This window comes from Seriola aureovittata, chromosome 3 (assembly GCF_021018895.1).
Source record: "Seriola aureovittata isolate HTS-2021-v1 ecotype China chromosome 3, ASM2101889v1, whole genome shotgun sequence".
Classification (NCBI taxonomy): Eukaryota; Metazoa; Chordata; class Actinopteri; order Carangiformes; family Carangidae; genus Seriola; species Seriola aureovittata.
This window is the reverse complement of record NC_079366.1, coordinates 24,190,909-24,479,266: the sequence shown is the minus strand read 5'-3', so window position 1 is coordinate 24,479,266 and position 288,358 is coordinate 24,190,909. Positions and strand designations below refer to the sequence as shown.

Sequence of the window (288,358 nt, the reverse complement as noted above, 5' to 3'; positions counted from 1 at the left end):
CCTGTAACCTTACATAGCATAAGCTGACTTCAAGGTATTGTGTTGGAGCTCTGCCACACTTTTGGGTTTAGTGACTCGACACCCCTGCTGAGTGTGACTGTGGAGCTTCGGCTCTTATATGACGGCACCTTCCACCTACACACACACACACCCATGCTCACACACTCACACACACACACACTCACACACACACACACTCACACACACACACACACTGTCCGGGTCGCTGGCTGGTGAGATAACCGCCAGGCAGAGACAGAAAGAGGGATGTTGGGATGGAGCTTACTGTGAGGTGGAGGAGAGGGGACAAGTCACATGCTCTGACTCGCTCTGTCAGTGTCAAGTTATCCTGTATTAAGAATAAAGTTCTCCAGTCAAAACCTTCAAAATAAAACTGTATTTGATCTTTTAGTTTTTCAAATTCACTCACCGTTAGTCCGTATGATGAGGCATTTCCAAGGCTGGAGTACCAACCAGGCAAAACAGGCAACAGACGCAGGGGGCCCAAACCCCCAGGAGCCCCAAATGTCCCAGGCTTACTCCATAACATTTGGGTCTTCCTAATTTGATAATAATCAACATTTTTTAAGAAATGCAGCACTGAAGCACAATATCAGCTATGATGAGCTCTCCATCCTCCGTCTTGTGGCCCTGCTCTGTGTCAAAATCTGACTTAAAGATCCTTGTTTTAGCTGTTTCAGGTTTTTAGTTTATTCCGTTTCGATTTTTTGTGAAGCTGTGCTTCAACAAATTGTTTCAATTTTCAAGTAACTAACCCAAAGAAACATATTGAGATTGCTTGTCTTGTCTGAAAATCACAAAGATGTTAAGTTTATTGATAGAAAACTGAAAAACTAGCAAATTCAAGAAGCTTAAAAAGACTTAGGTTCAAGCGATAGTGTATGACGTGAACACAAAACAACATTAGCTCACTAACTAATAGCTCCACCTGACAGATGTAGGGTGTTGGAAACTAAAATGGACATACAATTACGCCACATTTGATCGTTTTATCTCGTGCAGTGTATCATAGTGGACAACAACCGATACTGCATCTGGGACGCTCCATGACGGAAAGACTAGCGCGTCAGTTTTTTGTTTTTTTTTGCAGTCTCTGAACCTTTTTCTGTGACGTGTTCAGTAACATTGACCAATAGGAGCACAAGAGCTTTCTTCCGGGCACACTTAGAAAGATTTGTGGAGCTACAACAACCCTGCCTTTTTAATATTTCTTTCTTTCTTGTTTTTTTAGGCTTTCCGAAACACTCAAGCGAGTATCACGCTGCTTTGTTTCCTCATATTGCTGTTCCCCATAAAGTCAGTTTAAAAAAAAAAAAAAATCGGTCCCTGGCACCGACTTCCTGATGACAACTGTGAAACACAGCAAGCTGTGATTGGTCGCTGATCAACTTGTAGTCTGTCATGTCGTGGCGAAGTCATGACAAAGATGTATGACTATAATCTGATACAATGACTATTTTATCAGACAAAAACAGCTCGTAGTCTGAACTGTGAGTCATTTTTCAACCAACATTTCATTAAGCTACTTGCTTCCGGGACGAGACAGTCTTATTTTGAAGGTAAAATCCGTGCATCTCCGGTCTGCCTCTCTCTGGCTGACTTGACGCAGCTCTCCCTCTCCCCGGTGCGCCTGAACTCCGGTACCTGACACCGCAGAGCGCGTCCAGCGGCTGAGAGGACGCAGACGCACGGGAGACCGCTTGGTCTTATTTAACTTTACTTTTCCCATTTATTAAAACTTCTGCGTCACATTCCTCTCTCATTGTTTCGCCTCTTTTTCATCCTCCGGACTGACGGACTGAGTTTGGATATCGGCAGGGGGGAGGAGGCATAGGACCGGCGGGCTGCTCTCAGATGGAGCACCATGGCTCCGGGAGCTCAGGGCGCACGGCGGACCTGGAGTGAGTGACGCTGGTGGACGGACGCTGCTGCCCGGTGAGGACTGCATTCAAAGTTTTTGTTTTTTGTGCTATAATGTACTTTTTCTTTGCTCTCCTGTCCTGGGCACTTCGCTGGCTGAATGCCCGTGGCACAGTAAAAAAATGTCCAGATTCAATGATGTCGCTCTTTGGCAATGGCGGTGTGTCTCCCACAAAAAATAAAAAAATAAAAAAATATTCTCATAGTTCAAGAGTGCATGTGATGTGCCTACAATATAGGAAGTCAGTGACCTTATCGTACTTTATCATGGGCATATATTGTCTTTACATCATAGGCGATAACAGGCCCATCACAAAATGTTGAGATTTGTTTTGAGATATTTTGTTTTTATATGATTCTACATTTTAATATAGTATCAATAGGCTGTTTTCCTGCTGAGGTCTAACAGTAATGCTGGGAAATTCTCTGCCTGGTAAATGTCGTCGGTACATGTTACTGGCTGGCCTTCAGAAGGATGTATATCACTGTATAACACTAACACTAAAAAGAAAATGTCAGATTTTCTAGACATTTGTTGTTTGCTATGGTTTTATTTATCCTGAGACACACTGTTAGAAATTCTTGGTAAAGAAATTGGGCAGTTCATGCATTTGTGATGTGTGGCCGTGTGAATATAAACCTGAGTTAATGGGTTTCAGAGGTCTTATAGAGGATATGAATATATTTTGTTCTGGTGTCTAGTTTAGATTCAGCAGGATGATTTAATTTCCACATGGCCAGGCTGTTAGGAAAGGAGACTCATAATGAGTTCTTAAAATGTTTTGAAATCAGCAGGTTTTTAACTGTGCAGGAGAATGGCTTTCTTGTTTTTTTTTCAATGGTTAATTGATGTCTACCCAACAGCTACTATTGAATCACAACAAAAAGCCTTAAACTGTGTGGCCCTGGACTCCTCAAACAGTCTAGGCTACGTGCCCATAATGAAAATACACAGGAAAAAGAGGTACTGGCAGATTCAGTCTCATTATTTTCATCTAATACACAGTCACAGTATACTCCTCTCTGTGCTGTGAACTTGCCAGCTCTCCTGTTGTCCTGTCTTAATGTAGGCTGAGTATATATATATATATATATGCTTGCATGGACTTGTGGTTTGCCCAGGCTTCTATTGTTCTGATTGTTCTTTATGTTAGTTGTCCAAATAATCCAGCTCTTGCTCCAACTTAATAACATATTGGAAGCTTTGGAATAATGTTTTTCACAATCTCTGGGGATCAATAAGCAATGAAATGAGCACACGGTGGACCAGTGGGGAGCGTTTGCTGTGTTCTTGTGACAATGTGGATTGTGTCACATGCTCCAACTCCCATGTCTTCCTGCCAAACCCCGCTGCATACTGCCCAATAAAGCAGAAAATGTGATGAAATTAAAAAAAAAAAAAAAAAAAACCCGCTGAAGCCAAGAAATGAATCCGCTCTTGTGATCACCCTCTTAATTTAAACAGAGATTATCATTCAACTTGACATTTCCTACATGATATTCCTGTGCTCCAAGAAATTCCAGTCAGTACTTATAACAATTAACCACAGGCTGCCGTAGCTCGACAATGTCACTGCGTTTCAAGAGATATTATCTCAAATTATAGCTCGAGGAAAAATTCTAACTCGGCGAGCTTTAAGTAACACTAATCATCAGAATTGGGAAGTTATTGTAAATGAAAAAAAAGAAATCGAAGAACTGACAATATCAGTGGCCAACCTCACACTTTGTTCTACTCATAGCAAATATGAAATAGCCATCTAAGCTACTTTCTCTCTGTATGTCCAGATTGTTTAAAGCCAGTCTGGATTAAAAGCATCAGCAGTAATGGCCTGTTGTCATCACAGAATCGTACAGCTGTAGGATTATACCCAAGGGGTCTAAGTGCTTCCTGGTATCTGCACTGACTCTGCGTTTGCACCTTCGCTCATGTCTAGTTCACTCTGTTTAGATATATGCAGATTTATGTTTCCTGCTCATGACTGCTCGCTAGCTGTGATTCTTCTTCTAGAGGTCGCTTTTTGTGTCAGAAAAAGATACAGAAGGATTTTTTTATGCTGCTGTGCTGGAGGGTGAAGGGTCTTGTGGACATCATGGCAGGCTTGACAGTTAGCGCAGTTCCGGTTTGTTTCAGGAGCTGCAGTAACCGCCACAAGGCAACACAGCAGAAATACACCACACACACACACACACACACACACACACACACACACACACACACACACACACGCACACACACCCACACGCATGATGCATCACACATGCATCGATATGTTGCTATGTCCTGAACAGTCTGCCGGTGCCCCTGCGCCCTCTCTTAGGTTCAGGCTGTTCACAGCACGGCCATGACGGGCACCCAGGAGCCAGACCTGCATGAGCAGCACAGAGGACCAACGCAGGAGGAAGGGGATGAGGAGGAGGAGGGGGAGAAGGTGCATGTGTCAGTTGAGGGAGAGGCGAGGGAGCAGGAAGAGGAGGAAGAGGAGGAGGAGGATGAATTGGAGGAGCTGCCGTACCCCACTCTTGCACCAGTGGTTCTTTTGGCTCTGACCCAGACCAGCCCGCCCCGCTCCTGGTGCCTTCGAGCTGTCTGCCACCCATATCCTTCACTGCCGGGGGTGCACCTGAAGCACTGCGAACATGTGTGGGTGTGTTTGGGCGTATGACTGTGTTTCTGTTTATAATGTGAAAGAGACATCGTCTGTTTGTGTTTCAGCTCTGTACTGTCTCAGAGCCGTTGTACCTACAAGGCACCTAGCGCCTAGATGTTTACTTTACGTCTAAACACAAGGGAGACGGGAAGAAGGTCATTGTTGTGCACGTCCATGTGTGTCTGGGTGTGTGTGTATGTGTGTTTGGAAGGACTCAGGTATTTCCTTGGACCCATTAGCTGTAGGAAAAGATGGCTAACATTTTTCACTGATTGGAGGTTTCCATAGTGACAAGCCCTAATGAATCTCCAGGGTTACAGTCGCCTGTCAGTAGCATTGTTACTGGCCTCCGTTTATACAGCAGTACGAGTCACAAATAGTAAAAACTCACGTCACCTCCGTGAACCTCACTGTGCTTCTGTCTTCATCATCTCACCTTGCATTCCCCGCCCTGTCTCTCACCCTCTTTCTCAATCTCTACCCACTTTGGCTGTGGATGTGAAGGTGTGAATGTGGGTGTGTGTGTGTGTAGTTATCAGTGCTGTAGTTTCTGTGAGCGGCTATGAATACTCCGAAGCATGCATAAACGTCAGCAACACCTCAGGGATTTGTCAAGGCTTTCCAAATTGAATATTTTCCACTGCTTATGACTCCATGTGTGCGTACCTATATGTGTGTGTGTGTGTGTGTGTGTGTGTGTGTGTGTATGATTTCCTCTGCATCCTCTGGATCGTGGTGCGCTTGTCAGTGCACGTTTGTGGGTATTTGCCACCGTCAGCACTCTGTGTACTCTATAAAATATAAATACATAATTGCTGAATAAATAAAATGTACACCAAGAGGAAAAGAAAAAAAAAAAACTACAAATGCCATCAACCAAGCTCTTCTGTAGCCTGCTGGGCGGTTACCATGGTCGCGTCCCAGAACATTGTACGCTCACTGTGTCAGCACTAACTTACTGGACACACTTACAAACACACACACACACAGGCGAGCACGCACGCACACACACACACACACACACACACACACACACACACACACACACACACACACACACACACACAAGTGAGCAAATGCCCTCACACAAACGAGGGAATCTCCCATGGAGAGGCTCTTTAGAGGAATCACCTGGTTGCATGGCAACAGCGTAGCTCTGCCCCGACGGCCTGGTTACTTCCGCTTGCAGTATTTGTTTTTGTTTGTGTCTGTCGGTCTGTCTGTCTTCTTCTGTTTGTGTGTCCACACAGCACTGCTACTGGCATGCGTTCCTTTCTATGTTTATTCATATGTATTTCTATACTTTATGCTTACATTGTGTGTGTGTGTGTGTGTGTGTGTGTGTGTGTGTGTCTGTGTGTAACTTGAGTGATCTGCGGGGGAAGTAATGTGGGCGGACGTTGTTCGACAGGGACATTAATGTGAGCACACTAGGGGTGGGGGCAGTCCCCAAGAGCTGTAAGTCCCATTTTTCCTGAGGTGACCCCTCCTTCCTTTCTGCCTTTTCTGCACTCAGTACATATTACAAATTAATTTCCTATCTCCTTCCTTCCATTTCCTCCCTCTTAGAAACCTCCTTTGTGCAATGTTTACAACATACTGTACATCTTTCCACCCTACAGCACATCCAACAAATTTATTTGGAACAAAAACAAGATTAGCTTTTGCTATTATATAACATTCCCTTGTATTCTTTCTGCGCTACATTGATTTCGGTTATTTCCTGGGCCTTTGGGAGGAGACGTTAGTTACACTGTAAGTGTGGAATAGGGTGCCTACTTTGTGAAGTGCTGAGCTTCCCATGTGGCAGTCATCACTGCTCCTTTAATGTAACATATGACACACACACAACAAAACACGCGCTCACATGTGGAGAGGTGTGCACACACATAGCTTCACCCCACACACACACACACACACACACACACACACACACACACACACACACACACACACACACACACACAGGACATAACTTATTCAGCAGTGCATGAAACATTCAGAGCGTTTCCTTTTGTTTAAAGATGAGAAAAGCTGATTCTGTCACTCCTATACAAGTACCTTTCTCTGGCTGCCTTTCTTCTTCTGCTCTTCCTCTCTCTCCCTCTTTCTCTCATCCCTCTTTACTCAATATCAATCCGACCCCCTCCTACTTATCGCTCTCCCTTTTCCTTTTCCCTAAACTGCCTCTTAATTGGGTTGAGGTGTGTGTATGTGTGTGTGTGTGTGTGTGTGTCTGTGAAAGTACGTGTGCGTGAATGTAGGGGGGTGGGGGACAACGATGGATAGGTGGAGGTCTTACTCAAAGCAGGATGAGCTGTCAAAATCATTTCAGCCAATTAACATGGTTCCAGCAAGTGTTTCCATGGCTACCAGCTGTCACACTCTCAGGGGGTGGAGCCAGAGGAGTCGACAACTTGACAGTAACTTAACTTGGCCCACCTTCATTTCAGACACTCTCTCTCCCTCTCTCTGGTGCTTACACACGCACACACACACACACACACACACACACACACACACACACACACACACACACACACACACACGCACACTGAAGCTTAACTAGGTTATGTTTAATCAAGTCTGTGTGTGTGGATTCCAAAGTGAAAGTGTGGGGCCAAGCAGCAAAGAGCATGAGGAAACTAGCAGGTTGCTCATTCATACACACTCAATAAGTAGTCCCACCGAAACCACATGTTTTTTACATCAATACCACTTTCTACTAAGGCACCTTTTAAGCTGTAACTACTGGCTTTATTATTGGTTAATAAATCATTTACCAATGCATTATAGATCAGTTATATGTCATTAATAAAAATGGCTTTGCCCGGTTGTGAACAATCCCATTGGCTGGTTTTGAGCCTCCTCTAGAAGAACACTGGCTTTGCTTTTTTTAAGGTAACCCTTTCATTCATCTGGAGGACTGTTAATGACGTACTGATACAAAAACTGCAGACTTGACTTGGCTTAGTGACAAAGTGACAAGGGAACTACACTTTATCAGTAACTTAGTAAGATTAACAACTGCACTTGTCATGTGTCATGACAGTCATAGTTGATTATTCTCTAATAACCTTTTTAGCTCTGCAATCATAGAAAAGTAACAAAAAATAAAAGCAACCAGAAAATTAATAACATCCATGAAGTTCATGTGTGAAACCCATGAGTCCATTGGTTTTCCCTTTATTGAAAATCAATTATCAATTAAATCATCATTTTCCATATAAACCTTTTAACAACTGACTGAGAGTTGTTTTATTTGTTTTATTCCCCCAAAGACACTAAAACTTTGAACTGCGGTTAAAGTGGCAGTATCACTGTAATTCTATATTATAAAACAAACACTTGAAACATAAAATACAATAATATAATTATATTATTAAAAACAAAACTCAGTGCAATAATATCTTATATCACGATATTTGGGCTAGACTATCGAAATATTCCTTTTTGGATATCGTCCAAGCCTAATTTCATGGCAGTTCACAAACAGTTGTTGATACTCTTTTTTGCTTTCATTGGATAGGACAGTATAGAGGAGAGAGGGACATGACATGAAACACATTGACTATAAGGCAATCCCATAGATGTTCATATTTTTCACTCAACTGCACTATACTATGAATGCGATCCTCATGGTGGCGGCAGAGAAAAAGTTAGAGGATGACCAAAGTCATTAGGATTCATCCTCTGGGGAACGTGGATGTCTGTACCAAATGTCATGTCACTCCATCCAACAGTTGTTGAGCTATTTCAGTCTGGGTCAAAGTGGTGAACCGACTAACAGGCCAACTGATATTTCTATCCATAAAGCTTCTAGCAAGGCTAATGAAAATATACCATCTTTTAGTTCAGAAGTCTTTAATAAGGACTCAAGGGTTTCTCACTTTGTAATAAGCCATAATCCATCATGTCTGCAGTAAGTAATTACTAATAAGCTGGTAATAAATAGCTTTTGTCCACATTACATGCAGAGCTTTTCCAGAACTTAAGTGGTTAAATGGTCCACTGGAGAGGTCTTCCTGATGAGCTTAAGAGATAGGTAGAAAGCAAGGAGACTATACATCAGCCAAATAGATTTTTACAACCTGGCAGCCCAGAGGTTGTTCTTCTTAATGGCTTATGACTGATATTTAAAGCTATAATTTACATCTTATAATCTTTTATAAAGGGAAGTATCACACTGGAAAATCTAAAACCTTATCAAGCATAAAGAGAAAAAAAAATTGGCCATATCCCGTGTGTATCCAGACGGCCCGTGTGTCCCTACGGAGGATCCTTTTAAGTTAATAAACGTTTCATATGAAAATGTTTCGGCACGCCGGCCTTAGCATGTGTATCCCAGCCAAGGGTGGAGGATGATGACAGAAAGATCAGGGAGATGTGATCTGATTTGATTTATAATGTCTGCCTGACCTTTATTACCTGTGTTGGCACTCTAGGAGAGAGATAGTTGGAGAGAGAGGGAGAGCACGGGAGACTAGGAGGAAGAGGTGGAGGGTGGGGGGGGTGTGTGGGGTGGTGTGTGGGGTGGTTCTTGGAGAAGGAGGAAGAACGTGGAGGCAATTAGGGAGAGATGGCAAAGCGTGGAGGCCACGTAACAGTTGCTGTTGTTTACACTTAAAAGCTTGACTCGTGAGGGTCTTAACCTCTCTCATCTCGCTGTTGGGCTGTGCTTTTTTTTTCTCAGGCGTTTTTCTTCCCCGCATCTCTAATTGTCCCTCTTTCTTGTCCTCTTTTTTTTTTTTTCTCCTTCACCTCTCGCTCGCCGTATCACTATCTATCTCCATCTCTCACCTTGTCTGTCTCCCTGCTTCTCCATCTCTCCGACGATGTTAATTATTAAGTGTAGTTGTAGTTTATCTGTTGGCTGAGACTCAGGTTTCTGACAGAGACACTGAAGCTCTACCCAAGGGCAGGCATATGTGGAGATGGAAGGAAGGGGAGGGCACCCGGCAAAAGCGAGAGAAAGGAGAGCGTACATGTGCACGGGAGTGCATGAGAGAGGCAAAAGAGAAAAACGCGAGAAATTATATGGAATGAAGATAGGAAATTATACCGCACTATATAAAGGAAGAGGGAAAGGCAGAGTGCAGGAGGAGCAGAGCAAAGAGAAAAATAATTGGGCCAAAGAGAGGGGAAAAAGGCTGTAGAGGAAAATGAGAGATGATAGAGGGAAAGGTTGAGTGTGAGAGGAGATAAAGGAAAAGCAGCGGAGAGAGTAAAAAAGAGGAGAGGACGTTCCCTCTGTGTTTCATTGCCGATGTTGAATGATGGGCCAACCGTGGAAATACTACCATCTCATCCATCACTCATACCTTGACCCTACCCCTGTCCCTTGTTTAACTATGCGTGCGCGCGTCTTCGTGTGTGTGTGAGTGTGTGTTTTATGGACACACCGGGTTATTTAAGCTGCTGTAACTTATACAGATGGACCAGCATTAAAACAACCCTCCTCAGCTTTGAGGAGATGAAGAGTGCATCAGCAGGAGTTGTGCTGAAGGACGTCTTCTTCTTTTGTGTGTGCGTGTGTGTTTGTATTAATTGTGTTGTGTTCCAGTCCAGACAGGATGCAAGCGGATTGTGAAACTCAGAAGTCAGTTCCCACGGTGAGATCGGGGTTCCCATGGCAACCACAGCAAAGGGAGGACACTGGATTACCCTCTCTCTCTCTCATTCGCTCCTCTCTCTCTCTCTCTGTCTCAAGGGTGATAAAGGATTGTACTCTCATTAATTTTTCTGCCCTCTCGAGAGCAAAGTGTCCAGGAAGGGGACTCTCTGTGTGATTGTGTGTGTGTGTGTGTGTGTGTGTGAGAGTGTGTGTGTGTGTGCGTTTGCACATGTGTATATGTCCATATGTATGCTCCAGGCTTTGTTATGTATGCGTCCTTGGCTCTTGAATACATTCCTGTCATCCATTCAGCAGTTTTCACATTTGTACTCAAGTGTGTGTGTGTGTGTGTGTGTGTGTGTGTGTGTTTGTGTGATTATGTGTGTGTGTTTGTTCGAATCCAATGCAATATTTCCTTTAACTTTACTACTTCAGACTATTGTCTCTTTTAAACCTCTCTGCTTTTCACTTCTGAGCCGTGCTCCTTCTCCCATTCTGACAGCTAACAAACAACACAAATGCAACAAACACACACCATACGCACACACAGCTTTACGCTTAAACTTCTTGGCCTCTGCGTTCCTCCGAGGAACATTGTCTGGCATTGCCATCCCAACGCACAAGGCCATCGCAGTTCAGACGGTTCTCATTTGTGGTTCCCTGATGGTGGGAGGAGCTACCGAATGCTGTCACACCAGGGGCGTTCCTGTCTGTCTTCAACAATCTCTTCTGAGAGCAACTCCTCTCCAAACACACTGACATGGCCCAACTCACGCTCGTGCTACTGTGCACTTCTTTACCTGATCTCCTTGCACTTTGTCTTCCTGGACAGATTTAGCACTTAGTACTGAGGCTTTACTGTTGTCCCTCTCTTGTAAGTCGCTTTGGATAAAAGCATCCACCAAATGAGTAAATGTAAATGTAATGTAAAGTGACTTCAAATGTCCCATCGACTGTTTCATGGTAGCTTTCATGCTTTTGTAGTTGTGAATATTAAACAGTCAAATTAGACGTCATCAGAGGTTGTGCTTGTAGATGAAGGTTGATATTATATAAGCTTATTATCGCAAAATCCTACCCTCACAGAAGTTGTTTTCTTTTTGTTTTTTTAAGTTAGTACTTTCAGGTCTGTGCTTATAAATTAGATTTTTCTCTTTAAGCTGTGAGGCACAGAATTTCAAATTTTTTGTGAGATATTTTGTAAATTAAGTCTGTGAATGTTTTATATGCTGCAAGACCAACATAGCTCGACCTTAAAACTCTACTTCTTCAGGGTTTCCTCGGGGTTACTACAGACATTACCATCGACTAGATACAGACAGGTCACAAATTGAGGGAAAAAAACAGAATAAATGAGTGGAGACACATAATGAATGCAGATGATTGCACACACAGCACCGAAGGGGGGGGGGGGGGGGGGGGTCACTGAACGGCTTGATGAGGGTGAAAATGATGTGAATTATAAGCTATGGCCCTCGACGTCTCCATGTCTCAATGGGAGATTTTGGACAGATGTGTTAGCAGTGTGTAACCAATATCTGGATGAATTTTAGAACCAGAAAATCTGACTTTGGGGAAAGAGGAGTAAGTGGAAGTGAAGCGAGTGATCCAACTGGTTTGTTGTGATTGACTGAGACGCCTGTCAATCAAACTAATGAGCTGAATTCACAAGCACAGCTTTGTGAAATGTGTAAATATTCTATGTTATCACTGTAATCAATGTTCACCGTGGTGTTGAGCCTTAACTTCGTCCCACATGGTTTGAGCGTGTGAGCATTTTGGCCATCCTGCTGAACTGTGTGACTCTAGGGATGTTCCAGCCGTGTGACCACACCCCCTTCTTCCTGCAGGTAAAGCATGCACACACACACACACACACACACACACACACACACACACACACACACACACACACACACTTGTCTTTCTGTGGTTGTGAGGCCCCTCACCTGATTCTAACCTTAACCCTAAAACCATTTTGAAATAAAATTTGCCCACACAACCATAGAAAGACATGTACACACACACACACACACACACACACACACACACACACACACACACACACACGATCTGAAATTACAAACTAATTATGTTCAGCTGTGAGACTTTATTATCAAGGGTCTGAAAGTTTTTGCTTCAATTTTTTTCCCACTTAATCAGTTTACACTAATCCTCTGGGTTTGTGTGTGTGTGTGTGTGTGTGTGTGTGTGTGTGTGTGTGTGTGTGTGTGTGTGTGTGTGCATGCGCCTGTGCCTGTGTGCGTGTGTGTGTGTGTGTGTGTGTGTGTACAGGCTCTGGATGATGGGATCTTTGTGTTTTTTGCCGGGGAAATGGTGGTGAAGATGGTGGCTCTTGGGGTCATAGGTCAGAGTGGTTACCTAGGCGACACGTGGAACAGACTGGACTTCTTCATTGTTATAGTGGGGTGAGTGTTTGACAGACGCATCCACCCGCATGCACACGGACACACGCGCATCTGACATTAAATATGAGCCAAAAGTGTGTGTGTATGTGTGTGTGTTTTGTGTAAAGCTTAGACACTTGTTTAATGCCAGTTAAATGTCAAGCGTGTGTGTGCGCGTGCTTAGGCCTACCAACGGAAGTGTGTGTGTGTGTGCGTGTGTGTGTGTGTGCATGTGTGTGTCTGTGCGTGTGTGTGTGTGTGACGGCTCCGCAGAATGACAATCGCATCATTCGGTCCTGAGAGACAGAGACCGCAGTGATTGGTAGTTAAAAGGCTATGTATCCCAGAGACAGTGCACTGCGTTTTGGTGGATTCCCTGTAGGCTTTCAGGATTTGCCAAGGTCAGGCTCATCAGGATGCCTATGACACAGCAGTGGCTTTCCCTGTTCACAGAATGCTGGAGTACTCCCTTGATGGACACAACGTCAGCCTATCAGCTATCCGGACTGTGCGGGTTCTCCGCCCACTGCGAGCCATCAACAGAGTTCCCAGTGAGTTTCTCTCCTCGTTCCTCCAGCGCACATTGCACTCAGAAAATATTAGTAGTTTTTTATTGTCTTTCATTGATTGGGCTCTGTTCTGCGGCACATTGGATTTTAAATAAAACACTGACTGCGAGGTTAAAGTGCTGAGTTTAAACTTTAACTTTTAAATAGTTTTAAAGTGTATTGGGTGAACAGTATAAGACTCTCCTGACTTTAGGACAATGCAGCAGGTCAGAGATTGTAAAGAGAGAATCAAGATTTGAATGGTCAAACTGTATAATGTGATCAATTTGCTGAGGACCAGATTGAAGGCATGGAGCCCCTGAAATGATTTCAAAGTGAAGATGGCTGCGCTACAGGCCTGGCAGAACATCAGCAGGAAAGACACCAAAGTCTGTGGGTTGTAGAACTCTAGAAAGCCACCGACTGATCAAAATATTAAATTTGATTACTTATGATTACTTATTTAAGTGTGTGTTAACTTGTCCAACCAACTTCCTGCCTTCTATGATAGGTGGACCATGCATAAAAAGAAAACAAAAAGTTCCTGCACTGTGCATCTGATTTGGAAACACCCTCAGCTGAAAGTCAGCAACCGCATTAATCACAGCTGAGATGGTGAAAACTGTCCTTGTACTCTCTGACCGCACTGTAAATTCCACTTCATTTCTTTAACTTCCCAAGCTGCGCAGCTATTAACAGCTGCAGTCCATTTATAATGGACACATGTAAACAAATCAGGACACAATGAACAAAGTCTTTGAAATCATTGTGATGCTTGTGTTGTTCTTAACAGCTCAGTGCACAAACTGGCCAGCCAACTTTCTTTCTTTCTTTTTTTAACTACATTTCTTGACCTTGGCACAACTCACACTGAGCTCTTGTAAAATTGGAGAGCGTGGTTTGAAGTAGCCAAAAGTCTAGGGAGGAAGATCTTATGTCTCTTGCTCCTCAGCAGAGTGGAGTGGAGGCTAATAATCAGTGTTTGAACTCAAATTATTGGCCGTTCAGTTAATTGCACTGGTTTGTTCTGTTCTGTGTAGGGATTTCTCCTGTCTACCTGTGACTGACATTTTACTAAATTTCAGCCTTAGTTACATGCAGCTCTTTGCTTGTTTGAGTGTCCGGTCTTGGTGTTTATGCTGTATGTGTGCGTGTGTGTGTGTGTGTGTGTTTGTGTGTGTTGGTAGGTATGCGTATCCTGGTGACCCTGCTCCTGGACACACTTCCCATGCTGGGCAACGTGCTGGCACTGTGCTTCTTTGTCTTCTTCATCTTCGGCATCGTTGGCGTGCAGCTGTGGGCGGGGCTACTGAGGAACCGCTGTTTCATGGGAGAGGATGTCAAGATGTGAGTTACTATAGTAACTGGCAAATGTTACAACGAGCAGTGCGCTGGCCTCATTACTCTGAACCCCATGTCAAAAGTTTGCACACAAACTTTCACCTATTATTTCTAATAGGGGATCAATATCAGTGAATGGCTGATCTTATTTGAGCTTTAATCAGTTGTGTTTCCTGCTGGACCCTCCAGCATTAGAGATCACGAATCAAGGGAGTAGGAAAGCTACGTGAACACTGTGTGTTGGTATTCGCGGACTCTCAGTGGCTGCTTCAAAACACACCTTCAGAGTTTCTGTGCCACTGCTTTCCTCTCCCCACACGATCCTTCGTGTCATGCTTGATCACTGTCTCACTGTCGCTCTTACACCATCACTCTCACTCCTGCTCCTGCTCACATGTTCGCAAGCACAATCCCATAATATCACACCTAACATCATGCACACCTCCTGACCCAGCATCAGCTCGTCGACCATCTTGCTCAGATAATAATCACTGACAGTGTTCATATGTGGAGAGGAGGAGGTGGGGGTCAGATACAGGCAATTGATTGTTTGATAATGAACGCACTGTGCGTTAGTACTGCACTGTTACTGCTGTAACTAAATACTTTTTACTACTACTACCAATAATAATAATAATGATAAACATTATTTATATAGCACCAAAACAATGATACATAGGGAAAACTAGATTAAATTTGGTACATTGAGTAAAATATAATAAAATATACAAAATAAAATATGATATAATATAATAAATAAATAATAACATAGTTGAACTGGTAAGTAAAACTTGTGAGCGATTGAGTAGAAGCTACTATTCAGTTGCTAGTCAGTGATTGTCTGAGATGAGAGCGGTTCAGTTTATTATGACTGCAACAGAAGAAAAACAGAAGCATCAGTACTGACTAAAAGTGATGAACGGCCTTGAACAGCAAGAACTGTTATTATTCTGTTAATTGTACCACTGGTGCGGGGGTCTGTGGTTGCATCTTAAACATATTACACCCGTTTAAGGAAAGGCAATATCACATTGTTATCTTGCTTTATTCACACCTATATATTTTCACTCAAAACTAATCCTGCTTATAGATTTCATTTTCAGCTAGCGATTTGAATTTTTTCCTGCTTCATAAACAACAAAATGACCTTTCCTAATAAGAAGTGAGAGCGCTGCTCCTCTGTGACCCTTCTCTACACCACAGATGATTGATTGCTTATCTCTCCACTGCACCCTCCTACTCTCTGTTCTTTTTTTCCCCCCTTCATCTGTATTTCTCTCTCTGTTTCCACATTTCGTCCTTTAGCACCCTTGTGAATTTCTTACTGTCTTTTTGTGTTTCCAGAAAACAGACCTTTTCTACAAAGAGCAAGTCGATAAGATGATTTATCCTCCTGAAAACCGTTTCTACGTTACCTGTATTTCTCCAGAAACTCATTGTTTGAATTTAAGGGCCATTTCTTGTTTTGGCAGTTCAAGGCAGCTGGCAGTATCTTAGGTATTCCCATTAAGAGAACCAACAATGAACTGAATAACTGATCTCCCAAGTATTATTTGTGTGGTCAAATCCGGATATAACTCATTCCTCTGTCCCGCAGTGATCCATTGTTGTCTAAAAAGTATTAAAAAGCCATTAGTGAGCTGCACAGTTGAACTGGGTGACTTGTTCCTTCATTTAAATGAACATGGGCACTGTCGTTTATTTTGTCTTGCATAGATTCCCACAAGTAGACTAAATATCTATTCATCTACAGCTAAAAGTAGTCCCCAGCAAATTTACTTCTGTTTGAGTAATGACTGCCTAAAACTAGCCATGTTAGCCATTTCTAAAGATTTACATCCCCATAAGGACTGAAAGGCCACATACAGGAAAGAGAAGTTGGAAAGCTTCGTTGGTTTGGGCCCTATTTTGATTAAATTACTGTATAGTAGTTAACAATTATTATACATGCGTAATAAATGACATGAAATAATTTTTTCATTTACCTCGAGTTTTCTGCCTCTTAAAAGGAAGTTGTTCCTTGCGACTGTCGCCAAGTGCCCGCTCTTGGTGGGAATTGTTGGGTCTCTGTAAATAATGTTATAAAGAGAAAAGTCTAGACCTGCTCTATTTGAAAAGTGCCTTCAGATACCTTCTGTCGTGAATTGGCACTATACAAATAAAAACGGACTTGACTAGACTTGACCTTCTACCTTCCTGCTCCAGGAGATACAACATTTCCTTCCTGAGTGGCTACTATCGGCCAGACGGCACCGATGACCACCCCTTCATCTGCTCGACAGAAAGAGAAAATGGGATGCTGCGGTGCTCTGATGTGCCTCGCCGCCGTGTAGGCGGGACTTTCTGTCTCCTGGGTGCTGAGGAGGCCCGTCCAGAGATGGGACTTAGAGTAGAAGAAGAGGTCTCCTGTGTGAACTGGTATCAGTATTACAACGAGTGTCGAGCTGGAGAAATAAACCCACACAAAGGGGCTATTAACTTTGATAACATTGGATACGCATGGATTGCCATTTTTCAGGTAAATGTTTGAAGGATTTAAATACAGGGATACATTCATAGTCAATGAATGATATGCACACTACACACCGCACATTACTGTTATTACTATTGGTTTGTGTGTGTGTTTTCATCCAGGTAATTACTCTGGAAGGCTGGGTAGACATCATGTACTATGTCATGGATGCACATTCCTTCTACAACTTCATATACTTCATTTTCCTCATTATAGTAAGTGCACACACACACACACACACACACACACACACACACACACACACACTGTGCTTGCTCATGGTGGGATTTATTGGGTCTCTGTAATCAATATTATAAAGAGTCTAGACGTGCACTATATGAAAAATGCCCTGAGATAACTTCTGTTTTGATTTGGCACTAATAAATGAATATTGAGTTCACACATACACACACACACACACACTAGCTGTTAAGCAAGTTTAACTTTTTGTGTGTGTGTGTGTGTGTGTGTGTTGTTACTAGGTGGGCTCCTTCTTCATGATCAACCTGTGCCTGGTCGTCATAGCAACCCAGTTTTCTGAAACTAAGCAGAGGGAACACGCCTTAATGAAATCGGAGCAGCGCGCCCGTCAGCTCCACCAATCAGCTTCCACGCTGGCCAGTGACAGCCAACCGGGAAGCTGCTACGAGGAGATCATCCGCTACCTGGCGCACCTGGGCCGCAAGGCATGGCGACGACTGTCCCGCTACTATGCTCAGACACGCCCACACCTTCACTGCGTGTGCGTGTGCCAGAGAGACAGAGGCGGTGGATCTGCCAGAGGGAGCGGAGTCGGGGAGATGAATGGACTCGCCCACCGGCACTCAGGCCACGCCCCCAACGACCTGTCACACCTTCAGCAACTCTATCATCATCACCAGAATCACCATCAGCATCATCAGCCTCAGCCTGAACCTGCTGTCAGTAACGGAGGGAACGTTTATAACTATCCCTTCATATCGCCCCTCTTCAGCCACCTGGATGCTAAAGGCCGGGACCAGAAGAGGCTGGCTGCCACGGAGACCGTCAACAGACTGCCGCAGCTGGTGCTGGAGCACGGTGAGAATGAATGGGTGTGTGTGTGTTTCTGTGTGACCTCTCAACATCAAAATTCACAACCCGGGGAGAGAGAAGAACGTTAGCAGTGATGTTTCTTTTCATGGAAAAAAACTTAAATGTGCGTCTGTGTTAGTTAGTCAGTTCACCCAGATTACAAAACGAACATATTTTCCCAATCAATTCTGTAGTATTTAGACCTTTTCAGATGTATTTGGCGATTTCTGAAATATCAGATGGTGAAACTTTTGCCACCGTTGACACAGTGGAGGTGAATTTAATTTTGCTTTTGGTGCTAAACCGTTATATAAAAAACAGCAACCTCTGCACGCTAGAGTCTGCACCGTTTTTTTTTTTTAATCCCTTCACGAGCTTTCAGTCATAGACCTTCACCAGACATTCAAAGCAAACAAAGTGCAAGGACACTGTGGTATGATTTATACATCTAGGTAATTATCCCCAAGGCAACACATCTGCGTGTCCCTCACACAAGCTCACATGCAAGGTTATTGTAGTTCCATGGCATGTGTGGACTACAAGGATGGAGAATAGGGGATGCAAGTATTAAACCAAGAGAAGGGCAGGACAGCTGCAGACTCCATAAACAATTATGCAAAGATCAACCAAATGTTGCCATACTTCATAACACCATAGTTCAAAATAAAAATCTTTCAAATTAGAGCACAGTTCTGAAATAACAGTCATTATTCAAGCCTAAAGGTTGAAGTGTGTCCAGACAGTTGAGCTAAAACATTTCTCTTAGACTGAACGTTTTGGTCCAGATTTCTTCGTCTGTGTGATCTGAGAGAGAGGTAGGATGTAAATATGAATAAAAATGACTTGCAGCAAGATGTTGAAGATGTTTATGAAGCATTTTTTTTTTTTGCATTACATGTGGCGTTGAGGCATAGCTGCCACACGAGGAGGAGCTTAAAGCATTATCAAAATACATTTGAAAGAGCAGCAAGTCTTTGCCAGAAACAATGTTGAGTTACTCTGGTTAAACTATACACCTTCTTTGATGGCTCCCACTGGATCCTTCAAGATTTTAAGAAGTTGCTTTCCCAGATGTCAGGGGTTTGTAAGGTCACTCTATAAAACTCATACAACTCTCACTTAAAGATAAAAAACAAAAAAAGTGATGTTAAAATCAAAGCAACAGAAGCCAAGATATTCTGACTTGTAATTCCTAGTACAGGTCACGCTCCAAAAACACAACGCATCCTCCAAACTCCCAAAGCCAAAATACCCCTGATGACTTCGTGATCGACATCTCAGACTCGACAAAACGCCTCCAGTCTGTTTTCACAGGCTCAGCAGTACTCTCCACGCTGAGTCAACTGACCTTGATGTGGAACATAAAGTAACGCAGAAAATACACATACAATTTTAATACAATTCAGTAATTAATTCCAATTGTTGCTGCGACATTTTCCATGCACAAAAAAACGTAGAGAAATGATTCAGTGTGTAGTTACCTTCACTGGGGGCCGTGGGCCAGAATGGCTGAAAATCACAGCTCTTGATCAGATCATTTTGTGTGTATGTAGTGGAGAGTCATCTTCAGCCAGCCTGCCTGCTCAAAGTTCCCTTGCAGCCCACATTATCTATAGACACACACCACAGAACGACTAGATTGGATTTACTATATCAGTCTCCAGTGAAACATGAATTTGTTGTAATTGTGATGACAAGTGAACTGCTCGTGCTAGATTAGTGTTTGTTGTTATGTCATTGGAGCATTCCTCCCGAGCTGCTTGCTAATGAATTCCACTGAAATCTTACTCCCACTTCACTCCACACCCCTTCCTGCCCCAACACACACACACACACGCACACAGAAACACACACACACACACACACACACACACACACACATCCCTGTTCTAATAAAAGAACTCCCCCCTCTGCACAAAAGCATCCCAACTGCACAGTAGCTTCCATGTTATTGAATTTTCGTCTCCCAGAAATGAAATGAAGGTGCTCTCCTGTACTGAGCAGAGAGTATATTGAATGACAGAATGTTTCCATAACTACAACATAACAAATCAACTATCTGCTTTGCCCTTGTGCATGCGTGATTTGTGTGGCCCATGTCTATATCAGCTCCTCCCTGTGTCTGTGCAGGTGGGTGCAGCGGGCATCCTGCGTTACTGTTGCCGGGCGAAGTCCCAGGAGAGTCCTCAGTATGCCCCTACTGCATCTACTACAACCAACTTAGGGACAACGAAAATGTTAATGAGCTGCCTGAAGACCAGCAGCTTGGGTACAGCAACTCATGCCATGGCAACAGCCCGTGTCATAGTAACAGCCCATGCCACTGTAGCAGTCCCTGCCGCGGTGATGCACAGGTGTCTGAGCCAAAGAAAAGGCTGTTCCAGCGCTGCTGGGCGGGTCTCCGAACTAAACTCGAGCTCATTGTTGGCAGCAGATACTTCAACAGGGGAATCATGATTGCCATCCTTATTAACACACTGTCAATGGGCATAGAGTACCACGAACAGGTATGTTGGTGTGCGTGTGTGTGTTGGCATGTGTGTGCCTCGTGCAGATTGGATGTGACTACGGTTTGAATGAAAATGGATGTGCTAATCACTGTGTGTGGTGGAGTCAATAAACTTACCCCCCAATCAACACTTACAGCAAAAGCATATGGGATCACAGTGTGTGTGTGTGTGTGTGTGTGTGTATGTGTGTGTGTGTATATGTGTGTAGGTGTGTGCATGCATGTATCAGGAGATGGAGAAAGTCATAAGACCTGAAGTGTTAATTAAAGCATGACCCTGGGACAGGGGAGAGAATGAGCGGTGTAGAGACGGGGCAGAGTGAGAGGAGCGAGCGAGCGAGCGAGAGAGAGCGAATGAAGGCATGAGGAGGAGGAGGAGGACAGATCTGACGTGATTGGCTGAAAGGCGAGGATAGACTGTGGGTGGGAGATGAGGGGAGATTGCATTTGGCCCATTTCCTGAACAATACGACAGACCTGGACGGCCTTAACTTCTTCAATGACTAATGTTAAAGGATAAGGCCGGCCCTATTTTAGCCTTTTTTTAAGTATCGACAAATCCCCCAAAGAGACCAAAATCAACAATGAAGATATATGAATGAATATAATATCATATGAATGTGCAGCCAAAGCCTGATAAAGCTTTTTTTCCCCCCTGTGCCACAGAAGTGCGTCGCCATCTGCAAAACATTTAAACACAAATAAGAACCAAACAGTTTCAGTTTCAGTTTCCATCATTTCAGTGAACGTGACCAGTGTAATTTAGTGTGAAACACCTCAGAGACTTGTGTTTGATCTCTGGAGAGCAGCTCTGCCTCATATACACATTGAGAGCAGCTGTGTCAGGCAGATGTCACTGGGCATGCTCAGAGACTCTTCCTTTTTTACGCAGCTCTGCTAGTTTACAAGCTGAGAGGAATAAACCACGGCTGCTGTGCTCTGAAAGAAATGTCACCTGCTGCCATCATACCGGTACTTCATGTGTTTTTAAAACCATAGTTTTTGTTCGACAGCAGCGCTACGGCACAGCGGCGTAGGCTAAATTAGACTTTGGTTACTCAGACAATAGTTATTATTATTAACAATTATTAGCAAGATTTGTTAAAACACCAAACAAGGAAATATTTAATCTCATGTATGTTATTATACGTGGGATACAAAGGAACAAATATATGCATTTTGTTTGCTAACAAATCATTCACAAACAAAGAAATGTACGGGATGTTTTCCTACACAGACCTCTAATGAAACTCTGAAACTTCTATAACAGAAAATGTTATTGGGGTTTTGAACGAGGCAGTGCTGCATAAAAAAGCAGTCAACATCACCCACAGCATGTGAAAATCCATTGTGTTAAACAGTGTGTAATTGTTGAATATAGGGATGAGTCAGATGGCCACAAAGAATCAAAGTTTAATGACGAGCTCGGTTCATTCGCTCCGGAGACAGAATCAGTAACAGAGAATGATAATTTGACATAGGATGGAGCTGCCTCATATACAGTGACAACATTAGCTGTTCCTGCATTTGTCTTCTTGGTGTCTCCATGTATGGATACTGTAAACTATCCTCGTCTTAACGTAGTTTGGCCGAGACATTTACTAGACTCTCGGCCGTCTGCTCACATCATCCTTACATTCCTTCTAACATGAGAGCCTTGTGACCTTCATGAAAACCCTTATTATATCTCATTTGTTTAAACTGTGCAAACGACACATAGCCGTTTTATAGGGGGGGTTATGTGCTGGACAATTTCTTGGCTTGGAGCTGTAATCTCCTGGAGTTTCCGCTGGTTGCCTGACAACCTCACGGCGACAGCATCCAGCCAAGAAAGATTTTGGCACATAACCTGACTGCAGCCTTATATTTTACAGACCTCTCTTAACTCTGCCATTTTCCTTTGAGTCATGATTGTTCCCCCTGCAATGCCTCAGGAGAGGCTTTCCCCTCAGTTTGGGAAGATTTAGACGGTATCAATAATGCCAGTAATAAACGTGCATTCATTTGTTCTACTGAACAAAATTGTGAGTAAAAACATACCTTCATTCAAATTCTGCGGCAGCTTCTCTGTGTATATTGAAGACTTTGTCCACAAAGACCCACACTGTAGCCTCGACTTGCATTTTATAAATTCCTGACATGCTGAGTTTACAGCGCTCCACACTGTCAGTCTGTCTGTCTCTGTTTATTTGTTCATTTTTCCTCTGTGCCTGTCTGTCTCTGTACATCAATCTTTCCCTCTTTTCTCTCCACAAACACTGCACCTCTTCAGCCGCAGGAGCTGACAGATATTTTGGAGATCAGTAACATGGTGTTCACAAGTCTCTTCAGCCTCGAAATGCTGCTGAAGCTCCTGGCTCTCGGGCTCTTTGGCTACATCAAGAACCCTTACAACGGCTTTGACAGCGTCATTGTCATCATCAGGTGGGGATCTGAGGAGGGAAGGAGGGAGGGAGGGAGGGGGCTTTGTCTGTATGTTTACCCCGAAATGGGAATTCTGTTATTACATATTCCCATTGTCATTGGGAAATCCTCATCGCGAGTCAGCACCGCAGCCTCATCTTCCAGACTCTCACCGTGATGCTGGTTCTGGCATCGAAGCCAAGTGGTTGCACTCTAGTCCAGGGGGCCTGTATTCACTCCATTATGTAGTACTACAAGCTAAATTATGTATCTGTGCTTGAAGGCTCTGCTTGTTTACTGTGCCAGTGAATACTGCTCTCACCTTCTTTATTGGCTGGTATGTTGTAAACAGCATTGGCCCGATTCCTCTTTTCAGTTGCCACATGTCGCAAGAAAAATAAAGAGTTAAGCAGCTGTTAAGCAAGCTGTCTGAGGGTGATAGTAATGCTGACTTAAAAAAAGAGTTACAGCTAAGGTTAAGTAGGTATTGATCCCTTGGTTTCTTTTCATTTGAATTTAACTCTCTGTTCATAATCTGCTTGTCATCTGTGTGTGTTTAGTGTGTGGGAGATTGTGGGGGAGGCAGAGGGAGGCTTATCGGTGCTGCGTACCTTCCGTCTGCTGAGAGTGTTGAAGCTGGTCCGGTTCCTCCCTGCCCTGAGGAGGCAGCTGGTGGTGCTGATGAAGACCATGGACAATGTGGCCACGTTCTGCATGCTGCTGATGCTCTTTATATTCATATTCAGGTACGGTATATTCTGCCTCTCTCCAAGGGCAACGCCGCAGGCTGAGACTCACAAGCCAAAATGTTTTCTCAGCTTTAATTATACTGATTATTCTCTACAAAAATGATAATCACCGCTACTGACCTTTTTCTTACACTGTTACAGGACATATTACCACATGTATCATCACCTTTCACACAAACACAATTATTCACACGGGCAGCATTACTGCATCTTGTTGCATTGTGTCCATATTGAATTACCATGTAATGAAAGCAATGTATTTTTTCAATGTTTTGTATGTGTGTATGTGTGTGTGTGTGTGTGTGTGTGTGTGTGTGTGTGTGTGTGTGTGTGTGTGTGTGTGTATGTGTGTGTGTGTGTGTGTGTGTGTGTTGCAGTATCTTGGGGATGCATCTGTTTGGCTGCAAATTCGGTTTGCGACAAGACAGCGGAGACACTTTACCTGACAGAAAAAACTTTGACTCTCTGCTGTGGGCGACTGTCACCGTGTTTCAGGTTAGACAAACACACAAATACAAGCAGATGCGCACGAGCACACAAATACATTAAATTAGGAATATTTAATTTAGAGGATTGTCCCACCGTTGTTGAATTACTGTTGAGTTTGATTTTAAAATGAATTGCGATTAGATTCAAACAGCAGCTGCTGCTGTCGCTGGCAGTAGTACTGACAATCTTCTCTATTATTTCATTTGCTCCAGTTTGGGAGCGCTCACGCTCAATTTTTCAACAAAATATAAAAACTCTCCCAGTGGGCAAATAAGATACACTTCACATGTAGTGAGGGTGAGGAAGGGTACTGAAACACACACTCCACAGGAGCTCGTTTAACACTGATGAGCATCGTTACTGTTCAGCTGACAATGAGACATTAAAGGAAGAATCCGCTCCTATTATTCTCATTATTACTCTCTGAACAGCTAGTAGCTGCATAGGTTGCATTTCTGATCCAGCGTCTCTCTCCCCATGTGCAGATCCTCACCCAGGAGGACTGGAATGCGGTGCTCTATAACGGGATGGCCTCCACGACGCCGTTGGCTGCCCTCTATTTCGTTGCCCTCATGACCTTTGGAAACTACGTCCTCTTCAACTTGCTAGTTGCCATTTTGGTCGAGGGCTTTCAAGCTGAAGTAAGGGCAAAGACGCAGTTTTACTTGAGCTGCTTAGAGAACGAGAGATAGAGAATGAGACTAATTGAGCTCTGTCGTGCTGATGATACCAAAGCTGCCTACAAGAGAATAATCTCCGCCATCCTGCCTGTGTGGTTTCTCCTCTCCCTCTCTTTATGCATCGCTCTTTTTTCTCTTTTTTGTCAGTTATTCCCTCTTCCTCTATCTCCCTTTCCATCCCCCTTTTCTCACTATCTTTCTTTCTCGCTGACAAACACAAACACACACACACACACACACACACACACACACACACACACACACACACACACACACTCTCCAGGGTAGGGATGTGTTTGATATCGCCTGCCATTCACAGCTGGTGAGCTTTTGTTGTTTAGTTTTCATCTTTTATCTCCAGCATCAGAAAGCACTTGCTCTCTCTCTTCCTCTTTTTTTCTCTCTGTCTCTCTCTCTCTCTCTCTCTCTCTCTCTTTCTCTTTCTCTCTCTCTTTATCACACACACACACACACACACACACCACACACACACACACACACACACACAACACACACACACACACACTCTCCAGGGTAGGGATGTGTTTGATATCGCCTGCCATTCACAGCTGGTGAGCTTTTGTTGTTTAGTTTTCATCTTTTATCTCCAGCATCAGAAAGCACTTGCTCTCTCTCTTCCTCTTTTTTTCTCTCTGTCTCTCTCTCTCTCTCTCTCTCTTTCTCTTTCTCTCTCTCTTTATCACACACACACACACACACACACACTCACACTCACAGATACCCTTTGCCAAAGCCGTCTGCCTCCATCTTTCTGGCGTGAATTTTAATTAAATTCAGTAAAGCTTTATTGGCGTGACTACAGGAGATCGCTGCCAAAGCCATGCACATAACTCAACTAGAGAATACTGGAGATCCCCTCCACCCGTCTGCCTCCTCCGCTCTTTGTCTCTCAGTCTTTCCCTCTCGACTTGCTCATATTTTTCACTTTTACAACAGTCAACAGACAGTAACAAAAGGAAGATGGTGATAATGACGATGAGGAGGATGATGATGCCGGTGCTGTGTGTGTGTGTGTGTGTGTGTGTTTTTTTAGGGTGATGCCAACAGATCTGAGTCAGATGACGAGAGACAATCACTCTCTTACGAGGACGAGGAGAAGTTGAGAGATTTATACGCTGCAGGTACAAACATGGAAATACAAACTCTTCTACAATCACCTTAAAGGAGCTATTTGTAAGTTTTGCTATTGTTACAAAGCCAGCGTTAGTATTAACAGCTGTTTACTTAACGGTCTAGAAGAAATATTCTGCGTCAAACTTCAGTCCTTTACTCACCAACAGCTGTCTCCAGCGGTGGAAACCAACACCAATATTAACTCTTGTCTCTATCACATCTTTTCTTCTACTGAAGTTAGCACGCTGAAATCCAGAAATAAATTCTGTTAATTTTTAATGTGTTCTATTTATTCATGTAAATACATGTTAAAAAAAGTGTCCTTTTTAACAACACAGTCTGAAAAGTATTTGTATCCAAATTTTGAACCTTTAGTTTGCATATCCTTAGATTATGAAATATAAACTGCACTTCAGGCCCCAGAACAAAAAACTACTGTGGACATGACCTCTGTGTACTCAGTGGTAGTTCACTGATACAAATGATGACTAAAACTAATCCCAACATTTAACAAAGAGGAATTATCCGTTAACAAAAGATATTTGTGCTTGTGTGTGTGTGTGTGTGTGTGTGTTCGTGCACAGAGCTCAAGATCCAGGCCATGATGCTGAGCCCCAATGGTCTCCTGAACCCAAAGGCCTCCATGCCCCTCCCTCCTCCTCCACCTCTGCCGGTCATCACACACACCGCAGCCACACCCACCATAAACTCCAGCCAATCGCGGCGGGCGAGTGGTGCTTCCATGGATGTCAACAGCCTGGAGCAGAGGTCACCGGTGAGCCTTGGACACATGCTTCCTAGTATCTTCTTCATTGGTACTAGAGGTCCTCACCGTCCACTGTCCCCTCTTAATAACCCAGATCTGACCCAGCACAAGAGTCGGCCCAGTTCCAAATTACAGTGTATAGTTTACAATCTAATCAGGTAGCATCTTGGTCTTTTGCCTCAGGGCTCAGGTCTGTGTGTCATTATGTCTAACACCATGTCTACACAGGAGGCGCAACGTGAGCAGCATGTTAGAAAGGCAGCAGCAGCTTCAGCGCTGCGTGTGTGTCTACGCAGGACGCGTTCAGGCACAGCACTGAGTTACAGGTCACCTGTGTTTTGAAGATGATCAAAGCCACACACACAATCACTGTTACTTGTGTAAAATGCAGAAAAATAGACTTTGACCATAAAAACACACTTTTATGGCTGTGTAGTGCAAGCGAACGGCAACCTGTTACACTGCCAGTGTAGAGCGCTGGAGTGGTTAAAATAAAAGAGTATCTCTTCTGTCAGATGTGCATGAAGAACATGGCTGAAGCACTTTCTTTGTAGACATGCCATAATACACAAGTGCATCCAAGCAAACTTATCAAGCTCAGATCATGTAGCGAGTCAGAATCATGACAGGAGAAAAATGTGTTTTTTGAGGTGTGACAGAGTGGAACCTGTGCAGTGCAGGAAAAATGACTGCTTTCAACTGTCGCTGGTTGTTAATTGGTGGCACATCATGCTATTGTCAGTGTTGCTGTTCCCTCTCTATTAAGGTCTGTTTTGGTGGATTGTCTTTTGAATGAAGTCTATTTCAGACGGTCTGAACGTCCTCACATCCATTTGAATTGGATCTCTTTGTTTTTCTTTGTCTCACATTTGGGTTCAGGTAGGTTTTTCCACAGGTCTGCTTCAGTTTGGCTCCAGCAATTCGAAGAACTCTAGCATGCATCATGCGTTTGCATTACCACCCTCTGCAGTCATTAGGGATGTGTTGTCATCGTACACTAGAGCTGCACAGTTCTGGTCAAGATGGGAATCAGAACTGGGGACAAGCCACGTCTCTATAGTGTTTTTAAGACTCCAGCTGTGGCTGGAGCATGAGATAAAAACAAAACGGAGACTGATTCATGAAAATGTTGCTCTACAGCGTTGCTAGTAATCTGTGAAAAATGTAATTTTTATTTGCACTTTAACAATCCTTCAGTAATCCAACCAGATGCTACTGTTATTCAAAGGTGTCTACACAGTCTATGTGGGACAGCGGGCCAGAGAGCCGCCGCTCCAGCTGGACCAGCATCGGTCGAGCCCCCAGCCTCCACAGGAAGAGCCAGTCGGGAGAGATGGAGTCCCTGTTGTCTGACACACACACGAGCTCCAACCTCAGCAGCAGGGAGCAGTCTCTGGACCAGCCTGAGTACCTACAGGTGCCCATGCTTCACCCGCCCGACTGCAACGGCACCACCTTTCACCTCCCCGACAACTGCTACGACGAAGCTCCCCTGGCGACACATTACCTCAGTGATCAGGAGGAGGAAGAGATTGAAGAGGTGAACCTCCGGGCGTTTGTTTTATTTATTTATTTGATAAATAGATGTTAGGCTGTTTAACTGGTTCATGGTTACATCCTAAGAAAAACCTGTTTTGATGGTGTTCTGCTTCTGTTATTTTTAGTTAAAGCAAGTTGATAAAAGAGCTTTTTCAGGCATGTTCAAAAGTTCAAAAACTGCTAATTAATTATCTTACAAAGGATTAAATTCCAGCCCTCGTGACCTCAGACACTTACGTAATATTTAATTAGCTGAATCTAAATTATGAGAAAACACTGGGAACATTGTTTGAAAAACCTCTGCTGTGTTGGAAGATTTACTCACGCACTGATATGCAGTGTAAGATCACCTCTTAAAATTCACAGCATAATGATTTAGACAATGAGCTCACAAAGTGGAAAAATCATATTTCATTTAACTGTGTATTTAAGTATGTGTCATTTGCAAATGTGTGTGTGTGTGCGCGCGCATGTGGTGTGTGTGTGTGTGTGTGTGTGTGTGTGTGTGTGTGTGTTCCTTTCAGAGTTTATGTAAGAAGCTGAAGAAGATGCTGGAGCCATATGAGCCTCAGTGGTGCCTGGAGCATGAAGAGTGGTCCCTCTATCTGTTCTCTCCACAAAACCGGTACACACACACACACACACACACACACACACACACACACACACACACATGCAGTCACACACACACATGAACACACCGCCCCTGATACTCTCCTGAGCGGCCTAGGTGGCTTAAACCACAGCATGTGTGAAAATTCACAGTTGAGGTGTGAAGGTTACAGCCACAGATTAGCTGTAAAATTTTCACTTTTATCAATTAAAACTGGCCAAGTGTAAAAATACACACTATTATTTTGAAATGCAGCGATTGCAGTGATGTAGGTGGTGTGTTATAAGTACAAATCATATAAGATATAGAGGAGTAGCTGATGATGCTCTTTTCCCTACCGTTGTGTCTTTCTTCAGGCTCAGGTTGTGGTGTCAGAGGGTCGTGAGTCACAAGATGTTCGACCATGTCGTCCTCCTCTTCATCTTCCTCAACTGTATCACCATCGCACTGGAGAGGCCTGACATACAGCCCAACAGCATGGTAGCACACACATGCAAACACATGGATTAACACGTTTGTATCTCTATACTTGTGAGGACTCTCATTAGTGTAATGCATTCCCCAGCAGCACTGTAACAACATGCCTAACCCCAGGCTTTAACTTACAGAAGCTATTTGTACGTTTTGCTATTATATAGCTAGCGTTAGCATTAATAGCTGTATCCTTCCCAGTCTAGGTTCAGCATCAAAATTCATTCCTTTACTCGCCAACAGCTGTCTGCAGTGGTGGAAAGCAAAACCAGTGTTAACTCCTGTCTCTATCACATCTTTACCTCTACTGAAATTAGCACGCTAACCACCTAGCCCCGGCCTAGAAACCACATTGGATGGCTGAGAAAACTTACATATAGCACCTTTAAACTTAATGGTTGTAATTTTGCAATGAAGCTGCATTTCTTTTCTGCTCTGGTCTAATTTATTGATGTTATTTCCAACTTCATTGTGTTTTTAAATGTTGTTTAAATGTTGTGCTATAAAGGTACTATACAAATAAACTCACTTAAGATAAGTATTTTTAACTGTCACTTTAACATCCAGTCTTATCCCTAAAACTGCTCTTTACAGAAATTGGTCCTCACCATTATGGAAGTACTAGATCACACACACAACATTGTGTTTCTGCTGCAGTCGTTTTTTCGACTCATTATGTAACACGTTATAATTAGGTTGAGTCCAAAATCAAAGCTAAAGCTATTGGGACAACAAAACCCTTAAATGTGCTTCTTTATGTGTGTCTGTGCACACTCTCACACGCGTGTGTGTGTGTGTGTGTGTGTGACAGGAGCGGGTGTTCCTCAGTGTGTCCAATTACATCTTCACTGTGATCTTCGTGGGTGAAATGATGATCAAGGTAACTATCAGAGTGCACGTTTTCTGAACAAGCACTTCACTCCAAAGCCATTTTTCTCATCTTACTTATAAAAGGGCAATTTTCTTCCTGGGTGGGGATCAGAATTGCTTTCAGTCTCATTTTACACCTTATATTATTTTATCATTTCAGTAATTTTGCGGTGTGTGTGTGTGTGTGTGTGTGTGATAAGGTGTTAGCTATGGGCCTGTACTTTGGAAACGGTGTGTACCTCCAGAGCAGCTGGAACATATTAGACGGGCTGCTGGTGTTTGTATCGCTGGTGGACATCCTGGTGTCCATCGCGTCAGCAGGAGGTAATCGAATCTTAGGCATCCTCCGTGTCCTTCGTCTGCTCCGCACCCTGCGACCTCTCAGGTGGGTGCATGGGAGATTTTCTCTTATGTTTATTCAATTGAAATTATCTGGTGTACATTTGTGTGTAACTGTGTGTGTGTTGCAGGGTGATAAGTCGAGCTCCAGGTCTAAAACTGGTGGTGGAGACTCTGATCACATCCCTCAGACCTATTGGGAATATTGTCCTCATCTGCTGTGCTTTTTTCATCGTTTTTGGAATATTAGGAGTCCAGGTAAACATTTAGGCTGTATTTAAGCTATTCCCTGCTCATTAACTGTTGGCTGAAGATAAGCCTCAGCAGTTCAGCTTTTTTACTGATGTTCCTTGAAAAACCTGGAGTTTAAACTCATTGCCACACAGTTTAATGTTGCCAAACATCCAAAGCTTGTTGTATTTTCTGTTGCAAGAAAACCCTGATCACCGTGCTTTAAAATTAACAAGGCAGAGCTCAGAAAATGCTCGAGGTAATGAAAAGTGAAAAGAAAAATTGGGAGAAAATGCAAATGAGCTGCTGATTATGCACCAGAGTCCCTGGAAGTAACTGAAAACAGTAGTTCAGCTACAGGGGGATTGTGCTGAGAATGTATTTTTTTTAAATCCGATTTTCACCTGGATTTTTGTATTATTCATTTAATTAGTTAATTCATTTTATTATTCATTAATTTTATTTATTAATTTTCATCTATTTTTCAAATATTAAAAAAACTACGAATTCTTTTTTTTTTTAAATAAAAACAAAAAATTTACAAGCTCTGTTTGATAAAAATGGGCAATCAATAACATTACCATGTTGTAAAACCAACGTTCCCAACCTCCTCGTGATAAATCTGAAGGGTCTCAAATAATTAAAGATATAAGAAAGAAGAAAAACATTTCTGCAAAACAAAATTATGCTTCTTTTGGCTCGTAACTCCTTTTTTCTCAGATCATTTCACCTCTTGAAGCATTTACAGCTCGCAGGAAACATTTCAATGAAAAAAGGAAAAATTGCTCTTTGGTTAAACTGCTCAAATCTCACGTGCATATTGTGAGACTTGTTACATGCCAGAAAAAGTTGGGAACCACTGTGTAAAATGTTAAATTTCCAGTGGTACTTTTGTACTAAAATATAAAGGCCTCTCCTCCTCTTTCTGCTAGTTTCCATTTTTGCAGATCTTCCTGCAACTATTCAGATTTAAAGCCTGCACAGGAACTGACGCTTGATGAATGCCGGAGCTAATATTAACACTCAAGCATATTTCTCAAAAACACACTGGATTATCTTCTAATTAGAACACCCCATGCTGGAGTGTTTCAGTGCTTGTAAGGCAGGCCGGACCAGATGGTACTGGGATATTTCAGCTGTAACATACAGTAGGCCTGTAGGCACTCGCTGGGTAATTTACTGTACACCAACACATCAATTTTATCTCCGCTCCGTCAAGCTTTGTTTACATTACCTTTAGGTTACAGTGTTCTTTCATGTGTTTTCATGTGGGCACACATCTGTCTGTGTGTGCAGCTGTTTAAGGGGAAGTTCTTCTACTGTGATGGGCTCGATGTGACTAACATCACCAATAAAAGCCAGTGTCTGGAGGCAGGGTACCGCTGGGATCGACGGAAATACAACTTTGACAACCTGGGACAGGTTTGTCAAACACACACACACACACACACACACACACACACACACAACACACACACACACACACACACATCCATCACTGACACCTGCTCTTACGAACTGATTGATAGCATGACGCTGGTTTTCCTGTGCCTCACTCTTCCAGGCGCTGATGTCACTATTTGTGCTGTCATGTAAAGACGGCTGGGTCAGCATCATGTATGATGGCCTGGATGCTGTGGGAGTGGATCAGCAGGTGAACACACACACACACACACACACACACACACACACACACACACACACACTGGAAAATATAAAATGTGTGTGGATTAAAGAAATGAGCACTAAGGAAACATACAAACCGTTTATCCAGTGTATATTGCATTTTACTGAGTTCAGTTTGTGTTCTGTGTCGTTCTTCGGCTCCATTTGGTTTTGTTTGTTTCAAGCAGAAGGAGGAAATATTTCAGGGGAGAAGGGAAGTGTAAGGAAAGAAAAAAGGCAGAAGGATAAATAGATGTGAGTTGACAGTGCTGGCAGTTTCAGTGCTGACTCAGGACTTACATTGTCTTCTTGTTTATATGCTCTCTCCTTTTCCTCTTCTCCGCCCCTCCTCACCCTCTTTCGTCACTCTTTGGTTCACCTCTCTTTCCTTTTTGTCCCCACGCTACCTCCCCACCTCTTCTTCCTCCCTTCTGTCTCTGCTACCGCAGCCGATAAGGAACAACAACCCATGGATGCTGCTGTTCTTCATCTCTTTCCTCCTCATCGTCAGCTTCTTTGTGCTCAACATGTTTGTGGGTGTGGTGGTGGAAAACTTTCACAAGTGTCGCCAGCAGCAGGAGGAGGAGGAGGCACGGCTGAGGGAGGAGAAACGACAGCGGCGGTTGGAGAAGAGGAGGAGAAGTAAGAAAGCATGAAAGGGGAGGGGGGTGGGAGACATACAGTACATGGCCAAGAGTATGTGGACACCTGATCATTACACCTGTATGAAACTGTTAAACACGCTTCTACAACAGACTCCACTCATTTGAAGGCTTTCCACAACATTTTGGAACCTAGCTGCAGGGATTTTGCTTCCCATTCAGCCACAACAACGTTATTCCCAGTGTCCAATTCATTCTGGCTACACAGCAGCTGCCAGAGATGAGCCACTGCCATTCTAGCTAGTGTGTCACTGTCCACTCCGCCAATGACTAGGGCGTCTCACTCACAGCTTATGTGCGACTCTTTTCTCTGCTTTCTCTTCATGTTTCTGTAATGAATGTACATAAATGCCTGTATTTATTGAAAATTGACATTAATTTCGTTATGTAATGATGCCTACAGGAGTTATTGACTTCGTCTTTACATTCATATAGCCTTAGCTTTAGCATCAAATCAGCCCCAGAGTAAACATACAGTAAAAAAATAAAGAAGTAATGTAATTTTACAGTCATACACGATAAACCTCTTTTATCCGCATACATACTGTATGAGTAGGTGCATAATTTCTGCCTATATTACACTCGGATACACATTTAACGCCACTGCACACTCCCTCTCTCGCTCTGCCTCCTTTCTATCTCACTCTCCTTCTCTCTCTCCCTGCAGTGTAATCTCTAGTAGTGCTCTCCTCTTAGTCAGTTAACTGTCTGGCAGCGGACAGCGAGGGTTTTCTGCCCAAAGACACCTTGAGGTGCCATGGAGTGTGTGTGTGCATGATGGATAGGAATGAATTCCTGAGGTGGCACTTTTAGTCTGTACACACACACACACACACATGCACACACTTGGCACCCGCTTCATCAGTGACTTCATAGCCCATACCATATTTTTCCATTAGAAGAATTTTAATGACCATGTGTGTTTGTGTGTTTGTGTGTTTGTGTGTTTGTGTGTTTGTGTGTTTGTGTGTGTGTGTGTGTGTGTGTGTGTGTGTGTGTGTGTGTGTGTGTGTGTGTGTGTGTGTGTGTGTGTGTGTGTGTGTGTGTGTGTGTGTGTGTGTGTGTGATGCAGGGGCCCAGGAGAAACCATATTACGCCGACTACTCCCCACTGCGTCGATCCATCCACACCGTGTGCACCAGCCACTATCTGGATCTCTTTATCACCATTATCATCTTCACAAACCTCCTCACCATGAGCATGGAGCACTACAACCAGCCTAAGGTAACCATGGCAACACCTTTCTTCCCACCTGTCCTAGAACCATAGTAATGAAGCAGTATGCGATGGGACAGTGCAGCTACAGCGGGTTGTTGAAGTGTGTCTGTGTGTCCTGCAGTACCTCGAGGAGATACTCAAGTACTGCAATTACGTCTTCACGGTGGTTTTTGTCATCGAGGCCATTCTCAAGCTCATCGCTTTCGGCCTGCGTCGCTTTTTCAAAGAGAGGTATTCACACCCTCACGGGAACTCAAAGACTTACAAAAATACAGCATCCTCCTTAGAGAAACTGAAATTGTGCATGTGTGTGTGTGTGTGTGTGTCAAGATGGAACCAGCTGGACCTTGCCATTGTGTTGTTGTCCATCATGGGAATCACGTTAGAGGAAATAGACCTGAATGCATCCCTGCCCATCAACCCCACCATCATACGCATCATGAGAGTCCTGAGGATAACACGAGGTACTCGCACACAGTGACACAAACACAGAAACGCAAAAACAAACATGATAATATGGGAGTATGAGAGGAGCTGACACATTACAATGTTTCAGTGCTGAAGCTGTTGAAGATGGCTACAGGAATGAGAGCTCTGTTGGACACAGTGATGCAAGCTCTGCCTCAGGTAAGAGGCAGCACTGATGCTGTGAGAAAGCACTAGCCTGGTTTCCAGATCTGATGAAATGCAGACGGCTTGTTTTATTTAGCGATTTATGAGGCTTGGCACTGACCGCCTCCCACAGGATTTCCTAACATCACTGATTTCCCCTGCTGGTCGGTGTTAACCCAGTGACACCGAAATAACCACTAAACAAGCAGGCGTCCTCTTGTTTAGCTAAAGGCTAACGGCTGATTCTTAAATTTATCAGTGTGGCTGATAAATCACCAGTTAAATATCATAACTTTATGACACATAACGTCATGGCTGCTTTGGTGCAATTGTTCTGCTGCTTGTTATCTGTGAGAAGATAGAATTTGAAAGTGCAGTCTGAAAGCTTATCAAACACAAAGACACCACACAGGAGTTTACTCTCCTTTGAGGCAGGACTGTAAAATCCTGTCAAGTTATCACGGCAGTAGAGATGTTGCGATGCCATGTTTCCCTTCTCAATACCAGTTCTGCGCTCATCCGACCGTTGCATTAAAAAAAAGCTACTAACCCTGTATGGATGTGATATGATTGCTGTCATTGTTGTATAGCATGGCTCAGGTTAAACCCTTAAACGTGAACCGATTCATGAATGCCATAGAATGCCACATTTTGCGTTGCATACTGTACAAGTTGCCTTTTTACTGGTGTAACATGTTGCCAAATTTTGCTAATGTTTGACTATTTACCAGAAATAAATTCTTCTTCGCTGCTCTAAAACAGTAGTTGCCATTCGCTGGCTGCACGATGCAATTTCCTGTGTAGGCTACTGTTTTAGAGCAGCAAAGAAGAATTGTTTTATGGTAAAACTGCCGTTTTATTGCAAGTTTATTAATAAATTACGTGGTGTTGGATCAGTACATAGACTCCTGCTGTCCAATACCCGATCTAGTTTTGCTAGTATCAGTATTGGAACAACTCTGTCCCTTTCCCCTCTGCCTCGATGCTTGATTGTCCAAACAAGAGTGATTTATGAGGCATGGTTCAAACTTTTGCCATCCCAGGTGACCCATGCCATCCAATGTCAATTGGTTGGTCCACCACTTTGGTCCAGACTGACATAACTGAGCTATTCGATGTATTGTGTATTGTATATGTATTGTGTTCCTCAAGTGTCACCATGAGGTTTTAGGAAGATTTTTAGTTATAACTATTGGATGAATTGCCATGAACTTTGGTGCAGACATTCATGTCCCCAAAAGATGAATTGTAATAACTTCTTTGAACCTTTAACTTTTTATCTAGCGCCATCATCAGGTCAAAAGCTTTTTTCTTTGGTTTATGACCAATTACCTGCAAAACTAATGGCATTCACATCAGCCTCAGCTGTACTTTGTGTTAATTGCTCATTAGAAAATGTTAGCATGCAAACAGCTTTAACTAAGACGGTGACCATGTTGAACCCTTGTAGTTCCAGCTGTTAGCCTGGCCTTAGACTCTTATTGAAAATGAAATGTGTGAGTTATGATTGATGATGGCTGCGGTGTGGGGGCAGGCTTCAGGAAGGATCTACCTCAGCTCCGGGTTTGGCGGACCCTCAGGGGGGCCTATGAGAGATGAGCAAGTACAGAGAGAAAGGGGCAGGGAGGGTGATGCACGCTAAACAAGGACAAACACACATTTATAAACTGTTTGAGGCGAGGTTCTGCTTTTGAGCTTCAGTTAAATTATAACCACTTTAATTTTTCCTCACAAATTTAGAATGGGTAATTGCAAAATCATGTGGAGCTTCACGGTATTATGCAGGTGTTCCAACAAACCAGGAAAGCGGGAATCTCTAGGGCAGCAAAATACCCATCACTGCCTTCCCATCCACAAAGTTGTCTTTGAAGTGACACATCACTCCCAGGGATTGAAGCCAGGTCTCTGCAGCGGTGTCCGCGTGCTTTTCCCCCTGCACTTCATCAATAAGTCTATCCATCATGTAATTAGACATCTCCATTCCTCCTACCATGCGGGAAGGAAAGCCAGGTCCATGTGAATTGTTTTGTAATTGGAATAAACAGGCGTGTTTGTCATTCATCAGGGCTGGATCCAGGCTATGAAAGTGCACCTCTGTTTTCTCGAACTGAAATCTGAGATATGATTCAACTCCAGGTATCAGGATGGCTCCTGTTAGTTTCTAAGAAGTAGGAAACATCAATGCAGTAAGGCTTAGCAGTCTCTGTCTATGGCTTCTCTCTATCTGTTTGCATGCTTGCGTCTCTCTTGATGTATACTGTACATGTCTTTTTTTCTGTGTATCATACACTGTATATATCTGTGTGTGCGTGTAATACGTCTGTCTAGGTGGGGAATCTGGGTCTGCTCTTCATGTTGCTGTTCTTCATCTATGCAGCTCTGGGAGTTGAGCTCTTTGGAAAACTGGGTTAGTGTGTGTGTGCGTGTACATGCATGCATGCATGTGTGTGTGTGTGTGTGTGTGTGCGTGTGTGTGTGTGTGAGCATGTTAGCGTGTGTGCATGCATATGAATCGGTGCTGATGTGCAGATGTGTGTGTGTGCGTGTGTGCCTCAGCTGACACTGGTGAGATATCCGTGGATTACGTAACATGAATAAATTTTGTTGTGTTACATACATTAATTACGTCAATTTAGAATCATTGTTCTAATCAGTGCTCTAATCTAAGAACAATTCTCTCTCTTCTTTCCCCTCGACTTCCTCTCCCACACTAGCTGCCTTTAACACTCTCTTACCTCTTTTCATCCTCTTTCAGAGTGTTCAGACGAGAACCCATGTGAGGGTCTTAGTCGCCACGCTACCTTCGACAACTTTGGCATGGCTTTCCTCACACTCTTCAGGGTGTCTACCGGGGACAACTGGAATGGGATTATGAAGGTTATTCCTCTTTCTCTCCACTGCTTTGTGGGAGTTTTTAAGGAGATGGATAGACGGCAACGTCCATGTTTGTGTCTGTGCATATCTGTGTGTCTCAAAGCATCGGTTATGAGCAGGCGTTGCATTAAGCAGAGAGCAGACCACTGTTTTTATGACAGACTAAGAGCTGCTGACATTAGAGGGTTGGGAGAGTGTATTATTCTTCTGTGACGGTCTGACCGTCCTTTCACGCTCAGCTCAACATCTCCTCCTGTTGGAGAGGAGAGGAAGTACAATGGTTTGCGTTAATAGACCTGAAAATCACCTTAATCCCTTTGTCTATTATCAGTTGTCTTCATTGCTTCATAATCTTTAGTCTCTTCCTTATCCGTGTCCTCCAGGACACCCTGCGTGAGTGTCGCCCGCAGGACCGCCACTGCCTCACCTACCTGCCCTTGATCTCCCCCATTTACTTCGTCACCTTCGTCCTGACGGCTCAGTTTGTGCTGGTCAACGTGGTCGTAGCCGTCCTGATGAAGCACCTGGAGGAGAGCAACAAGGAGGCGCAGCTGGAGGAGATGGAAGAGAGGAAGGAGAGGGAGGAGATGAGGGAGAGGGAGGAGAGGAGGGAGAGGGAGAGGGAGGAGGCCAACCGTCGCCTCAGTGCTGCATCTTTGAGCGGAGACCTGGGGCCAAACGTGGACGCACCTGCTCAGGTAACGCACACTGCGAGTGTTCGTATTTCTGCATGCGTGGAAGGGGAAGGGAGTGGAGGTGACAATGACAGTGGTGATGATCTCATGTGCCAGGTGCAGGTTGAGGATGACGAGTGTTCCCATGGCAACCTGCTGAGCATGGGACGCATGCTGTCTCTCCCCAGCGACAGCTACGTTCAGCCAGTCAGATGTTCCCCTCATCCTCCTGTTGGCCACGAGGCTTACTCCAGCTACAGCTACTCAGGTACTTCAGTTATTTATAGCCAATTAAATTAAGGAGCAGGTTTTACTGTGCTATAACCACTAACTGATTGCTGTAAAGATTATTGCCTCCATGAATATCTTAGAAGACAGCTGAGGTGTGATGTGGGACACTGAGTGGCACTGTTATTAAAAGCCTGAAAGAAGAAGATATTTTTTAATAATAAGTGACAAATTGGTGGTGCCTAGCATATGTCTGCAAAGTATATTAGTGATGTTAGCTTTTTCCATGGCTGCTGGTCCTATTCCACCCTTAGTTTTTCAGGTGAGGATATCACCCTAGAGGCACTTTAGAATAGCTTGCGTCATCACCAAATCAAAAAAGAGTAACAGTGAGTTTTGAGTTAAAATAAAACGAATTACTAGAAAATAATAATAATAATACGTTTATAGAGATAAATAAAGTCCAAAAGAGATCTTATTAATAATGTCTTTTTAAATTATGTAAAACTCTACTCACAATCCCCCATGATACACTGTGCAGAGGCAATCGTACGATGCCTTGAGGCTCCACGTATGATGCCTGCAGTTAGGCGCGCTCCGAATTGCAGTCCGACCAAGGAAACAAAGCGATCCGAAGGTATTCATAAAATAAACAGTATTTATTATGAGAACGAAGTATGTTCCATCACAACAGCCCCGATTATTCACTATAACTAGAAAAATAAACAATAAAGGTTCTATAAACCTTCAGATGAGATCTGGTCAAAAAGATTATATGGTACCACTCTACCTGAGCTCTGAAAACCTCCCATGATGACGTAGACTCAGGCACTCCATGTTATATTTCTACACTAAAATATATCCTGTATAAATATAAACCCCTTTGTTAAGTGGAAAGCTAGGTTAATTAAGTAAATTAAGTTAATGATGAAGAATTTGGCACAAAACAAAATTCTAAAACAAAGGTTGACACCTTTTCAAATATTTTTAGTTGTGTATATATTTATTACTATCGTCAAATCCCATGAAACAACAATGTGATATTTCATCTCTCAATACTTTCAAATTTCCCTACTCTGTCTGTGGTACTGGGGCCTCCAGGTCCATTTGTTCCAACTGAATACAATTTAATTTTAAAGGTCATGACTATAATTTGTTAAAAAGGCTAAATATGCCCTTAAACAGAAGGGCATTTAGCAAATGTTACTGAAACAGAAGAAAATACTTGAGTGTATTTTTAGGGGTCTATTTTCAGTGGGGGATTAATACACATTTAGTGCTCTACTGAGTGTTTACAGCAGCAGGACAGTGTATGCATTGAGTCAAGATAAACTACTGTGCCCATTTTTCGCCGTAATGATGGAACATGCCACTCATCCAGTGAGACTCATTCACGTGTTTCATGGACAACAATGCAAGTCTACGGCACGGAGAGATAAGCTACTGTGCATCAGGCTTTGTGTGCACGGACAACACTTGTCAATAGGATCAGGAGTTTAGAAAAATATAGATTATCATTCACCCTTTCAAGGAGGATGCAATTTTCACACAAAAACTCATTTATAGACATTGTATGTTGTTATTCATTGTTTGATTTTTCACCTGCTTGTACGCACACAGTTCTTAAATGTTTCTGTTTACCTATCTTCTTTCAGCTTTGTTGTCATTATTTTAGATTTGTGTCCATTTATATCTGTCTTCTGAAGTTGTTCTTTTAACTGTCAGTAAGTCGAGTCTAATTCCCAGTATCTGTACACATACTTAACCAATGAAGCTGACTCTGGTTCTGATTTAGAAATATGTACCTTATTCTGTTGTTTTCCTTTCATCCATGTGCTTTTTTATTTTTTGTTGTTGTCACATTAACGTTCTGCAGGCTCCATGTCATCTCTGGGCTCCAGTGGAGGCGGCTCTCTGCTGCAGGTTCCAGGAGCTCTGCCCGTCATAAGCCACGCTTCACTGGGATCTGGACGCAGCTCAAGGCCGATGATCTGCCTCAGCACCTCTCAGAGCATCGACAGATACTCCCCACACAGACTGAGTCCGGCTGACAGCGTAGAGGGATACAGGTTTAGTCCTGCTCACAGAATAAACAGACACAGACTTAACTCAGCTCACAGCATAGATGGATACAAGTTCAGCCCGGCCCATCGGATAAACAGACACAGACTCAGCTCTGCTCACAGTATAGATGGATACAGGCTGAATCAAGAACATAAGACAGAGAGGCCTAAACTCATGTCCAGCCACAGTATAGACAGACATCCGTCACTCAGACTGAGTCCCACCCACAGTGCCAGCAGACGTCCTTCTTATTGGCTCAGCCCTGAAGACAGTTTAGACAGAAACAAGCTGAGTCCCTCCTATGTCCCAGAGAGTTCGGTTCTGAGGAGACCAGCGTCTTTACGCACTGCGAGCAGACAGTTACGGAGACAGGTGCGTTATTATCACCTTCTCTTCTCTTGTACGTATATCTATGTATAGTTTCTTTTTTTTTTTTACCATTTTCAAATACATGCTGTACAGTTTCAGAGTTTTTAGATGATTTTTCCTGCTGTTCCAGACAGCTATTGATTTCAGTTCATTTCTGTACAGTATGGAAAATCAATTAGATTAGCAGGTTTTGGGGGAGGGGAAGCAAAGTAGGTGCCAATTTGTTCAGTATTTCAGTCTTTATTTTCAGACTTTATTTATAATTTTTTAACTTTTACAGAGTCCTTACAATCCCAACTACTCATACACCCACCCACCTACAAGGACTGGATTTTGCAGTGTAGATGTGTAGGAATTGTTTCATGATCAGAAACTCTGGACCAGATAATAAACTCTTACAAAATTGTGTTTCCGCACAGAAGATCATGATATTAAATGAACATACATTATTTAGAAATTATGTTTTCATTCCATTTCCAACACTACATTTTATCTTTTGATCCAGGTCGACCTGCAAGCACCAGGCAGTACACACTTAACTTGCAATCGATTGCATTCACAGATTTTGTTCTTCAGCTGCTGTTGTGCCAAGCTACCACATAGTATTCAATCCTTTTTATATCTATCCAACACATAATGAATCCTGTGTATATGTGTGTGTGTTTGTGCGTGTGTTGTGTCTGCAGGAGGCAGTGCGCTCTGACTCTCTGGATCAGAGCGGTTCAGCTGACGATCTGGCAGAGCCTCACCTCACTGCGTCTGCTGTCCCTTCCACGCCACCACGCCAGCGATCGTCCAGTGTACACACACTGAAATATACACACCCCCAGAGGGTCATCTCATGCAGGAGCCACAGCCGGAGCCACAGTGAAACCACCGGACAAGAACATGTACCTCCTGAGCGGGCCATCTGCGGCTCGCAGCCAGAAACAGATGACGAGAAGAGGCCTGTCAGCCCGCAGAGCCTGTCCAGTCTGAAGGTCCCCGGCGGTGAATCCACCCTATCAGCCCCGCTCTGTAGCTCCAGAGCGGCCAGTCCCGGCCCCACCTCTGACCCCGGCCCCCAGTTAGACGACGCTGACGAGGAAGTCAGCCGTATTAACAGTTCTGTTCACACTCACTCGCACACACAACGCCCTCCCAGCTCCTCACACAAAAGCAGACACCTTACCCCGAGCCCCGGGGAGCACAGGAGCCGCCTCAGCCAATCAGTGTCCCCGGTGTCGGGCGGGAACAGGAAGCAGAGGATGAGCCCGCCGCCGGGGGAGGAGCCAGTTACTATGGCAACCCAGCTGATGGACAGCAGTGTTGAGCTGAGAAGGCGGACTCTATCATTTGACGCCACAACCCTCTCTCCTAATCAGCCGGAGGAGAGCTCTGTGGACGACTGAACAAACCCAGCGACGGGTGGATGGAGTGGATATTCTCTAAAGTGGAGGTAACGAACGTGCTGCTGGAGCACACGAGAGGGGCGGGAGTCGCAGTCCAAAACAGGAAGGATACCTGTTTCCTGTTTCAGGCCACGCCCCTCGCCTTGTCCCGTCCAATCACAGGATTTTCACAGGGTGTTTGAGAGGAACTCTTTGAGACTGTGTATGTATGAGTGTGTATGTGTTCAAAGACTTTTACCCCCTCAGTGCTATTTGCACACAAGATGCACACAAGAAGATGTTTCCTTTTCTTCTATCATAGTCCTAGCTTTAGTTCATACACAGTAGTCACTCTGCAGCTATATTTACCCAAACACTAACCCCTCCCCTTGCTTGCGCTTCTCTTTCTGCCCTCACTCTCATCCTTAACCTTGCACCTCAAGCCTAGGTCAGAGTACAAGACAAAATCACACAAAAGGTGCAACACCGATTAAGTTACTGATTGATCTGCTCATGTACATATAGACATGTAGACAAAGAGGTAACACAGCCAGGGACTGCAACTAACGATTATTTTGATTATTATTTCATTTTTAATCTGCAGTTTATTTTGTCTATTTATTGTTTAAGACTATAAAACATTGTTTGACGTCTTCAAACCCAAAAATCCACAACCCAGAGATATTCAATTCACTACAATTTAAGACAAAGAAAGTCACAAATCATCATGCTTGAAAATTGAGCTAATAATTAATTAATTATTAGAATAGTTGCTGCTCTTGGATAAACGATATACGCTACATCTACACACAGCATTTAATTCTCTCTAATTTACCAGAGCTGTTTACTGCAAATAAAAGTCTCACATATCGCATATTCACATATTGCTCTGTGGTGCAGAAATTGCAGTTTATGTTTACAAAAGAAATGGATTTTTAAATGATAAACTTAAAGCCTTTTTATATAAAACTGCTTAATTTGTAATTGCACACTTAGGTGGCCTGCTGGACACTTGCCATTTTATAAAAGAAATATTCCTCCAAAAAACAGATTGCACAGCAGCTTGTTGAAAGTGGAGAAAAATGAGAATCTTGTATTTAACCAAGCTGCAGTTTTTAGCTGTTAAATATGACCTCTAGTCTAATTTTTCTTACCTCTTGACCTACAGTAAACTGCCACTGGATGTTGCCTGATTATTCTCACATCACAGTCTAAGGAAACCTTGATACGTTTTTGATTTTTCTTGGACTTTCCTCCAGCGCCTGAATCCACCCTACACTGACAGTCAGAGAAATCAATTTGCCGTCGGAGCCTCTGAGTTATAAATGCTGTAGTGTGACCTAGGCTTTAGTAGTCTCTACCTCGCTTTTACCTGATCCCACCCATTCAAATGATCAGACAGCTTAGTTTTCTCACTCCCCCTCCACTTTCCTTTTCTCTGTCTTAGTATACTCAGGGTAGAGGTAGTTCAGACGCAGGTGAGTGTGAAGCATGTGATCGCAGGTCTGCAGAGATAGATTGCCCCCTGCTGTCTGCAGCCCAAGCTGGCCCGTGTTGCCGGAGGTTTGTAGAGATTATTCTGTATAATGGGTGCGGGGGTGAAATGTAGACTGAAGCAGATGTACAGAAGGGCTTTACTCCGGTGATACAACGATGTGTAAACTTTGTAGAAAAAAGGCTAAGATTATATTTTATTAACACAGCGGTGATGATATGAGAACTACAAAGGTCAATTTCTACATTTTTGAATGTCATTTTATCTGCTTGTGGTGGCGATGATGAGGATGGATGATGATGATGTTAGTGTTATAGGATGATAATGATGATGACTCTGGATGATGCAAATGTTCATATAATATTATATAATGTTCCTGCAGATTCTTGGAAGCAGGGAGTCATATACAGGAAGCTCACCTGCAGTAACATGATTGGACAGTGCTGGAATAAAACCACTTCCTTTCTGACTTTCATTTGACTCTTTAACATTGCTTCTAAATCTGTCGTCCCCCCCCCATATAAAAAAACCCCAAAAACACACACACACAGTGGAAGCGGCTGTATTCCTTCAACATGAGCTGTTTAATCTAAAAATAAAAAACACACAGCTGCAGCCTGCTGCTGCTAATGAATTAGACAAAACTCGAGTACCCTATCTAATTATGGTCTTGCAGCAGATGTTGATTAATATTCCTAACACATCCTTGGATCTTGGTCTCAATACGTAGTTATATTCAAAACTGTTTCTCACATTGCAAGAAGCAAAGAGGAAATTATTTTAAAGATGACATGAACAAAGGCAGACTCACAGCTCTGATGGTGGTTGTGGTGGTGGTGGATAGATTTTATTTTTTCATATTTCATTATACCACTTCAGCATATCACAATAAAATATTTAATCACATGAATATTTCACACTGAAACACTATAGCGTTCAGAATGCATTAAGCTGTCCTGCCTTTATTTCTCTGCCAAGAAAATGTACCAATTTCTGGGCCACCCTCGCTTGTTTGCTCACAATCTATTGGTCAAACTACATAGCTCTCTCCATTTCAGCCAATGGGAGGCTGCATGTCTGCAGGGCAGCTTGTGATTGGTCAGACTGACTGAGGACAAACAGAAGCAGACAAAACGAGCTTCACTGTCCTCCATATTTCTTTCACTAAAGACCTTGTGTCCCTTAATAAGGCAGATGGAGCATCATCACTGATCTACATCTATGTTAATCTCACCATATGAACATGCAGTCAAGGTGTGTGTGTGTGTGTGTGTGTGTGTGTGTGTGTGTGTGTGTGTGTGTGTGTGTGTGTGTGTGTGTGTGTGTGTGTGTGTGTCCTTCCAGGTGTATATACATGTGTTTCCAGGTGTACATGTATATCTGTTTCCAGGTGTGAGTGAGTACAGCTGTATTTGCGTGCGTCGATACCTGTGTGTGTGTGCAGGGACATAAGACAGTATTCTTGACACAGAGAGTTACAACTAACTAAGCTGAGCCAGCAGTTGCCATGGTGAAAATAGATCATACATCACACGACCCACAATCTTGCCAGTCCCAGGAGAGGATGGAAAGCCACTAGACAGCGAGGCAGGAAGTTGTCCGTGCGGTGTTGTACAACTCACACCTCCTCTTTCTTTCATTCTGTCTGTCCATCTGTCTGTCTCTAGAAGGCCGGAGCCATGGGTCTCTGCTGTGTGAGTTTCTGGGGGTCCAGGGTTTCAGTGAAGGGCGGGGCTTGATAGGGGTTGGTGGTTACTATGGTAGCACCGTTGGCAATGGGGTACGGTGTAGCTCGAGCGTTGCAGGGGGCGGGCTCCAGGTGTTGCCATGTGAACAAGTTTGTGTTGCTGCCGGTTAAGAAGCGTCGCAGTGCGCTCAGCGTCAGTACAGCCTGTTAGTAACAAACACACACACACACACACACACACAGGCATTAGCAGACTGTTAGTCACACACTGATTTATTTGCATTAGAAATGCATGATTACTGTTTACCGCTTTTTCACTGCAGACTAATGTTAAAGATCAACTGAAGGCAGTGAAACGCAAAGTCCCCCATTCAGTTTCTACTGGACACAAGCAAAACTTCACAATGCATTGTGGGATTGCAGGCAACGCGGAACTGACCTGCGATGTGAAAAACTTAACTAGGACATCATTAGTTTTGTAAGTGTTTAGTGGAAGTCACTGATCACCAAAGTCAGTATGATTTCATGGCAGTCCATCCAATAGCTTTGAGATATTTCTGTCTGGACCAAAGTGGTGGAATATATATATATATATATATATATATATATGAAGTTCATTTACTCAAGTACTGTACTTCAGTACAATGTACAGAAATTGCATTTATTATTATCACCTGAGCAGTGCAGAAACTGAGCTCCAGGAACTTATCTCCAAAGTGGATGGAGAACAGTTACACCATGTAAAGTTCCTGCAATGGAAAAGCTCTATTACACAAACCTTCACACGTGCTCAGTTTGGGTAAAAGTGCAGTTACACAAACAGGAGAGGAGGGTTGAAGAAACTAAATCATAGCAGCAGAGACCACTGTGTCCTGACTTTGAGAATATAGTTTGTGTCAAACTCCAAAAATGCTGGCTGCTCTATTTCCCATAAAGCAACTTCAGAGCATATAGCCTCCCTAGTTAGTAAACAACCACATTTCTCAAACTCCATTCTCCATTCTGTTTGTTTTTGTTAAAAATGAATCTCCAAACTCAGATTAAATCAACAATAGTGAAATCACTCAGGGCATTTTCTCAGACTTTAGAAAGCCGGAAAACATTAAACAAATGTTTTCACAGGCTGAGTTGTCCCCCTCATGACTAGTAAACCAACTTTAATGTGTAAAATCAGAAGACTTCCTCAAAAAGTATCGAAAGTCTAAAGAAAATACATTTCGTTCTTTGTCACATGCTATAAATCCTCTACAGAAGAATATTGGAATGATTTACCACAGGACTGTTGGGGGGAAAAATGACTTGACTAAAAGTAAAAGTAACTTTTGTATCATACTGTACATCCTTGACACAATTACAGTTTAACCTCTTCACATCCTCTGACACTGAGATGAATGGCTGTTTTATGTTTCGTGGAGAGATTTTAAAAGGCTCCATTGAGTTACCACTGGATAATAAATCAGTTGGTTTCTGTCTGAGCGGTGATGCCTTGTGGCATTGCAATTTCTTTTTAAAGTTTAATTTAACAAAGGAGCTATCACTGGGAACAATGTTCTCTTTTTCAGGAAGACCTTGTTCACACGCACACGGTCGAACACACATTCACACAAGAAAACCTCCCAGTAAAACCAGAGTCTGACCAGTTCCAGTTGAGCGCCCTCTGAGCAGCTCAGCTGGAACTGTGTTCACACACTTTGAGGGTTAAGGGCCTTGGTCAAGGGGACTTAAGTGGTGGTCATGAAGTGTGTGTAAGTTCTATTCTTTGACCCCCCCCCCCCCCGATTAAAACTAATATGAATCTTTGCAGTTTTTGTTTTACACATATGATTACATTTTGTCTGATGTACGGTGGATTGCAGCTCATTGCATTGAGCATCAACTTCATTATCCATATAGTTATATAGATCCATAAATCATTTTTTTTCTTCACATTGTTGTGTCAGCTTAGACCACATCACTCAGCCGTATTTTCCCACTACTTAATGGACTTTGAGTGTGTGAGTGTGTGTGTATTAGACTAAAGAGAGGGTGGGAGGGGTGCTAGGCAGCAACCTCTGCTTGTCCTCCATGAAGGAAATGCTCTTAACTGTGTTCATTGCCAGCAGACACTGATAACCCTGAAAATATAACATACACACACACACACTCCTGGTCATACACATAAATATGATGATGACGATGATTATGATGATGAAGTCAGATACATATAAATTTACACACACAGACAGAGGACAGATGTATACACAGGTTTAAGTATACAGACCCAGGTGAGGATGGAGAAGAAGCAGAAAGCGATGGTGGCTCTGGCAGCGTCGGAGCCCTGGGCCAATGGCAGCTCGTCTTGAGAGGTCGCCTGCCACTGATTGGCCAGAAAACAGAAGCCAACGAACCACAGGAAGCTGGCGAGGCCTGGAGGAGCGACGAAGAGGGGCTTTAGGGCTTTGGGGCTTTAGGTTGTAAAAGGTAATGCGGATTATCTTTAAAACTTGTTCTCTCTCATAAGCCTAATTTGCTTTTAATTTAGCAACCTGCTTCACACAAAGATAACATTGTTTCAGTTGTTGTTAACAATCACACTGGCAAAACTTTCTCACTGTATTCACTAACATCAGGTGGGTTTCAATCCACTTGTTTCTTAGTGCGTTGGTGTATTGATAAAAGCAAAATGTAACAAAGTGCAACTGAAACAGACCTAGCGAATTAATCATGACGTACATGAATGTGACTTAATTTGGCTAAATTTTGCATATTTGCATGGAAACCCATTCATTAAATTTACAAGTAAAAATCATGTAACATCAAAACTAAGAGACTACAGTCATATTAGCATCTCTGTGAGTCGTTGCACAGTAGCAATTTGAGCTGAATGCTAATTTCAGCATGCTGACATGCTTTCAAAGACACTTTATCTTAGTTTAGCATGCTAACATTTACTAAACACAAACTACAACTGGGGCTGATGGGAATGTCAATACTTTTGCAGGTATTTGTTCGTTAGAGAGATTAAAAGTTTGACCTGATGATAATGCCATATAAAATTTCTAACCCTAACCCTATGGATCAACAAAGTTCTTACAATCCTAAGGCTAACATGACTACATGTCAATATCACATGGTGACCACCCCCTAAATCATATGCTGCTTTATCATCTATTTTACTCTAAATGGGACAAGAACTTAAAAATTGTTTCTGTATTGTGCAAGACTTGAAACCAACCACTGAAACCATAATTCATTAGGAAAAGTAGGATCGTTTTCTCATAGATTTCTAAACAATCTGACTTCTTTTTGCAACCAGGGGCGTCGCCCCCTTCTGGTCATTAGAAAGAATGCAGGTTTAGGGCACTTCCGCATTGGCTTCACTTTTGAGATCTAGAGTCTATATCCAATTTCCAAATCCAATAGTTGTTGAGACATTTCACCCAAAACCACAAATGTCAACCTCACAGTGGCACTAGAGGAAAAGTCAGGGGATTGAGATTCTTTGTCTAAGAACCATAAATATTTGTACAATATTTTGTGACAATCAAACTAGCAGATGTTGACATATTACAATGGATACATGAAAACTAAAAGCCAGGGGGTCATGTCATTGCTGTGAGGTTGACAGACGACCGGGAGAGACTGCAGGGCATAACCCCACATAAAACCATACTGTGCCACTTTTACACTTTTGTTTTCATGTGGATAAAACAACTTAGCTATAATGTAATAATTTGTGAGCTTTAGTGGTGCTGGTAGTCTGCTTTTGTTACTGAGCCAGGCTAGCTGTTTCCCCTGTGTCCAGTCTTTGTGCTAAGCTAAGCTAACTGGTTGCCATAGCAAGTGTCACACATTGGTGAAATGTTTGATTTTACCCGGAATTTGCTTTACCTTATTCTGTTTTAATCTGGTCCAGTTGTATGTCTTTCACATACCTACAAGCTCCATGATGTTTGTGTTTATTCATACCAGAGAAGACGAGGTCCAGCAGGACGGCGCGTCTTCTGTCCCTGACGCTGCTGATGGTGGGAAAGTAAACGTCCAGGATCATGAAACAGATACTGCCGAGGAAACAGGCCACGCCAATAGTCACACCAAAGTTACAGGCGTCAGCGTTGTTGTTGAAGATGCAGAGCAAACGCTCACTGCCGATGTTGATGTAGCCCTCATTCACAATGCAGCTGAACACCACTATGGAGAAAACCTGCAGGGAAAAACACGTGGGCTGGTTTATTATCTAACAGGTAAAAGAGAATGAACTCACACTGGTGTATGAATGCCTTTCATTCCTCATACATGCCATACACACACACTCACCAGTACAAACAAACACTGCTGCTGTGCTGAGAGAAGCTGTTTTCAAGATACAATGTTAGTCATGCAATAGTTTTAAAGGTGTAGTTCACCCAAATTACAAAAAACAAACCAAGAACCATATTTTCACGAGTTACCCCTGGTGGTACATCTAGCTGTCCGGATACTTTAGAGATTATCTGGGAAAGTAATGCTGTATAAGTGCTGTAGAATAAGTTGATATAAATTGTCATACAGTTTGGTGAAGTGGGGATCAAGAAACAAAATTTAACTAACTTTAACAAAACACCTTCCTGAACCATGCAGTTTCAGTTTTATTTGCAAAGATTTTGAGACGTCCACTGCTGGTAAGAACTGACAAGCCGTGTCTTTCCAGGAACAATATTCTGAGGACCACAGACAAAATCCCATTTACTAGAGTTTGATTAATGCAAAGGGGCAAAATGAGCTGCAGGCCCTGATTTCTACCTCTTCTGCCCTCAGGTTAGTCTTGTTATAATTTGATCAAATACTAATTTACGTAGGGAGAATGTAAGCTGAAATATTAAAGCTACCATGTGGAGTTTTTGACCACCAGTAGTGCTATGGAGCAATATTTTTACAGGTGTGTCCCTGTTTCGTTTTTTATCATGCACACACAAGAGGAGGCACATGCAACCGTAACAGCACATGAGACATTGTGAGATACATGTTTTAGTGACAAACATTAAATGTAAACATAGCATTTGTCTCTTTACAAGAAAACACACATTGAAAGGGCACATTTAAAGGTATTGTCTAATACTTAGGGTGAACTGATCCTATTAAGATATTTACTAAGATGTTTACTTAAGTCCTTACAAAATGTACATGGTAATCTAAGACATTCATTGAGTGACTGTACCTACAGAATATGTGACAATAAAAGACTGTCAACAGCAAGCAAAATAAATATGAAAACATAATTTTCATTTACAAAATCTTCCATTTCTCTATTAGAGCTGATTTTTCTTTAAAAAAAAACAACAACAAACAACAAGACTCTGGTTTTTGCTTCCAATTTGAGGGTATTTGCTGCTTTTCTTTGTCTTTTGATGATGTGATAATAAATTCAAAATATTTGCTTTTTGAAGGGTTTGTGTGACATAACAAGCATTTTTCAGTATTACTCATATGTTATAGACTTATAGAACAATTACTTGCGAAAATAATCATGAGTTTCGGTCCTAATCTTTACCTACAGCTGTTTATTGTAAGGTCTATGTGTCACATTGTTTATTGCACTGACCTATTCCATTTTGTAATATCTCTATATTTTTCTTACGTGAAGTGCCTCTTTATGACCTGACTGTGTGTTTACTACACTGTATTTCATTTTGCAGTTATATGCTTTGTTTCAAGAAGGAATGGAAAATTGCTTCTGACAAATAACTGAATTGAATTATGAGACACAGAGACAGAGGCTTGATGTGCAGCTGTTAACTTGCTATGTCTCCTTTAATACCAAATTGTTCCTTGTTCCCTCAGTGCAAATTAGAGGCTGTTTGGTGACTCACAGCTGCACAGCATCACACCACAGAAACGACAAGAGATGTGTTACCTTCTGGTTGGGGGGCATTTAAATCTAAAGCGTTCACATTAGCGCAATCCAGACACAAAGAGGCCCCAGATATGTATGTTAATCAGACGCTGGTCCTGAAGCTCCAGCCACAAGCTGCATCACTGAAATGATTTCTGCAATACGATCCTGAGATGAATCTCACAGCAGAGCTTTAACTCAAACGTCCACAGCCTTTCATAAAAATACCGATTTATCTTAATCCCAACCTGACTGGATAAAAGACACATCAGCAGAGAGGGAGGCAGAGATAAAAAAGAATGTGAATGGGAGAGAGACAGAGAGGAGGGGTGCAGGTAGGCCCGTCCATTGATGATAACCGACACATTGCGGAGGAGACTTACCCACGACAGCAGTCTGAGGATGGTCCGGGGATGCGTGAAGAAGGCAACCGGATCGAAGGCGAGGCTCCCGGCCTTCCCGGCGCCGTACGCGCCCGCTGGCTCCATCCCTCCGGGTTTCTGCAGCCTGACGCCTGCCGAGAGAACGAGAGGAGACGGTCAGAGAGCTGCGCGAAGCGGCGGCGTCCTCCTCCAGCCTCCGTGTGAAGTCACACCGCGTCACCGAAAGCAGATCACAGGCTGCTGCAGAATTAACTGTGAACACTCATTACGGTTTTAAATTAAAATTGTAATATATTTTTTTCTTTTTTTGTTCAGGAGATTTTAGGCTCATGAAGAGCACCTGCCCCCTATATAGTCAAGCTTACATTACCCATAATAAACTATTGCAATAGGTAGGCTATATTAATTAGGGCTGGGCTGTACTTCAGTATGATAATTTATTAACACTCAATGGAATCATATCATCAAGGGCGTAGGTTTGCATATGGGCGATAGGGGCATGTCCCTACCAATAATTTGGCAGGACAGAATTGTTTCTGCCAAGATTTGAGTGAACTCACTCGCACTGTTTGGAGTGAAGTCATATGAGATCATACCAGTATGCCTTCCAAGAGGCTTCGTCTCCAGGACAACCGATTTAGGCATGCCAGCTACATGTTCACCCAATACGCCAACCTGCATGGGTTTCATTTGGGAACTATAGTTTCCTTCCGCAATCCAAAGACATGCGCATTGAGTTAATTGGAAGATCATATGTCATGTGATGTTTTTCTGACATTTTTATGCGATACTATACTATGATGTTTTTGACATTTTATGCCTTACTGTACTATGACGTTTTTTGAAATTTTTATGCCTTATTTTTCTATGATTTTTTATACAAGGCTATACTATGATGTTTTTTGACATTTTTATGACATACTATACTATGACCATTTTTGACATTTTTGTCTTAATATACTATGACAATTTTATACCATACTATACTATTACGTTTTCTATCTATGACGTTTTTTGAGAATTTTATGACATACTATGCCATACTATGACGTTTTTTGAACATTTTATGCCACACTATACCATGACATTTTTTCACATTTTTATGCCTTACTGTACTATGACTTTTTATGCCAGGCTATACTATGATGTTTTTTGACATTTTTATGCTATAATATACTATGACGTTTTTTGAGAATTTTATGCCATGACGTTTTTTTTTTTTTTACCTTTAATGCCATACTGTGCCATACTAGGTAATACTATGACGCTTTTTGGCATTTTTATGCCATACAATACTATGATGTTTTTTGACATTTTTATAACTTACTATACTATGACAATTTTATACCATACTATACTATGACGTTTTCTGAGAAATTTATGACATACTATATACTATGACGTTTTTTGAGAATTTTATGACATACTATGCCATACTATGATGTTTTTGGACATTTTTATGCCTTAATATACTATCACATTTTTTTTGTCATACTATACTATGATGTTTCTTGAATTTTTTTATGCCATACTATATTATGACGTTTTTTTTTTTAACTTTTTATGCCATACGTTTTTTGATATTTTTGTGCCTTACTGCACTATGTCTTTTTATGCCAGGCTATACAATGATGTTTTTTGACATTTTTATCCCATAATATACCATGACGTTTTTTTTTTACATTTTTATGCCATACTGTACTATGACTTTTTATGCCAGGCTATACTATGATGTTTTTTGACATTTTTATGCCATAATATACTATGACGTTTATTGACATTTTTATGCCATTCTATACTATGACGTTTTTTGAACTTTTTATGCCATACTGTACTATGACTTTTTATGCCAGGCTATACTATGATGTTTTTTTCGACATTTTTATGCAATAATATAATATGACGTTTTCTGACATTTTTATGCCATACTATACTATGACATTTTTGAACTTTTTATGACATACTATACTATGACGTTTTTTGATATTCTTGTGCCTTACTGCACTATGACTTTTTATGCCAGGCTATACTATGATGTTTTTTGACATTGTTATGCCTTACTGTACTATGACTTTTTATGCCAGGCTATACTATGATGTTTTTTGACATTTTTGTGCCATAATATACTAAGACGGTTTTTGTCATTTTTATGCCATACTATACTATGATGTTTTTTTTACATTTTAATGCCATACTATACTATGATGTTTTTGACATTTTTATGCCATACTATACTATGACGTTTTTTGTTTTTTTTGTTTTTTTTTACTTTTTATGCCATTCTATATATGACGTTTTTTTGTTTTTTTAAAAAAAACTTTTTATGCCATTCTATACTATGACGTTTTTTGAACTTTTTATGCCATACTGTACTATGATGTTTTTTGACATTTTTATGCCATACTATACTATAACGTTTTCGAACTTTTTATGCCATAGTACTCTATGACGTTTTTTGAGAATTTTATAACATACTATATATAATTTATGATTTTTTCAACATTTCCATGCCTCAATACGCTATGGAGCGTTCAGTTCTCACGATACTTTGATGTTTTGTTCATTTAAAATAAAGTTATACGTGTATATACGGAATAGTATAGTGGTTAAAACTGATGCTTCAAAAGCGGAAGTTCGTAAGTTCGAATCCCAGCCTCGGCCACTTTTTGTGGAGTTTGCATGATCTACCTGTGACTGAGCGGGTTATCATGTGGAAGGACATGCACAATAGGTTAATTGACAACTGTGACTGACGCTTTCATGCCTTATGATGTTTTTGAGAATTTTATGCCATACTATACTATGACATTTTTTGAGAATTTTATAACATACTATATATAATTTGTTTTTTGACATTTTTATGCCTTACTGTAGTATGACTTTTTATGCCAGGCTATACTATGATGTTTTTCGACATTTTTATGCAATAATATACTATGACATTTCTTGACATTTTTATGCCATACTATACTATGACGTTTTCAAACTTTTTATGCCATACTATACCATGCCGTTTTTTCACATTTTTATGCCCTACTGTACTATGACTTTTTATGCCAGGCTATACTATGATGTTTTTCTGACATTTTTATGCCATAATATACTATGATGTTTTTTGACATTTTTATGCCATACTATACTATGACGTTTTTTGAGAAATTTATGCCTTATTATACTATGATGTTTTTGACATTTTTATGCCATACTATACTATGACGTTTTTTTTTTGTTTGTTTTTTTTTTACTTTTTATGCCATTCTATATATGACGTTTTTTTGTTTTTTTTTAAAAAACTTTTTATGCCATTCTATACTATGACGTTTTTTGAACTTTTTATGCCATACTGTACTATGATGTTTTTTGACATTTTTATGCCATACTATACTATAACGTTTTCGAACTTTTTATGCCATAGTACTCTATGACGTTTTTTGAGAATTTTATAACATACTATATATAATTTATGATTTTTTCAACATTTCCATGCCTCAATACGCTATGGAGCGTTCAGTTCTCACGATACTTTGATGTTTTGTTCATTTAAAATAAAGTTATACGTGTATATACGGAATAGTATAGTGGTTAAAACTGATGCTTCAAAAGCGGAAGTTCGTAAGTTCGAATCCCAGCCTCGGCCACTTTTTGTGGAGTTTGCATGATCTACCTGTGACTGAGCGGGTTATCATGTGGAAGGACATGCACAATAGGTTAATTGACAACTGTGACTGACGCTTTCATGCCTTATGATGTTTTTGAGAATTTTATGCCATACTATACTATGACATTTTTTGAGAATTTTATAACATACTATATATAATTTGTTTTTTGACATTTTTATGCCTTACTGTAGTATGACTTTTTATGCCAGGCTATACTATGATGTTTTTTCGACATTTTTATGCAATAATATACTATGACATTTCTTGACATTTTTATGCCATACTATACTATGACGTTTTCAAACTTTTTATGCCATACTATACCATGCCGTTTTTTCACATTTTTATGCCCTACTGTACTATGACTTTTTATGCCAGGCTATACTATGATGTTTTTCTGACATTTTTATGCCATAATATACTATGATGTTTTTGACATTTTTATGCCATACTATACTATGACGTTTTTTGAGAAATTTATGCCTTATTATACTATGATGTTTTTGACATTTTTATGCCATACTATACTATGACGTTTTTTTTTTTTTTTTTTTTTTTACTTTTTATGCCATTCTATATATGACGTTTTTTTGTTTTTTTTTAAAAACTTTTTATGCCATTCTATACTATGACGTTTTTTGAACTTTTTATGCCATACTGTACTATGATGTTTTTTGACATTTTTATGCCATACTATACTATAACGTTTTCGAACTTTTTATGCCATAGTACTCTATGACGTTTTTTGAGAATTTTATAACATACTATATATAATTTATGATTTTTTCAACATTTCCATGCCTCAATACGCTATGGAGCGTTCAGTTCTCACGATACTTTGATGTTTTGTTCATTTAAAATAAAGTCATACGTGTATATACGGAATAGTATAGTGGTTAAAACTGATGCTTCAAAAGCGGAAGTTCGTAAATTCGAATCCCAGCCTCGGCCACTTTTTGTGGAGTTTGCATGATCTACCTGTGACTGAGCGGGTTATCATGTGGAAGGACATGCACAATAGGTTAATTGACAACTGTGACTGACGCTTTAATGCCTTATGATGTTTTTGAGAATTTTATGCCATACTATACTATGACATTTTTTGAGAATTTTATAACATACTATATATAATTTGTTTTTTGACATTTTTATGCCTTACTGTACTATGACTTTTTATGCCAGGCTATACTATGATGTTTTTTGACATTTTTATGCAATAATATACTATGACATTTCTTGACATTTTTATGCCATACTATACTATGACGTTTTCAAACTTTTTATGCCATACTATACCATGCCGTTTTTTCACATTTTTATGCCTTACTGTACTATGACTTTTTATGCCAGGCTATACTATGATGTTTTTCTGACATTTTTATGCCATAATATACTATGATGTTTTTTGACATTTTTATGCCATACTATACTATGACGTTTTTTGAGAAATTTATGCCTTATTATACTATGATGTTTTTTGACATTTTTATGCCATACTATACCATGCCGTTTTTTCACATTTTAATGCCTTACTGTACTATTACTTTTTATGCCAGGCTATACTATGATGTTTTTTGACATTTTTATGCCATACTTTACTAAGACGTTTTTTGAGAAATTTATGCCTTATTATACTATGACGTTTTTGAACTTTTTATGCTATAGTATACTATGACGTTTTTTGACATTTTAATGCCGTAATGTACTATGACTTTTTATGACAGGCTATACTATCATGTTTTTTGACATTTTTATGCCATACTATACTGTGACGTTTTTTGACATTTTCATGCCATACTATACTATGATGTTTTTTTTAACTTTTTATGTCATACTATACTATGACATTTTTTTGACATTTTTATGCCTTACTGTACTATGACTTTTTATGCCAGGCTATACTATGATGTTTTTCGACATTTTTATGCAATAATATACTATGACATTTCTTGACATTTTTATGCCATACTATACTATGACGTTTTTTGAGAAATTTATGCCTTATTATACTATGATGTTTTTTGACATTTTTATGCCATACTATACCATGCCGTTTTTTCACATTTTAATGCCTTACTGTACTATGACTTTTTATGCCAGGCTATAATATGATGTTTTTATTACATTTTTATGCCATAATATACTATGACGTTTTTTTGAATTTTTTTTGTCATACTATACTATGATGTTTTTGACATTTTTATGCCATACTATACTATGACGTTTTTTTGAATTTTTTTTGTCATACTATACAATGATGTTTTTGACATTTTTATGCCATACTATACTATGACGTTTTTAGAACTTTTTATGCCATACTGTACTATGACCTTTTTTGACATTTTGATGCCTTAATATACTATTTCATTTTTTTGTCATACTATACTATGATGTTTTTGACATTTTTATGCCATACTATGACGTTTTTAGAACTTTTTATGCCATACTGTACTATGACCTTTTTTGACATTTTGATGCCTTAATATACTATTTCATTTTTTTGTCATACTATACTATGATGTTTTTGACATTTTTATGCCATACTATACTATGACGTTTTTAGAACTTTTTATGCCATACTGTACTATGATGTTTTTTGACATTTTTATGCCTTACCGTACTATGACTTTTTTATGCCAGGCTATACTATGATGTTTTTTGACATTTTTATGCCATACTGTACTATGACGTTTTTTGAGAAATTTATGCTTTATTATACTATGACGTTTTTGAACTTTTTATGCTATAGTATACTATGACGTTTTTTGACATTTTAATGCCGTAATGTACTATGACTTTTTATGCCAGGCTATACTATGATGTTTTTTGACATTTTTATGCCATAATATACTATGACGTTTTTTGACATTTTCATGCCATACTATACTATGATGTTTTTTTTTTTTACTTTTTATGCCATACTATACTATGACATTTTTTTGACATTTTTATGCCTTACTGTACTATGAATTTTTATGCCAGGCTATACTATGATGTTTTTCGACATTTTTATGCAATAATATACTATGACATTCCTTGACATTTTTATGCCTTACTGTACTATGAATTTTTATGCCAGGCTATACTATGATGTTTTTCGACATTTTTATGCAATAATATACTATGACATTCCTTGACATTTTTATGCCATACTATACTATGACGTTTTTTGAGAAATTTATGCCTTATTATACTATGATGTTTTTTGACATTTTTATGCCATACTATACTATGACGTTTTTTGAGAAATGTATGCCTTATTATACTATGACGTTTTTTGAGAAATGTATGCCTTATTATACTATGACGTTTTTGAACTTTTTATGCTATAATATACTATGACGTTTTTTAACATTTTAATGCCGTACTGTACTATGACTTTTTATGCCAGGCTATACTATGATGTTTTTTGAGAAATTTATGCCTTATTATACTATGATGTTTTTTGACATTTTTATGCCATACTATACTATGACTTTTTTTTGACATTTTGATGCCTTAATATACTATTTCATTTTTTTGTCATACTATACTATGATGTTTTTGACATTTTTATGCCACACTATACTATGACGTTTTTAGAACTTTTTATGCCATACTGTACTATGATGTTTTTTGACATTTTTATGCCTTACCGTACTATGACTTTTTTATGCCAGGCTATACTATGATGTTTTTTGACATTTTTATGCCATACTGTACTATGACGTTTTTTGAGAAATTTATGCTTTATTATACTATGACGTTTTTGAACTTTTTATGCTATAGTATACTATGACGTTTTTTGACATTTTAATGCCGTAATAACTATGACTTTTTATGCCAGGCTATACTATGATGTTTTTTGACATTTTTATGCCATAATATACTATGACGTTTTTTGACATTTTCATGCCATGCTATACTATGATGTTTTTTTTTTACTTTTTATGCCATACTATACTATGACTTTTTTTTGACATTTTTATGCCTTACTGTACTATGAATTTTTATGCCAGGCTATACTATGATGTTTTTCGACATTTTTATGCCATAATATACTATGATGTTTTTTGACATTTTTATGCCATACTATACTATGACGTTTTTTGAGAAATTTATGCCTTATTATACTATGATGTTTTTTGACATTTTTATGCCATACTATACCATGCCGTTTTTTCACATTTTAATGCCTTACTGTACTATTACTTTTTATGCCAGGCTATACTATGATGTTTTTTGACATTTTTATGCCATACTTTACTAAGACGTTTTTTGAGAAATTTATGCCTTATTATACTATGACGTTTTTGAACTTTTTATGCTATAGTATACTATGACGTTTTTTGACATTTTAATGCCGTAATGTACTATGACTTTTTATGACAGGCTATACTATCATGTTTTTTGACATTTTTATGCCATACTATACTGTGACGTTTTTTGACATTTTCATGCCATACTATACTATGATGTTTTTTTTAACTTTTTATGTCATACTATACTATGACATTTTTTTGACATTTTTATGCCTTACTGTACTATGACTTTTTATGCCAGGCTATACTATGATGTTTTTCGACATTTTTATGCAATAATATACTATGACATTTCTTGACATTTTTATGCCATACTATACTATGACGTTTTTTGAGAAATTTATGCCTTATTATACTATGATGTTTTTTGACATTTTTATGCCATACTATACCATGCCGTTTTTTCACATTTTAATGCCTTACTGTACTATGACTTTTTATGCCAGGCTATAATATGATGTTTTTATTACATTTTTATGCCATAATATACTATGACGTTTTTTTGAATTTTTTTTGTCATACTATACTATGATGTTTTTGACATTTTTATGCCATACTATACTATGACGTTTTTTTGAATTTTTTTTGTCATACTATACAATGATGTTTTTGACATTTTTATGCCATACTATACTATGACGTTTTTAGAACTTTTTATGCCATACTGTACTATGACCTTTTTTGACATTTTGATGCCTTAATATACTATTTCATTTTTTTGTCATACTATACTATGATGTTTTTGACATTTTTATGCCATACTATGACGTTTTTAGAACTTTTTATGCCATACTGTACTATGACCTTTTTTGACATTTTGATGCCTTAATATACTATTTCATTTTTTTGTCATACTATACTATGATGTTTTTGACATTTTTATGCCATACTATACTATGACGTTTTTAGAACTTTTTATGCCATACTGTACTATGATGTTTTTTGACATTTTTATGCCTTACCGTACTATGACTTTTTTATGCCAGGCTATACTATGATGTTTTTTGACATTTTTATGCCATACTGTACTATGACGTTTTTTGAGAAATTTATGCTTTATTATACTATGACGTTTTTGAACTTTTTATGCTATAGTATACTATGACGTTTTTTGACATTTTAATGCCGTAATGTACTATGACTTTTTATGCCAGGCTATACTATGATGTTTTTTGACATTTTTATGCCATAATATACTATGACGTTTTTTGACATTTTCATGCCATACTATACTATGATGTTTTTTTTTTTACTTTTTATGCCATACTATACTATGACATTTTTTTGACATTTTTATGCCTTACTGTACTATGAATTTTTATGCCAGGCTATACTATGATGTTTTTCGACATTTTTATGCAATAATATACTATGACATTCCTTGACATTTTTATGCCTTACTGTACTATGAATTTTTATGCCAGGCTATACTATGATGTTTTTCGACATTTTTATGCAATAATATACTATGACATTCCTTGACATTTTTATGCCATACTATACTATGACGTTTTTTGAGAAATTTATGCCTTATTATACTATGATGTTTTTTGACATTTTTATGCCATACTATACTATGACGTTTTTTGAGAAATGTATGCCTTATTATACTATGACGTTTTTTGAGAAATGTATGCCTTATTATACTATGACGTTTTTGAACTTTTTATGCTATAATATACTATGACGTTTTTTAACATTTTAATGCCGTACTGTACTATGACTTTTTATGCCAGGCTATACTATGATGTTTTTTGAGAAATTTATGCCTTATTATACTATGATGTTTTTTGACATTTTTATGCCATACTATACTATGACCTTTTTTGACATTTTGATGCCTTAATATACTATTTCATTTTTTTGTCATACTATACTATGATGTTTTTGACATTTTTATGCCACACTATACTATGACGTTTTTAGAACTTTTTATGCCATACTGTACTATGATGTTTTTTGACATTTTTATGCCTTACCGTACTATGACTTTTTTATGCCAGGCTATACTATGATGTTTTTTGACATTTTTATGCCATACTGTACTATGACGTTTTTTGAGAAATTTATGCTTTATTATACTATGACGTTTTTGAACTTTTTATGCTATAGTATACTATGACGTTTTTTGACATTTTAATGCCGTAATAACTATGACTTTTTATGCCATACTATACTGTGATGTTTTTTGACATTTTTATGCCATAATATACTATGACGTTTTTTGACATTTTCATGCCATGCTATACTATGATGTTTTTTTTTTACTTTTTATGCCATACTATACTATGACTTTTTTTTGACATTTTTATGCCTTACTGTACTATGAATTTTTATGCCAGGCTATACTATGATGTTTTTCGACATTTTTATGCAATAATATACTATGACATTCCTTGACATTTTTATGCCATACTATCCTATGACCTTTTTTGACATTTTGATGCCTTAATATACTATTTCATTTATTTGTCATACTATACTATGACATTTTTTGGGAATTTTATAACGTACTATATATAATTTGTTTTTTGACATTTTTGTGCCTTACTGTACTATGACTTTATATGCCAGGCTATACTATGATGTTTTTTGACATTTTTATACCATAATATACTATGACGTTTTTTGAGAATTTTATGCCATACTATACTATGACATTTTTTGGGAATTTTATAACATACTATATATAATTTGTTTTTTGACATTATTGTGCCTTACTGTACTATGACTTTATATGCCATACTATACTATGACGTTTTTTTGAATTTTTTTTGTCATACTATACTATGATGTTTTTTGAACTTTTTATGCCATACTATACTATGATGTTTTTGACATTTTTATGACATACTATACTATGTCTTTTTTTTTTTTGAACTTTTTATGCCATACTATACTATGACATTTTTGAACTTTTTATGACATACTATACTATGACTTTTTTTTATATTTTTGTGCCTTACTGCACTATGACTTTTTATGCCAGGCTATACAATGATGTTTTTTGACATTTTTGTGCCATAATATACTATTACGTTTTTTGGCATTTTTACGCCATAATATACTATGATGTTTTTCAACATTTTTATGCAATAATATACTATGACGTTTTTTGACATTTTTATGCCATACTATACTATGACGTTTTTTGAGAATTTTATATCATACTATATATACTTTTATGATTTTTTCAACATTTCCATGCCTCAATACACTATGGAGAGCTCAGTTCTCACGATACTTTGATGATTTGATCATTTCAAATAAAGCAATACGTGTAGGTACAGTGTAGTATAGTGGTTAAAACTGATGCTTCAAAAGCAGAAGTTCGTGAGTTCGAATCCCAGCCTCGGTGCCTGTTTGTGGAGTTTGCATGATATACCTGTGACTGCGTGGGTCATCATGTGGTTACACAATAGGTTAATTGACAACTGCGATTGACACTTTTATTCCTTATGATGCTTTTGAGAATTTTATGCCATACTATACTATGACATTTTTTGGGAATTTTATAACATACTATATATAATTTGTTTTTTGACATTTTTGTGCCTTACTGTACTATGACTTTATATGCCAGGCTATACTATGATGTGTTTTGACATTTTTATACCATAATATACTATGACGTTTTTTGACATTTTTATGCCATACTGTACTATGATGTTTTTTGAATTTTTTTTGTCATACTATACTATGATGTTTTTTGAACTTTTTATGCCATACTATACTATGATGTCTTTTGATATTTCTATGCCATAATATACTATGACATTTTTTGACATTTTTATGCCATACTATACTATGACGTTTTTTGAGAAATTTATGCCTTATTATACTATGACGTTTTTGAACTTTTTATGCTATAGTATACTATGACGTTTTTTGACATTTTAATGCTGTACTGTACTATGACTTTTTATGCCAGGCTATACTATGATGTTTTTTGACATTTTTATACCATAATATACTGTGACGTTTTTTGACATTTTCATGCCATACTATATTATGATGTTTTCGAACTTTTTATGCCATACTATACTATGACATTTTTGAACTTTTCATGACATCCTATACTATGACTTTTTTGATATTTTTGTGCCTTACTGCACTATGACTTTTTATGCCAGGCTATACAATGATGTTTTTTGACATTTTTATGCCATACTATACTATGACGTTTTTTGACATTTTTATGCCATGCTATACAATGATGTTTTTTTTTTAACTTTTTATGCCATACTATACTATGATGTTTTTTGACATTTTTATGCCTTACTGTACTATGACTTTACATGCCAGGCTATACTATGATGTTTTTCGACATTTTTATGCCATACTATACTATGACGTTTTCAAACTTTTTATGCCATACTATACTATGACATTTTTGAACTTTTTATGACATACAATACCATGCCGTTTTTTCACATTTTTATGCCTTACTGTACTATGACTTTTTATGCCAGGCTATACTATGATGTTTTTTGGCATTTTTATGCCTTAATGTACTATGACTTTTTATGCCATACTATACTATGACTTTTTATGCCAGGCTATACTATGATGTTTTTTGACATTTTTATGCCATAATATACTATGACGTTTTTTTTACATTTTTATGCCATACTATACTGTGATGTTTTTTGAGAAATTTATGCCTTTCCATACGATGACATTTTAAAAAAAAATCTTTATGCCATACAAAACACTGAGGTTTTTTTAAAACTTTTTATGCTATACTATACTATGATGTTTTTTGAGAAATTTATGCCTTACTTTACTATGACGTTTTTGAACTTTTTATGCCATACTATACTATGATGTTTTTTGACATTTTTGTGCCTTACTGTACTATGACTTTATATGCCAGGCTATACTATGATGTTTTTTGACATTTTTATACCATAATATACTATGACGTTTTTTTTTACTTTTTATGCCATACTATATTATGACGTTTTTTTGACATTTTTGTGCCTTGCTGTACTATGACTTTTTATGCCAGGCTATACTATGATGTTTTTCTGACATTTTTATGCCATAATATACTATTTCATTTTTTTGTCATACTATATTATGACGTTTTTTGAAATTTTATGCCATAATATACTATGACGTTTTTTTGACACTTTTATGCCATACTACACTATGATGTTTTTGACATTTTTATGCAATACTATACTATAACGTTTTCGAACTTTTTATGCCATAGTACTCTATGACGTTTTTTGAGAATTTTATAACATATTATATATACTTTTATGATTTTTTTTTACATTTCCATGCCTGAATATACTATGGAGTGTTCAGTTCTCACGATACTTTGATGTATTGCTCATTTAAAACAAAGTGATACATGTAGATACGGAATAGTATAGTGGTTAAAACTGATGCTTCAAAAGCACAAGATCGTAAGTTCGAATCCCATCCCCGGCGCCATTTTGTGGAGTTTGCATGATCTACCTGTGACCGAGCGTGTTATCATGTGGAAGGACATGCACAATAGATTAATTGACAACTGTGACTGACACTTTCATGCCTTAGGATGTTTTTGAGAATATTATGCCATAATATACTATGACGTTTTTTGACACTTTTATGCCATACTATACTATGGCGTTTTTTGACATTTTTATGCCTTACTATACTATGACTTTTTATTCCAGGCTATATTATGATGTTTTTTGACATTTTAATGCCATAATGTACTATGACGTTTTTTTGACACTTTTATGCCATACTATACTATGACTTTTTTTGACATTTTTTGTGCCATAATATACTATGACTTTTTTTTTACATTTTTACGCCATACTATACTATGACGTTTTTTGGCATTTTTACGCCATAATATACTATGATGTTTTTTGGCATTTTTATGCCTTACTGTACTATGACTTTTTATGCCAGGCTATACTATGATGTTTTTTGACATTTTTATGCCATAATATACTATGACGTTTTTTGACATTTTTATGCCATACTATACTATGACGTTTTTTGACATTTTTGTGCCATAATATACTATGACGTTTTTTTGACATTTTTACGCCATACTATACTATGACGTTTTTTGGCATTTTTATGTTATACTATACTATGACGTTTTTTGACATTTTTATGCCATAATATACTATGACGTTTTTTGACATTTTTGTGCCTTACTGTACTATGACTTTTTATGCCAGGCTATACTATGATGTTTTTTGACATTTTTATGCCATAATATACTATGACGTTTTTTTGACATTTTTACGCCATACTATACTATGACGTTTTTTGACATTTTTATGCCATACTATACTATGACGTTTTATGCCAGGCTATACTATGATGTTTTTTGACATTTTTGTGCCATAATATACTATGACGTTTTTTTGACATTTTTACGCCATACTATACTATGACGTTTTTTGGCATTTTTATGTTATACTATACTATGACGTTTTTTGACATTTTTATGCCATAATATACTATGACGTTTTTTCACATTTTTGTGCCTTACTGTACTATGACTTTTTATGCCAGGCTATACTATGATGTTTTTTGACATTTTAATGCCATAATGTACTATGACGTTTTTTTGACACTTTTATGCCATACTATACTATGACGTTTTTTGACATTTTTATGCCTTACTGTACTATGACGTTTTATGCCAGGCTATACTATGATGTTTTTTGACATTTTTATGCCATAATATACTATGACGTTTTTTGACATTTTTATGCCATAATATACTATGACGTTTTTTCACATTTTTGTGCCTTACTGTACTATGACTTTTTATGCCAGGCTATACTGTGATGTTTTTTGACATTTTTATGCCATAATATACTATGACGTTTTTTCACATTTTTGTGCCTTACTGTACTATGACTTTTTATGCCAGGCTATACTATGATGTTTTTTGACATTTTAATGCCATAATGTACTATGACGTTTTTTTGACACTTTTATGCCATACTATACTATGACGTTTTTTGACATTTTTATGCCTTACTGTACTATGACTTTTTATGCCAGGCTATACTATGATGTTTTTTGACATTTTTATGCCATAATATACTATGACGTTTTTTGACATTTTTATGCCATACTATACTATGACGTTTTTTGACATTTTTGTGCCATAATATACTATGACGTTTTTTTGACATTTTTACGCCATACTATACTATGACGTTTTTTGGCATTTTTATGTTATACTATACTATGACGTTTTTTGACATTTTTATGCCATAATATACTATGACGTTTTTTGACATTTTTGTGCCTTACTGTACTATGACTTTTTATGCCAGGCTATACTATGATGTTTCTTGACATTTTTATGCCATAATATACTATGACGTTTTTTTGACATTTTTACGCCATACTATACTATGACGTTTTTTGACATTTTTATGCCATACTATACTATGACGTTTTATGCCAGGCTATACTATGATGTTTTTTGACATTTTTATGCCATAATATACTATGACGTTTTTTGACATTTTTGTGCCATAATATACTATGACGTTTTTTTGACATTTTTACGCCATACTATACTATGACGTTTTTTGGCATTTTTATGTTATACTATACTATGACGTTTTTTGACATTTTTATGCCATAATATACTATGACGTTTTTTCACATTTTTGTGCCTTACTGTACTATGACTTTTTATGCCAGGCTATACTATGATGTTTTTTGACATTTTAATGCCATAATGTACTATGACGTTTTTTTGACACTTTTATGCCATACTATACTATGACGTTTTTTGACATTTTTATGCCTTACTGTACTATGACTTTTTATGCCAGGCTATACTATGATGTTTTTTGACATTTTTATGCCATAATATACTATGACGTTTTTTTGACATTTTTCCGCCATACTATACTATGACGTTTTTTGGCATTTTTACGCCATAATATACTATGATGTTTTTTGGCATTTTTATGACTTAATGTACTATAACTTTTTATGCCATACTATACTATGACTTTTTATGCCAGGCCATACTATGATGTTTTCGAAATTTTTATGCCATAATATACCATGACGTTTTTTTAACTTCTTATGCCATACTATACTATGGCGTTTTTTGGCATTTTTACGCCATAATATACTATGATGTTTTTTGGCATTTTTATGCCTTACCGTACTATGACTTTTTTATGCCAGGCTATACTATGATGTTTTTTGACATTTTTATGCCATAATATACTATGACGTTTTTTTGACATTTTTACGCCATACTATACTATGACGTTTTTTGGTATTTTTATGTTATACTATACTATGACGTTTTTTGACATTTTTATGCCTTACTGTACTATGACTTTTTATGCCAGACTATACTATGATGTTTTTTGGCATTTTAACGCCATAATATACTATGATGTTTTTTGGCATTTTTATGCCTTAATGTACTATGACTTTTTATGCCATACTATACTATGACTTTTTATGCCAGGCTATACTATGATGTTTTTTGACATTTTTATGCCATAATATACGATGACGTTTTTTTTTTACTTTTTATGCTATACTATACTATGAGGTTTTTTGACATTTTTGTGCCTTACTGTACTATGACTTTTTATGCCAGGCTATACTATGACGTTTTTTGACATTTTTGTGCCTTACTGTACTATGACTTTTTATGCCAGGCTATACTATGATGTTTTTTGACATTTTAATGCCATAATGTACTTTGACGTTTTTTTGACACTTTTATGCCATACTATACTATGACTTTTTTTGACATTTTTATGCCTTACTGTACTATGACTTTTTATGCCAGGCCATACTATGATGTGTTTTTGACATTTTTATGCCATAATATACTATGACATTTTTTTAACTTCTTATGCCATAATATACTATGATGTTTTTTGGCATTTTTATGCCTTACTGTACTATGACTTTTTATGCCAGGCTATGATATGATGTTTTTCGACATTTTTATGCAATAATATACTATGACGTTTTTTGACATTGTTATGCCATGTGATGTTTTTTGAGAAATCTATGCCTTTATCATATATTAAATGAGTAAGACATCAAAGTATCGTGAGAAATGAAAGCTTCATAGTGTATTGAGGCATGGAAATGTTGAAAAAATTTAAGTATATATAGTATGTTATAAGAGAATTTAATGCAATATTATACTATGACGTCTTTCGAGAATTTTATGCCATACTATACTATGACTTTTTTTTGACATTTTTGTGCCTTACTGTACTATGACTTTATATGCCAGGCCATACTATGATGTTTTTTGATATTTTTATGCCATAATATACTATGAGTTTTTATGCCATACTATACGATGACTTTTTATGCCAGGCTATACTATGACGTTTTTTGACATTTTTATGCCATAATATACTATGACGTTTTTTGACACTTTTATGCCATACTATACTATGATGTTTTCGAACTTTTTTTTGCCATAATATACTATGACGTTTTTTGACATTTTTGTGCCTTACTGTACTATGACTTTTTATGCCAGGCTATACTATGATGTTTTTTGACATTTTAATGCCATAATGTACTATGACGTTTTTTTGACACTTTTATGCCATACTATACTATGACCTTTTTTTAACTTTTTATGCTATACTATACTATGACGTTTTTTGACATTTTTGTGCCTTACTGTACTATGACTTTTTATGCCAGGCTATACTATGACGTTTTTTGACATTTTTGTGCCATAATATACTATGACGTTTTTTGACATTTTTACGCCATACTATACTATGACGTTTTTTGACATTTTTATGACATTTTTATGCAATAATATACTATGATGTTTTTTGGCATTTTTATGCCTTACTGTACTATGACTTTTTATGCCAGGCTATACTATGACGTTTTTTTGACATTTTTAAGCCATACTATAATATGACGTTTTTTGGCATTTTTACGCCATAATATACTATGATGTTTTTTGGCATTTTTATGCCTTAATGTACTATGACTTTTTATGCCATACTATACTATGACTTTTTATGCCAGGCTATACTATGACGTTTTTTGACATTTTTATGCCATAATATACTATGACGTTTTTTGACACTTTTATGCCATACTATACTATGACGTTTTTTGGCATTTTTACGCCGTAATATACTATGACGTTTTTTGGCATTTTTATGCCTTAATGTACTATGACTTTTTATGCTATACTATACTATGACTTTTTATGCCAGGCTATACTATGATGTTTTTTGACATTTTAATGCCATAATATACTATGACGTTTTTTGTCATTTTTATGCCATACTATACTATGACGTTTTTTTGACATTTTTATGCCTTACCGTACTATGACTTTACATGCCAGGCTATACTATGATGTTTTTCGACATTTTTATGCCTTACCGTACTATGACTTTACATGCCAGGCTATACTATGATGTTTTTCGAAATTTTTATGCAATAATATACTATGACGTTTTTTGACATTTTTATGCCATGTGATGTTTTTTGAGAAATCTATGCCTTTATCATATATTAAATGAGTAAGACATCAAAGTATCGTGAGAAATGAAAGCTTCATAGTGTATTGAGGCATGGAAATGTTGAAAAAATTTAAGTATATATAGTATGTTATAAGAGAATTTAATGCAATATTATACTATGACGTCTTTCGAGAATTTTATGCCATACTATACTATGACTTTTTTTTGACATTTTTGTGCCTTACTGTACTATGACTTTATATGCCAGGCCATACTATGATGTTTTTTGATATTTTTATGCCATAATATACTATGAGTTTTTATGCCATACTATACGATGACTTTTTATGCCAGGCTATACTATGACGTTTTTTGACATTTTTATGCCATAATATACTATGACGTTTTTTGACACTTTTATGCCATACTATACTATGATGTTTTCGAACTTTTTTTTGCCATAATATACTATGACGTTTTTTGACATTTTTGTGCCTTACTGTACTATGACTTTTTATGCCAGGCTATACTATGATGTTTTTTGACATTTTAATGCCATAATGTACTATGACGTTTTTTTGACACTTTTATGCCATACTATACTATGACCTTTTTTTAACTTTTTATGCTATACTATACTATGACGTTTTTTGACATTTTTGTGCCTTACTGTACTATGACTTTTTATGCCAGGCTATACTATGACGTTTTTTGACATTTTTGTGCCATAATATACTATGACGTTTTTTTGACATTTTTACGCCATACTATACTATGACGTTTTTTGGCATTTTTATGCCATAATATACTATGATGTTTTTTGGCATTTTTATGCCTTACTGTACTATGACTTTTTATGCCAGGCTATACTATGACGTTTTTTGACATTTTTAAGCCATACTATAATATGACGTTTTTTGGCATTTTTACGCCATAATATACTATGATGTTTTTTGGCATTTTTATGCCTTAATGTACTATGACTTTTTATGCCATACTATACTATGACTTTTTATGCCAGGCTATACTATGACGTTTTTTGACATTTTTATGCCATAATATACTATGACGTTTTTTGACACTTTTATGCCATACTATACTATGATGTTTTCGAACTTTTTATGCCATAATATACTATGACGTTTTTTGACATTTTTGTGCCTTACTGTACTATGACTTTTTATGCCATACTATACTATGACTTTTTATGCCAGGCTATACTATGATGTTTTTTGACATTTTAATGCCATAACATTTTATGACGTTTTTTTGAAACTTTTATGCCATACTATACTATGACTTTTTTTGACATTTTTATGCCTTACCGTACTATGACTTTACATGCCAGGCTATACTATGATGTTTTTCGACATTTTTATGCCTTACCGTACTATGACTTTACATGCCAGGCTATACTATGATGTTTTTCGACATTTTTATGCAATAATATACTATGACGTTTTTTGACATTTTTATGCCATGTGATGTTTTTTGAGAAATCTATGCCTTTATCATATATTAAATGAGTAAGACATCAAAGTATCGTGAGAAATGAAAGCTTCATAGTGTATTGAGGCATGGAAATGTTGAAAAAATTTAAGTATATATAGTATGTTATAAGAGAATTTAATGCCATATTATACTATGACGTCTTTCGAGAATTTTATGACATACTATATTATGACACTTTTTGACATTTTTATGCCTTACTATACTATGACGTTTTTTGATTTTTAATATCTTACTATATTATCACATTTTTTCTGGATTTTATGCAATAATATAGTTTACATTTTTTGACATTTTTATGGTTTACTATACTATGACAATTTTATGGTATACTATAGTATGACTTTTTTTGAGAATTTTATGCCATACTATACTATGACATCTTTTGAGAATTTTTTTTGACATTTTTATGCCTTACTAAACCCTTGACAATTTTACGTCATACTATACTATGACAATTTTATGCCATATTATTTTATTGAGAATTTTATGACATACTATCTTATGACGCTTCTTGACATTTTTATGCCTTAATATAATATGACGTTTTTTGACATTTTTATGACATACTATAGTATTTTTAAGCCATAGTATATTATGATGTTGTTTGACATTTTTATGTCTTAATATAATATGACATTTTTATGTCACATTCTTATGTCATACTGTACTATTATGTTTATTGATATTCTTTTTATAACTATACTATGACTTTTTATGGCATGAAATACTGTGACCGTTTTTGACATTTTCATGCCAATTATTTTATAATGTTTTTATTTTACATTTTTATGAATTTTTATGCCCTACTATACTATGAGTTTTTTGAAAACTCTTTATGCATTCATATATGCCTTACTATAGTATCACTTTTTTATGACTTATTATGCCTTACTATATTATGAATTTTTAATTACTATTTATGCCTTATTATACTTGTACTTATACCTTATTATGTTTTCATGATTTACTATACAATGACATTTTTATGACATTTTTGCTTTAGATAGCTAGATAGATAGATAGATAGATAGATAGATAGATAGATAGCTAGCTAGCTAGCTAGATAGATAGATAGATAGATAGATAGATAGATAGATAGATAGATAGATAGATAGATAGATAGATAGATAGATAGATAGAAACTTAATTTATCCCTTAGGGGAAATTCATGCGTCCATTAGCTCATTGTTGATAATAATAAAAACAGTTAATAAAAAACAATAATAACTAGATTAGTCCACTTCCTTTGGCTGAGTTGTTCTATAGCCTGATGGCAGTGGGCACAAAGGATCTCCTGAACCTTGCTGTTCTGCAGCTCAGTGAGATGAGACATTTGCTGCTGTAGCTGCTTCTCTGTCCTGCCAGAATGTTTCAGAGAGGATGGTTGGTATTGTCCAAGATGGCCTCCATCTTAGATTGCATGCATCTCTCCACAACAGTAATGAGTGAGTCCAGACTCCTGCCAAGCACAGACCCAGCCTTTTTGACCAGCTTGTCCAGTCTCCTTCATGTGAGTGCTCATGTCAGACATGCTGCTGCCTCAGCAGATTGCAGCATAAAATAGTACACTGGCCACCACTGACTGATAAAACATGTGCAGCATTTCACTGCAGACGTCAAAGGACCTGAGGTTCCAAAGATGTTTTTTCTTTTATTATATTATGACATTTTTGTCTTGTTATGACTCATTACACTCTGATGTTTTTATGACTTTGTATGCCTCAATATAGTATGACGTTTTTATGATGTTTTTATGCCTTACTATACTATGACGTTTTCATGACTTACTACTATCACGGTTTTATGACTTTTCATGCCTTACTATATTATGACATTTTTTATTACATTTTATGCCATAACAAAGTACCATGACTTTTTTGACTTTTTATGCCTTACTATATTATAAAGTTTTCATGCCTTAATATACTGACCTTTTTATGACCTTTTTTGTCTGACTATACTATCACATTTTGTCGAATTTTTATGTCTTACCATACCATGACTTTTTTCTGACTCTTTATGCCTTACTATATGATGACTAAGTATACTTATGACATATATATGACATATGTGTCCCTATATCAAGAGTGATTTTACCATATGTGTCAAGAGCATATATTTACTACATTATTATTGGCCTTCAAGTTAAGTCAAACAATTCTGTTATAAGCTTTTAAGATATCCATCACATATTTTTTTTATAATAGATAATACAATATAAAATGTATGTTATTTTTTTGTGATTTTTTTTTTAAGGGTAGCTAAACCCCACAAACTCCAGAAAAAAGAAATAGATAAAGAAATACTAAGGAAATGACCACAGTGTCCTCAACAATAGCCATAGTCCTGCATAGTAGTGCAATCATTTATTTGAATATTGTATTGTATTGAATCTCCTGAAGTTTTTTTGTCATTTCTATTTTTGTCTCAGGTGAAGCATGATGTTTTGCTATGACAATTAGTTTTCTATTGAAGGTGTTGTCATTAGAGCGTAACCAATACAAACTTTTTAAGCTTATTATTTATATGTATGACTTCTGAAAAGTTCTGAAAATTATATCTCATCTTGAAATGTAAACACAGAACATAAAGAAAATCCCTCAAGTTAGATTTTATACAATATCCAAATAATTGTGACCAAGATATATATAGCTACTGAATAGGATATTCCACACCATAAACTTGTCAGAGCTCTCTCAGGTCTCTCAAATACATTAAATCTTTGTTACCATGCCGATGCATCAATCAGGCTCTCTGATGTTCATTCTTACTTCAGAATTTTTAGTTGAATTCATCATCAGGTCTGCTTCAACTTTGAATTCCTATGATCAACATGACAAATACAGAAGCTCACTGAGCTTAAATAAATGAAAAACCTTGTAACTATCAGAGTTTTTAACTGAAGACTTTATTGGATTTGATTGGACAGGTGTTGAATGTTGGTTGAGTAGATAAAACCAGATCCATGTTTGGAAAGGAGTGACTAAAAGGTATGACACACACACACACACACACACACACACACACACACACACACTACTTTCTTTGTTATTGCATTAAAGCTCGTCTTTGGTTTGGTTGGCTTTTTTGGCCTCTTCAGCTTTTATGGTCTCGATGTACTTCCTCCTGTCTTCATCCTCCTGGAGACGCAAAGGAAAGAAGTTTATTTTTAACACAGAGAAAATGGAAGACATCAAACATACACAGTCACATCAAGCTCAAACCGGAGCACTAGTGAGAAAGATGATTTACCTTAACTCTGTCTTTTTTGGCTTTTCCCATCTCTTTATCTACAAACTTTACCAGGTCCTTCAACTTCCTTTTTCCAGTGTAAACCAGCATCTGATGGAAATGCAGATCACATACTGAACATTAACAACCTCTATAGATGTACAATTTGTCACACAAAGTAAAGATAACGCATGTAATCCAATATTTTTCAGCTTGTCATTGACATTTCTTAGTGAATACCACACAGTTAAATATATCGCATTTTATATGCATCCTCATTAATATAATGTTATAGCATAATAGTTTTTAAACAGCTATATCATTAACAGTACTTGGATTTTGTTGATGATAAATGGTTAAGCTAAGTTAAGACACAAACACATAATTGCTCCAGGGATGCTTCATACCCTTTCAGCATACAGAGCAGGAAACAGGCAGAGTGATGGGTAAGATCCCTTCATCGACATGTTAATGTCATTGGCTGAGGCATCGATGCGAGCGACAACCACGTCCCCTCGCTCCTTTAAGGCCTCGGCCAGTTCCTCCCACAGCGGGAACAGAGCGCGGGACTCTTGACTGTAGGGCAGATCTGAAGTACAAACAATAAGTACAAATAGTACAAATTACAAATTAATTAATTAATATTTACTCTTCTTTTAGCACAGGTTCTTACATGCTCCTGTGTGTTCACCAGATACAGCTAACATTGTTTTTTGGTGATGGACAGGTAGCTTTTCTGCCTTTTGCTTCTGGAGTGGTGTTAATGAAAGCAGTTGCAGGCTGTTAGAGCAAAACAATCAGACACTAAGGCTCTCCGCCGAGGGGAACTGCAGAGCTGGGTGATAATTCTGGGTGATACCAATAAAGCCAATAAAACAGGCTGGACATATCCTCAGTGTCTACAATCATGTTAGTGAGTACAAGTAACAACAAGGAGAAAATATTAAAAACGAGGCTAGAAAGCAATGAGGACACAAAATAAACAACTGCAGGAAGACAGAATATAGCCTGAGAACTGAGAGCGGTTGAACTACCAAGTAAGAATGGATTTGTTGATTTCAAAATTACATGTAGTCACCAGTTTGGCTGAAGAGTGAACATCGTTTAGACATCTAGGCTACATTTAACCCTTGTTTAAACATAATTTGTGACTGAAACCACAAGTTCTAACCTGTTTTACTCTAAAATACAGTCTTAAATAAAGTCTTCACCTGTAAATGAACAAATCCATGCTCACTGGTCAGACTGTATTTGGAAAATGTGTTTACGTACAGAACAGGACAAAAACTGTCTTGTCGGGGTTAAAGGCAACTTTCTCCAGAGTCATTCCCACCAGCTCCTTCACCGGCTTTTTGTCCCATCCCTGAGGTATCGGCTCACTCTGCATCTTAGGCTGTAACATCAACATGCACAGAAACACATTACACACATCAGGACGATCTGTCATCCCAGCTTGTGTTTTGTATCTGGGTGAAAGTGTAAAGTTACCTTAGCTTTGCCCTCCAGATAGGACTGACAGAATTGTTTTATGTTCCCTACATCCAGAGTGTCAGAGGGCAGGTGATAGGTCACATGGTCTGTCAGGTTGACCAATCGGATGAGAGGAGCCTCAAAATCTCGTACTCGGAAGTATTCCATCAGCCTGCCATTACGAGGCTCATCCACGTTCACCCACACAAACAAAATCTGACCATACACACACACACAGACACACACACACACACACACACACACACACACACACACACACACACACACACACACACACACACACACACACACACACAGAGGTGAAGTACTAGAACGGCTTGGGGTAAAATTATTCTAATACTATATGTGCTGCAGTGCTGTGTACGTGTGTGTGTGTGTGTGTGTGTGTGTGTGTGTGTGTGTGTGTGTGTGAATGTGTGTGTGTATACCTTCAATCTGAATGCCTCTGCAGCATTGTTAAAGGCAGAGTGGATCTCTTCGAAGTCTGCAGAGCTTTTGTTAACAAACAGGAGGGCGTGGTTTAACACAGGTGAGGCTAAGATCTGAGTGGCTGTCTGAAAGAGATGGAATAACTAATATTCATATACTCACTTCACATCATAGACTGCATATAAAGATATTATAAATCATACACAGTGCATGAATCTATATGTCTTGTGTTTACTGCTATCGTGGTTCTCTACATAGTGACAGTAAGAGAAAGACTGGCACTGTTACTTCTTATTTCATTAAAATATGAAAAAAAAATCATCAGTCAATCATTGTGAATATGAAAAAGTTTGGGAACCCTACTAAATCAGCACTCAGTAACCTTTAAGCATGGGGATGTAAATACTGGAGCAGCCAGTGGCACAGGAAACTTTACGCAGATGGAGGGAAGAATGAATTCCACTAAACATCAGAAATGATTCTGGATGCAAATGTCCTGCAGTGAGTCAAGAAACTGAAACTGAAAAGAGGATCGCTTCTACGACAGGACAATGAGCAAATTCATACAGCAAAATCCAGTGAACTACTTCAAGTAACACAAGCTTTTGGAACAACAGTCACAGTTCCCTGACTTGAACAGCATTTAAAATTATGTGGGTAGCAGCCTAACTATATCTCAGAACTCAGATCTGCAAGAAAGAGTGAATGAAAATTCCTAGTCAAACGATCCCAGTGAATTTAAACACAAAAAAGCATAAAAGTATCATTGCCCTGCAGCAGAGCAGTTACAGTGTGTGTGTGGATCTATTACTCAACCTTTCCGGTGTACTCAGTGGCTGGGTCCATCTGGTAGACAGTGATAAAGACGATCAGCTCCTCTTTAGATGTCTGAGGCATCATTTTATAAGCCTGGATGAGTTTAGACTGCAGCAGACACGCACATGCACATGCACACACACGCACACACACACACACACACACACACACACACACACACACACACACACACACACACACACACAGGCAAACAGACAGATGATAATACACAGGTATGAGTGCAATGAACTACTAGTGTTGAACGACTTGATACAGTCATGTATGTGTCTCATGAAACTTTCCCGCGGCCTTTAACAAACTCTGAATGCCTTTTTAATAATTAAAATAATTGGGAGATAAATCAAGAATGAAAATAATCATTAGTTGCAGAACTCTATATTACTCTATATTATTATTCAGATGATCAATAGTTTTACATCTTCCTGTGTGTTTTCTATTGCTACCTTAGTCTTTCTACTGTATTACTACTTTCAAAGGTTCATATTTGTGTGTGTGTGTGTGTGTGTGTGTGTGTGTGTGTGTGTGTGTGTGTGTGTGTGTGTAAAGTACCTTTTTGAGCAGCAGGACAACATCATGTGTGAGGCCATATTTACTGATAACTTCATTGTTCTGTGTCACAACGAAGTTAACATCAGGTAGGTCGACAGCTGCAGAGTAGAATATCTGGGCATACTCTTGGTCCAGCTCCTACACACACACACACACACACACACATTGTTGTACAAAGTCACAAAAATAGGGAGAGGAAAGGCGCATCAAATAGCTGGTTTTCACCTTAAAAAATCCAACCACTGTCAGCTCATCTGAGGCTTCTGATTGGCTAAGATCTGTGATGAGATCAGCGGCAGACCCTGCCCGCCGCTTCAGCCAGGTCAAGATGGAGGCTGAGCTGTGAGGAACTGAATCACATAAACAAATACTTTTCACTTTCAATATTTAATCCAACCAAAATAATATTCAACAGCTCAGTTAAAACATTTCATATTGGTTTTCCTCCAAAGAATTTAGGTCTGTCTGTTATCTGTGGAGCCAGAGACGATCAGTTTAGCTTAGCATAAAGCCAGAGGAAAACGCTAGCCTTGCTCTCTCTAAATGTGAAGAAATCTGTCTCTTCTTTCTCTTTTTCAGAATGAAATACATTTAGGAAAATACCAGTGGACAACCCCAGACATTTAAATAGCTTGACAAATTCCAACTGTCAGAAACCAGATGACTTTAACTTTAGGGTTTTTTAGCTCTTTAGCAAATAATAAATCACAGTTACAATTGTGTAAACGATATACCAGTTGTCACTTGCACGTACAAGGGCAGGGTACAGGGTTTTGTTTATCTCCAGCGAGGTACAGCCTGATTGTCGGGGGACCTGTGGCATTGAGATCTTTAGCCAGGTCTTTTTCCTTTGTCACATCAACGACTGCCAGTTTGACCTCTGACTCCTGAAGCTTTGCAGCAGCACCTTCGAAAGCTGCTGATACACGATTTCCTTCTCCAGAGAGAGGAGCATCTACACAGAATGGAAACAAACACACACAGTAAGTATGAATAAATAAGGTAGTATAAATGAGGAATGTCATGAATATGCTGCAGTGTGAGGTGGTTGTTTGGCTTTGAGGCAGCCCGGAGACACTCACAAACCATTTAATCACTCTAATGTTGTCATTTTTAATAAACGAGCCTTGGTGTGTAACTTACAGAAATGCACCAGGAGCTGCTTGTATTTTCTCAGTGCCCTGTTGAAATTTCCCTTTTTCAGCTGCAAAACTCCATCTTTCTCGGGGAGAGATTTTTCTCCTTGTCGGTCTTGCTGTGTGTCAGCGGCGACAAACACACAGAGACAGAAGGCCGTCACCCCCAGCAGCAACAGTCTCCTCATGACGGTTCACCCACAATCTGACAAATTGAACACTGGAACAAGCTTGACGGGAAGGTATGAAGGGAGTGGTGAAAGGAAGGTCTGATTTGTGTGTATGTGTGTGTATATGTGTGTGTATCAGTGCTGAGCTGGTAGTTGTGAATGCTTTTGTTATCTGCCGACTAGACCCACCAGTCTGTAGCTGATTAACTTTCCTATCTAAGCCCTGCTGTATCTCTGCTATTGGCTGCTGTTCATATCAAGTATATCACTAATATCTAAATGCCCTTTGCCTAACACTGCTAGTCTCAACAAGGTCAAAATGGAAGCACAAACGAATGCAAACACTCATGAAACACATACACATATGCAACATAAGCAGCATAATTCACCCACTGGTGCACATGTTAGAAAAATACAAGTGCACACCTTTGTCAGAGTAACCAAGACCCCTTTTTATTTCCTGATAGATCATGATAGAATGATAAATAATAACATGTTTAACACATAACACATTTTGATTTAACAAAAAAAAAAACGGCATGGTGTGTCATTACAGCGACGGGTAAAGAACATTAATTAATGGGTCATTGCATTGTAGTTAAGAGACTCAGCAGTACAGGCACTATACTATATGCTTCATCTTCAACCTTCGGCCTGTTTTCCACACCAGGAATTCACAGCAGGTTTAATCACAGTAAAGGAACTATTGAAGGCATAGTTCAACATTTTGAGAGATAAGCTTATTTGTTTTCTCGCCCACAGTTAGGTGAGAAGATTGATACCATACTCTCATGCATTATCTGTCTGGTAAATTAGAAGCTACTGATAGGAGACGGTTAGCTTAGCATTGAGACTGCTAGCCTGGCTCTGTCAATGGGTTACGGTTCATATTTAACAGACAGATAGAGTTCATGAATCTGGTATCTTCTCAACAAGACACACATTTGTAAAGATCTACGCACACACTGTCTCTCTCTGTGTAACATCTATAATAACATTTTATCTTTGAAAAGTAATTTTAAAAGTAATGCAAAGACAAAAAGGCAAATTTATGACATGGAAGTAAATTTGAAAAACTAAAAAATATAGAATATAATCAGCTTCAATGACAGGGTTAAAATTGTACAGTCGGTGTTCATCACAGTAAAAACTTTTTAACACCATTTTTTGTTTCTTGTGATAATAATTCATAATTCATAACTGTTTTCATAATAAAATTACAATTCAAGATATAAGCCTTCTACGGTGTGTGCGGAATTTACTTGTCCTGTGTCTGTATTAAAAGTTCTGTCAATGAGTTTGAGAAGCTGCAGGGTCCAATCACTGTGATTTCATTTTGTAATTTTTTATTTTGTTTTGCTCTTGGGACAAAATATTTCTGAACATTTGGATCACAGATTGTACCTTGACGACTCTGCACAACCACACAGGTGTTTTCACTCACTGTCTGATGAGACGTGCTCAGATTGAAGCTGGGTGGAGCTTTATGCTGGAATTACCTCAGCTCACTCCCATGTAGGCTGCTACCAAGAGTGTTAATGGTGTAATTTGTCTGTGCACACCCACATCCAGTCCTGAGCAGAGGTCTAATCAGAATAACTCAAACCACCTGTGTGGGGTTAGCATGGGTGTGCAGTTTTCTAATAGGCTTTGTTTGGTTTAACAAAGAAAAACATGTCTGGCATTCATACCTGGACAAGTTTCCCCCATGTCATTGCAGTCAGTAAACATTAGCATTAGCTATATCTGTAGAAGAAAAAGAGAAATAACAAAGATTTTATTTGCTTATTTAAATATGGAAACTAATAATCATTACAATGCATGAAAAACAAAAACAGAACGACAAATTAAGTCCCTGGACTGGACATCATCTTGTTTGTGATAAGTGTCCTCTCAGTCTCAAATTAAAACCCCACCCACCCTTATAATAAATCCGTACAAAAGATCAAAAAGTGCAAAAAGTGTCTTTGCTTAGTTTCATACTACATATGTTACAAATGCTTGTGTGCTTCTGAAGAATGTCTTAAAATGTTCAAAACTGTAAACTACGGAGATGAAATTCACAATTAAAAATTCAATATTTTAAGTAAATGTGACAAGTATCTACAGCAGAAAAAATATTCTGTGAAAATATTCACAGAAACTTCTCAAATCTTCTCATAATCCACTTCTCCTCTGTCCATCCTTACGCTCAGTATGTACTCTGTTATATATTAAACACTTATAATCACTTAAATACACTCTGTTTCCCCCTGTAGCTTGTAGAGTGAGCTGCGCACATTCCTAGCTCATGACAAACTATTTACCCACGATGTGACAAACGCAGTAGAGTGTTGGAAGATTTTGGGTGGACTGAGGACAGCAGGAGGATTATCCATCCTGACGGCGTCATCTTGTGTATACGTGCAGATGGTTTCCACACCGTGGGCAGGAGTGATGTGCATCTTGTAGTCCACGTACCATGAATGGGATCAGACAGAAACCACAGATCAACCTGAAACGCACACACACACACACACACACGCGCACACACACACACACACACACACACACACACACACACACACACACACACACACACGCACACACGCAGAATACATAGTTTAAGTTTTGTTGGGCTGTAACACTCTGACATTAAATAGGCTACTGTGTGTGTGTGTGTGTGTGTGCGCGTTTGTGTGTATTAGCGTGTCTCACCCCATCAATGTGAGAAGTACACACAGACACCAGGCAGCCCTCCCAGGCAGGTATATGACTTTAGTGGTGACAGTGTGGTGGCAGTGTGGGCAGCAGACCAAAGCAGGGCTGTCTCTCAGACATGTCACTAAGATAGGAACAGGCGTCGGCTGGGTCACAACTACTACTGGCTGAGTTTGTCTGCCGTTGAGAGCCGACCTTACACCGACTGGTTCACAGGGAGGACGCAGGGAGATATCAGAGGGAAGTAAGGACAAGGAGGGAAGCAAAAGAAATAATATTCTCACCTGCTCATTTGGATTATATTTGTTATTGAGAGCAACAATTACATCATAGTCCTTATACCTTGTGTATGTGGATGGATTACGTTGTCAGTGTTTTGGGGAGGTGAGGTCACAGCAGCTGGCACAGAGGGTGGAAATGGATCCGGCTGGATTGTAACTAGTAAAAGAAAAAAAAAACTTAACTCAGGCTACTTTACTTAGATTTGTAAACACACGTTTTTCTCTATGCGTAGACCCCAAACTTGGGCTTTACCCAAATCGCCTGCAGAATGTATGAATGTCAGAACGCTGGCTTTGCGTTTCACTGCGGACGAGGAAAACAGAGATTTTTAAAAACAATAACATAAGCTGCCCAGGGAGGATCGAGTACGGGGGACCAGTAAAGTTAAAGAGTACAACCTTTACTCACCTTTAACTTTCTCTGAGATCATTCATTTTAAATGCCTGTATACAGAACAGACACATACACAGCAGAACTGTTGACATGAACCTGTATGTATTTATGTTGATTATGTCAAGGAAACACTGCTACCGTGAAATAATGATATGGCCAACCAGATGTCTGTCCCACTGCTTACCGGATGTTGTGCTGTGATGCACAATTTTGTTGTTTGGCACCTGAAAAGAGCGCGGGGAAGAGGAGATTTGGCCAGTTTGAAGTTTTTCAGGTGTTAAACTGTGGACAGATGTCTCTACAAAAAACAACCTGAAAATGCAAATGTGGATGCAAAATGATGTGTGCCCTCACTGGTGCTTCATGCATGTTTCCCTAAAGATCTCCATCCTATTAACAACAGCAAACAGCTAAATGTTTTCCTTGTCATTCCTCTTTCAAGTTGATAAATTACAAAACAACAACATCAGTAAGCATGTAGTCAGAAGTGGGACAGACAACCTGCTTATTTCGCTCAATTTCAACTCTTTAAAACTCCTTTTTGGCTCCTCCTGCTCACTGTAATCACCTATAATGGGACTCACCAATAAGTACTTTAATTTGGTCAGATTCAAAATTTATTGTCGTCCTTTACAAATAGTTCTGTTTCAGTTGTCAGAATAGAGACAGCGACCTGTAATGCAGGTGAACAGTATTTTGTACATGGAGGTGTCAAAAAAATCTCTATTTTATGAAGTCATCTGACAAACTGAACATAAATACAGTTAATGACAACAGCTACACGGTGGAATCAGCTGTACTGACATTTAAATTAGTGATTGTGGAGGACATTAGAGGCGATGAAGCTGGCTTCTTTACTTACTGTCTGTGCAGGCTCACCTCATTGTTTTGTAAAAACTCTGTTTTTTAATCTACACTAAAAGACGAAACAAGCATTTTCAGATTTTTCCATTCCGTATATTGTTTGCAGAAAGCCTCCCTGATGGATTTATGTGGACAAAGGGCCAAATCAGAGAGAAAAAGATGACTCCTCTCTTAGTGTGGATGGATTCTCATCGGTGGCTGATGAGCCGTGAGGGGAAATGGGGAAATGGGGAAAGAGAGAGCAATGAGCTGTTATCTCACCTGCTTCTCCATAGGTGGGGGGAGGCGTTGCGGGAGAGGAGAGGGAGGCGTCGTAGGAAGGGGGAGGTGGGATGTTTAATCCTTCTGTGGTCAGAGTTGGAGGGTGGAGACTGGCCTCTTCATACGAAGGAGGCTCCATCAGGAGTGAAACAGGACGCTGGTGAGAAAAAGGAGGATGAAGATGAAGTCAGATGTCATTGACACGCACAGAGAGCAGTTTAAACATGTGCCTTCTGAACACAAAGCTAAAGTTCATTTGGTTCTTCTAAATTAAAGGCTTTTTTCATGGAATACCCTGAACACATGAAGAGACAGACGACACTGAGACACGGGTACCGAGGAGAACTGGTGCTCTTTCAAAGGCAAAGATTTGATTAAGTCTTTTTTTCTGTTTAGTTCAATTTGTATGAAGTTGATTGATAGGTAAAAACTCGTCATGGCTTTATCTTTTGAAAGTTTCCCCAATTTACGTGAAGTGTCTAAAATTCTTCACAGTTCTGTATTTCCTGTAAATTAAAGAATCTGAGAAGGAAAAATCGCTCTTTGGTCAAAATGCTCACGGCTCATGTTTAAGGTTTCCCAAGCAAGAAAGATTTGGAAACACTGATTTAGATCCAGCTGCATGACCAAGCGCCTCTGTGTCAGATTCAAACATCTGCGATAGTATCAAAAATGTCAGTGTCATAACAGTCACATACCGGGAATGAGAGAAACACGTTTCACTTTCAAAGATGCTAAAATTACATAATAAAAAAAAAGGCCTATGCATAGCGGTTTAACACTGCATGATATGACAAATATGTACTACAGGATGTTTTTGTCCTGAGCCACAGAACTACTGCACTAACTTGAATGAAAATAATCTGCCACGTGATTGTCCATTCATCACATTATGTAGTTTTATGAAAATCTGTATTCAGTTGCTGATGGAAATTGCTTTCTTCATGACATAACATTTTCCAGTGAGTGGTGTAAATGAAGTGTAGCCTACTGTACTAGTAGAAAGACAAAGTAGAGCTCCTGTACTACTTTACACAGTGTGTGACGGCACATATTTCATTATCAAAGTTAATCGATCCAAACATTTGGGCTGTTTACTGTCCAGAGCACAAAATAAACATACATATCAAAAGAATAGATTTAGGGTTTACATATATTCAAAATTATTTTTTAATATATTTACCATTTTAAATATGTCACACACTCACTGTCAGCTTATTACAGTTCAGATGGCCAGTTAAACACTTAGCATGAGTTCAAAACAACACAGTCAATACAGTATGTATCACTAAACACACAAATAATCCTAAATCGTGCTCCTCCACTTCACAAGAAGTGTTTTCATGCCAACATGTCACCGAACACCAGCTGTATCAGTCATTAAACACGCCTGCTGAATGCAGCCAAGTCATTGTGGCTCACATGGGACGTTACTCTTATGTAAACAACATACATCCAAGCCCTGGTATCTGATCCAAACGGGCACAAACCGGCCTCCACCACACACAAACCCCAAATACCGCCTGCAAAGAGTAACACATGTCGTCCCTCGCCAATTAAAGGGTGTGATGTGTGAGATATTGTCGAGCAGTGGTCTTACCTTATGGACAAACAAGGAAGCTCGGCTGCCAGGAGGAAACACGTACCATGTTGGTGACAGCCGTGACATCACAGCCTGTTGAACCCGTTTTCCTCTGGAATTTGAAACATTTTGTTTCCCACAGAGCGCAGACCAACCCTCTTTACCTGTTTCCCTCACAGGAGTTTACAATCTTACCTGCTTCCTACATGCAAACTCATTCTCTGGCAGCTCATTTTCAGTGCCATGACCAAAACATAATATACTTTGCAGTTTATGCATCTATCTATTTGTGAAAAGGTACCTCACAGATAAACATTGTTACATACAGACAAGTAATGCAACAGATTTAATGTATAGATTCGCAGTCTCGACTCCCCTGTTAGGCTTTTAAATCGAGGTTAAAAGATTCAAACAAATAAATCAGCATAAAAACAACAGCAACAACTGTACACCTGCTTATTCACACAGGTCTCCAATCAGCCAATCACGTGGCAGCAATGCAATGTATACACTCAGGCAGATACAGGTCAGGAGCTTCAGTTAATGTTCACATCAAACACCAGAGTGGAGATAAATGTGATCTCAGTGACTTTGACATGTGGTATGATCTCCTGGGAGTCAGTCTCTAGAGTTTTTACTCAGTAAGGTGTGAAAAACAAACAAACAAACAAAAAAACATCCAGTGAGCAGCAGCTCTGTGGGCAGAAACATCTTGTTGATAAGAAAGGTCAGAGGAGAATGACACAAAGGTTACGGTAACTCAGATAACAGCTACTTACAACTGTGGTGGGTGGAAAAGCATCTCAGAATGAACAACACGTCAAACCTTGAGGCGGATGAGCTACAACAGCAGAAGACCACGTCCACTCCTGTCAGACAAGAACAGAAACGTGAGGCTGCAGTGGGCACAGACTCACCACAACTGGACAGTATAATGAGGCACGTACGCGGATGGAAGTGTCAGAATTTGGCGTCAACGACATGAACTGACACACTTTGGGCACTTAATACCAATCAATCATGGTTTGAATGTCACAGCCTGTCTTGAGTATTGTTGCTGACCATGTGCTTCCATCTATGGCCACAATCTACCATTTTCTAACGGCTACATCCAGCATGACTGTCGTCCCCAAAACACCATCTAAATCCAACATAAAACCTTTGGGATGTAGAAGAATGGGAGATCAGCAGCATGAATGTGCAGCTGACAAATCTGCAGACATGATGTGATGCAGTATGAATATGCAGTAATCACTATGTATGCACAGTAGAAGCTGTGCACCCAATAATACACAATAAATCACAATAAATCCTCATGAAGGTTTTTAATGTTCAGTTTATTTTTTCAGTTTGCATTTTAAATCATAGTGTTTTTGTTATTTAGCCTACGCTCAGTTATGGAAGTGGGGTGGACAAAATAATAGACATATCTGTGGTATAATAACCCCCACAACCCTCTTTAGTACTTATTAGCAATATATAGACATATGTCAACATCTGCTTGATGGACTGGCATTAAATCACAGACAATAAGTCCTGATGACCTTGGTGATCCCCTGACTTTTCATCTAATGCCACCAAAACATTTTGATTGAAATATCACATCATAATACCAACTGCTGGCTGGATTAACATCAGATTTTTCCTCTCAGACATTCATGGTGTGCAGAGGAATATTTAAAAAAAAACTTCAATACCTTGACCTTTCATATATTGCCATAAACTAAGAAGGTAAGCGTTATACTGAACCGTCTAAACATTAACACAGTAGCATGATCACTGTAAGCGCGTTAGCATGCTGTGCTTCAGTACGTCCTCACAGAGAAGAGAGACACTCAGTCTTATCAGCTGGTACCTTGGTGTTATTTCTATCTACTGTGTCTTCTCATCTCAGTATGTTCCACAATATGTTCTTAGGAAATGTAGTCCATCGTTATTTATGTCCGTCTGTCTTCACGATGTCACTCAGGAATGAAAAACATGACTGTTTCTATCTTTCAATCTGCTTTCTTCCTTCCGTTCTTCCTTCCTTCCGTTCTTTCTTTCTTTCTTTCTTTCTTTCTTTCTTTGAGACTCTTCTCTCAACATGTTGACTGATAAATGCATCTTGTACTGTAACGATATGGTGCAGGATTTTTAACTACTTTTCTAACCTATAAATGGCTTTAACTGCTTCATGAGACATTTAAATATTTATAGAAAAAAGAGTTTTGAATCAAATCAAGTATTAACACAAACCTAAACAGGGTTTAAAGCTAATTCAAAATAGTCATGAGTGCACAACACTTTTAAACCCAATTTAATTTTATTAAGAAAAAAAAGAAAGACACTAGGTTGATTCTGATTGGCTGGAAACCGAAGTGATATCACAGCTCATCTTTAGATGTTGTGTTGGTCGCAGACTCGTCAGTTTCCTGAAACAGAGAAAAATAAATGGATGGAAGAGCGGTGAGTGGAGCAGAGCTATCTTCAAAAAATAAAACGTAACAGTAAAAATACAAACCTTGCTGTCATCACCGGTGTCGTCACCGTCCTTAGCATCATCATCATCTTCCTTGTCTTCCTCTTCATCCTCTTCATCCTCATCTTCGTCATCTTCCTCCTCATCGCTTTCCTCCTTAGGCAACACTCCTCCATCATCCAGGAACTTAGACATCGTCTCCAGATCCCTTTTCCCAGTATAGTCAACCACCTGGCAGTGGCAGTAAGAAGCTCTTAATAAAATATCATGTGTGTGAGTTTGTGTGTGTGTGTGTATGTGTGTGTGTGTGTGTGTGTGTGTGTGTGTGTACCTCTTTGCCTGCAGTTGGGAAATATTTGAGCGTGGGGAATCCACGAATATCGAGAGACTCCACTTCGTTGGCTGTGGCATCCATCTTGGCTATGATAATGTCATCATGGTCTGCGTACTTTTCACCCAGCTGATCCCAGATGGGAGTCAGTTCCTTACAATGTCCACACCATGGAGCATCTACACACACACACACACACACACACACACACACACACACACACACACACACACGTAAAACATTTTATGAGTTTCAATGAGTTCAATGTAAATAAATGCCTTGAAGCACAACAACATTTCACAGCTGAAGTCAGGAGTTACTGATTTTTTATGAAAAAGCTTTGAATGAAAGTTTACTTGACAATAGATCGGATTTAATGATGTCAGAGTTTTTACAGTGCACATGTCACTCAAACTGAGGCAGACAGACTCAGACTTACAAAACTCCACAAAGACGTTTTTGGTCGGGTCCAGAGCCACAGACTCAAAGTTCTTCCCCACCAGGACTTTGACTGGTCCTTTGTTCCAGTCCTCTGGGATCTCTTCTGTGCGTAAGTAGGGCTGCACCACAAAACAATAACTAATTATTAGGGTTTAATTCAGTGGTGGAAGTGCAGCATACTTAAGTAAAAGTACCAATACCACAGTTTCAAAATACTCCATTACAAGTAAAAGTCCTGCATCCTACTTAAGTAATAGCACAGAAGCATTATCAACAAAAAGTATTTAGTTTAGAGTATCAAAGTAAAAGCAATCGTTCTCGAGTAAAACATTCCCTGTGTGGACTGTGAGATGATTAAAAACTAACTTCTGTTACAGAGCTTCTGCTTTTCTTATTTTGGACTCTTTGATTTTGTTGTGAAATTTTTTACATTAATTTAAAACATTTTTCTTTTAAATTAAACCATCTGGGAAGTTTCAAGAGGAAGTTACTCTTTAGCGGAACTGCTAACAACTCATAAATATCTGTGGCAAGAGGCCACGACTAGACACTGTTTTTTCCAACTTGCCACATTTCAAAATGGTTTTAAACCAGTGATATAATTCTTAATTATCATCATATGTTTTTGAAATGTAGCGAAGTACTTCCTGTACTACTGCCTAAAATTTGTACCTAAGCACAGTACTGGAGTTACTTTCCACCACTGGGTTTAATGTTGCTGAATATGAAACGTGTGTTTGTGTGTATTACCTTGGCAGTGCCATCAACAACCTCCTGGCACATCTGTCGCAAAGAATCTGCTGTGAGATCCCCGGCGGCGATGTTGAACTTCTTTCCTGTATCCATGTTTATGATGCGTGCAGTGGGGGTGTCGTTCTCGGACACGCCGAAGTATGTCAGCACATGAGACACGGCTGTTGTCACGTCAATTACAATGAACAACATCTGCATGAGACACAAACACACATACACATAAAAAAAACTGAAAATAAGGTTGAGTTTTAGGTCTTTTTATCACTAACTTACTTTCAAAGACACACACACCCACACACACACACACACACACCAAACTGTTACCTTGCCCTTGAACCCTTTGGCAACAGGCCTGGATTTTTCCACCAGGGCTGTCTGACTCTCCACTGTGGAGTTGATGAATAGCAGGCTGTGCAGGTGGATGCTGGAGGAGAAGATCTTTTCTGCAGTCTGAAAACACACACACACACACACACACACACACACACACATGCAGCATGATTTCAATATAATTTTACATTTGATTTTAGTTTTCTTGTAGTGTGTGTATGCATGTGTGTGTGTATTACCTCCTGTTTGAATGGGATGATCAGCTCCAGGCTGTTTTCATGGATGAACGTGGTCAGATTACTTTTGTCCAGCTTCCCTTCTTCTGACAATGTAAAGTCTGCTCTGCCGTCATCAAACTAGCAAACACACACACACACACGGGTTTGTTTTAGCGAACTTCACTAGACCACGACACTAATCTCCCAGACTATTCCAGTTCTGTAACAATTAACTGATCAACAAATTTGATCATTCCTGAATTGTTTAATTCAGTTATCAATAAAAAATACCAAACAGTTGCTGATCTCAGCTTCTCAGTTGTGAGAATTTTCTGCTTTTCTCTTCATTATATCATTGAAAATTCTTTATCTTCATATTTAAATGTTCAACAACAAAAAAACACACACACACACACACATGGAACAAGGACATGCAAAGAAATAATATGAAATAAAACAAACTTTAAATGAAATTTACCTGCAGGCGGATTATGAGACAACGAGCCTCTGGGTACAGACATGTAAAAGGCCTCCAACCCCACGTACATAGGATCCAGACACCCAGACTAACAATACAATACAATCTAATCCTTGTTCTTATTCTAAACTAAACCCTGAATCAAACTTCAAAAGAAGAGAATCTATACTGAACCTCAAATAGGAAAATACTGTATTTTACTGTGTCCAGGCACTAGATGGCAGCAAAGCTAACATCATGAATGTTCCCTAAACCTTTGCACTGCCTTCGTAACACATTGGACTCTGCTGCAGAATCAGTTCTCATACCTTTTTGAAGAGGACCACTGAGTTGGCTTTTACTTCATACTTCTGGAAAACCTCAGGAGTCGTTGTCGTGGCAAACTCTGTGTCAGTCGTATCGAAGGCAACTTCCTTGAACACCTTAGCCGCCTCACTCTCCAGACTCTGATATGAATAAAATCAAAATATAAATATAAATACAAATATATTTTCTGAGTTATAGGTAACACTGGGTAAATGAAAATGGATAAACGTACATCGAAGAATCCGACAACAGTGATGCTATGGGCATCGATGAACTGAGCTGCAGACTGTGCAGAGTCGAGGACTGCAGCACCAGGGCCTGTACGCCGCTTCAGCCATTGGATTATTCCCTCTGCTGACCTCTTGCCTGGGCACCACATACAAACACAAACAAGTGAAGTTGTGTCAAGGCATTTAAGAGTTGTTTCATCTGCTTTCACACACGATATAATACACAAGATGTAAGATTTGACAGGTTTACTGATAAAGCACTAAAGGTATATGTGTCTGAAAACAGCATTAACAATTGACATTTTGGGAAATGCCCTTATCTGCTTTCTTGATAAGGGTTAGATTGGAAAAAAAACACTCGTAGCTTAGCTCTGTAGCATAGCAGCAACTCTTAAAGCATAACATTAAATAACATAAACATTGTATCGCATGTTTACATCTTCTTCTCATGAGGACTGTTTTTTTTTTTGCTTATCATTTAATTCTTCTAGACATCAACAAATCAAAAATGGCCATAACCAAAAAAAAAAAGTTTAGGTTTTGGACAGAGCGAGGCTAGCTGCTTTTCTCTGTATGCTATCCCCTTATGCTAAGATAAGCTAATTATCGCCATACAGAACCAAAGTGAAACCACAACTTCCGGGTTTTGTTGGAGTTATAAAACCACATTCAAAATTCCATTGACATTTGTAATGACACCAATTACTAAAGATCAAGCCTTGGAGCAAAACCTTTCTCAGCAGTACACTGTGTGCTTGCTTCATATGTTTAAGGACGGTATAAGGTAGTTTTAAAAAGACGTATCTACTGTTGCTGCTTTTTAAAGGGAACCATAGTTTTATTGTGTGTGCTCAGAAAAGGTTCAATTTTCAAAGAAAACCCCAAGAACATGTTTAATTTTTTTAGAAAGAAATGTTGAATGGGGGATTGCATTGAGTTACAGAAGCACAATTATGACAAGCAAGAGCAAGAGTATTTCCAAAATGTTGAACTATCCTCTTCACAGAACGTTAAGATAAAAGGGAAAGAAAAGGTTGATTTCCACAGTCAAATATTAAAAATAGTTCAAAGACACAAAAACTGTTGATTAAATTAATGACAGTAAACAGGTTCAACAGTGAACAGGTGAGGTCAACACACACACACACACACACACACACACACACACACTCTCTCTAGGGTTAGACATGACTCATGACTGTTAGACTGACAGGACAGTCAGCCTTACTGATGACGTAGACACACGTGGTTGCTAGTGTAAAAAGCTGGACAGCAGTATGGCTTACAGTGGTGGAGGTGTGTGTGTGTGTGTGTGTGTGTGTGTGTGTGTGTGTGTACCAGTGTAGTCGATGGGCTGCTCGCGGTCTCCATTGATGAAGAGTTTCAGAGAGGGGAAGCCTCCGATCTCAAACTCTTCAGCCAGCTCCCTCTCCTCGGTGGCGTCCACTTTGGCCAAACGCATCGCGGACTCCTCCGCCTTCAGCTTCCCAGCAGCCTTTGCATACTGTGGCTCCAGCTGTTTACAGTGACCACACCAGGGAGCATCTGCACACACAAATGCAATTAGTTGATATCGCTCATGCTTTTGCAGCATGTGCAGAAGAGATACTGAAAACTGAGAGGGGTTTATTAACCAAAGCAGGCCTCTGTTCTGTCCAGTTCTTGTTGCTATCAGCAGCACATGTTCAGATATACATGGAAATAAGCTGCTGATAGCAACAGTGGCAGTTGGGCTCAGCCTTCATCCCCCTTTGCTGTTTTCCTTGCGATGACCTCTCCTCTGCTACTGCTGAGCTCATCTGTGGGAGAGTTGAACCAGGAGAACATCTGGACAGGAGGGACCACGTTCACGCACACGCATGTGCACATTTGTATGATAACACCTCGATACGCACGAAGGCTTGAATAGAAAGCGGTGGCGGAAAACTCAACGTTTAACATTTGACATTTTATACTGTGATAAAAATGCTGAACTCACGCACACATCCTTATTCCCAGAGCTTTCAGCCATATCCCACGGCCTTCTTCAGCTGAGTTTAGAACTTTTATCACAGTAATGTGCACCCAGGTTATCACTCTCAAAGAAGAGATCACATCTGCATGTCTTCTTTAAAAGAAATACACATCTGTATGACACAAAATCATCCTCAACATCTGTGGTCACTGATGTTATTTGTGCTAAAAAGCAACACAAATGTCTAAAACAGATGTGATTAACATCTTTATAGGACAAATAAAAAATGTAGTTCATACATATATGAATCATAACTACTTACAGAATTCCACCAGCACGTACTGATTCTCGCTGAGAGCTCTGGCAAAGTTGTTGATGTGCAGAACCATCACATCTTCCTCCTCCTCTATCTCTGTTGTTTTTTCTTTCTTTGGTGCCTCTTCGGTTTCCTCCTCCTCCTCCTCCGTCTCTACTGAAGTCTCCTCTGCTGTCTCCTTTGATGTCTCCTCTGACCTGTCCTGGTTTTCGTCTGCATCGTCGGCCTGGGCGCAGGAGGCCCACAGCAGCAGGCCCAGCAGGGTTATGGACAAAAGCGTGCGCGTCCTCATGTTGAGCTGCTCTGGGAACCTCCGCTCAGGTATGGGCACCTTCAATGCACGTGTCACTGAAAGTTAGTACCTTTATGTGTCTAATAGACAGAGTGTGTGTCGAAATGTTACTGGCTTTCCTGCTCATCCAATCAGGAGTTGCGCCTACAGGGGACTCTTTCCAGTTTGAACCAATCACGTGGTGCCCTGTATAGTCAGAAACTGGCTGATCGACTGTTGAGGCTTCAGGACTCATCACACATACACTTTTTAATCTGTCTTCCTCCCTTGTCACCATTTTATTGAAAGTTTTCCTCGTCCTGTTTCCTATAGAGCCCGTCACCTGACGGACGGCAGCAGTCCTCAAACCGTCACTTGTCTCTCTGGTCCTTATCAGACCCTCATTTACCTAAAAACCATGTGAGCACAGTAATTACATGAATTTCTAGCTCTCTCTTCTCCAGTCCTCTGTTTTATCTCACCATTTCTGTTTGCTTAAACTTTGGCAAACACTTTGACACACATCCCCCTCTCTCCCACTTCCTTTAAACTTTTCATTCACACTAACACAGAAGTTGCTTCAAGGTTGCAACATAAAATTCAGATTTCAGGGTTATTTGGAGATGATACTGTCGGCACAGTTAATGCATTGTCAGCAGGTTCATGGTGTGCATTAGTCAAGGGATGGTAATATAGTTTAGAGTCAGTTCACCTAAATTAAGGGGCGTCTGGTCAGGCAGATAGTGGTGGATTTTAATGTTTGTGCTGAGGTTTTGAGGCATTAGTTGATAAAACAATCACCAGGAAACTTGATCCAGTAGCTGCTGTGGAGCTTTGGATCAGATCACATGATCTTTGTCAGCAAATGGAGTTTACCCAATTATCACAGAGTTGTAGATCATAAAAATTTCTCGGAAACGAGTTGAAAAAACAATTTTGGAGCCTTTTTAACTTTGAAAAAATGTCTACAATGATTTTAGAAAATACTTGAAAGAAGTGGATAACCAACAACTATTTTATGTAAACTCATTGGAGGATTTTTCACTTATTTTAAAAATACAACTTAAAGGACAATTACACAACTTGATATGGAAGATTTGTTGCAGATGACCCAGTTACTCTGTATAATACACAGACCTCACTCTCAACTGTTATTGTTTCCTTTTTTTGGAGGCGAAACAGCAGAGAAAGCAGTTGACTGTGAAGTCTTTAGATAATCCAGAGTAACTGAGGCACTGTCTCTGGAAAGGCTTGTTGCTGTTGAATGATCTAAATGTCATTTTTCAGAGCTGTGAGCTCACACACCTCTATTGTAGCAGGGCATTGTTCAAAGCTGGGTACAGAAAATCAAATCAAGTCAAGTCTGCATGACTGGAGACTATCAAGGTTAGATCAGATAATGTTTTGTTTGTATTTGGGTGAACGCTTTCAAACAAACAGAAGAAAACTGTGCACAGCAAATGAGTCGTTTCCTGTTATTTTCCTTTTTATTTAACTCTTTACAAGTGTGTATCAAAACTGTGAAGGACATGAATGAAGTCTTTTTCTCTCAGTCCCATCAGGCTTTAATGCTGCATGTGTGTGTTCTCCGTCAGCGTGTGTGTGAGCTCTGGGTTTGGATCCCAGTTCGCCAGCAAGTCACTGAAGTCAGGCTGATTGTTGTCGAGGGCGTGCGTGCTGTGGTGTGTGAGCGCATTATAGTGCACGTGTGTGTTAGCGTCTGTGTGTGTGCTGTCCTGTGGAGGTGTGTCACTGTCTGTGTGTGTGACATCAGGTGTGTTACTGAAGCTGCCCAGAGAGCAGCAGGGGATCGGCTCAGTCCAGAAACTGAGCGGGAGATGCCGCTTGATCATTGGTTGGCCACGGCCTTGAATCGGGCCCCTGTGGTTGAACAGTTCAGCCAGGGGCCCCAAACTGTTGTTGCCCTTAGCAACCCCAACTCCTTGATGATCACTACAAGTCGCAAAGCTGTTTTCTTGCTCCTCTGGACTCCCTGCTCTAGCGATTCTCAGCAGGTCGTCATAGTAACGCAGACGCCCGCTGGTTGTGACGGAGACGGAGTCGCTGTAGATGTCACAAGCCTCTTGGTCATCAGAGCAGCGACCGAAATACCGCTGAACATCATGACTGATAAGGTCTGCAAACCTCAACAGCTGCTTGGTCACATCCAAAGCATAGTGGTCTGGGTTTAGAAAAACCTCCTCTAAACATTCTTCTTCTTCCTCTTGAGCTTCAGATTCTTCATCCTCCTCCTCCTCCTCTTCTCTTTCTTCTTCATCCTCCCTCTCCTCTGGCTTTTCCTCCAGCTTCTCTTCTTCTTCGTCGTCTTTGCAGGGAGAGTGCTGGAAAATCAGGGGGAAGTAGGCTGGAGTTGGGGCCTGGACGAGGAAGTTCCTGATGACACCTGCCGCCATGTTGGCTTATTAACACTGGAAGAGACAATTACAGAAGAGAACAGGTAAATATCTAAGAGCTGAGCAGGTTGTTGACAGGACAAAATTTTCAAAATGGTTGATAAACTTAACGTTTTATTACCTAGAGGAAATTCGACTTAGCAGCCAGGTTCAGGTGAGTCTGTGTCCAGGCCTGGGTCACTGATGGATCCACTTTGCTGTTTGTGTGTGTGCATATGTAATACTGGTCCAGTCGGATTCTCACTGTATATATACCTCAGCTCACGGCTGCAGACGCACGTGTGTGTGTGTGTGTGTGTGTGTGTGTGTGTGTGTGTGTGTGTGTGTGTGTGTGTGTGTATGTGTGTGTGTGTGTGTGTGTGTGTGTTTGTGTGTGTCTCCTGTCGGATGAAGCAGCTTCCAGAACAAATATTTGCCCGCCGGATTGGTCAAACACACTTTGTTTACTTTATCACTGGGCAACCGGGGAGGGGGTCCACGGCTAATGGATCCTCTGCTAGGGGATGATGGAGAGTTGTTGTACACACACACACACACACGTCGTTGCCTTTTCCGTCCCTGTTATCAGGCTAGTTAAAGGATAAAAGAGCATGAAATCAAATCATATGCTGTTTTGACTTCTAAAGGGGAACACTCTGAACTGACATGAGCCCACCACTCATCACCAACAACACCAGAGATACAGTACAACCCAGTCAGACACGGCTCGATACAACACATGACACACTGTAATACTTTTTTTTTTTTTTTTTTTTTTTTAATTAGATGCCACCTCAAAACTCACAAGAGTAAACCACGTCAAACTCCCCACCAGCGAGCCCAGTTTCACCTTAGAGAGTAGTAGTAGTAGAGCAGAATAAAGTGTAAAATGTGGTACTGAGAATTATGTCCTATATCATTCAGCTAAAATAAAGATCGATGTGTGACCATCTCACACCACCCATAAAACTGAACTTTCCAGCAATAAATGGATATTTACATTGTGTTAAATGTATTTCTACCAGTTTTTCCAGTTATTAGAATTTTAGTAGAGAATTTTTCTGGAAATGAAAAGTTGTTTATGAATGGATCCCAATTATTCATACTCCCTTACAAACCCAAATAAATAAGTGGAGAATTATGAAATATACTGGTCAATAACAGTCTCAATTTGTTTGTTTTTTTAATAAAACAAAAATGATGGTTTTCCTAAAATAATACTGTTACAATATTCTGTCTCTACATGTTCTCATACTTCACCAAGGCTCTGTGCAGCTGGTAAGAAACTGTGTGAAATATTCAAAAATGTGACACCATGTGTTCACAACTGCACATTTTACTGAGTGAAACATTTTAGACGTGTTGTGTATCATTATATTTGCATTGAACTACATTTTAACCAGATATATTTAAGAACTTTGAAAACACTGACATCTTTCTTAAACTTTAAGTTAAGATTCTGTGGGTTTGAACAGTTGCTCACTCACAATGTCACTTTATTGTAGAGCATGCATGAGGTGTGTATCAGAGCCTCTGCGTGTGTATAATATGTGTCAATCATGAAAATAATGATTTGATGAAGTCGTGTTGATTAAGTCCTGCACTCCACCAGATTTTACTGACCTTTATGGACATCTGTAACTCTGTACACATGTGCATGTCGAGCATTAATGTGTTTGTGTGTTAGTGTGTGTGTGTGTGCGTGTGTGTGTGTGTGTGTGTGAGTGTGTGTGTGTGTGTGTGTGAGTGTGTGTGTGTGTGTTATCAGGACACCCTGGCTCCCCTGGCCTGCCTGTCATCAGTATCCTGGCTTCTGTGTTGATTTTAGGGCTAAAGATCAATAGCGCCAATATGTCAGCTCTCAAGAGCCTGACAATGAATTACACACATTTTTAGGCACACAAGCACATGAACACACACAACACACACACACACACACCTTTCAGATTTGTCTTATATGTTAACCTATTAAATCGAGAGAATTTGTTAAAATTATTGAAGCTACAATTATTGAATCAATATTTTTTACTAATTAATCAACAGTTTTTGATTATATATAGACTAAAGATCAAGCAGGTTTTCCTAAAGCACCTGAATTTTATATGAAGTTTATAATATAACTTCAACTTGGTGTCATTTCTCCTCGGCCTCTCTGACTGGACCGGCAAAGCTCTATTAGTATTGTACTGGGGAAATAGCCATTTATAGGTCGCCCGGAGCGTTCAGGCTTGACGCAAAAAACTTCATGGTTTTATTTTTGGCTCGCTGGGCAAGAGAGCAAGGACAAAGGACAGGGCAAGGTATGGAGGTAGATTTGTCTCAATATTAATTGTGTGCACAGATTGACAATCAGTGAGTAAATGTGTACAAATACAAAAGTAAACTGACACAAATATCTTGCAAATATAAAACAGATCTGCAAATACACAAACAAATTCCACAAATACAAAAAATATCTGTGAATACATTTAAAGAAATTTACTGTATAAATAAATGAAAGTGAATATCTTCCTAACATTTACAACTTTAAAACAGACATTTGTGAATCAATTTTCCATTTGCGAAGCGAAAAAGCATTTGTGGATCTCAGTTCTACGCTTGTGAATTTGCATTTTACGCACATACAGTTTTGAGACAAACTTTCTGAATGAAAATCAACTTTCTTATGACACCATTTCTGCTTTTCAAAGTAAGGGCACGCAATCTATTATGAGCTGTTTTTGGTTATTTTCTCACAAGTTTAAAACCTTATTATTTCATTAATTGAAATTTGGCTGGGGGTTTAATAGCCCATTTTTCTGTGGCGTGACAAACTCAGAACACATATGTTTTTCCACTTTACAGGACCTTTAAAGTATGCTGAAAACTCCTGAGGAATGTACAGGCCTAGTAAACTTTCAATCCTGCCTGATCTCGTAACAGTAATGTAAAATGGTTCTCTCGCCTACTGGATCCTGATTCACACAGCATCTAGTGTCATAAAGTGGTATTACAACACAGGACGCGGCAGGGTTAGCATGGTAATTGTGGTAGAAATCTTAAAGACAATATATAGAGGTCTTGGGCGGGGTACACCCTGGACAGGTCGCCAGCTTATCACAGGGCTGACATACAGAGACAAACAACCACTCACGCTCACATTCACAGACTTTATGGGTGATTAAGAGTCGCCAATTAAAATGATGCGCATGTCTGTGGACTATGGGAGGAAGCTGGAGGACCTGGAGAAAACCCACGCAGGTACAAGAAGAACATGCAAATTCAACACAGAAAGGCTGAAGGCCCGGCGTTGGAACCCAGAACCTTGTTGCTGTGAGACGACAGCGCTCGACCACTGCCACACTGCGCCGCCCTCACACACTGTTGATATTGATAATTAATTTTTTTGGAACATTTTAAACTAAATTTCTGGCCAGAGCTTACACATTGGACCTTTATGGGAAAACAAAGCTATTGGGCATAATGTGATTGATATTAACACATTTGATGCATAGAAAATATATTTTGATTTGCTTTTACAGTAATTAGGCTACTATAATTAGAATTTAAAATACAATCATGGTTGGGTTCCCCTATCCTTATATTGAATTTGAGAAATACAAACGTTTGTATTTTCCAATTTTACATTAAGGCCAGTAGATATCGCACTGTTCACATGATGCATCAAGAAATTACCATTTTCTCAAACCACTTTGCTGAGAAAGTAAATTCAAAGCCTCGGGCGCTGTGGGACTTACTTCCGGTACTGGGCAGGTGAGTTCAAGCACAGAGGCGATAACAGCCGGGGTATTTTTACTCACCGAGTGTTTCACTGTCTGGTTGCGGGCTGTACACAGAGCCAGGTTTCAGTTCACTGCGGCCATGGCGGTTTTTGGCGTTGTATGTGGCAACGATGGCACTCTACATCCCCAATTCCCGTATGTGATCAGTTTATAAAAGCAGGTAACGCGCTCTGCTCGGCTTCCTCCCTGCACGTCCTGTTTCCTGTTCACTTGACTTCCGATATTGTCACATGTTTAAAAAGTTTCTGCGGTTGTTTGTTCCCCAGTTTTCTTTTCCTATGATGCTGCTTTTCAAGTTATCCTGGAAAAGACTTGGCCGAGCGATCCGTCCCTAATGCAGTCCGACTGGTGGAGTCCAACAACCTACAACCAGGCCTTGAACAGACCACACGTGCCAGACCCGGCCCACTACCAGTTCTCCCCATGCCAACACTTCCCTTACATGTAGGATAGAAACGGATAACATACCTGCTCTTTTATTAAATGACACATTCACACAACATGAGCACTCACATTCTCATTGACACACAAAGTAAAGCAGCAAACATGAAGTCCAGAAAAAATGTTCAAAGCTCACAAACTGCATATCATCCATAGATTAACACAAGGGGCACTGGCTTTGTTCTAGTACCAGTGGATCTATATTCCATTAGAATATCTATTAAATGTCATAAGTGACAAATGACAATGTGGAATGCAGGAATTGCATTACTCTTTTTAAGTGAACCCTCCACATTAAAAACAATTGAGTGTAATTGAGGCTTCTATAAATCATTATAGAAGCCTATCGGGGACTTTTAAGATGACCATGTAAACTTGAAAATGAAAATGTAATTCCATGATAGCAATGTAATTTTCACACATGTACCTGTGTGTGTTCTAGGATTACACTGGACTTGAATATGAGCAAAGCAGGAGAAGCGGTCAGCAGGTTCCACTTGAGAGTATTTAATCGTTTGCTTGCAGCCAGTCGGGTGGGAGTGGTTATATTTCTACAAATGAAAGGAAGCGTACACACAGGTCAAATTCTACGATATAATATCAAATAAAGCAACAAAATTCTAAATCATAAATCAGTACATCAATACATTGTCACTCTATATATTATCACATGAGCACAAACCAAGGAGATAACAACAAAATGAACATGACTTGGGGAATTATAATGAAATAACCTCACTCAACAGAACGAAGGTGAAATGATAGAGGGAACCAGTTCAGCTGAACGTCAAAGAGAGAATGAGCTCATGACACAGAACAAAGAACAGTCAAGGCACCTGTGTGAGCTGCCCAGTCAGCACACCTGTTCTCCTGCTGCTCTTCAGCCCAGCACAGTAAAAAGACAATTAAACAGTAAACAATTAAAAATAAAATGCAGTAATCCAATTTTACATTTTCATTTTCACATCCTCATGTGGGTGTTCTATGAATGAAAACTGAAATTAATTAATTTTCAAACACTTAACCTGCTCTACAGTGACAATATTCAAATCAATAAGCAAACAGTGCCCACAGTCCATTTATGTTTACATGTCACTGTGTTTTTTTGGGGTCAAAATGAAAATGAAAATGTCCTCTCATCAACGCAGGTCATCAGTGACGATGTAACTTCCTTGTCACTTGTTTGTCTGTCTGGGGCAGTGGCAGCAGCTCGTTTTACCAGGCCATAAATGACACAAAGATCTACTGTCACATGCAGTATTTAGTGTTATTCAAAACATTGTGGCTGTGAGGAAAAGTTAAACAAAAATCTTTCGGACCAGTTGAACAGCTTCTTCTATCTGGATTTAAATGTAGATTTGTCATTTAAACATTATAAACTGTACTCCAGTATAGTGTAACAAAAATAGGTTTCAAGATTAGTGATGCTGTTTATACCAAATTCATTGCCCACCTATGTCATGTAAATTCAAAATAGTAAGATCAGACATTTTTTGCGTCTTTTTAAAATGACAAAATTTGTTGTGTTGTATCAGATAGAGACCAGTTAGATTCAAAATATGATAATTTGTTTTTCCTGGGCAACTATCATGTTTTCCCCAAATGATGTACAAATGGCTTTACATAGTGCATGTATAGCTGCTGTGAATGGGGAAAAAAGAGCATGTCCCCTGAATATAACAGTACAATTCAAAACACCACATTACCAGCTTGATTTGATCATTATCAGTCACAGGTATTTTAATAGCCGTTCTCAAACTCTGCCAGAACCTGGCAATCTGGTTGTCATCATCAGGCCACTCCAAGTACGTCCTGGAGTTCATGACTCTCCGCAGCTTACAGAACTTTTCTGGGATGGTGTTTTTGTCAATGGGCTCCAACAGAATCAGCACAACTGTGTCGTCGTTTTGGTCAAACAATCTGAAATGGGTGTAGTCCAGCTCGTACTTGCACCATTCACTCACTGACAAAATGCTGAGAAAAGGATGAAGAGTGTTTTGTGACTCTTCTCAATGGCGTCCATGATGTTGTCTATAATCCATCCGCCAGGTACAAAGTCTCTTTTGTGAAGGCACAGTCGGAAAGGGGGCTCGCACTGCTCGAGCTCCGGAACCAGATGGGCTTTCACCCAACCAGAGTCCATCTCACTGTAGGACACAAAGCCGTCATACTCAAGCTCTCCCCTTTTTAACTTTGGCTTTCTCTCAGCTTTCAGATAGGCCAAAGTCATCTTTATATACCACACAACGTTGTACTTGTGACACAAATGTAAGAAGAGCAGAAACATCACCAGGATGCCTGAGCAGAGTAAAGAAAAAGATAAAGCCCTGTGGGACTCAAACACTGATAACCTCACGTCTGCCACTCTTTCCTCTCACAGCATCAGGGGAGTCACAGATGTACAATGTGAACTCTTCTTTCTAATTCTGACTCGATGTTTCACCAAGTCACTTGTCATGAACGCTACGAATTCACATCAACAGACGTATATGTTAGCAGAAGCCTCCAGCCTCTTCAGATTTTTATAGTTGTTTAGATTATTACTGCTGAATTTCTGCAAGTCGTTGTTTTGAATGGAGATGGATTCAAGACGAAGGTATAAACTACTATCAGGCAAACTACCAATCTTGTTGCCGGAGATGTATAACTCTGTGAGAAACGGTAGCTTGATGTTGAACACGCTTAATTTATTGTCTGATAGGTCAAGGATGTGTAAACTTCCTACCTTTGTTAAATGTGTTGATGAAAGGTTTAAGAATCTAAGATTTGGCAGCCACTTACAAGTCTCAGGTATTGTGTGAAACACATTTCCACTCATGTCAATGTTTTTTAGATCTTCTAGTTTGGTGAAGAGCTGGCTGTTGATTGACCGTAGGTCATTTCTGCTGATATTGATGGTTTGCAGACTCCAAAGGACACCTTTGCCGTCACACATCATTTCTCTCAGCGTGAGATCACTGAAAATGTTGTCACTGTTATCTAAATACTCCAGCTGTGAGAAATCAGCTGAGGATTCACAGGGAATGGCGAACAACTTGGAGTTTAGCAGTGACACCCTTCGCACCATTTTCAGTAGTGGCTCCAAGAAAGTGATGGCTTTTTCTTCCAAACTGTTGTGCAAAGTAATTTGGCAATAAACAAGCCAAGACACATGGTAGCAACTCCATTTAGCTGTGGTGCTTTGAGCTAAATGCTAACATCAGCATGCTAACATGCTTGAAATGACAACGCTAAAATGCTGTTAATGAGCGGTGGACCATGACTGCCATTTGAATTTAGCACAATGACTAATGCTAATATTGGCTAATTAGCTCGAAACACAAACAGCTGAGGTTGATGGAAATGTTTTTAGTTTTGCAGATATTTGGCCATATACCAAACTAGTGGACAAATTACAATTTTGACTTTGAAGTTAGGGGATCATGAAAGTCATTATTACAATTAATCGTGTGGGGAGCATAAATGTCTGAACCAAATTTAATGGCAACAAGTCCAAAAGCTGTCGAGACATTTCACTCAAAATCTCAAATATCAACCTCATGGTGGTGCTAGAGTCAACGTTGGTGGAACACCAAAGTCATTAGGGATTCATCTTCTGGGGACATTGAATGTCTGCACAAAATTTGGTGCCAGTCCATCCAGGAGTTGTTGAGATATGTCAGTCTGAACCAAATCAGTGGACTAATCAACATTGCCATCCCTAGATCGATGCAGCTACCATGAGCTGACATGGTCATATTTATCAAACTAACCCTACACAATCTGATGTAAATATTTAAAATGAAAATGAAGATTGTGTGTAAAACAAATGATTACTAAGCTCCTTTGGGTAGGAAGTCCCCCACAGAGAAAGGCCATCATTTTTCTGGGAAACAGTTGCATTTAATATTCTGTTTCACTATAAGTTACGCTTTTATCACAGCAAACATTTTGACTTGTCAGAGTAGGAAAAACACAGGTATAACATTATTGTGTTCCACTGAGCCAGCTTGAACAGTGCAAGGACAGATTCTTGTAAATATCAAACATTTAAAATTAAGTTTGTGTTTTAACTGACAAGATACTGCATTTATCCATCTTAGTTAATTCTCTGTCACATTAATTTAAAATGACAAACTGTCCGATTACTACAAATGAATACACATCTGCCACCTAATCAGAACTGAGAAATCTGTGGCCATGGTATGAAATCAATTAATAAACTGTTAAATTAAGAAAAAAAACATAAATTATTATTTAAATTTGCATTCAAAACTTAATGCTACTTAATATTTCCACTGCTTGTCTATATGCAATGAATAAAAAGTTTTTTTCACACAACACTCGGATAGGAGCATGACAGAGTAGGTACTGAAAATAAAGTAAAAATTACCGATGAGTCTTGGCGTCTTGCTTACAGCTGAAATTTCTTGTCCTTCGGCACAGTCACGGCGTGACAAAGATATGTACTTGTTGATTCAGAATTATTTATATAACTTCCCCAGTTGACAAAATATTTCCCCATGTATTAATATTTTATTCATTAGGAAGTAGAGCACCGGTTTCCTGGTGCAGCTTTGGATTTGGTAATCTCATAGCAAGGATGTGGTTTGGTAGGCTTCATAGTTCACTTGTGTACAGCTTCAAGTTCTTGAGGTGGATCAGCACCTACAACAAACGACACCCCTTCTCCTGTCAGTAACGCTGAATGGGCTCTATATATATCTCTGCTGAAAATGATGAAAATGTTAAAGTGAATGCATCTCTACAGTCAATGATGGGAAAAACAAATCAGACTCATTTATGATGTCAAATGGACCAGTTCGAATCTTGCACAGGGAAAGTGGAACCGATGGATGTGCACAGTGTTCAAATAGTAGAGCTGTAACTAGTGCATATAGCACCCTGTTTTTTCAACAGGGCCTCAGACGGGTGGTGTCACAGGATTATCTATCCGTCAATCTTTGGTAGGATTTCTTGCTAGACTGTTAATCTTCTAAAGTGTAGGTATTTTCTGGAACAGACTACTAATCTGATATCTCTTTTTTTCCCCCAAATGAAAACCTACAGTATATACCTCACAGTGTACAACTCATTTGGATAGTAATATGTAATAGGTCAGTATGGGAGCTGATACCTACTCAGCTCATGGTTTACAACGAGATATCTGGAAAACTAACAGCCAGATTGGCATGAAATTTGCTCTTGATATTTCACAAAGAATGAATCTGAAAACAATTACACATATTATTATGTATTATTATGTATTATGTCTTTTGGCTTGTGGCTCTGACAATTGATTCAAATGATCAAATTATAAATTATGTAAATTATGTTAATTAAAAAAGACTGAAATGTTCAAGTAGAAAACCTTTTTTTTTTTTTATTTTCCATGATCAAAACTGCAAAACATCTAGAAAAATATACAACAAAAGGGTTAACCTTTCACAACATTTAACATTTGAAAATGGGAACATAAAAGAAAAGGAATATTCACATTTTCCCCAATAATGATAAAAGAACATTCACTTTTATTTCCTTTCTTTTACATATCAATGGTTTATATGTTTGCCATTATTGTTAAGGTCTGCTGTTTTGTTTTTGTTTTGTTTTACTTTAAACATCTCCACAGTAGCCAGAGTCGTTGGAGAGCTGTGAGTTGGAGCTGCGGTTGGAAGAAGAGTTCCATATGTCCAGGTTCATGTGTGGGCCGAATGGGTTGAAGCTGGAGTACTGGATCGGTCTGCAGGTCACCTCTGGCTCCCGGCTGAAGGGAGAGTGAGGAGGGGTGATGGGGGACACGGGGGACATCGGGGCTGATCGCTCAGGTTGGAAGTGGCTCTGGTAGGGCTCGCTCTGAGGCGTCCAGATGGATCCAAACAGGCTGGACATGGGGGAGAGGCTGCGGGTACCCGAGAAGTATGGCTGTAATGGATGAAAAGAGGGGAAGCATGAACTCTGCAGCTACTTCTCTGAGCTTTAGTTTGTGTGTTCAGGTGCTACTGTGCACAGCTGTCTAAAGATGCTGTCTCCCAATACTATACTTCTGTGAGATTTCCCAACCTTACCTGTAACTGTGCTCTGCTACTATTGTGCGTTTGGCTGTCTGCTCCCTGCGGTGGTGACCTGGCTGTCATTTCACGGTTTTTAAATCTCATCTCTTCTTTTCAGCATAAAGAAAATTACCTTCCTGCTCTAGTAAAGACCCCCATCCTCAGCAAAAAATGTAACCTCTTTAGGTGTCATAGCAACTAGCAGTTAAGATGCTACAATAAATCAATAAACCGCTGTTCATAAAAATGAAAAAACAACAAAAATTTTAAAACCAGATTTGAAAATAAATTATTCTATAATTACCATTTAAAATGCAACTGCAGCAACCACGTATTAAAATAACAATCAAAAAAGTAATCAAAGGTACATTTGCAAAATATTTATGTAATGCAATTTCTTTTTGCATGTGTAATATCTACCAACATGCACACCAATACCAGTTTACCTGTGATAAGACAATACTGTCTAAAATTCCGAGTTACGTTGAAAAGAATGGCACGTGAAGTGCATGCAACAGTGTGCAAGATGAAGCACAATGACAGCTGTGTAAAAAGGAGAAGCAGAGGAATTTATAAAAAAAACCCACTTTCTGTAAGACTGAGTCTAAAAACACATGCACTTGTTCCTCATTTCTATAGAGTGAAGTGATGAAGTGAAGTGCAAGAGCTAATAACTGCCTCTAAAAGATACACGAGTCAAAACAGACAAAAAGACATCATACTGTGGTTTCACTGTGATCATAATCAGTAACAGTAAGTTGTGTGAGAAACTGCAATTACTTATCGTTTCCCCATATTCTCGCCCCATTTAGTGCTTATAATATGGTAACTCATAAAATTTTGTTTTATTTCATGTGTGTTCCAGTTATTTGAAATAAATATATATATATATATATATATATATATATATATATATATACACATATAAATTATATCATGACATTTTATTCACCCACTGCATTTACTTTTTCATTTCAAGACTTTAAGCACATCCTGTACATCTATATTTAAATGCAAATGTCCTCTAGTTGGGGAAATGTCTCTGAGTGTTATATTCTTGTGGTTTATATAAAGTAAGTCCAGAGTTGGGTAATGTCAATCATAAGAATATTTTTACTTCATTTCACTCAGCTAAAAGTTCCTTCAAAATTATCAATAAAATGCAGCCGGTAAGACCAGCAAACAACATTTTACCTGCATCACAACAAAGCAGAGAAAAAATTAGTCGATTAATTAATTTGAACCAATTTCCATAATCCAATAGTTTTAGCTATTTCTTAAGTAAAAGTGCCAAATATTTTCATTTCTGCAGCTTCTCAAATGTGAAGATATTCTGTGTTACACATGACTTTATATCTTTGAATTCTGGACCGTTATTGGGCAAAACAGAACATCTGATGTATGTTTTTAAACTTATTTCAGGGCTGCAGCTCACTCTTTCATCCTCGAGTGCAGTGTAGCCGTGGTGTTTCTGGTTTAACAGCACCATGCAGGTGACAGGTGACTTTACATGTTTGTGTGCTCTGAAAGAAGTCACAGCACACAAAAGGGGGTAGTGGGTACAACCGGGTGTTGGGTTTACTGATGCTAATCGGAGCCGGAGCCAATAAATACTCATGTCTACTGCAGATTCATTGGACCCGGGTGTGAATGCTGATTGTACCCTTTTCTACTGCCGACAAAAGCCTGATGTTAGGGAGTTTTTTAACCAATGTAAAAGGGTCTTTAGTCTGAGGTATGTATTGTGAGTTGTCACCTTGCTGCCCACACAGGCTGCTGTGTCCCAGGTTGAGGGCGATTCCTGAGGCTGTTCCTCAGTCCAGCTGGTCTGATTGCTGTGTGTGTTCTGGCCCTCCTGACTAGGGAAACCACTGGGAAATGTTCCATTACCTACAAAATGATTACAACAAACAAATGCTGAGCTTGAATCCACAGAAACCTTAAGGATGAAATGTCAACACCCAAATTTCAAGTGATTTAATTCCAGACCATTTCTTTCCTTTTCATCAAAATTAAACATTATACAAAGTGTAATATGAATATAAAACTTGCTTCAAGTTCGAGTAAACTGCACATTATGAGCTTGTACCTATGTAGTTGGCTTCCTCACAGTAGGTGTAGGGACTGTTGCAATGGCTGTTGGAATTACTCCAAGTAAACCTGCAGGAAACAAGGAAACACCTTATGAAAAAGTTTAAACAGGGACAGATAAAACTGTAACACTGATGTACAGAAGCACAGAGATAGAGACGGCTGCAGCACTGGGAAGGTAATTATTCAAACTATAAACTAGTATCAGCACCATGTCAGGACAGATCTATGTGCTAACTAATGAAGTTATTTTAAGCAGTAAGGGATACTGTTCAAACAGAGGGGTTAAGTTGCATCATAGTGATTGAGTTTTCAGATGAATACAGACATTTACCACAGCCACTCTGATTTAGGAGATTAACATTAAGAAATTCCATTAAATTTATTCTGTTAATTTTGTCACAAATGGACCAAAGATTTTCTGTCGAGTTGATCTTATGCTTCTTCAAAGGTGCAACTGATTTTTTTGGCACTTGGGGGCAGATACAGAGCCTGACATAATGTTACTGTGGCCAGTGTTGGCAAATAATTTCCTACATTTGCTTCATGTAGGCATATAGCACGATTGGCAATTATGTGGGGTAAAATTTCTGTCCACCTGACAAATACAAGTTAAATACTGTCTCTCATCAGGTCAATTCTGTCTCCACCAACTCCTAAAAAAATTATCTTAGATTGCTAAAATGTTCAACTGCTGTTTTGTGCTGTATTTGTGACTAGGAACAACCCATTTTATATTACAGACAGATATTTAATTTCCTGTTGAAATAAAAACATGAGTGGAGCTTTAACTAACATGCATTCAAACACCTACCCATTGTATGAGCTGGTGGGTGCTGGCTGAGGTATGTAGGGCAGCGCCTCAGTGGTGTTGTATCTGAACTCATTGGTGAGGGGTATGGATGGAGCCGACCACGTCTCTTCAGGCAAATACTGACCGGTCAGGTCTAAGGAAGAACCCAACAACTTCCCATTAGAAATTAGAAGTAATGCTAGAGTCTGTTAGTTGAAGAAGTTTTAAACTTTGCTTAACCTTAAAAAACACAGCAAGTATGCATTTGTTATGAATGCCTTTACCCATGTTCCTGTCCACTCCTGCAGCAACAGCAGCAAAACTCGGGGCAAAGGAGGAGGCTGTGGGATCTGGGCTTTGGCACAAGTCTTTACGGTACAAACTGTTCATGCTGAACAGAGAGAAGGCAAAGGTTACATGTCAAACAGGGATTGGATGAAAAAAAAAATGTTCACAGTCGTCTCTCAGACAACAGTGGCCTGACCATGGTGACAAGTGGATAGATGTTAATAATAGAAACACTAATAGAATTGACTATACTGCAACATACTGTATATTGCACTATATTACATATATACCAAATTACCTACATTTCTATTTAACTTAATAGTGCTCAGTACAATCCATGACAATCCAAAATGTTGTCCACATTAAAACATAGACAGACTAGTATTAATCTTTAGCTGACAATTGCTAACAAACCCTAAGGTAAGAGCATGTTTCTGCCATGGCTCATACAATCATCAGTCTGTCCCGAGTGTGTGTGTGTGTTTGTGTTTGATCTAGTACCTCAGAGCCTTGTAGTTTGTATTCATGGTCTGGTAGCAGTCTCTCTCTACTGGGTAGACACTGTACTGCATGGAGTCCCCTGTAAAAAACAAAAAGTGTCAACATTTGGCAAATCATAATTCTTATTGATGATTTGTGTCTGTCTATTTTTTTTGGGTTATGCACCTGATTGTGGGAAAATTATGAAACTTGTTGCATAGAATAATGTAACTATAAAGTAAAAAGAGGAAATTACTGCAGTTCTTATATTCCTAGATAATGTAGTGCACAAGTGCTCCATACTTTTTCTGGATGAGGTAGTGCAGGCGTGTGTCCGGGCACTAGGGTCCTTGTCTCCCTCCATGCTGCTGGTGCTGCTCCAACTGCCCCAGCTCCCTCTGCTGGCCCTCACACTGCCTGATGAGCTGCCGGAGTCTGAACCTGACTCACACACACCACCGCCACGCCTCTCTGTAGGACACTTTCTTCGAGTGCGGGCAGGACACACACCTATAACAAATCAACAAAAGCCAGAAACATTAAAATCAATTGTTCAGTTGTGCTTGAATTGGGAATGCTACAGAGAACTGTGACAGGTCAAGTCTTCCCACCGTTTTGTTTGAGGGGGCTCTCAGCAATATTTCCAGGCTTTAGTGCTTCTGACTTGAAGGTGTTGCAGCAGCGATTCCTGTTGCGGGTTCCGGTGATGTTACGGTCCCCTGTTTTCCAATCAGGCTCTTTCTCCCTCTCTGGCATCACTATCACATTGTGGTCAGGAGCACTAGTGCAGTAATCACACAAACATAACAAATTTTATCTTACTGTTACATGCTTGATAACACAGTATCTCATATTTAGTTTCACTGACAGAATGTAACGTAGCTCTTTATTCATCTTTAAATAGCAAGACCAGTATCATGGTATTTTACTATGAAATATCAGAATTAATGTTAAGTGATTCATAGATGAAAACATAGGTAAATCGTGGTCTACCTGGAGATATTTTCTGTCTTCCTGCGACTCCTCTTTCCCTTATTATTCCCTGGTGCAGTGCCAGTCTCTGTGCTCGGTGCATTCTTTTTCTGGCCTTTGCCGTCGTCTCTCAGCTGGAGTGGTTAAAACCATAAAGTGATGATGGTTAGTTTTTCATAGGGACCCATTAGATTGTACTGTTTGCAATAGATATTGGGATTATAAATTGCAGCCCCTTTCTTACCACTAGTTCAGAACTGTCCCTTTTCTCAGAGTTGATCTTCTCTGCATAGTGCTCAGTGCAGCTCTTCTCTACAGGACTGCACACTAACAGGCCTGGTCTAGGTCCTGGGCCCAATGTGATGTTATCTGGGAAATCAGCAGGCATTTCCATGGGAAACATAACTGCTGGCACTCTATCTTCTATAGTTCTGTTGGGGTCTTCTTTAAAGTCTGCGGATGTCTTTTTATCCAGCTCACTGATGAAAGCTGGTTCATTGTTGTTGCAGACATCGGGGTCTGGGGTCAGGGGGGCGTCCGGAGTCTGGTCTTCGTGTTCTTCATCCATTGTCACAGCACCAGCTGCTGCGGACGAGCTGGACTTGTATTTGGTGTAATAAAGTGAAACCTTGTGTTTCTTTTGTGGTTGGGATGGGGTAGTCGAGGAGCCTTTCTTCGAGGATTGAGGACGTGGGGCGGGGCTGTTGGCCAAAGCTGGAGAGCCACGCCCCTTACCTTTATCAGAGGTGGTACAGGTGTCCACATAGCTCTTACAACTTCCCTTTGTTTTACTGCACGAATGAGACACAAAAAGATAGTGTTTCAACACCAGAAAAAAATCCATGTGCAGTGTTTGACTTTGTGCAAACAGTAAACAGTCAATGAAGTGTGCAGGGAAACAACTGAAAAGAACACTGGACATACTTTACTCCATTGGGTGTGATATTGTTGAAGGAGCCGTTCTCCCGGGACAGGACAGAGTTGTGGTTGCTTCTGATGCTGGGTGTGGAGAAGTCATTCAGGATATAATGAGCCTGACGGAATGCCATCAGACACACACCAAACAGTGAGAAGCTGCAAAGAACAGAAAAACAAAAATTATTAGAAGATTTGACCTACAAAAAACTTTGTTTACTTAGTTTAACAAGGATTAGAATGATCTCTTTCTAATAATCTGTCATATTTTTTGACATGCACCTGCTCTCTACTCATTTTTGATCAGAGATCAACACAACTTTTACATGATCTGTATGTTTGTTATTGTGTTCAGAATGGAACGTAACAGGACCAGTGACAGAAGGTGTAAACTTAGGGCCTATGTTCTCTCCATATTATCACATTAATTGATTCTGAATTTCTCAATGGGAAGAGGATTTTCATTTCAGTTGTTCATTAAACAAGTCTAGACTATTAAAATGTTTGTGGGGGAGATCCTTTAATGAAATAACCACTTAGAAGATACTAACCATGTGAAGATGAGGGTAATCACCCAGAAGGTTTCCTCCCAGCTTGGTCCAGGAACTACCTGAGCGCAGAGAGGCAACATGTGGTGGGGCAGCGTCACATTGAGGGTGAAAGGAAAAGAGGTGCCACGAGATGTCACCAGAGTGAGGTCCCGGATCACCCAGGACGAGGTGAAGTCTGGGGTGAACCTGAGGGGAGAGACATGTAGAGACAATGAGAGAGGATAAAAAAATAATAATGATAAAACTTTGGAACTTTTCTTAAAGGACCAGTGTGTAGAATTGTGTTGTGTTTTTGTTAACTTAGAATCAGCCTTTCTTATCTCGCCATGTTGCACCACCATATTTCAGAGAGGGCCTTTTGCATTTTTACATTAACTGAATCCCACCATCAGTTCTCCCACACGCTTGCAAAAGACGGGATGAGGGAAGAGGTATTCAGTTGGTTGCAATCTCACCAATAGATGTCACTAAATCCTAAAAGACATGAGCTTAGCAGGCCAGAGATGTAGTTTGGAGCTGAATCAGTTAATGCCTTATATGTGATTAACAGAATTTTGAACTGTATCCTTGAAGCAACAGGTATCCAATGAAGGGATGTGAAAATTGGGGTATGGTGCTCTCTTCTTGTAGTTCCAGTTAAGAGTCTAGCAGCATTAATTGTAACTGACTTACTGGTGTAATATACACCAAGTACTAAAGATATTACATGTCAACATAATCTAAATACTAAGCAAGGCAGATATTAAAAAAGTTATAAACAATAAAGCTGGCTAAAATTCCACTTACGCTATGGTGATCTCAGAGGAGGTGTTGTGCTCAAGGCTGAAGGAGCGACACTGCAGCACCTCAAAGCCGAATCCCTGACACTTATATCCATTTATATTCATTGACATGACTGTCAGAGGAAGCTCTCCGGCATTTTCCACCTTGAAACTTTTTCTGATGGCGAAAAGCGGCTTGTTGGTGCGCAGACCTAGGAGTGACGTATAGTAACGTTTTAGCCATTTGTGAAGTGAATACTTACTTCTAAAGTTAAAGACAACATTACTTAACAGTACTTTATCTACATTGAATGTAAATGTCAATCTCACCATCACGACACTCCATTAGAGTTGACTGAGGAACGTTGAAGCGCAGGGAGGCTCCCAGGCCGGGTAGTTTTCCTCCGACTCTGAGCAGCTCTTTCGCTCCATGGCCTTGCACTGTCACCATGTCGAACACTGTCAGGTTGTTCCTGAAAAACAGTTAAGAACACACACAAACTAAGGCTTTGATTCACACGTTAAAAAAAAGAGAGGTATGAATTAACATTAGACTGAAAGCAGTTTTATTTTTTTACCTTCTTTTAAGTTTATTCTTCAGTTTCAGATTTTATGTTTTTTCCATGTACAAAATTCAAGAATAACAGTCAGATTTTCAGTTTCAGCCAGTTAACTGTCTTATTGAAGTGGGTTGTGACACACTTTCTACAGCATCTTTATAGGAAAGCAAATGGCTTAAAAATAGCAGGCGACAAAATTAACCATCAAAGCAAACTGTCTCTTAAGAAGCTTTAAATCTTACACTATCACAAAAACTAAACACCATATACTGTATATTCAAAAGCTACGGACATACTCATCCTATTAATTTGAATCAGTACCTGATAATAAGAATGGTAGTGGTTGGTTTGTGTTCAGAGGGAGTGAAGACCACAGCGACCTCTCTGGCCTCCCAGGGCTGCAGCAGCAGACGGAGGACACCCTCTCGTGTTATGTCTTCCACATTCTCACCTGCCTGAACACACGCACAGAGAGAAGTGGGGAAAATTAGCAGGGGAGTCAACATAGGCAAGACTGAAGCATTTCAAGAATACCAGTGTTGTCCATGTGTTTAATGAATCGATGAAGTTAGATAAGGATTACATCCTGTAGGCCAAAATACTATGAGTAAATACTAAAAGATTAAACTGCGCCACAACTTTATTTCCCAAGAGTGTTTTAAGGGATTTACCTTTGGTAGAGAAGCCAACAGAGAAAACTCTGTGGTGCTGATGTTGACAGAGAGGGGGCTGATATTAAACCTGACAAAGAAAACAATTAAAGAAATTAACTAAAGCAATGTGCTGGAGCATCATGGCACAAAACAGTTAAAGCAGAAAATATGTTTCAATAGAATCATTCCCTGTGACATAAAACATTTACTGTTCTCTGCGTACCATTTGGTTAGGAGGTCCAGAGCCTGTAAAGGTGCTGGGTACAGGGAGAGGATTCGAATCTCTACAGAAACCACTGAAGAGGAAGGATTCTTCAGCATGAAAGTCTTCACCTGAAATGTGAAAACACTTCTTCTATTAGACAAATGTCACAGGTTTTAAGTCTATCTTCAAAAAATCCATTCCAATTCCAATCAAACCATCATTCACAATCTTTAAGGGTTGCCCACCTTGCTCTCATTGACGGGTGTAGCACCAAAATCCAGAGGAGTGGATGTGTCTATAGGTAGTCTGGGCCACCTGAGAGTACAAAAGGATTCACATGATTAAAGACCTTAATGATGCGTTATGACCAACTACAAGGCTTACAATGGCATAAAGAGGAAAGCAGTGTGCTGCATCTAAGACGGACCTGCAAGGGAGTTTGTCTTTGTGGTTCTGCCATCGAGAACAGAGTTCAGCAGCCAGTTTGCTGTCTACATCCCAGGACGAGGGGAAAAAGTCTGGGAGAAGAGAACGCTGCCACTCTGAATGGGCTGTTGTAAAAGAGAAAAAAGTTAATTATTGAACAATAAAAAAAATCAGATTATGACTTTTTCTCTCACACAAGGGATTATAAAATGCTTGTCTCACCTGTTTCAGACAATCTGAGCGGGCAAGGTCGCCCACACTCTCGTTCTGCCTCAAACACCACTTCCTCATGCTGTGAGAATGAACACATTATCAATTACAAAATCTGATCTTGTATACTGATCCCAAATCTGACATACTACTAACTAACCGCAAGAGCTGCCCGTTTACCTTGGAAGGAGTAGAGTGAAAGTAGAGGGGGATGTGCAGGGCTGAGCCCAGGCTGGTATCCAGACTCAGAGTGGACAGCTGATTGACAGGCAGGGCCTTGCTGAGCAGCTGTAGGGTCAAAATCCGCCAGCAGCCCTGGGGAACTGTCAGTGGACCGCTGAAGTTCGTCATCTGACAGACAGGGGGCAGCAGAGACATTAGTGTCAAATACTGTCCTGAATTTGGCATTCATATGATAAATGGGTGGAACCATAGAATGAAACATCAGAATGTTTGCTAATCATCCTTTTATCAATATGCAATTAGACCTGCTTCCTATCATTACACGAAGCAGTAGTGCATACCTTCATTACTCCCTGCAGTTTCTGTGAGAGGCTGGCATTCATCACAGTGAGGGGCAGGAGGAGAGGGTTTGTCAGCCACAGATCCACCTGGTCTGCATCTCTTTGTTTCACATGGAACAGGCTGAATAAATCCCCACATGGTCCATTTGCAGAAAGGAACAACAAAATAACATTAAAATTACAGAATGACTCCTTTAATCTGTATCAAATGTTAATGACACTTCCTAAGTGTTTAAACAATTGCTGTCATGGACCTTATCCTAATGATGAGAAACACAATAAATATGTGTACTTCCCTTGCTATAACTGCAGTGTGTTCAAACAAAGGACAAAAAGCTTTCCTTAAATCTAATAGTGTCTTAGGACAACTACAGAGGAAAATGGCAAAGGGTCTCCACATTACCTGTGTGTGATATGTAGTCCAGGGAAGCTGTGGCTTGTACTGTTTCCCAGAATTTTTAAACTGATATGACTTACACATTTCCTTCCATGGCCTGGCAATGAACCTGACAACAGATAAACTTCATTGGTCAAACATTTCAACACATTTGGGTCAAATGAAATTGCACTTTGAGAGGAGATTATTGGGAATGAAAGGACTATTCACCTCTGCAGGCTAGGGTAGCCACTTCAGTAAAGTTTTTTGCTTCTGGTTTCAGAGGAACCTGATTGAATTCCACGCTAGCCTCTACTTTTGACAGCACCTGCATTTCCTGTGGATGTAAAAACATCTTTTCAAAGCCTAAATAATGCTACCTAGAGGCTATGATGAAGCAAAGACAAAAACTCACCTTTATGTAGAGCTTCTTGCCTCCAGAATTTAACATATAAACTCCTATTTTTGGTTCCCCTGCAGGAAACAGAAAAATCAACAGATAAATAGTAACAGAGCACATATGCACAGTATTGTATATAAGTACTGATAAGTTTACACGGTTATATGTGAACCTGATATATTTGCAAATCTATCTATCCATCTACTGCTATGGTAAGATTTTGCTTACATTCTTTGAGAGTCATGAGAAGTTGCTGAAACCTGCTTACCAAACCAGACACAGATTTCCTTAGAAAGGAAATTACAAATGACATCCTTGTTCGCATAACCAGTTTGACAGAACGTTATAACAAGTCAAGTCACAGTCTGCTACTGACAGAAAGTCTAACACTGAATGTAAAAGCAGTATGACATGTGTTTAGAAACACAAATTTGGTTCACTTAAAAGACAAAGCCTTTGTGAGTGCTCACTCCAAAACCATTGAAAGTAAACCAATGATGTGGAGGAACATACTGTGTAGTGGTGTATTTCATTTGTTCTTTGATCTTCAGCCTATGTGCTACTTTGCAAAGTGAGACCAGGAAAGTGGAACTAATGTCTCCTCATATTTTTCTGATGCCTCTCATCTGACAGTTCTTTCAAAACAATAACACCAACACATTATTTTTTCCCATGAGTCAAAGTAAACAAGTCAAATAAAAGGAAAAAGCAGCCACAGGAACTGCAGTAACTTCATTAGGTTTAGACCTTACATCAATGTGTAATCATATTTTGATCCCTTGAACCTTTGCTATGATAGCGGTCCACCACAGAAAGTCTGACAGATAAGAGTTTGACTGAAGTACTTTGACTCGAGGCTGACAAAGCAGAAATTTGCTAGAGTGGATGTTTCTCTCTCCATACTGAAATGGTATTTATGACAGACAAACAGTCATAATCAGACTGTATGGTTTCCTTTAGTAATGCTGTGCAGTGCAGCACACTGTCATGTTCCCGTAGTGAATTTGCCTCCAGACAGTGGGTCAGAAAGGTCATAGACACCTACCTACTGCAGCCTCTCCATCAGTGGGGGCCACCAGCAGCACCAGAATGTGCTCAATGACGTAAGGCTTGAGCTTGTCCAGGTCAGTGGGCCGGTCTCCACGCGCCGACAGATTAATCTGCAGACTGAGGCGCTCCTCACTCTGGAGGCAGGACCCCTGGGACGGGACAGGAAAGGCATACCAGTCATGCACCAAACAGATTCAGATAAGAAATAAAAAAGACAAACAGCGGAACAATGAGAAACTGAAAGCTGAAGAGTCATGTTGATAGACAAAAGGACAATCCGGATATAATGTGGAGGGAAAGAATGTATGAATTTTACAAATTATCAAGTTGTTGAGGGGACAGTGGACAGAAAATCAGTGATAGTGGAAAAATTATTTTCTTTGCTGTTGACCAACTGTTACTGTACTTCAACAGACAGAAACAAGCGGGCAGTAACGTACTACTAACACCCACCCTGTGACTAACACCCTCTTGAAACTGACAGATCAGCAGCGGGACAGTGCAAATCTTACAGCAAACTGGGGCTTGCCTCAGTGGGTGATTCACCACTTGACGACCTGTAGACAGACGCCCTGGCTTGGTGCCACCAAGGCTCAAGGACTGCAATAGCAAACCTAATCCCTTGAAATCAAGGCTGCTGCTAACTTACTGCAAGGCTCATTTAATCTGTGGGCAGAATCGACACTGACCAATGGCCAGTTCACAATTTTGAGGAGTCCTGAAAAAGAACTAAGGAGCAAGTGTTGATCTTGGATACGAGCCGAAGGTCACAGCCGGGACACTCATGCAACAGAATGTATGGATGATTTCAGTTTGTATAATTATGACTGTATAGTTAGGTTGTCCACAGCCGTCTCTTGCATCATGAGTATTGCACCACAAAACCACTGGGAGACCTGTGTCAATTATAGTCTCTTGAGAAAGCAATTAAAAGTCTGGCAGGAAATCTCACCCTCCTCGGGGGTTCTTGAGAAAACAGAAGGTGCTCAGATGACGAGCCCGGCTGTCTGTTGAAGTTTTAGACTACCTGGCCTTCTGCTCAGAGGACATGGGCATGACTAGAGCAATGATAAAGACTCAGCTCCATTTTTGCAAAGTACGAACAAACTGAAAATGTAATGTAATTATGTAATAACATATCATAAAAACATGTATGTGGTCAACTGCACTACTTCTCTCAAAGACCGCCCCATGTCAACTGAAAAACCACTGTCTGCAAATTCAAGCATGTGCATTTTTAACGATCCATTCAAGGACTTGACGACATTTGGCAATGTGAACTACTGAAAAAGATCTGAGGCAAAGAAGTACCTGAAGATTGTTGAACAAGCTCTTCGGTAAGCTGCACTCCAGGAGCAGACCCAGTATAGTGATGTTGGAGGTATCTTCCTGCAGGAGGCAACACAATCAGGGATTAAATGGCTTAATATGAACATTAAAATCTATTTTATATGTGCTACAATGCATTTCAGTAATCAGTAAGGCTTGGCTGAATTCTGGTGGGACAGTGCACTACACATTATAGCAATTAAATACTTCAACAGAGCAGCTTTTTTGTTTGGTTGCTTAAAGAACAACATAAAAGGAGCAGTATAATTCCACCTCAAAACACACCTCTTCAAACTTGCCTATTCTGTTTGACTCTATGCAGTCATATTTATTTTATGCAATTATATTTATTCTAACATATTTTGTATTTTTTGCCTGTTGGATTGACATCAAGCACATCTGCATTTAAGCCTGTATGTGACAAGCATAAAAGGTACTGAAAAGGGTAGGTAATAAATATGTGTTATATGAAGTAGAAATGCAAAGAAGAAAAACTAACACAATATATATTTTTAGAGCAAGTGGACCAACATGGTGCTGAACCTCAGAAGGATGAGAAGTGTGCTGTATACGTGGAGAGTGTTTTTTTTTTAACCATATGTTAAAACACGGGGAGCTCATTCAGAGGGAAAAAAAGCTGCATGTAGCATAGGCAGTAGCGGTTTTGAGAGATTGTGAGAGCTACAGTTTCTCTGCACTTGGCCAAGTTGACATTTTGCAACTGCCACCCCACTTCCTGTTGTGGAGGCAGGATCCCTCTCAGATAACTCGTCACACACTTTCACTGCCTTTGCTCGTTTCTAAAACTGCACTAATTTGTCATTGGTGTTCAGTGTTTTTTTTTGTTTTGTTTTTTTTTTTTACACACATGGTTCTGAAATGTACATACAAATGAAAGATTATACTAAGCTCATATAATTTCAAATTGAGTTTTTATGGTTATACTCTACATGCAAATATTTACATTTTTAACCATGAAAAAAAAGAAAAACATTTTGTGGGATTATTCATGCTGACTTGAACACACATTCAGTAATTTCACCACAACAAGTGCTTGTAAGTGTGTATCACAAAGCCCCTGTGTGTATGTATGCAGCCGTTTCTTTATCAGGGCTGGCAGGAAAGGGGAAATCAGCTGCTTCCAATGATGAGCCCTTATTCACTTATCTGTATGACATGCACAAACCAATCCACAGACATTTAAACACATACCTGAGTTTGGGTCAGCTTAATGCTCTGGATGTGAGGGAATACTAGCAGACTATCCTTTCTTTGGACAGACTTTAATGAACCCCGGTTAACTCCCACACCAAATACCTGGAAAAAGAACAGTTAACATTATTAAAAGGATTCTCCACACTGTGTGCATTATATTGAGTCCAGGCAGTCAACAAGGAAACAAAAGAGCAGTGTCATTTAGTGGACCTGAACTGAACTTTTGAAACAGTTTGTAACATGGTTGTTAAGATTTTGTGGTTATAAATAAAAAGAAATACTCCACAAGGTTACTTGGCAAGTAATGCACCACCACAAAGGATAGCATTTTTAGACTTTTGGAGTTTGGACAAAAAAGGGAACAAATGGACATGTAATGTTGAAAGTGAAAAAAATACACATGAAAGATCTGTGTTGTTGGGCTCATAAAAAATTATTAAAACATGTAAAGGGAGTGGCACTGTTGGAGGTTGTACAAAAGAGTCCAAGTGTCTACATGCCTGGACGTGTTTGCCATTAATAAGTTCATATCATACGTGCAGGTTTAATATGCCATGTACAAAATTCACAGCTACACTTAACAAACATTTCTAAGGCTTTTGGAGTAAACCTCTGTAGGTAATTCTCAATCCAGCTTCCAAGAGCTAACATTGTAACTGTCCTGAAGGACACATAGTTTAAATATAACTAAGAATGGTAATCAAGGTTTGTACAATTTAAGTAAATGGAGATCAGATAAACTCTCAAGTGGCTAAAGTTATAGCAAAACAGTTAGGGTGGAACAACAAGACAGACTCAGGGACTGGAGTGCGAATATGTCCGTTTAATGCATGTCAATGCACATTTCCAGACCATATTCTTATTCTCTGGTAGCACACTGCACAAACATGGGTCTACTAAGGTCAAGGAAAACCAAAATTTAAAATGCAGTAATAAAATCTGCAAGAACAGAAGCACTGCTTGTGTGGGTGTTTTTTTTTAGCTTGAGGCATTAGTGAAATACTGAATCGATTGATTTTCATAAGAAACGACAACTACACCTTTTTTTGTCAAGTGTCTACTAGTTTGACAGTGACCTACTTGAGAACATTTTTAGTTATTTTTTTGAACAAAGGTCCGACATCATTTGCATGATCAAATTCCTAACAGCATAAACAATAAAGTTTTTGACATCCTTTGTTTATGAGCATGAGCATGTGGGATGAAAAGAAGAAACAAATATTATGGATGCTGGCAAAGTTCTGAGCAGCAGTCTGGTTTGCTGCTATTTTGGATTATAATTATTTAAGGAAAAACAAAGTTTGATATGACTAATGCTGTTGGTAAACTCATATTGTGATAATATAACAAACTTTCACTCTACTATCTGGAGAGGAAAGTTGAGGAAGAAGAAGGACCACATGCATTACAATGGGGGTTTCACCCCAACAGTCTGAGACTATACAGCGGGAGGTGTATTCATGGAACTGACCTGGTATGACAGCAGCCCATGGGCCGATGTGTTTATAAATAATGTGTTTTCTACATTGCCCTCCTCAGACGGGAGGAAAATTAGTTTAAAAGATGCCTTCCCTGTGGGCGGGATCACCTAGGACAGAGAGGAAATGTGAGACATTAATTTATTACAATAAGATACAAAAATTATTTCGGCAGGATTAACTTTTGAATGTCTTGTGCATCGACTGGTGTACACATATGGACACTTACTCTTCTGTGAAAGGAAGGTATGTAAAAATGCCTGCTGGATGTAAACATTGACAGCAGTGTCACAGGAACTTCCTGGCTGGGGTTGTGTATATATATGGTTTCAGCTCTTGGCAGCCCCAGCGGTCTGTAAAGACAGAACAGCATCGTAAATAACTTGGCTCTCCACTGAGCACCATGGCCAGCTGAGAAAGGTACACACCAAAATTTAAGGGCACTTAACTGTTCACTACACAATTATATCCAGTATGAGTTAGCTTATTCATGAGTCCTCTAAAGAGCCTCTATTAAATCCTTCTGCTGCCCATTTAACCCATTAGAACTGGAGTGATTGTGGTGGTTACTATTTTTTTTTTTTTTAAATGCAACATTTATAGTAGTTAACTTAGTAGTCAACTTCCATTGGCACATCTATGGTCAAAATGTTAATTTTACATGATACCACATACTGCAAGCAACATTTCTCCATGTTACATGACCATAAGTTTACGGTCATATCAAAACCAAACAAGAATACTGTAGTCCTCTTTTTATACTGTGGTGTGTGTAACACTGCAATTAATGAGAACTAGCATCTTATTTTTTAAGTGACATTTAGTTGAGCAAAACTAGGAAACAGTTTCACATATCAAATTTTTTTGTTTATATATAGGTTAGATGAAACTTAAAAGTCTGTGTTTACACATGACAGCATTCCTAGTAATTTGAAAATAAGATATGGGAATCACTGAATAGCTAGCGTTTTGCATTCTGTCAATATAGGGAAGTTGTAAGAGGAAAATAAACCCTTCATCTGTGTGTTAACAGATGGGTGACAAGTATGGGCTCATCTTTAATCTGAGGAAGGCCCTGGTGTCAGAAGTAAAACCACATATACAAATATGGACATAAGAAAGGCTATGAAAAGGCTGTGCGTTGCAAACCCAGAGAGCTCAAAGATGACCTCTCTGGGTTTGGCCATTTCTGCAGTGACACGTTGCCACTTAACATTTTTTACCTGGTGAAAATGAACTATGGCTACCAATTCATTTCTGTCAACCTGCCCTTTCCATATTCAATTAAATTTAATTGAATTTAATTGATCATTTAATTATATTTCCAATTTACTTAAAAGACACATTTCTGTTTATAACCTAAGCTTCGGGGGCTGAGTTCTCACACATGAAATATGTGTGAGAACACAGCCATTCAAAAATGCACCCATATTCATAAAGGATGTTGAATTAAACATGTATGACTGACAAAGGTGGGGTGTGAAGTACTTTCATGAAGCTACATCACAAGCTGACTGGGCTTGCATAATGCAAAGTGTGTATGTGACTTAATTTAATTATAGTTTTATTCCTTTAGATACACAGGGGAGGGTAGTAACAATAACAGGAGCCTCTATGCAATATAATGCAATCCAATATGACAGGCTCGCAATAAATACAACCACTTTGAAATTCTATTCAGAAACAGTTGCGTCTGTGCCAGAGAGGTGCTGATTCATCTTTATGTTATACTAGATGGTAAATTTCATGTTGATGTTTCGTATTGTATAAGAGTATTAGCTTTTTGGACTGGAGCACTTGACCTACATAGTAAGTTACATAAGCTACACCACATATGGACCATTTTGGAGATAACCCAGATTTTTATGGTGATATTAGATATTCCTAAAGTGAAAAATACTAGAATATAAAATACTTGTAAAAATGCTGACCATGGACACTGATAATTATCAAAATGTGGTTTATAAACAACAAATTACCACAAGTACAATTTTACAACAGTTTTTTTTTTTAACAATTTAAATTGACTTCTCTAATTTTTTCGTGGAACAAGAGTTCCTCATCTTCATTGCATGTTTCATTTCTCTGCATATTCAGATTTGTGCACTTAAGAATACAAAATGAAAGTTATTGTAGTAGTTGTAGTAGTGCTGTAGTTGTTGTAATTCAGGACAGCCAATTCCAGGTGAGAAAAAAAAAAACACAGCAACTTAACCCTCAATATAACTTTACCTACAAGTGTTTTAAGTCTACAACATATTTTCAGATTCTTGACATCTTCATTTGAGTTGCTGTCAAACCTCAACCGAAGCATCTTTCACTTCCTGTTTGTCTGTGAGTGTTTGACTTTCATTTTAAGTAACTGAACAGCATGCTTCACAGAATTTAAATCAGAAGGTAGAGTGGTGTAATTATATAGTTTCTACCATTTCTTTGTGGCTATCAAAATTAACTCTGCAGTTCCTGTTTGATCAGATACATCATCTGCACATATTATTATAGTTCTAGTCTCAGAAATGATTAGTAGAAAAATGACTGTTCCCACAGTCCGTACACACACACACACACACACACACACACACACACACACACACACACACACACACACACACACACACACACACACACACACACACACACACACACACACACACACACACACACAAAAGGAAACCATAAGCCAAATGTGAGGAACTTCGGTTATATTCCTGTTCATATTAAGTACGAATTCCCTGAAACAAATATATTGCTGTATCCAAATATTAATACAGTTCTATTAGAGTTTTATGGTTAGGTGACTGCTTCCTGCATTCCAAATGTATGATATAAAATATCAGAAAATAGATGTTGCTTGTGACTGTTTGTTTTTAACAGGGGCAATGGGGACTGCTGTCCAACCCCAGCATCTAATATTCAGACTGTTTTGGGAGTATGGAGGCAAACAGTAATGTCCTTAACTGCTTTGACTGAGGTCAACCATCCCCAGTATGTGCCTGGACGCTGGGAAAGAGAGCTTACTGCCATACTTGGATATCCTGTATGTTTTTTCACACTGAAGGGCTTGCTTTATGAGCTCTTCCCTTTCTCTAGCCTTCATCACAGTCACAGGTCACCTGGTCTTTACCTCAGGTTTAATTGAGTCAGTGGAGTTTTCCACATCATTCAAATCTGAGTGATGGCGAAATGAAGTACATTTTGTCCTTGTGTGGGGTGTGTAAAAAAGGTTTCATAATTTTAAGTAGAAACATCTATGCTTGTTAAGACACGTCATATTAAACCAAGAAGTGAGAGCAGTACTTACTGCGTCCCGAACTCCATTGCAGGGGGCTGAAAATGCAAGGGCCTCCCATTCTCCCGTGTATATGGAGAGGAGCTGGTGAAGAGAAGAAAATCAAAAGAAAAAACATTAGGCCAAAGGACAATTCTTTTATTTAATCAGTTTCACTAGAAACGTAATACATGAGATCATCTATGTTTGTACATTTTACGAACAACTGTGGACAAGAACACGGTGTCTCCTTTCCAACAGAGCATGTCACAGTTCACAGGGATGAATTAACAGTTAAAGCTATTACACCTTCAGGCTGCTTCACAAACCATCTAATTCCACACCTAACAAAGGGACCAGTACCAACAAAGGAATTAGATAGCTATCACGCAAAGAGGTTATGTCTATGTATTAAATCTCAAATCAGACAAATTTCCAAAAGCTTGGCATAACTAAATAATATCCTCACTACAAAATAACAGTTACCATCAAACAAAGTAAAAATAAGGGTTTGATCAAAGATCTTCTTGAAGTGTTCAGAGCCTGTGTAAAGTGGGAGTTTACTATGAATAAGACCCAAAAACATTTTGACACCTTCAGCTCTTTCGAGACAAGATCATGGTCCTAAATAAATGAATATCAGTAATTTTCTCCATGATACAATTTTTGTAATAATGTTCTATGTATTCACAGGTAGAACTTTACATAATTATGAACCATGATTACATCATCTTTTGCTGTAGAGTTCAGCAAAATCATAAAATGTTTTTATCAAAAAGCAGGAATCAGGCAAATCAGGGTTAAAACAGGAAACTCTTAAAACATGGGATCTTGCACATAGTACAAAACACTTATAACTTAAGACATAAAACTTAGATAACTTAGAGACTCGTTACATGTAACAGCATAAACAACAAAAAAGTAACTAACAAGGATGTGATCATGTGAAAATGTGAATTGTGTGGGGTCACAGCAGCTCTTTTTTAGAGCTCCACTGTGTTTTTATTGGTGACAGTGTGTGAAACATCCTGCTCTAATGAGCCCTGGGAACGGGTGCCTTAAAAACATGGAGACAGCAGCTGATTTGTGGTTCTGTGTGCATCTATACGTGTATGTGTGTGATATCAAGACTGAACCCTGTTGACAGACTAGGCACACAACTGTTGACCAACTAAAGGTAGTAGGTGGACAGACTATGGTTTAAGTGTTCATATGGATTAGAGAAGTACCATCATTGCCACAGATGTAACTCTCTTTAAATAAGTAATTTTTCTGTATATTTAATTTCCATTTTGGAAATGAGCCAATGGAATTGGCCAAAGAAGTTGGAAAAAAAGGTTTTCATTGCTTGGGAGAAAAAACATGGAAGACAGGCAGAGTCCTTAAAATCTAAATTTAAGATCTAGAGCCATGGTAAAGCTTTGGTAGAAGCTGCAGGGATACATGTCAAAAAACAAATGCTAGACAGATCAATTTTTCTACTTTCAGAGTAATCGCGGTAGTGAGGCTTAAGTCAAAAACACACTGGCCAAACAATGTATCATGTGATACTTGTAATTTGATGGCTATAGCAGACATGGGACGTGCTCAAGTGAGGGCTCTGTTGGATTCAAAAGCCTTGTGTGTTACAACAGCAGAGAAAGACATGCTATTGTAAAATAAAAGAATAAATCAAAATACAGTGGCATCATCCGAACAGCCAGCCAAGACCCAAAGATGTTCTGTTTACTGTCACATATCACAAAGAAAAGCAGCAAATAAACAGTTCACAATTATTAAAATAATTATTAGTCAATTCATTTTGTGCCAATTGACTAACTGATCAATTATTTCAGCTCTAATCGAGGACACTGGTGTGCTCACCAGCACCAATACCACCATAAGCCTCAAACAGTGTGAGGCCTGAGGCTTGAACAATATTCGTCACAATCTTTATGTCATTTGGCATTCATTATAAGGTTTGAAAAAATGCATTAATATCAAGACAAACAGATGGACAGATCGACCTTCACCACGCTTAGACCCTGCTACTCACAGGACAATAAAAATAATCACAAGACCCCAATACTAGTTACAAATGAACAGGTAGGAAGATCAGAGAATACCAAGAACAATACGAACTCCTGAACCAACCCAGGAGGGGAGTCAGCTTTTTCTCAGTCAACACACCATCAGTACCACCTAAAGACTTTTAAGAGTTTAAGGGCTTAAGACTCCCGTCAACATTATTTTCTAGGTCTAAGTGATATATCTCATCACAGTAGTATTTTTGTTTTGAATGGTATTTTATAATCAAGTTCAGTTTATCTTTATAACAAATTACACAATTTATAGTGCAAGAATGGAAAAAATTTATCATCTAAACCACTAAAACGCAGCTAACAAGAGTCAAACACATTACATGTCATGAATGTCTACCAGCACAAATAAAAAGGAAGTAAAAGTATGAGTGAACAGCAGCAGGAGAGGAGAATACTCTTGACTGCATTCTGCAAAGCCCACAGTGGCAACACCACATCTATTCAATTCACACAGTAACTACTCTTCTTTCAGTGACACTTCCTTAAAACACAGAGACAGACTGAACAGTCTAAATTTAGTTATAAACACACTCAAAGAGTGGTTGTTAGTTTCCTCATCTAGAAGCTTCTCCTGACCATTACAGCTAGGTAAAAAAGCTCATGAAGTGATCTCCAGGTGATTCTTAGTAACAGTTCATCATACCAGTTACAGTTGGCCATCTGCCACAGATACTTATAGCATTCTTGGGTCTGTTATCTAGAAATGACTATCAGGCTGCAACACTGTCACGGGTACAGGAGAGGAAGTGACAAAAAGTTCATGCAGTTGCTACAGTGTCGATTTTGAGACCAGGCCAGAATTGGAATACTCTAATTTGTATAGAAGGGTGAGACTTTTAATTGATCTAAAACATCAGACAAAATGTGTGCAAAACAAAGATACCTACAACAGATGGTCTGGCCCCCACCGAGCCCACATCGACATCATGGAGTCAGTCTGGGATTACATGAAGAGACAGAAGACACTGATACAGCCAAAATCCACACTGTGGCAAGTTCTGAGATGCTTGGAACAGTCTACCTGCCAAGTACTTTGAAAAACTGTTCACAAGTGTACTGAGGAGAACCGGTGCTTTCAGGACAAAGTGTGTTCACAATTAATATTGATTTGATTTAGTTATTTTTCTGTTTACTTCACTTTCTTTGTTTATTTATAAGTAAAAACTATTCATGGCAATATTTTTACAAGCATCATCACTTTACTTTTAGTGACTAAAACCTTTTGCTCAGTACTGTATCTGACTCAGATTTGCATTTGGTTTTACATTAGTTATTATAAGAATCTCTTTGTTTGTAATCTCGATATCTGTTGTTAAAGATGAACTGGTTAAAAACTTTCTGTATTTTTTCCTTTCCTATCTCTTCTGAAAGATCATTAATTGCATTTATTCTCTGTACTGTCTTACTGTGCAAATAAATATAAAAGTTCCACAGCAGTTTTATATTTAATATTTATTCTCAACATTTGATTATTTTGGGGGTTGTATGGTGAGATGCTGTTGCTATAAACGATTGCTGACACATTCTCCCATTTCTGGGACATGTCTCATTATGCAACTCTTCATAACTGGAGCTGTGGGATTTGCATGACCCTAAAGGTGAAATGGTGACTCTGTCACTGGACCAAACAAAAGTGGACACCTCATGGTAGTTTACCCTGCTGAAATACTTCAGGGAAAATGTCAAAAAATACTGAACCGATTGAGCTTGTAATATATTATAAGAAGAGGAGGTAGTGCCATGTCACTCGTGAAGACTTTCAATGATGAACACGCATACATGGACATGGAACACTGCGTACTCTAAGTTTATACAATAAATGCAAATATGAGGAAATGTTTCAAGTGAGTCTTTTCCTGTTGGGGCAACAATCTTATTTGCCAATCATTCCTCCTGTAATAAACATTTCTTCACATAATAACCTCTTTGTATAAATTCCATTATAGACTATAGCTTGATAATAGTCAATACAAAGATAGTTGAGTATGACTGTAACTCTTAATTGACAGAAATTAAAACAAAGTAAAGGCCACAGAGTGAACCAAATGCAAAGTAGAGATCCAACACATGGACAAAAGCATGAGTAGCTGCGCCAAGTAACAAAAAACAATAACTAAATCCCTCTAATTATCCATTTTATTTTATAAATAAGATGCTTCACTGTAGGTTACTACCCAGTGAGACCTGAGCACAGTAGCAGGTGCTTTAAATTAATCTGGTGTTAAAGGGTTGACATTATTTTGTAGATTTATGTAGCTGGTATTGCAACCTATTATCATCAACAATAAGCTTCTGCCTTTCAACCAGTCATAGCCACTAATTCACCTGCTCTGAGTGACTGAGGTGTCAGAAAGCTTCATGGTTTACTGCATGTTTGAGAACAATAGGTTAGCATTTCCTCTCCGTCACTGCTGTAGACCTAGCGCCTGTGACTTGATGAGAGGGACACCTTTTTCCGTATTATGTAACAAATGCTTCTCTCTCTCGTTCTCTCTGTGGTTCCAATTGTTTGTTAATTTATAACTTGTCAAACAGTATAACTTCAAACTGTGTTAGTCAGAGGGGAAAAAAACTGCATGTGGGTGAGAATATGAGGGGTCAAATATTGAGGGAAAATGAGGTCGTCTGTGTCTGCAGAGGTGTGTGATGGCAAATAGTTGATATAGATCTAGCATTGTTGTTTGAAATCTAAGGTCAGCAATTCCAACATCCCTTATTCATTCATCTAAAGAGTTGTAAAAGACAATGTTTAGGAATGATCTACCTGATTACAATGCGTGTATGCTGGTTAAAGATCCATATTGTGGGAATGGGTTTCAATGGTTTTTTGTCTTCATTAGCTGTAAAATAAAAGCTGTGAAACTATGAAGTTGCTTATTACTGTCTCCCACAACAAAATATTCCAGGCTTCCTTCTCAGTTGATCAGCTCCAATCACAGCGTTTGATGATTAATAGTAGGCGGTTACTTCCACCTAGCAGCAACATCGGACTGTGTGTATCTAGGACAGAAAGAGACCCTCAGAAAAGCAGGGGTTTCTTAAACACTATTGCAGAAGTGATTAATACACACACATAAATGGTACAGATATAACTAAGTTTTAAATTATGGGATCTTTAATTTGTATGTAAAACTGATTACTGCACACTTTTTAAATGCTTAGTAGTGTCAGGTTCTCATGAAGTGTCAGGTTCCTATACTTCTTTAAAACTAAAGGAGGGCATTTACAGTTATATGTATTCGTATCTTAGTATTTAGAATTGAACAGCAGCTGCTCTCAAGAAAAACTTTCAACAAGCGTACCACTGAGCTGTAGTCAAAGGGTTCTGTCCACTGCCACAGTACAAAAATAACAAGTTATGTTTGGCGCTATTTGATCCCCTGGATCTAACTCAAAGTCAGTGTTAGCAGTGACCTCAGCCATGCTCCAGGGGAGAGGTTAGGACCAGAGAAGAGTTTAGGTCAACTGATGTTCACACATGTTAATAGAAAGCGGGGAAACAATAAGACTAACAGTGAAATTAAAATCACATGGCACAGTAATTCTTGTGACAAAATATTAACACAGTGCAATGGTAAAGGGTAGATTTGTGCCAGAAAGACCTATTTAAATCAACACAATGAAGGGGCAAGGGTAGTACAAGAAATGACTGTTATGGAGATCAAAGTAAAAAGAGCTAAAAAAGACACCAAGAAGAGCCAAGACATTTTGACACAAGACTGGACTGAGAAATAGATATCATTAAATTCTGCATCTGAAGCCTGCATTGCTCTTTAAGCTGGGAGAGAGTGATGGCAGGCCTGCCAAGTGCCTGATAACCCAGGCACGAGAGGCCTCACAGTCCACAGCTCTGGAGGGCTCAAGGTCAACCAGTGCCACAAAACCTCCTTTGCCTCTCACCTCCCTGGATATAAAAATAGCCATATTCCAACATTAAAAGTGACAGGTATGAAAAAAATAGTCAAAAATTGAAGCAATCAAAGTCTGAGATATCTGAGTTTTAGTCTCTAGTATGGGTCTAGTTCCATAAACACTTGCACCTACAATGCCCATAAGGCAACTGGATAGCCTCTTTTCATTACAGTGACCCTGCCTGGTAATCAACCGTATGATATAAATTTATAGTCTCCAAGCTCAAGCTGCGATAAGAGTCATGTTATTTAACATTCGGAATCTCCCTCCAGAGCCAAAGAAGACATTAAACAACTGTTTTCACAATAGTAACTCCTCACAATTAGTAAGAGTGTCTCTTTAACATACTTCTGCAGAAAAAGTATGTATTGCAATGCTAAATAGTGCTTTTAAACTGTTACGACACCAGTTATTCTAAATTAGTCAATGTTTTCTGCAATTCTTACATATGGTTGCAGGGATTCCAGTTTTCAATGCTTGGTGTCATTAGCACATCTTTCCTCTTTGGACATCAAGCTTATTGCACACTATTGCCACAAGTACATGATACTTTCATATTGAGATATATAATAGCATGACTTTAGCATAACTCATTAGCAAAGCATTACAAACATCTTGCAGAGACAAGTCAGCTGAACTGTAACTAACATGCTGAGATCCTAGGCAAGAAACAGTTAAGCATAGGGATCATACTGAGCTGGTTTAGGTATATGGCAGGTTGGGCAGTCTGACATACATCTCTAGGCATATAAACAAGAAGCAGAAGCAAACACAAAAGCTAGAATATATGTGCATCTTAAAAACAACTCTTTATTCAATAAGAGGAACAAAACAAGCCTCAAGATTCTTCTGTTTCTGACCACGCACTGACACCACCAGCCTATTACTAAATAACACCAAGATTTGAATATATTTTGCTGTAAACATCCATTTTCTGAAGGAACAAAAACAGCTGGGAAAGACAGACCTCCCCTCCTTTTTCTTTCAAGGAGTTCTAAAATTAGTCAGGAATTTGGTTCTGTGCCTTTCTAACACACGCCCCCAAACTCTCTCCGTCACACACCCCCTCACTCACCAACATAAACAACATAGCCTGCATACAGGGGAAGACTTTTAAAAGGCCTTTTAGAAACCTTCAGTCCTGTTACCCTGAAAGCACACCACACCATTTGTCTGTGTGAATACAAAAACATGTCACCTTACAGCTTCAGTGCGATTCTGGATAATAAATAAACCATTCAACACAGCAGGACTATAATTTGCAGTTTGTTGGATATGTTCACATTACATTGGAGCACCTTTTTTTCCAAAGCACTTCTTGCCTGTACTGAAGCACACAATTATTCTTTGGTGATGTGGTGGTAAACTTGTTTTTCCATTGGGCTGTTCACAAACCAAATCTATGCCACAGTTTTCCTTTCAGTCTGTGTCTCACGGTATAATTCTAGTCTACACCAGAGAAACACTTCAGTATGATGCAATCTGTATGCTGGTTTTGGGTTTGTTCGTAATTATGCAGCTTGGTGAAAACTCTCTACCTTCTCCCAAGTGCCAGTCATGAACAGGTGGAAACCTTTCATCAACTTCATTCACTTTAAAAGTTGCTGAATGTATGTGTGGCTTTCACTGACCGATGTTTGAACTAGCAAATTTAGATGGTTTAAATGTTTGGGTTTTTTTTTTTTTTTTTACACCTGTTTCATCTGGTGCTGTTGACTGTCATGAATTTGTAATACATTACAATTGTGAATGTGTGCAAGAGCCAACAGAAGAGTTTCAGTTTGATGCTGTTCCCACATAAGATGGATTATAAACCTTACCTGTCTTCTAGTGGAAGACCATCTTTTCTTCGCTCCTTCTCCATCTGAAAATGAAAGATAAGACACTTTATGGTTAATATGGTCACAATAGCTAACTGCAACCTATTTATTCTAAATCAACACTGTGGCATGGAAATATCAGGAGATTGTGTGATGGTAGTATACTGGTATGCCAAACTACAGAATGTTCTGGCTACTATGATGATTTTAATGCATATTGGTCCACCACCAACTGCTTTGAAACATTTCACTGTGCATCTGCATTTTATTTCCTGAAATGTCAAAAGATTTTATTTTGCATATAAAATGATTTCACTGTAAATAAAGCAGGAAATCCAAGCAGAAAACTGGAATAGCCTTGGGAAACAAAAACTGGCATTACTTCTTTTCCACCCTGACTCCAAATTAGACAGCAGGCAGCAATTTCTGCCAGTGTTGGCAGGGTATACTCTGGTTCTCAGAATGAAACAATGAACATCCAGTTTGTTGTCCGCTACATGTTTTCACAGTGTGCCTACAGAATTACTGAATGGATACAGCATTTCTGAAGAACAATGACTAAACAAAAACATTGCTGTAACTAGTAATCAGGCTTGATATAGTTTTGTGTTGGTTAAAATATCTATATATCCATCAGCCCTAATTGCAATGCTCTGCCAGCGGAGGAGGAAAATTATATTAATCAACATGAGTCTTGAAAAACAGAATATCTTGCACACTGCTCTTGCTCAGCATCACAATTTGTTGATCATCCTAACGTTTCAGTCTCTGTAGACTTTCATCTACTGTAGTTTATACATCTGACCTAAACGTTAGGATGACTTTTGGAGCACTGTATTTCCTACAGACTACATAGCATCCTTCTGGGCATCCTCACAGTTATCACAAATCATGTCAACTTGAATTATTGTGAAAAATCTAGTTACTCTAAACCATGGGCATGCGTCTAACCATTGCATAACAAGATTACATTGTGCACGTCAACATACTGCATATACTGACTCCATGTCTCTTGAAAGAACACTTAACCAGAAGTGCACTTGATAGTGAACTGACAATGGACATGACAATGTTGCAACAGTGTGGCTTAGTTCAAACCCTGATTTGAGTAATAGTGGTGTGTTAACACTTTAGAGATTTCATGAGGAACAGAGGCTAATGTGCAAAATTAGATTCAGTTTTAGCCTGTTTCCAAATACACACACCTGTAGTACTGCATGAACACCACAGACAATCAACATGCACACAGGGATATTTTTTACTTTCACTGAATGAGGCTTGCTAAATAGGTAACTGAGGATTACACCATGGCAGTGCAAACAGCAACACTGCTGACTACAGTGTAGTAGGATGGATGGATGGATGGATGGATGGATGGATGGATACTTTATATATCCTCTGGGGGGAATTCATGTAGGTTATGTGCATGCATGGCCTACAGATATAAGCTGTTCTCCTCAAGCGCAGAACATACAGTTTCCATAGGAACAATCTTATGGCTACATTATGGCTTCACGATCACCCTACAGAACAACACCAATGGAAGACTTGGAAATATAGTGGTTGCCTGAGCAACACTACCATGGATCATGATGTGTCAGGAAACACAGTGATGTTGGTACAACATCATCACTACAGCAACATGCTGTGAGATAATAAAAGCCACGAGCCATGAGCCACATTGTTTCTACTGAGGTAGCTCTCTGGTTATAGCCTATTAAGCCAATGTATCCAATGCTGATCCAAAGAGCAGGGTTGCTTTATGGCAGTATTGCATTAATAGGATTTTTGCATTGATGTGATGAGGTACCTTGGTTTGTAGGGCATTTGGTTAACCAAATTAGCAAAAAAAAAAAAAAAAAAAAAACATCTCTATTTCATTATCATGTTTAAAATTTTGAAATACAAAATTAGATAAATCAATTCTATACATAACTACACATCCCTTGTCTAAAACATGGAAGACGTTAGAAGTTGTATCTTTGCTTTATTGTGCATTATATCCTACAATGCCCCCAGCACCTTTGAAGCTTGGCATGTTAATGGCTTAAGTGAACGAGGGAAAAATGATTTTCCAGCTGATTAAGCACAACAATGACAGAACACACACTACTGCTGCTTGTTGCAGCAGGTGAGCCATTTAAGCAGGAGGAATATTCAAATGCAGAACAGCAGCATTTATAAATGAACTGGATTCTAGATGCAAGGATTTTAAGATGAATACAGGGATTGATTTTTTATGACAAGGGCCTGTATACAAAACACAGAACCAGGCAAATGAAAGAGATGGAAACTGAATTAATCAAGCAATTACTGGGGGACTGGAAGCTACTGACTGAAACTTGCAGCCATTCCAAAACAAACCCAAAACACATGTCAACATTTACAAAATCAAAAAAGGTAGTAGATGAATACTATGAGCTCTAGTTACGCACTAGTTATGGCAGCTATCCAAGTTTGATATCTGATTTGATTTTAACTATGTGTCACTGCACATGACACCGCACCTCTTGCATCACTTCAATGAACCCGCAGCAACATACACTACTTAACCAGCTGACCATCCGCAGTGCTGGAGTATAGAAGAAAGACATCCATGTCATGCTCTGTTTCACATAGCCTATGTAACTGAGACAGTCACTCCATTCACTGCTGCCTATCTAAACATGACACCTAACAATGTCAACAATCCTGCCATCTGCCAATTGGTCTGCAAGGTAGGGATGGGTGGAAAAAACCCAACCCAATCTTAATTTTCTATTTATTTATTCAACATAGTCTAAGAATTATGTTCAATGTATAATCAACTCCTCCTGTGTTATCTCTGGTCAGTGGTAATTACTGCAGTAGGCTGATTGCAGAACGAGCATTTTAAAAACTCTCAATTTTAAACTATGTATATGTATTTTTGTGGAAGGCAAACCTGCTTTTATTTACTAACTATATTTATCAAATTTAACAAAATCCTACCACTCTACCTTGAAAAGCAAACACAGAGTTTACTGAATGTACCAAAACGACTTTGGAGAAATGTGCATTATAATTTTGAGTTTTTGCAAGGCAACCAATCCATGCTATCTGTTTACAAAGTCTGACAGAGAAGGCCACACCCCCCTCAGGTAACATGTCAGCTGGTGACCTCATGACAGGTTATCAGTAAACACACTCGCTGTTTGTGCTGGTCTTGCTCCATGACTATATAATCGTCACATCTGCCTACTTGAAAATGTGTAGGAAAATTGAACTCAGACAAAAAAAAAAGAAAAGAGAAAAAAAAACCCTGCACAACAAACGGCAAAACATGCAAAGTAAAGGAGCAGGAAAATAATTGCAAAGTAGTATGCAGGAACGCGGTGCAAACTATTATTCAGACTACCTCATTCCTAACGTGCCCTCAGTGTGTACTGGTGACTGAACTCCACAATGGACACTATGTACAAAAGAAAACAAGGAGGAGCCACATGGCAGGTGGCCTCCCGCTCTGGTCTCATGTCAGAGACGTGTGTTGAAATGTTGTTACCTGCTCGATAACTGCAACATTTGTACAAAACTATGATCACAAAATCGTGGGTGAATACCGATCATTCCTTACATAAAGGATTGAACATGCACAACTCAGCAAGCGGCAAAGTGGAGCCAAACACAATGGAAATGACGAACCACACACGTGTTCGTGCATCTGGCTGCATTTGAAAGATGTTGGGTGATCTGTGTTTTGCATATAGATACTTTCTCAATTCCTCCTCGACACAAACACACCCCAGAAAGAAATTGCGATTACCTGAAGCGGGACTAATGGGTCTGCATCCTCTGGCTGCCAGACCTCGACCACGCTGGTGGACATCTGACTCAGAGCTTTGTGGGAGCAAGAAATTAAATTAACAGTGAGGTATTGGGAAATTAAGTAACATGGATAAAACTGACAACTGGAAATGCACCAAATTTACGCAGTCGAAAGAATTGGGATGTACACGGTCAAACTCCATTTATCATTTCTGGTTATTACAAATGAATAAACTGAAACGGAGTGGATGATAATCACACAGACAAGTGAGGAAATGACTTCGCCTCGGCAGGCTGACAAAGGCTGTTTGCTAGCTGCTGGACTAGCAGGAAGGTTAGCTCGCTGGCTAACGAACTTGGAAAAACATCTCTACTGCTACTGCAGTACACACGACTGTAGAGTTAGCTTGTTGCATTGAGTAGCTTTGCTACAGTGACAAAAGAAACCGCTAAATACAAATACTAAGTCCCGATAATACATCAATTTACTTCACTGCCTGAACAAGTTATAGTTTCGTTAATAAACAGCACAGGGAACTGGCAGCTAGCATGAACTAGCAGGCTGACAAAAAATAGCTACAACCCTGTTCCAAGTTGGTAAAAATAAAAATATGACCAAGTCACCTCATGAAAAGGTATTCAGAATTTTTTTCGACTATATTGAGTTTATATGCTATTTGGACAATTCAGCTCGGCACCTATTTTCCATCTTAACGTTTGCTGTCAAGACAGCCTAGCTAATTTAACGTACGTTTTTTGCAACGGTCGTTTTAACGTTACACCCCCGAAGCAGAAAATAAAGGTGAGCACAAACCTTGCAGCTGAGCACCTCCGTGTTGGACGCAGGGTAAAAGTAACTGTAGTATTCCTAGTAGTATATTGATCCACGTTTTCCTGTGACAGTGGCTGCCTTGTTGGAAGTCCTGTAGCCCCGCCATGCTGCCCTCTCAGCTAGCAGCCTACCTTGTGTTTCGCTGCGTTGGTCTTTCTTTCTCTCACCGAGCAGCAGCTCCTCCAGCAGCAGCAGCAGCAGCAGCAGCTCCCTCCCTCTGTCCCTCCCCGCCTACTCACACACATTGCACAGTGAGGACACGCACCAGTGTCACTTGCAATAAGACTGTTTACGTTTCTGTTGCTGAGGGTAAATGAAACAAAGCTGACAAAGAGGCATCAAACATGTTTAATGTACCCTACAGTGGTGGAGAGTAAATAATTACTGCACTTAGGCACAAAATTGAAGTTTGTGACCTGTGTTTTTTTCGTTAAATGCTACTTTACACTTTTACTTTTTTTTTAGATTTCAGAAGTAAATATTCAAGGCTGGATTACCAACTACGCAGTTTGCTCCATGTCATTTGGGTCTAAATAATTTGATTAATAACAATAATATGTGTCAGGTATCAGGTACCCACCCTTCATCTTGTGACCTTGCTCTTGTGTCAAAATCTAGTTTTAAGAAGTTAATTGTAATAGTTTCTATTGAGCCCAAGTTATATTTGATCAAATTGCCTCAATTTATTCTAAGTTTTAAATACGTAACACTACTGTTACATCAGTAGCGAAATGAATACTTCCTCCACCACTTGTACTTTTCAGACAAGCCACACTACTTAGTGGTGGCAAGTGACTAAACACAATTACTCAAAACTGTACTTACACTTTGAAGTGCCTCTACTCCATTACAGTTACATTTCAGAGGAATACATTATACTTTTTATCTTACCGCTGTAGTTAACTACTTCAAAGATTAGGATTTAACACTGAAGAAACATGTGATACGTTTATAAAATACAATGCATAATTAGAAATTAAACAGCGGTTCCTAACCTTTGTGAATTGTTACCCATCACAAAAAACAAAGTACAGTTAGAGGGAGAGTTCCCTCAACTTCTCAAGTGGTTTTATTTAAATAACCGCTCTAAGATTACAGAAAAATGTGTGTATTCTTTTCTAACACATTGACCCACGATTGGACAAAACCACTACTGCATAAAATAGTTAAAACTAGCTACAACAGTGAAATGCAACTAACTCACTGATGCATCAGTATCAACTATTGTGCATTATATCTCAGTCACAGTGGCCATTTGTCTTCAGACCGCCACTGATGCTCCTGAGAAACATCTGGAATAGTCTACCGTGAGCAGAAATTGCCAAAAATATGTTTGGAACCTACTTGATATGGACACTGAGTAAAACTACATGCAATAAAATCTATTTACACCTCAGTCTGGTGTTATATAATCTTATGCTATTCTGTGAGTCTATAATTGAGGTTAAGTGAAAGTCTTTAGTCAGCAAAATTACTGCATTATTGACCTTAAATAGGACACGAGGCAGATTTAACCTAAGAAGCTGCAATAGTAGTCTGTAAGTTAGTGAGTGACAGCGAAGTAAAACTATTCACAGTCCGCTTGGAAAGCTCTGGCATTCATCATCTCTGACTCATGAATCATATTAGGACAGGTTGGGCAGGTACGCACATGAACGTACACTCAGGTTACTCTTAAAAAAGGTGTGTCAGCTCCACCAAACAGAAACTACAAGCTAGCTGTAGAACTGTCACCAGTGCATTTCTAACAGGGGGATTAGTGTTACAAGAAATATACAACACGTAAGAACACTTACAACTGCATTTGCTACTGCACATTGTTTAGTAGCAGATTATATTTATCGGTATAAATAACTGAACTTTTACATTAAAAATATGAAACTTTTAATCAGCAGGCTACAGCATGTTTGCAAGGATACACATCTTTAATATAAAATTTGTCTCTTAATACAAACATGTTAAATGATTCTCGATATGCTTGCTTATCATTCATCTACTGGAAAGAACACTAAACTGATGCAAGACAAGACAGGCACAGAGCACATTTGAAATTTAAATCGACAAACCCAGACACTGGTCATGACAAGTAGGTCACTGAGTAAACACAGAACACACAAGTACCTGTTTTGCATCTGGTTTGACAGAAAAAGGAGGAGGAAAGGAAAAAAAAAAAAAAGCTGGGGCATAGTTATTCTAGATATGTCGGGGCAACAACGTTCCCTTTCTGTTCATACAGAAAGTGTGTGTACAGCTCTGAAACAAATGCTCTGCTTTTGTGACAGACTTTGCAATGTGGTTATTTCTAAAGAACTGCAAATACAAAAGATTGGAGGTCTGGTGTAAATGCAATTGTACACTGCACACCAAGTTTCGGAAAGAACACAACTGCTGAAATTGGCTTGTAAAACTCACAGGGACATTTTATTTGCAACACGAGAGGTTCTGTACAAAAGTAAATGTGCTATAAATATTTACAGCACTTACAGCACACACAAAACATATCCTAAACATACCCTCTGTAATTTAATTCTCCTGTCAGTCCCAGTGCACCTTTTAATGCGTGAACAGAACAAACCATTGCTAAACTGCATTTTTTCCTTTTTTCTCCCCAAGAAAAATACAAACAAAAGGGGGACATAGAGGAAAAAGCGCACAAGGATTTCATTCCAAACCATCTGTTTAAACCATATAAATTAGATCACTGGCGACACAGATGTGTTCAGTGTTGATTCCTTTCCATCATCAACTTGGAGTTCTCAGTTTTCATGCAAACAGGTGTCCGAAATATCTGGCTGCTACGCTGTGTTCATCACAGAGCCCCCCTCACCCCTCTCAGCCACTAATGGCCGGTTCAGTCTCTTCTCTGGTTGCACCAAAGCAACATATCTGCTGATAAAGTCCATCTGTTGCCGCAAAATCACTGATGTCTGCCTTATTCAAAGCCCTCCCCCAGTGTTTGATATGAATCTTGGTGCAATTATTTTCATTCTAATGCACCCAGCAGAACAAGAAATGCAGAAACCAGGTATGGAGGCTACAAACTGAGGCCTAAAACTCGTGCTTTTCCCTTCCTGTGTCCGTGAGCTAAGGTAGAAAGAATTGCAATCAGTCCATGTAGTCAAAGTCCTCGGGGATCCCAAAGGCTTTGTTAATGCGACTGTCATCAAAGGCAAACTTCTTCTTTGTCCATGACTTGATCGCAAAAACATTATCTGAAATGAAAAAAAAAAAAGAAATCAAAAATTTTATAGTGTTATAAAGTATAAACAGTCTGGGATTACGAGAATATTCTGTGACTCAAGGATGACGTTTGAGTCCAAGAACAAACCATGTGCATTGCTGCTGTTTTGGTGAGAGTTGAATTATTTTGGCTGAAGATTTGATGATAGACAAAACTTCCTCAGCACCCGAGAACATTTGCCACCAGTGACCATCGATAACACCCGGAAATAATTTAGGCAATTAGGGCGAATCTGATGTGTGTCAACAAGGGTCTTAACAAGGGTGGGTCACTCTTTGCTAAAATTCCACTTTGTGATAAAGAGTAATGGCATGAGTGCACCAGTATTTTGCAAATAAATCATGCTTACTGCAGATCTGATACCGTATATTTTTCCGGTAGATTTGTGTGTGGGGCGTCTAGAAACGCTCCTAACTGAGAGGTGGTCGGAGGCTCTCTATTGTATATGTGTTGTAGTATAAAATGTTATCAAAGCTGGTGATTTACAATAAAATAATTCTTGAATCTGATGATTTATAGTGGTGAATTTATCTTGATAGTCTAATGTGAGAATACAGTTTTGTGTACCAAAACGCATAAATATTCAGTTAATATGAGTGTAGTGCATTTACACACCGACTTGGTAGCCTAAGTAGTCTAGATAATAGTAATCAATCTAATGCAGGTTATTTTATGGTCTATAATGAGTTTCTTTGAATTGAGGGAAAGCTGTGGATTGCGTCACCCATCTAAAGAGTACATAAAATAGCTTCCTGTAGAGTAATACCTGTTTTATCACGAGCTAAAGTCAATAAACCCTGAATCATGCTATCAGGAATGCCTTTCTCCAAAGTCTTGCAAGATAACTACTCCAATGTTGAAAGGACAATCTGCAGTTAAAGTGCATGTGACCAGATGTGTCAAGGCTTGTGTGCGAGTGTATGTTTTTATGTGGGTGTGTCTCGGTGTGACGAGGCTGCAGGTTAAAGCATAATTTTTGAAAAGGAAAGTCTCGAGCAGAACGAGATGCAGCCACAGGCAATTCAGCACATTAAGCAGGATTGCTGCTTCCCTGTAGGTGTCTGTTGTGACCTGCTAGATGAGACCAGTGTCTTGACTGGTGCACTGAAATAACACCAGCTACATATCAACAGCAGCAGTGCATGTATGTTTTGTGTATAAAAAAGGGCACACAGAGATGGAGCCACCTTGTCCACCGCCTCCAAGAAAAAGTGACCTTCCAATGTTTACATGGAAAATATGACCGACTCATTCATGCAACTGGTGAGCACGATATACTGTGCATCACGGTGAAACACAGGAAAGAGCCGAGCTGATGCAGACAGTGCTGTGAGGAAACGTTTTTTTGCTCAATGCTGACCGAGCGTGCTTGTTTAGTAGTGTACACCACACATGAGGGAAGTACAAGTCATGGAAGCGGCAGCAATGATTCATAGTTTCTTAAAATTAGTATAATTCTATGTGAAAATGTGCCAACTAAAACATGACGGACATGACTGTGTTGACCAGCTGAAGAAACTGTTACCTGAAGACTCAAAACACCACAGGCCTGACTGGGTGCCATTATCTCAAAAGGTCAGCTGTCTCCAAGGTTACCACTCAGGTCAACAAATGCACACACAAAGCGCTGACTACCAGGAGGCAACATGCTGTACACAAAGTGCCATTACAGCTCGCACTTTGTGAATGTGAGCGCTTTAAAGAGCAATCATGGAATAAGCAGTCACAGTCATCACAGTCAGTCACAAGTTATCTTAAATATTCAGAGGCGCCTTTCCACAGTAACTGTTATGTCGAACAACACTGTTGACAGAAAAGTAATCAGCTGTTTTGATTCATTAGCTGTGTCCTAATTCAGCATCCTTCAGAGGATTTCTGCTTTTTCTTCCCCAGCTGTACCCGCCCTTACCGTAGCGTCACAAAGCACCTATTCTGTCGCCTAGCAACTTTAACAACACATAACTTTTAAAAAATGTTTAATTACAATAGGAGAACCTATTGGCATCGCTGTGATATAATCGGTTTTCAAATACAGCCTCCGAAGGATGTGGCCCCTGAATTGGGGCACAGCTACTACTACTACTACTACTACTACTACTACTACTACTAATAATAATAATAATAATAATAATAATAATAATAATAATAATAGTAAATATATCTTTGGGTTTCAGACTGTTGGGTGAATAAAAACAAACAATCAGAAAACATCACATTGGGCTATTGGCATGTTTCAGTATTTACTGACATTTTACAGAGCAAACAATTAATTGCTCATTCTGGAAAATTATTTGCAGTTTAATTGATAATGTAAATTCATAGTTTAAGTTACATCCTGACTAATGATGATTATTTTCAATATCAATTATCTGCCTGAATATTCCTGCGATTAATCAACTAATCATTTGGTCTATAAAATGTCAGAAAACATAAGACAAGGAAAACCTGCAAATTCTCACAATTAAGAAGCTGGAAGCATAAGATGGAAAATGACTTTTGACAATTGTTACTCATCAATCAAGAATAGGTGTCAATTATCTAACTGATGATGATTCCAGACTTATTACATGTGTGTGTTTTTAAAAGATAAGATGACCTACCTGTCCACCTGGAAGCAGCTTCTTTTGCTACAACATTTGACTTTCCTGCAAAACAAAATTTTTTACGATCAATATGTGCATCGTACATGATGTCTGCAATGTGTGTTTCTTTCATTTTATCAGGCAAATGTAACATCATTCCCTTCAGCCAGTTTTGGATTATTGCTCGAAACAAGTATCATCATATCTCTGTGATGAAAAGGTAAAGATGAGATTACCGCTAAAATGATGAGTTACACTTATTTCAATGTAAAAAGAAAAAGTGTGATATTACAGGTGACAGAAACAGAACATCATTACAGTATGATCCATTTACTAAGTAAGCTTTGCTTTGTTGGTAACCTATATTTATGAGAGGGAGACATGTTAGAAACTAACATGCTATGTGTTTTTAAAACAGGCTGAACAAATAAATGCTTGATGTGCATCGTTCTCAGAGCAGAAAATACTTTCTGCAACAAATCACTGAACACAAGACAGAAAACATACGTTGGGTCAGTGATGTGTCGTCTGGATAGCAGCGGCCACACTGTATAAAAAAGTAGTATACTAATAAATTAAAGTGGACAGTTTAGCATCCACTTCTGCTGCAGCTGGAAAGAGCCCGTCTAGAAACCTGGAGCGGAACAATGTGCTCCAACTGAACAGCTCTCTATTTCTGAGTGATATATCTGGTGATCTATAAAACTGAGTCCTAAACAACAGCAGGTAACATCATTAAGCTGCTAGGCACCTGGAATAATGTTAACTTTTAGCAGTATTTAAAAATTTATTGATTCCATGACCACTATCCACAGACACTGATTTGGCTGCTGTACTGGTGGGACTGGGCTACGGCTGCTGAAAAAAAACCCAGCCAAAATATCTGGTATAGTTGTCACAGCTGGTGGCATATGTTGCCTGAGCCTAGAGGTGAAACTTTCTCCACACCATCTCTATGGTTACATCAGCATATACTAAAAATGCCTCAGTTAAATCAAAAGTTGATATCCACAAAAATAAATATGAGCTCTAAATGGGGGGACTGAGAATTTATGGCTGAGAATTTGGACGGCAAGAGAAACACACCTCAGCGGTACAAGCAAACGTCTCAACCACCAAACAGACCTAGCAGCTGTCGAGGCAGACTGAGCTCTGACTGTTGATTTGCTTACCTGCTCAATTTGTTTTTATTAATTTTATTAGTTTATTTGGCAGGAAAATCAACAGAAAGAAGAAAGTTTAAAAGAGTCTGAGTGACCCAATGAAAATGTATGTGTTGCCTCTGGCCAAATGTTAAAAAGGCATAATAAATGCTGATTGAAACAACATCACATAAAATAAAATAAAAAACAAGACAATAAATACCACACACAAGATAATAAAGTACATATCCAATGATAAATGATGCCAGAGTAGGGCATGGTGGTTCCATATAATCCATACATAACAAATGGAAAAGAAAGAGGAGAGGAAAGATGATCAAAAACAAGTTTTCCAAAAGTTATAAATAATTCCAAAAAAATATTCATACACCTGCAGACTTTTTGGTTTTCCCTTAACATGGTTGTAAATGTCTGAATACATGTCCAACTCTTAACTCACATACTGTCATACTCGCCATGCACATAGCTCGGATTTCTTTGAGGTGCCTTTTGCCCGTCCCATGTTTTTAACCCTCACCTGTAACCACAGCAACTTATGTGCGTAGCAACAACTACTGTCATAGCAACATTTTGACCTGACAAATCCAATCAAATCAAAAGGCTGTCTGTCCACTCACAGTGAGCATGGCTGTGCTTTTAATTGTACTTTGGGGGTGATCTAATGAGAAAAGCAACACTTATGCCACAACAGAATATTGGTGTAGCAACCACTGTCAAAGATTCTCAGGGCTGGTGACATCTAAAAGAAACACAATAATTAGTTTAAAATAAATAGTGGTGTGAGTTTGGTTTCATGAGAACAGAGGTAGAGGAAGTCAGTCATACTAGGGTTAGCCAATTTTTGATGCTTGACAGACCCTTTAGTATTGACTGGACAGCTTTTAGAAAGCAAAACTAAAAGTGTGTTTTAACTTTATTTAGATTGGTTGAGTAATTTTCATCATTTTCTCACAAAGTCAAACGTGAAAACCCTTAAAATAAAATGGGTAAATTGTTCAAGTGTGTGTAATAATGTTGTTGCAGCAGCGTCTCAGCTTTTAAGATGTTCTCGGTGTCACAGCTGCATGAACGTAAGCATGATCAGGTCTGAGCCCATTCTGCAAGTTCAGTCTAAACCCCCCCCCCCCCCCCCCCCCCCCCCCCACATAACATAGGGTCATACGCTCTCTGCATAGCTGCACAAAGCTCTCAGCATACAATTCAAGATGGTTATCTGTAACACAGCTGTATGTGTGTGTGTGTGTGTGTGTGTGTGTGTAGTAGTGTAGTTCAAAGAGAAGAAAATGAGACCTGCAGGCAAATGGAGACGGTGATGAATGTGAAAACAAAGCACCAGAGACTGAAAGTAAGAGAAAGCTTCTCCTTTCTCTCATTAACTACTTCATCTTTCTAATTTGGGTGCCTCATGTGTATTCATGATCTGTAATACATCATATAAGTTTCAACGCACACAATACAAGTACAAGATGAGGCCGAACATGCACCAGGTCAAAGGACTGAAAGTTTTACCATGGCCTCAGCTTTCAGTGCGAAGGGCCTGATCTAGAAAGAGTCAGTCGTCTACTTTCACCAGATCAACACAAACCACTGCCCCTGAGTAGAAATATAAACAATATCTTCCCTTAGTTTCCCTTTCAAACAAGAGCATATGATCAGCGCAGTCTGACGTTTAATACTTTCACTTTATTCTACTTAAATGTTTTTACTCTATTTACATTTGTTATTTTTGCCACATTATTTAGGCAGCTGGGCTTTCCTGGGGTTGGAGTTTGGACTCCAGCAGGAATTTTCAAATTTAACTTGTTGTGTCACAAAGCTACTAATGCACACTTGTACTGTATTATCTACTATCTCGAATATTCAGCCTGTACTAAAAACTATCAATGTCAATCTACAGTATCCCCTCTACATTTACTGTGTCTCACAGTCCCTCATAAAGAACTAGATTGAAAAATAAATAGATTTCTATTGCTTTCACATTGCCTTTTCCTCTTTTCTGGGTTACTTACACTCTGCTGTGAGTTAAATTCACATTCAATTTATATAACTGAATCTAAGTTAAGAAAGCCTTTTTAGAAATTTCAAACAATTTCATCAAAAATCAAAATGCTTAATTTGAACTACAAGCACGCTGAGTGACAGTCAGTGGACAAGACAACAGTGTCATTGTTGAGTGGAAAAAACCAGCAGGGCTGTGTGCAGACTAAATGCAACACTTGGACGTGCAGGTAAACAGGCCAGATATATTTATGACACCACACGTCACGTGTGTACTTAAAGTAACATACCACCCTTTTTACTACAGGTCAGCTGTAACATGAACACAAAGCAATGTAGCATTTTTGTAATACCACTAATAGCTGTGTGCATTGTGTAGCCATACCATAAAAGAGGTGTGCGACAGCCAGTAAATGAGTCATACCTAGTGGCCCTTTCTTTGTTTTCAAAGCTTTTAACCTGATCTCTCCGAGCTGAGAGGTCAGAGGTCACAAGGTTCATTTTAGACTGCAATTAAAACTGAAACCAGAGCAGAGTCCGTTTTAGCAGCAAGGCTCCTGCTCTTCACACTTACTGTCTTATAAACTTGTAAGTTTGTGGTTGAATCTGACAGCTTAAAGCTGACATAAGAACACTTCTTGATGTGGAGTGACCACTTGTCATATGTTCTTACTTCCTTCCTCACATTTGATATTAACCGTGAGAAACTGTGACTCTGCTACCCAACCCACAAAAAGCATGCTTGCTCTCAGCAGTACAATTAGAGAAGTTTTAGAATTAGAGAGTTCTGCTGTGTCTGGTACCTGCACCGCAATATCTTGTCCTGAGTTCTTTGACAGAGGAAGATAAACTGCATCCAATTGTATTTGAGAGGATTGTTTATTATATGTTATTGACCAGGCAGTAATGAAGCATGTCTTCATTAGTATATATGAAGGTGTACTGGGTGGTCAATACTGTATACGTCCCCCGGTCACCATTGAACTTAACTTAAAGCTTCTGTATGTAACTTTTTTTCTACTATTTTTGGTTGAAATATGCTTCAAACCATATCTTCTCTGACGCAGCCTCATAGAACAGTCTGGCAGCAGTGCAGACTTATTCCCTATTAAAAGTTTTTGAGCGAGCCTAACCCTTCTAACCAATCAAAGAGGGTCAACATCACGGGTGGGAGCTCACGGCTGTCAGTCAGTACATGAACGCGCTTCTGGTCCACCACTTCTCTCGCAATCGAGGCTTAAAGCTAGTATAAGCTGCCGGACGATGCCTGCATCGTCTGAGACGGCATACGTAACGTGTATGTAGGCGAAGGACTGGGCAGCAGGGAGAGGGAGGAGTGGGAGGAGTGTGGGGGAGTGGAGTGACTAGGAGGTGCTTTTGAGTCTCACGCTAGTGCTAGCTAGATTTCCAGCAGCATATTGTGGCTTTAAGCAGTTGGATCCAGGTATGTCTTCAATGCATTTAGATGCATTCCCACCTTATTCAGAGCCACCTGAACATCCAAGATAGTGTTCAGTGAAATGCGTGAGAAGGGAAACTGGAGGTGTAAAATATGTTCTGCCACGTCCTGCTTATGTTTTCTTTTTAGCACTATGAGTAGGTGCTTTTGATTGGCGGCCAAGTTCACTGCAGAACTGCTTATTGATGGATTTTCTGGGTGCTGTTGCCATTAATGTACCTATCTCTGTGTTGAAGTGATTAAAGCACTGAACAGCTTAAACAAAAAGGTGAAAAATGTTAACGTCTGCCAAGTGCACCAAGGTCTTATTTTACCACAGCAATATTTGCCAGTTTATGGGAGGCTACACTGAAATAACCCCGCTTATAATGCAGAGCTTTGTGTTTATTACCCAGTGTGAAAGCACTTCATGGTAGTTTTACTCAAGCAGAAGCTCCTCAAGTGCTTTTGTTTCTTTGGATTTTGCCCAATTCAGTCCCTCATTTTAACAAGAGATCCTCCCTAGTTGCAAAACAGCACCATCTGCCTCCATGAGCACAAAAGCTACTTAAACCTCTGGCTACAGTGACTAAATACACTAACTAAAAGCTTGCTGTCCAATGATTTTTAAGAATTATCACCTGGCTTGTAATAATAATAATATATATATGTTAATAAACCACTTTAGAATGTCACGCAATCAGCACACTGGCCCTGCAAAATATCACTCTGCTAAAGCTTGTGATAAAAAAGATGTAATACAATTTCAGCCAACACCATGACATAAAAAAATGACCATAGATTTAAATCGACGCCTTACTCACATGGCCCCGAACATTTGGTCATTTAACGGACTGTGTGGCTTTTCACAGTGGGCCGGATTTCTCTGGTCAGTGATTGGACGTGATCTGATCGCTGTTAAAGCTCAAAAATGACTTTTTTTTTTGGAAAACACAGTCAGGTTGTGACTGTACTCACTCATCTCCTCAACGACCTCTGGGTCACATTCCCTGTACTTCTCCAACTCGGCCTGCTGCCCAGTTCGCTCCTCTCTCAGAGCCTGCAGTTCCTTCAGCAGGGAGCTTCTCTCCTTCTGCACACACAGACACAGACACAGAACATCTTCTGAGATTTATTTCATCAGTCTAACTGACATGTATCATTCATTTTATATCATTCACTTTGTCAAAATATAGATGGATCTTTCCATATAAAGATGGACTTAGAACATGAAAACCTTCTTACTGTATCTTGACGTCCTACTTTGGCCTTTTCAACCAGTTTCTGGAGAGACACTTTCCGCTGTTTTGCTTCAGAAATCTTTTAAGTAAGAAAGTGTCACATCAGGTAAAAATATGACATCAAACTGCTTTCAAAGTAGAATATGTTTTTGGAAACTATTTATAAACTAGAGGAGGGAAATGACACATCTCTTACACACACATAGATATTCCATAGTCAAATTATACGGCAGGCAAGACGATATAACAAGGTAGATCACAGATCTAAAAATACCAATAAATAAATAACTAAATAACATTCATCAAAACAAATCAAGTATCCTTCCCAATGTTTTTGTGATGTTGCACTTTTTGTGCTTTTTGATTGTGGAGATTACCAAGAGCTGCATAAAAGCTGCCCACAACAGTTGAAAAAGCGTGTGAAATTGGAGACATTGTTAGTTGTTCTTGATTTATGAATGTGACATTTCCCTCGCAGACACAAGTTTTAGAGTCAGCAGTCACACTGTTATTGGATTTAACAGATAAAAACAAAAATCACATATACTGACAAATAAATTCATTTCCCAAACACGCGTCAGATCAAAATTTATGGGAATAGCATCAGTTAAAAAGAACATGTAATAATGATTCTATTTCAGATTTACAAAATGAGCATAATGGAGAAGCATCTTTATATTTACTGATGGGTTTGTTATGATTTCACTGTACTCTGCTATAAAAACAGTACTAAATTCTATACAACTGTTCATGACATTGCCCTGCAAGAAAGTATTGATTGGTCTCAGTAATTGTTTCACCTCTTGTAAGTTTTGCCTGCAATGAATATGCTCTTAAACCTTTAATGGAAAAATGACTGCTGACCAGAGCGTTAGAGACTTAATGACTCATCAGCATTAACATACAAGTTTGTAATCAATCTGGCAGAAATGGACGGTGCTATTTTCTAATCTGTTTGCAAATTTTACCCCCACCAAACTCTCATTAGTAATTTTTTTTTGTCACAACATCAAGTCTACAAATTTACATTGCCGTCGTAAATAGATGGTGGCATTCAAAAAGTCACACTTAGCATAAAGGTTGTGGTATCTCACTTCCGGCTATGCAGTATACTGTTATGCTTGTGGTGCAACCAAATGTCAAGATCCACAGACAGATTGCAGCTTCATAACAGTTCACTTCTGTCCTACATATCTGGTGGAGACACCACCCTCACACCATCTGTCTACCAGGCGGCAGGAGCGGGAAATGGGTCATCTCAGATGACGAGAAGTTCAGGCCTTCTAACTTTCTGTGATGACAGAGCTCTCACAAAAGCCACCGAGTGTTTCATGTTTTTGAATGGGTTATTTTGAATGTAAAAAATGTGAAAATCAGATTTAAAAAAAAAAAAAAAAAATCTGTCTATAATTTAACCACCGTTTTGTTTTTACTTAGAGGAACTTGACCGTAACCAGCAGCTCATTTGTGTTTTGTTCCCATTTTTCTCTTCACTCTCTGAGCTGTTCTAGTCACAGTCCAACCTCATTTACTGTAAACTACAGTGAGCAGTGAGCTTATAAAGTAAAAAAAATAAAAAATAATAATAATAACAACAATAATGATAATAATATTTTCCTTTTATAGAATATATGAATTTTGGAATGAATCAGGAATCAGCATGTGTAATATATGTAACACCATTTTATTTTACATTGCATTAAATTATCTATATCACCACATCACACTATAACTACCATAAAAATACTATATTAATATTATTGTGCTTTTATATTCCTTAATTATATTTTTTATCATAGTATTTACTTTAATGTCTGTTATATATAAACTTCATAGTATTGTATTGTTACTGTATAGTGTGCGACTGTGTACATTACATAACTTCCACATATATTATATTTAACATTATATACTTTTACAATATTATATATTTTCTTATTATGCATAATAGTGTTGTTATTTATTGTTGTTTAAAAACCTACCTTCAGACATTTGACTTGATTTTATTTCTGGAGATCCATGTATCTCTTTGCTGTATACATCAGCAGACTCTGAGACGTGAGGGAAACATGTCCGACTCAAACTGAGGGGCCTCACCTGTTTCTCCAGCTCATCAAGTTTGTGCTTGCGAGCGTTTAAGGCCTTGCTGGGGAAGGCCCAGTAATAGTTGGATGTACCCACTCTCTCACAATCCACCATGTTGTCATCCACCAGGCTCTGCAGCACTTCCTTCACAGTCATGGGAGCTTAAAGCAGCAAACAGAAAGAGAAACAGAGAGAGAGAGAGAGGAAAGAACAACTTCCACATTAATAGGTCAACTGTCCTTTATTTTCCATCATTACACTGCGTTACCAGCAGAGTTGATGCTATTTTTGGATTACTGATTTGATTTGTGAACAAGTGATTCATAGTGAAGGTACAACCAGGACAAGCTCTATTTGGTGCTACAAGCTGTACCTGATGTTAGCTGAATGCAATATTATCCATAAGGATTAAAAAAAATATATGAGAAAGAAAACTAAACCTACACATCCGCAGCCTATCTGGCCGTTTTATGCTCTTCTGACAGAACATTGCATGAGAGGATGTAATAGAGCGGTGTAACATCTTGAACAGTGTCAGTGGTGAAATGTGATACTCCCACACGTTTGCTCAGCCGGTCCACTGTGAAAGTGAAAGAGCTTATCTGCTGTGTTGAGGGACTGAGCTGCGCTGAGTCTTGAGAGGATACTGAACAGCAGCAAAAATACAAATGAGGATCCACAGTGGAAAGACAGCCTGGATGGATTGACCAAACTCTGTATGTGCTTAACTACAACAGTCTTTTCAAGCCACGTGTCTCCGTTTTGTTCATGTGACTGTAATAACTTTCTGCCCCTTTTAAAACTATTCTGGCTTTTAATCATTACCACTCTCCTTCTCAATTTAGCTGAGATCAATCCTTTGATACCTTTTTGTTGTATTTTCTACGTTTCTGCAGGAAAAGGTGCCCACAATGCAACGTTCTTGTTGCACCCTTCCCCCATCACTCAGTAACTACACTATACCCGGGTTGGGGGGTCAGAGACATGTGCTTTTAATCACAGCACCAAGATCCAGTTTCACCAGATTAATGTTTTGTCCAGTTTAAAACAAAATCCCTCTTCAGTTCTCCCAGACACACAACACGGGCCTGTGCCTCTGCAGGGCCGAGCACTTTAAAAGCTTGTAATTTATTTTTTACACATTTTCCCTTGTTACTCATAATATAAGACTCCATGTTGACATTGAGGGAATATGTCTCATTTAAAAACCCAAGGCTTTATTATTATTGCTATTGATAGGTCTGGTTCTGCTTTTAGAGACTGAATATAGCTAAGACGGTAACAGCTAGCCCTCGTTGCCATGGTAATTCTGCAAGCCTGTCAACACAATGTTTTTAAGAATGCATGAGGGTGCAATGCCTGTTGACAAAGACTGTATGGCAGACAGTGGTAAGCAAATAGTGGGCTGTGGCCCGAATCTGGGACAACCAACAAAAACTTTTGGCCTCCTAAATGAAAGATTAAATTTTACCTTTAATAGTTTGCATTAAAACATTTGCATAATCTTTAGGTAGCAATTTAAATACAACACTGCTTACTGTGTGTTGATAACCTGTCATTTACATTTCACAGTCTCGTAATTCAATACAAAGCGCACATTTGCGTATACAAGTTATTTTATTCAAAGTGAGCTTTAACATAAGCTGCTGTAACTCTGTTAACCTTCACTAACTATGCAACAATAAATAGCTCTGGCAAAAATAAACTTGAGAGAAGTGTTCATTGTTGAGTATCTCTCAAATATCTGCAGTGTGACTGGATAGTAGAAAGAATTGTATAAAAAAAGTCTAGCAGTAACATGAAATATGACATCAGTGTCATAAATGTGCGTGCAAGTGCAAATGCAAAACCACTATGGTCTATGAAAATATAGTATATAAGAATAATCAGTCTCAAAACATTTTAGTGCTTTATGGCTTTCCCAGGGTTTCTGCAGGCTTCACCAAGTTAGGACTTTAAGACCATAAATTTACTACTTCCCCATAATAATATCATATAATTAATATTATAATATCATCAATCATCATTAAACGTGACCTGGGTGTGGGTAAAGCACCAGAAAATGGACATCTGATCTGGAACAATGGTATTAGACATTTTCCATAAGGCTAGAAACAAATATTTAAGACCTTTGTATATGACATATAAAGATTTTAAAGGCCATTTTGGAGGAGACCTTTTCAGACTTTTCATGACCTGAGTCTGTTTTCTGTGAGAAATCACTTAAGCATTTACTGTTGAGACTCAGCTCCCACATTCATGTTTCCTTCTCTAAAAATAGAGAGTGATGCCTCTACTAACCTTTAGATGGGGAAATGTACAAAAAAAAATTGTACATAACAGGCAGCTGGGGACATGTGGACAGACCATTTAACAGTTCAGTGTTAATGATGTTGTTCTAATAAAACTGTTGATTATTACTCACTTATGCCCTTTGTTTTAGGAGCGATCTTCTCAATGTCTTTCAGCTGAAACACATCTTTCTAGAAAGAGGATGAGAAAATGTGTTCAAGGAAATACATTTTTTATCATAGTAATTGAAAAAGAAACTATTTAACAAATATCTAAAACTGTGTCAGTATTGTGTTTTAGCTGCACTTTTTGGGGTTTTTTGGAAATTAACAGTGTGTGTGTATATATATATATATATATATATATATATATATATATATATATATATACACACACAACACACTGTTAATGTCCAGTGTGTGTATAATGCTGTAATGTTGTAATGCTGAAATCTTGAAAAGTTTGTTTAATAGTAGTTCATTCTTATTAACTAGCCAAATGACTTATGACTAATTTTAAGGCTTAAATTTTGTATATTTTATTAATCTAGCTTCAGAAAAAGTATTATATTGAGAATTTCAAAAATTTTGAGATGTATCTATTTCAAGTTTTCATAAATCACTCCTTGAATTGCATTTCTGTAGTGTGTGTTGCATGGTGTGGCCATGGGAAAACTCACCGATTCAAAGAAAATCTCCATCATGCGAGTTCTCTTCTCCTCTAAACTCAGTCCTTTCTTTTTTGACTGTAACAGAAAGTTTAATGTGACTATTAAATGACAAAGCAATGGCATTTTGGGGACAATAAAACTATGTATGAGAGATTGGTTTCTACCTCACGAACACCTTTTATTTAGGATGCAACAACAACAGCAAAGGACTTTGAAATATGAATTTAACATGCAGACCAGTTATCAGTACAGATGACTTCTATGCTTATACACTGCACGTATGTGCTTCTGCATGAGTGTTGTTGTAGTATCACTTCCAGCCACCAGTGGCAGCACCGAGCAACGCAACAGCCGTAGAAACAGAAGAAGAACGTTAACAAGCGGGTTCATGGAAATGAACCATCCGGAGTAAAGCCTGTTTTTGTACCTTTGATTTCGCATGACATCGATCACTTCCCCCCGATAACTCACTAAGTCCGTCACCTTCCCTGAACTGCATTTGTAAATCCATCGGTCCCCCGTTAAGGAATTTAATGAGTACTGGATGTCTGAAATAGATGTCAATCGGTACATGACTGATACTGACGTTGGTAAACCGCTCTGACTTGTGGCTAATACTGTTGGCGGTGCAGTGGCAAGTAAATTGGAACAATTTAGCGACATTTATAATGTCAAATAAATCCCGTGTCTGAGCTCGGTATCATTACTTCCATTCGTTACCGCTGGTTAGGAGCTAACTCTTGCTAGCCTGTACGTAAGTGTCGCATGAGCGTCGCTGTATCACATAAACTACTTACCATTTTGTTGTGCTGGTTATACCAATAACATCCAAACACACGAATCTTTAGATGTAAACTAGCTATCCTCTTCGTATGTCTGTAATCCAAACGAGGAATACCAGATAGACAATGGGCATTACTGAATTTCCCGCGGAAGGCTGTGACGATTAATATTGCCTTCACTGCTCCTCGTAAACTTCAAAACTTAACTTGAAGAAAATACATATCAAAAATCATCATAAATCAGTAGACTTTTGCTTATTCATACCGTTAAACTCAGGCATAATTTTACCATCATTTGTTAAGTTTTTTTGTTTGTCAACAACCTTAGTTAGTTAGTATACAGTGGCATAGAAGATGAAGGAATTACAAGAAAAAACAGTAATGAACATGGGTAAATGATAATAAAAACAGGGTTCAAAGCATTGTTGATGGCTTTCTGGTTTTCTGACTTAAATCGGATGGTACATTCATACTAAATGTCCAATTTTGAAGTCATCAGTAGCTTGGTCGCTACATTATTATGTATTATACATTATTTCCGACTGCACGGGAAGGCAGCATTCCTTTAAAGGGCCAGAAGCGATGTTGTTTACTTTCGCCTCACTCTTTCTAACGCCCTCTGCTGTATATGAAATAGTGGGGGGTTTTCACAATATCTTGACATTTTATACACGAAACAATCAATCAGTTATGTAAGAAAATATCAGATGGATACAATAAAAATACCTTCTGTGTGTGTGAGACACAAAAACATCTGAGTTGATATTGTACTCAAGTGGTGTACATTTATGACAAATTAGTGCTTAATCTAATTATGTAAACCTGTAAACTTGGGGCTTTTGGGCCCCTGGGCAGATTCCTGCTTTGCCCAGTTGGTAATATGGCAGCTATGGAGTTATTTATCACAGTAGTGAACAGTTTATTACGGCATATGTATTACACAAAACCAAATACAAACAAATTAATCTTTTCTATGGGCACTTTAATTCCATTTGGCATTACAAAGATAAACAAGACAATGGAAAACAAATAATTTAACAGGATTGTGTAGAAAATGAATGACCAAATTCAGGATACCCAATGAAAACTGTGTGCTTAAAGACAAAGTATTTTTACCAAGGCTTTCAAATGGTAGCACAGTGCAATTTTACAACATACACCTCAACTGTTGAACTACATATTGCATCAGGACAGACAAATTGTTTTACTAAAATACAACTTGCTAGTAGTTCTACAGATATTTCTGAAAGACATAAGAGCACGTGGTAAGGAGTGATAGTGACCACAGTTCTGCAATCTGCGTTTGATGTTGTTGGATCAAACCTCTATGCTGCAGCTTGAATGAACCCTGATGTGTCCTACTGAGTGTATTTTCAGCTCTTTAGCTATTTCCTCAAATGCAGCAAGAAATTCTAAGATGTTTGCACATAATCAAAATGTCAAGAGGCTTCATACACACACTACACAGCAGAAGTCAGCACATCAAGCTGCTCATGTTTGGTACCTTGATTAATCACGACACACACACATTCACACTTGTCTTGCACACACAAACACTATGTGTTTTTGCAAAACCAGTGAAGTAGAAATTGTCACCATATTATTAGTTAATTTAAAGTGATGACAATTACACTGACTATTAATTTTCACACATAGATAGAAGTATTGTAATTGAAACAGTGCCTCCATTCAAAGTTTCTTCTGGTGATGTTGGTAAGTGTCCACTTGAAACATATCTATATATTGTGCACAGTAGCTTTTCAGGTGTGTATTAGTAAAAACAGCATGCACAGAGATGCCTAATCATGCTTGAAAATACCCTGCTACCTACAGTAGGTGGAAGATCTGTCTTTTATATTGAGCAGGCAAAAGGTGAAGAGCATTAAACAGGAAGCTGCAGTAACCGAAACTATAAATAGAATTCACATTCATTTCCAGGTGACTCGGGTAACTTCTTTACTTTAATGTCAATTTCATTTAACACAGTGCCCAACCAGTACTTTTTTAAGAACAAGTGCAATAGCATTATATTCCAGTTTTCCTGCCATGTCACAACAAATCAAAAGATCTAACATATGTACAATACTAAAGTTTAATTTTTTTCAAATCAGCGCAGTTAAGATGGAATGTGAACAAGGTTATGGGTGACTCCTCAAAGCACCAGTCAGCAGCAGCCGTCTGCGAATATCTCAGATCCTTTTTGCTTCATTCACACCACTAAAAAAAAATTTTCTCTCGGTTGTTTTCTTCAGCGTCATGGGGTGAAGCAGAACGCCACACGTGGGGAACAGTCAAACAGATGGCACAACAACAGCACGATTCAAAGATGAACGGGTGAGTGGATGAGGGCGAAAAATCTGCCAGTCGCTCCATACTAAGATGTGGATGTGTGTTTATGTGCACGGTACAGTTTGTGCGTTGAGGGAGAGAGGAGCTACTGCAGGTAGCGGTAGACTTTGAAGCAGTGGTTGCCGGAATCGGCGACCACAACGTGTCCGTCAGAGGTGAGAGCCAGTCCCTGCGGGCCGTACAGCGGGTCTGCTGATGTGTTGATGTAAGAGAGGAACGAACCGCTGCCATCAAACACCTGAGAGAGAGAAATGTCATTACTTCTTTCTTTAGATTTGTATTCAGGATAAAACCAGGAGATGCTTCATTTGCAGTTTATAAAATGCCCTGACATGTTCAATAAAGTCATGTATAGTTTTAAATGTGACAAGGAGGTGTTTACTTATAATTATGATTGTGAATCAATATTTCTTTTAAAAGAACTGTTAAATCTATAGATTAGAGGGAGATTAGAGGTGATGTTGGCAAAATCAAGTCAATTAAACATACTGGGTTTCTCACACAAAATATTAATTTGCATTTGTTATAATCCGTTGAAGAATAATGTTATGATCAGTTTATAGTTCAAACTGAAACTAATAGGTATACTGTATCAGAACAACAACGTTTACATTGTCTGATGTGTAGTAAAGGAAATGAGAAAAGAGTCACAATTTGTTTCTGTTTTCTAAATCTTCTTTCTACTAGAAACACAGTATATGAACCTTATTTATGACTTCATAAATAAAGATGATTCACAATGACCGGAGCGGTCGTTTGATCTGAAGGAAGAGGACTCCAATGTGTGATCAGCTTTTTTTTTGCACAAGTGAAAATGAAGTATTACAGATGCATGGGCCACAGGATAGCATGGCTCTCGGTTAAGAAAAAAATCTAAATTAGGTCTGCAAAGTGCAGAAATCCAAACAACTGTGAATGCAGCAGGGGACAAAAATTATATTTCCTGTAGACTTGTGGGAGTGAAATGTTTTGTACTGACCTGTATCCTACTGTTGCCCCAATCTGCTACTATGATGTTACCATTAACATCCACTGCCACTCCTGTGGGCGCGTTGAACTGGCCGTTGCCTTCACCGTTAGACCCAAACTTCAGCAAGAATTCTCCCTCTGTGTTGAACACCTACATTTTCAAATAAAAATAAAGAAAAAAAACAATCTAAATTTTGTTTTTGGCAAAGTAGTAAACAAAACACGGTAACACTTTAACCACAGAATAGTTTTATTAATAAGAATTAGATTATTAGAGGATACAAAAGACACAATTTCTAGCACTAAAAATGTACTAATAGTCACTTCCAGTGCTCTGAAACTGTACTCACCTTGACTGAGTGATTGTGGAAATCTGTCACGATGATTTCATTGTTGTTGTTGACAGCAGCAAAATGAGGGCCTGCATCACAGAATCAGTAAAAAAAAAAAAAAAAAAAAAAAAAGGTCTCAGAAACAAGCCATTTCACCAATTCTGATTTTACATGTCATGAAACGGTTCAGTTCAGCCAACTATTGCAGAGCAGATGTTTTCAGTCAACATGCAGATTTTTAGAAGTAGCCAATGTATTTATGAGAAATAAAAAACATAAATGCACTGGCAGACACAACAATGAAGACTGATGAGAGAAAATCTAGTTACTCATACCATGTTCAGTTGTACCACATGCTACAACAAAAACACTTCAATTGTAATGACCTGTATAACGGTTTGCTTCGTCTGTCCTAAGCTTTTATTGATATCAGTAAAAAAAAAGAAAAAAAAAAGTGTTGTTTTCATCGGAAACAACACTGAAAAACAAAGTTGTTTTTGCTTTGTTCATGTCTTCTCTATAAATTCTACAAAAACTCAGGAGTCAAAGGATGAGCGGATCTTGATGGTTCCTGCTTTGGCACACGGTACGCCTTCATTCCACATGCAGGTGTGAGCTGGTCGGAGAAAGACTGTAGGGGGCAGTGCACGTATTACCATTTAGTGTACCTGCAAACTGCCTGTCACCGTTGCCTCGGTTACCGAACTTGGTGACCAGCTTGCCGTTGAGCTGAAAGATGAAGACGCAGCAGGCCTTGTTGTCCACCACGATGATGTGGCCGTTCCTGTCCACTGACACGCCTTTAGGACCCATCAGCTTCCCTGAGCCAATCTTGTTCTGCAGAAGCAAAAGATTTGACATTTGTGTTGCACCGCAGCTTTTCAATCATATACTGCATGACTGGGAACTTAGACATACATTAGTATTAGTACAGTATATGTATATTATCCCCATTTTTTAATTTAAGTGTTAGCCTAGCATTATGCTCACGGGATTTTGGTCCCCATTTTTATAAATTACCATAAAAAAACTTGCATTTAGTCTCTTTAACAAGTTTTATTTTGTCTTATATGTGATTTACAGTTAACAAAGAGAAAAATAAAACATCCCATGAATACACTGTAGACACAGTTTCGGTGATTAAGAGACACTCAGAGCCCCAGGCTCTCCTGAACGCAAAATGTCAGTATCTGACATTTTGCTAGCACAACTCTACTGCAACTCTAAGTAGGAAAAAAAAATCCATCATTAAAGCATAAGGTCACAATTATTTATATAGACTTTCAAAACTGTACTGGTTTCTGTAATTCAGGATAAAAAAACCACTGAGACGGACTGAAGAGGGAAGTGAAAATCCGCTCAAGTGTTTCTCTTCACACTCCAGAAATTAGCAAATGAAGTGTGGAAATTGCAAATGGCTTGCAGATTTTCAGCGCTTGTTTTTCTGTTTGAATCACTGAAACATGAATGTACAGGCAGTGTTTTAGGGACAGTGCAAAATGTACTACTAGTATTTTTGGTGGCTAACCTGCCGGGTAATATCTCTGCTTGCACAGAAAATAAACATACTGCAACATAGCAATGCACAGTTAACCTCAAGCCTAGTTGTTTTTGACTGTATATCAGTTTTTTTACTACACCGCTACAACCCACTGATAGTTGAAGTATCTTGACTCACCTTAAACTTGCCCTCACTCGAAAAGATGCTGACCCATTTGTTGTCATAGTCGGCAATGATGATGTCACCATTTGGGTGGACGGCCACACCGGTCGGCCGCTGCAGCTGACCCGGAGTCCTGCCCCGGATCCCAAAACGACTTTTGAACTGGCCATCGTTGGAGAAAACCTGTGTAAGACATGAGATGTTAAATGATGCGCACTTTTACCAAGTCAGTACACAGTATCGTGACATATACTGAGATGGCAAAGTGCACAGGCAGCATTGTTCAAGGTAACTGAACACTGATAAGTAATAGTGCTACAGCACTGACTTCTCACTGCAGCCCTGAACAGCATCTTCAGCACAGGAAGTTCTTTTTACCTGGACACACTGGTTGTTGCTGTCTGCGATCAGCACCTTTCCCAGAGCGGAGGCAGCCACTCCCTGCAGGTTAGTGAACTCCCCTTTGTTTCTTCCTTTTGTGCCTAGAAGGCATAAACAGTTTTTCATTAGTAGCTGATATTTGAAAAATATTTTCTTTCTTTCTTTCAATGCTATATAGACAACAAGGGCTGCAACTAATGATCATTTTGTTTATCAATTAGTGTGCCAATTATTTTCTCAATAAATTGATTGTTTGGTCTATAAAATGCCAGACTCCAAGGTGATGTCTTTAAATGTCTTGTTTTTTTCTGACCAACAGTGTAAAACCCAAAGATATTCAGTTTACAGTGATATAATAAATAATACATTTCCACATTTGAAAACCTGTAACCACCAACCATTTGATACTTGCTTGAAAAAAACAAAACAAAAAAAAAAACTGTTAATCAATTAGTAAAACACCAAAATAGTAAAACTGATCAATCAATCATTGCTGCTCTACAGAGAACATATAAAGAAAGAAAAATGCCCAGTGAACAAGTCGATACAGCTGTGTGTTGTATCTGCTCTGCAGAAACGGCTCCCTCACCGATTCTGAAGATGAGGTCGTCCTCGATGGGGTTCTCTTTCCTCCTCCCTGTGCTGTACATGCTGGCCGGCCTCTTGATGGCCTTCTGCTTGATGTGCCCACTGCCTGGAGACTTCAGCCTCTTCTTCATGCCGTCCGAAGTTGGCGACACATCTATAGACTTGGTGGCCCTGATCTTAAAGGGGCTTCCTTTGATATGTTGGTCATATAAACGCAGTGATAAATTAAAAGCCCCCTCTTTAGGGGCTGTGAACAGGTACTCATAAGTGCCATTCTTGTTGTCCAGTATCTCTCCTTCACCTTTGCTGCCATCAGGTGAGGAGATTTCAGCCGTTATGACTGCGTTCCCCATCTTGCACAGTTCTCCATCTTTGTCCTTAGTGGTTATGGTGATGGAGGTGGGTACGCCCACCACACAGTGCCGTAACGCTTCACCAGTGGCCACAGACTCGGAGGCCACCGCGTTAGTCGTTACAATAGTGCCCAGGTTATGGATGGACTTCTTTAGTCCGTCTGTCTCCACGAGGAAGTCCAGCTGGTCGTTCTCTCCGGGCTGCAGAGGAAGCTCCTGGCTGGCCAGCTCAATGAGACGCTCGCTCATCTGCTTCTTCACCAGCAGCACCTCGGCCTCGGTGCCGTGGCTCAGAGCCTGCTCCGTGAAGTTACAGCTGCTGTTGATGCCCTCCTGGCCCTGCAGCAGGGTGTCCAGCTGGGCTTGGAGCACCTATCACAGACAAACACCAGGGGGCAGCAGGGTTAGACAGACCAGTGGTTGCTACTTTTAAGGCTTGTGACCCCTTAAAAAAAAAAAAAATTAGTGTCTTCTTGCACCACCTTGTCACAGTTGCTGTGAGCAGGTCAAACAAAGAATGGTTTTCCTGTCTCATAGTTATTCATCCAAGTCTGACTATATCGTATAGACAACAAGAGGTACAGGTACGCAGTATCTTTCTTATTCTCTAATTCATCTCACAACCCTGCAGATTCACCGTGATCTCTTGTGGGGCCCCAGTTCTCAGGTTGGAACCGACGCTACAGGCCGTGAAGCCCGCACATAAAACCCAAGCAGCTCCACTGCTTTGTAGGAGGGAAAGTGAAAAGGATTCTGCGTGAAAACATGAAATATAAAAAGGACAGACCATGACTTGTCTGCATGAAGGGAGTGAGATCTTATCTCAGTAATTACATGTTGGCAAAAAATAGTGTATTGTTGTTAATCTTCATATGCAAATGAACAAAAAGTCCCGACTCTCAGATACACACGGCTGCAGCTTTACTGCAGCGACTGCGCATGAAAACAGATGAGTATCTGTTAATGTGGCTATGTCATCCTGTGGTGCCACGCAGAGATCTGTCTGTGAAATTACTGTTACACTTACTGACATAACCAGCACAACGGCCTGCAGAAACAATCTGCAGTAGTTAATGCTGGAAAGTCAAACACATTATAGTTAAATCTCATCTCATTAAACTGTTAACATTTGCTTAAACATGTCATCTGGCCCCTGCTGGGCGTTTTTGGTTTCATTCTCCTCAGTGTTACACTCCACTTCTTTCAACAACAACAACAAAATATATCATTAAAAAAAGTTTATGTGCCACCCCCTAGCTTTTAAATGTGACATGAACAACATGAAGATTATACGGGTCATGCAGCAACATATAGAGGTTTGTATCTGACTACCAGCTTCATAAGAACAGCTTCATATCTATGAGAACAGGTACTGCTCTGTCTTCAGAGGCGATGACCGAATACATGGCTCTAAAATGACTTTTTCTATTTAATGTATGGAATAACAAGAGTTATAGGTCATTGAATAATGATCTGTTAACCATTAACTAATCACATGAACTAATAGTGACGATGATTTCTTACATAGGAATTCAAGATAGAGAGTTATACATCTGTTATGCATTACTCAAGCATCTGTTTAGTAATCTTGTCAATAAATTTAGCCAATAATAAACTCACACAAGTCACACTTAACTCATGAAATCTGTCTGTATGTTATTCTACATGTGTTATTGAAAAGAGGTTCTTTGTTGTTAATAATCTTTGAGCTGACTTTTCACCATTTCTCTTCAGAAGTGGGACATCACCACGCACATCATCAAAGCACCAAGACAGACTCACCCGCATCTGGCCATCACACTCCTCCTCTTCTCCAACAAGAGAGGCCATTAATCCATCTATCTCAGACTGCAGTCAAACGCTTCATCCAAACATCCCTTCACTATCTCTTTTCTCTTCACATAAATTCACACGCCGAGACTCTGAGAACGAAGATGCTGTCCATACATACTGTGAGAATGGAGATCGAGCTGCCAGTGTAAGAGGATAAAGTGGTAGCAGCATGAAGAGCAAAGCTGCACTGTATTACCTCATTGCACATGACACACCCAAATCAACTCCCAGTGTACACACTGTGCACTGGCTCCATCTAGCTACAGCAACAACACGGCTGCAAGTCACTTATGTGACTTTCCCCAGGGCTCCAGTGTTTTGACTGCACACCAGCCAGTGAATTGTAAATCATTAGCGACCCATGTGACGGAGCTCCCAGGCTCCCAGCCTCTTAACCAGACTGGGTGATTGGTTGTCCAGACTGGGGTGGTGCACCAGCTCCATTGACCCCCCTCTGTCCAGCCTGTTAATCGCCTAACAGACCAGCTGAGCCCCTGACACATATATCAGCAAAACAAAAAGCCTGATGAGTAGCCTGTGACAGGTTAAATTCAATTTACCACAATAGATTAAAACAAGGCCAGTGTCTTGCATCAATGTTAATGTTACACCACTTGTTTCTTTCTCCATAATTCCCTTATGTAATCTATTCCAAAACATCTTGACAAGAACAAATCAGAGCTGCTAGTTAATGCAGCAGCTTTAAGAGGTAGATAACTGCAAAGTGCTTAACGCTGATTAAAAAAACTCAAACAACGCTTACCATGATTGTGAACGCAGCCAGATAGGACACAAGTGTAAACCAAACACTCAAGCGTAACACTGAAACTACACTCTGCATGTGTCAGCTAATTCACTGAGAGTACTTTGCTTCAGACTTCACCTTCTGCTTCAGGCCATAGTTGACCTCCAGCTCCATGAGCAAAACACTCTTTCGGACATTGAGGGTCTTCTGCAGTTCATCGAAGGTGGTGTGGATGTCATCCTCAATGGAGCTCTTCTGATTGGTCAGCTGCTGCAGGATCTCTGACAGTGTCTGCAGGGCTGAGTCGATCTCTGGTAACCTAGGAGCAACAGAGGGAGGACATGAATGACGAGGAATGTTTCTTATAGTTAGTCAACCATCACATGACTGAACAGGCACAAAACAGAGGATTGTGTTTGCTTCACTTATTCTATCATGGCAGTTCCTTAGGAGCAATATGCATAAAGTCTGTAGTGCAGTATAATGACTTCTACATAATGCTGCTGCTGTACCTCTTCTTGACGGCGTCTAGCTGGTCCTGTAATGAGGCCTTGTGTTGTTCCACTACGTCTTTAAGAGGCACAGTTGGATGTTCTCCATGTTCGCCGCTTGTACACTCCTGACACATGGCCGTCTCACATGGAGGACAGTAAAACTCCATGACCTAGGAAACGGGAAAAAGTAAAGATTAAACTTTAATATGGGGTTGAGTTTCATTCCAAACCGTTGAAGCCACATTAGCGGCATTGCTAATGCAGAGCTGGTCAGCCCCCCCACTGTGGTTCAGCCTGAAATATCTTGGACAGACTTCTATGAAGCTTTGTAAAGACATTCGTGGTTTTCCAGAAAATGAAGCAGAATGACTTTAATGAGTCCCTGACTTCACCTCCAACTCCACCATGAGGTTTATATTGTTGATTTTGAATGAAACCTACATTTTTTCGTTCAGAGTGAAATGTTTCCACACCAAGAAGAAGGATTGATATGCTGTACAGACATTCATGTTCGCTTTGGGATGAACTGTAACTGAATTTCAATTTGCTCAATAGACTAATGACACTCTCATTAGCCTCAGGTGTACTATTGTTTTTACTACTAATTACCAGATGTTAGCATGCTAACATGGTAAACTAAGATGATTTACATGGTAAATATACTTAATAAGCAGTATATTACACGTTTAGCAAGTACACTGACATTAGCATTTAGCTCAAAGCACTGCTCTGTACGGGTGCAGTCTGACCACGAACAATTAAAAGAATCATCAATATCTGACCCAGTGGCCATGACATCTACACTACAAGTCTTTATCAGATCTGTGAGACAGTGATTATTCATTGTTAATGCTGCACATTAGTATTTATCATTAATCATTAGTCTTATTAACTGCCCTATATCATTGTCTTTTTATTACTTTTATTGGTATTATTATTATTATACATCTTTATGTGGAACCTGCATCATGCTATGTTCCCTTACTGCTCTCTCTTTCATTCTCTCTCCCTCCCTACACACCTCTATCTCTCTCTCTCTCTCTCTCTCTCTCCCTCAGCCCAACTGGTTGAGGCAGGCTGCCGCCCACCATGAGTCGGGCTGTGTTCAAGGTTTGTTCCTGTCAAAAAGATGTTTTTCCTTGCCACCGCCACCAACTGCTTTATAAATAATATTATAAAGAGAACGGTCTAGACCCACTCAATAAGAGAGATGCCCCGGAGATAACTTCTGTTATGATTCTGCACAATATAAATAGAATTGAATTGAATAGTGAATGCCATGGTAAAATAATCTCTCATCTCCATTCAAAAAAAGATACATAATATAACTTCTTCTCTAAATCTAAAAAAAAAAAAAGTAAAATAGAAAAAAAAAAGAGCGCACAACTGCTGGATGCCCAGCTGTGCTTACTTACAGGCTCAAACTACATAACTGACCTTCACAGTTGCCGTACTGCAGTTACTCTCAGTTTTCAGACAGGCGTAAACTTGAAAATATGTTTCATGTCATATTATTCGTCTTAAGCATCATTAGGATACTTTTCCAGACAGTATCTTGTGTGTATGTGTTTGTGAGAAACAGGAAGAGGGAGGAAGCACAGGTACAGACTGAGGGTGTGCGTGGCTCTTACGTTGCCTCCATGATTGGGGCATGAGAGCAGTTGGCCTGTCGCCACAGCGGTGATGTTGTTGAGAGCGGCGGCCTCCTGGCTGCAGCTGCCCGGCTCCCGCTGCAGCACGTCCATCAGGTTGGTAATGAAGAAGTTATTCTGCAATGCCGCCACACCCTTCTCCGGCAGGATCGAGGTCTGGCGGCACACGGGGCACGACAGTGTGAGGCTGTGGGCCGGGATGTAATTCTGCAGGCACCTGGAGGAGGAGAGCAGGGGGATATTGATGAGTGGGCGCATCCTGTACAAAGCTATATCAAAGGGAGTCTGGAGAAAGGGGTGGGTGGTGCAGTGTGTGTTGCATTGAGAAAGATGAAGGACTCAGCCATACTGAATACAGAGAGTGATGATATATAGTAGTACACATTAATGACTGTGACTATAGAAAGATTTTTCTTTAACCAGAAAGTTTTATTTCCTCTGTTTACACAATATAAATTGTCAGCATTCATTAACATTGTAATCTAATCTAATCTGGCCTTTCATGCCACCTAGTGGTTGAAATGTTTACAATTCAGAAGTGCTTTACAGTAGCACTGCAAACTGAGTCACCAGTTCATTATCCACACCTCTACAGTGCAATCGAACACAACAGCCCTGCCATAAACATATAAATCCCATCAGCATGGAGCTTATAATGACTTGTGAGGTCAAAGTTAGTTTGTTGTGTTGGGCTGGATTGGATTATATAATTTTAAGAGATGCTTTTAACACGTATGTTTATAAAAGGATGTGGAAAAACATCAGAAACACCTTTCAATTTAGTGCAACACCACCACCAAACTGGTTATTATAACATTTAATCAAGATTTAAGATTGAAGAGGTTTCAATTTCAAAGTTTGAGAAACGAGTTAAAATGGTAGAGGTTAAGTCATTGTGCAACTTCCTGGTCACAATCCGGCCTTTTGAGATTATGATGATGAAGATGATGAATATAATTGTGCAATTAAAGTTTTGGACAGGAAGTTGATGAGAAAAATTAGCTAACGTCCATTAAAGTCTTAATAAATGGGTTCCTAAGATGCTCAATGTCCAGGAAACAGCCTTTAAAAAAGGATCAGTGATGTAATCATGAATTATCTGGTTCTTGTCCTTGAGTTTTACAGTAATTTAATTCAGTCATTGTTTGTGTCGTGTGCTGTTCTGTATGGATTTCATTGTTGAAGTATGTGAATCTTAAAAGCATCGCAAACTAGCTTATAAGTATATAGGCTGGCATTGGATCATGCTACATACTTGTTACTGTACAATTCAACATTAACTAAAAATAAGCCTCACACACCTATTGCAGGGCTACTGAATTTGACTGCACTAGATTGTACATGTGCACTTGATAAATTGGAAACCCAGTGTAAAGCAACATTACGTCACTGACAAGTGTGGTCGTTCTTCCGACCACACCCAGCATCATGTTGGATGTGGTTAGAAATAGATCCGGGTAAAGGAGGTTTTCAGCATGTGTACAAGTCAGTGAGATAAGGCCTTTCTGCCACTGAGGATTTAGTGTTATATTACATGTTAAACATTCAGTCAGCTGCTCTGGGTTCTCTTTTACAATCACATTAAGGTGAATTATAGAGCTAGGGAAACTGCAATGGCAGATAAGAGAAATCAAATCCCAGAACAGGAAGAGACGCACAATGCTTTAACATAATTTCAACCATAACTTGCAATAATTGTGATGTAATCAGATCCAAAGAATAAAAATGTTTATTAGCAGTAAATATTTAAATACTCACCACAGACATTTATGTGCAAAATAAATACACAGTAATAGAAAACAGGTGTATTGTTAACTGTTAATTCTAACAACTTAATGACTCTCGAGCGACAGATAGAGGATGGCACCAACACACCAAGGTCAACAGCAGAGATGCAGAACCATCTCTTGTGAAACGATGCTCAAATTTACAAAAACAACATTGGTTTAAAAGTATCATTATTGCATCTCCCACTTACTGTTGTGCAAAATCCCTTTCTCTCACAAAACATACAAATCAGACATTTTAATTTGAAACCTTGCAGGTTGCAGATCGTGTCCAATGTATACACTTTACAAAAGGATAAAAACATGACATAGAACAGCGTGATAGCTCCACTCACCTCTCACAGAAGGTGTGCAGGCAGGGCAGTACTTTGGGGTTTTCGTAGCGGTCCAGACATATGCTGCAGATCAAGAACTGCTTGTCAATCTGGCGGACCACGGGGCTAGGAATAGTGGAGCCTTCACTGGCCATCCTAAAACTCTGACATAGGAGTCCCGCTTCCTCTTACCCTGCACCCTGCAGAGTGACACACAGGGAGGACAAGACCAGTGAGGACAAGATATATGATCGACACACAGTGATGACCTCATGGAAGTGAGTGGAAACCTGTGGGAAGTAAGGATCAAAGTTTGAAATCGAAGGCCAAATAGCTTCTTCCTTCCATCCCCTCACTGAGACAGGAAATGCCAAACACACAAAAACAGACACACCAATCAGCGCCTGTGGCTACATGCTTTAACACCAACTCACACTGAACACTGAAGTATTAAGATTAGAAACAGTGACTGCAAACATCCCATCAATCAGCGGGTCGACAAGACGCAACCAGCTGCTAGATCTATTTCCTGGTGGTCAGCGGGATAAACTTATTTACATGTAATTACATCTTCTAACCATTAAGTCTAGGAACATCTGAGGTCATGGTTTCAACATTAGATGTTTAGTAAAGTGCAAACTACTCTTCCTGATTATGAAAAAATATCAGTTACAAACTTCTAGCTCTATTTCTCAAAAAAAATATTGAGCAGTTGACAAAATAATCTCTTTAGTAGCTGTTCTGGAGCTTCTGATCAAATCAACCAATCTTCCTCAGGAAATGGAGTTTGATTATTGACACTGAAATGTAGATGTTCAAATTTCCTTTAAGGACTTTGAGCTTGTTTGGGCTTAAAAAATGAGGTTATAAGTGTAAAGTTCATCCTCCTTCTCTCTTCTCATCATTTCCTAAACATGAGCTGGTATTTGTCTGTTAATTACTGGGATATTTGCATAAAAGGATAAAAGCAATTTGGTTTGAATTATAAGGGAAATGGAGGAAGTGTTAGATGCTACAGTTGTTAAGTACCTGCCTGTAATATTCAAGCTTTTGGCAGCAGGCAAGTGAAAAACTGCTCATAAAGAGGGAACCAGTGAACCTTATGATGAATATTTTGTCGAATCAATAAAAAGAAAATTAAAAAAAATGATATTTTGGGAGGAACCTTTTTGCGTGTGACTCTTTAAAGCAAAAATAATGTCTACTTGCAACCTCTCGTGACTGGTTGTGTTTGTCCAACAATTCAACCAAGGACATGCCAACAGGGCAAAGCGGGAAACTGACCCCCAGGGGCACCAACAGCTCCACACTTACACTCATTTAGCTGCAAATTTGTTAATAATGTTGTAATGTTGATGAGTGATGATACCTGAACGATTAAATGGATCAGGTATCAGCCAGATGTGACAGATGCACGATAAATACAGTTTCATTGTTGTTCATTTGATCATGATGTGAACACTACACAGTCTCTGACCTCATGTTACCTCTCATAAAAAATGTATTTCATTGAGGAATATCGATTTGAAATTCAGGAAGAAGAGGGAACCGCTGCTGCATCGGTGCTTGATATCGGCCCAAACACTGAGCTGATGGATCAGACTTTCAGAACTGCAGAAAGTCTAAATATGTGCATCCCAAGCTGTTAGAGGTAAAACCATACCACATGATTTTTTATTTTTTTTTTTCTTATTTCTTATCATGCTTCTCATCTTGTGACCACCAGGTCTCGAGCCCCATGTCGGGAACCAGCGCAGTAGAAGTTAGTAAATAGAGCAGGACTTGTATATGAGCTGCAGTAGTTGCTGGGTGATTGTCATAAAAGGCACTTTAAGAGATAAATATTTGATTATAAAGTGAAAGCAAAGCACTCGGCAACACCGAACACTGAAACTACCAAAATAAAAGACTTTGCCTTCATAACACAAACACAATATTTACACCCACTCTTCATAATTCTTGACGAGCGTAACATGCTCTTCAGTTTTAACCGAAACATCTTATCACGGCACAATTTTATCCCTGAAACATTATCTGGCAGCTAACTTAGCCACAGAAAGTGTGTCAGTGCTTTTATTGTCTCTTCACATTCGAGACGGGCACAGAAACAGGCCACCTCTGCTGCTGAGAGGACACCCTCAGGGACTGTGCTTCTTTCTACGGTGCATGCTCTCCTTCTCATCCTCTCTCGTCTATTTTCATTTCATCTCTCTCTCTCTCTCTCTCATATAAGCGTCTCCTCCTCTCGCTCTCCTCTCTGAAGGCAGATATGAGAGCCTGTATCTACAAAGCGGTGATGTGGTGAGCGTGAAAACGGAGAGTGGAGGTTAAATTGCTGTTATGATAAAGCTGTCATGCTGCCAGTGGGTTGCGCCCAAAATTTCCAATATGCTACATGACTGGTATGTTATGTGTTTGCTGTGTCAACTGCCAAATAGTGGTGATGTTGAGCGTCTCGGTCCACTTTCACAAAGCTGCACTTGTGTTTGAAACAGAAACAGTTTTACTGTAATGGCAAAACATCAACAAGCTGTTAACAGCCAAGTCAAACATGAAACCAGATCCTTAAAATCACAAATATGTATCCATACGTATAAGGAAAAGAAATCATCTGCATTTGAATGACAATATATATAAACAGGCACAAAGACAAATCTCAGCTCCTCGGCTGTATGTTAATAAGTTCCCAGCATCACAGGGCCAGATGAAGCCTGAGAGCATCAACTACGGCTCAGACTGTAAAACTAAAAATCCTAAATCCTTCTGCAGACAGCCACAACAGGACAACACAAGCAGCCCTGTGCTGACAGTGCACAAGGTCGTGGCAGCCACACATCGCTCCACTCTTACATAATCAGATCTGCACCAGCTAAGCGGAATAATTCCTGCTGGATGGAGCTGTCATCTCACACACAGCGGAGGGTACACATGAAAGAAAGGCAAATATTATTGGATAAGTTTGTACTAACTCATAGGGATTTTAGCTTTTTGCATGTAGAGACTCCATGAGAAAATAGTTATCACACAAATTGTGAGCTCAAAAAGAACAACAGTTATTCCAAAAACAGCTCAGCACGACATAACATGAATTGACAGGATGACTTACAGTGATGCATCTATGGACCGATCAACAGGCGTCATCCACTCCTGTACGCAGGAACACACTAAAAACACACCGAGATCCCTCTAAACATGCCTTCAGTTCATGTCAGCTCTGACGTGACATGATGCTTCCCTCCAGGTAGCAGCAATGAGCCAAAACAGGAGACGACAAGAGGTGTGTGAGCGACACAGCTCCTCCGTGTGTTTATGGGTGTGCACGCACACGTGAGCAAAGTTGAGGAGGGGCGATTTAGCCAGATTGTGTTTCAGTTTTTACATCATCTCTTCCCCTCCCTCCCTCCCTCCCTCCCTCTCTCTCTCTCTCTTACCACTTCCTCTCCTCCCATCCCTCGCATTCTTTGCTCAGTCTGTGTCATCCATTCATCTCCCTCCTACCCCTTAAATGCTGGCTCACTGCAGTGCAGGGAGCGTGTGCAGCATCAGGAGTATGTGAGCGAGTATTGGCTGATGGCTGGTGATCTAACAAAACGGCCAATAGAGTTGAAGGCAGAGGGATCTCTCTGAGTGCATATGTGTGCAGGTGTGTGCACGCTGCTGAGTCACTGTACAGTCAGACAAAAAAAAAGCAAAAAAAAAAAAGCTAAGAGGCAAAATATGAAGAAAGGGAAGGAAGATGAAAGAGAATCATGATTCAAAGGGAATTAAAGTATTACATAATCAAAAGAGGAGAGCACAGTGCTTCGAATCTGCTAAAACACAAGCACACATTCCTTCATGTCCTGAACCGTCACACACATACTATATACACGTATCGTACAGTAGGTCGAGTACGTCAGTTCTTAAAGATAAAGTATGTTGCTATTCCTTTATTGTCTCTTGACATAACGATGAAATGACGAAGGCCACCTGTGGCTCGTGGGATTTCACAGGCCGGGGTCGCGGTCTCCGCCTGTACCGCCGTCTGCGTGATGATCGAAACTCTACAAAGCTTCCTGCGTTTGTAAGGATGAATAATCGGAACCAGGAAGAGAAGTTTTATCAGTAAAACACTGACCTCACTGACCTTTCTGATAAAGCTACACTGGTCGAGTTTTGCCTCACGCCAGTATACTGAGCGCTGTATGTACATACAGTATGTATGTGGTGGAGTTGACACAGGGAGCGCGTTTAGTCGACCAAATGATCGGATTAAAAGACTTTATGTGCATGGTGATGTACCATCATGTCAGTTTGTTGTCTTTAGCCTGGTCCCATGTCGTGCTCGCTGTTTGGACAAACTGTCGCACTAGTCGCATCTTCGTGGTCAAGATTAAGAATCTGGAAATCATTTTCCTGCGTAGCTTGCTAACATGAAAAATAATGAGAGGAAATGGCCTCAAGCATAGTTCAGCTCGAAGCAGCTACAGTAGCTGATGCTAGAACAGGAATAACAATAACAATGTTCCTTTGATCAGTGTTATGTTAACTGCTTCTAGCAACTGCTGGGAAGATGATGCTTCTCTTGATCTTCCTTCTCATTGGTTAAAGGCAAAACTAAGACAAAGTAACTTTCCCTCTCGAGGAAATCAGTTAACGTGAAGACAATGTCAGGCTGAATGAATGAAGTGAAAGAAAACGAAAATTCATTCCGAAAAATCAGGTTCAGTTGTCTAAAGACTTCACTCGATGTACAAACAATGAAATAAATGTAGTTTTGTTTTGATCTTAAAATGAAAACATGCGTACTTTGAAATCAGCTCAAGATCAGTTTGCTGAGAATTGAGATCAGTCTGTTTGAGGAAAGATGATATCAAACAAAACATTGTCAGGGGGATTTCCACAGTTGTAGTTTATATACTCCATCAGTGACGAGGTAAAACCAGGAAACGTTGTCTCGACACACATCTGAATCTACATATTGTAAAATAGTGGCATTAAATAGAAATTTTGACCCTATTTTCCGAGTTTCACGGTCATCAGTTGACCTACTAATAACAGTGAAAAATAGCACGAGGAAATCCTGAATTCTACCACTTCTATCATTTCATTTAAAAAAAAAAAACATCAATTGAAGTTGACAGAGCTTTTTCACACACTTCATTATGCCTGGCAGCTCCAAGGCTGTTCCAGTGATCTCATCTCAGCCTCTGCCAAACTCAGCGAGCTCTGAGTCAGTCAGACGAGTGGGACACAGAACAAAGAGAAGCCAAAGTAACTCTGGAGAAAAGAGAAGAGAAGAACACACGGGCCAAAATTGTTGTTTGTGTGGGTGTCGCATCAACATGAAGACAAATGACACAAACAATCAATTTCCAAAGCTTCGTCTCAGATTCAGCACCCTAAAGGATGAGGCTGCTGTTATTCTATAATTTTACTGAACGTCAGCGAAAACCAACCATGTGTTACAAGTCAGTGTTCAACACTTTCCAATTTCCCTTTCTTGTCCTTGACACTCAACCAAAAGAGCATTTTCTACTAAAGACGTAAATCTAAAAGCAGATCACAAATACATCCTCTCTTTTCTTTTTAGAAATTTATTTTAACAGCTGTAGTTTTTAATCCAACGTTTCTCAAACTGGGGAAAATAGTGCACTTATCGGGGGGTATTTTCAGCAGTGGATTAAAAGGCACGAATGCAGATCATTAGTGAGTTTTTATGACAGAAGAACAGTGTATTTTGGATAAAATCAAAATAAATTACAGTGCACATGTTGGTTTTTAATAAAAGAGCATATCACCCAGTACAAAAGTGAGAGTGTTAATAGTTTTTGGACAACAGTGAAGGTCTGTGCCACAGAGGCTTCGTCTACACTGACTATACATATTAGTCGGATCAATTCATTGTTGGCTTTGGTATCTGCTTTGTTGACAATAAGAAACATACAGAATATTACCAGCCTTATGCTTTGGTACTCTTCTAAAACAAAAACAAACACGGAGACAAACACCAATCATTGAAAACAAACAACAACATTGCTCCATAGCGCAACTAGTGATCAGAATCCCCACAGGGTGCCTCTAATGAGTGGTTATACAGGCGGCCTTCAATTTGGATAATGCAAACATCACATCCTTCCAGTCACCAGGTTCTATGACAAACAACACACCTCTTCATTGCTTTGTTTCTGCTTTGTTAAAAGGCACAGTGTGCAATCTGAATGTCAACACCACAGGACTGGAAGCTGCTATGACTTCCACACTGACAGTCCGGCCTTTCAGTGCTAACATCAGTTAACATGATGCTGTTAAAAGGCTTCATCAGTGGACTTTCTACACACAGCAGAGGCCTATATTTTCCTCTGAGGACACAAATGTGATTTTCACCTGCAGGCCGTGCAAATAATTAGAGGTTGGGGTTTTAGTGTCCGTCAGTTTCAAAGACGCCGATCTGACCATTACATCACTGGAGGGTCTGTGCGATAGCAAACAGCTCGAGGGCACAAATGCATAAACACACTGCAGGAGTAAACACATCCTTAACTTGTTCTAGTTGCTTCACAGCTCACACCCACATCATCACCCATGATGCATTCAGACACTTCAAAGGCAACCATAAAACAGCAAAAGGCTGCTGACCCGCCTAACCTCAGAGCTGGGATATGTAACGCTTCCACAACCCATCCTCCAATACATAAAATCAACTTTCACTGAAGTTGAGCTTAACCAGTTGTATGTTGAGGCTCTAGGCCAAGCTATACTTTCAAAACCAGCTCATTTCCACTCACCGGTACGAATAGGGAACAGGTTTTCATGCAGTGGTCTCTTATAGTATATCTCTCTTTCGGTTCACACAGTGGCTGCAGTGGTCTGTATGTTGCTCTGGGTTTCCCCCTGCCGTCCATCCCACAGCTCTTTCCAGAGCACTGACCTCAGCTGTTTTTATCAGCTCCCTCTGTTCCTAAACACACCGGAACAAAATGCAGCGTCACCCCACACAATGACGACACTGCTCAGTCACAATGACCACTTTCAAAATGTAAACAGCCAGGGTGACGACAAACAGGTGAATATACGTGGGGAGATGTACAAACAAGCACTGATGGAGACCAGCTGATTTTTTTTCTCCCTTCACCTGCACATTATTGAGCTTTTTATAATGTTTTCTTATATAAGAGTCACTGGTGTGTGAGGTCAGAAGTCCAAGAGTCCAGTCACATGCAGGTCCGCTGGTACGCCGACATGTTGGTGTGAGAACAGTCACAGGACAGTTTATTGCTGCTTTATTTTACATCAGCAATTTTAACTCATATTTCATGATCAATTATCGGGTTTTTTTAAATTGTTTTAATTGCAGTTAAACAGATACTTTTGTCACATCTATCCGATTAGAGTAAAAATCATGTTTTGTTCTCCTTTGCACACGTTTATTCAATTCAGGAAATTCATACTATGTTTCTCATGTTAGCTGCAATCTAAAGGACTTCAACATACAACTCATATGAGCGCTTGACATTTTAGAAAATACACTTGGTGCACACAGCGTTTGTGCTCTCGCTGAGAGTTAAGTGAGAAGATTGAAACAGTTCTTTAAGTAAAGAGGTGAAGCGAGGAGGCCATTGCCCTATAGCTTAGCATTTAGTTCGGAAACAGGGGTAGACAGCAAACTTTCCAAAGCCAAGAACTTCACCTATCAGCGCCTCTAAAAACTCCAATACACCATGTTATATCTCATTTGTACACAAACCGTGATCTAAAAAGTATAATTTATGGTTTTAGGGGTATTAGCGTGCCGCTTCCTCCTGCTTGCAGTGTTCATGCTAAGCTAGGCTAAGGGCACACGGCTGGACGGCCATGACTGAGTCTAAAACGGGCCGTCATGGAGAGGGGGGAGACACAGTATTGTTTACATATGGGGAAAATAGTGCACACTTTCACAATCAGGTGCCACAAATATTTGTGTGTCTCTGAGAGACGAGCGTAGTTTTTCACAGACACACAGTCAGCAAATCACGACGTGAAGCGGGTGTGAATGTTGGATCGTCGGTTTTGGAAAGGTACAGATATGACCAGCCTCTCCCTAACCCCCACCCCCACCCCCACCCCTCCCAATCCGACCATCTGACAAGCCCTTTGGATGGTGTATAATGCCCCGTTAATCGCCTCTTGGCTCCAGCTCCTCACTTAGTCAGCCGATATGAAGTAGTATCGATGATCTCATGTTACTCTCACAAAGCAAATGTGTAAGTGTTTTGCCTGATCACATTTTACGTGCTCCGGAGAAGAAGCCTGTGGATACAGAAACCCCATGACGGTGCGTCGTGCGGCTGCTCACCATCCATCCTGGAGACTCGAGATAAGACTATGAGGTTTACTCTTTCAGTCATTCGCTGGAACCTCAGTCACATCAGCCTGACAAAACACTAAAGAGGACCTGACAGTTTGAACTGGCAGCAGTATCACATCATCCCATTCATCACCGCCTACATCACCATAATGACTGTTGCTGGTAAAAAAGACACAAATGGCCGCCCACTTAGCTACCAGGCAACAGCTCGTACATGTTCATTATGTCTAAAACCACTATAATCAGGAGAGGACCACACAGCCCTGAATGCTACATCTATAAAACACACTGTATTGTCACTGTAACTGCTGTTTATGTGCGAGGTGACAGTTGCAGTTTGTTTGTTTTCAGCATTTATTGTATTTTAAATCCTGTCAGCACCTAAAGCCAGATGGTCGGCCTATAAGGCTTATTGTCCATGGCGACCCTGGTAATCGCACCATTTCATCACCCACACTGCAACAGCAACAGCAACAACAACAACAACAACAACAAAAAACATAAGGATGTTTCCAGTTTCTGTTTCAGTGGAATCACGTGCTTTTATTGGTGCAGAGGGAGACACAAGCCCCACCCCCTGAATTGTCAGAACACTCATGTTAATCTAAAACATCCACTGGGTACAGGATGACGAGAGATTACAGCGGCAGAGCACGCCTTCAGCCACCAGCGGCATCTATAAAGAAGCCACTGAGTGATTTTTAAAAAAAACCCATAAACAAATAATATCGCTGCAGATGCCATTTGGAGGTTTTCTTCAGACATTTTAAAGACATTTTGCAGTTAATGATGATTTCTTCTGAGTTGTGCAGTTATTACTGTTGGAAAAAAAATAAGAATTTTCTACCATTCTCTGAAGGTTTGTGTAATCGCATTTACATTTCCGAGAAAAAGGCTGCGCCCCGAGTGAACAAGGAAACCCCGTGTCCTTGTGTCGTTTGGCTTTACATCTGCCAGCCATGTATCTGGTGACAAAAGATAAGACAATGCGTCTCAGTCTGTGTGTGTGTGTGTGTGTGTGTGTGTCTGTGCAAGTACTGTATGTCAACTACTGACTTCAAATTGAGGTCTACAGATGTGCCAACGTAAGGCCACTGGAAAGTGTCCATGCTGCACATCTGTCAGACGGGATCCAGTGAAGCATGCGGCTATCTGTCCTGACAAAATGTACCTCGTCAGTAAAACAGTAACAGCAGTAAACACTTTCAGTTTTTGATTTACTTGATCCTTAATCCACTGCAGGGCACTTAACAGTCATATCAGCACATCAGCAGAAAATGTGACATATATCCATTATCTGCTGTTATTTTTGATATATCTCTGTTATATTTAAATATCTAATTGTACATTTTATATTATTATCTACTATTCATCTTGTTTTGAAGTATTTTATAATGACATTTTGCAGTTTTTCTTTTCTTTGTACTGCAAATTTCCTCACTGTGGGACTAATAAAGAAGAATCTTATATTTAGAGTTGAGATTATATTTTAAATGATGAAATGTTAATCAGCTGATGAATGAAGCCTCATATTTACTCTACAGATATCCAAGTATAGAGAGTGTTGCAGACTATAAAGCCCATGCAGAAAAACTTTTGTGCCATATAAACTTCACTTCACTTTCTCTCAGCAAACATCACATGAACATGCCGTGCACTGCACCTGCTACTCTTCAGGACAGATGAACTGTAACCAGCGAGCACGACAAACAGGAAAAGGAAATGAGAGTCAAGTAAATAATCTCTTGGGAGTCTACGGTGCATGAAACTGCACAGAAAAAGCTCCTTAAAGCACAATTTGCTGAGAATAAAAGACAATGTGAACACCTGAGAGAACGTGAACTACAGCTGGAACCTGTGTTTCTAGTATCTCCTCACAAGACCTCCAGGGCAAGAGCCTGGAATTACAGAAGCATCTTTTAACAATAACCTTTTCCTGTTACAGGAGGCCAAGCAGACTGACGCACAAAAAACAAAAAGAAAAAATAAAATCCAAGACTGTACTCTGCAGAAGGACTTTCCCAAATCAACACCGGTACAGCTTCTCCCTTCGTTTAAATCATATATATTTCCTACTTCCTTTCCACTTGTCATTTTTCCAACTCTTACTCACTATTTCCAACCTCCCTCTCTCCATCTTTAAATCCCAAACATCCCACTTACTTCAACTCCATGGTTTCTCTCCTGGCCTCTCTCTTCTCTGGGGGTGAAAACAACACTGCTCTCAGTCACCTAATCCTCCTCATCTCTGATATAAGTGAAGTGTGTGCAGTGGGCAGAGAGGGGAACGCATGTGAGAGGCCTGAGCTGCTGTTACAATAATCCAAACAGACTGACAGGGTGCCACTGGGCGAGCGGAGATGGAAGGGGGGGGGGCTGCCGGTGGTGTAGAGGGAAAGAACTGACCAATCAGAGGGTTTTTAGTGAAGCCAGCGAGGGGTTGGGCTTAAGGCTTGTGCTGCTCTTTAACCCCGGTGAGGGCAAGAGTCCCAGAGGAGAGATAGATAAGGAGTGACGGAGGACGGGCGACAGAGAGAGAAGAGAGAGGGAAACAGGCCAACAGAAGCCAAATTATTTCAGATGTCTGACTTGGTATGACAGGATACTGTCTGTTACATGCTACGTACCTTTTATCATTTACTGTAAAAAGACAAAATACTTTTAATCAGGTGGATAAAGCTGAACTCTTTCCCCATGTGCACAATTTTATCTCCATTTCCCAGAAAGGCCCCGAGTGTACATGAGCTCTACTTTTCTCTGTTACAAGCTGGAATGACATCATTTTTTGAAGACATGAGTGCACTGAAGCAAAGTAAACAAGACAAAGACGATGCAACAGAACCAAAGACTACAACTCAGGAGCAAAAGAAGAAGTAATTGACCAACAAATCACCACAAATGAGGGCTGACACACAAAACTAACTTCTCTCACTGGTTTGTGCTCTAATAAACATAACTTTAGTTTTTAAACTCTTGCTACTATTGCAGACACAATTCCTGAATTTGGGTTCTGACACCAAAACAATGTTTTTCATGACACTAAACTCTGAGGAATGAGAGAAATATTAATATCCTAGCAGCATGGCTCTGTAGATGGCGACGTTGGTTGGTTTAGACTGAAATATGTGACTGACTTTGATAATACTCGGACTTTTCCTCTAGCGCCACCAGGAGGTTGACAGTTTGTTTTTTAAGTGAAACATCTTGACAACTACTAATTGGATGCTATGAAATTTGATCCATTCATGTTCCCCACAGGATGAATTGCCATCATCTGGATACATTTCTGTTGGTACCAAGAAGAACTGAGGTTCAGGCTTTATTTACAGCTCTGTGTGCGTTGTGTTATATTAGTGTCTCTTTATGGAAATCTTATAGACCTCAGTTGTATCTCGGTACATGAGAGTAAAATCACCATCCTGTTCTGACACTTCCCGTCATTGTTGCTTCATATTGAACATTTCCACCTTGGCAGAAAAACACTGGTTGTTCCATAACAACTAAATCACTCATACCGTCTTTTCAGACTGTACACACCCACTCACACACAGACACACACACACAAACACACACACACACACCCCTACACCTACACTACATAGCACAGACGTATATGCCCCTAGAGAGTTTCCCCATCTCTTGAAAGCTTTAATTTTATTTGCAGACTGCAAACAATGTTTGTAGTAATTATCCAAATGCATCTGTTTCCCCCCTGTACATCCACTCCTACTTAACTGAATTACTTTCAGCACAGAGAGCGGCTCTATATGGAGAAGGGAATACTTTTCATCTTAGTGTTATTTAATGTGACAATGTCGTTAGTATAACCAAGTAAAAGGAAACCAGCTGACAAAATCCACTACTGTGCATTTTGGAGCTCTATATAAACACAAGTATAAAACAATGTAAACAGGTATGAACGCTTGGTTAAGTAATGAAGATAAAACATCTGAAAAGCAAATGTGACACAGCTCATGACATTTCATGCTAAAGCTAACAAACCAGTCAGTCCGTGCAGAAGTCTGAGCGACCACCAGTTTGTCTGCGTGTCAGAGGATAATTAAAGGGAGTCCAATAATTAACTGTGGCAGAAAATGATGATCTGAACCCCAGAAAAGCACAACAACAGTATCAGATTGTTAGGGCGACTTTAACTATTGCCTCCCTCTGTCCCTGGAGTAAACAAAACAAAGACAATTTGCTTGACCTAGATGCAAAAGAATGAAAAGCGATGGAGCACGGAATAATCTGAAACGCAAAGACACACACTGTGTACACAGAGAGCGCTTGCTATGTCCTACCTGAGGTTTTTGTGTTTGTTTTTTCACTCTGCATTAGTCTCAAAGGAAACTACTGAGCTGAAAGAAAGCATTGAAAATGACAGATTTATGGACCACTGACCTGTAAATTACACATTTCCTTTAATTCAAATATAAAAGTCCAGAATCGTTTAGGCTATACGCTAACAACCAGCGACTGGGCTGTCAGTCCGTTTTTATGCTTATGTTTATTATTTAGGTGGGTGATGTTCCTTTTGTGCAATGCTGATATCCCCTGCTGGTTGGAGCATGATATACACGTTCACACAGACAGATTTAAGACAGGGGGAAAGGATCGTCCACCATTACCTCTCTGTGACACACACTGATTCAACAGGTTACTCCCTGTAAACATCTAGGAATCTGTGTTGTATTATGTATTATTCCCACAGGTTGATCTTAAAAGATTACAAACTCTTTCATTCCTCAATCCATCAGATTATTAAATCAGACAGTGGGTTTCCAGGAGGTCAGGAGTGCATCAACCTGTATATGACGGACACAAGATACGGCTCAACACATATTACAGACATACACAAACAATAAAACTGAATACAATGCAGCTGTTTAATAATAATATTATGCTTTTTTTTTGTTAAATGCCACAATATACGTGGAACAGAAAATGACGGATGCGAGACAAATTTCTAAGAAATTCAAAAAGAATTTCAGAGGAACAATGAAGCGCCACCAAGTCCGATCCAGTCAATCTTCAAAATAAAGCTTCGTAACCCTGGCCTCTGCCCAAGAGTTCAAATTAATCAACAAATTCATCATCAACGATAACTGACGCCATCAAGCAGTCATGTAAAACATTTGTTGGTTCCAGCTTCTAAAACATGAGGATGTCCTGCTTTTCTGTTTTACCTCATTGTAAATTGAACATCTTTGGGTTTTGACCTGCTGACTGGACAAAACAAGTACATTTTAACAATAATGGACAGGTTGCTCAGATCAATCCAGGATCAAAATAATCATTAGTTGCATCTATACTGTTTATTGTACTGTACGGGAATTTTCACAATGACTGTACATTACACATGAACTAACAGCAGGCTCATTGACAGATTTCACAGCCCTAACGTGCATCTTGTTATGCGCCTTCACACACAGAGACACTGTGACTTCTCCAGATCCTTTACACTCTCAGGTGTTGCTCGGTTAAGAGTCACTAAGCTGACTGATGTCCCGTGCTAATCAGTTAGCTGTAACCAGACAGACGCTGTGCCGCCGCGGTCGAGAACCAGCAGAGCTCATTGATCCTGGAGGTCACAGAGTCACAGAGCAACAGTTCTGAATAGTAAGCCTCCAGGGCCTTCAGTCACTGGACCAGAAAAGCATCAATATCAACACCAGTCAACATTGGCATGGGAAAAAGATTTCAATCTTTATCTGTGTAATCAAGTGCTAGAGATACAGTAACATTAAAAATCAATAGATGTTTGGATTTGGATTGGTCAGCTATTCAGCTAAAATATTACAGTATTTTTATATCATCTGGGTGTATTACTCCAACTTTCTAACTTGTATTTCTTTAGTGACATTCACAGTACTACTTGTTTACTGTGCATTAGACATTAAAGATTTGAATTTTGACATGATTATCTAAATAAAGTGTCGCACAAATTAGAGATCTGAAGATGTAATTTAGGGATAAAAATTGTTTAACCATTGCTGCAACATTTGGTTTATTTGGAGAACCTGTACAATATAAAGGAATCCAAAAGAACAGTCCTACAATAAACAAAGCATCGCTTGTAAACTTTCAATACTAGTAGCAACATGATGCCTGAGTTTTGGGACTGTTACAAAATTAATTATTTTTTTAAACTTTACTTTGAGAAATATGAACTTGTTTTTTCCACAAAACCCTTCAGAAGTCAAACTTCTCTGATATTTACTGCACACGAACTTTGACTGAGAAAAGAGACCTAAATCAAAAACTATCCAAATCAGTGAAGAAGAATATAATTTGAAAAAAAAACAATATTTGAAAACACATGAACACATGTCTGTCAACATTTCTGGAGCTTATAAGCTTTAGTTTTTGTTGACAATATGTCAGGAAACTCCTGAGTAAATTTTGAAGGCCACAGTTACAGATGGGTGTTTCTAATATTTTGAAAATATTAAACGGTATAGGTTTTTGCAAAGCTGTTGTACCCGGTTGCATAAGACTGCACATTTACAGCTCAGCGTATATGTTCAATCAACCAGCAGTGAGTCTGCACTTTACTGAGCAGCCTTGATGCATGGTGACATGCCAGCTAACAGCTGTATGTGATGTTGAGGGTAAGCAGAACTCTAAACTCCTCACAGCGTCCAGTCGTCTCAGTTTGTTTCTTCATGAGCAGGAGAAAACTCCCGGGCACAGTTGCAGTGCTACAGCTGCAGCACAGTCAGTGCACTGCAGTGGTGGGAGAGTTATGCAGCATTTACTGCACCACTCTCTACCTCTGGTTCCCACGACCACAGCTCTAATGTCACAATGACTGAAAAAAGACGTTAAAGGAATAGTTCAGCATTTTGGGTAATACACCTATTTGCTTCCTCCCTGCTGGGAGTTGCTTAGCTTAGCAATAAGACTGGGAGAGCATGATGGAAAAAGCTAGCCTGGCTCTAAATTTAGTGCATGACACGTTATATCTTGTTAGTTTAATCCAGACACAGACAAAAAATGACACTGTTTTGCATTGTGACTATTTGTCCACCAGTCATACAGATACACAGTGCTCGGTATGTTACTTGAAAATTGTGATCAATTACTCGTTACACATAAGTCTTTGAGAAAGTAATTACATTATTAAGTACTCAGGAGCAAAAGCACGTTGTTACGTTACTCATCATTGTTGTTACTCAGCTGTCCGCTCAGTCAAAGTTGCCTGTAACAACTCCAAATCCTCCACACCCACACATATAGCATCTTTTGAATTTCTGGTTTAACAAGCAGAGAGCTGTACAGTTCGGAGGGATTTGCTGAGCATCCAGCAGTTAGTTTAGCTTCCCTGACTGCACGCAGCTCTCCAGAGCTTTCTGAAAAGAGAGGTGACTCCTGAACGTGCACGTAACTCTGGCTATCACTCGCCACATCAGCTGCTCAAGAACACACACAACTTTAATAGGACAACTTTGCATATTACACCACTCCTCAACCATATCCCAGACCAGTCTTTGCTTCACTCATGGTGGACAGTTTACAAAAAAGAATTAAAATTGGTGCAGCAGCACCAAAGATATTGTCTCTTCTATGGTCAAAACCTGGTGCCTACATTACCCACAAGGCAACTTTACCACCGATATGTTCAGCGGGAGATTTGGGTCTGTTTTGCTAATAGCAGCTAATGTGGCCTTGAGCTGAGATGAGGAGCGGACTATAGAGGTCTGATAAGTTCACTTCTTTCTCACTCCACACATCAGGGTTATTTTTTCATTTTCAAACTTGCAGTCTTCAGACTGACAGCTGGCGGTGACTTGTGTGACATCATTTGAGGCAATTTACTGGCGCCAGAAGATGATTAACTTAGTTTAGCAGAAAGACCCGAAAATGGAAGGAAACAGCTGGTCTGACTCTTCGACCAGCACTCTTCAGTTTACAGTAACACACTGTATCTTGTCTAATTAATGTGTAAATGAACAAACTACAATTTGTGGTCTTAGGGGGAGTAATACTAATACTGGCTTATCAGCCAGTGACAAAACTGGGTAAAGTACTAATGAAACAAGCCATGTTTCATTTTGTTTATATACCTTTATCAAGAACTTGAACTACACATTTATTTTATTTTATTTGTTGCCAATCTTGTACTTTATGATTTGTAATTAACTTTCTAGCATCACAGCACTTTTCTATTTTTCCCAAATGAATCTGATTCACAGACATTTTTTCACAGCAGACATTTTGACTTGTCGTAACACACACACACACACACACACACACACACACACACACACAGGTGGAACCGCTCACAGTTATGATGACTCCATTCCAGCATTTATTGCAGTGCAATGCAGAAACTGATTCAGTTATTGGTTATAGGCCCACTACACGTCAGGATCTGTGCTGTGAAAAGCTCCGTTCAGCTTTAGTGTCAAATCTAAATGCACATACTTATAGGTCAAGTTCAACCTCAAATAACTGAATACTCACCTCTAATTAAATATCTCCTCTTAGAAAACACTCTAGAAGCAGTCAGTACATCCACCTTTTCACAAGCAACCTTTGGGCTGAGGCCTTCTGACGGTAGACCTTGAGAAAATCACTAAATCTGAATCTGTGCACTTGAAACTATGTTAAAACTATGTTCACTGCACATAAAACCACCAGCCATGTGATCCATGACACCCTGTTCGACTCAACTCATGAAGTGCACCAGCAGGCACCGAGGTTCATTCAAGTTTTTGCAGCTTTAAGATGCTGACAGAAACACCAGCCTGCTGCTTGTCCCGCTGCAGATCTGCCTTGGGAACAGACCTGCTGTAAATGGATTAGTGAAGTGGTGCACATTCATAAATTAACATACCATGAGGACGCAGGCAGTAACGACAGGAACCGTCTGGACACTTGCACTTTAAATAATTGGAGGCGTGTGTCATTTTATACTGAAATCAGATATAATTCTTCATCTAAAAGCTTCTTCTGGTTTAATGCGTTAATCCAACTCTCTCATCAAATCAAGTGCAGACGTTCAATTCAATCCCAGCTAATGTTTCCCATTGAAGGACATGCAGTGTGTTCCGTTTCACTCACCTAAAGGTTATCCTATCTGCCGGTGAGAAAACTACAATGACGCATGAGGATGTCGTCAGGTGACAGGCGGTGATCCTCGCTGACTTTTTCCCCCTTGTTGAGCTGCTGTGTTTGTCTGGCTGTGTCTGCTCCACACTCCCCGTCCCCTCTGCTGCTCTGCGCGGACCAACCACGGCTGAACCGGGAGCCGCTTCAACTCACTTCCACCTCGTTTATTAAAGGGATCCTCCGACAATAAAAGGGACAGGCATCCGCCGCCGGATGCAGTTCGAGCTAATTCAGTTTGGAAAAAAATAAAAAAAAATAAAATAGACGACTTCATCAATATTACATACACGTGTAAAAATAGGCTCTGTGTCCATGCATTATTTCTATTTTCCTCTACAGCGGTTATACAAGCGGTTTTGTGGTTTGTGTGACGCGCCGAGTGAAAAAATATTTGAATCACCTATGATAGGCTTTGCTTTATGCAGCCTATTAGCTACTTGTAAAGTGATACAATTTTATTCATTTTTAAATTACATTGTCCTGTCTCCTGTTAAGAACTGTAGACTCCATGTTGGTTTATAAAATAAAAGTTGTTCCTATAAGATAAAATACTTTTTGATCCCCAATGTGAAGTGTCATAGCAACAAAAGTACAAAGCACAAAAACAGTTACTAAAGTGCAAAATAAATGTAATTTCTAGTAAAAGTCCTACATTTAAAAGCTTCCTGAAGTGAGATTACATTTAGTCTGCTATTCATAAGACGCATCTGCTGACGTGGGTCATGCCTAAGACCTCAGAAGACTTAATGATCAAGAAAAGCTGGAAGAGGGTTACAGATCAAAAAGAGTTTAGATATTCACGAGTCCACAGTCAGACAAACTTTCTCTAAATGGAGATGATTTAGTTCTGTCACTAATCTCCCTCGAGGTGGGTGTCCTGCTGAGATGAGTCCAGAGACTCAAACGCAGATTGATCAGAATTATGCAACAACGAAACTAAACAGTGAAAGTAACAGCAAGAAGCCTAAACTAACCGTTGGAGCTGGTTAACCTCATAGAGCACGGTGTTCTGCCATGGACACCACAGAGCTGCATGCATAAGGTTTGTCAAAGACTTTCTACAACACTACTGAGAAAAGGTTTTATATGGACTGAGGTTCAATTGTTTGGGAAGAACATGCAGCACTATGTGTGAAAATGGCTCAGCACACCAACATGAAAACAACGTCCCAAAGGTGAAGTAGGATGGAGGAAGCATCATGATTTGGGGCTTTGCTGCCTCTGGGCCTGGACGACCCGACATCATGGGGAGGAAAATGAATTACCAGGTTTATCTGACAGGATAATATCAGGGCGGCTGTCAGAGAGATGCAGCAGGACAACAACCATAAACATGGAAATAATACAGAATGACTTCAAACAAAGAAAATACAGTTCTCGGAGAAGCCCAGTCTGATCCCAGACCTTAACTCCGTAGAGAAGCTGTTGACTCTCAGAGAGCGGCTCACACAAGACATAAGATCATGGCTGAGCTGAAGCAGCTGTCCATTGTGCAGGTTTGATCAGCAGCTACACAAAGAGATTGTTTGAGGTTATTGGAACTAAAAGAAGTTCAACCAGTTATTAAACCCAAAGGGTTCAATTCGTTTTTCCACCAGCACTGTGAATGTTTAATGGGTGTGTTCAATAAAGAGATGAAAGATTACACTTGTTTCTAAAATAAACTTATATACTGTACATTATTAGCATCTATCATGAAGCATGAAAAAAGAAAACTGAGTGTGTTTGTAAAGTTTTTCAACAGCACCAGCCTCCTGCTGGGACTCCTGACGGGACATCCCAGCACCAGTTGTAACTGTGGTTTCCAGTCGGGCCCCTCCCTTCTTATGAGGGAGGCTGTTGCCTTGACAACCCCTACATTATGCAGCAGCCCATGAAAGACTCTTTTCAGATTAAAAAAGAAAGAAAGAAAGAAAGAAAAGAACAGAAAGAAAGACAGAAACAGGTTATTTGCATTCCTTTTCCATTACTGATTTTGTGTGATAGAAAAAAAGGCGGCATGAGGTTTATTGTCTGGTGTGTATCGGAGGAGGGGGAGGGGTTGATCTTGATGCATCTGAAGGCCTCACAACTATTTTAGAGAACTAATGCAGTGTGTGTGCATGCATATGTGTGTGTGTGTGTGTGTGTGTGTGTGTGTGTGTGTATTTGTGTGTGTATTTGTGTGTGTTTGTGTGCCACAGTCAAAGGGCATCTGCTTAGTATGCAGCGCACAATCACAGACTTGGTGCAAAGATTTCTGTTTGTTTCAGCATCGCGTCTCTGTTTCTTAAATAACTTCACAGGTACAGTATGAAGTATCCAGGTCCTCGTGAAAGCTAAAGAAGCCACATCAAAGTTTTAAAAGTCCTTTACATGTGAAACTCTGCATTCAAAGTGCTACCTCAGCAAAAGTGCAGAAGTATTATCAGCAAAATGAGTTCAAAGTACAGAAAGGAAAAGTTCCTATTATGCAGAAAGGCCCCTCAGAGGATTACACATTCACAATATAGTGATGCAATAACATTTAACATGCAATTCAGTGTTGTAGCATTCAAGGTGACGCTACTTTAAAATATGTTTTATTCCATTTGACAGTTAAAGCATCCGATTGTACAAGCGATTGTTTTGTATGTAAGATTTGGTCTGAAAAGTAAAGTAGACCAACAAAGTAACATCAGATGGACTGTAAAGTACAAAAAAGTACAGTATAGTTAAATCCAAGTTACTTTCCACCACTGACTAAAACTTTAAAGTCCTTCCATGCAGTGCACAGTGTAGATCAACAACAGCTTTCTGCTTTAAGTTTGAGAATTAAACAGAATATAATGAATCTCACTGTAAAAACTCAATACTCCTGATCAAACTTTGAATGTTAGAGGGGGGAAAAAAATACCATATTCAAATAATAGCATCAAAGCAGCTACACATAAAGAGCCAATAAATCCTACACCACAATGTTTCCTACATGTGAACTGACCCTGTAAACGAAGTCTGGTTCGAGAACAAAACCAGAATGTGCAGAGTAGAGTTTGATCATTTGTCCATAATTTCATGTCTCTCTGGTCACAGCTGCCTGCACCTGCTGCCGCCATTAGTTCAGTAGAGCATGGTGGGATTAGCAGAAAGCTCTGTGAATGGCTGCTGAATAATTGACCAATTTCTTTTGTCTCATTCACGCTGTTTTGGTTGAACATAAGCTGAGGACCAAATAGCGACGAATGTCTGATGTGGAAATGATAATAATGAGGCTTTTGTGGAGTGAAACAGTTATCAGAGAGGATGCCGTTGAATGTACAGTATCATCTATGTCGGAGAAGGACATCCACTTAGTCAACAGAGACGTATTTGCTGTGAAGTAAAACCCAAAGCATGAAACAGCTGATATACTTCTGTCCTTTTACTGATGTGAGATTTCTGTCCTGACGCTGGCAACAGGAAAACAGATGAAAAATCAACTGTATTATGTATGACCGTCAGATTTATTTTAAAAAGCTGCAGCCCTTAAAATAAATTACCATCAAATCTCCAGACCATGTACTGCGTCTTAGCAGGAAGTGAGTTTGAGTGTAGCTCTGATAAAGTTATTGCAGGAACAGTGTCTGATACAGTAGTACTTGAATAATGTATTTTAAACTTTAATAGCAGCCATGAAAATGTATGGACTGAATTAATAATAATGTGAATGTAACTCTGAATATTAGCGCTGCAACCAACGATTATTTTCATCACTCCATCGTTCATTCCATAGTTCTGTCAAAATGTGTCCATAACAGTTTCCCAGAGCCCCATGTGGTGTCTTTATATTCTGTTTTATCTTCCTATCAATAGAAACCTCAAAGATACAAATACAAATTCTCAAGTTTTGTAAAACCAGATCCAGAAAATGACTGAAACTGAAGATCTATCTTCTCTCAAAATAGCAGCTTATTGAGCAGCTAACTGATTAATTGGCTCTCAGCTCTAGTGAGCATTTCATTCATTTGATTTCAGCATTGTATTGTAAGATAACATGTAAAAAAAAAAAAAAAAACTTTGTTTGAAGGAAAAGCAAAGTTTCTGGCACTAACACAGTGTGTGAAGTATGTCCCTCACCCCATGTCTATTTCAGTGGCGTCTCTCTGCGTCTGTTGGGCCGGTCGAGGGGTTTGACTTTCACCGCGTGTTCACGTCTCGTAGATCTGAGGACAGAAGGAAGACGTCAGCATCAACCACATCAACACTCCACTGTCAGGCTAAAGCTTTTCTCTCCTACTCTCTCAAGGAAAAAAAAAACACTTCAGTGTTTTATTGACACCTGGGCAGCTGTCTGCAAACAGTCAGTTGTATTTAGACTGGCTGCTAAGCTCAGCAGTCCTCTGTGGATCTTACACTGATAATCCCCCGTGGCTGTAGTAGAATGAGTCTGTGAAACCCAGGCATGTTGTTACTGTGCTGTGGAGGCTGTGGCACATACATTTACATGCATACATGCGTTAAAGGTCAGAGCGATGCTGTGACAAGAATCAGCAGCGACACTGTGTCCTTTAAAGTGACAGGGAGTAAGGTCACCACCAGGATACCGTAGTAAAACACTGCACAGACTGTCAGCTGGTATTAAAAAGCAAAAGAATCTTTAAAGAATGAACTCGCGTGTACTTTTTTTAGCTGTAAATGATTGATGTAAGATAAAATCAGCTACAGATATCCAAACAATCAGTGTCGGAGGATTTGAAATTCCCCAGAAGAGGAGGGGCTTTTTAAGAACTCCCAAAAAACCACTGCTGTAGCAAATATGCGCTGAAAATCGCTCATAATAGAGACACAAGTTGTGACTCACTCTTTCTAGGGATCATGTTGCAGAGGCGTCCTTCCTGTGCAGGAACGTTGTTGTCGCTTTACTCCCGGTTGTCTGATTCATGACGTACTTGATGAGCAAGGGGACATCCTTGAGCTGCTCTTTCATCCACCAAAGATGAAAAAAAAAAGAAAAGAACATGAATGCTACTGCTCACCAGCTGTGGATGAGAAGACCTGTCACTACCTGCAGCAGAGTCAAGAGTGAAAGTAAAGATCCTCCTTCAGGTGTTAGGTTGAGCTGCAGGATAAGGAGGGATTGGGAGGAACATAATCCCTCACACATGGCTACAGCAACTTTGATCTAGAGATCAACGTGCCAAGTCACGAGCTACTTGAGATCTGATGCTACACAGTACATCGTACTTTGTCTTTGGTAGTAGCCCATACTGCTCAGTGCCTCTAGGATAAGACTATATACTGGACACATCGTACTGAGTCATTCCTAATATACAGATCTGAATGTGACGTGTTTAATATACGAGTCAACAATAATGAACGTTTTATATTTGTATGGGAACACAAAATGGTTGCCGTTTATATTCTGTGGTCTCGGCTTGTTTCTTCCTCCTGGCGTCTGTTATCTGGTCCACTCTGGACACTTTAGCTCTGCTCCTGGAAAAATGTCAGATTACATCACTGCTGCAGCACCTCAGCTCAACACCAAGGAGATCATGTATCATTTATATCAACATGTGCATGAGCAGATTTGATGCTGTTACTCTCTCAATTAAATAAAAATCAAGAAAAGTTGCGCCTGAAATGGATAAATGAGGCCCCCAAAGACACCACAACACAGCTGACAAAAGAAAACACTCAACACCTGTGTATTTATCCTGAAAGATTAACAAGATATTGATATTTCTTTATGTCCATATGTTAAAAACTGTATCTGCTTAAAGGCTGAAATATCAGAAATCATCACTGAGGGTTCTGCTGTGTTGCGGTTCTATCAGTTTGTACTGGGGCTGAACCTCCATGCAACTCCAGTATTGAAACAAATTGTTGTTTTAAATCTATACACAGTATATACTTTATTTACTTGATTTGTAAAGCACTTTGTGTGTTTCTGAGAAGCTCGTTGTTACAGAGAAAAGGCAGAGGATGCAACGAGTTGAAGATTACAGAGCGATGAGCCCAGATACTCTGCTGCACTCTAGTGGTTTAAAGGCAGACGTGGGACAAACTGGTTTTACTGGTTGTGTGTTATTATTGCAGCACATTCACCTTAGAATAAGATTGATATTAGCCTGATTTGAATGAGAAACTGTCGTCACATCCCTAAAAAAAAGAGTTTTTTAAGGGCTTTTCTTACATTTTTTGTTGTTCTATTTTCCATATTTGTTTCTGTTTTTTTGTTTTTTTACCTGAGCTACTTGTACAACCAGGAATTTTCCATCAGTGTCCTCATTGAGACCTCCAGACTGCACAGCAAAATAATGATTTAAAAATAGTCAACTTTCATGATTCACAGCAGCGTCTATTATTGAGCAGCAAGAAAAAACAGAGAGCAAGTTTTCAGGCTACACAGCAACATGTGATTTTATTTATTTCTTTGATGTCGACATCAGAAATATAAACAGTTAAGATCATGATTTGCAGCCCTGTGGTCTAGTGATCAGAGATGATCATTTGCTCGACGTAGTGATCAGTCTTTCAGCTTTTTACATCATGACACTTCAGATTGTTAAAGACCAAGCAGAGCGGCGCGGCACCTATTTATGCACAGGTGTGAAAACTACAGCTGACACGTCAACATCCTCATCACAGAGAATCACATCAGAGTAAAAAAACACCTCAACTATTCTTTCAGTCCTCTCCTGTGTATAAAAGACGTCCTTGGGGAAATTAATGCCAAAACAAGACACATGAATCATTAGAGATAAATTGAGGGAACACATATAGGACTACTATAAAGATTATATAAAATGATTCACTCTAAATATAAAGTTGCACGTTTGTACCAGGTTTGTGACTTGAAACAATACCAGTTTAACTTGACAAAAATTTGTGGACGGCACTGACCTTTCCGTTTACAAGGCCAGAGTCAGTATTGGTAATTGCTGTTTGCAGTGTTACTGCAGTAACCGTCCCCTAACAAGGACGTTGTGGTGAAAAGAGTGAGTAAGTATTCAAATTCCACAGCAGCTCTTCTGCTGCAGGCCAGTGTGATTTAATGTAAAGGGCAGCCATTGTGACGCTCGGGGCTGTTAAAAAGACAGCAGGAGACGACACAAAGGAGGAGACTCAGGACAGAGACAGAGAGCAGAAGAAGACAGGGACGATCTGAGTCCAAGGCAGAAGAAAAGCAGCTCAAGTTTCATAATAGTTAGTTTGTCCTTTTTTTGCAGCCAAATTAATGATCTAATTGAAATAAAAGTTGTGACTAAAGATGTTTCTTTTTTCCAAAAGAGGGACAAATAGTTATTTATGCTAAACACACATTTTTCCTGGGTTTTGAAGCTGTAAATGGTTGGTTTATCAGTTACAAACTGTTTTCCACAATCTTTGTGATTTAAATGAAAGTTTACAGGAGGATAAATGTTAAAAAATCTCAAATATCTGAACTCAAGATGCACTGATGAGATAATCACACGATTAGGCGATTAATCAATTGCCAGAAAAACAATCAGCAACATCAATTTTGATATAATAATTAGTCATTTGTAGGAAAAAATACAAATAAATTCCTTGTGATTTTGAGATTTTTTACTGGTTTTCTAATCAGCAAATTGACTGATCACTGAATGATCTTTGGGTTTGGATACTTTGTTGGATGATACAAGAATTTCAAACAGGTCAACTGGATTTTAAGATGGGCTTCAAAATGGGAATTTTCACTATTTCCTGACATTTAAAGGAGCTATTTGTAAGTTTTCTCTGCCGCTGAACGTGGTTTCTTGCCAGGAGGGGGAGTGGTGGTGGTTGTCACTTGACGACAGCTTCCGCCATTGTTGCGTTTACAAGACAAGAGGCCATAATACGTCTTCTGAGCAATGATTTGTCTTAAAGGCAGATTGGAGGCTACAGTGAGTCGCTATCGGAAAGTGAAAAGAAGGGGCCGGAGCTAGCTGGTTAGCATGCTAACTCCAGTAGAAGAAAAGAAGTGATAGAGATAAGAGTTAATATTGGTGTTGCTTTCCACCACTGGAGACAGCTGTTGGTGAGTAAAGGAATGAAGTTTGATGCTGAACTCACAAAACAACTGATATGTAAACATTGGCTATGTAGCAATAGCAAAACTTGTAAATAGCTCCTTTAAAAGGCCATGAAAACATTTTCTCAATCAGCTTATTTCTTTCAAATAAGTGATTCCTGCTGTTGTGTTTTTGTCCTTTGCTCTTCAAACCACACCTTAGGTCCTGATGAAGCTAATTAGCTTTTTGGTGTTAAACTCTTAATAAACAATAATTCATTTTGTTTTAATTGTTGTTGAGCTGCAGTCCTACATGACTCCATTTTGTTCTCTGTGAAAAGCACTCTAAATTTAGGCGACATGCAGGCCACACACACACACACACAGTGGCACGTCACACTGGGTCTTTTGTGTCATTACTCCATTAACTTCATTTGCATTACAGGGAACAGGAAGACACCCAAAGCATGTCAACACACCGCAGGCCAGGACTCTCAAACATCTGATGCAAGATATGGATGCTCTGACCACTTTAAAATATCTGTGCTCTCACATACTTCACTTCACTCTTCTGGCCTTCATTTTTTTAATGCTATGTAAACATATTGATAGTCAGAAAAATACTATGTCTTTACATTATTTACAAAGTGAATCACTAACCAGCGGAGTCACTGTTTCAGTTCGGTGCGATGGAATGTAGGAAAAGTTTCTACTCTCCTTTTACAATCGAGGAGTTTCTACTGGTGATGGATCGGCTACATTAAGCTTTAAGGCAATGCACTGTTGTGAATGTTGTTGCCATCAAGGCAATGGCACAATGCAGGTTGAAAGGCAAGTGGTGTGAGATGGTCAACAGGGCTGAATTTAGCCCCAGTCTGCGCCTTTTCTGTATCAACATCACAGGCCTCCGTTTTTATGAAAAATAAGGAAGATTGTTCCAGAAACCTCAAAGACTCTGGATGGAAAAGATGTTGTCTGTTTTTAATACAACTAAATTTCTTATTCAGGTAGCTGGAAATGACAGACGTCCTTGCTCTTTTTGTTCAACAAAAGAAATATATAGACCCATTATTTTGAATATAAATATGAAATAATGTAACATCAATATTGCCAAATATAACTGATAAAAAAAAACTTGTGTTACACTGAAAAAAGTTGCAACAAACAATGCTGCAACTTGACAAATGGGGTAAATTATTATTACTTTTAACAGTAAATGTACCACATTTACTGGATTATATCATTATTGTGCAGCAGAATATTTTTTTCAAAGATGGCAGCTGTGTCTGTGCTTAGTTTGTACAATACTTAAACAAAATGTATAACCTTTATTAGTTATTGTTGTCCGTATACAGGGGATGTAAAATTGTTATCATTTCACATTTCCATACAAAATAATGTTTATATTATTCGTGTACTATACGAAATGAGCAAGGACAGATGTAGTTTCTGGCGGAGTTCAGGAAATATAGTTTGCCTCTTGAGAAACTGGCTTCATTTATTTCTATTGTGCAGCAGAACAAATGTATTTGAGGATTCTGGAAAACCAGCAGTAAGTGTTTTTCATTGAACATCTGGGATCTTCAAAGATCAGCGGGTGTTTATTTTTCAGAAAACTGGACGACTCACTCTGTGACTTGAACGTCATGGCAACACATAAGAGGCGCAAACTGATGCTAAGCAAAATTATGACCAGTTAGAGCTATTGTTGCAGGCCTGGAGAGAATCTAATCAGACTACATTCACAGTAGAAAAATTAGATCACATGACAGATGGTATTTTCAGTGTTGTTTCAGATGCATTCAATGCTTTTCTTTCAAAGCATTAGCGTTGATCGTGTGTTAGCCTACTGTGTATAGGAAACGTTTCCTACGTGCACGTCTACTCCATGACGTTATGGAGGGGTTCTATAACATTTACAAACTACAGACACATACATACACAAGGTACGAGTAGTACAACAGTTGGTACGCACTGTGAGCATATAATCTGTGACTTTATATATATTGTCGTAATAGTAATATACCAGGGGTTTGTAAAAAGTGACATTGCAATTATTTTAAACCAAACGATCAGATTTTGTCTACATCGTTATCATGCAGAACCAAAGAATATATCCTACTTTGTCTGCTGGTACAAGGCCACTGCAATTTTTCTGAGGTATCAAGCAAAGGAACCAAAAAGCAAACGGAGCGGTTCTCTACAGGAGGAGGCAACAAAACGGAAAATCACCGTAAGAGCAGCAAGGTAAGGTACAACAAATCTTGTAACCCTGAATCAAACAGACACTGAAACTCAAGTTTCAAATTGTCAGAGCTAATTAGCAGCATTGTATAGACAGTAGTGTTCAACGTCAACATCACCACAGACACTAGCACAGATGCTACACAGACAGCTAAGCAGGCAAAGAGGCTTCTGTGTAAAGACACCAATTTGCCATTTGTCAGTTTAGTTAATCCCCCCCTCCCCCAAGAAAAAAGGAAGTTGTGAACAACAGGTTTTTTGTACGAACGAAGTGGAACACATGGAGAGGTTCATTGCATCTTGCTCTTTGCAATTCATAAACCTGATCCAGAGTCAGCTACTGGTGAGATTCAGATTCCTGTATTTTGCATCGTATGAGAGGAGACGTCAGAACTGTAGATGGGGAAGAGGAGTGAATGTCAATTTACACTGAGCTCAGGGAGAGAGTCTCTACTTGTCTTTCTCCAGTTGGTTTGTTTTATTTCCAGCTCGGTTTAGCACTTCTGCTGGGCGTCATCGCCTTTTCGGAAAAGCTATTAGTCTTGCGAATATCCTCACGTGTCGGAGGCGGGGTCTCGCTGCGGTAGGTGCTTCGACTGGCGGCCTTCACGCTTTGCACTCGCCGCAGGTTTGTCCCTTGTGGTCGCTCCTCGCTGGTGGGGACTGTGGGTGATACCCTGTTCTGCTTCACGGAGGACTGTCGACCCAGGAGCAAGGGGCTGCGAGACGGGGTGGAGGGGACGGACGGGGGGCCCAGCTCCTTCTTGGTCCTGGAGGTCGAAGCTACGGTGTTACGGGCAAAGCTGGGGACGTCAGAGGTGTTTTTTGCGCTGAGAGTGTGTGAGCTGCTGTTCTCGGAGGAAGCGCCACCCTGGGCCTGAGCCTGGGCCTGAGCCTGAGCCTGAGCCTGGGCCTGGGCCTGGGCCTGGGCCAAGGCTCTCATGGTGGAGCGGCACATTTTCTCCTCCGGGGGAGGCTTGGGGATGTTCCTCAGGGGTTTGGCGCTCGGCTTGTGGGTGGAGGCCTTCTTCGGGGTCGAATCACGTGCCCATCTTGAAATGCTGCTCGTGCTGCTTCCCCTCTGAGCTTTTGACTCGTCGGGAGGCAGACTGGAGTGTCGAGGAGGTCTTGTGGTCTTCTCGCTCCTTCCTCTTGCCGGGGTGCTCTGATCTCGGAGAGGCCGGTGTGACTCCCCACTGTCGTGCGCCAAAGTCCTCTCTCCGTGCTTGCTGCTACCCGCCCTCGTAAGCTTGCTAATAGGCACAACTTTCCGCATGCCCTGGCTCTCGTTGCTGGTCAGCGTTCGAACGCCGCGACCTCCGCTGCTCTTTGTCGCTTTGTTAGCTTTACTCTTCACGTGCGCTGGTTTCCTGCTGCTTCTCTGCACATCTTTCTCTGTGCCTTGTTTTCCCTCAGCGGTGTCGCAGCTCTCCGTGTCCCATTCTTCCGTGGTCCCCGACGGGGTCATGGATGCTGCGTCCACAGATTTCGGCGCTGAAAGCTCATTGGTTGAAACAGACTGCTCGTTAGGAGACATGGACTCCAGATTAGAGGACAGTGAGCTTGGATCTTGCTGGCTCTGCTGATCCTTGCTGCAGTCCGTTGCTCTGAAGTGAAGTCCCTCTTTTGTTAGAGAGGAGCTTTCAGCCTCAGAATAATCCAAGGTGACGGAGCAGTCAGTTTCTGTGCAGTCTAGGATGTAAAACACTGGCTTCTTATTGGATACAGAGGTATCTAGAGGAAGGTTTGTATCACAGGTTGTTGATGAGACTGTGCTGTTGTCCTCTTCTTCTTTCTCTCTTTCAGGAGAGGACCCAGCCTGTGTAGGAAGATCTATTTTATCTTCCCACACTGCCTTGAGATCTACCTCTCTTTCTAAAAGTTTTTCACCTGGAAAGTTCAGATTCTTGGGAGGTGACCGTCTCTCCTTTTCCAGATCTGTCACCACCACATCCCCCTGGTTGACAAAGTGCATATGATTACTGTTATTGTTTGGACTAGGGAGGTCGAAAGCTTGAGGACCTCGAACTAAAGTATGCTTCTCCACACTAACATTCATGTGGCCGGTAAATGTTGGGTTGGGAAGGTGGACAGGCTTCTGAAAGAAACAAAAGGAGCGAGGCAGAGCGCTGCTTTCTGATACAGATGTGTAATTAATGTTGTTGTTGTACGGGTCCTCGTTATCATTTAACCCGGAGGAGGAAAACCTGGCCAGCGGGCTGATAGGTTCAGTTTCTGCACATGGAGACGTCACCTGTCTGTCGCAGCCTAACTCACGGTTGTCATCCTGGGCTAAGATCCAGGGTGTTGTCCTCCGCTGCACGGGGCGTCCCGACCGAGGTAGGCTGTTAAACTTGGAATAGTCAGTGGGATTCCCGGTGCCTCCGAACAGCTCAAGGTATCCCTGGAGTTCGCGGTCCGCTATGGAGGTCATGGTGTGACGGTGACGGCGGGCGCTGGCGGAACGTCCCAGCGGGCTGTGGGGACTCTGAGACCTCTGCTGGAAGAGGTCCAGGAGGCCTTCCTTGGTGAGCATTTCCACATCGTTCTCGCTGCTGCTGCGACCGAATCCCCCGCTCTGATCTGCACCCGACCACGCAAAACGCTTCTCCTCCAGCTCTCTCAGACGACGCTGTCTGGCTGCTTCCTTCAACTCGCGATCCATGTTGTCCTGAGAGAAACACAAAGGTGGAGAAATGTAGAGTGAGACATGCAAGAAACACACTTAGATGACGTAACTTCAAATCAGACGAGAAGCAGTTCAAGCCCCTTTTTACCTCTAAATTCACTCACTTTAATAGATGTTTCAATATTGTTTCAATGTGATACAATTTGGAGGAAAATGTCACGTTACATTATAATAATCATTAACATCAGTAAGATCTTATGTTTATAAGACCACTATTGTCTGTGGTTCACCCTCCACTGGAATGAATGCTTTCAGTCGTCATTAATCCTGAAGCTGAAGTAAGCTGAAGTAAACCACTTAATTTGGAGTTTAAACCAAAAGTGAGTGCACACAAAATGTTGATGATAATCCTCATAAAAAAAATGGATGTTGCACATCCAATATTAAGTCACACGGTCATACTGTGCCCCGTGTTTTATCTGGCTGCAAGACCAAGACCACAATTAAGTTAAAGGTGGAAGTTAAAAGCTGAAACTTGTTGGGTATTCATGTTTCAATCTTTTCTTTTCTTTTCCAAATAAAGCTGCCTAATGTTTGTGTTTCTCTGTATAAACTTCTTTTTAGCACCACTGCCATATTTCCTGATCTCACTAATCAACTTAGTGATTAGTGACATATTTTATTATTACTGTTGGGGAATAATGACCAAAACCACAAAGCATTGTAATAGCCTCTTAAATCAAACTGACCTTAACAGCTTTCTTGAACTTGATGCAGAAGTCTTGAAAGATGCGGAAGCACTCGTCCAGCTTGAACGTGTCCTTGTCTTCACAAAAGAAATCGATGAGAGTGTTTCCCTCTTTACGCAGATCCAGCCTGCGTCTCTTCAGGTCCTGGAGAGTCTGTGCTGAACTCTGAGACAGGCCATCGAACAAACACACACACACACACACACACACACACACACACACACATTTTCTATTTAGACAACGTTACACACATTTATGGATGTCATTATCTACAGCACTTGAGTCAGCAGCGCCAGAAATGTACAGTGGCCTGGATCCAACTTTCTCTCTGTGTGTCTGTGTATAATAATGTATTACATAACTACTGCTGCTTCACCTGCAGAAAGGGCTCCAGCTGCCGCAGTAGCTCCTGGTCTCCTTGAACCTTTTCCTCCAGGGATTTAATCCGAACATATAAAGAGGAAAACTCCAACTCGATGTTCTCCACTGAGATTCTACATGAGAAAAGACAATTTGGTTATTGCACACACAATAATCACACTGCAGGCTGCAAATCATCCTTATAATGCCGGTAAGCGTGGAAACATTTTGAGAACATTTTGCTGAATACACTGGCAGACTGAGGGAGGGAGGAGTAATCCTGGCTCTGTGGTGCAGGAGCTGTACTGACTCCACACAGAGATGACCTTGTGAAGCTGACAGAGCCTGACAGCCACCAGAGTCACACAGCGTTCTGAACACACTGCTCCAAGTGCTGCGCTTAAGTTAGATGTCATGCTTGAGTAATAAGGCTGAGGTGGTGATCAATTTAGCAATAAATAAAACCGTTAAAACCTAATTTACACATCCCAGAAATAACTACACACTTTAAATATATTTATGACAAGTTTGTCAGAGGCTGGTGTGTGTAAAAACAACAAAGAGGGGGAACAATGAGAAACTAAATTTGTCTAAACTTATGGTGAATTTTGGAGTTGCTGGTGTTATTATAGCTCTGTTAAAGCATGAGGCTGGAACAGTACGACTCATTGCGTTAACAAAGTTTGATTGTGATGAAGCTATGGTCAGTAGGACAGCCAGCCAATCACAGCTTCAAACAATGCCACCTGTTCTCCACCTATTTTCAGTGGTAAAGCTTAGAAAAGTAGTGATGCACAAATCGCAGTTATATCCGCAGGCACTGATTGGATGAGCCAGGTCATAAAAACTGCCATTTTGATTAACAGCGAATGTGTGAAATAATACATTATGTGTGAATAAAATATTAATTACATTCTCTAAAATGTGAACATATTTTATGCTTCTTTTTTCATCAGGCTGAACTTATATAAATCATATATATATATTATTTAATTTGGGCAGCGTTTGTGTTCGGGAAGTAGCAGTGAGATGCAGACTTTTACTTTGAAAGGATTAAAAATGTCACACTGTGTTAAGGCTATTGTGGAAATACCCGTGGCTGTTTTCATTTGACCAAAAACGGACAACTTTTAATTTAAATAAATGTTTGTTTATTTAAAACCAGCTTGTCAGGGTAATATGTTACCATATCGTCCTGCGTAATATCCCACTGATCGGGTGCTGGTATGTAAATTGTGCTCAGGCGGGCGGCAGGTGGATTAGTTATGCATACATGTGGATTCAGATGACATCAGAGCCGTTTCTCGCATCACCACTGGAAACCAAATTTGATGAAATTCAACAACCTCCAGTGAAAAAAAAAATGCTGCAAATTATCTTGCTTGGACTTACAGAGAGATTCCTTCCAGCCTGGTTGATAACACCAGTCTCATCAGTCAGGACACATGTGCATTGACAAGTGACACCATGTGATGTTAAAGAGGGCGTGTGAACACGCTGCTCACCTGGCTGCACTCTGAACATCCTGAAGTTTCTCTGGAAATTTGAGGAGCTTCTCGTCCTTTTTCTTCGCCTCCTGTGTGGAGAGACACATTACACGTTTTCCATCCACAGATTTGGTGCAGTACAAGGTAAAGTGGAAGAACTGCTGTCTGAAGGACTACTCTGTTGTTTTGGTTATGTAAGTGTCTGGCCAGCCACTCTTGGCTCTTTTTCTGTTTCCTGTCACCATCTGCTGTCCACCTGCCCTCTGTAATCCCAGTGTTTGGTCACTGTTGATTCAAGCACCACTGCTGTGAAATATTTGTGGGAAGCTAATTCTCTGTGGCTGACAAATAATCCTTTGATCCATCCTTTATGGGTTTATTTTATATGTTTCATTAAAATTTTGTAAAATTCTGTCTGGTTTTAACTGTGAAAATCAGACCAGAGACCTTTAATAGGGAATGTGCAATGTCCTCAAAAATAGTTACCATTACACAGTAAATTATTTCAACTAGTGTTTTAGGCAAAGCTGATGAACATGTTCAGTTCATAAACTTAATCACAGCTGAAAAACAGAGTCAAACATACACATTAATGGCAACACCAGAGAACCTTATATTAATCCAAGTGACACAGTGGAGGTTTGAGTCAGTGCAGCCCAGTTTTACGGTGGCACCATATCAGTAGTGTTGATTTAACTCCATGGTAATTTCTGTTGCATCACTTTGCTGTGTTGTATTGGATTACATAAAACAGTACGGGCCTTAATGCCATTGTGTGCATCATCATTGTATCCCTGCAGCTTTTACTAACCATGGCAACAAAGTGCAGGAGGTTCATCCCCGGCTTGTTGGCCTTGGTGTCGGCCAGTGAGAGGAGCGAGGACAGCTTAAAGCCCACAGCGTTCCCTGCGTAGCCGCCCTGAGGATCAAAGGAAAGATAACAAGAAAATTAAAGGACGAGTCTGATTATATTCTATATTTTTCTTATTGTCAGAACCAACAATGAAGTGACCCTACTTAAGTGTATTAAAAGCCTAGTCAAACAGACGACATTGCCTTTGGCTTCAGGAAACTTACTTTATTGTCTGTTTTATTGGGCATATATACAAATTCAAATCAATACAACACTGATGCACTTGAGAGAATTGTTCAGTATTTAGAGGAACATCTTTACTTCCTTCGTGAGACTTAGATGAGAAAACTGGTACTGCATGCTACATATAGACCTAGAGGCTGCAGACAGTTAGCTTAGCTTAGCACAAAGACTAAAAACAGGGGTGAACAAGTAGCCTAGCACTGTCCATAGTTTAAAATGATTGCGCTTCCACCACCTCAATGGGTTTAACAAATGACATATAATGTTTTGATTTGCTTTAGAGATGTTGGTAGGTGGAAATTTGTTTCCTTGCTAAATGGTCTTTATGCTTCGTATTTGGCGGACAGATACGAGAGTAGTATCAGTCTTCTTGTATTTCCCAAAATGTCAAGCTGTTTCTTTAAAAACATGTCAACGAGCCACCTCGTTACACTGGGTGACACGTTCCCTCCACATATTTATCTGTGACTGAAAACAGTCCCCAACAAATGCACAATATACTTCAGTTTGAGTGATGTTTGCTAAAGACAAATAAAAAAATCAAAGATAATGTTGAGTCAGAGCCACAGACAGGTTAGAGAAGCTGGAAAATATTCATCTTTTCAGTGGATTTGTTCACAAAAGAGAAAGAAATATGACACCAGCCTTATCATTAAATCAGACAGGCAGGAGTGTTAAAGTATTAAATGAACATGACTTGCAGACTTACAGCATTCATGATGTTTCCGGCCTGCAGCACCAGATGCAGGATGGCATGAAGCTCCTCACAACTCATCAACTCTATAGGAAGAGATCAATAGAAAGCAGATCACAACAGCCCGTCACACACCATTTTACTGTCGTTAAACACCACACACACACACTTGACAGCCAGCAGTAATAATGACAGCATTTTCAGACTCATCTGTAGTTACATGAATTTCCTTTTACATTTCGACCATCTGTCCCTTTAGTGCTAACAGTAGGGCTAAATGTTAAATACTGCAGATAGTTTTAATTAAATGGTGTCATCAAAGTTCTTCTTAATTTTCTCCATGCAGCGTTTAGGTGAGAGCCCTGCAATGCAGGGAAAAGGTCGCGCTATTGTAGAAACAAGGCTTTAAGAAAAATGCAATACGGCACAAAGAGCCTGGCAGTGTGACTCAGCTAAAATGACACTGAGGCTCAAGTGATGCTCGAAAAAATAGTTTAATATTTTTCAAAGTTTGTTGGTGAGTTCATAAACACCCAGAATATGTTTGGGGATGTGGATACAGGCATGTGATCTGTGTGTGTGCGTGTGTGTGTACAGCTACACATTACAAATTCAGCAGCACATAGCATCTTCAGCCATGCTAGCGTCATCGGATTGTCGTTTCATTCACTGCTTTTCACCACATTCACACTCCGCATAATAAGTCTTTTTTTTTTTTAATTTGTGCAAAAACTTATGACATTCCCATCAGCCACAGCTGTACATTGTGTTTTGCATTAGCATGCTAACACGCTATGGTGAACATGGTAAACATTGTGCCACCATAGTGCCTAAATAGAGCCTTAAAGAGTCTTAAAGAGCCACTAGCATGTAGACTTTTAGTCTTGTTAGGTCATATTCAAGTTAATTTTCACTTGATGCCATTAACAAAAATTCTGTTGCTGTTATTCTGTAGCACAGGCTGAGCAAGAGGATAAAGCACACATCAGGCTGCTGTGTTGTTGCACAGCAACTGTCAACTGAAATTAAACAAAGCTGATGACAATTTTTGCAATCACTTACAGTCAATTTTACAACTTAATTGATATATATATATATATATTTTTAAATCAACATTACAAAGCAGCACCAAGATGACACAGCCTTCCCTCTCCCCTCTGTCCCCACATCACTGTATCTCAGGTGACACGTTCCTGCTTTTTGTTTATCACCGCTGACGGCTCAAATATCTGGGCCACCCGTCTTGGATGCATATGACTGTGTGTGTATGACGGAAGCGGAGCTCGTGTGTTGTTACCTTTAGTGGCGACGCGGACGACATCGATCTCGTGGCTCATCACAGCACAGGAAGGGAAGAACTCTTCACGGAGGACCATGGCCTCGATCCGAATCTCGAACCTGCCAGAGACAGAGCAGACGAGGCGGTTAAATCTGCGACCTGTGATGAACCTCACTCTGAAGGTTGTGATGGGATGGAAAAAAGTCGACTGTCTTGTTTAAAAACACTGGTGAAGGTTCCACAGAGAGCTTTAACTATTGTTTCATGTGTGGTCATGGTTGATGGACGGAGAAACAGGATGCTTACTTAGTGGAAATTAACCTGACAAATCTTCATCTTGGGTTGAGGCTTTTAGTAACTCAGAATACTCAATAGTCATTTAGAAGTAATGTTATTACTCACTACTCTGAGAATGTTTTTCATGCCACTACTTATATTATAGGATTTACTATAAATAATTTAAAAAAAAAAGAAAAAAGTTTTATTTCAATACTATGGTGCCCACAGGCCTTAAAGGGGCTATTGGAGGCTACAGTGAGTCGCTATCAGAAAGTGACGAGACGGGCCAGGGCTAGCTGGTTAGCGTGCTAACTTCAGTAGAAGAAAAGATGTGATAGAGATAAGAGTTAATATTGACGTTGCTTTCCACCACTGGAGACAGCTCTTGGTGAGTAAAAGAATGAAGTTTGATATTGAACTTGTAATGTTTCTTCTAGACTGGTAAGTAAACAGCTGTTGATGCTAACATTGGCTATGTAGCGATAGCAAAACTTACAAATAGCTCCTTTCAAGTACCACTGGCATTTGATGCTGGCTTTGAGGCTGTCTATAGCTGTTAATTGGTCCAGCCAATCATTGCATTATTTCTCCATCACACCCCCAGCATGGGCTACTGCATCCACTCTCCACTAATACTAGTATACAGCAATTGCTGTGTTACCACTCCATGCTATTGGAGAAAAGAAAATCTGGAGGAATTAGATTAGTCCTTTCTAGAGAGTATGAAAACAGGCTCATAGCAGCAGCACTTAAATCTTTGTATGTACAAATATAATACTTTTACATAAGCATGTGAATGAGGAAAGCACTACACGGTCACAATATGCTCAATGCACAAAATGATAAAGCTCTAAATAGTGCAAACCCTTCACCTTTCATTGACTGCCAAATAAGTGACTTCACATTTCCCTAGGATTCAAACTCCACCATTGAATTCAACTTACCGTGGCACCTGGATCAAGAGGTACATAAAGGAATCGACGAGTGTCAGCTTGTCTGGGTCTCCCTTAAACATCTGCAGCTTCTTGATCTGTGGAGGAAATAAAGAGAAAGGGGAAGCTCAGCGTCTACAGTCTATATAAACTGTCTTAGATCATGAGTTTTATTCAAAAGCTTTATGCTATTCATAATTTGTTCAGAGCCAGACATGCACAACACAAATAGTCAAACACAGACCTCCTCTGCATCAGGAAGGAGCTTCATCAGGTCTTTGAGCAGCTCTGCTCCATAAATCTTCCCTTCTCCTTGTCGAATGTCTTCAACAATGGAGCGGTTGGACCTGGAAGTCAGACAGCTCATTTTAATTTAGTTCCACGATGAATGGCACAGGTGCTCTCTTTTAATCTTGTGTTTATTTGGGCACTAAGCCCAACTCTTCCTCATAGACAATGTAGTGGTTTATAATCTGCGATCAGGTTCATGTTCATTCAACTCCTTGAGGCCACAGTTTGTTGGTTGTATTGGATCTCAACATATTCTGAGCTGCTCCGTCAGTTTTACCCACTCACTGTACTGCGGGTCACAGTGCAGGCTGAGGCGACTGTATGTGATTTCTGAACCTTAATTTATGGGTTGCTGTATAATTAGTTTTGCACTTAGAGGACAAGATATTAGTGTTGAAGTGAGATGAGAGCAGGAGAGTGTTCCAGTTCACTTCTGTCAACAGTGTGACTCTACTACCACCAATGTAAACTAAACTCCTTTAGACTAGAACACAGAATACTGACTATTATTTTTTTTCCTCTGCTGGTTTACTTTCCTTTGCCAAAAAAACAGAATCAGATTGGAAGCTGTTCTTAACCTCAACTCTGAAATTTCTGGGCAAAAGACAAAAATCTCCAGCACAGCTTATTACTGAACAAGTCCTCTAACGATCAGATTATCAGCGACCCCACACATCCTCCATGACTTCTCTAAGCTAATGCCATCAGGAATGTGCTTTAGATTGCCTGCTTGTAAAACAATAGCGGGGATTTTGGTTTTATTCCAGAAGCCATTAGACTTGTTAACAGCATTAGTGCAATAAATGGTCACTTCACCTTGTGTATAGACTCATAAATCCACTCTTTAAACCTCACAAGTACCTTTTGGAAGTATAAGTATCCTTCTGTATTTCAACACGTTATAATATATGTATTTTTTTTATTGTTTTATGTATGTAAATTAACTTTTGTTTGCAAACTTGCTTGCACCAAATTGACCCTTGACAGATTAATTAAGTATTTTGAATTGAGCCGATAAAAGAAGACAATGAAATGAGAATCACAGTGACAAAAAAAATATTTGTGATCATAACTTTCTCCTTCCTCACAACTCTATTTCCTTTAGTTTAGTGTTAGTATAAAGTTGAGCTCTGCACTTGTTATAAAAACAAAGTATTTTGTAACACCATATAAGAGAAGATAGGGGGTAATATATACAGATGATATAGACGAACATATATTAGTGTTGAAGTCAAATGAAAAGCCACAAACAAAAATAAACACCGCCTCTGCTGAGGTCACTGCTCAGACTCGGTCCTCACAGAGAACATTATGGCTGACAGTCAAATGTCATTAAAATACAGTGGGGAGCCATGCAAATACACCGTCATGCAAACAGACACCTAACACACTCTTCTTCAGCCTAGTTACTGTATGTAACACAATGCTGAGTCTGGTTGAGCTCACCTCGAGAGCTCCTGAACCAATTAATTAAAAACAATGGAGCGGTAAGAAAGCCGATTAGAATAAGTGACACAGATTTTGACCCTAATCTCCCTCAGTTTTAAAGGTTTTGAACGGATTTTTCCTCGGCCAGGCAGTAAAACACAAAGTGAAACTGAGAATGTTTTCATGATACCATCAGTGTTGGGTCTCATATCTCTGGGACAGCAGCGTTAACAGCTAAAACACATAAATTATCAGTCTTCATTTCATTTCTGCAGTTCAGACTCCTAAAATCTCCTTTGGGATCAATTAGTGTTTTCCCCAGTGTTCATTAGCCACTCTGTACCAGTACTCCTTATACATGGCCTCATGGTCACACCATCTCTAAAGCAGTTACACAACAACACTGAGTTTCATTTACATTACTCCCAATGAAATATCATACTGTATTCTAAATATGCGGACGGGAAAGCCTGAACAAATGAGTGGAGAAACACAACAAATACAGATGCTTCCACACCATCTTATCAACCCCTCCACGACTGGTTTGATAAGTATGAAAATGATGTGAATCATAAGCTATGACCTTCCCAGTCACCAGATATCAATCCAGCTGAACAGCCATGGGAGATTTGGGACTGAAAACTACACTACATGATACAAATCAAAATACCAGAATCTATAGTTTTCTATGCATGGCCTCACAACAGCAGCATCGTATATCGGACATCATGGCATCACAGGTCTATAAGCTACTGTTCTATTTCCCATCACTGACGTTGTCTTAAGTAGAAGTATTTATTGAAGCTTGGTGCATCAAGCAGATAGGTAAATAGAAATAGAAAAATAAGGCTAATGCATATCTCTCACATAAGTGTGTGCAACTTTTGGATTCCTAAACTTAAACATACCAAACTCATGTTGTTGGACCTTGCCTTCAAAGTGATGCACACTGTCTGTCCCTGAAACTCTAAGGCGCCTCAAACACTATCAATAAGAGCCTCCTCTGACCTTGACGATTGCTGAAGGGAGTAGAGCAGCTGCACACTCACCAGGCTGCAGATAAACAATGGACTACAGTGACCTGTGACTGACCTGGTGTGAAGACTCTTACTGAATAAAAGAATACAGACTAACTGAAAAAGAACAGACTTATAGAAAGAAGGCGTGTGATCAGTCTCCATGAAGCAGCAGTTTTATCATATTCACTCCCTGGACTGACACGACCTGGGTTGCTATGAGTGCTAACTAACACACGGCAAATCACGCGAAGCCTGTTAGCATTGTTATCACCACCATTATCAACAGTCACTCTCCAGTGCCAGAGGATGGTCAAATATCCTGCCTTCCCCCCCACACACACCTTTCTGGCATTGGAACAGTGAGGGCTGTGTCCGCTAATCTCTGTACCTTTCCTGACATTCACACCCACTTCACGCTGCGACTGACCAGCTGTGTGTGTGTGTGTGTGTGTGTGTGTACCCAGGGTTTTTCTCTCTAGCTCTCCTTTCACATTTTTTCATTCAACTATTTCTGTCACTTTTTGTGTGAATAGCCGAGTGCAAAACCATGAATGCCTTCCAGGAGACACTGTCTGAAAGCGTGCACTCTTTAAGATGGCTTTTCCTTTAGTTTGTCATCCCTCTGGACATGATCCACTGAGCGTTATGGAAGCAGCTCTTCACTCAGGTGCTGATGCCGGTGCGGTGGAGGACTTACTTCTTGAACTGCTTCAGGAAAATGCCCACATTCATCCCCCTCTTGGAGTCAAGAATGCTGATCTGAAAACAAATGAAAGGCATCATGAGTCATTTTACTGTAGTTCTCATTAGCAAAAGCTTTGAAACAGGAACAACACACCCCTCCCTACTCCCGGCCACTCCTCGTTGTTTTTGCTTGTGTTACCTACACCTACCCCGACCCCCCAACCTCAGAGTCACCCTATGGGACACTGAAATTCCACCAGGCCACACGTGTAGGTCACGCCTCCTTCATTAACAATGGCTTGCACTGTTCTCCTTTAATGGGTACAGAATGTACATTTTTAAAAAGGCTCCCTCACAAGATCCAATTAAAGCTTTGAAACAGCGGTCACACACTTCTGCTGTGGTTTGAATGACAAACGGTGAGTACAGCTGAGGTGGAAGAAGACACATAAAGAAACCATGTGATGAAGCTTACATCCACACACTGCATAATAATATAGTGCTGAAATTATAAGTTAATTAATCGGTTAATTATTTTAGCAGAACTTTGATAGCTTATTATTCTTTTAAGTCAGTTATGAAGCAGAAAAGCAAACGTTCTGAGGTACCAGCATCTTAAACGTGAGGATTTACACCTTTTCTTCTGATTATAACACTGTAAACTTCAGACAAGCAATCTGAAGATGTTGTCTTGGGCTCTGGAAACTTCTAAATTTTTTTGAATAATTTAAAAAGGAATTAATTTATAATGACACTAATCTTTAGCTGCAGCTCTAACAATAGTATTAACCACATATCTTATAATACAGTATATGATACACACAAAGGCTAGATAATAGATGGCACTAGAGATATGTCTCTGCATGCAGAGATTGTGGCTTTGTTTGAAACTCCCAAAGGTGTGTTTAGTAACAACTGTTCAGACTTTGAGGTTTGTCCAGCTGCAGTCAGTTCATTGTGACATGAGTATCCCTACGCCTCACGCAGGTGTTGCTTTACAGTTCACATGTTTCTGTCCAGGAGCACTCAGTGACGCAAGCATGCTTTTGTGCTGATTATGGACACAAATCATTTTTTACACTCAGAGAAAAGCTGTAACTGGGCACCGTTACCTAATGTGTCCCTGCTGATGTCTGAATACACACTGTATTCTGAGCAGTGTAGAGTTATGTGCTGTAGCTTTTGTATGATTATGACTGTGAGACTTTTGAATCCCATCAGTGGCGTGTTCAGGACCTGAAGTGACCAGTACATCTTGCACATGTTTGCAAAAACAATAGAAGTAGATGTTAAGAGTCTGTATGTGTCATGACTTCAGGTTTTATACATTTATTGAATCTGAGCTCTGAAACGAGAACCTAAGAATATTTAATTCAACAGAAAAATCTGATTTCATTTTACAAACTGAGAAACAAAGAAGTGATCACTGAAAATCACAATAATGAAAAAATGTCACTATTTTGATTGCATGTTTTTTTTTTCCATATTTACCTGGATGACAATGTGCTCAATAATTGACCTTACTTTTATGGTGCTCTGGTTGGATAATTCACTGAGCATATATGTATATATACTTATCCATACACCTGATGAAAGTTGTGTAGACCATGGGAAATGAAGAGTGTGGAAGTTTTTCATTTGTATAAAAAACATAAAACATAAAATGTTTTCACCTGGTTAAGCAATTAAAAAGCATTTGACACAAATACAAGCACTTTTGGATCCTATCATCATCTTCTATATGATATATGATATATATATATATATATATATATGATGATACAAACAGGAACTCATATCAATCTCTAGAGGAGACACTGTAGGGTTTTAAAAGGTGGTTGTACGGGCGAGTCCTCTGTGTTAAATGTAGTGACTTCCAAGGCCAAAAAAAGGCTATTTCAAATTAAGGAGGAAGAATAATCACTCTACACTCCTCCATCACCTGTTGCAGGTTTCAGTGTTACAGCAGACTCCTAACAACCACTCACCTCATCCTTACTGCTCTCCTTGAATGAGCGGGATCGGGACACCCGAGCAGAGGATCCAGTGGTTGGCGCAGCCCCTCGTATGCCCGTCAGCGCCTCCTCCTGCTGCCCGAACAGCTCCTCCACCGAGCGGACATCGATCTGGTACTGCTGCTGCCGCACCGCCAGCGTCCAAATGTTGGGCTTCCCGCGCACTTTCTCCTCCGGGATCGGCTTCCAGAAGAAGCTGCGCACGCGTCGCTTCTTCCTCGCATTGTGGTTAGTGGAGGTGGTCGCCAGGGGTGGCGGAAGTGGGGGAGCCCCCGGAGGTGGGGGCGGCAGGGGAGGAGGAGGAGGAGCTCCATGCTTGGAGGTGTCAGGGCCGACACTGAGGGAAGGTAGTGCGGCGTGTCCGGACATGGAGGACGGGTCAGAGGTTGTGATGGAGGAAGTGGTGCAGCTGCTCCCCTCGCTGCTGCAGCTCTCTGGCTCATTGGTTGTGGATGGACAACTCATAACAAGCATCACAGGGAGAAGCAGTCAGCATATGAGCTATATGCTGAGAGAGAGTGTTACATAAACTGATTATATCTGATCAGTATTTCCTCTTTTTCAAAAATGATCTCCAAAGAACTGATTTCTTTTCTTTTAGGTGCATCTGTTCAGTCTGAAGAACATCAAAATGCTTCAGTGCCGTCCCCTCGCTGCTGGAGGAAGGCGAGGTGTCCCTTCATCTAGTCACAATGAAGGGAGCATGTCCTTTGATTCTGTCCATCTCCATCACTCAGCTGGTCATCCATCGTGCTGAGCAGAGCCTTTGAAGGTTACCTCCCGGGGGAAGAGGGCGGGCAGCGGCGACGGCCATGGAGCTGGAAGAGCAACAAAAACAACATAGGACGGGATTATACTGAGGTAGTCATGCATACTGTCATGGACAATCTGAAATTAGGGGAAATTAAGGGGTGTGACAGATCAAAAGAGAAGGGGTACCCAGTCAAAGGGGCTCACAATAAGGGTAATGGCAAATCCTATCTTTTTTTCTATGTTTGAAGGGCTTTGAAGTCAGGCTCTGGGGTGGATAATGGTCAGAGATGTTACACATACAGCTTAGCTTCTGTTACACAGTTTGGTGTCATTTTCAGTCTTAAACAGTTCTCATGTAGCAGGCCGCTAACAAAGACAACTAAGGAAATTGAAGGTTATGACAATAATGGGATTTCCATTAAAAGCGTCACTTAAAAGGGCATGTGTTCTGTAGTGATGTTGTTCTCTGATGGTTTTACATCAGACTGACATCCATGTGACCTTAAACTGGCAACACAGTGCTTTCAGTAATGTAAGTGAAGTTGTTACATGAATGAGTTAATGAAATAAATTCTCAATAAAACTGGTATGATTTGTTCTATTATTTAGATTGTGTTCAATGATTCATCTGTTGACTCTTCAATGTTAATCTAATTAATTCCCTTCATTTAATTCTTTGATGAACTCCAATAAGATGAAAAGCAGCAACCACTAAAATTGCTATGGCACTGACTGCAGCTTTTTGGAAAACAGCCAGCAGTCTCTCATGTATTCAGATCAGCCTCATCTGTTGCTATAGGGAAGAGCCTGTCACATAGCAACACAAACGACAACACAGTGCACCAGAAAAAAAAAAAAGTTGAGATTAGGCAAATTTTTGTCAGTTCACGTTTCAAGGTGATCCTGGAAAAGAGTACAACATCAAACCCACCCGATGCAGGTGAAAAAGACATTTATGTCATGTCAAACAGACACATCCACAACCTCGAAGACTCAACTGTTAAATCAGCTGGATTGAAAATTGTAATCTGAAAGGTGCATGATGCCTGCGAGGAATGTGGAGTCACTCAAATACTGTACAGTTCCTTTAAACAAAGACTCTGACAGCTGCGTTATAACTCCTGCAAAACTCCAAAATGTTCACCACAGCTGACAGCTCACTAAAGGGGCAGGTAAGTGGAGACAGGTTTAAGATGTGGAGCCTGCACTAACAGGAGTGTCACACAGTGATTGTACAGTGTCATAGTCAAGTATTTTTTATAAGAAGCTGACAGTAGAGAGATAACAGGAAAGAGCCCCTCGGCCAACAGGACACCCTACTCTCATAAAACCTACGACTAGTAAAAATTCAAGTACAATTAATCTAAACCCGGTAACACACAGTACAGACCTTAACATGAAATCAAGCTCTGCTTTCACCTACACAATAAAAGAGCGCTCACTGCTATTTTACGATTATCTTGTCAATTTATTGATAAATTACTTAATTGGTAAACGAAACATCAGAAAACTGTGAAGAATGTCCATCACAACAGACATCTATATAAGGGTGACATCAGCAGATGTCTTGTTTTGAATACCAGGCCAAAACACAAAAATATTCAATAAAGCAGAAAATTCTCACATTTGAGAACCAATTAATTTTCTTTCTATTGAGTAATCAACTAATCCCTGCAGCCCTACAGTATCTGAGAATACATAGATTATATGTGAAATATTTTGTGGTTTTACTGGTCTAACTTTTCTTATTTAACTTTTACAAGATGAAACCTTTTCCAATGAGTCAGAGTCACTGGACAATCTTTTCTAAATCCAGACTACTCCAATTTAATAATTTAATAATAGCATCCAGAGCATAATTTATTAAATACATAAGTGGTTATTGATGATGTTGACAGATGCTGGAAATGTGTAAAAGCGTCCAGGAAAACCCAGGCAGTCTTAAACCTCACAGACTGAAAGAGAAGAAAGTTCTTGAGTGCCCCCCCCCCCCTCTTTGTCAAACCAACGGTTGCGCTGTAGCTCTCAGTTGGAGGGAAACTGGTTGTGTTTCAGGACAACACATCACTCACTGCCACAGTTGACATGGCTACAGTGATCTGATACTCCTCTCTGTCTCAACAAAGAAATGAAAGGAAGTTCTGACAAAAAACAAGAGATAAATCAGAGGCATGGTGGTAATGTGGGTGATGGTACATTAAGCACCAGGAAAAGAATTTGGTTTAAAGGGAGATAATCAAATTCAAGATCAGTCAGGGTATTTTCAATCTTCAGGATTTGTCCTGAAAAATAAAAATAATAATAAATAATTAATATCAAACACTGGACAAGTGGACACTTTCTGGTGATTTCTAGAATCTACTTACTGCCTCCCATTAGTTAGCAGCCTTCTCCACCTGAACCCCAAAGTTCATTACTAATTAATAAGGAAGACGTCACTAATGGCCTCATGTTGCCACCATCAGCCTGCACACTCAGCTGTCCCCTCCTCAGAGCCGGACCACACCACCATTCATGTCTAATTCATGAGACTGTGAGAACATCTGACCTCACACCGAGTCATCTCCCCCTGCGATGCTAAAAATGTGGCTACTCTAACAGCTGGTGTGGAGGAAGCTCAGGAGCAGAAAGGGTTAAACTGTCTGCCATCGCTGCCTTTATCTCTACTTGTGTTGTTCACTATCACCCCAGCTGCTTTAAAAGGAATAGTTTAATTGTTTATTTTGGAAATTTGCTTTGACGCCACTTTATAGTAGTTGGTTAGCTCAGTTTAGCTTAGCTTAGCACAAAAACAGAAGCAGAGGGAAACAGCTAGTCTGGATCTGTAATGCTAACAAAATCAGCCTACCAACACATCTAAAGCTCACTAATCAAGACATTATATTTTGTTTGTTTAATCTGTACAAGAAACAAAGTCTATTTGTGCAAAACCACAAAAAGTATTTTCTTCAGTTTTTAACACTTACAACTGCTGGTAGGTGAATTTCGATGGACATACATCAGAGTGGTGCAACTCGACTCGTAGCCAGAGATAAATGATAAATCCATTCATACAGCGCTTTTGCAATTTAGCCAATAAAACAATTGCGTGACATTTACACTTAAGTTACATTTTTATACAAAAATATTGATATTAGCTTTACAGCTAACTAGACACAACTAAGCTAGCTCCCTGTCTCTCGCATTGTCTCCTCGCTTTAGCTTCGTATTTGATGGACAGACGTGACAGCGAGTATCAATTCTCATCTAAGGTTGTGTAAAAAAATATATATATATTCCTTTCAATATGAAGCTACAACCAGAAAATGATAGTGTAGCATAATGACTGGAGACAGGGGAGAAATGTAGCTTATCTGAGATGATCCGGCAAGCTCCTTTCAAAGCACAAATTTCTAATGTAAAATCATATCACTTTTTGTCTGAATTTAGAGGCGCTGGTAGGCAGGTATTTCTTACCTTTGGACAGAGCCAGGCTAGCGGGCTAGCTGTTTCCAATTCTTAGGCTAAACTTGCTAACCGTCACTTGTGGTAGATTCATATTTAGTGTACAGACAAGAGAGTGGTATCGATCTTCTCATCTAACCCCCAGCAAAAAAGCACAAGTACATTTCCCCAAATGTCAAACTAATCCTTTAAAACTGAAGACGCACTTTGTACTGTCATCCTACAGTTTACCTATCTGTGCTGTAACTGCAGTGAAATAGGTCTCAGGGGATTGTGTTTGTGCTGCAGACTCCAGGTACATAATCCTGGCTCTCTGAAGAAATCTGCTTCTTCGCAGTGATTGATTTGTGGTATTTCACATTCATTTAATTACATTTCAAACTGAATGAGGGAACAAAACCAACTGACAAGGCTCTAACTGACAGTCTAACATGATTTACAGAGGAGGCCACACATCTGTCAGTAACACTATACAGAGAAGCCCTGAGGGCCAGAAAGCAGAGACACTGCTTCCAGATTTCACACATCCACCTGCTGCCATGAATGAACACAGACAGAATCATCTAAAGGTCCACCTGTTGTCGACCCCGAGGCATTCCCACTTCTATCAGGCTTCATTACTGACAGGGAATACCCCACCCTCACACATCCTAAGTCAACAAAGGTCAAAGTTAACATGAAGAAAGAAATGGTTTCCTACAGACATGGGGGTGGGACCCCTTCCAAAGGGTCGCACCATAAATCATAAGTAGAGGTCCTGACAGGATCACATGGGTCCTAACTGAGACCCCACCCAGGATCCAAGTCAGGGTGGGTCTGGGTATATTGTTTAATTTTAAGGCTTGACAAGTAACAATTATTGGGAACCACAGTTCTATATAATGATAATAATAATAATGTCACTGATTAAAATACCGATTAAAAGCTCCAGCAGCTTCTTTTCTGCCCTTGGGGAAGAATCTCAATAAATGAGTTCAGCAATTAATGAAGATGCTTCCATACAGAGCACGAGGAGTCTGTGAATGGTGTGTTGAGGATGAAAATGATAAGAAACACAGGCAACAGATCTCAACCCAATTTAAAACCTATGAGAAATCTTGGTGTACAAAAGCACCAAATGAGGGAATATCTTTTGTTCATCCCTCTAGTCGAGCTCTGGAAACCTGGAGAATCTGAGAGCACCGAAGCTGTTCTGGCAAAACCTTTCATGTCATCCAACTGTGGTTTCATAATAGACAAAAGGTGATGCACAGAGACCTCTGACTGCATGCAGGATTTTTTTTTCCTTTCTTGTTCTATAAAAACCCTTTCTGCAAAAATGAAAAGGATTTTAACCGGAGGTAACTGTCAACAAGTTTCCAGGGAGCCATCAAGTCTAAAACAAACAAAATCCACTTTAACTCACGAATGTGTAATGCTGAAGGTCAAGGCGCCACCGCCTGCTATAATAATCCCCTGTTGCTAACTTCCAGTTCAATTTCCTGAGGGTCAGTGAAGCCCCCGCAGAGCGGAGGTCTTTCACTCAACACCGTAGGGGCAAAGAGGCGCGTTCACAGGGGATTTGGCCGATCCTGCTCCATCATCATCACCATGGGAACGCTCGTTAGCAGAGAGCGGTTTTGCGTAGGGCTCGGTGGGGTGTCGCTGTCAGACCTGTTTGTTTTTGATCCCTACGACCACCTTGATCCCGACTTGTCCAAACGGTGGTGAAGGGGCAGGTGGTGATGGGATTTCAGAGGCACTGAGACTTTTTGACTTTTTTTCCGCTCATGACTCTAATAAATTCTACACGCTGGGGTTGCAGCTAATGATGGTTCCTGTGATTAATCATTTGGTCGACAAAACGGCATGAAATGGCCATCACAAGTTGATCCTAATGTTACATCTTCTTGCCAACAGTCCAAACCCCAAAGACATGTAGTTTACTATGACAAAAGGCAAGAATTTAGCCTCTCCCAGCTTCTCACGTCTTTTTGCCTGTGTGGTTTAGTCTGTCCTCTGTCCGTGTACAGAACTGTACGTATGACATGTATTGCATGCTTCACCATCTCTTAGTATCTCTTGTCTGTTCTCTGTGTGAATTGGTATCCTTGAGATTGGCCTTTGTATGTATGGGCCATCCCATGGGAGGGATCCCTCAGGGTCTTCTTCTAATCCAAACTGAGGGTCTATGAAAAGAGGGTGTTGTATGTGGCCAAGATTGTAAAACCCTCTGAAGCAGATGTGCAATGTGTGATTTCGGGCTGTTTGAATTAAACAGACTTGAAAAAACACTCACAATTGAGAAGCTGGAACCAGAGAGAGTTTTTGTTTTTATTTTTAGCCATGCAGGCAACACACACGGCTCTGGGGATGGCAATGTCAGTCGGTCCAGCTTTTTTTTTTTTTTTTTTCAGTGGATAAATCCCTAATAACTTTGGTGATTTTTTTTTCCTCAAGCTCCACCATACAGTTTGTGGTTCAGAGTGAAATTCATGTATCTTGACAACTATTGGATGGACTGCCCTGAAATCTGCTGGAGACATACATGATCCCCATAGAATAAAATGTAATAACTTTGATTCCCTAGTGCAGTCATCACGTTCCCATCAGCTGCAGCTGTACTTGGTGTTTAGTGCTGATTAGCAAATGTTAACATGCTAACACACGAGACTAAGATGGTGAACATGGTGAATATTACACCAGCACAAGTTCAAGTTGTCATCAAACTGGAGTTTCACCTCTTGGGATTTGTTTGCTTCACCCCTCCACCGCCCCACGAATACCAATGTCAAGGTCCTGTTTGTGGTTCACAAGGGGAATTTCCGAACGGCTGCTGTTTGAAGGGTTTTACATCTAGAAACTGATTGAATTGATTAAAGAGTAACTGTAAGGCCGATAAACAAACACGCTCACACTCAACGTGTGGATTACGTGTTTCTGTATCATGCAGCAGCTCAGTGTTTTCTGGGACTCACTGGATGAAAAGGACTTCATGTCCATTTGGGAACTCTCTTCACAGCACAGCTTATCTCTCTGATTTCCATGTCTTGTTTACAATGGAGAGGAAACACAATAGAGTTGAAAATGTTCTCAGCAAAACACACATATACACACACACACAAGCACACAGACACACACACGCACGAAGACACACACAGATATACGCTGCCCAGGCTACTACTGCCCTGACACCAAAGACAAAAGAGCTGTGCTGCCAAAAATTCTCTGTTCACACACAGGGGATATGAAATGACACCTTTTAGGTGCGTGTAGCAAACAGTGGCAAGCGTTTACAGTACAGCGGCCCTTGGCAACAGCACAGGGACTGCAGTTCATCATTCAGTAGCAGAAGGTGACAGACTGCAGCAGGATCACTAATGTATTCAAGCCATATAACTCTGGCCTGTTACATAAATCACATTAAGCCTCCAACAAAATGTACTTATGTCAAATGCAGTGCATGTCAAAAACTGACAGTATCTTTTTTTAACAACTTTATATAAATTGCTCCTCTCAAAGTTTGTGTTATCCAGACAAATATCTGGTGAACTGCAGGCAATTTATCACCACGTGCCACTGGTTGTGTAATACACAAATGAGCACCAAAAAGCCCTGACAAAAACATGCCGGAAAACATAGTCTCTAGTTGGGAAATGCTGTGGACAAGGAACCTATTATTCAGGAAATCCTGGATTTATCAAATATTTTCAAAGACTGAGCGCTTGGTACCTTCATGTCTGTATTTTCTGAGTGAACCCTGGCAGAACCTGACTGACTAAATTATTCATATCCACATGAATAAAGTAAACTCTCCTCCAACCGAACCGCTGCTGTCCTGAGCAGATAGCTACTCAGGGATGCCGACCCAGAGTCACCTGTGTAAACTTCTGGTTTAGGGAAATATTGGATTGGAACTGAGGGTCTATGAGAAAAAGAAACATAACTTATAAATTCTGTCTTTAAAGTAGACACATTTTCTGCTAGGTGGCTTTTTCACACAAAACAACTAAACTTTTTTGTTAATTTGCTCTTTGCTCTTGTTTAATTAGCTCATGTGATAATCACCTTTTCAGGAACAATGAGTTAAAACGCTCAGCACCTTCAGCCCCGCTCCCTTCACACAAAGCGATCAAGATTTGGACTCCGGATGAGCAACTACATCAATGAGCATGTCAGTACTCAGCGCACAACCTGTCAAATCAGATAATCCTCATCACAAGAGTCGTCTTTATTTCCTCTAGTCACTCCAACCTCTCTCCTTATCTTTTAACTTTTGTTCAAAGGTTGAGTTCATGACACTGCTCTACTCCTCCTGTGCTTATTTATCGCTAATTCAATCCACAATAAATAAAAAGAAGCCAGAAGCCAAAAATTCAGGACCAAAGATTGAACTCGGATTAAAACAGTACTGCTGGTGACACTAAACTTCAAAATACAGTTGCAGAATGAATTAGGCCACATCAACCTAATTCAAGGTGACAAATATGCTGCACGTTCAAGCCGCCAGCTTCCAAAACAAACAGCCATGCGTGATACAGCAGGCTCTGCACTGAGGGATTAATGTGGCTCGAACAGAACTCAACAGTTTCTTCACTCTTAAATCTGCAAAATCTGTTTTAAGGAGCTTATTGCATGGTGTTATTTGTCTAGAGAGGGGAACGCATTCCTAATGAGGCCAAGGTACAGTACACAGCACCTCATGCCATGTGAAACTAAACCTGCAACACTGACGAACATTGATCTTTCCATCGCAGGTTTATCTGCTGAAGGTCAGCGGAGGGTGCACTCTGCCTAATATCGTCATTGTCACCTACTCGACATCTCGTTATGCAACTTTGCTGACACTAAGAAGCAGGAAGTGGGAGGAATATTCCTTAAAACTCTCCTGCAAACTGCATCTTCTTAGCGTCCGCAGTGCACTGTCCTCTTAAACTGATCGCAAACCCGTCGACGTCTCGCTTGATCTTCACCATGGCAATTAAATCCACCTAAAAAAACTGTCCCCGATGTTCCTCTACTGCGACTCAAGATTGGCCCACAATTCACAAAACGTCCCTATAAATAGACCACAATCTCCCATCCAGCTCTCTCTGCATCAAAGTCCCATTCAGTGTGAGAGGAAAGCTGTCAGCTGGAGGTGACAGTAATGTCTTTCCTAATTCATAAACTTTAAAGAGCAGCTCGATTAGCAGCCTCTCAACCCCCAGTTATCGTGTTGTTCTGTAACTGAATGAGAAATGGCAGAAAACTGTAAGACATTTGCCAACAGGTCTGTGGTCACTTTGTGCCACCAGCAAGACTGAACCTGGGATTTATCCTGAAGTTCTTATGAGAGAAATGTGGGTTTCTGGGTTATGTCGTACAGTCTGGACCATACGAAAACACTTAGTGGGTTATTTGGGGCACTTAATGTTCTGATTAATGACGGCGTCAAATAATTATGACATTGTGTTCTGCTGCTTTACCTTCAGTCCTGCGTAATAAGTCACCAAAATTAGTTGCAATCTAATAACTGAGCTTGTTTTCCTCGAAATAATGGTGGATTTTACCAGTAACACTTATGGCATCTGCTAAAATTGCTATTAGAATCTGCATTTAACACCTAATTTCTGAGTAGGAATGATGTTGCTATCATTTTATTCTTTAAAGGAAAGGCTCTCAGTTTTTTATGTCTGAAAAAAAACAACTGTAAGGTGCCCATATGAATCCTGAAACAGCTTTTTCTTGCTGTAATCACTGAACTGTTTCTAGGTACTTTCAATATCAGTGATGGGGTCCAAATCCACAGTCCTTCATCCACACAAAAACATATTCAAACATTTAATATGAAGCTTCTGCCATCACAAGTACACAAATCAAGTTCATGTCTTAGATTTCAGTGTCCAAACGGTCACCTGACTATTGTTTTAGGACAGACTTGAAACACTGTGAATCTCTCCTAGTAAGACTGTAACTTTTCGCTGAACAGCAGCAACTGTGGCCTTCAGTGACAATTATGTTTATGTAAATGGTAAAATGTAGTGTAACAGAAGCACAAGTGGAGAAGAGTCTTAAAGATGGCGACCTGACTCAGTTGCATGACAATATCTATCTAAAGTTTACTGGGATTAGCTAACATTAGCCACCATATGCTACAGGTCATGCCGGACCACATAAGGCTGCAGCAGCAAAACCTCTGAGTGCTGAACTGAGAGAGGATCTGTCTTATTGATTATGAATTAAACTTTTCATTTGTAGGAGGAAGATTGTGTTATTTTAATCTTTCAAAAGTGACATAGCGTGAGTGTGCTCTTCTACCTGGCATACCAACCTCCTCTATAATCATATAACACACTGATCTCAACATTGCACATTAAAATCCTCCGTTTCTGTAATCTTTGCTGCACAGAGAAATAATGTGTGACATTCTACAGACTGCTGAAGCGACAATTATGCCTAACCAAGCATTCTTTCTATAAGAAGCCTTTGCAAGTGCGAAATTACTTCCTGATAACACTACAAGGAAATTATTGATGATTCATGACATATAGGAAATAAATGCTCGCGATTGCCAAAACAGAAGCACTGCCAACGCCGTCACAAATCACACTGTAGCCCACATCAGCTCTAAATCACAGGGTTACCGTGCAATATAATAATAAATATTGTTCTTTCATGCTGAAGAACAGCCTGTACAACAATCTAATGGAGATCGATATTTACAGAAATAAACAAACCCCAAACACCAAAACTGTATTGTAACTGCAGTCCCTTTACTGTGCATCAGTTTGTAACACAAACACCTGCAGAGTCAGCGAAGGAAGGATTTTGTAAAGACCATGTGCAGATGCAGTAGCCCCCAACACAACATATCCCCCAGGCTTGGCATAAATCTGCTAATAACAGCCTGTGTCTGAAACGAGGATTTCACATTTTAAAGATTAAAGCTGTCGGTTCGCAGAGCACGCGAGCCTGCTCTGTCAATGACTGTTTGAAGAGGCGTCAGACGGGGTTCAGCTAAGACTAATATGAATGACCATCTCAACTGTAACACAGGTTATATCATGCCTGAGAGCAAACCTGTAACTGAAGAGGGAATTGCCCTAATCATATAATCTGATTCAAACAAACAAGGAATCTCTGCTTATCCTTGTAACAACTGACCGAGCAGAAAAATGCTTTGAGCGTCTCGCTCATTAAAATTTTGTTGGTAAGCAGCAGATAATTCAGTACGACATTCTGTGTGAGCATTACAGGAGGAAATCTGTATTAACATGAACTAATCTTGACATGATGACAGATCAGCCTCAAACTTCATTCAAAGTGCATTTCCAGTGCTGCTGAAATGATTAGTGGATTAATTGATTAGTTAATCAACAGATAATTAGTTGACAATACTTATGATATGACTGTTTAATCATTTTATCCATTTACTGGGAAAAACATTGCCGAACATTTTTTTCATCCCATGTAAATATTTTCTGCCTTTTTCTGTTCTATCGGTTTCTTTGTAAATCTAATATTTTCAGGATTTGGTCTGGGGGTCAGGCAAAAACAATCAGCTGATAAAAAGGTTAATTGTTAATGATATAATCATTAGTTGAAGCCCTAATTAAGCTTTAGGACAGGGTGATGTTTTGATGAACAAACTCTGAAAACCTACTGTTTGTTACCTGCTCAGCACCCAAAGGGCAGACAAGGTTAGCAGCTAGCTGTTGGACCTAGCGGAGCTAAGAGGAGAGTGAACTTTACTACTCTGATGTCAGACAATAAATAAGATGATAAAATGAAATCGTACATGATCCTATCCATCTGGCCCCCTCCTAATAGGACCACTACTATCCCAAACAGCGACACAGCCACTTCAAACATATTTCAGACGCACATTAAACGTCACATTACAAAACAAAATTGAATCTCCTAATAAAAAATACAAAGGAGTAAAAGTAAACCAGGCGAAACGACACCCGCTCAGGCTGGGTAATGATGAGAGGGAGGGATGAGATGAGACGGGATACTTGGGTCTGCGGGCCTTCAGATCAAAAACAGAGCTTCGAATCTTCTCCTGTTTGTTCTTGTGATCAGTGTCTGGCCTGTAGCAGACCACCGCGACTCTATTACCTCTGCCTCCGAGCTCCAATTGTTGCTTCAGCAATCTGAGCCCGGTGCCGAGAGCAGCTTCAGGCAAATCTCACTCTACCTCCTCGGCCTCACGGTCTTTTGCCTCGTCTACTTTCAAAGCAGAGTCTGCCACAGAAGCTCACGTTAATCAGCACCAGTTTGAGCATTATAACACACGTGCTGTATGATTCAGTAGAAAAGCAACAGATCCTGAGTGCCGCGCAGGTGATTATCATATACAAAGGTGACAAATAAAGCAGGTGCTCAGGTCACCGTGGAGACAACAGCAGGGAAACATGGAGGGAATGCAAACATGTTTACATGGCAGTGGGGAAAAGTGTTTGCCCAAGGGCACGGAGACAGAGCAGGCTTCATTAGAGTAGACTTTAATACCTGCGAAACAGTACTTACAGGCAGTGCGTGCACGTGGATCACATTACAGACTCTGACTCACTGAACAATGTAAACAAGTCCCCAAAACAATATTTACTATTTACCCCCCGCAGAAAAAGGTGTTTCGTAAAATGTCTTAGCCTCGTCTTTTCTAAACTTTTTATTTTGGGCTTGTTTTCTTCATCAGTCAGTTTATAGCTGTGAGCGTTGGGTGGTAACAGGGGATGGGAGTTCAGGGCGTGACACGGGAGACAAGCAGGCAACCAAAGATGCTTTAATTTTCTTCCTCATCTCTTTCTTCTTTTGTCATCTTTTTTTTTTTTTTTAATCTTTTTCCCATTTTTCATTGCAGGTTGAAATTGAATTTATAAGACAAGGACAGATTTTTAGGCAATAAAGAACACTTGAGTTGACCCAAGTTGCCAACCGCTATTCAACCCCTCCTCGCTCCCACACAAATAAATCAAGCCCCCCGATATCTTCCTCCTCGGGATGACGTCAGAGAATTGAGTTTTCCATGTTACTCTCTGTCTCCACAGCAACCGGGGGTGACACCGCCCTCCCCCTTGACCCGACCCGGGGAGAAACTCTTTTTTTCCACGGGGGTATTGTTCCCAACACTTGAATGGATTGCCCTCTAATTCATCTCAGCTTGGATAATAGTGTACAAAAGCCAAGGAAGCTGGGGTCTGAGGTGCAGAACAAAACCAACAGGGGCAGAGTTATAAAGCCATACATGCTGAAGTAAAAGGGCTGGGGCAGTAAGTTCTGTTACGACTCCACAACAGCCACCACAACAACTAACACTGATTCTTACTCCAGTAATCACTTTAACGTAAAATGAAAATGTCCATCAGAGTATAGGGCTATGTCGAACCTCAATACTTTTGTGGTTGCAACTGAAATCCATCCGTAGCACCAGATATTGAGAAAAATTTAAGGACAAAAGTTGGAACATCTGGTCACATCTATAGATGTGTTTGGTTATAGTCTGATCAGATATTTCCTGATTTAAATCAAAAATGTCTCCAGTTTTCAACAGTTTCATTCAGATAGAGTTCTTGTGTGGTTGCTTGCAGTGTAAATTTGAGAACTTTGGATACCTTTGTTGAATAAAACAAAGGTTGAAAATAACAAATTAGTTTGCATCAGCGTGAACAGGACAATTTCTATATCCAGCTCAAATACAATATTAATGGATCATGCAAGTAGTTAACTGCCAATTCATCAAAACTTCTAGGCAACAGTCATGTGCAAAAAGAGACTTGACTGTTGGCAAGTGCCAATTATAAAGGAAATAAAAGGTTATGTGTTGGTTATTGTAGTTCTGAAAAACAAACTCCAAGATGAAATTACTTTGATTCTGTATTATGAAACACAAAATATGAAAACTTTTTACAGACACCGTATGATTACTACTTATAGTATTGAATTAGAACGTGACTGCTTGACTGATAAGTGACAGAATATTTAAAAAACACTTACATTTATATCTATTTTACACCTTAGATTATAAAATCCTTCATTTAATCTGTAGTAATGCATATTTGGAGGTGTCTTGCAGCCATATTAAATGGCTATGGCTAAATAAATCTTGAAAGTGCTGAGAACAAGCTGATGTTTCCTTTGTTTTTACACTGCCAACATACAGTAAATCAACAGATTCAGGCCTCAAACTACACTAAATCTTTATAATGATGTAATTTTGGACGTGAGCTGCATTGCAGGACACATTGTGTAGTCACCTTCCAGGCTCAGAGAGAGGTAACAGCCACAGGAGAGGCTTTGCTGCTTTGCTAAAATGTACATACAGACTCCACGCTCACAGCACAGGGACTTTTCACGGCAGAGTTACAGCAGGTCGTTACATATCGCACATCCACACACAGCATGATGCGGCGGTACCGTCCTGCTTGACTTACCGGAGGGATGAGCAGGCTCGTCGGGACACGTAATCCGCTCCGACGCCGTTGGATAGTTAGTAGGAGATACTTTTCAGAGGAGAAAATCTGTGTTGCGTTTCAAGTTATCAGCCCGTCAGGTGAGCCGCTGCCGCCTGTCCTGACCGAGCCGCAGCACAAACACCGACACGCACACACACACACACATTCACACACACCAGCAGCAGCAGCAGCAGCAGGAGGGGCAGGCGGTGGCGGTGTTGGGAGCTTCCTCGTACGTGATTGGGCCAGGTGGAACAGGCGCGTTCACGTGCCCCATTGCGCGCGACACACGCAGCTTGTGACCACTGGTGCAATCACAAGGCTGCAACCAGTGGTGAGCTGGCGAAGGTGAGTCCATGCAACCATGTACATTTAATCAGGTTTGTGCTGGCAGGCATCCAAGTGGGGATTGATGCTTTTTGTTGTCCATGACAGTAAACTGAACATCTTCAAACTGATGGTCAGACAAAACCAGACATGTGAAGATATCACCCTAGGCGTGGGAAAATATAATAGGCATGTTTTAAAAACTATTTTCTGACATTTTAAATAATTGGGAAAATAATTGGTAGATTAATCGTAATTAAAATAACCATTAATTACATTTCTAATACTTTTACAATCTGACAACTGTAGTTGCTTTGCAGATTAAGATTTTGTATAGAAATGGAATCAGCCTCTAATATGTTTTGTTCCAGATTAAATTGACAGATTAGCTCCCCAACAGTAAAATGCTGCCTGTACCTTAATTCATCTGTAATATTAATCCAATAAGTAAACTATATAAACACTCTGAATGGGGCTTTTTTTTACAAAATGCACAATTTTACTTTTGACACTTTGATGATAATGTACTGTTACTTATGAAAAGAAATCTGAATTAGGACTGTTACTTGCAGTGGAGTAAATGTGCACTGTGTGAGTAAAGGATCTGACTTCAGAGGGAATCTGTAGAATCTGACTTTTACCACCACATTTTTCAGACAGCTGTCAGGACTTAACATTCATCCCAAAATGTATCAACTGTTCAGGAAAAAACTGCCGTTTCACCTTGAGGACACACTGGACTTTACACATTTTAAGAGCTTTACTTAGCTTTCCCTATTTTGGCTGTTCTATAACAAAAAGTTTTAATCTGCATACTGAATATTTCAGTATATTTTACTGCATCTGTCATGAGTCAGAGATGTAGGTCTACTGGACAGTGACACTAAGCAGTAACAAAAGGCCTGATTTGTAAGAAGAAGACTTATCAGCTAGTTGGTTGGTTGTTTGGTGAGCCCTGTGTAAAGGTAATAATTTACTCAACCTTTATTTTCCCTGCCCACTGATTCTGCCTTTCAATGAGCATCATTCTGACATATCTGAGCCAGATAAAACAATCAGGATCACAACTCAAAGTGTTGTTGTTGTTCTATTGTCTTAAACAGACTTCGTATTTGAATTAAATGGTGTTAGAACTAAGGAACTAGATTACCAAATAAAAGATTACTAGATTAAAAGTGCTAAAGGCAATTTCCCTTTTATCTTCACCCACTTTTTTCAAAAGACAGACTTCTTTTGTAGGTCTAATTACACAATTAGACATTTTCTTCACATCTGTCATATCACTATTTTTCAGTGCTATGAAAACATTTTTAGGCCTACACCCATCCAGTTTTTCTACAATAGCTAAAAACATGTTTCTCATACAATTATTGTCATTGAATAAAGTGCATTTAGTATAATAAAGTGGTTTCTATTTTGATCTCACACATTAACATGGTGCCATAAAATCTCTTTTGTGCATTCCTTCCAATTATCTGAATTTCTTCAATTATTCTTTCGTAATTCTTGTACAGAAACTGTGCATGACTGTTCTTGGTTCATTACATTGTAAAACATTCAACTGCTGTTTTAGGTGTTCTTATGCTATAATCTTTTTTTGTCCTAGCGTGGTGATCTGAGGAGCCAGATTTGATTGACAATGTACAGATAAACATGACACTGAGGCTGCGACCGACATCCTCAAGGCTTTTCTGAGGATCAACCAGATCCTGTCAAATGTATAGATGTGGGTGTGGTGGGTCTGCAATTATGAAAACCCAGAAGCGTTGAGTAAACAAAAGTCCCTCCGTTGGCTACAGTTGTTTGAACCCATATGTCAGTATAACAGATTATACAATATAAACCCCTCATCTGGAAAGGAACACTGATGAAAAAACAGGATAAGGCAGAACAAGCCTACTTGAAAAAACATTCTGCAAATCATTGTAAATTCTCATTTGGTCATGTAATGAGCTTTTTGTGTCCCATCTGTGATACTGTCTGTATCTTTTCTGCTGTAGCCCATTGTCAACAACAAGCCACAGGTAGTATAGGGCTTTACCGTGATTCATGTTTCTTTGCTGACCCCTGGATGTGACTTTCCAAACAAGCTACAACCACAAAACCTCAACAAAAGAGACACTTAAAGAAAAGAAACTTTTATTTTCCCAAAGCGGTTACACAACTTTCTGAATCCTTTTTAACTCAACATTTGTTAATGTTTCATTATTACAAAAGGTAGAGATCAACTAGTACATACTAGTACTAGTATATCATTCTGTAGGTCTTCAGGAAAAAAAAAAATCAAAAAAAAAAAATCAAAAGCCAAATGGCTGCATTGGTCATAAACTACATACTCGTGGTAAAATAGAGAAAATTACAAATATATATCCACCTATTTCAGGGAAACAATAGATTGTTGTGCAAGATTCACACTCTAAAACTGCTACAGTGAGCCATAGGAAAAGTACAAATCAACAAAGTGAGGACATGAGAGCTGGTTAGAAATACCAGAACAAAGAAGCCCCCCTTTGAAAAAAATACTTTTATATAGCCCAGTGACGGAAACTGTTAGCAGCTCAGGTAAAGAATGCTGGTCTTTTAAATTTACAAAAGACAAAAAGTTTCTCAAGTTAATTGTATTTTGGTTTACACCTTACATATCATACATTTCTTACAGTTCTTTTTGTAATTAGTCTCAAATGCATAAATGTGCATATGTGCAATATGGATAAATACCTTTGAGAACAGCATGTCTTCAAATTGATTTACACTTTCTGAAGTTGATGGAGCTTTTTTTCCTTTCAAAACACAGCTATCATTTGTGTTGTATAGAGTGTTTAGATGTGATATAGGCTATCTGACTATATCCCTGGAGTGTGTGTTTTGTGTGTGTTTGTGCATGTGCTTGGTCCTTTCTCTTCCATTGAGAGTTGGTCCCGAAAACTGGTAGTGTTTCCAATAATAAGACCAGTTAGCATGAAGGGGAAAGACAGGAGCAAATTTGTGAAATCAAGGCACATTTAGTCGCATAAGGCTGCTCCTTCATCTTCTCTGGAATTTAAGAGAATCGACACACCCATTCAGTCATGTGCCGTGGATTTGGACAAAATAGGGAAATGCTAAAAAAAAAAAAAAAAAAAACAACCAGACGGTAAATATTGATTAAAAAGCATGATGTCAACATAATCGTATTATAATGTGGCATTTGTTGTGAACAGCCATCACTATGAATTTAAAAAAAAAAAAAGGACCAGTTTGACATTTTGGGAAATACTTGTTTGTTTTCTTTCTCAGAGTTATATGAGAAGATCCAAACCATACACCATACTCTCATGTCTGTCTCATGTCTGTCTGTTTAATATGAGGCTAGAGCCGGCAGCTGTTAGCTTAGCTTAGCATAAAGACTAGAAACAGGGGGATACAGATTGCCTGGCTTTGTCCTAAGGTACTCAACCTCCCCATAAAACATCAACTTGATTTTTTTTTTACACTTTGGTTTTTGTATTAGTGAGGTTTACAGGTGTTGGCAGGGAGAACTTTTTACCGTCAGACAGAGCAAGGCTAGCTGTGTCCCCTTGTTTCTGGTCTTCATGCTAAGCTAACCTAAACAGCTGCTAGCTATAATCAAATTGACAAATAGGAGAGTGGTGTTAATCTTTTCATTAAACTCTCAAGAAAGCAATTAAAAATATTTCCCAAAATGTCGAAAACACTACTTTAATTAGAGTTTGCTGGTAAAAGTGATCAATTAGCATTTGCATGATTCAGAAACCTGAAAGCAAATTTGCCCCATTCATCACAGCAGGTGTCAAGTCAAATCCTCAAAGAGTATAAGTCGAAAAACAATCTTCCTGATTAGACTTTCATAAAGCATTCATCCTCATCTCAGTCAGCTGATAAGAGTGATGTCAACAATGTGAGTGAAATGGCAGTCGTTTTGATCCCAGACGCTGCCCTTACAGAGCCAGCATGTCCACCGTGCTGGGATACAACATTCATATGCTGGAATACAAAAGGCCATTTACAGTTTCCAAATGTGTTTATTGCAGCAACTCCTGTTCAACATTTCCGTCAAACAGTATAAAAGTGCGTTTCCTATGATTTGAAATAACTGCAAAAATGAATAGCATTCTTTAAGCTCAAGAGTAAAACAGATTCTGGGGTTTTTTTTTTCTTCCTTTTAGCGCATTTCGTTAAAAGATTTACAATTCAGAGATTTCGAAAGGCAGTGACTGAAGAGTTGATGTAAGAAGAGGGTTTCCTGTAGTATTTTGTAGAATTTGACATCTCCTGTCAAAACCCCAAACTGTGCCACTATGGCTTTGAAAGGAGTGATTAGTGCTCTTCCAGCCAAGATGGACTGTCCCCACCTGGCATTTTCAACTTGATGTGGAACTGCTTGAGTGTCTGTTCCAGCTGCTGTTGGTTTCCAGCGTAGTATGCAGCTATGGCATTGTGGAACAGGATCAGCTGGTTATGCAATACCTTCACCTGTTTGGGAGAAGAAGAGAAGAGGAAAAAAAAAAAAAAAAAAAGAGAGACGATGAGCACATTGAACCTGAATGCTGATAAGATGGTGCAGGTATGTAGAGCAGAGCTACAATCTAGATGACCTTGTTCTCCTCCAGGAACTTCAGCTTGACAGAAACATCGTTGCGCATCCTCTCGTACTTCTCACGGTGGATCTGGAACTGTTGCTGGGACAGCTCGATCTTGGGCATGGTGGTGGCGTCACGTGGCCCCAGATTCAACTCCTCCAAATCTGTGCGGTATGCATCATACTCCACCCTAGGGATGAGACATTATTTAAACACCATCAGAACTGTATAATGCGTGTGTATGCATCACAATATGCAAGGACACGCACATTGCAGCACATTACTAAGAGCAAGGTTACCAGAAATGAACCAATGGCAAGAGTAACCCCTGAACCCCAGCTCCAGTCCACAAGTTATATTTAATCAACAAAAGGAGACATTTATCACCCGGCTCTGCTGTTCCTCTCTGTGTTACGGAGCATTTTAGCACCTTTCAGCTCATTGGTTTTGGTTTTACGGCCTGCAATTTTACTGCTGTTGTTCAGTGTCATGGCTCTCATCGGCGTGATTAGTCATCATGTAACTAGTAAAAACATTTGGAGCATGGAGCATTTAGAAGTTAAAGAGCCAGATATTTTTCTGGTGGAGACCAAAGTGAATATTGAACTTATTTTAATCAGGTGGAGAAAAACACTAACATGTAAACATGTGTGCAAAGTTTAAGTTTGACAGGTAAGGTTATTCAACCCAGCACCAAGCACAGACCAAAACATCCAGACAGGATAAAAATGTTTTCTCCAACTATTTGTATAGATTTTGTGGATTGGAGCTGGTGCACAGGCAAAACAAACATTTTTTTTTTTTTTACCTGGCTATTTCATACTGTTTGATATTAAGCATGGTGTCTTCGATTGTTTTGTCCACAAGTGTGTTCACACTGGAGATGAAGAAGTTGATGGCACCCAGCAGTGTCTCTCCATTTTTGGACAAAAGCTTTTGGGTGTCAGCGTTGTAACCAAACTCCTCCTGAAGAACACAATTGAACACACATACAGGAGTATTAGTGGTTACCGAAACTGTATGAGTCAATTTTGTTAGTACCACCCTTACAGATTAACCCGTGGGGAGGCCAATATTTCCACAGATTGAGCCGACCTACATGTAAAATAAATATCCAGTTAGAAAAACAATTCAAACAACAAAGATACAGTACTACATATAGTATATGTATCGCTGTCATGTGATGCTTCATTAAAATCAAAATGCACAGTAACAATAAACAGCGATAATAAGTAGTGATCTATGGGATCAGAGTAGCTTCTAGGAAAACAAAACTGTCCAGCATATGGCCCACAAGTCAATGCATATTCTTCATATTCTCTCAGACTCTCTGCTGGGACAATAAGTTACAAGCTATGATTGACACTCACTGTGTTCTACCTAATCTAATATATATCTAAATATATGGACTCACATGGAGTTCTGGCGACTTGAGGCTGAGGTCGGCGAAAGCGTCGCCCAGCTGCCTCTGCGTCTGCATCATCTGGGACAGCTGACTGGCCAGCGTCTGAGCCAGCTTTATCACATTCTGGTACTTTCTCTTGTTGTCACGCAGGACTTCAATTTGAGCCTCCAGCTCCAGGTCCACGGTCCTCGAGCCCCGACCCAGCTTCTCCGATAGGATCTGCCTGGTACACTGCAGTGGAAATCAGGCTTATTAACGAACAAACTGGTAAGAGGCAAACTGCATTTTAAAATACTATGAATGACTGTGGGGAGTTTGTGCTTTTATCAAGAGAGAAAGAGGAAACAGGTTCTGAAAGAGATAATTAAAAAGGGAGTGGAGCCAAACAACAAAGTCTAAAACAAGAAAAGTTATCAGTCATTGTGGTTGTCAGTTTGGGGTATAGTTCACTTTTTCTGCCAACATCCTAATTAACTGAGAGAAGACAAAGAGTGATGCAAAGGCTGAGAGGTGTAGCAGACAGGACATGAAAATAAATGAAGGACAGAGAGGATTACTTTATATGTGTTGATGCTCCACTTTCTCACGAGGTCCAGTTTTTCCATGGCTGGGTTCTTTAAGTCATCTGATAGGACCAACGCTCCACTGTTTGGCTGTGCTTTCATTTCGCCTGGACAATTAAAAGTCATTCACTTAGTGATTGATTAAGTTATTGGCTTTGCAGGCTAGAAAGCTATGGTGAAAATTAAGAAGGTACATTTCAAGAGTTATAATTATCAAACAGTGTAATTAGATTGTCGTGAAGACACTGAAACTTCAACAAAAACTACATGCTGAATTAAAAGGCATTAGAGGACACTGATGACATCAATGATTATTCAGTTCAAAATGAAAATACAATTAGTCATGATTAACCCCCCTAACAATCACAGTAAAAGTGATGAATAGTGCTTCATTGTGTTTTGGGCACAGAAAGGAAATACTGAAAGATATCCCAAAAACAGACAAAATGTACAAGTCAAAAATAGAGCTGACTACATCAATAAATAATATTGTTAAATAATTAGAATGTAGTGTAAAAAGATATGGCGCTATATACTTTTAGCCGACAAGCTAATGCTAATAAAGTAGCTAGCTAACTACCTTTCATCTTCAGGTGTGCGTTTCTTGTCTTCATTGAGTTGGACCAGATTTTAAATTAGTCATGGATTTTAATTTCCTTTTTCTCATAATGACAAGCTAGCTAAACTAAAAACTTAGCCGTAGCTTGCTAACTTTGTTAGCATTTGCTTGTTAAAATTATACACTCTGTAATAGCTAAAGCTTAAATGCTTTACATTATGTACATTGTAGCTTTATAAAGATTGATAGCTTCAGTGAACTAACATTAACTGAAAGCTCACTGTGTTTAGTGACCACAGTTTACACTTAAAGTTTGTGTTATGGTGGTAAAAATAAATTAATTAAAAAATCTTTTTTACCTAAAGGCAAATTTATATTTATTTTCACACTGCATAGTAATTATTTGACTAACAATAGTATTCATTCACATACATTTCTCTTGCCTTACATTTACTACATTTTGTCAGTTTGGGGCTCCACAGAGTGAGACTATGGGTGCCAACTTTTGCAAGGACAAAGGTTGCAAGCAGGGAAACCCACTGAGATTAAATGTGAAAGTAGTTTTCTTTCAGGAGAAGCAAATGCTTTAGGCATCAAGACATTGCATCAGATCTAGAAATCTTGAGCTCTAGATCTTAGGAAAAGGACCCTAAAGGACTATATAAACACTTAGCCACAGCAAAGCATAAAACTACATCAGTTAGCCCGGACTTATGCAAAGGCAAAAGTTTGGAGAGCCAATAAACAAGAAAGGAGAAGAAGAAAGGTTTGATTCTGAATTGAGCACAGCCTGTGGGAACAAGGAGAGGGTAAGAAACTGATGAAAACCAAGAAGGGTACAGTAGATTGTGGTTAATTTAGTGTGCAAATGGTGATGATTCAGTATCATCTTGTTCATGCTCCATCGCTGCTGGTACCTTTCTCAGCCTGACTATCGCTGGAAGAGCGCGCCAGGCGGCTAGCAACAGCTGAGCTGGGAGCTACAGGTGCCACGGGAGACGTGGGCAGGCTTGCTGACCCTGGGAGATATTCAGAGTTATGATTCGTTAGTATGTCACGCTCCCACCTACACAAGTAAGGGGAATTTCTCATTGATGTTGATTTCCTGTGTGTTTTTTTATTTATTTTTTTTAATTACGCTGGCCCTCCCCATGTTGCAGGATGAATGTTTTAATGAACAAAAGCCTACCTCATCCAGTGTAAATAACACGGAAAATAGCCATGGCAACATTGTGGTAAATGGGCTACAACAGCTTGCTGCTCTATGGGGAGATTTTTATTTGCATTTGTAACAAGGGTGTGATGATGAAAAGGAAAGGAGGGTTACAACCTGGAGATCAGAAGAAACTCATTAAATTCAATTGGATGTCCACCTTTACAAATTCAAATGTCTGCCTTTCAAATTTCACAGAGATTAAAAAACCAAAAGTGCAGCCACTGGAGAGAAAGACGGTTTGTAAATACAGAATGCTGCAACACAATCAAATGATGTATGAAGCTGACATGGTCTGAGATTGAGTTTCTGACGTGCTGCTGCATCACAAAACTCAGAGTTGAGCATTGGAGTGTTTACCTTTGTATGGTCCTGATTCAATGATGCCCTCTGCTGTTGAAGCAAAGTTGCTGGAGGTGATGCAGGACTCTGAGAGGTTTAGGGCTCCAGGGCCACTGGGGTAAGCGTCCTGTGGAAACATTCAAACAGGGTTTAGTGGTTCCCTGCAGACAGGCAGCAATTGCATGTAGAAGGTTTGGTGTACTTTCTGTATTTGTGTTGGTGGTTTGTGGTTGAGGTATCTAACCTTGGTTGAGATATTCAAGCTACTGTTTGAACATTTACTCTAATGATGGAGTGAAAGAAGAAAAAGTTAACTCATGGCAAACCTAAATTAGTGAACTGCAGCTATGTGGTTCACAGTGACACAAATAATCAATGTGAGACAAAAAACAGGTCAATATACAGTTAAGTCCCTCGGGGCAATTCGTAAATTCCCGTCTGAACTCATTTTATCAAAATTAAACATTTTAAATCTGCCTACATGCTTGTGGCTGCTGTGTCTTCTCTGCAACAGATTGTCAGTGTGACAGTGAGCCATTTGGAATTAACTCTGCCAGCTCAGTCATACTGATGAGAAAGAGAGAAGGCGCTCTGAGGTCTCCTTCGAAATGACTTCTCATTGGAACAATCTCACCTTGACTGTCTGAGCACACCGCTGCTACACAGAATGAAACCTGTTTTGTAGATCTGTAACAATTTGTCTATTATTCAATTGCCACAAATGAATATGCAACTATTTTAAATATTAAATTAAATATTTTTCAAGCACAAATGTCAACAATTTCCTGCTTCTGAAATTTCAAGATTTTGCACTATTCTTTACCATATCACAGTAAACTGAATATCTGAGTTATGAACTGTTGTTCAAAGTAAAACAAGCAACCTGACTACATCTCCTTACGCCCCACTGCTGCATACAACCAATTTTGAAAATTTGGTTGCACTGTTCATTTTTATCCATGAGTAGAGTGGATATCACAGACACAGGTATCATAACATCAGGTAGTGGTGCTGTTAAAGACATCATCATTTTGAGGACCTGTTTGAACTTTTGTTATGGAAGCCAGTACTTATATTGTCTATGACAGTAATATAGTTTTGAGGTGCTGTTCTCATAAGTCTGTAAATAAACTCTTACCCTCTGAAAAACTGTCTCAGGGCTCTGATCCAGGTCTCCATTGCTGGTGACTGGAATCTCAGCGGCTGAGCTTCTATGAAACTCCTCAGCCATTGTGCTTTCCTATAATGACGAAGGTGAAATGAAGAAGGTTATTGCTCAAAGCATCCTCTGACAACATCAAAGAGAGGGATCACCTCTAAGACACAATAGCTGTGGACTGCCATCTTGTGGACACTGACACAGTGGATACTGGATTGAAATTGGATTCAATGCTGATAATTATAGATACACAGTGGAGTCACAGTGATGACACGACAATATGTTAACAAGATGCACAGTATTAACTCAGACTGTAAATTGAGCATTGAACAATCAATATCCTACAAAAGGTAAAAAAACAGGAACATAATTTGAAGATATGACTCACATTAGAATAGTTTAATGCAATGAAACAATGAAGAGTTTGATTATTTAACATTATACCTGTAATTACAGTATACGGATAAAAAAGATTATGGCACTGGTATCTAAAGTGTCCAATCCCAAACCCATCCTCTTTCAACTGTTCCTTTCATTCGTTTGCAGGAGAGGATGACGAGCTTTGAGAGCTTTATGTCAGTTATGTTGCAGCATTACAGTATTTCCCATGTAATGAAGTTCTTGTGCAATACCTGGCATAAACTTTCAACACTCCTCTAGTTTACAACACTGTTCCATTACTAAATACAGCACGTTTGAAGTTTTAGTATGTTAGCAAGATCATGTCACCATTCTCACCATTTGAATACATTACTTCCTGTTTTAGTATTGTAGTGTTTAGTATTAAACACACATTATCTCATATTAAGTGAGCCATAACAGTTTGGTGCATAAGGCCACACACCCATGACGCTATGGAAAAAGCATCTGCTAACATCTGCTGCTCTCCATAGCAATGGTTTGGGCAGACAATATCTGGTTTGTTACTGCCATATTCATGTCAGTGTTTCCTAGCAAATGCAAAGCTTCATGTTAATGCTACAGGAGCACACATGGGACAAGAGTCTGCTTAACCTTGAATATAATTAACAATCGTATGGAAAAAGACCTGTTATAATACGTGGATCATGGTCCCTGTAGATTAAAACGACACAGTGACTCATTGGCTAGCTTAGCTACACATTAACATGTGGGCTCCTAGCAAGCCACAGGGTGGAGACAACAGTTTGTGGCCTCATGAGTTTTGTTTAGGCTATAATAAACTGGCTGCCCGTTGCTGCATGCTGAAGATACAGCTGTGCTAGTTTTAGTACATTTTTTCAGATCTAATCACTGTGGACTTGGGAACTAGGGCAGTAACCTAACAATTATACAGCTGTGTGTGCAAGCCTTGGAAGGCCTAACAATCTTAAGCTGGTTAATGTTCATTAACCACATCTGGCAAAGATGGTACTACTGCATTTATTTTATTTCAATAATCAACAAATCTTAATTTACATCTTTGAGCACGATTCTTCCCCTATGGACTTCAACCAGTGTGTAAATAATGCAAATAGCTGCCAGATCACCAGGTAACAAGACCTTGGTCTACTCTAAACTGAATGACTGGTTTTACTGTGTGAGCAAAAAGGTGAGTTTAAATCATGGGTTTATATTAATAACTCTTACTTCAATATGTCAATGCTTGCAGGTTTACTTACTTCATTCAGTAAATTATATCTTTAATGACCACAAGGTACAACTCCTCACAGTACTGTCAACACAGTAAACATCTGATTCTAATGCAGGCTATGAATGAACAAAGTAGTTCTAGTGCACAAATTGCACAAACAGTTGGAAATGTGAGGATTTCTGTAGTAGTATGCAACCCTAAAATGACAGGCAGCATCACCCCCAAGTGCAGAAATACATAAGCTGATAGAAACCATACATATATTAATAGTATGATACAGTATTTATAAGCTGAAAGCTTCTTAAAAACAAGTTTAAATGAAGAAGCATTACTTAAAATATTTGTGAAGTGGATCAACTGATTGATAATACATTACACTAATGCTTTACAAATACATTTAAAAAGGGTTAGAATTGGTCTCGGAGGAGAAGACTGGATGTAAAGAGTTGAGAGCTGAATTTTGTATTTTTTGGATGTTTTCCTCTCTGGGAGTCAAAACATGTCTCTTTAAAACCAGAGTCCATAAGCAAAGATTTCTGATATGGCCAACCTGAATATAATATATTACAAAAAGGCCAAAGTCGAGCTCTATAAAACGACAACGACTCAGTGTTGTCATGTAACAGACACATAAATACTTAAACGCCATATGACGCCAGCATGCAGGAAGGCAGCACAGACACTGCTAAGCTTGTCTCACCAACTACTGCAGATAAGACAGACTCCTGCCTGATAGTCCTCTCTGACACCAAGTTTAAACAGGCTGTCTGGCAGAGGCACATATCTGATTACATGCTTTTGAAAAAAAAAGTAAATACAGACGGACTGTAACAAAATTTGCTGAACAGCATTGTTTTGCCTACATCTGTTTAGCTGCAGCTATACCATATCTATCCATGAATCTGGATTTAAGAGTCTTCTTGATCAGCAAAACATATTGGAACTAATTCAACAATGGCTCCACAGATGATCAGGGGTATCTGAGCCAAAATGATCCCACCCACCATCTGCAAACATTCTGCAGGAAAGCTTGCTAATAGTGTCAGCCTAGTGGAGCAGGGATAGTAGTTAAGTGGTTGCGAATTAATCAGGCATATGAAGAGGGGGAAAGGTTTGGAGTGCCATGGTTTGTCGTTGCCTACAGTTCAGTATCCTGGATACAAGCGAACCTGACGTGGGAGAGAGGGATGGATAACAACAATGAGCTAATTGTACAATTAGCTGCGTCAGCCAAAGAGGAAAGAATCCTCTCTTGCCTCTCAAACTACGGAAGAGTGTGACACAACCATGTTGCACAATGATGGGTTCAAACTGTCTTATAGCAAGACCTGAAAATTTTTGATTACAACTGTGCTACATTTATGGCTACTAAATGAAGACTGATTACAAAAACAAAGAAAAAAAAGAGGAGTTTTTATTTTAAATTTGTGTAATCTGATGTATAACATTGGCACTGAGCCCACAGTCTTAGGAGTCACACATTCCAGCAACACAAGAAATGTGGGACTGCCTGAGAATGTGCAGCTAGCAATCCAAATCCATCTCATCCCAGTCATGTGACTGACAGCATGTAGAAGTCAAGAGCTCTATGTACACCCAACTTACAAACAGGGAAACATAATGAGGAAATGGTACACTTTCACTTACACAAAGTCAATGTCAACAAAAGAAGGCACAAAGGGCTGTAGAGGAGTGTATACCTACTAACAGCTGGAATCAGGAATATTATAACCAACAAATAATGTCTCAATGTCTCAAACATGTCATTACAATACATATATAATACATTCACTGAGCACTTTATCAGGAACACCTGTGCACTTTCTTACTCATGCAATTATCTAATCATCCAATCGTATGGCAGCAGTGCAATGTATAAAGTCTTGCAGATAAAGATCAGGAACTATATGTTCACATCAAACATCAGTCTGGACAAAAATGTGATCTCTGACTTTGACAGTGACATGATTGTTGGTGCCACACGGGCTGGTTTGAGTGCTTCTGAGCAAAAAAAAAAAAAAAACACCCTGTGAGTAGCAGTTCTGTGGACTCAAACAAACACCTTGTTGATGAAAGAGGTCAGGTCAGAGGAGAATGGCAAGACTGGTAGGAGCTGACATAAAGGCTACAGTAACTCAGATAATCCAAAAAGAGAATACCATGTCAGGTTCCACTCGTCTCAGCCAAGAACAGAAATCTGAGGCTGCAGAGGACACAGGCTCACCACAACTGGGCAGTTGAGGACTGGAAAAATTTAGCCTGGTCTGGTTTCATGAACATGACAGTGAGTTCAGTGAACACCTTTGGCATGTGGTACAACAGGAGACTGGCAGCACGGTTGTGCAGCAGAAATCTGCAGAACTGATGTGATGCAGTCATGTCAACATGGGCCAGAACCTCAGAGGAAAGTTTCCAACACCTTGTGGGATCCATGCCACAAATTATTGAGGCCGTTTTGGGAGCAAAGGGAGGTCCTACGCAGTATTAGCATGGTGTTCCTAATAAAGTGCTTTTGAATGTATTTTGTATAATAATAAAGATAAAATCACTTTGAGGCAAGCCTGCATTCATATAAGGCAGAAAATTGAGAAAGATTAGTTTATTCCCAAACACATAAGGAGCAGCACACAAACAATCAGCAAGAAAGGCACCAACTGCACCAGGAGCAACAGCTACACAACAGCTATTTCTCTAAGACCTCCAGTAAAGCCGAATGAAATCTGAAACACAACTACAAACACAAAAGGAAGAAACAAACACAATCACTTTATGACTATGACTCCGGTCAGGTCAGGTGATTATTTCAGAAAACGCTTCACATCAAAAGTCAATGTAGTAATAAACTGATTAAATAAGAAAGAGACCGCCACCACCAGAGCAAATCAAGCTCAAAACAGCAACACGAACAGATGCAGTAAGGAAGTGCTAGAAGATTGGCTAGAAGGCCAGCGCTGGAAGATTTAATGACCAAAGCGAAGGTAAATATCACCTTTGTTTCAGTGTGAGAATCTCCACTTTCCACTGGTGTTTGAGCTGTTTCAACATGATGATTTGTCTCGTGTCCCCCTTTGTCTACACTGCCAGACATGTCTGCAGCGTCACCATCCCTGCGCATCACCACGCTCTCCCTCTGATTGCCCTCATCCTCCTCCTGAATAGCCTTGTCACTGTTTTCTGCATTTTCTTCATCACTGTCAATATCAATGTCATAGAGTTCCTCATCTGTGTAATCTCTTCCCCTGCCGTTGTCTACACTCTCCTGTTTCACATTCTCACTCAAACTCTCCTCTGCTTTGTCAGAATCCTCACAATCCATCTGAGGGTCCTCGGTTGAGGTCCTCTCCGATTCAGCCTCATGACTAACTTCAGACATACCTGAAAACAGATAAATAGAGGGGTAATGAATAGGTCCTATCAAGCTGGCTGATTCTTATGGTACACTTCTACCTAAGCCCCTGTTTGTGTATGTATGTGAATCAATACATTCAAGAGCTAAGCATCTGTTTTTCTGTAGGATAAATCCCTGTTTAACAACACTTACTGCTGTTTAGGAGGGATTTCAGGAATCTCCAAGACTTTTCAAGGCATATGGATGAAAACAAATGTTGTAATACTGTTTGACAAAAAAGACCCAGACACACATACATAAAGTATATAAGAACTGTACACCCATTCATATATGCATACAAAAAAAAATGGGCAAATTACATTTTGGTTTATTTCCTACACATCCAGTAAAATTTTATAGATAATTTCATGATAATGCATGAGTAGCTCAAGCTGAGGCTATAGCACTAACCCTTGTATCTGCAAGGCAGTTAAGTGGCTGCGAAAAATAAATGGATGTAAAAGAATGTAAAGAAGCTGCTAGTCAAGCTACATACCAACTAGAAATCACAAATCTGTTATTACAAATATGTCTGAGATAATACTGCTGGCAGTACATGGGGTTTTATCAGTTTTTAAAGCACTTTGACTTGCTTTCTTATATGTCTGTGCTTTGTAAATATACTGTATATTGCTTGATGATCTCAAGCTTTTATCAATGGAAATATATAGACAGGTGAATATCAGTGGTCACTTGAAACATTAGAGCAATCCTTGCCTTTGATATAGATTAACAGATGTGAGCTGACTGTTGGCAAGGCAACGTTTAGGTGTGTATTTTCAGGTTTTCAGCACACTGAAGGAAATTATGACCCATTTATGTCGTGGTTACCCAGTTAGGTTTGGCACCCTGTTGACATTACGTAAGAAACAAGGTGGAGGCTAAACATTACAACTGTTGTCACGATGCTCGCTCGTTATCTCTCTGTAATATCACACACCGGAACTGGCTCTTAGGTTTAGCAAGGTGAATTACCTGTTGCTGCACAGTCACGTGACTAAATAGGGCATCCAAAAGTGATAAAAATACCTTTTAATTCTGGACACATTATTATAATACGGTTGTTATGTTGCGTGATTAAGGATAAAGCTATAGACGGTGCTTGAAAAGCAAACAATCAGCAAATATTTCCGTGGCTTCACCTCCCATAGTTAGCATTAGGCTGACCACTAATTTGAGTTAACGTGACTTCATCAGACCCGTTGACGTGTTGTTAGCTAACATTAACGTAGCTAAACAACAGATAACACAGATGACGAACTAATGGAAAACTTCAATAAACGACTTTAAATTGTTACAGTTTTCTTACCATTTCGCTAGATACGCAACTGAACCTCATACAGGAATGGCGATGATGAAAACTTTTGTTAACATTACCTTTCTGCGGCCGTGGCTAACTATTTAGCTGTGGGCTGTTAGCCGTTGTAGTAGTTCACTTAAATCCTCCTCGGTGCTCCGTGCCGTGCTGCACTGGACGTTTTCTTAAAAGGTTGTGCGGCTGCTGTTAATACAAACGCTACACAGATATACTACCAGCTTCTCATCAGTCCTTGGCTCTCCACTACCTCACTAGACTTGATGATTGAACCCCGGAAAGACTGAACCACTGTGCGGGCCCTCGGCTGTCATCTGAAGCAGACCACATCAATTGCTGAATGCGCTCTCCCCCTGCTGTTAAATTATGGTGCCTGCACTCTGTGCCTAAGGTATAAAATACTTTTTTTTTTAACGATTTGAGTTACGGAGTAAATACTTATGTGAAAACGTGACAATGAACGAATCAATAAGCGGTTCAAGCATTCATCATTAATGTTTATCCCAGCTTATTACAATTTTTCTTCGTGTAGCTGGCCACAATGAGATATTCAACAACAAACTCAATTTCCCATAAGCCTCGGGATGGGAGACGCACACGTTACAACGCAAGCTGAAGTCTGGCTGAGGCAGTCCAGCTAGAGGCCATATTGGAATCTATGAAGTCGGCTTGCACTTTGATGGAATTGAGTGTCTGTCGTTTTGGGAGTCTCCAAATCGCTACCCCGGACTTATACCCGAGTGATTGCGCCAGGCATTCCACTTGAGACCCTGCCAAGTCTGGACGGCAAGTTGTCTCGCTTCTTTTGTGGAAAAAATGAGTCCCACCGATGCTAAACGAGGGGCTAAACGCAGGAAGAACAAGCGGGGCGGTGGCAGTAGCTGCAGTGCTGTCTGCAACACCAGCGGTGGCAAGGCCGGGGTTGCCACGGCCCTAGGCTGTGCGGGACCAGCAACACCTGCCTCTGTCGTCAGCTTTTTAACACCTGGGAGTACAGGCAACGGGAATATAGGGTCCATCACGGGCATAAACGGAGAGGTAAGCGTGTCACACAATGTTAACCGGTGCATGTCAAAACGGGGGCGACTAGCTAGCAGCGTTATCAACGACACAAATCTGATTTGGGCCCGATACTGATGCGAGGAAGGCAGCTAGCTAACTAACCTATACAACGTAGGTAGAAATTAACTGGCTTAATTATCGCTAATGCTGGTTGCTGTGCTTTGTGGGGCACCTTGCCAGCTAGCAAGCTGCATAAGTTAGTGATGTAGTTAATGTAGCCATTCTTATGTTGTAACAAATGCCGTAAACATTAGGCTGCTTTTGCCCTGGCCGAACGCTGACTACTACCGTTAGCTTAAGTAAGATATCGTAGCTGAATCGACAACAAATTAAACACCACGAAGCATTATTTTGAGCTAATACAGTCCAGGTAGGAGGAGATTTCATTGACCAAGGTAAGATTATTCTGTAGGACCATTATGTTCAACACGGTTGGCCCCCAAGCTGCTGTTACACAGATAAACACTAATGCTAGCTAGTGCTAACAGTTGAGATTACCAACAACTTCAGCCCCGCCGGGCCTCGATGTGTTTTTACAAGCTGACCTTCCACTTTTTCTTGTTTATAAAGGTTTATAACTTGGTCATATCTGCTCCTTGTTAGGCTGAACAATCTGTCAAACTTCAGTTATCCAAGTTAGCTCAGTTATATACCTTAAGTTGGCACTAAAACAAGAGCTTACATTGACACCATGAGATGCTCGGTAGTTTCCTTGCAATTGATGTATGTTTAATGGTTCAACTCATAGTTGTCGATTTATAAGTTAGTTGCTTAGGTTCTGGGATCACCGAAATCACAAATGTAGCCTATAAGTGTGTAGCCTTCCTGCATGGAGGTGAAAGGTGTCTGTATATTTTTTTGTGTATAATTGATGTGTTGTTGAAACTATATAAATATATAAAAGTCTTTAACCTAGCAAATGCATGTATGTACATGTGTAGCCTATGTATTCTTTGGATGTTGTGACCGCTCCATCTAGACAAATCTTGCATATCAGAAGAATTACTTCCACTTCATCATAAGAAAATTATACACTCTGAGAAATGCTTTTTAATAAGATATATAAAGTTGGATAAGTGTGCTCACAGAGATGATTCCAAACTGTGATATTTGTTGACCCTAAACTAATATACAAATGTTTGTCCGATAACATGACATTAACTTTAGTTTTGTCTCAGCTGTACATCCACTACCAAATTGTATTTAATGTTGGGAATGAAAGGATCTGTTATGAATTTTAACCAGTCAGTTTTACAATTATTTACAATTACCAAAAAAGCTAACAAAATTTCAACTGTCTGCATGGCTAGGTACTACTAGGGGCAGGTGGGAAAGTGTTCTTTTGTAATTGGGTGAATTGACTCTCAAATGTCCAATCATGAATCATAGACACAATGTTTGCATAGTAGTCTACCTGTCTCGCACTGTAGGAATGTACAGGCCGGACTTTACTGCTTATCAGTTTTGTACCTTGCATGTGCACCACACACACATCAAAACATACAGAACTCTACTTGACACGCTCACCATGTTAATCAGCAGTAGATCCAAAATTAAATCAGAAATCTTTACAGGTGATTGACTCTCCCTGTCCTAATATATATATATATATATATATATCTTTTAGTAATTGTAATTAATCCAGCACATAACCAATTGGTCAATTCTGTGTTAACATCAATTTGTTTTTGTCTCTCAGGTCAACGTGAACAACAGTGTTACACCGCAGTTTACAGAAGGACCAGTGAACGCTGACTTCTCCGGAGTCCTACAGGTAAATTCACATTAGGTGTTTCAGAAGTCCATTTAAAGACACTGTTGAATTTTCTTCCAAAGTCATGCTCATTTTGCCGAAGACAATGTACATCATGCCGAATCTTTAGGTACACTAGAAGGAGAAGCACACTACAAGATGTCTCAGCGATCAATTATAACACAAATTTCAGTCTTGGCAGCACTTTTTGTTTTCCTTACAACAGTGTTACAGTGTTGATCACTCAGAAGCAGCTGTCTGTTAGCATTCAGGCAAATTTTAACTGACAGTCATCAAAACTTTTCCTTTAAGGGAAGATTTAACATAAGCAAAACTTTATACTAATGCAATTATTCTGGGCAGGGACATTAATAGTCATAAATATAGAAAAGCAGCTAAACTTTGAATCACAGCATCTGAACGATTGGTGATAAAATTATATCAGAATATAACCATATTCCACTAAGATCTGTGTCATAAACTAAGGCTACATGAATCATAATGTTTTTTTCCAAATTAAATCACTCTGTTTGACGAGTCACAAGTACAGACGTTTCAACATACACATAATTGAGCATGTTCAGATATGCTGTCATGTTTACACTTTACTAAGTAAGTAATAGGGTTGTGTGTGTGTGTGTGTGTGTGTGTGTGTGTGTGTGTGTGTGTGCGCCTGCCTGCGTGCGTGCGCGTGCGTGCGTGTTCAGAATAAGACATTGTACTAAGCCCACATGGTGAATCAAATAATTCACCTCAGGCTTGTTCAGAATATATCATGTGGCTATTAACCTGAGTTGCCTTATATTTTTGTCACTACACCCTGATGTAGTTGTTATAGTATAAACAATACTTGTTATGTTGCTAAAAAGGCTCCACGTGAATCAGTGAAAAATTGTTTGATTACTAAGATTATATATATATATTTTTTTTAAATACATTGTTGTAATAAATTGAAAGTAGAAATGTATGAAACATTATCAGGTACTACTTTTTTGGTATCAGAATGGATCTGCCTTTTGGTCACAAAATACCACTGCTGGAGGAATGGTTGATTTTGAGAAAAACCCACAGCAACCAAAGATTCAGAATTTCCTGGGAACTATTGGCACACCTGTAAAATTTTGCTGAAATGAATGAAAATCAACCTTTTTTTTTTTTTTTTCAACCCTAAAACCATATTGCTCACAGACACACACTGTCAATATGGCTATCATGAATTGAAACGTCTGGCTGCTAATTATGTGTTTGTGCCACGCTGTGGTTCACTCACAGAGGGCTGTGCATTAGGTGAGAATTTGCAGCATCTGAATAGAGTGCAGTAAGGTGGTTTAAACAAACAGAGCACCCAGAGTGCAATGGGTTTCAAATAATAATGTGATCTGGCTTAATATATTACAGATACTGATCAACCTTGGTGCCACGGTCAATCAAACCTAAATTCTCATCAAAAAATAATAAACCAAATCTTGCACTTTGCTTTTTAAAGAAAATAATTGGCGTTACAAATCATATTGACTAACATAGCTTGATGTGCATAATTTTTCCCTCAACAAATAACTGAAATGAGCCACTGTGTAGACATTTTTAAATTATGAAATATCTTTTATATTTATTTACATTTATATTTTAAAATACCTCTCAAAGTAAATTGTTTGTTTATATTATGTTTTTATGAACAGTAATTGCATTGTAACTTTTAGCAATTGCTGAAGTGGCTGCATACCTTATGGTATATTTTCTTTCTCTACTTCCCCCTGCTAACACATCCACCAAAGACCCCATTCACGTTTGGCTTGAACCAGCGGGCGCCCTACACGGCCGGTGATCGCTGCCTCTTATGCCGATGTGAGCGTAAAGACAGTGCCGTGCCTTCAGAGGCAGGGATCTCTGGCCAGAATGGTACAGCACAGCCCGCCAAGACACCCAGTGCCCTCCAGCTGCCTTTGTGGGTGTGCTCTGACTGCAGGCGCACAGTAGAGAAGGAGGATCGACACACTGCTCTGGAGCAGTCATTGGGGGTAAGTCACCTGGGGATAAAGCATTTAGAACTCTTTATAGAAGAGTGTTGAAGTGAAAAAATGTTTGTGGCTGCAGTGAAAGGACTGTAAGTCCTATGGTTCTCTGCATGATTACTGATGCCACATTTCTGCAGTTTAACACAGCTGTGGCTGTTAGTCTGCCAGTGGATGGTGTAACTCTTCTGTTCTCTTGGCACCTCTGGTTCTTTGCCAGAAAGGTTAAAACAGATGCAGCAGTCACATGTAGCAGCTGTTGCTGTAAAAAGAATGTAATAATGGACGTCATCAAAATTGGCTTGGTTGAACTATGGCTAAATGATGGTATCTAAGTCAAATATGCAAATACTATCAAGTACCTGGGACAAGGAGCACTGCAGTAGACAAACACTTTCAATACAATGTAATACAAATGCATACATAGAGACAATCATCATAATCATCATACATACAAAATCTTTATATTTTGTACTTCTTGGATTTCATCAGAGGAAATATTTTCTTAGACCTATGCTGTATAGATGTTATTATCTCTTAGGTTAATACCGCATATAAAAAGCTTTTTTATGTTGGACAGCCCGTCGGATGCACTCATCTTGTGTCTTTGTAAGGATAACACTAATTTAGCAGTGGAAAAATCTTGTGATTCAACACAGCATTTTTTTAGCTGGAATACAAAGTCACTTTTCTTCTACTGGATTGTGCTTTAGGGTGGGATTATTGGTTGTAATTAATATGGGTATTGACTATTAACAACGTTTGACTTTTATTTTCTTTTATTACAAATTGTTTTTTTTTCATGTCTGGTTTGATCAAGAGTGAAACGTAATGAGTAGGACAATGAGTTATTTGTTGCAAGAAATGTACATGTGCTAGTGAATACTTTAAACTAACCAAAGCAGCATAACTCAAATCCTTCTTCAAGACTTCAAGTAGTTGTAAATGTTACATTCACAAACTTGTTCACATCTTATTGATCAGGCTTTACATTAAGGTTTATCAGGTCTATGGGGGGTTTATGTTTCCTTGGTTGTGGGTGTGTGAGGCTTGGCTGTTGAGCTTGGGTTTGGTTTCCTCCTAAATGTATTGTTCCATTGCATCCTTACAAAAGGGAGGGCACTGTGCTGACTCACAATAACACGGTCCTGTAGTAAACAAGCCAAACCACTGGAAATCTTTCACTGTGAAGCAGCTGCAGAAAGTTTGCATTAACAGGCAAATGGCACATAATTATAGCATAGGTCTAGTAGCCTACCAGTGATTAGAAACCACTGAGGCTTCTGTCTTTGAGTCATTGAGGTTGGCAAAGTTTGTTAATGCTGACTCTGGTAAACAAAACGTAGAAATTGCTCTATATATAGATTCTGACAGAATCTACATCAGAGATGAAACATTACCGGTTTCACGCTATATCACGGTAGACGTGCTAGGCGGTTAGTATTACCGTTCAAATTTTAATTATCACTATAAGCGTGGTCGATTACCATGGTTAATTACTGTGGTTAATTTGACCCACGTTAGGTTCTGTAAGGCATGGACCAGCATCAGTCTCCCAGACGCATGCGCGGCAAGCAACGTGTGTTTATGTGTCAGTGAAAACATGGTGGAAAGCAGCAACAGCGCTGCTCCGGAGATTTTTCAGGCTTCTAAAAACTTTTTACACCAAAGTTAGCGGGTATAAGCGGAGTGAACCCGTTAAAAAAGAAAGCGATTGAGGGGCGTTGAGCAGGCGCCCCATATGTAGAGGCTACAGTCCTCGCTGCAGCAGGCCCCGGTTCGAATCCCGCATGGGACAGCCCTTTACTGCATGTCATTCCCCCTCTCTCTGCCTCCCTATTTCCTGTCTCTTTCTACTATCCTGTCCAATAAAGGCACAAAAGCCCCCAAAAAAATGCTTTAAAAAAAAAAAGCGATTGACTACATTTGTAGCCGCGGTGTTTCTGGTTAAACAGCACCACACTTGACAGGTGACGTGTGTCTACAGTGTCTGTGCTGTGAAAGACATCACAGCACAAAAAATTTTATAAATTTGCTATTCCCTTGTTTACGGAGTAGGCATGCAGCAGGCAAACCCACTCCTGCTACTGGTCCCTTATGACATAGATGTGTTGGACATGTTATTATTTTAATGTTTAAATGCATTCACTTGGTGAAATGATTTCAGGTTGTGTTGTATTACTTTTTGAACATTTTCAGCGCATTTTAACAATATTGTGATAATACTCATAACTGTGATCATTTTTGGTAACTATAATCGGGATACTAAATTTCTATACCGTTTCATGTCTAATCGACATATAGAGCAAAGGATGACAAGATGAAGCTGTGACAGTCGATCTTCATTCACAATATATGCTTTATTTTGGGCTTTCTGTATACTGCTGTTGACACGCCTGGTGTGTGCTGGTCATATGGTCTGCTGTCGCAGCATGTTTTGGAAAAACAACACGGCCATTTATACGTTTCTTTAAAGCTTTGCTCACTTGTATCTTTAGGAAACTGAAGATTGTTTTGTATCTCAGACTGCTGTTTTTGATATTTCACACAGAGCCAGGACTTCCTTTTGCACATGCCTGTGGGTAATGGAAACCTGGGCCAGGAGGCAGCCACAGGGGACAGACTGACCACTGCTGCGCCTACACTACCCATGCTCCCTGCCCCAGACCTTACCGCACCAATGCCTGCTGATACAGTGTGCAGCTGTGAAGCCTGCAACGAGAGACGGTCAGTTCAGATTGATTATCCTTGAAGTAAATTTAGATTCTGTTGAGTAAGTTTAATTCTTTCGTGTATGTGTGTGTTAATGAAATCTTCAAAAATTCATGTCCTGACTTACAGGGAGATCTCTGCTGAGTCAGAGAGGGAGTCGCAGCAGCTGCAAAACCACTGGTCGGAGGTTCGCTACCTGGTGCGCTGCATCTACCGTCAGACAGGAACACCACTAGCAGATGACCATGACCAGCCCTTAGAGAGAGACAAGGAGGGAATGAAGGAGCTGGTGGACAGGTATAAAAACAAACACAGCTTTGCCTCATTTCTATCTTTTGGGGTATGTGTCCACTAGGGGTCTCTATTGAACTGCAGAAGCCTCTGAGGATGCAGGAAACAAGTCTGTAAAAACAATCAGAGGCCTGAAAGTCTACGAAAGCAGTGATGTCACCAAACTGACACTACTTCCTTCTTTACTGTAATTGGCCAGGTTGAAAGCTCCATAAAATTTAATCTTTACTTCCTTTTTATATGGCATATTTCCTGTTGAAACAATATGTTTCATGGCCATTCCATGACTCACTGAGCGAACATTTTAAACTGTAGACAAAGGGGAGATGAAGGTGAGAAAACCCGTTTAATTCAGTTGGAACATCAATGTGTGGCATTTCCGAAAGTTGTTTTGGCTGGACTGTTCATTTACACCCACTTATTCAGTCCAAATTTTAAGATTAAGAATTTTTTTTAAGATTGATTGCTTTATTTTCCACCAATAGGCTCTGTGAGAAGGACCCCTACCAGCTATATCAACGGCTGGAGCAGCAAGCTCGTGAATATGTCTTGGAAATGAAGGTGCGGCTACTGAAGCACCTCTCAGCAGGCTCCAAGACTGTGGGACAATCGGGGACCGTGGCTGCAGCCCAGGGACCTCCTCAGGCCCACCAGTTCATCTCCCTGCTGCTGGAGGAGTACAGTGCCCTCTGTCAAGCTGCACGCACCATCAGCAGCTTCCTACTCACCCTGGTCAGTTTGTCCTTCTCTGCTGCCAGAGGTGGTGTGTTAGTGTCCTGTAGGTGGCATCAAATGCTATGGTTTTTTTTTTACCCTCTGAAGAATGAAAAGGGCATTGAAACTGAACCAAGGGAAAATATACTGTCACATAGATTACTATGTTTGAGATATCCATTACATGCATAACCTTTGTTACTGTCATTGTTTTGACTGTAATCCAAACCTTTTTTCCCTCAGGAGAATGAGCACCTTCAGAAGTTCCAGGTGACATGGGAGCTGCACAACAAGCACCTTTTTGAGAATCTGGTGTTCTCTGAACCGATCTTGCACAGCAGTTTACCTGCACTGGTCGCACAGCTGAAGTAAGACATAGACATTACCTTGACTGACACATTCATCCTTAGGATTTCTGTGCTATTACAGACCCAAATCACACTTAAACTAATCCTTTCCTGTGCCATTCAGCAAGTGTCTACTGGACTTTTGGCTTATTTTTAATCGCCCTTTTTTCAGACACGGCACAGCCTCCCACGATTCATACAATGAAGACATGTATAGGACCTTGTTAGAGAGCTACCAGCAGCTACAACAGGAGATGGCGTCAGTGGCTGCTGAATGGCAGGAGTGTGAGAAGAGGATTGATGACTATGTAGACGAACAGGTACGCAACATTCCAGATGATACATTTGGTACAGAGAATAATGTTACTTTTATTAAAAGGTGGTTCTTGATAAAGATGCAGCAATTAAAGGTCCAAGATTATGACTCTTTTGCAGCTGCTTTTCAAGGTGGAAGGTCAGAGTCTCACCAACCAAAGAACAGAGCCACACAAGTCCTTGATTAGCAAAAACGTAAGGGATTTTCAAGTTATATCTAAACTCTGCCATACAGTTTTTCCATTTTTAGTTTGCGGAAGTTCCTTTCATGTTCCTTTCATTATCTGCCCATTTTCAGACTTTGAAGACTAAGCAGCGAATGCTGAAGGAAGACTGGGAGTTCTTTAAGCAGAGGAGATTTATAGAAGAACAGGTACATTATGAGAAAATGCAGCTACCACGGCTGAGTTAAATGTACATTTCTCTGCTTCAGAGCAGCTTTTTATTTTGTTCTATTTATAGTTACCCAACAGTAAGAAGTCCCCAAGCGGAGATAACAACTTCACAGACACTATGAGGATGCTCTCATCTCGTCTGAGTATTCCAGACTGTCCCAACTGCAATTATCGAAGAAGGTGAGTTTTGAGGATCAGCTGTTGTGTCATTATCTGGCCTGAGGTCAGCTGTTGCTCATTTAAGTTGGATCAGACTTGATTTCACAACCATACCAGGACCCTTTAGAGGAAGTGGTCTGGAGCTAACATGATCTGACCTAAATCTGACTCAACTACAAGGTAAACACTGCAAGTATGGCCCCTGGAGTCAGGTGCTCTTTGCAAACTGGGGTGTGGTTGAGTGAAATCAAGAATTGCTAGCAGCTAGCCCAAGAAGTAATCGAGATCTGTAATAGACTGGCAACAAAGTACAAAACCGTCTTGATATTTTGGCACATGGGATCTTCCTCAGGATCTTCTTTGTTTACTTTATCACCTGCTTAGAGAAAAAAATACTCTCAAACGTAATTGATACTAGCTTTATTAACAAGAGAGGAAATTCATTGTTATGATCATTTTGTGTGAAATGTTTTTCAGTTTCTGAAAGATTTCATCCCTCACCTGTGAGTTGTCAGGGAATTGACCCCATTTTAAAATATATGTTCCTTCCTTTCAACTAACGAGTGACCTTAAGGATGAGATTATGAAACAGGCGTTGTTGTTCGACATGTATGGTTGGATTTGTCATTCATATTAAAATGGACTAACTCTTCCCCTTTTTTCCCACATTTGGGTCTTTGCAATAAATCCATTATTTTCTCTCCATACAATTGTATATTAACAAAACAAAAAGTTAACATAATGAAATGTGAATGAATGAAAGTTTATACAGTGTGAATTTGTATACTACTAACTGACATTGCTGTGATGATTATTGTAATATTAACTTTGTCCTCATCACCCAACCCATCCAACAGGTGCACATGTGATGACTGTAGTCTCTCGCACATCCTGACCTGTGGCATCATGGACTCTCCCATCGCAGAGGACCTCCACATCAAGCTCCCTCTGCAAGGGGAACCTCCCCGGGACTACTTGGCTGAGGTTCACCCTCCCAGCCTCTCCTCTGGCAGTTCAGCATCTGGCTCCAACTCCAGTTCTCCCATCACCATTCAGCAACATCCAAGGCTCATTCTTCCTGAAGGGGATACCAACACTTTGTAAGTCAGCCCGTCACTGTCCCAACCAGAAAACCTTCATACACAGTTTAGTATTATGTATCATCATAATTGCACACGTCTGCTGAAAAACAATAAATTTCCCCTCTCTCATTTTCCCCTAACCTGACTACTCATTTTTCTCTCGTTTTAGTATTAGTGATGATGATGAAGTGCCTCCGTTGTCCAGTAAGTTTGGGGACATCTACCCTATGACTGGTTATGAGGAGAGCAGTGTTGTGACTGCTGCTGTGAACGGTCTCCACAGTGACATCAATGGGGAAGGGGAAAACGTGGCACTAAAGGCAGGGGTGAGTTCTGTATTGTGATGTTACTTAAAAAAAAATGCCCAAGAGTAGTTGTGAATTTCCCTGCCGAGTTTCTGGATGATGAAACCAATATTCATTATGAGTGGGTTACCGGCAGTTCGGTAAATATTCTGTGAACTATTTGCTAATTCATGGTTCATTGTCATTCCAATTCATTACATTTCCTAATTCTCTGTTTTACATACTTTTGTCTCAGTCTCCTCACATTACCAGCAGCAGTAGTTCATCAGAGGGTGACGAGGAGGAAGCTGATGGTGAAGTCAGTGGGGAGCCCCCAGGGCAGCAGGAGGAGCTTTCCTCAGGGAAGACCAACAGTCCTCCACCCGCTTACAATCACCAACAGGTATTCCCACACTTTCTTGTGCAGTTCATCATTTCCTGGGAATGTTGTGAATGAACATGTTGCACATACACAGTTAGTACTTACCTCGTAATACTTTATTTCGTACTGACCAAAATCTGTTCACAGCACTGATAGGCAAATCCTGTTAGTACAGAAAGCAGACATCAAATGTTTCCCCAGAATCATAATCTTAATCTTCTTAACTTTCTCATTTAGAGATGCTTTATTGAGGAAAAGTTCTGATGCTGCTTGTGTTTGGACAATTTAACTGGAGAAGTTTGACTTCTTTTGGTAAATGGAAAATAAGTAGTTGGTTAACAAATCCACACATTGGAGAAGCTGGAACCAGAGAATATTTGGCATTTTTTGATGATCAAAATTGTTATCCATTTAATTTTCCATCAATCAATTAATTCTTTCAAATCCACTTGACAGCATATAAGACAAAATTGTCTTTTTTTGTTTTACATGTAAGGGATGTTGTCTCATATTGGGGAACACACACTCCAGAGTAAAAGCAGACACTATGTTGTGAATTTGTGTTACCGCTCTCAGGTAGAACAGGTCCAGCATGCCTGCGAGTGCCACGTATGCAACCAGGACCCCAGCTCCTCCACCCTCGGCCTTGCCACATGCCTGCCCCCTAGTCGGCTCCACGCTGCACCTCCCCCTGCTGTTGGACACCAGTTCTTCACTGACAGCAAGACTCCCCCTGCCCACCCTGCCCTCCACCTCTACCCCCACATCCACGGCCACCTGCCCCTACACAACTTCTCCCGGCCCCTACTGCACCCCACACTCTACCCACCCAGTCCTCCTCTCACACACAGCAAGGTGAGGATAATTCATGAGCCCGTACACCCATGAGGCTAGATGTTGATATGAATTACTTTCTTTGTACAATGTATAAAATTAGAGATACGAGAGTTTCTGTAAGGGAAAATTGATTCATTTCCTTATCACTGGGGTTTTTTTAAGGTTCCAGGAACAATACTAAGCTTAGTTGTATCTAGTTTCACTTAGTTTCACTGTCATTTTACTTGTCTGCCACAAGGGGTCAGACCTACCCCAATTTAAGACAAATTGAAAGCAATCCAAAACTGAAGTGTATGCCAGCTCCAATCTCTTGATCTCATAAACCCAAGCTGATTTATTTTATAACATTTCTCTTCTTTTTATTCTAAAGCCTCTGCCCCCAAACCCAACATCAAACCACTCAGCAGCCAAGCAGCCTGCCTTTAGCCCATCACTACCAGAGCATGTCTACCAGAACTGCTTTGGCAGTGCAGGGGGAACAGGTGACTGGAACAGCTCACTGCAGTGCCTCTCACTCAAGTTTGAGAATCTGTGGGATGCTGCTGTGATGAAAAGCTGGAATCCATCTGTGCTGTTGCCCGAGTCCCTGCCAGGTGAGTCACTCACACATAAAAGAAATGTCCAAAAACTGAGCTGAGATAAAAAAAAAAAAAACATTTTTAAAGTCTCAAAACCTGTTTAAATCATGCCGTCCCCCACATTTGTTGTTCATCAACAGGTGACATGCTTGGACCACCCCTCGCTGATGTCCCTCTCCCTCCAACATCATCCATCAGCCCGCAAGGGGAACACCCATCACTGCCCACCCCTTTACCCCCTTCCTCTTCCTCATCATTGTCATCGTCTTCTTCATCATCATCGTCGTCATCATGCTCCTCTTCAGAAGCCAAAGAGCAGAAGAAGAGTGGTGCCAAGAAGAAGTGTCTCTACAATTTCCAGGATGCCTTCATGGAGACCAACCGAGTAGTGATGGCCACCTCCGCCTCCACGTCCTCTGTGTCCTGCACTGCCACCACTGTCCAGTCAAGTAATAACCCACCCATCCACCTAGCATCTAAAAGACCCAACTCTTTAGGTAATATAGGAGGGTAGGAGCAGTGGTTAGGTTTGTATAGATGATGGGCCTTTTTTAGGATTAACCAATGGGCCTCTTAGAAAACCAGAGAGATTACTTGAGTGTGTTAAACCAACTAAGGAAAATGTTTTTGCAAACTGAGTTGAAGAATGAATTTTCACTGGGAGAAGGACATGATGACTTCTCTTGCTTGCCTTTTTATTAACAGCCTCTCCTAGACTTCAGCAGGATAAACATTCAGTTTTTCTGTGGCAGTAGTTTTTCAATAAATGATGAATTCCCAGTCATTTAATGAAATGGTAATAAATCAATAAAACAAAATCAGAAGTGAAAAGGAAAAATCAATAACCAATCAAAATGTCAATAAATTTTTTTTTTTTAATTAATAATAATTACATTGTAAGACAATGAAATGAATTAGTGCACACAGAATACCGTAAAAATATTGAGCAGTTGTTGTGCCCACTTTATATCAATAGTACCGTTAAATGAAAAATCACAGGAAGCTAAACACAGAAGTAACTGACAACATCAAGCAAGAAATACAGGAAGACGGCATCATCATTCATGGACCTGCTTTTAAGTCAAATTGAAAGTTGAATTCTTCTCACTTTATGTTAAGGAGTTATAAAGTGACCCTGCAGCTCTTGTGCATAATTTTCCATATATATATATAAAAAAAAAAGTGGAAACAGTGTCTAAGACTCTGGGTGGGTGTTTCTCCTGGCAGCAGTTGAGTGACATTTGAGGGCGAGCATTGCCAGGAGACCGGCTTTCAACACTGCTGAGTGGAACATGGCAGAGCCCTGCGTAGCCGCTAACACTGATACATGACCTCACCGCCACCACCTTTTTCTACATGTCTAGCGTAATGTTGGTTATGCACAGTTGATGGTTTAGGACGTCTGTCCCATTACAACATTAAACACCTCCTAGTTAGCTTGGCAAGCAAGCAATCTAGGCTGCAAGTACAAGTCAGATAGCCTAGCTTGCTAATGTTAACACTAATGTAGGGGGCACGATCATCAAAGAAAAGTTAATAAAACTCAAAATCATACTTTTTTTTTTTTTTTTTTTTTTTAGAATTTTTTTAATTTCATTTCAACTTTAAAGGAATCTTCCTTTCTTATATTAAAACATGAATCCTAGTTAATTATCTGATATTGCTTGATTTCTTGTTTCATTTTATGGAAGGTCTGTATGTGACCATGTGTTGTAACAAAATTGTTTTTGGCTTAAGAGCAATGGTCTCATCCGGTGCATCTTTGTCTCCTCTAGACGATGTATTTCACAATCTAGGTAAAGAGGACCATAGGCAGCCTGCCCCAGTTGCCCCTAGAAACGGCTCCACAGGATTGACCTCCCTCCCTCCGCTCTCGGGCCCTGCCCTGCCCCCAGCACCCACCACACACCTTCCCACTATGGGATCACAACCCTTCCCAAAGATGGCCGCTCCCGCCCCAGACTTTGTAGAAGCCCATCAGGGTTTGTGTCTCCCGCCTGCAGAGCCTCCAGCCTCCTCAACAGATGGTCCCGTCAGTGCCCCACCCAGTGTCTGCAGGTAAGCCATTAATGAAACCTAATATTAATGACTGAGGTTGATTGGTGGTAAGGGTGATTTTGTTGTCTGTGATGAAAAAGTAGTTCTAAGTATCAATCTTTTCAGTGATCCTGACTGTGAGGGCCATCGCTGTGAGGGGAATGGGGCGTACGAGCACCAGCCGTACGACGGAGAGGAGAGTCAGGACGAGGACAGTTGTTCCGAGCATAGCTCTTCCACCTCCACCTCCACCAACCAGAAAGAAGGAAAGTACTGTGACTGCTGCTACTGCGAGTTCTTTGGACACGGAGGGGTAAGACGCATTTATTATTAAGTGAAATCAACATGTTAACCTAAAATTAGCATCGTTTTCTGGCAGATACAAATTACAAGTACTAGTTAGTCTCCTTATTGTTTGCATCTCTTCCTGTTTCAGCCTCCAGCTGCTCCTACCAGTCGAAACTATGCAGAGATGCGGGAGAAGCTGCGGTTGCGCCTGACAAAACGTAAGGAGGAGCAGCCGAAACGTGAGGAGCAGCAACCAGTGATAGAACGAGATGGAGGGGTGGAGGACCACAGGCGGGTGGAGGACCTGTTGCAGTTCATCAACAGTGCTGACAGTAAACCTGCCTCCAGTTCTAAGGCAGCCAAACGGGCCAGGCATAAACAAAAGAAGGTGAAAGTCCCAATAACTTCAGAGGTCTTCTTAGAAATGTCACAATAACCTCTGGTCTATAACCATGATCCATCTATATATGTGTAACTCTGCTAGTATATAATTTTGGTTTAAGTTGTAGTAATGCTGAAAGTGTGCGTCTCTATGTGCTTCAGATGGAGGAGAAAGCCCGTCTGGAGGCAGAGGCCCGTGAAAGGGAGGAGCAGCTGCTGTTGGAGGAGCAGCAGCGGCGGCAGGAAGAGGAAGAGGCGGCGCTTCAAAAGGAACTGCTCCGGTTGCAGGAGCTGCAGCAACATCGTGCTGCCAAGAAGAAAAAGAAAGAGAAAGCAAAGGAAAACACCGCACCCCCTCAAAACAACCCACAACCCCTTAAACAGACAGCTCAGAACGTCCTAGATAATCTTCAGAATGGAAAGTCACAGCTGCTTCAAACCCTCATCCGCCTCCCCGACCAGAGGGAACCAAGATTTGACCCCGTACCCCAGCCCAACACACAGCACAGCCCAAAACGCACCAGTGACAAGGGGTTTTCTGCTGAGACCAACATCCCAAACTCTCCAGCCAGCCTCCACAATGGCACTTCTACATCTCACCTCGAGGTCAACAGTAAAGTTAAGGCCAAACAGTCTGCGAAGGTGGCCACTTGTGAGGCTGCAGTAAAGAAAGCCCCCGAGTTACCCAAGAGCTCAGATGTGACTGCAAAGCTCACTAACGGCACCCCCCCCACCACTACAACAGACACCAAAGCACCACAGATCAGGCCTGCTGAGGCTCTAGTTCCTCTCCCAACCACTGAACCGAGGAGAGAGGACAGGAGTAACAACAGAAGTGCCAGTGGAAAAAGGCAGCAGCAGCAGCAACAACAACCCCTGACCCAAATAAAGGAAGACAGGAGAAGTCCACCTGTGTCAAACCCCTCCCCGTCTCCCCCTCCGGCCCCCCAGTCTGAGCAGACCCAGCAAAATGGTAAACCTCCCAGTGCAGAGTCCCCACAGCCCAAAGGCAAGACCAAGAAGAACAAGAAGAAGAAGGGGGACAAGATGAACAGTTCAATAGGTTGGTATTATCAAGATTCAAAATTAGAAGATTCATATGTGTGTTAACCATAATGGTTTTGTCTTAATCTCTCTCCTGACCAGCTTTCTGATACAACAGATATCATGCTAGGTGAGGGAAATATGAACTGTCCTAAACAGAACACACTGACCAGGGACAGCTTTACTTGTCTACATTACACCAACATCTATTTCCTCACTTGTCTCTCGGGTATTCTGTGATACAACCACTGCGTTACAGCATGGTTATTCAATGTGTGCAGGGTGCAGATTGCTGCTCCCATTTGCTCTCACTGCTTTGACCAGGGAGTATGAGAAGTTACTTAATGTAGATCAACTTTCTCACATATATTCGTGTTGAATTTGCACTCTTACGGCCCTGTGTTGTGACAAGTGTGGTAGTGGTGGTGAGGCCACAAACAACAACAAAAAAAAGTTGTTAACACATAAGACCTAAGCTGTTACCATGCATGTATTTTATTTTGTTTTAGATGATGTATTCTTGCCCAAAGACATTGACCTGGACAGCACTGAAATGGATGAAACAGAGAGGGAGGTGGAATATTTCAAAAGGTATGTGTATTAAAGTTACCAACTTTTACTATGGGATATTTTTGAAATCTCTTGTAGAGTGTTTGCCCACTAGTGGTGCTATGGAGTTTCTCATGCAAGTCCCTGTTTGTTTCAGTGCTTAGTGTTTTAGTGCTCAAAAATGTCTGTGCACAAGAACAGTTTACGCTCTTCTGCTGACAGTTGGATAGTAATGAAACACATGTCAGCAAAGGCAAGGAAGAAGTTGTCTCCTTGGAAGCAAACATGGATGTAAACTATGCAGGTTTTAAATAATCAAAACTCTTTACTTCCCTATAAACATATCTTGTGTAGGAAAAGAAATGCATTCAGCATATTTTGTAGGCCTCAGGAAAACGCAAAAGGTAAACGTGTTTGGTTGACATGAAAACTCCACAGGGTATCCTTGCTATTTTAAATTAAGGTGTTTTTTTTTTTTTGTAATGTCTCCTCAGGTTTTGCTTGGATTCTGCTCGACAGACCCGTCAACGACTTTCCATCAACTGGTCAAACTTCAGTTTGAAGAAAGCTACGTTTGCTGCACATTGAGGGTGTTAGTGAGTGACTGTCAGGACACAATCAGTACCTTAACAGCTATACCAACCCACACGTTCCCCACCCAGACCCATCCCTTTTCCTCCACCCAACTGTTGTCCTCCCAGAACTTCTCTCCTGCTGTGCCCAAATCACACCCACGCTGCCTTGCTTTGTTCTTGTCGCTGTGTGGTTCCAACACAGACCCATCTGGACTGATCCACCCGCAGAACTAAAACAAAAATGAAATGAAATGACACAAAAAGAATCACAAAAATGCTACTTTACATCTGATTAATTTTCCTTGCGTGCTTGTGTGCTTCTAGTCTGAGTTGGGCATTTCTCTTGACTGAACAAGCCATGGTCTGAAATTATTTTCTTATTCTGGCTTACCTGTAGTCAAAAGATGCTTACTATGTCTGGATGGTTTCCTTCCAAAAAAAAGAGACAATGGAAACTACAAAAATATGAGAAATGTAATGAATTAAAAGCTGTATTTGAGATATTGTGGCTTACTATCCCATTGTTTCCCGTTCCTAGCACGGCATCTCATCCACATGATTGACAAGGGAATGGGCTTGGTCAGCTGGTTTCCACTCCCTGATTCCCCCCACCCCCCACCCCCCCTCACCACCACCACCACCACCACCACCACCCTATTTCACAGAAAGGAGGAAGGCGTAATACTTGACAATGTTCTTTTTTGGTTTTTAAGTTCTGTTTAACAAACTGTTGAGTAAAAGTGTACCAGTTACAGTTTTTGTTTTCTTGATTTTTGACCTGTAGCCAGCTTGTATCAGAATACTTTCAGAATGAAATTGAAAAAGAACAATACTCACACTATCAATCTGTTATAGAGTGTATATTGTATTAACACTGAAGCCAAACTGGCTACTTTTAACATATTGTTAAGTAATATTAAATCTTGTCTTTCTTTTTTGAAAGATGGAATACAGTAGTATGGCAGGATTATGTGTCTTGTGTCAAACCTTATTTCCTACATGCAGCAGAAATTGTGAACAAAGGACATGGACACTTAAAACTACACATACATTTAGGGGAAATATTCACTTTCAAAATTGATAACTCTTTAATATCTGTCCATGAAATATAAGGCTACAGTAATCACCTGGTTTGATTTGCATCATGGCTGGATGAACCTCCCAGGGGGCCCCAGGGCAAAGATTTGTTGTTGGGCCCCTACTGACCCCTACTATACATCTAAGTTTTATTTCCCAAGGAACCCAGAACCAAACGGCACATTAGAGCTGAAATGATGAGTAAATGAACCGATTAGTTGATAAACAGAAAATAGTTATCTTGGTATTGTTTTATTTTTATTTTTATTTTTTTTTAAGTTAAAATGCCAAAAATGCAAAGATACAGCTTCTCAAATGTGAATATTTGTTAATATATATATGTTAATATGTAGACTATTTGTAACAGTTTTCTGTCATAGTAAAAGTTTCTGACTCGGTCAGACAACTAAATTTATTTGAATATGTTCTCTTGGGCTTCAGGGAATAATGATGTAATCATGTTTTCTGACATTTTATTTACTGAACAATTTGACAATGATTATCAAAAAAAAATTGTCAGACCTAATGACAATTGAAATAATTAATGGTTGCAGCCTTTTTAGTACTCCTATGATGCAATAACATTAGCTTGCACTTGGTTTTCTGTGTGATAATTGCATGACACAGAAATAAATAAAAGACGATGTAGCGAAACTAAAACAGTTAAGGTCTTAAAATTAGACTTTGACACAGCATCTCTACAAGATGGACGACCCATTAGAGTAGTAGTTACTCTACTTCAGTGGTGCCAATTTGCGTAGCTCAAAGATTGAGCCTACCAGCACCTCTAAAGTTAACAGATTAACCTAAAAACCCCATATATAAAAATTTTAAACCTTGTATGGATTAAAAATATAATGTGTTAATAGTGAGGTTTAGAGGTGCTGGTAGGCAGATTTTGTTAACATTGGAAAGTTGGGCTGAGCCAGGCTACCTGTTTCTCTTTTGTGCTAAGTCTACCGGCTGCTGGCGGTAGCTTCATATTTAACAGACAAATGTGATAGTGGTATAAATCTTTACATCTAGCTAACTTGCTAATCAAGTGACAAACATATCGAGGTCATTTCATTTCAACACCATTGTTCCCATATATATATATGGGACCTGACAGTAATGTGAACTGTTTGCACTGAGGCAGGAATTTTACCTATTGTTGCTGTCTGCATGTTTGCGGCTACACAAGGTTGCAGGGTGAGTCACCCTCGGATATGTGTTCCTTTTGGGAAATCCACTAATTGATAGTCATATTCAGTCTAGAAGGCTAATGTAACTGAGTCATGTAGATCCCGAAGTTGTTTCAATTCTATGTTTGTAGGTCAAACAAAAAAGGCAGCTGCCACTAGGCTACTTCTGGCATTTACATGTAGCGCTATTTCATATATGCACATGAAACTCTAGGGAAAATTGAACTCAAGCAGTTATGAAATCAAGTACATTCCCTCAGGGTAAAGTGAGCGCGAAATGAGGTCATGCTATGGCTTATCTAGATGTAGATGAGCTTATGCATACCTTTCATAGTGTACATCAGCTGTGGTAATGCTGTTTAGCGTTTTTACACCAGTTTGTTTTGAATGGAAAAGAGGCATTATGACATTTTTGTAAACTTTTTGTAAGCAGTTAATCCCTGCTGAGCTTCCCTTTCTGCCATGTAATGCTAAAAATATGTTCAAGTTAATGTGTAACTGATCTTGACTTTCAATTTGTAGTTCATTTTTAACTGTTAAAAACTATATTCATATTTTCGTTCTTTCTTAAAAAGAAAAAAACAGATTTTAAGCAACTCCTGATTTTTAAAAAATGTCCAAAGCTTGTGCTGTGAAAGTACAGTATGTTCATATGTTTAGAGGCAACTGGATAATGTGGAAGAGGAAGTGGGTTACAATAATGTTCTTCACAGTGACTGCTTCCTCTTAACTTTTCCAAGAGTAACTTTCTTAAAACCCAGTGATTTCACTCTGAAAAATTACCACTCTTACAAATTTGATGAATGAGAGAACTGTGGTAAATGCGCTTCGTGTAAGCTTAGACAAAAAGGTTTTGGTTTGTGAGAGCTCCCACAGCAGATATGACTCATAATTTATTTCAGGTATGAATGACTGTCTGGCTGTTTGTAGAGCGTGCTCGCTCTCAGTCACCAGTGATGTAAGATCGGATATACCACATTTAAGCAAATGCCCCACAAAACTACGCAAATGTAGCCAAGTCAAAATCACCGGGCAAAATGTCTGAGAGGCTAACGTAGGCCATGATCTAAATAAAACATCAAAATGGCGCAGATTTCTGTTTTTTGATACAGGAAGAGATAAGAGCCACTCAAACCAACCTTTTCCCTTGGTTAATAAAACATTTATGTCCGTAGAAACCACTTAAAAAGCTTTCATCATGTGTTCTTTGAGGAAGATTTCCTTGATTTGTAATTTGCTGTAAAAATGGTCTTGGTTGATGAAGGAAAACACAATGGTGCACTCAGCAGTCTGACAATGACAGGGGAGAGCGCCAATAGGATTATTAAAAGGGATCAGAGCTGCCTTGTAGCTTGTAATCAGAACGCTGATCTTTTCATCGTCGACCGCCTGGAGCGCTTCAGGATCACATACATTTCCACAGAGGGAATCCCCCCCTCTTCTTTCCTGGCTACGATCTGCCACCATGCTGCTTTTGATGGCCAAAACCTTGGACTTCCTTACCAAAAAGCCTTGATAAAACAGCCAGCATTAATACCAGCTACCTCAACCAACATACGTTGAATTAAAATGATCCGCTCAAGTCGACAGCAATCCATTTTCTCATAAGCTTGTCTGCTTTTTTGGGAATTCCCTTGTGATGGCGGGAAATTCCCATTCTTTTAGGATATACACAAGATTAAAGGCCGTATCTATCCATTCTTTATTTGTCTGGATAAGTGTCAGGCTGAATTTTACCCTCTCTGTTAAAGTATATGACTGCTAGATCAGTACATCCTGATGCTTTGAAACCCGGTTCCAACAGGAACTGATCTACCACCGTCACCTGACTTTTCTTACTAATTCTTTGTCTCTTAGAAAAGTTCCCAGACACTCAGGTGGGGACTTGTGACCTATTTTTTTCCACTCTCAGATTGGTGGGTAGAGCGTTGTGGAAGTTCAGTCACATATAGACCCTTTTGTAAATGTGTAGGTGTATGCTGCTGGTGGTGGTGGGGGGGGAATCCCTAGAAGACAGCTCATGGCCTTTTTAGGGCTTGTGTGTATTTCTGCCAATGTGCCTGTGGTCGACTTTTAGACGAGATATTCAAGTTGCCCTTTAAAGCCAAAATTGGACCCAGTCATTTTGTAGGCACATGAATTTGAGGCAGGCTGTGTTATGTAAAGGAAATGGATGTGTTACAAAATAATTCAACCACAAACATTGTCCCCAGTTAGTTGACGAGTAAGTTATCATGTGGTGTCATTTGAACACTTGGGGACCTGGGGGATGTACCAACTTTCAAACCTCTTCATTTTGTTTTCAGAAGCAGACCTTTTCAACACTTCTAATTTTAAGGATTAATATCTTTAATTCTAGTATTGGTAGAAAAATTGGTTGAAATTGATCACCAAGTCAGAATTTTACTCTGAAAATCATCTCTGAAAATTTTACTCTGAATAGTTCAACATTTTGGAAAATATGTTTATTTTCTTTGATCACAGATAGTTGGATGAGAAGATTGATACTACTTATGCCTGTACCATTAATGTAAAGCTACCACTAGCAGTTGGGTTAGCCTAGCTTAGCATAGAGAATGGAAATAGGGAAAGCAGCTGGCCTGGCTCTGTCCATGATTACAAAATAGGCAGTTTATCAGTGAGGCAAGCTTGCAGTTTCTCCGTTTCCAGTCTGTGCTTAGCTAACCGAATACTTGGTAGCTTCTTATTTAACTAACCTCTTCTCATCTAACTTCATATGGTAAGAAAGTTTATAGCTTATTTCCCAAAATATAAAAAACATTTGCTTTAAAGCATGTAGTGAAAATGTAATGAAAACCCAAGCTTGTTTTTTAATTTTATCTAGAAATATATTTGATAATCCTGTGGTATTTAAATCCAGATTCAAACTTTTGCTGAATAGCAGCTACATTTACTGTACTGCTTGTGGGTTAAACTTAATTTTGTAACTGCTCTCTTTTGAAAGTTATAGTCTTCCTTTAAATGTGCCATGATCTGATCAGAGAACAATGCAGCAAAAAGCGATGCGTTCACTCACACATAAATACCACTGCTGTTTGGCTCCATCTTCTTTATGCTCTGCAACTGCCTACTTCCTTTTAGAAGAGGGGATGTCCAGCTTCCTGTGCTTACTACACCAAACCCATGACAACTGATTCACCAAACAGCACTGTTTGTGTCAAAATGATACTTCACAGCCACTGACTGCAGAATTTTTTTTTTTTTTTTTTGTCACCAACTGATCTGCAGGCAGTTGTTGATGGTTTGGATGTAACTTGAGCTGCCAAACCCCTGTAGTGTTTGCTTCAGCCACACAACAGCTGGGAATCTGGCTGTCACAGTACAGCGTGCCCATTCAGGCAACGCTGGGAAGGGGTTTTCCACTGTGCACAAAAAACACACGTGACATAGATGGACACACAAACACACACTAAAAGACATGCACACAGACTTAGATTAAGTAGCGCCAACATTTTCTTGGTTAGGCTGTGATCTGTGGTTACAGCTTCAGGCTGCAGACTGTCACAAGAATTAAAATATACCACACAGGAATAAACATATTGAAAGCTATAAACAATCTAAACAATCTTTTATTACAAAAATAATGTGCCAGCTTGAGAAAAACAGCACCAGATTTCAGAAAATAAGCATATTGTCAGTTAGAATGCAGTCTTTGCATACACTGTTTCAAAAAGTGGAAATTTTTGATCCCAAAAGTTTACCAGGAAGTAAAATTTCATGGCTTTGGTGAAAAAAATAGGCAACAAAACATTGCACGAAAATCCAATTATATATGCAAAAAGAATAAATATTAATATAATAGTTATATATTTTAAATCTGTTTTAATATATAATTTACAGAACAGAAATATGTAATGTTTAATCAAAAATAAAAACTACTAATAGCACCACATTATCAACTACATGTCTAGGTCCAAAAATAAGAAGCTTATGCATCATGAATCTTTGAATTGTACAATCCTACGATTAGTTTTTGGCTAAATGTCAAGAAAGTGCAACAGGTTTGTAATTTGACACATTGAGGTATATGATATTTGATATATTGCATTGAAATCCTCTTCCCCTCCACAATAATCTCCTGCATTGCCACAGGAGAACACTCAGAACCTGACACTTAAAAGAAAACAACAACAAAAAAAACTATGCAGACTTAGAAAGGCCTGATGAACTCATCTGTTTTGCGACAGGGAACTGTGGATTGTACAGTTTTGCTTCCCTATGTACAAACATTTTAAGTCAGTTGTTTGTAGTCAAGCCTCCCCAAATTGGAAATTCCACTCAGGTTATTTTCTGCCGTGTAGTGCTGCTCATCAGTGTTCATTTACTGTCAGCAAAAAGATAACTGTCTTTTTGAAGTGAGTGTTGTTCTGTTTATAGTTTGGCACACTCTTCCCAATGTTTCAGGTACTCTGCAGTGTCCCTGTCGTTGAACTTGGCCTGGCATAGTGGGCACTGTAACTCTGACTGGCCTGAGCATTCACTCCAGGCGGGGCTCGGTGTGGCTGCTGCAGCTGCAGGCTGCTGCTGTGTCTCAGCAGTGGTCCTCAATAGGTGCTCTGCGTCGTCCTTCTGTCGCCTCGAGGAGATCCTGTGTCCTATGTGCACACGACACATGGGAACCACGTCTCTGTTTTCTCTGCTAGCTCCCTGCTAAAAAAGCATGAGACATGTATGCTGTTAGGATTGCATCAGCCACACATAAGGGAACATGCTCACCGTAAAAGGAAGAGAATGCTATGTAGGCATATAGGTATTGAAGGGCCGTTGTCTCACCTGTTTGTGTAGCTGCTGTTTTAACTGATGAACCTGCTCCTTCAGATCTTGGATCTGGCCCTGTGCTCGCTCTCTATCAGTTCGCTCAGACTTGAAGTCCTCTGTATAGATGAGGACCTGAGGAAGAAAAATAAAACTTTACTCCTTATGTTTCTCTAAAATTAAGTTTAGGTTTGTTAAAAACATCATATGGTACTAGAGCTGTATACAGTAAAATTATACATGTGCACACACTGCGTCAATGTAGAAGATACACTGAGACAATAAAATAGTACTGACCTGCTGCTCCAGTGTCTGGATGCGCTCTTGGTCTTGCCTCCTTGTCTCCTCTCCTTCTCTACCCAGTCTTGCACATTCACTAATCTTCTCCTCCAGTAAGCCATTGAGCCTGGAAATCTCCTGATGAAGCAACCCAGTGCTGACAGAACCCAGCCCAGGCGTCAAGCCCTGCCCAGTGGTCTCCTTCAGCCTCTGACACAAACCTCTGATATAGTCCTCCCTGCTAGAGTCATACTTCTGCCACTGAGAATTCAAACCTTGTACCTAAAAAGGACAAATTATAAAGACACTGTTGGATATATGATTCAACTGATTTTGTATTTAAGCAAATTAGTATTGCACTTATGAGTAATTAAAATATAGCTTATAAAAAAATAAAAAATCATTATTGAGAATAACTTTCTAGTTGACTTACATATGCCACTCGCTGCTTTAGCTGTTTATTCTCCTCCTGAAGTTGGTAGATTTGAGCATTAACACCACTCATGTCAGAGGACTCTGCTGTCTGTGGAAAATGGTGAAGGAAGTTACAGCAGGGTCCTCCAGAACAAAAAGCAGTACTTAACACAACATTTAAAGAAATGTGGGGATGATTTGTAGTGCGTTGAGCTCAAGCTCCACTGCAACAAGTGAACAAAGATACCAGGAGCCCCATGAAGCTGAGGCATCACACACCTCCTTAGGCTTTTGAAGCTGAGCCATCTCCTCCATTTCTCCTTCTCCCTTCTTCTCTTTCTCTAGCCTCGCCAGCAGCTCCTGGCACACCTTCACAGTTGCACCGAGCTGGCCACGGAGCTGGTCAGCCTCTTCCGCCAGGGAGGTGCAGAGGACGGCTCTGGTGGCCTCGGACCGATCCCTCTCCTCCAAGGCCGACCGCAGCCTCTGAATCTCCTGGTCCTTCTCGTGGTCTGGCTGACACCTGACACTCTCCAGCTCCAGTTCCTTCTCTCTGAGCTGCACATTCAGTCTCTGGATCTCCTGGGAGAAGACACGGTGATGAACTGCATGAGCACATTAGTTTGTACTATGTAATCTTTAAGTGCATTTTATTTATTAAAGATGCGATACAACTAAAATTTATTATTCTAATTATTGTTACTGATATTTTCTCTGTTTGATTTTCTTTTAAATCATGAGTATTTGTTTCACTGAGGATGTCACTGAAAATATTCACTAAGATTTTACTATTAATACAACATGAACATCACAATTGCATGCAGGTCAAAACAATAAATCCAGCAGGGTGACAAAAACTTAAAAGTTGACATGTAGACTTAAAGGGTTTTAAAGCTTAGTAGTTCTTGCTGATGGACTTGTGGGTAATGTCCCTTCATTGGACAGACATGCGCCACTATTCTAACTTTTCTCCAACTTCAGGCTCCAGTGTCCACACTCATCCGCAAGGAACAACATGGTAACAATATATTATACCTCTTCTTGTCGAGATGCCTTGAACTCCATATCGTTCCTCTTCTGTTTCAGTTTGCATATTTCTTTACATAAGCTCTCCAGCAAAGACTTGGACGGCCCTATGACCACAGACTCTTTATCTCCCACGGCCATGTAGATCCTCTCATATCTCCCCAGCCTCACTTTCAACTCTGCAATGATATTGTCCTTTACATTTATCTGTTTGTTCAGAAGGTCGATTTCCTGCCGAGTCTCATGATAAAGAGTATTCAGCGTGCTGTAGCTCCGGATTTTGTCTTTCACCATGTCGTTATCCGTGTTCATACTGAAGTTATCCATTGCAAGTTTAGTAGATTTAACAGAAAGATCAACTCTTAATAATCCAACATTTGACACCTCTGTTCCTAGCCCTGTGTCTTTAGAAATGGACCGAGGAAGACGGTTGTCGGAGATTTGGCGCATCAGTGTCGAGAATAATATAACAGTCTAGGGGGATTTCCTAGGGAACTTCCCCACGTACTTTTTTGAGCTTCGTCAATCTGAGCCCTGCCTGCTCTCAAAGATTCATCGTCGACCGTCATTGGGAGGTAAAATGGTTTTATAGCCCGTTGGCACAAATGGTTAAGAACACACATAAACATACATTTTAACTACAGGCTAAAAGGTTTTAAGCTAGGTTCTACCAACGGCTGGGAAAGTAATTCTGGTGCTGCGTTCACTACCCTCGTAAACTCGAACTCTCCAAGCGAGAGACGCAAAGAAGTGCATTTGATTAGCATTAGCAAGTGCTCCTAGAAGAGAGTCGTTTTAGTTTTAGTTTCATAAATTAGACTGGGAAAAAAAAAATTTTAAGTTAAGTTTAAATCCCACCTTAAAGTTTGTCGTTGTGGGCTTAAAGATAATGTAGCCACAAAAAGACCTATAGAAAATGAAGTCCCCTATAGTATTTTGCAATCAGTACAATTCTAAAGCATTAATTTTCCCAAAGGTAGTTTACAGGGTTTTCACGCATCTCGCCCCCTAAACGTCACACCAGGGCATTTCTATTGTCATAGCAAATTCCCCATATAGCCTACGCCTGTCATTATTTTAGGGTTGTTTATCCTCGCCCCACTGGTTTTATTTTTTCCCACAGCCTTGAAGGCATCATGACTGCTGGTTCCTAATACGGATACAACCAGTGTGTGCGTGATTGTATTCTAGCTGTCCAGACTATTACATGATTCATACAGAATGAGTTATGACTGATCATTGGATGGCTCTTAATGATTCTTTTGGGGTATTTTGCTTTCTGAAACTTTGGAAATATCTGTTACTGTAACAAATTACAAATTGACTGCAATATTATAGGATTACTTAGTGCCATTATTACTTAGTGATGCTTTAGTTTTAGCCTATAATTATCACTATTTTTGTAATATGCCTGTGATATCAAGCTGGTGTTTTACATGGGAAAAAGGGTGCAATAATTTACACATCACCTCTCCTATAAGGTGTTAAATTGACTAGTCCACAATTGAAAAAGTTCAATTAAAAATAATTAAATTAGGGCTGCAACAAACTTTTTTCATTATCAGTTGATCTGCAGTTTATGTTTTCCAACTTGGCCTAATTATTCATTTGGTCTATAAAATATCGAAACAAAGAAGTGACCGAGGTGAAGTCTTCAAATGTCAATCCTCTGGGCAGTCCAAAAATATTCCATTTAGAATGACGTCTATAAAAGTAAATTCATTCATTCATTTATTAATTCAAAAGAAAAAAAAAGGAATAAGGATAAGATCACCAACAGACCTCACCCTTCTTGATGCTGCAATTTGTATTAGGCTACACATTAGTTTGACATGTATAGTACAGTAACATTATTACAACATTTGTAATGTAGCCTATGCAGGCTTATGCATGGAAGAAGTATTCAACTGCTTTAATGGTTGTGCACAATGTTCCAAGTCAATACTGAAGATATTGTATATTGTTGATTTGCTATAAGTTGCATTTTGGTTTTGTCGCTTGTTATAGTGGAGATCATTTTAATTAGTGTTTGTAGTTTAATCAGTACTGCTTTGTATTTTACCAAGTGATCATATGTTTTGAATGTATAATGTTGGTCAGTACCTACTAGCAATAGCTCTGTCAAAACAAATGCAGTGAAGAAGAACACATGTATTGCCTTTTGCAGGAACTTTAAACACAATACACATTTCCTAATACATATAAGCCTCTTGTTAATACTAAAGCTACTTGGCAAAACTCCTTTAGGATTGGACCCTGACCAACAAGAACACTTTACTTCTGAGGCTTGGCAGGTCAAAATGAAACCCCTGTCTAGACTGTAGGAGTAGGGTTAAGGCTTTTAGGCAGGCATACAAGAGGCTTCGTCAGTTCCATTGGCCAGTGGGGAGTCCCAGGTATTTCTGGGTCAATCATGCTATAATGTCACATGAAATCTGTTGGTGACTCATTGAAGTCACATGGTAGTCATGTGACAGTTCAAGGTGTAAAGTGGTATAGAAACCATGTAGAAGAAGTGAATGTGAGGACAGTGTTTTAAGTCACTGATACTTTAAGTCTTTTTGGCAATACCAGCTACAGTTCACTTTCATTGCAGCACCAGTGAGGAACCTGAATGTGGTGTTCTTTCCTCATGAGAGGAAATCATTTAGACTGTAGATTACAACTCATCTCTTTTGGTTCACACCTTGATTCATATAACAACCCTCAGCAGCTCATGTGCCAGTGTGATTCACCTTGAGAGGTGAAATGTCTGGGACTCCCCATCAATTGGCAGAGCTGATGAAACCCTAAAACACGTGGGGAAATCTACTCACACAGTCCAGTGGACTGATTCATTTTGACATGTCAGTACAGTCGTAGTCATCAAGGTAGCACAATACCTGGATGAATGAGAAGAATCTAGAGATACATACTGCGGACGTACTCCACATCACTCAGTGGATGGCCCCAAGTAGTTTGTTATAGTGAAACGATTAGTTGACAGAAAATTCATCACCACGATTAAATCATTTAAGTAATTCTGAGGTTAAGTTGCAGACTTCTTCCACCTTCTCAAATGTCAGAATTGTATGCATTTCTGGTTTATATCCTTATGGATGCTTTGAGATTTAGACTGTTGGTGACAGAAACAAGCCGTTTGAAGATGTAAATCGCTAGATTAAGTCGTATAGTCTGTCTGTTTCAGATCTAACATTGTGCCTGTTTTTCTTAAGTAAAGACTTTGTATATGGAATTTATCAAAATAAAAGTTACGAAGAGCATCACCCAAACAAAACAGCAAGAGAGCACTCGTGTTTAAAAGTAGGACATAAGAAGTAAACTTAAGAGCAAAGATGATATGTGGAATATTTTAAAAAGCATTGGGCCTTGCAGTACAATAATTTCCCCACAGTAATCGAAGTAGTGAAAAACAAATGAGTATCAGGAACAAAACAGGTGTCACATTTCTTAGATGTTTCTCAGAAATGCATGGTCAAAACGAAAGAAAATAAAGGCATGTCTATAAGCAAGCATGAAAACACTACATTCAATATGACTGCATGACAGATCTTTTTAAGCATTATAACCCCCACTTAAGTTAAATAATGGTGCAAATATTTTAGATGAAAAAACTGTAAATAGTCATCCTTAGACACAGTGCTAAATGCCACAAAAGGATCTGTCTGCAGTTACCATTGACTTCCACTAGATGGTGGCATTTAATAATACATTCTGTAGATTTTTTTTTTCCATCTTCTAACTACGGTCATCAGGATTTTTTTTTTAACTCCTCTTTTATTCATGAGTATATTGGTTTCCTGCTGATAGTCAAATGTGAACTTGACCTCTAAATGATAGGATATCTTATTTTTAGAACTCAACACTCCGTTCATGAGTAATTTCAAAACGTGTTGTTGGCAGCTTTTAATAGCTGGAAACTTTATACAAGAATAAAAGATAGTATTTGATATTTACACAGTAATACTTTCAAAAAAATACTTTACAATGCACACATACACACTGCCACATGGTTATTTGCGCTTATCAAGTTACTGCTCATCAAATCAACACTATCAACCATAACTCAGATATTCAGCGTTAATACAATTTGTGTTACTCATAAAACAACAGGATGAAGATGCAAACCAAAACTTTACATAAAAGTTTAAATGACATGTGAAAGTCTGGAGTAGAAAAATATTTGTTTTATCATACTGTGGTAGAAAAGTATGCAGTTGCTCAGGCCTATAAAAGTTTTATCAAGAATAATCAATTGTTGAACAGGAAGAGAATATAGCCAGCTATCTCTCATTTTTGCTTGAGAAAACGGTAGGAATACAAAAACACGAACATTATTTTGTCTTTGAACATCACACTACACACACGGGGAATCACAGCTTCACTCGGTATGCACCACACACAATGACTCCATCTTTGTAACTGTGTCTGTAGAACTAGGACAGAAATGAGTTTTGATACCATATTAAGGAAGACTCCCTCAAAATATCCCGCAGAACTCTTAAAAATCTTAATACTTGAATTGTGAAGTCCTGTCTCAAGCAGTCAGGGCCTTCGACTCTTTTAATGTAAGTTGTTTTTTAATAGGAGTTTTTAATAAAGCCTGACCACTGCCCTAAACAAATTCTGCCGAGAATTTAACCCTGTTTGAGGCCCCTTCAAAGAAGGTAGAAAAACCTTACATTCTGATAACGGAAGAGAAAAGAAAAGTATCTTAAAGTATGATAAACTACATCTGCAGGATGTAACTGTAGGCCACATCTGCCAATGATTATTAGAGTCAGTCATTTTTAATCCTGGATTCAAAGCGCTGCTAGTTTTCACTCTAATCATGTAATTAGTGACTCGTCTGTACCTGGGACACCAGCTGAGTGCAATTAACTGCATTAATTAATGAGGTGACAGCAAAAAAGACAGCTCCCAGGGAAGACACTTGAAAACTGGCCACTAGGGGGCGGTCAGTGCAAAACGAACAAGAGTGAATGGATGAAAGTCACAGAATCTCACATAACTGTACCGTTAGGGACTTCTCTTTCTGTATTTATTTACCTTTGTGTTTGCACCAGATATAATTGGTGTTTTTAGCAACCAAATGTTGGCTTTTAAAATATTTTGATTAATGTAGTTTGAGTGTATTGGGGCATAGCACCTTTCGGAAACTGAAAATCCATAAAATTTACAGTGGAGAGTCAAATAAATGCAAGCTATTTCAGCCATGCAACCCTATGTGTGCCCCATATCACCTTGTTTTTAAGATTTAGGATATTAATGATAAACCAATGGAAGACACATGGCCAAGGAAACATCTTTGCTGGGCTCTATAGAAAGATATATTTGACTGCAAACCAATCATGAAAATTTGAACGGGGAAGAGCTCAACTGAACTTTATCTTCAACAGTAACACATGCAGTTTTTTTTCCCTTCCTAGCACTGCAGCTTGCGGATACTGCGGGAAATCCTCTTAAACTCACGCTGGCCCTTCTGCCAGCGCTTCAGAGAGGTGATGACCAGATGGCCGTCCATCTTCTGGCCCATGACCAGGTAGGCAGCGTTGATGTCATTCATCTCCTCACAGATGCACTGCAGGCCATCCTTCAGCCACAGCACAGTCTTCCTCAGGTCATGCTCAGTCACGCCGTTCAGCTTGTAGATGGTCTTGCTCTTGGTCTCCGGCACTATCTTGGTGTCACCGTTGATGTAGGAGATCTCCTTGACTTTGATCTTCAGAGCTTAAAGCATGCAGCAGAGAGAGGGTTGGGGAGTGGAACACAAATATTGTATGCAGATCATCCTTTTTGACATGTGCTAATGAAAGCCATCTGTATTTACATGTGGTTTGGTGCTAAAATGCAAGAGAAATCTTGGTCACAATACACACACCCCTCCCTCCCTTGACCTCTTTGGGCCCCTGAGCTTCACCTTAGGAACTACTGCTTTAATAAAATGAGTGGGCGCGTACTTACCAAAGTCATTCTTACACAGATTGTCAACAATTTCGTTGTCATTTTCATCTGTTTCCTTGCAAGCATCGCACACTCTGGGCACTATAACAAACAAATTAGACTGAATTAACAAATCATTGCTTAGCAGTTATAAGCCTGTCAGACTAAACATGTCATGCACAAGTGAATATCACTTGAGCAGTACAGTGCAGGACACATGAGTTAATAAACTGAATAAAAAAATCATGCTGTTCACACATTCATTTTTTGAAACAGTAAAAGTCCATACATGATCTATTATTAGTTATGTGCCACTAAGTGAATTTGGCATTTATGCGCAGGACTTGGGAATGGTTAGTTTGCCTACATTAGACAAAACCTCACCTTCTTTGGTGACTGGCACAAAGTTGTCGATGCCTGCAGGTGGTATGCACAGGTCATTGTCTAGAGGGAAACGGTCGCAGTCCAACATCTTTGGCCAGGGGAAGCCAAACGCGGACATCACGGGCGCGCAGCCGTTCTTGACGCTCTCGCACAGAGACCTGCACGGCTGTATGGGCTCGTCCAAGTCATCCAGACACACGGGAGCGAAAAGGGAGCAGAGGAACTTTCTCGTGTCGGGGTGACATTGCTTCTGGACCAGCGGGATCCAAGACGAAGCTTGCTGCAGAACTTCGTTCATGGTTTCGTGTCCGAGCAGGTTCGGGAGGCGCATCTCCGTGTACTCTATGTCGTGGCACAGGAGGAGGTTTGCAGGAATTGGCTTACAGTTATTCTTTTTGTAGAATAACTCATGCTGGCCAAAATTGTATAATCCGTGAATGGCTTCCGTGCAGGGTATTGCTATCACCCACAACAACGCCACTGTTGAGATGAGGGCTCTCATTTTGCTTGCGCGTAAAAGTTGTAAAAATATGAACACAGGAGCTTAATCAGGGGCTGTTGAGCATCAGTCGGCGTGGATGGAGCTTGTGTCAGTGGCCAGCCCCTACTGTACCAAGAGGTTTTTCTTCCAGGCATGTCTGGGTGGAGTCTGTTTATTGTGCGTAAAGACCGCTTCTCTATTCAGCACACTGGGTTTCCTCATATCAGGTGAAACTTGTGGATACATTTGTCTCCCAAGTCTAAGAAAAACGCCCAAATTCTCACTTGTCGCTCCTCAGGGTCTGAGAGACATTTCTCATTTATAATTATAGCTCATAGTATTTTATCACCCGTCATTTTTTTTTTTTTTTTTTTTTAACAATTTCCCTTACTATTTCATCTTCTGCCCTTCATGGAAATCATAACAAAACGTGTCTGACAAGTTTTCCTCATTACGCCCAAATCAACAGAAATATATCCTGAGTGATCCTTTAACTTGCTGCTTTTTAGGCCCACGCTGTAAATAGTTTGGAAATGTTGTCAGTGGGGGCATTTAGCTCTGTTCAGTGGAGCGTTAATTTTCCATCATTAGGAGTATAGTGGTGAAATCCTCTGGGCATGTCTGCAGGTTCATACCACATGATGAAATATTGTTCGCCCTGGTGTGAGAGAGGGAGACCTCCACTCAGCATACCCAGGGGTGAAACCAAATCTGCCTCCTCCTGCTCTGCAGCTCTGGCTCCTATCCGCTCTCAGACCCCCTTGAGCTATACAGTCTGGTCTGCAGACAAGCAGTGTGGTTCTTCTCAGGCTTGACCTTCCTCTTGGTGAAACAAGTGAGCACTTCAATCTTGGATGTAAAGTAAAAGCCTTGAGGAACTCCATGCTAAAAGGGTCAGTTCACCCAAATTACGAAAGAATATTTTCCCATATGGCCCGTGTTGTTTCAAGATATGCGGATATTTTTGCTCTCACTTACCCAGACTTAGAGATATGTTGCTGAGATTTCTGCTGCCACCCCAGTACAATAGAGCTAAATTGAATTTATGTTGCACCTACAGCAATATGTTTTTTTTCTCCAAGAGGCAATGAATGTGCAAAAAATTACTGTGCAAAGTGGCACATGTGGATTCCAGTATTGTCTCTCAGAACCTCCTGCCTTCTGCACTCAGCAGCTCCTTCGATCACTCAAAAAGGTTATGAGTCATTTGTTTTAAAAATGTGGAGAAAAAGAAGTGTTTGAATTGAAAACACAGTTGCAGTTTATTTGCTCTGAATTAAACTTGTCATTAAAGTTTATAGCCCTACATGTGCCAAGCTTTTTTTTTTTTTTAAGCAGAACCGAACAAAGAGGATATTTTGGCAAAAGGTCCCACTTCATTTGATTTTTTTTTTTCCGTACGAAAACAAGACAGAACCTATAACAATTTGGGTGAACCTGGCATGTATAAATAGTGTTTCATGAATAAAGTGCTGCACCCTCAAATTAGGTGTTACATTGTGTTGCCACTGGAGATACAGTGAGTGTTTCCCAACCCCAGAACAAAGGAGTCTGAAGATGCCCCATAGTGACTCATGAATCCATATTACTCACTTCCAGGACCTGATTAGACCTACTGTACAGGAGAGCAAAGCAACAGTGGAGGACACGTGTTGTAACTGCTGACTGATTCAACAATGTGCTTTACTTACCTGGAATTTTATTGTTATTCTCTCAGCCATAGATCTCTTGTTGTTGTTGTTGTTCAAAAACTAATAAAAACACACAAATGAGATGCTGTTGCACTGAGTGGTATGTTTCTTCAACACAATTAATAATGAATGTATTTTATTTAGAGCAAAGTGCTGTAAATACTCACTGTTACACCAAATGTATATAAATCCGCCCCTTAAAGTAGTCCCCCAAAAATGCACAATTTACCCCTGTTGAGTAACATTTGCTAAAATCTACAGTGCCCGGCTGTTTTAGGACGCTACGTTGCCTTTTTATGGAATGAAACTATATTTTTGTACCTTCACATAGAATGAATGGGTCTGGGACTGAGTGCAACAGACACGAAAGGGAAGTGAGAAAGACTAAAGCATTGTTGTTGTTTGGGAAATTACTTAGCCTCTTTTAAAAATGAAACTATATATTTGTGATCGTTAAGAGGAAATGAGCTTGGGGAATTTGGAAATTAATGCGAGATAGACGAATGTAGTGTTAGTTTTGGTCTCATGATCTCATTATTTGTTGACAAAAATATGGAAGAACAGCCTTATCCTTTAATTTTGCAATCTTGTCTCCTAGAAATAATGTTTATATATTACTAAATTGCTTTCCCAATTATGTTAAGGTGAGGTGAATGTATATTGCTTCCTGGATGTCTTTAAAATATCTCAAGATTAATTGCATGAAGAGCCAGGGACTTAACTGGGTTAAGGTTTAACTTGCTTTTATTGTGGCAACTTTCCCCCTCTTATCTCCTTTCCTTCAAAGTTTGTTAATTCTATTTGGGTCTCTGTAGGAACACTTATACAACCATTTAAGGGCTAGAGCCCCCTGTTAACCTGCAACTGGACCCCTTTTAGAAGAGCAGTAGGTCAGCTGGCTAAACTGTACCTGTGGTGTGGTAGGTCATATGCTAACCTTTCTTAGCTTAGGGATGTGATCAGCTGTAAACAGATTCCTGATGCACTCTTGAGGCATCAGATACAAAACATGTGGTAAACTAGTCAAACTGACACATCGCGGATCCTTCAGTTCATCGTTTAGAATTACAAAAAAGAAAGACGATAAGTGATGGAAAGGAATGAAAAGGGGATAAATGGACTGCGTTACCTCACTTCACAGATAACATGCACCCCCTATTAACAATACAGTTTCACAGACAGTTAAGGTCAGAGGCTCAGGATAGAGGTAAACTGATCCTAGGCCTGTGCCTAAAGTCACCCCAGCGGGTTCTCATTACAACGCTGTGAAAATCAGACACAGCTTGTCAGACCTTCTGGTCCATCTGTGGGCCGGTAACCCTTCGCTCTTAGTCTTTACCCTCCACCTTCTCCGTCTTTTTTTCATAAAGCATCAAGGGTTATACTACTGCCAAACAAAAAAAACAACAGAATGTATGGGGCAGGTTCAAAGGAAGGGCAAGCCCCAGTGGAAATGGTTGAGGAATCAATTTATTGAATGTTCATGGAGAGTCATCTTGATATGAGGAGCATCAAAGCCATCAGGGCTGTTTATAAAGTAAACCAGTACCATGTTTTTAAAAAGTCCTCTTTCTTGGTAGATTCCCAATAGCCCCATACAGGATGTTGGGATTTAGGGAGAATGACATTTGATCAGACTGAATTAAAGGATAGGTCCAGTGATATTCTATACTTATCTTACTGACAACAAATCCCATTAGAAGCCAACTCCAACAATGAATTGATCTTACTGACAGATGGTGTCTTTGTTGCCCAAACCGGATATAGCTTATTCTTCTGTGCCATGGATGTCCAATGGTGCATTGTTGCAATGGTTGACATGTTTAGTTCATTAGAAAGAACATGAGCTACACCAAATTCATCTGCAGATGAGTACACATCTCCAGCTGTTTTGGGCAATTACTCAGACTATTTTAAAAATGAAACTATATGTTTGTGACCGTTAGGAGCACATGAGCTTGGGGAATTGCAAGGTATTGAGAGATGGACGAATGTATTGTTGCTTTTTGGTCTAAAGGGATTTTTTTGACAACTACAAATATAGAATAATAACAGCCTTATCCATAATACTTCACTGGTCTGAAATCACTGCCAGCTTTAAGTGTATGGCAGACACAACAAAATGCTTTGTTTGGATTTTGTAAAAATGGTCTGCTGTGTGTCACACCTTTACCAAGATGGTGTTAACTCGCCTGATAAAATATGGATTATCTAGTAGACCACAATAAAAAAAAAACATCCTCAAGGCTTCACTGTTAAAACTACTGGTTTCTACTTATCTTCCAAAGTCCCATGACTGCCAACTGAGAATCAACCATACAGCTCTGAACATTGTGCTGAAGTGCACTAATGAGCTTGTTAACTTCAATCACTCTTTCTACATTGACATTTGGGAAGGAATTTATCCCATCCAAGAGGAATTAATCTCATTAGAGCTCTGGAGTCATATAGATTGTCCCTGCTCGGCGTAATTGATGTTCGCATTGTACAGGTCTAATTGACTCAGTATGGGGTTTCAGAGGAGCTGTGGGACGCAATGACTCTACCAGACTTTGGCATAACCAGATGCATATTAAAAATATGTAGCAATGGACAAATATGGGGAGAGGGTCCAATAATATTTGTATTTTCTTTTATTGAAATATGGAAATGTAATGAATTAATGTTAGAAATAGGCTACACTGTCATGTTAATTGATCAGTCATTTATCAGTGATTTAAAGCAATTAGTTTATATTTTTGGGAAATATGGTGATAGTTAAATGAGAAGACTGAAACCACTCTTATGGCTGTTCAATAAATAGAAGTTCTACAGCCAGCAGCTAGTTAGCTTACCTTAGCTTAGTTTAGCTCAACATAAGGACTTGAAACAGATAGCCTGGTTGTGTCCAGAGGCTAGAAAATCTGCTAACAAGCATCGCTAAAATCCACTAATAAACATGTTATACTTACTTTGTGTAATCAGTGCAGGAGCATGATTGTAAAAACTTAAAAGTTGCATTTTTACAGGCGGTTATGTCCCGGAATATTTCTTGGCTGGAAGCAATAACTTTTTTTAAGTGACCAGGTTTTGTTACTCTCAGACAGAGCAGAGGCTAGCTGTTTCTTTGTGCTAAGCTAAGTGGTTCCTTGCTATAGCTTCATATTTTCTGTACAGACATAAAATTGGCACCAACCTATTGCTTTAATAGCTTGTGATGACTATAGAGACATGCAGGCATCGAGACACTACTTAGTATTCGATTTGTGTTACAGGATCCAAAAAGAGTGTCATGTACCATAAAACCCAGGCAGGTTTATACTCGCAGGATGTCCCTGCAGGTCAGTGTGACAAGCAAATGCTTCTGCAGGGCCCTGCTCTTTGAACCCTGACCGATCCTGAAGTTGGAAGACTCACACTGTGAATGGCTCCCAGGGATATTTTACAACTTAGACCAAAGAACAAGCAGCTCTGCAGTCAGAGAAGTGTTTTCCGAGTGACCCGTACCTCATCTCCACCCCATATGGAGAGGGGGCAACCCACAGTCCTGCCCCTTGCCAGCTTCACACATTCTTCACAAAAAGGATGTTGCTGGGGTTCTTTTCCCCTAAATGAGCTTTTATGGATTTTTGGATGAGAATCTGATAAAAAAAAAACAAAAAAAAAAAACAAAAAAACAATTAAACAATTCAAAAAATACCTTGGTTTCAGCAATTTCTTCACTTGCAAATTTCAGATTTTCAAACTTCCTACAACTAAAAATGCTGAAGTGCTGAAAAAGGCTGAAAAGTGACGTTAGTTGGTTAATAGATCTAGATGACTGCAATAGAAAAATAGTATCAGTGACTGTGCGAAATATCATTAGTCATGACGAATAACTTGTTGAAGCAATAAGCATAATTCAGAATAGGGTAGTTAGGCCTCTTTTATACATTGGATTTGCAAATTTGATAGGATGTTACACTACTTCCTCTCTTTTTTGCATTTATCAGGAAAAGAGATCAAAGAACACAGATAATAAAGCTGACACTGATTTTGTTTGTAGTCATTGTCTGCTACAGTCAATGTGGTACTAAATTCTCCAGTTTTGTTTTGTCTCCATTTTAGTCAGTTTCCTATTGTTTAGCCTGTATTTACATATTGTAAATATACTAGGTTATTAATTACTGCTGGACATATACATGATTCTGCTCAAATCTACTTTACATATTGCATATTCATTTGCTGACCGAAAAAAAGGTTGACATCAACAATTTGGCAGATGTAGGGTAAATCCAGCTGTTCCTGCTCCATCATTTCATCATGACACTTAAATTTGCTCTTAGAGGTTATTCTTGGTCAGAATAAGTCATTTGAAACATATTTTGGCTCTTTAGAGCATTTTTTGAGAAATTTGATAAATATGAACCCTGATCTGCAAGACCAGCTGATTAATATTACATTTTTAAACTATTGTGCTGTAGGAACTAGTTAGTTTGTTTTTTAACTTTGAAATGACAAATTAGGAGAGACAATCCTGATCTTGAAATATGTGTTTGAGTGCTTTTTTTCCCTTCCTACAAAGACAAGTTCTCCATGACATGAACAAATTACCACTCTGGCAGAAGTCATGGATCATTTGCCTTTTGACAGTTTGTGTTGTGAAATATAATCTCACATACCTTCATCCCAGGAATTTGGGGGTTACAAAAAAGAAAAAAGAAAACGCACCCCTCTTAATTTTAGCGATGGTGGCAGCGGGCTAGTAAGTGACCCACAGTGACCTCTGGAATACCAGGCACGGGCTCAAGTGTAAATAAAGGTTTGGTATTCATTCACAGTTGTGACACCACAACAAGGACACATTTTGTTTGGAGGTATAGTTGAGTAGGGTGTGTCCCCTGAACAGAAACAGACTTTACACCAAGTCAAGCCCAAACTCTGAACAACCTCTGCTCACCGATTCAACCCCTAAACTTCCAAACAGCCACTCTGAACCATGAAACAGGATTTGACTCATAGCTGCTTTCTACAGTTTCAAGAATGGGGCAAAGCCATCAAAATATAATTATCTCCTATATAAACCTGCATGGTACAGAAAACAGATCTCCAACATAATTGTTTGTCATTTTCCAGATGTACGGTATGTGATTTTTTTTTTTTGTTCTCTCACTTTAAAATGTTCTTGTTTTTCTACAACACATAAGACCTATAACTCCATTCAACTTAAGTAATTGTAATTTAGCATAATTTTATCCAGATACCCCTGACCTGCCAAAAACTACACACATGCATGAGTATGCTGAGTACGCACTTTATTTGAATTTGAAAGTGCTGTGGAATGTAAGGCACCTAGATAAGAGCAGAAGGAAAACACCTCTTGAAATTATATTTATTGTGTTTTAAATGTATATATGTTGTAAATATTTGAACCGTGTTTTACTGGTTGATCTTGAGAAACAAATATTAGAAAATCCAAACATTTATAAGGAAACCAAACAGCCAAACGGGAAATGCTGTTCAGCACTTTTGTAATTCCCTGAGAATAAAATACGTCACAAGACATGAAAATAAGACAAATAAATAAATCAAAGTCAAGATATCAAGATTAAGATAAATGCATGACAGAAAAGAAAGTTATAATGGGGGGAAAACCATAATTTAGTACCTATAACACTCTCATTCACATTATGGAATGATGCTTATATCAATCCACATTAAAATCACTGTCTGTATGGACTAATGTACGTAATATAATGTATTTCTTTTTCAGTTTTCAGTACCCTGAAACAGAAACAGTGTAACAACAAGGCTTAAACTAAACAGGATCATTTTGATCAGTTTATTTGATAGAACTTTTTTGTTTACTGATCTCTTGTTTTAAAGGGGTTACTTTTAAGTTTTCTCTACCGCAGAACATGGTTGGAGTGGTCGTGATGGATAGAGAGCTTCAGCCATCGTCGTGTTTATACTACAAGAGGTTATAATATGCCCTCTGAGCAGTGCTACGTCTTCAGGGGCAGATTGAAAGCTAAAGTGAGTTGTTAGTGGAAACTGATGAGACGGGCTAGAACCGGCTGGAGCTAGCTGGCTAGCATGCTAACTTAAGTAGAAGAAAAGATGTGATAGAGACAAGAGTTAACATTGATGTTTTGGTGTCTTTCCACCACTGGAGACAGCTCTTGGTGAGTACAAGCATTAAGTTTGGTCACAACATTTCTTCTAGACTGGTAAGTAAACAGCTGGTAATACTAACATTGGTTATGTAGCAATAGCAAAGAATGAATGCGAAAGAAGTGTTTCCATTTTACTTTTGCAAAATATTGCTTTGCCGAATAGTCTCAAAGACCACCTTGTGAACATATACATTTTTTGAAACATTTGCGAGTTTTTTCAAAATTCATGTGCTTCCATTACTCGCTTTTAAGTTCGCAATTTCAAATTTGGCATTAAGCAGGTGAATGGTATTGCACCTACAGACACACACATACATTATAACACATAGATACGATTTGTAGTATTACACATAATGATGCTCCTGAGGAATAGTTATCATCTGAGAGGCTGCAGCCTTTGTGACAGTTTGGTTTGAAAGAATATACAAATGGTCTCTGTTTGGAGAGTCCAAAGTGTTTCTGAATAGCATTAATAACTATAAAGAAATACTCTGACAACACAAAATAAAATTCACTAAAAATCTTTCCTTTGGGTATCAAACACTCTCTCCCTGTCGGCTTAAAATGTATGAATATCTTGCTTTTCCCTCGTAAGAGTTCCAATGGATTCCAATCGCAGCACAGTTTCATGGTGAAAAATGTCCATATAACTTCTCAAACCCCTGCTGCAGCATAATCCACTTCTCTGCTGTCGGTCTGACATTATGTTCCAAACACTCATATCTTAGCTCAAATATGGCTAAATACACTGCTTCCATTTATCACCAGCACAGTTAGCTGTTTATGTTTGTCATTGGCAACCAACACAAGCAAATATGCAGTAGATGTGTGCAGCAAAGATAAACAGCTAACCAAAGTAGCGACGAATGAAAGGTGTATTTAGCAATATTTTGTTGAAAATGCTGCCCTCCATGTAGGACTCCACTGAAATTTCTTGATCTATTTATTCATTTTACTACAAAAACTGTGCATCTGTACATCATCTTTTCATACTAGTATATAATGTCTGGCAATCTTATTTCACTAGGCTGTAAACTTTATTTTATAGTTTATAGTAGCCAGTTTCCAATGGTAGACATTTTGTCCTCCATAGGAGTAAATGCTTTTGTAGGAGTGCCAACTATTAAACTTAGGTAGTCTAGTGGACCCACCAACATGTCATCATTGTTTTCCTGTTGTTTTCATATGAAGGGGGAAACATTAAAAACCCCACATGCTGAATTCTCCTATGGTGGTAACAGAGGAAAGCAGCCAAATGCAGTCAGAGGGAATCACCAAGCCCTTTATTATTCTTAAATACACTCCCAGAAAAGAAGAGCGTGTTAGCACTGACTTACAGTAGCGTCACTACTTTGTGTATATGAGTGTGTTTCAGTCTAATGGTTTGCGGAGGTGGATGGAACAAGCCTGAGGCGGTGCATATTAAACCTGCAGAGTCCTGCTGAGAGGAGGAGGAAAAGACCCAGAGTTATCCTAAACCCAAATCACTGCGCACACACTTAAAAAAACTGGCCTCACATTAACTAAATGATGGCTCCCCCTGTAATGCAGAGGGCTTCTCTGACCTCAAAACATCTAACAAAATGACCTCTTCCAAAGTGCTTCTGCTCTAATTGTTTGAAATTCTGGTTGTATTTGTCACACAGGGCTGAAACATCACTCAACCACAAGGGCACTTTTTGCACATGACCAGAAAGTAAACATGGCCATGCTTATCTTTCTCTGTGGCGGTTAATTAAATATTCTATACATTTTTGCTTGACAGTCCTCGTTCAATTATGGCTATGGCACAATATCGACTTATAGCGTTCCAACCAAACATTGCCCAGGCTCTGCCTCATACTGCCAGAAATTACGTATGCCCTATCAGATGACACATTCAGTGTATACAAACTTAAATATAACGTTTATTCGAATCCAGTCCATGCATGATGCCTGGATTTTAAAGCTGCTATTACAACTGAAATAGTAAGCAGGAAGTGACAAACTTGGTAAGAGTCAAGATGCCGAGACTGTTTTGATGGCGTCGATGTTTATGCCCTACTGTACTTTGACATTTTTTAGAGTTTTGTATTGAGCTTGCATTAAACAATTATGTTTATTCAACATTCTTATGCCTTACTATACCATGACGTTTTTTGGACATTTTTATGTCATACTATACTATGACATTTTTTGACATTTCTATGCCTTACAATATTATGCCTTTTTATGGCATACTATACTATGAAGTTTTTTGACAATTTTACGACACACCTTATGCCTTAATATCCTACAACAATTTATGCCTGACTATACTATGATGTTTTTTTTTAATTTTTATGCCATATTATGACTTTTTTTGACATATTTATGACATACTATACTCTGATGTTTTTTTGACAATATTATGCCATAATATGATGTTTTTTGACGTTTTTATGCCTTACTATAATATGGCGGATTATGCCTTAATATAATATTGCCTTTTTTGACATTTTTATGCCATATTATAATATGACATTTTTTGACAATATTATGCCATACTATACTATAATGTTTTTTGACAATATTATGCCATACTATACTATAATGTTTTTTGACATTTATATGCCATATTGTAATATGACATTTTTTGACATATGTATGCCATACTATACTATGCCATTTTATTTTACATTTTTCTGCCATATTATAATATGACTTTTTTTTTTTTTAACATTTTTACAACATACTATACTATGAAGTTTTTTGACAATATTATGCCATACTATACTATGACGTTTTTTTTACCTTTTTATGCCATACTATACTATGATGTTTTTTTTTAATTTTTATGCCATAGTATACGATGACATTCTTTGACATTTTTATGCCATATAATTATATGACGTTTTTTGACATTTTTATGCCTTACTATAATATGATGGTTTATGCCTTAAAGTACTAAAACACTTCATGCCTTACTATAATATGACCTTTTTCGACATTCAATGCAATATTATAATATGACATTTTTTTGACATTTTTACGACACACTATACCATGATGTTTTTTGAAGTTTTTATGTGTTAGTATAGTATGACGGATTATGCCTTAATATACTATAACACTTCATGCCTTACTATAATATGACCTTTTTTGACATTTTTATGCCATATTATAATATGACATATTTTGACATTTTTACGACATGCTATACTATGACGTTTTTTAAAGTTTTTATGCCTTACTATAAGATGACGGTTTATGCCTTAATATGCTATAACACTTCATGCCTTATTACAATATGACATTTTCTCGACATTTTTATGCCCTATTATAATATGACCTTTTTCGACATTTTTACGACACACTATACCATGATGTTTTTTGAAGTTTTTATGTGTTAGTATAGTATGACGGATTATGCCTTAATATACTATAACACTTCATGCCTTACTATTATATGACCTTTCTCGACATTTTTATGCCATATTATAACATGACATATTTTCACATTTTTACGACATACTATACTATGACGTTTTTTGAATTTTTTATGCCTTACTATAATATGATGGTTTATGCTTTAATATACTATGACACTTTATGCCTTATTATAATATGACCTTTTTTGACATTTTTATGCCATATTATAATATGACATATTTTGACATTTTTACGACATGCTATACTATGACGTTTTTTAAAGTTTTTATGCCTTACTATAAGATGACGGTTTATGCCTTAATATGCTATAACACTTCATGCCTTATTACAATATGACATTTTCTCGACATTTTTATGCCATATTATAATATGACATTTTTTTGACATTTTTACGACATACTATACTATGACGTTTTTTTAATTTTTTATGCCTTACTATAATATGATGGTTTATGCCTTAATATACAATGACACTTTATGCCTTACTGTAATATGACCTTTTTTGACATTTTTATGCCATATTATAACATGACATATTTTCACACTTTTACGACATGCTATACTACGACATTTTTTTGAATTTTTTGTCTTTGAATAATATGATGGTTTATGCTTTAATATGCTATAACACTTCATGCCTTACTATAATATGACCTTTTTTGACATTTTTATGCCTTATTACAACATGACATTTTTTTGACATTTTTATGACATACTATACTATGTTTTTTTTTACGTTTTTATGCCTTATTACAATATGACATTTTTTTGACATTTTTATCTCACACTATACTATGACGTTTTTTGAAGTTTTTATGCTTTACTATGATAAGACGGTTTATTCTTTAATATGCTATAACACTTCAGGCCTTACTATAATATGACCTTTTTTGACATTTTTATGCCATATTATAATATGACATATTTTCACAATTTTACGACATGCTATACTATGACATTTTTTTGAATTTTTTTGTCTTTGAATAATATGACGGTTTATGCCTTAATATGCTATAACACTTCATGCCTTACTATAATATGACCTTTTTCGACATTTTTATGCCATATTATAATATGACATTTTTTTGACATTTTTACGACATACTATACTATGACGTTTTTTGAAATTTTTATGCCTTACTATAATATGATGGTTTATGCTTTAATATACTATGACACTTCATGCCTTACTATAATATGACCTTTTTTGACATTTTTATGCCTTATTACAACATGACATTTTTTTTAATTTTTACGACATACTATACTATGTTTTTTTTTTTGACGTTTTTATGCCTTAATACATACTATAACACTTCATGCCTTCATATAATATGACCTTTTTCAACATTTTTTTTTTTTAAGTATATTTTTGGGCTTTTTATGCCTTTATTTGATAGTACAGTAGAGAGAGACAGGAAATGGGGAGGCAGAGAGAGGGGCAATGACAGGCAGTAAAAGGCCGTCTAATGCGGGATTCGAACCGGGGACGACTGCAGCCTCTACATATGAGGTACCTGCTCGAACCACTGCGCTACTCAATGCACTCTTTTTTTGAG

The 288,358-nt window shown here is 39.6% G+C and overlaps 16 protein-coding genes across 28 annotated transcripts; 3 read left to right on the top strand and 13 right to left on the bottom strand.

Moving 5' to 3' along the window:
• Positions 1 to 1,466: 1,466 nt before the first annotated feature.
• LOC130166702 (myelin transcription factor 1-like) lies at positions 1,467 to 4,701 on the top strand. The gene is made up of 2 exons (XM_056372417.1): positions 1,467 to 1,956; positions 4,263 to 4,701. Exon 2 carries the CDS (start codon positions 4,287 to 4,289, stop codon positions 4,605 to 4,607), a length of 321 nt encoding a protein of 106 aa, XP_056228392.1. The 5' UTR covers positions 1,467 to 1,956; positions 4,263 to 4,286; the 3' UTR covers positions 4,608 to 4,701.
• A 7,125-nt stretch (positions 4,702 to 11,826) lies between these two features.
• LOC130166701 (voltage-dependent T-type calcium channel subunit alpha-1H-like) lies at positions 11,827 to 44,567 on the top strand. The gene is made up of 33 exons (XM_056372416.1): positions 11,827 to 12,056; positions 12,502 to 12,635; positions 13,068 to 13,165; positions 14,350 to 14,509; positions 16,709 to 17,021; positions 17,138 to 17,230; positions 17,498 to 18,074; positions 20,199 to 20,575; positions 22,850 to 23,001; positions 23,541 to 23,726; positions 24,107 to 24,224; positions 24,704 to 24,859; positions 25,953 to 26,040; positions 26,617 to 26,807; positions 28,027 to 28,338; positions 28,862 to 28,962; positions 29,307 to 29,430; positions 30,233 to 30,301; positions 30,492 to 30,676; positions 30,762 to 30,888; positions 32,158 to 32,283; positions 32,426 to 32,515; positions 32,976 to 33,168; positions 34,261 to 34,412; positions 34,528 to 34,637; positions 34,737 to 34,870; positions 34,963 to 35,033; positions 37,347 to 37,425; positions 37,774 to 37,895; positions 38,276 to 38,590; positions 38,684 to 38,834; positions 40,671 to 41,230; positions 41,914 to 44,567. Exons 1-33 carry the CDS (start codon positions 12,018 to 12,020, stop codon positions 42,616 to 42,618), a joined length of 6,408 nt encoding a protein of 2,135 aa, XP_056228391.1. The 5' UTR covers positions 11,827 to 12,017; the 3' UTR covers positions 42,619 to 44,567.
• A 339-nt stretch (positions 44,568 to 44,906) lies between these two features.
• LOC130164211 (synaptogyrin-3-like) lies at positions 44,907 to 52,385 on the bottom strand. 2 transcript variants are annotated; one of them, XM_056368778.1, is made up of 4 exons: positions 52,014 to 52,366; positions 49,728 to 49,962; positions 48,040 to 48,185; positions 44,907 to 45,983 (listed from the first exon to the last, which is right to left on the bottom strand). In XM_056368778.1, exons 1-4 carry the CDS (start codon positions 52,116 to 52,118, stop codon positions 45,756 to 45,758), a joined length of 714 nt encoding a protein of 237 aa, XP_056224753.1. In that variant the 5' UTR covers positions 52,119 to 52,366; the 3' UTR covers positions 44,907 to 45,755. The 2 variants fall into 2 exon arrangements, with proteins under 2 accessions (XP_056224753.1, XP_056224762.1); XM_056368787.1 differs by lacking the exon at positions 44,907 to 45,983 and adding an exon at positions 46,006 to 47,893 and having other exon boundaries at positions 52,014 to 52,385.
• A 22,461-nt stretch (positions 52,386 to 74,846) lies between these two features.
• On the bottom strand, positions 74,847 to 79,926 carry zgc:136472 (uncharacterized protein LOC678514 homolog). The gene is made up of 11 exons (XM_056366614.1): positions 79,641 to 79,926; positions 79,252 to 79,452; positions 78,723 to 78,847; positions 78,498 to 78,635; positions 77,928 to 78,035; positions 77,111 to 77,236; positions 76,680 to 76,877; positions 76,464 to 76,584; positions 75,599 to 75,780; positions 75,213 to 75,302; positions 74,847 to 75,100 (listed from the first exon to the last, which is right to left on the bottom strand). Exons 1-11 carry the CDS (start codon positions 79,819 to 79,821, stop codon positions 75,017 to 75,019), a joined length of 1,554 nt encoding a protein of 517 aa, XP_056222589.1. The 5' UTR covers positions 79,822 to 79,926; the 3' UTR covers positions 74,847 to 75,016.
• A 273-nt stretch (positions 79,927 to 80,199) lies between these two features.
• Positions 80,200 to 85,962, bottom strand: si:dkeyp-75b4.8 (lipopolysaccharide-induced tumor necrosis factor-alpha factor homolog). Its single transcript, XM_056366630.1, has 5 exons — positions 85,904 to 85,962; positions 84,304 to 84,460; positions 82,846 to 82,941; positions 82,501 to 82,708; positions 80,200 to 82,297 (listed from the first exon to the last, which is right to left on the bottom strand). Exons 2-5 carry the CDS (start codon positions 84,440 to 84,442, stop codon positions 82,192 to 82,194), a joined length of 549 nt encoding a protein of 182 aa, XP_056222605.1. The 5' UTR covers positions 84,443 to 84,460; positions 85,904 to 85,962; the 3' UTR covers positions 80,200 to 82,191.
• Positions 85,963 to 87,609: 1,647 nt separating this feature from the next.
• Positions 87,610 to 94,099, bottom strand: pdia2 (protein disulfide isomerase family A, member 2). The gene is made up of 11 exons (XM_056366599.1): positions 93,710 to 94,099; positions 92,772 to 92,978; positions 91,436 to 91,569; positions 91,206 to 91,343; positions 90,441 to 90,557; positions 90,196 to 90,321; positions 89,869 to 90,063; positions 89,117 to 89,237; positions 88,678 to 88,856; positions 88,389 to 88,577; positions 87,610 to 88,299 (listed from the first exon to the last, which is right to left on the bottom strand). Exons 1-11 carry the CDS (start codon positions 93,993 to 93,995, stop codon positions 88,252 to 88,254), a joined length of 1,740 nt encoding a protein of 579 aa, XP_056222574.1. The 5' UTR covers positions 93,996 to 94,099; the 3' UTR covers positions 87,610 to 88,251.
• Positions 94,100 to 95,311: 1,212 nt separating this feature from the next.
• Positions 95,312 to 100,631, bottom strand: LOC130166545 (protein PERCC1). Of its 2 annotated transcripts, none has more exons than XM_056372227.1 (2): positions 100,168 to 100,631; positions 95,312 to 96,403 (listed from the first exon to the last, which is right to left on the bottom strand). In XM_056372227.1, exon 2 carries the CDS (start codon positions 96,386 to 96,388, stop codon positions 95,540 to 95,542), a length of 849 nt encoding a protein of 282 aa, XP_056228202.1. In that variant the 5' UTR covers positions 96,389 to 96,403; positions 100,168 to 100,631; the 3' UTR covers positions 95,312 to 95,539. The 2 variants fall into 2 exon arrangements, with proteins under 2 accessions (XP_056228202.1, XP_056228201.1); XM_056372226.1 differs by lacking the exon at positions 100,168 to 100,631 and adding an exon at positions 96,510 to 98,049 and having other exon boundaries at positions 95,315 to 96,403.
• Positions 97,607 to 104,131, bottom strand: LOC130163458 (toll-like receptor 2). Its single transcript, XM_056367679.1, is given in 7 exon segments — positions 97,607 to 97,653; positions 100,168 to 100,267; positions 102,297 to 102,551; positions 102,554 to 102,956; positions 102,958 to 103,010; positions 103,013 to 103,700; positions 104,127 to 104,131. Coding segments are annotated over 7 exon segments (1,551 nt in total).
• A 1,795-nt stretch (positions 104,132 to 105,926) lies between these two features.
• Positions 105,927 to 137,768, bottom strand: tmem131l (transmembrane 131 like). Its single transcript, XM_056371956.1, has 34 exons — positions 137,578 to 137,768; positions 136,762 to 136,835; positions 132,981 to 133,024; positions 125,201 to 125,272; positions 122,129 to 122,252; positions 121,893 to 122,009; positions 120,419 to 120,523; positions 119,189 to 119,266; positions 117,873 to 118,026; positions 116,843 to 116,901; positions 116,659 to 116,764; positions 116,455 to 116,557; positions 116,052 to 116,172; positions 115,708 to 115,878; positions 115,540 to 115,609; positions 115,319 to 115,442; positions 115,137 to 115,206; positions 114,910 to 115,019; positions 114,705 to 114,774; positions 114,355 to 114,488; positions 113,804 to 113,946; positions 113,499 to 113,685; positions 112,713 to 112,898; positions 112,171 to 112,320; positions 111,491 to 112,037; positions 111,268 to 111,380; positions 110,886 to 111,055; positions 110,578 to 110,784; positions 110,296 to 110,374; positions 109,791 to 109,897; positions 109,528 to 109,660; positions 108,712 to 108,782; positions 108,379 to 108,512; positions 105,927 to 106,494 (listed from the first exon to the last, which is right to left on the bottom strand). The coding sequence occupies exons 1-34, from the start codon at positions 137,699 to 137,701 to the stop codon at positions 106,186 to 106,188; spliced, it is 4,566 nt and encodes a 1,521-aa protein (XP_056227931.1). The 5' UTR covers positions 137,702 to 137,768; the 3' UTR covers positions 105,927 to 106,185.
• A 1,452-nt stretch (positions 137,769 to 139,220) lies between these two features.
• mnd1 (meiotic nuclear divisions 1 homolog (S. cerevisiae)) lies at positions 139,221 to 155,228 on the bottom strand. The gene is made up of 8 exons (XM_056372037.1): positions 155,103 to 155,228; positions 154,315 to 154,380; positions 153,769 to 153,826; positions 151,356 to 151,504; positions 149,263 to 149,337; positions 148,996 to 149,110; positions 143,437 to 143,481; positions 139,221 to 140,807 (listed from the first exon to the last, which is right to left on the bottom strand). Exons 1-8 carry the CDS (start codon positions 155,103 to 155,105, stop codon positions 140,701 to 140,703), a joined length of 618 nt encoding a protein of 205 aa, XP_056228012.1. The 5' UTR covers positions 155,106 to 155,228; the 3' UTR covers positions 139,221 to 140,700.
• Positions 155,229 to 156,052: 824 nt separating this feature from the next.
• On the bottom strand, positions 156,053 to 190,883 carry trim2a (tripartite motif containing 2a). 6 transcript variants are annotated; one of them, XM_056372575.1, is made up of 13 exons: positions 190,786 to 190,883; positions 190,062 to 190,147; positions 168,569 to 168,747; positions 166,426 to 166,663; positions 164,813 to 164,964; positions 164,439 to 164,619; positions 161,371 to 162,094; positions 160,779 to 160,882; positions 160,416 to 160,583; positions 159,394 to 159,574; positions 158,756 to 158,826; positions 158,416 to 158,556; positions 156,053 to 157,674 (listed from the first exon to the last, which is right to left on the bottom strand). In XM_056372575.1, exons 3-13 carry the CDS (start codon positions 168,700 to 168,702, stop codon positions 157,522 to 157,524), a joined length of 2,247 nt encoding a protein of 748 aa, XP_056228550.1. In that variant the 5' UTR covers positions 168,703 to 168,747; positions 190,062 to 190,147; positions 190,786 to 190,883; the 3' UTR covers positions 156,053 to 157,521. The 6 variants fall into 6 exon arrangements, with proteins under 6 accessions (XP_056228550.1, XP_056228549.1, XP_056228548.1 ...); XM_056372574.1 differs by lacking the exons at positions 190,062 to 190,147; positions 190,786 to 190,883 and adding an exon at positions 185,940 to 186,096; XM_056372573.1 differs by lacking the exons at positions 190,062 to 190,147; positions 190,786 to 190,883 and adding an exon at positions 179,037 to 179,190.
• A 1,434-nt stretch (positions 190,884 to 192,317) lies between these two features.
• Positions 192,318 to 225,972, bottom strand: fhdc1 (FH2 domain containing 1). The gene is made up of 12 exons (XM_056372510.1): positions 225,719 to 225,972; positions 211,098 to 211,942; positions 209,123 to 209,184; positions 205,932 to 206,034; positions 205,700 to 205,785; positions 204,495 to 204,595; positions 203,213 to 203,283; positions 202,219 to 202,326; positions 201,426 to 201,496; positions 199,937 to 200,054; positions 199,561 to 199,725; positions 192,318 to 198,853 (listed from the first exon to the last, which is right to left on the bottom strand). Exons 2-12 carry the CDS (start codon positions 211,596 to 211,598, stop codon positions 196,661 to 196,663), a joined length of 3,579 nt encoding a protein of 1,192 aa, XP_056228485.1. The 5' UTR covers positions 211,599 to 211,942; positions 225,719 to 225,972; the 3' UTR covers positions 192,318 to 196,660.
• Positions 225,973 to 228,188: 2,216 nt separating this feature from the next.
• Positions 228,189 to 242,536, bottom strand: arfip1 (ADP-ribosylation factor interacting protein 1 (arfaptin 1)). Of its 3 annotated transcripts, XM_056372052.1 has the most exons (10): positions 242,265 to 242,536; positions 240,489 to 240,874; positions 235,867 to 235,968; positions 234,747 to 234,855; positions 234,091 to 234,192; positions 232,609 to 232,721; positions 232,061 to 232,282; positions 231,455 to 231,612; positions 230,662 to 230,836; positions 228,189 to 230,539 (listed from the first exon to the last, which is right to left on the bottom strand). In XM_056372052.1, exons 2-10 carry the CDS (start codon positions 240,870 to 240,872, stop codon positions 230,384 to 230,386), a joined length of 1,521 nt encoding a protein of 506 aa, XP_056228027.1. In that variant the 5' UTR covers positions 240,873 to 240,874; positions 242,265 to 242,536; the 3' UTR covers positions 228,189 to 230,383. The 3 variants fall into 3 exon arrangements, with proteins under 3 accessions (XP_056228027.1, XP_056228029.1, XP_056228028.1); XM_056372054.1 differs by lacking the exon at positions 240,489 to 240,874 and having other exon boundaries at positions 242,265 to 242,534; XM_056372053.1 differs by lacking the exon at positions 234,091 to 234,192 and having other exon boundaries at positions 242,265 to 242,530.
• A 311-nt stretch (positions 242,537 to 242,847) lies between these two features.
• On the top strand, positions 242,848 to 260,966 carry fam193a (family with sequence similarity 193 member A). 3 transcript variants are annotated; one of them, XM_056372113.1, is made up of 24 exons: positions 242,848 to 243,240; positions 244,964 to 245,038; positions 246,793 to 247,035; positions 249,581 to 249,756; positions 249,871 to 250,038; positions 250,518 to 250,764; positions 250,990 to 251,114; positions 251,266 to 251,413; positions 251,529 to 251,603; positions 251,707 to 251,781; positions 251,871 to 251,983; positions 252,820 to 253,062; positions 253,214 to 253,370; positions 253,585 to 253,731; positions 254,287 to 254,565; positions 254,918 to 255,140; positions 255,266 to 255,622; positions 256,901 to 257,183; positions 257,289 to 257,475; positions 257,599 to 257,838; positions 257,994 to 258,894; positions 259,385 to 259,466; positions 259,919 to 260,020; positions 260,538 to 260,966. In XM_056372113.1, exons 1-23 carry the CDS (start codon positions 243,019 to 243,021, stop codon positions 260,010 to 260,012), a joined length of 4,860 nt encoding a protein of 1,619 aa, XP_056228088.1. In that variant the 5' UTR covers positions 242,848 to 243,018; the 3' UTR covers positions 260,013 to 260,020; positions 260,538 to 260,966. The 3 variants fall into 3 exon arrangements, with proteins under 3 accessions (XP_056228088.1, XP_056228089.1, XP_056228087.1); XM_056372114.1 differs by having other exon boundaries at positions 255,266 to 255,574; positions 259,919 to 260,966; XM_056372112.1 differs by having other exon boundaries at positions 259,919 to 260,966.
• A 4,866-nt stretch (positions 260,967 to 265,832) lies between these two features.
• Positions 265,833 to 269,563, bottom strand: tnip2 (TNFAIP3 interacting protein 2). Of its 2 annotated transcripts, none has more exons than XM_056371933.1 (6): positions 268,765 to 269,563; positions 268,009 to 268,311; positions 267,749 to 267,838; positions 267,334 to 267,597; positions 267,055 to 267,171; positions 265,833 to 266,928 (listed from the first exon to the last, which is right to left on the bottom strand). In XM_056371933.1, the coding sequence occupies exons 1-6, from the start codon at positions 269,203 to 269,205 to the stop codon at positions 266,653 to 266,655; spliced, it is 1,491 nt and encodes a 496-aa protein (XP_056227908.1). In that variant the 5' UTR covers positions 269,206 to 269,563; the 3' UTR covers positions 265,833 to 266,652. The 2 variants fall into 2 exon arrangements, with proteins under 2 accessions (XP_056227908.1, XP_056227907.1); XM_056371932.1 differs by having other exon boundaries at positions 265,833 to 266,931; positions 268,765 to 269,560.
• Positions 269,564 to 270,640: 1,077 nt separating this feature from the next.
• sfrp2 (secreted frizzled-related protein 2) lies at positions 270,641 to 277,319 on the bottom strand. The gene is made up of 3 exons (XM_056368869.1): positions 275,083 to 277,319; positions 274,720 to 274,800; positions 270,641 to 274,485 (listed from the first exon to the last, which is right to left on the bottom strand). The coding sequence occupies exons 1-3, from the start codon at positions 275,582 to 275,584 to the stop codon at positions 274,181 to 274,183; spliced, it is 888 nt and encodes a 295-aa protein (XP_056224844.1). The 5' UTR covers positions 275,585 to 277,319; the 3' UTR covers positions 270,641 to 274,180.
• Between the last annotated feature and the right edge of the window lie 11,039 nt (positions 277,320 to 288,358).

Coding starts and splice junctions, on each gene's coding strand:
- LOC130166702 (XM_056372417.1), top strand. CDS start 4,287: ATGACGGGCACCCAGGAGCCAGACCTGCATGAGCAGCACAGAGGACCA.
- LOC130166701 (XM_056372416.1), top strand. CDS start 12,018: ATGTTCCAGCCGTGTGACCACACCCCCTTCTTCCTGCAG. Junction 26,041..26,616: donor GAGAGATTTATACGCTGCAG/GTACAAACATGG, acceptor GTTCGTGCACAG/AGCTCAAGATCCAGGCCATG. Junction 37,426..37,773: donor TGAGCTCTTTGGAAAACTGG/GTTAGTGTGTGT, acceptor ATCCTCTTTCAG/AGTGTTCAGACGAGAACCCA.
- LOC130164211 (XM_056368778.1), bottom strand. CDS start 52,118: ATGGAGCCAGCGGGCGCGTACGGCGCCGGGAAGGCCGGGAGCCTCGCC. Junction 49,963..52,013: donor TCCTCAGACTGCTGTCGTGG/GTAAGTCTCCTC, acceptor TTTTCCCTGCAG/GTTTTCTCCATAGTGGTGTT. Junction 45,984..48,039: donor TCTTCTCCATCCTCACCTGG/GTCTGTATACTT, acceptor TGTTACTAACAG/GCTGTACTGACGCTGAGCGC.
- zgc:136472 (XM_056366614.1), bottom strand. CDS start 79,821: ATGAGGAGACTGTTGCTGCTGGGGGTGACGGCCTTCTGTCTCTGTGTG. Junction 75,303..75,598: donor CTGCTCTGTATGCTGAAAGG/GTATGAAGCATC, acceptor CATTTCCATCAG/ATGCTGGTTTACACTGGAAA. Junction 75,101..75,212: donor CCAAAAAAGACAGAGTTAAG/GTAAATCATCTT, acceptor TTGCGTCTCCAG/GAGGATGAAGACAGGAGGAA.
- si:dkeyp-75b4.8 (XM_056366630.1), bottom strand. CDS start 84,442: ATGGAGCCTCCTTCGTATGAAGAGGCCAGTCTCCACCCTCCAACTCTG. Junction 82,942..84,303: donor CCCCACCTATGGAGAAGCAG/GTGAGATAACAG, acceptor TTCTTTTACTAG/TTACAATCCAGCCGGATCCA. Junction 82,709..82,845: donor AATCCATCCACATACACAAG/GTATAAGGACTA, acceptor CCTGTGAACCAG/TCGGTGTAAGGTCGGCTCTC.
- pdia2 (XM_056366599.1), bottom strand. CDS start 93,995: ATGAGGACGCGCACGCTTTTGTCCATAACCCTGCTGGGCCTGCTGCTG. Junction 92,979..93,709: donor GTACGTGCTGGTGGAATTCT/GTAAGTAGTTAT, acceptor TTGTGTGTGCAG/ATGCTCCCTGGTGTGGTCAC. Junction 88,300..88,388: donor ACACCGGTGATGACAGCAAG/GTTTGTATTTTT, acceptor TCTCTGTTTCAG/GAAACTGACGAGTCTGCGAC.
- LOC130166545 (XM_056372227.1), bottom strand. CDS start 96,388: ATGGCGGCAGGTGTCATCAGGAACTTCCTCGTCCAGGCCCCAACTCCA.
- tmem131l (XM_056371956.1), bottom strand. CDS start 137,701: ATGGCGGGGCTACAGGACTTCCAACAAGGCAGCCACTGTCACAGGAAA. Junction 115,020..115,136: donor CACCCGTCAATGAGAGCAAG/GTGGGCAACCCT, acceptor TTCACATTTCAG/GTGAAGACTTTCATGCTGAA. Junction 109,898..110,295: donor ACAAACTACAAGGCTCTGAG/GTACTAGATCAA, acceptor CTCTCTGTTCAG/CATGAACAGTTTGTACCGTA.
- mnd1 (XM_056372037.1), bottom strand. Junction 151,505..153,768: donor TCCTAAAACAAAGGGCATAA/GTGAGTAATAAT, acceptor TGCTGCTTTAAG/CTCCCATGACTGTGAAGGAA. Junction 149,111..149,262: donor AAGTAGGACGTCAAGATACA/GTAAGAAGGTTT, acceptor CTGTGTGTGCAG/AAGGAGAGAAGCTCCCTGCT.
- trim2a (XM_056372575.1), bottom strand. CDS start 168,702: ATGGCCAGTGAAGGCTCCACTATTCCTAGCCCCGTGGTCCGCCAGATT. Junction 164,620..164,812: donor CTAGACGCCGTCAAGAAGAG/GTACAGCAGCAG, acceptor TGTTGCTCCTAG/GTTACCAGAGATCGACTCAG. Junction 158,827..159,393: donor GTTTGCAGGTACACTAAATG/GTAATACGTGCA, acceptor TCTGTGATGCAG/GCCCTCATTTTGCTGCTGTC.
- fhdc1 (XM_056372510.1), bottom strand. CDS start 211,598: ATGCTTGTTATGAGTTGTCCATCCACAACCAATGAGCCAGAGAGCTGC. Junction 202,327..203,212: donor CCGGAAACATCATGAATGCT/GTAAGTCTGCAA, acceptor TTTGATCCTCAG/GGCGGCTACGCAGGGAACGC. Junction 199,726..199,936: donor AGCTGGAGCCCTTTCTGCAG/GTGAAGCAGCAG, acceptor GGCCTGTCTCAG/AGTTCAGCACAGACTCTCCA.
- arfip1 (XM_056372052.1), bottom strand. CDS start 240,872: ATGTCTGAAGTTAGTCATGAGGCTGAATCGGAGAGGACCTCAACCGAG. Junction 234,856..235,866: donor CTGAGACAGTTTTTCAGAGG/GTAAGAGTTTAT, acceptor ATGTTTCCACAG/GACGCTTACCCCAGTGGCCC. Junction 231,613..232,060: donor TCAAGTCGCCAGAACTCCAT/GTGAGTCCATAT, acceptor TGTGTTCTTCAG/GAGGAGTTTGGTTACAACGC.
- fam193a (XM_056372113.1), top strand. CDS start 243,019: ATGAGTCCCACCGATGCTAAACGAGGGGCTAAACGCAGGAAGAACAAG. Junction 253,371..253,584: donor ACGTGGCACTAAAGGCAGGG/GTGAGTTCTGTA, acceptor CTTTTGTCTCAG/TCTCCTCACATTACCAGCAG. Junction 258,895..259,384: donor CAAGATGAACAGTTCAATAG/GTTGGTATTATC, acceptor ATTTTGTTTTAG/ATGATGTATTCTTGCCCAAA.
- tnip2 (XM_056371932.1), bottom strand. CDS start 269,205: ATGCGCCAAATCTCCGACAACCGTCTTCCTCGGTCCATTTCTAAAGAC. Junction 267,839..268,008: donor AGCTTCAAAAGCCTAAGGAG/GTGTGTGATGCC, acceptor CATTTTCCACAG/ACAGCAGAGTCCTCTGACAT. Junction 267,172..267,333: donor TCCAGACACTGGAGCAGCAG/GTCAGTACTATT, acceptor TTTCTTCCTCAG/GTCCTCATCTATACAGAGGA.
- sfrp2 (XM_056368869.1), bottom strand. CDS start 275,584: ATGAGAGCCCTCATCTCAACAGTGGCGTTGTTGTGGGTGATAGCAATA. Junction 274,801..275,082: donor TGTGCCAGTCACCAAAGAAG/GTGAGGTTTTGT, acceptor TGTTTGTTATAG/TGCCCAGAGTGTGCGATGCT. Junction 274,486..274,719: donor TCTGTGTAAGAATGACTTTG/GTAAGTACGCGC, acceptor GCATGCTTTAAG/CTCTGAAGATCAAAGTCAAG.